General features: G+C 36.3%; 5 protein-coding genes and 1 long non-coding RNA gene across 6 annotated transcripts; 4 read left to right on the forward strand and 2 right to left on the reverse strand.

Annotated features, from left to right (window-relative positions):
• Positions 1–9898: 9898 nt before the first annotated feature.
• On the reverse strand, positions 9899–174606 carry btbd11b (BTB (POZ) domain containing 11b). The gene is made up of 17 exons (XM_056478387.1): positions 173552–174606; positions 74443–74586; positions 45452–45656; positions 37913–38065; positions 36186–36351; positions 32209–32298; positions 30238–30339; positions 26628–26721; positions 26380–26515; positions 26057–26277; positions 23960–24138; positions 18969–19074; positions 16693–16795; positions 15048–15129; positions 14896–14964; positions 14228–14341; positions 9899–10910 (listed from the first exon to the last, which is right to left on the reverse strand). The coding sequence occupies exons 1-17, from the start codon at positions 174414–174416 to the stop codon at positions 10701–10703; spliced, it is 3039 nt and encodes a 1012-aa protein (XP_056334362.1). The 5' UTR covers positions 174417–174606; the 3' UTR covers positions 9899–10700.
• LOC130245637 (uncharacterized) lies at positions 60062–63309 on the forward strand. The gene is made up of 3 exons (XR_008839341.1): positions 60062–60114; positions 60750–60860; positions 62825–63309. It is a non-coding gene; the product is annotated as an uncharacterized LOC130245637 (long non-coding RNA).
• A 4395-nt stretch (positions 174607–179001) lies between the features above and the next one.
• cry1b (cryptochrome circadian regulator 1b) lies at positions 179002–199017 on the forward strand. Its single transcript, XM_056478204.1, has 13 exons — positions 179002–179726; positions 187327–187435; positions 187551–187693; positions 189491–189675; positions 189757–189845; positions 190846–190986; positions 191070–191381; positions 192335–192486; positions 192602–192804; positions 193261–193359; positions 193506–193598; positions 193704–193750; positions 198102–199017. The coding sequence occupies exons 1-13, from the start codon at positions 179569–179571 to the stop codon at positions 198102–198104; spliced, it is 1734 nt and encodes a 577-aa protein (XP_056334179.1). The 5' UTR covers positions 179002–179568; the 3' UTR covers positions 198105–199017.
• A 2012-nt stretch (positions 199018–201029) lies between these two features.
• Positions 201030–208403, forward strand: zgc:153031. Its single transcript, XM_056478533.1, has 6 exons — positions 201030–201281; positions 202547–202596; positions 202684–202789; positions 205326–205452; positions 205538–205653; positions 207731–208403. The coding sequence occupies exons 1-6, from the start codon at positions 201175–201177 to the stop codon at positions 207810–207812; spliced, it is 588 nt and encodes a 195-aa protein (XP_056334508.1). The 5' UTR covers positions 201030–201174; the 3' UTR covers positions 207813–208403.
• Positions 208404–214090: 5687 nt separating this feature from the next.
• mterf2 (mitochondrial transcription termination factor 2) lies at positions 214091–221795 on the reverse strand. Its single transcript, XM_056478987.1, has 2 exons — positions 221738–221795; positions 214091–217344 (listed from the first exon to the last, which is right to left on the reverse strand). The coding sequence occupies exon 2, from the start codon at positions 217268–217270 to the stop codon at positions 216140–216142; it is 1131 nt and encodes a 376-aa protein (XP_056334962.1). The 5' UTR covers positions 217271–217344; positions 221738–221795; the 3' UTR covers positions 214091–216139.
• A 14793-nt stretch (positions 221796–236588) lies between these two features.
• Positions 236589–251560, forward strand: si:ch73-62b13.1 (Carbohydrate sulfotransferase 1-like). Its single transcript, XM_056477852.1, has 3 exons — positions 236589–236728; positions 243751–243918; positions 247388–251560. Exons 2-3 carry the CDS (start codon positions 243780–243782, stop codon positions 248509–248511), a joined length of 1263 nt encoding a protein of 420 aa, XP_056333827.1. The 5' UTR covers positions 236589–236728; positions 243751–243779; the 3' UTR covers positions 248512–251560.
• Positions 251561–288358: the final 36798 nt, after the last annotated feature.

Consider the following 288358-nt stretch of genomic DNA (forward strand, 5'->3'; position numbering starts at 1 on the left):
GCCCCCGTTTTACTGGGGTGAACAAAACACACCAGAAATTTGGGACGTCCCACCGGGCTTCTGAAGTCTGCAACCAGTGTGCTCATAAACACAAGCTCTTCAGTTCTACCCACATTCATTACATCTTTTGAAAAGATACAACCCAGACCATTTCAGAATCACAAATGCAACAGTGTGGATGGCCATCCTCCTGCATAAAAGAGACGAATAAGAGCAGAGCGAAAATGCTCATGGACATATTTGTTCACAGCAATGCAACGGTTCAAAAGTGTCCTTGAAAGGCAGTATCCATGGATACCTTTTAAACAGCCCCCCTTCCACTGGCTAGTCACCACACTTCAGTGCCCTCTGAATATGCTCTACACAGAGATCACACGCTCATGTGGACACGTACGCACACACACCGCAGGCAAGCCAAACCACTGAAATCCCTGCAGAAGCATTATTGATTCACTATAAAGCAGCTTTCAGTAGTCATTCCAAATGGTTTATGAGGCAAAGACAGAAACAGTGTAAAGTTTGTGAGCTGTAGCAAAGAGAAACTTAAATGTTTCTTTATTATTTTTTACCTAAATCATTAGTGTCCAAACGGGAGAGCTCGCACAGCATACCCAGCAAGCATTTTATGTTTTTAAAAGATGTCTAATAGACGTCTAAACATAGTCATCTTGGTTAAAACAAGATTAAGTTTGGGCTGTCAGTGAAAATCTAATAGAGGTCTAAGAAAATCCCAAAGACTAGTAATCAAATAAACAGAAATGAATGACCACATATAAAGTCTGTCTAAACTGTCTACTTGACGACTAGTCTAGTTTTGGGCTATTCTTAGATGTCTATTAGAATTTCATTGCCAGCCCAAGTTTAGCTTTGCTTTAGCCAAGCTGTCTACGTTTAGATGTGTGTTAGAAGTTTATTAAACACAAAATTGTTTGCTGTGTATGATCTCATATTAATCCAAAGCTTTTATTAAGATATGTGCTATAACAGTATCACCATTTTGCACATAAGCTGCAAAAAAGGTTTCTTTGGCTGGTTTAATAACTTATCTGGCATATGTTTTTACGCAACGGATGCCCTTCCAGCAACCCATCACTGGGAAACACCCATACACTCATTAACACACATACACTACCGACAATTTTGCTTAATTCACCTATAGTGCATGTCTTTGGACTTGTGGGGGAAGCACTCGGAGGAAACCCACGCGAACATGGAGAGAACATGCAAACTCCACAGAGAAATGCCACCTGACCCAGCTGAGGCTCGAACCAGCGACATTCTTGTTGTGAGGTGACGGCACTACCAACTGAGCCACCTTGCCGCCCAACATTTATCAATAGTTCAACATTTGTTAATGCATTATTAACATCTAGATTCAAATTTGTTAACTTTAATTAATGCACTGTGAGTTAAAATGAACTCACAATGAACAACTTTAATACCCTTAACTGAGGCTAAATAACACGAACAAATACTTTAATAATTGTATTGTTCACTTTTTGTTTATGTTAGTAAATGCATTAACTAGAGCAACCTTAGTGTAAAGTGAAGTGTTACCAGCTGAGTTTGCATCATGTCATCACATGACAGGAAGCTAATAACGATGGTTTCTGGCACAAAAAGATCATTTCACTTCATAAAATCATCAGAAGCCACAGACCTATTAATTTTGTGTTGCCTTTATATGTTTGGTTGTTTGTTTGTTTGTTTTTACCCTTAAAGTGCTATTAGCCATTGACATTGACCATTGGGACCACATTTTTAGTTGAAGTATTTATTACTCTGCTAAAGAAAAACATCATAAAATCATTCATCTTGAACCGCCTGAGTAAATTAACCAAAAAATAAATAAAAATAAAATCATTTTTGGATGAATACCCCTTTAACATTTGTTATTTATTTCATACTATTATACTTGACAAAACACACTGTTATGTGTAACATGTTATTATACAGCTACATACTGTATGCTATTATAAATCATGCAGATCTACATTTAAGATAAACTAAAAGCATAATGGAGGGAAGCCACCGATTCGAGATATATTATCCAGCAAACATCCTTTTTTCAGCTCAGACCTTTTAGCCAAGCACTTCCCACATAAAAGAACAATGCTTCTCTTGTTCCTTTTCCTTATATTCCCCATTTTTTCCCCTTTTCTGACTCATATATCCCTGTCTTCTTCACAGCACTTCTCTCAATTACATCTGTTGTGCCCATAAACATTGTCTGGTTTTCAGAGATTAGGTCTTTTTTAACAGAGTACAAACAACTTGAGGGCTGAGTTGCACTGCAAAGTTGCAAAAAAAAAAAAAAAAAGATTTCTCAAGAAAGGAAGATAAATCTCAGAGCTGCCGAGTCAGCATTAAAATTCAGCAAGCAGGATTACAGTTATTAAACTCAATGGTGCATCTGTGGGTCACAGGTCTGTTCTGACAGTAGGGCCAAACGCTAAAGGCAGAAGATAAAATGCAACCAACTATGGTCATGCGTGTAATAACAAAATAAACAGGCTTATTTAAAGGTACAGTATTGTTGAGAAAATGATTGATATTTTATTTCTTTTAAAAATTTTGTTAAAGAATTATAATCATTAATGTTTTCATTTAATAGAAAAAAATCACATTTTTAATTTCCAAAAGTAATTATGCAGTGTTTTGATGTTTTATTAATATCTTAATGAATGTAAGAAATTAATGTATTGTATATTTATTACTGAAATTATAATACAATTGACTCTTTAAAGGTGATGTAATTAAAAGGTTATATTTCAGTAAGTGTGCAATTTATTTTACACCTTTCATAATTAAATTATAACAATTAATATATATGAAAAATGCCTTCTTTGACATTTAATAAAAAAATAATCATTCAAATATATATTTATATCATATCTTAAAGAAATTCTACACAGTACACAGTGTACTGTGTAACGTTACACAATTTTATTGTTTTAACACGTATCCTATGTTTTTATGAAATTAGATATAATTATAAATATTAATATAAGAAATGTGCCTTAGTGCCCCCCACCGGCGCCGATATACAGTCATATAGGACTGCTACGAGTGTGATATTGCATTTATACAACTGTTCGACAGCATAATCATGTATAAAAAATCCTTTTGTACGAGGAACTACTTTCTTCAGCCATTCATTCACATCTGCAGCTGAAGTCAGAACAGCAGAAGTGCTACTTCACCAACTTCAGTTTAGAGCTAGTTTTTGAATGATTCTCTAGCATGTCTAAAGTGATGACAAAACAGGTCATTTTTGCTGACATTTTAAAATTATAAGGCTGAACAGCGTGAAATACCATCAATTTACAGAGATTTCCTAGTATTTCTCTGTTGCAATCAGGATATCACAGTAAAAAAAGCCAAAGCAAAGCAAACACTCCCTGTTTCTATTCTACAATTACAGCCCTACATATAAAAGAGAGAGATCAATTTAAAATGTAACTTACCTGATTTATAAGGATTTGTTCAGCTGTACTTTGAAACTTATGTTGAGAAAACGCTGAGGATTATGCGGTCTCTGTTACCATCTAGTGGTGGAACGTCAACCGTCACTTTCTTTGCTTTGCTCAGGCTGATGCACTGAATCTCCGAAATTATAAATATTTTAAAAATAGTCACTTTACTTATAGATAAACTGCATAGTTGTAATCTAAGAAACTAGATTCTCTACTTAAAAAGCCTCAAAAATACATTATGTTGTCCAACAGTAGCAATATTTGTCAAACTGTAGTGTCATCTGCTTATCGCTGTATGTGGGCGGAGTAATACAAAGGTGAAGAGCAGTGTTGCCAGATATAGCTGACTTTTTATAGCTGACAGCCCAAAAGCTGTCCAAAACCCGCCAAAATTCACAAACCACTATTACGCACAAAATATTAGATTTAGGTTTTATTTCATTTTAAATTGAAATTAACCTAATTTACTTTGAACTGTCATCATTTTTAACCATACAGCAACTAACATCAGCAGTCACAGAACATAACATATAACCGGATCACATCGAAACACCGCCACCCTCTCATGGCACTGAATGTTAGTATGTTTTACTTTCGAAATAGGGTATAAACATAGGCGGAGGGTGAACAAACTCCAGGGTAAGGCTAACATATGAGGTTTTAACAAAAGCACCGCCTATCAACAAACATCTATTATATTTAACACGCACATTAAATTATTTTATTAAACGAACACACTGATTTACACAGTTTCAAAAGGTTGGGGTCAGTTTTTTTTTTTTTTAATTATTATTACTTTTAACTATTATTAAACATCAAATTAAAATATTGTTCATCAAGATGGAATTTATTAAAAATGAAATAAATGTTAAACACTTATTTATTAAATATTTATTTATTACTTACTGTATGCAGTTTCAAATGAAATTATTACTCCTTGTTGCTTTTATTACTATTAAAAATATTATTATTAATAATAATAATAATAATAATATTAGAGAGGACGCAGCCCTCACTACTCTACCGCCCTAGGTCACCTCTGGATGCGCCGGCCCTGAGAATACGAAATCATTCTCTTTTTTACGAGGCCAATTGAAAACCGAACTTGTAATTCAGCAATAAATATTTGACCTTTAAAATGTAAAACTCCAAACGATTGACTAAACAAGTTTACTACACTATAGGCTAGACTATCTTACAATGAAACTATCAATTTCAGTTCATGCTGAAAACAAGTTAAACCAGTGAATAGATTATTATAATATATTATATTATTATTATAATACTCATTAGTCGTTTTATTTCTTATGACCTTGACCAGCAAATCAGAATAGTCCGCTGACCAGCACTTTTGGTTTGGTTTTCAGAGCAGCTGCTAACTCCAATAATAAACAGCGCTCATCAGTGCAACATGCGGGGTTGGACAGTTGCATTTTTGTGCGGAGGGGGACTTGAAATTTCATTGACAAACTTACAATAGCTAAAGTGTTGTGTTAATCATCAACATTAAATTACATTCATATTACGCCTTACACCCGTTACATGTTTTCAATGCATTTTTTTTTTTTGCTGCTATCTCCGTTGTCTCTGGCCAGGGGGAGGCTAAGCCTTCCCCAGCCTTACACACGCTCAGCCTATGGGTATAAATTAGTCCCATTAGGCGTTTTAAATTATTTAAACATAATTAGGTACTGCTTGTCAACCAGACAACGCTTCTGTTTGTTCTTGCTGTCAATTGTGGAAAAAATTATCGATAAAAGTGTCATGATAAACCGCTGTGAGTTTAACTGCATGTGTGTACACACGAAGGAAACTGGAAACTTCCCGATCTGGCAACACAGATGAAGAGGCTGTATGAGTGCTGTTATTTGCAAAATATCACACTGCTCAGCCAATCAGATTCAAGAAGTAAATTATATATTCTTTAATTAAAGTAAATTATATTTATATATTTTTAATTTAAACTATTATAATCATGCCAATAACTGTCTATTTAAAAAATTTAATTATTGCTGATTTATTTATTAAAAACAAATAATAAATAATAAAGCATGTAAACTATATTTATAATTGCTAGACTAGAGCATCAAAACACTGGAAACTGTCAACTTGTCTCTTCAGCCTGTTGTGTGCTATAAAGGTTTTGGTTTGGGTCACCACTCGATGTCCAGCACTCAACTGTGAATGGAAAGCAGGTCAAGAACCACTGCATTTAATTGCTTCTGAAATACAAACAAACAGAAACGACAGACCTTCAGTTCATCAAAAATAATAAATAAATAAATAAATAAATAAATAAATAAATAAATAAATAAATAAATAAATAAAATTCCAGCTCTGAAATATGACAAGAAGCATGAGTATTTTGTAGTAATCTTTATAAAGAACACTGATTGACTTTATACACAAATGTCATTAGAGACACAGCACATCAGAACATATTGCAGGCACATTCTGAATCAGTCGTTTCAGTCAGGGGATTCACAGCTACAATTCTGCAACTCCATGCTGATAATTATTCATATTTCCAGACAAAACAAACCCCCGCATACACACAGACACACACACACACAAAGTCAATGCTATAACGACGACAGCAACGAACCCCAAGAATGAAAATACTTACATGCTCATCTACATTTACAACAGTTAACAATACTTCAAGAACACCCCTATTATACATTATTGTGGAAGTTTTTAGATGACAATTTTTTTATTATGTACATCTACTTACAGCTGGAGATCGTCAAGGGATTTCCGTCAGATATTTACATAGGCAGCCATGTTCTCTGCCCACAAATGGTTGCTGATAACAAGAGCGGTATCTGTACAAGAGGCATCGCTTAAATGCTCGAAAATACAAATCTAGGAAGCATATTTAGTCACATCTATTATCAGTGCTGACAATGTTTGAGTTGTTTGAACTCTCGTACCCCTAAGCTAAAATGTCGTATCAAAAAAAAAAAAAAAAAAAAGAAAGAAAAAGAAAAGCGTAACCTGCTTTCACTAACGATCATAATAATGTCGCTTTTTGGGTCATGGCATTTGCTGCTGTATTTCATCATTAAAGGGTTAGTTCGCCACAAGATTAAAATACTGTCATCTTCACTCACCCCGTGTCCCCCCAGACTCAAAAGAAATGCGTTGATATTTCTAATGAAATCAGAGAGATTTCTGTATCTGTTCTTCAAACACTATGAAGCTTCAAATATATTTTTAAAGGGACTGTTCAATCAAAAATGAAAATGAAATGATAATTTTTTTTTTCTTCTGTTGAACACAAAATAAGTCAGGGATGTCCAAACTCGGTCTTGGAGGGCCAAGTTCCAACTTCCTTCATCACACCTGCCTGAAAGGTTCTAATATAGCTTGATTGGATGGTGCAGGTGTGTTTAATTGGGGTTGGGACTAAACTATGCAGAACACCAGCCCTTCAGGTTTGGACACCCCTGACATACATAGTGACCAAGAAAACTTTGGAATCAATGGCTGTTTTTTATTTTTATTTTCCTTTCTGTTCAACAGAAGAAACTCAAACTGGTTTGGAACAATTAGAGGGTGAGTTATTGATGAAAGAATTTACATTTTGGGGTGAATTCTCCCTTTAAATGTTGATTTAAAACACTATTAATAATAGATAACCATATTTTACAATTAAAAAGTATTTATTTTCCTTTTTTTCAGTAAACCATTAAAAAAAAAATCGACAACAGATTGTAGCTGCACCCGCTTCAAATGTTATCACTCGATTGAATGGGTGTTGTCAGTGGTTATCAGTTGATATCACAGATATGGGCCAGTAGGGGCCTTCTGCGCCTACTGGTAGGCTCAGAATGCTGTTTTCATCCATCCACATGGTTAATAAGCTATACTAATAGAGAAGACTCCAGATCCAGATCTGTTTTTACATTACTGTGACGGTTGGGTTTAGGGTTGAGGAAGGGGTAGACGTTAATAAAATACAATTAATGGGAAATTTAATAAATAATATAATTAATTCTCGCTAACTTCCGGCCACAGCTGTATGTGATATATAGCTAATTAACCATGTGAATGGATGGTAACAGCCTTCTGAACCTACCAGTAGGCGTAGAAGGCCCCTACTGACCCATATCTATCAGCTGATAACCACTGATAACGCCTATTCAATCGAGTAATAACATTCTTGTCACCTAAAGAAACCCCTTCATACCTGGGAGGACCAAAAATGAGGAACACCTGAGATTTCACAGAGGAACTATGGATTAAATTTCCAGATTAACAGATCAACATTTTTTGAGCTATTGATCAAATCATACTAAATAGTACCAATATATATATATATTTTTAAAATAAATTTAGCCACTTGAACAAAAAATTATGAATAGTCGTGAGAGTTTTGGGAGGACCTTCATAACATTGCAGACTCTGTTTATAAAAAACATGAAAATTTCAATTAAACTAAGGTTACATTTTATTGTTGTGTTAGCTAACACCATATTCTTGCTGTATTGCAGATATAGATGCAATAAACATATGGTTATGCTTATATATTGCTACATGTATGGTTGGATGTTTTGCAAGAACAAATGAATGGTTATACGTGAATGTTATTTTGTTTTTTCATAAGTCTTGGATTATACAGCTTGATTTATAGGGGGGTTTATGTTTTGATCTCTTTGTTAACAATTGGATGAGTTTGGGGTGAATCAACTCTCATATTTAATAAAAAAAATTATAATTTATGCTCTGAAGATGAACAAACGTCTCATGGATTTCTAACGACACAAGGGTGCGTTAATTCTGAGGATAAACGAAGCCTTTAAGTTACTTTTTGCTCCATCAAAATCCAGTCATTCCAATAGCAATCTGCACATTTTACACTAAAAGAAAGTGTCAACATAGGCACATTCATAAAACGTAACCCTATATACGTTTCTGGAGATCGCAAATTATGTAGCCAGAGCTACGGGGCGGTATGACGCTGTTCCTTTTCACGCTTATCAACTGACCGCTTACCTCCATTTTCCAGTGCTACCAGTTTGTCCGGTAGCTCGACACGTACGTCAGCGGACTTGAGACGCAGAGTGGAGTTGACCACAACAACGAGGTTTGAGTCCAGGAAGAACAGTTCCAGAAAGTGGGTAAGACCAAAACAGAAGCCAAAAATTAAAATAAAGAAGTAAATAACAGGGTTAGAATGTGGCAAAATCTGAAAATATGGAAAAAAAATCAGTCGAGGACTCTTCTTTTTCTGGATTGCTTTTTAAAACTGTTGATTGGGATTAGGTACAGTGGCCGGGAAGTGCAAAACAGCATTACAAAGTGTGAAACACTTTTACGAAGCTCAAGACAAATTTACATTTTGGAAAACATTTTTACCTATCATAAGACACAGTTGCATAGGAAAAACTATTTTACCATGGACAAAACAAATTTACATTTTAGAAAAAATTTACAAGATGCAAAACACTTTTACCAGAAAAAAAATTTACAAGATGCAAAACACTTTTACCAGTCATAAAACAAATTTACAATGACAGATTCTTTACGGAAAGGGAATGTATCACACACCAGAAGTGACACTGTGAAAAGTGTTGTTGTCATTAGTGGTGAGCACGGTAAATTCATTTTGTGGAGTACATGGCGTAAATAAAGTTTATGGTGACTGAACATGGACTGTGGTCGAGGGAGCAGCTTAACGCGGTTTTGCTTTACATGTGGTCGGTGTTTGGAGTTTCTAAAGGACAAGGACCAGACGGAAACACCAGACATACTGCATCAATATGTTCAATATTTTAACAAGTGCCACTCATACGCTGTAATGTCATGTAATGTCTAGTCTACACTCTTAAAAGTAAACTGAATGAAGACGGTGTTACGGTTTAACTGGTGTCCGTGTTAACTGGTGCCCCAGATTGACAGAATTGTCATTTTTTTCACAGCAACAAAACATGCCCACACCAAATAAATATTCTTATTACTTGGTGTCAGTGTGATTGTAAACATTATTGATTTTAATATTTGTGTGGCAGAACAGTATATAACCAAAATTAATGTAAAGAAATTCTTATAATTTACATGTCATCAACGGCATTCGAACCCAAGTCAAAAAGTTCAGCACGAGTATCAATCGACCTATCTAACTGAGCAATTCAGGACTACATGTTAAGGTCGGTTTTTATATTTTTATTCAGTCAACATATGTTGTGCTTTGGTTGTGGAGTTGTGTTAACTTGTTTCCATGTTCTCGCATTTACATGTTTCTACATAATCTCATGCTGATATTTTCTGGTGTGTGGTACATTCCCTTTCCGTAAAGAATCTGTCATTGTAAATTTGTTTTGGGACTGTTAAACGTGTTTTGCGTCCTGTTAATTTTTTTCTAAAATGTAAATTTGTTTTGTCTTTGGAGAAAGAGTTTTTTCTATGTAATTGTGTTTTATGATAGGTAAAAATGTTTTCCAAAATGTAAATTTACCTCGAGATTTCTAAAAGTTAGTAATGTTGTTTTGCACTTCCCAGCCACCGTAATTTTAAAACACTATTGGTTGGGTTTAGGAAAGGGGAAGGGTGGGGTGATTGGTCGGTTGGTCAGTCAGTAAATCAGTCAGTCGACAGCGACCTCTGGTGGATTTATGTGAGAACAGCAGGCACAAATGGCACTCACGAGAGAAATTTGAAGTCTGAAAAAGCATACACAGCGGCCTCTGGTGGATTCGCGAAAACAAAAACTGCAAAAAAAGTAGCTCCTGGGAGGTGTTTTGCTCTCTCCAGAAATGTATATAGAGGTACGTTTTCAAAATGAGCCTGGGTTGGAAAATGTTTCGTCTGTAGAATCTGCAAAATGTTCAATGAGGTCACACATAGTTTCACACAATTAAAAGCTTTTGTAAGCATTATATAATACATCTCTGCACTATTGACGATAGACTTTTTTGGCCCACAAAAGTCCGTTGAAGTTTCACTAATGCGTCCACACCTTTACTGGAATTGCACTATTCCAAGATTAACAACAAACCCCAATCTGTCACAGGTGTTATCAAGCTTTGAGTCAAAATCTATAATGGCATTGTTTCCTTTATGGCTGTAACCTAAAGCACAGGTCGAGTCTATTGAGAAGAGATCGTCCACAGTCCTAGATGGAGAACGATGAGTGCATTGCTACTGCCACTGAATGAGCACATTTAGTCCTGGAGGAAGTGAACATGTTCTCAGCATGCTTGATGAGGTCTGGAGGCAGTTTTAGACGATGGAGCCCTTCGAGGAGGACAGATGAATGGAGCGAATGCGTGTGGCCAGCGTCTTCTCCAGGTCATGCAACACATCAGGACAGCAGTTCTCCACCGGGGTGTTATAGAGCAACTGTTTAAATGGCTCAAGCTCTATGAGAACCGCCATGTTCTTCAGGAAGTAGCCCTCAATGTAGGCTGACAGTTCAGGTGCCTCCAGGAACTAAGGAACACAGCAAGAAAACTAATTTAAATAATGTTTCACATGCAAGGATATTTAGGATTTAGGAGTTTCATGAATTGAAAAAGCTAATTTCCCTTGATCTTTGGAAATATAAGTGGTCATTCACACAGAATAAGTCTTTGTACTTACAAAAATCGAGACTTTAAAAAAAGTGCCTTCTCCGCCATGTTACTGAAAATTTAAACAGTTGTCATGCCAACTTGCTAATGTAAACAGAAGCTCGCAACACTTGCCCCGCCTCCAAGTTCTCTGATTGGTTCACTGCTTTGGAAGTGACATTGATGAGCAGCACTGCATTTAAAATTCTGAAATTCTTTTACTTTCAGTTACCTTACAGTTTCAATTGCGGCACTGCAAAAGATTGTAGTGATCATGCACGTTCGTCAAGAATGTGTTAATATAGATAAACAATGGAGAATCAGTGCACTGGAATGGACAAAATGTGTTCGGTGTGAATCGCCTCTTATACTGGGTTCACACCAAACATGGAGCACTGCATCACTTGCTCTAGTTTACTCACGGGACGTTTTTCACCTCACACAAATTTTCCACTCGAGTTTAATATTTTGAACTTACTAAATTCTTATAGACTTAGGTATTGTTCCCAGTTTGTGGAAAAAAAATTATTAATTGTAGTAATAATAATAATAATAATAATAGCAATAATAATAATAATAATTCCTTACATTTATATAGCGCTTTTCTAGACACTCAAAGTGCTTTACACATTGGGGGGAATCTCCTCATCCACCACCAGTGTGCAGCATCCACCTGGATGACGCGAAGGCAGCCATATTGCGTCAGACCGCACACCACACACCAGCTAATTTGTGGAGAGGAGAGAGAGTGATGAAGCCAATTGTGATATGTGGATGGTTAGGAGGCCATGATGGATAGTGGCCAGGATGCCAGGGTTAATCCCCTACTCTTTTTTCAAAGGACATCCTGGGATTTTTAATGACCTCGGTTAAACGTCTCATCCAAAAGACAGCGCTCGCTGAACAGTATAGCATCCCCTTCCCTTCACTATACTGGGGCGTTAGGACCTACACAGACCACAGATTCAGCGCCCCCTGCTGTCCTCACTAACACCACTTCCGTCAGCAACCTAGCTTTCACATGTGGTCTCCCATCCAGGTACTGACCAGGCACAGCCCCTGCTTAGCTTCAGTGGGCGACCATATGAGATGCAGAGAGCTTGCTGCCGGCTAGTGCACCTGTTCCTAAGATGGCTAGGCCCTCAGAGTATAGCGATTTTAGACCTGCGGCTCAGTCAGAGACCTATAAGTACTTGGGAATTTACAGAACATTGACAGTTCTTGCACATGGAAAACACACATAGAATGAGTTTGTTCTCATTTACACCAGAGATTGTATTGTTTACGGGGGTCACATCTCTTTGGAGTTAACAAGAAGCTTATGATGTTGTTTTCTAAAGCTGTTCTTGACAACCTCAGGTACGGTATCAAAGTGTGGTTTGGCAACCTATCTGTAATAATAGTGTAAATCTAAGTTGATGCATCTCTTAAAGACAGGATGGAAAATAGTTGGGCACAATGAATATTTTAATCCTCAAGTTTTATATGAGAATTGTGTCCTCAATCGGGTGGAAAGGATTCTGAATGATCCAACTCATTTTTTCTTTCCACATTATGAACTGCTTCCCTCTGGTAGGAGATATAGAGTCCCTAAGTGTAGATTGAACCGCTATAAGAAATCCTTTATACCTGTTTCAGTGAGCTTATTTAACAAGAGATCCTTAATTATCAATGTAATTATTGTAACTATTGTATTTTGTATTGTTTTTATTGCTTGTTTTTACACTCAAAAAAAAAAATTTAACCGCAAAAGTTAAACTTTATGTAATTCATTTAGACGTCAATTTTCCATCCAATTCAACCACATAAATTCAACATAAAAGTTAACATTAGTTTAAGCTTAACTCCTTCATGTTCAGTTTACATGAATGAATTAAATACAATTTATGCTCTTTACTGCAAAATTTCACTCTTTACTGCAACAAATTAGGTATAGTTTATGTAATTTGATCAGGTTTGTTTTGAGTCCAGTAAATTCCTGTTAAAACAGTATAATTCGTAACAATAATAGTTATTTTATACGTTTTAAACAAAGTTTATTTAAATAGTTTGCTTTATTTGAATTACAGGCAAGAATCATTTTTTTGAGTGTATGGAATGTCTTCAGTAATATTGTGATGCCCATAACAAATTTCCTGTCAAGTTTACTACTACTACTACTATAATCATGTATTGATTGTGATTGACGCAAATTCCAGGTTTGCAGTTTGACATTCTTTGTCTTTCACAGCCCCCAGTGGAAATTCAACTCTATTTGCATGTTTCCATTGACTTTATATGTAATTTTCTTGTGTGGATACTTGTGAACCCAACATAATCGGTCATTGTACAATTAAAACATGTAAGTTTAACCCAAGCCTTTTTGATTTTGCCTTAGTATGATGCAACAAAAGCTGCCTCTACAGAAGAAGACCAACGTCTACTTTTACATCACAGCCTCTTTAGACCTGCTCACTGAAATGTAGGGGTAGAAATAAAGGAGGTACAAAAACTTGATTACAACAAAACAAACAACAATTTCTCTGAAGATTATAACATCGTGCTGTGCAGAAAAAAAACAACAACATCTTATTCTGTCTTCTGGCATTTTCTTTGCCTTCGCTCAGTGTGAACACTTAAGGGTACATTATAAATTAAACAGTGCACCAGTTAACTGTTGGTGGATTTTTGAGTTACATGAAATGTGTAGCATTTGTTGAATCATGCCTATAGAGTCCCTTTCTACAAATGTACCCACATCCATATTTTTAAAGACTGATCATGTGACCATTATACGTATACCAGACAGTTGTTACACAGGCTTTTTAAAGAGACTGAAAACAGTAGATGCACTGCTGACTATTTTGGCTCCAACAATAATATGGCAAGATAAGATAAACTTTATGCTATTTTTTTATAGTATTTTTACGTTTTTAATCCAAATCACATATTGTTTTGATAGTAGTGAACATCACAGCAGCATCTGTTTATTATTTTAATTTTCAAAGCTGTTAGCCAACCACAAACTCAGTTTAATTCCAATTCTTGAATGTGAGAAGCCTATTAAGACAGTTTGTAAAAAAAAAAGGATAGAAAATAGCTTATTACTTCTGAATTATACATATATAAATCTAATTTGTTAACAAAACTAAATTGCAGTTTGTGACCTTTTAAAGTCTAAGAACATGTAAGATTGTAACAGAAATAGAGTGCCATTACTTTAGCATGGTTATAGATCTCCACACAAGTTTCAGTGTTGATGTTCTTGGCGCAGATGATCTCACAGTGTCTCTGTAATGCCTCCAGCTGGAAGAACTTAGATGCAGAGAGAAGCTGGAAGATGGAGGAAGAGAGAAACTGAGCCCAAAACAAATACACCTCAATATAAACCTACTGTAGCACACAGGACTCCTTGGTTATCAATAAACTATGTCAATAACTTAAAAAAAGCAACATTTCAATAAATATTTACACTTAAATTGAGTATAGGAATGGATAAAACCTATAAAAAGTTACAGTAAATAGTTTTATATTTTACATAAAAATCACAATAATTAAATAGATTAATAAATATATTTATTTTTTTTTTTCTATATTTCCCAAATGATGTTTAACAGAGCAAGCACTTTTGAAAAAATCTTCTCTTCATTAAACAGACATTGGGGAAAAAAATAAAGAGGGGGTCTTATAATTTGGGGGGGCTAATGATTCTGACTTCAACTGTACATACACATATATATATTAAAATAAAAAAATAGCTATTTGAACATGCTGCTGCTATTTCATAAGCCTTATTATTGATTAAATTGCTTTACATTGTATAAGAACTTTAAATATAAATATAGATTGTATAACAAAAGGACTGAAACAGCATAATTAGTACTTACATCCATAACCTCAGTGTTTCTGATGTGGAGAGCATCTGTTCCACCACAGTACAGATACTGCATCACCAGCTAGTAGAGATAGCTAAATATTACTTTTGCATCAGTCAGATACAATAGACACACTCTAATCTTCTCAGAGCATGAAACTGTACCTGAAATACATTGTATTTGACGTGGCTGATTTCAATACAGGTGTTTTCAGCAGCTGGTCTGTTTGCTAGAAGTAGTTTAAACCTTGAGTATAAAAGAAAAGATGCACCAATAAATATAAGACGTAACTATGAATGAAAACACAATTGTGGTCAAAATTATTGGCAACCTTTGTGAATATGGGAAAAAAACTGCTTTATGCTATTTTACTAAACAAAGTGAAATACATTTTTTTTCCAATATATAGTTGAGGACAAAATTATTTACTGTGATTTTTTTTCTTTCTTTCTTTTTTCAAATATTTCCCAAATAATGTTTTACAAAGCAAGGATTTTTTCACAGCATTTCCTATAATATTTGTATTATATTCCTATAATATCCTAAAACTTACTTGCTTTATTTAGGCTAGAATAAAAGCAGTTTTAATAAAAAAAAAAAAAAAAATTCAATATTATTAGCTTCCTCAAGCAATACATATTTTTCATTTGTCTACAGAATAAACTAGAGGTCTACGAGGGATTAATTATTTAGTCTCGCTCCCACCAGGTTTTATTCCGCACCCGACCACTCCCACAGTATATTCAGCCTTTGTTCACCCGCTGCCCGCTAAGAATAATTTTCTACTCGACCCGACCGTTCCAACACAATCTCACGGCAATTCGTAACTTTTTGATTTAGTGGCTAATTCGTACGATCTAACTCGTACAATTTAGTACGATTTGCTCATCCCCCAATGACGGTTGGGTTTAGGGGTGGGGTTAGGTGCCACGCCTTCTTTTTAAAATCGTACAATTTCGTACGACTGAACTCTTATGAATTCGTACGAATTAGCCACTAAACTGACAAAAAGTAAAATACTTACGTTTTCTTGTGAGATCAGGTGGGACCGTTTCCACTAAATTCAAATCTAGTTTCTAAAATCTCACGTTTAAATCGGGTACTATCGAAAGAGTCTGCACTGGTCATACGTTCATCATGTGTAAGAGTCGTGAGCACTGGTTGTACCGGTGCTCAATAAGAATGAGGAAATCACAGATATGCTATTCTGAAATAATGTCGGGACTCTGATACCCTATATTGTTAAACCACCCAACCTAGACTAATCTCGTTTTATTCGGAAATTTATTCCTGGATATCTGGTCGGGTCCCGCGATAATGCAAACCTCTAGAAAAAAACACTTTTGTTTAATGATTTGCATAATTACCCAACCTTGCCTAATTAATCCTGTCAAGCTTTTAAATTGCACTTTAAGCTGAATACTAGTATCTTAAAAATATCTAGTAAAATATCTTGTACTGTCATCATGGAAAAGATAAAATAATTAATTTATTCGAAATTAGTAACTAAAACTATTATATTTAGAAATGTGTTGAAAAAATATTTTTCCGTTAAACAGAAATTGGGGGAAAATATACAGGATGGCTAATAATCAGGAGGGCTTATAATTCTGACTTCAACTGTATGCATTTGTTCAAATTTACTAAGGGTGCCAATAAATGCAACCATGACTTTAGGTTTTTCTTGGGCCCCATGCTGTTTAATTAGGTATTGAAACTAAAACACAAAAATCACACCTTACTGAATGTCATGTAATCACAGTAATAATACAGTGTTTTCTTTCAGGGTGATGCAGTGACCTATCTGACCTGTTGGAGGCGGTGAAGAGCAAAACTTTGTGAGCGTAGAATGGCTTTCCCTCCACCAGAAAGGTCACGTCTGACATCTCCTTGTTATTTAGAAAATGAGGATCTGACACACAAACACATCACAGATGCATTAGCTGCGGCTGCCATCTCTGGAAATCACAGCTGTTGTCAATAGAGCTCTATAAAGGTTAATCCAAAAAGGACAATTCTGTCATATACTTCGCTTTCTCATTATACGTTTCTCTTTGCTCTGTGAAACATAAAAGGAGAATGTTTTCAGGATTGCAGCCTTCTGGTTGTTCTATTCATTTGAAAAGAACTAAGAGCTTTCAAGGACACAAAACAGCATGACTGTAGTAGAACAGAAAAATAAAGAGACCACTTAAGTCTAAGTTTTTTATTTGTTACATTTGATAGATATTGGTTGCAGTAAAATTGTAATTTTTCTTTAATCGTATAAAGGTTTTATGGCATGTCTTACAATTGTCAAATAAAAAATATAGCATTATACACTGTAAAATATCCATAAATTAACAGTTTTCCGTATTTTGTGATTCATGTTTTGATATTTTTATTATTTATACTTTTGAATCACATTATGAGACTTTGATCTTTCTTCTGACAACTTTTAACCTTAAAAAGTTTGAAAAAGTGACTTTCATGAACATTTTTAATAGTTTAAAGTAATATATTGTCTGGGTTGTGTTGTATTTTTGTGCAACACAGTAAGCTGTACATTTTCTGTTATTTTACAGATTAATTTATTTTTATCTTATTTCTTATACGTTATATTATTTCAAACTATAAAATGCCAATAAAAGTCACTTTGTTAAACTGTAGAGTTGATTTTTCAACATCAAAAGTTGACAGAGCAGAGATCAAGGTCCATTAATGCCATTCACAACTGTAAATAGACAGAAAACACAAAACTGTTAATTAACAGATATTTTTACAGTGTAGAGCATGTTTATGTGTGTGTATATATATATATATATATATATATATATATATATATATATATATATATATATATATATATATATATATATATATATATATATATATATATATATATATATATATATATATATATATATATATATATATATATATATATATATATATATGTCAGAATAACAAATGTGTTTATAAAAAAAAATCAGGATTTTTCCAGATAATATTAATTACTTAACCTTTCTAAAGGAAAAAAGGGTTTTGTATCTAAAAATTAATTTAACATTATAAATATAAACCATTTATTGTTTTTGTTTTGATAAATCAAGTTTTTGCCAGTGTACTCTTCAGTACTTTAAAATTTGTAAAAACATAATTCTGAAAATTTCCATAAATTAAAATCTGCCCACCCCCTCCCCCCAATTGTATACCCAAAACACAACATAACAAGAAATCTTTACGAAAATTAAAAAAAAAAAATTGGGTTAATTATTACAACATAATTTAATAACATAATAATTCATTATTATGGAGTTCAAATATTGGATGTTAAAAATGAAAATGTTAAAAAATGAAATGATTTCACAATAATAAACTTTTCATTTGCAGATGATAATATGCAGTGCAAATAATAAATGCATTTACAACTAAATTACATTTTTATGTCTTTGTATGAAAATGTATTTTACTCCATTATTTTCAATGGAGTTTCTGTGCTCATCTGCTGATGCTGACGGTGCGTGCATGTAAACATTTCATCTCGTTTTACACTTGAAATACTAAATGAATGCTGAAGTCTATTTAACTAATTATATTTTAATTACATTACAAAACCTATGCTGTAAAAGGAACCGTATACAATTTTAAAAAGTCACATTAACCATTCACCGGAAGTTTATCAGTATGGGAAGAAACACTGTGCATATACTTTATAATAAACTCTTCATTTGCAGATGATAATAAGCAGTGAAAATAAAAACTGCATTTAATTGTAGCACATTGTATAGAATTAGTTTCCTAGAAAAAATGAAAAGATAACTAAAGATAAAACGATTAAATAGTAAAGATATCTAAATAATCAAGACATCTAAAGTCAAACAATTTAAGTAAGTAAATCATAGCATTAATTTGAGAGAGAGAGAGAGAGAGAGAGAGAGAGAGAGAGAGAGAGAGAGAGAGAGAGAGAGAGAGAGAGAGAGAGAGAGAGAGAGAGAGAGAGAGAGAGAGAGAGAGAGAGAGAGAGAGAGAGAGAGAGAGCACAGTTTAATCCAAGTCATTCAGTTTGTTCTGGTGAAGAAAGCTGATCTCTATACAGTACGTACCCAGTCTTGAGGTTTGTTTCCTCTTGATCTCGGTCAGTTTTGGAATAGGATATGGGCCGTAGCACTGAGTAAATATCACAGCCAGCTGCTGACTAATCACTTCATTCTGCAAAGCAGGAGAAAGTGTAACAGGTAAGACCACTGCCATCAAACCCCATTACTAAACAACACAGGCTGACTTGCCTTGTTACAGCGCCTTTGACCCCTGTAAAGTTATTTTTTGTTCTTCATTTGAGGTAGAAAAAAATGTATACACTTGAACGAGAAGAATCAGTTCATTTTAGATATTATACCTCAATTTTTCATGCACTTATTTATGCACATTTATCTTTAAAACATACACAAACTCTACAGGATCTACAGCACATGTGTTAAAGCCAGTTCCTGGAGGGCCATAGCTCACAGTTTAGTTTCAATCATTAAAAAACACCTGATGAAAATAATTGAGCCCTTCAAGCTTGTTTGATACCTACAGATAGGTGTATTGAAGCAGGGTGGGAACTAAACTGCAGGGGGCTGGGGGTCAGCCCTTTAAACATAATTTGGGAAATATTTAGAAAAGAAAAAAAATCAAGGGGTGGGGGGTCTAATAATTCTGACTTCAACATCAATTTCTTACTATTAACAGACCAAGGAATTTTCCACAGTGTGTCTGATAATATTTTTTCTTCTGGAGAAAGTTTTATTTGTTTTACTTCGTCAAGAATAATAGCAGTTTTTATTTTTTTAAAAAACATTTTAAGGTCTATTTTATCAGCCCTTTTAAGCTATATATATTTTTTTCAATAGTCTACAGAACAAACCATCATTATATAACAATTTGCCTAATTACCATAACCTGCCTAGTTAACTTAATTAATCTAGTTAATCCTTTAAATGTCACTTTAAGCTGAATTGTAGTGTCTTGAAAAATATCTAGTCAAATTTTTTTCTGTCAAAATTATTTACTGTCATCATGGCAAATCATTCAACAGTCTGAAACTGGCAGTTGTAGAGCACCGAAGCACATCTTAGGTATCCACAAAACATGTTTCTTGTAAAATAATCTGTTTATATCTGCATGTAGCCAAAAAAAAAGAAAAATTAGACATAATTTGTATAGTTTGACCTACAGTAACTTCTAAAATAGTAACTAAATATCCCTCAAAACACTAATAATATATAAATTTTATTAATAAATTAAATGTAATTTAAATACATTTATAAATTTGATTCACTGAAGCAAGTATTACCAAACTACTATCAAAAAAGTTGAACCCCCTCCCCCCGATCGTCAATATATAATTCGCACACTGGATGTAAAGGATGGTCAACAGTATAATTAAATGTATGTATTACATCAATCATATAAATACAATGTAAAAACATGTATTTACACAATAATTACATTGTAACAGATGATTCACTTCAGTATAAGTACATATTAGTTAAGGTTACCTAATATGAAGTGGGACCAAAAAAAGATACAAAAATGGCACAAGATGTCTGTGTATATTTACATACAACAAATGTGTATATTATATACAACAAAGCAGCACAGTTTCTGCAAATTTTGAGAGATTTATTACAAAATTGATTTATTTCAGTTTCACACCACAAAAATCAGGAAAAAAATCCTGTTGGGACTGTACAGGAAAGGTAACATCCATAAGAGGACCACTTGAATTTCTTACTATTTTTACTACTTCTTTGTACTACTATCACATACTGTACATGAGCTTGCATAGCAAAATCAGAGCAACTACTCTTGAGAAGCACCAATGGAGAGAGTTTAAGGATCAGTGCTTTACTCCAGAGTTGAGAAGAGTACGTTAAGTGCAGGAAGATGCTTAAATCCCTGTCAGATCTCTCTCTCTTTCTCTCTCCCTCTGCAGTCTGAACCATCAGCTTCTCTCAGAGGTTTCTCATCAAGCTGACATTTCCCTCGCCCCGTCCTGACTCTGCCTCCACAAATCACCTGCTGTCAGCACAGCGCCGCTATTTCCTCATTCTCTGGCTCTCTCTCTCTTTGTACTAACAAGCAGACACACATTATTTGTGAAGGTTGAGCAGAGAGCGGAAACTGTCAGTCTTCCCTGTAGGGCTCAGAGTGAGATTTCCTCATGCATCAGCCTTGACAAACACCTCTCTTACACACACATACACACATCTATGGGAGGAGTCCACGTTTATCCTTCCTTCCTGGATGCTTTCTGGCACACTGGGTTTTAAAGAGAAGCTATTATGTAATGCTGGGGGTGATGTTGACAGAACGGACAATTCAGATTACGTGTGTCTGCACAAAAATAAATAAATAAAAATATTGTGGCCGGAAGGGTATCCGCTGTGTAAAACGTATGCCAGTGTCGTTAGCGGGTCATTCCACTGTGGCGACCCTTCATAAATCAGGGACTAATCCAATGGAAATTAATCAATTTATACGATAATGTTCTGAAAATTACACTACAGACATGATTATTTTGAACTACTTTTTATTTGAATATTTTTTGTAATTTTGTTAGATAATAAAAAAATCTATTTAGCTTTCTAGTAGTTTTTGCCTTTTAATTTAAAGTTATTTTTATCTTAAAACGCAAGTAAATTATTAAATCTAATTATTAAATGCAAGTAGTGTAAGTAAAGTGAAATAATGTATCATCATAACACAGTGCAACTTATAATTAGATATGAAATATATAAATATCTAACATTTATATAAAATAATAAGTCATACTAAGTGTGATGATCACCAGTGATCCGGGTTTGCAGATCACTGGTAAACATACACTATCACCCGGACTACTTTCTTTCTTTCCTTTTTTTTTTTTATTCTGTCACCTTATGAACTACAAATCCTGTCATGCACTTCACACTTACCTGTTTCTGGAATTCCTGATGATTACACACACACAGCTGGTATCTGATCTGAGACTGATTACATGGACTATTTATGCAGCTCACATTCCCACACACTTTGCTGAGTCTTGTTGGTTAATCCCTGTAGCATAAAGTGTTTCCTGTATCTAGTCCTTCCCTGTTCTGTGTTCCTTAACCCTTACCTTGTTTCCTTATTTTCATTGGTTGCTGCCTTTATCGACCTTATTGCCTGTGACCTCAACTACGCTTTTGGATTTACCTGTACGTTTGCTCCTTTGATTGACGTTGCCTGTCTGACGTTTCTAAATAAAGCTGCATGTGGATACTTAATCTGTTGTCACCCGACTCCCTTGTTACACTAAGTTTAAAAGAAGTTTGAATGTTTAAAATTTTTAGATGACAAACAGCTATAAACAGCTTAAATAATAGTGGTAAAAATAAAGATTTCTTTATTTAATGCTAACCCTTACATATGGCCTCAAAACAAATAAAACTTAGAAAAAAATCATATAAATTTGGGATGTTACGATTAACTGGATAAATGGGGAAGATGTTAGGTCCTATGCTGGCCCTATGTTTTGTTTTAGTTTGTTTGCATTTGTGATAGCCAAGTTGGTGATTGGTGGGTGGGGTGTCTCACCTGAAGCACATTACAGTATATGGGTCCCATAAAGACTGCGTTTTGGCATGAAATAGGTGTTGTCATGGTTTATACTTTATTTCTTCTTCTTCCTATCATTATTATTATTATTATTATTATTATTATTATTATTATTATTATTATTATTATTATTATTATTATTATCATTATTATTATTATTATTATCATCATCATCATTATTATTATCATTATCATTATTATCATCATCATCATCATCATCATCATCATCATCATCATTATTATTATTATTATTTATTATTATTATTATCATCATTATTATTATTATTATTATTATCATCATCATCATCATCATCATCATCATCATCATTATTATTATTATTATTATCATCATCATCATCATCATTATTATTATTATTTATTATTATTATTATTATTCTCATCATCATCATCATCATCATCATCATCATCATCATTATTATTATTATTTATTATTATTATTATCATCATTATTATTATTATTATCATCATTATTATTATTATCATCATCATCATTATTATTATTATTATTATTATTATCATCATCATTATTATTATTATTATTATTATTATTCTCATCATCATCATCATCATCATTATTATCATCATCATCATCATCATCATCATCATCATCATCATCATCATCATTATTATTATTATTATTATTATTATTATTATTATTATTATTATTATTCTCATCATCATCATCATCATCATCATCATTATTATTATTATCATTATTATTATTATTCTCATCATCATTATTATTATTATTATTATCATTATTATTATTCTCATCATCATTATTATTATCTTCGTTGTTGTGTCGTGTTGGAGTTTGTTGATTTATTAATGGATGTTTTTTTTCTGTGAGGTTAACTCCGCCTTGCACCTGCGGCTCATTTTTGACTGGCGGCTTTATAAGCGGAAGCTGAGTGTGCGTCTGGGTGGCTCTTTGTTTTCCAGCACGTGTCTGACTGGTCCTCCCGATCTTTGCTCTCTTGAGCGTATGACCCGTACTTGTTGAGAATCTTTATGTATCTCGTCCTGCTGAAGGTCCGAGATTTCTGTTCTGTTCTTTATTTTGATAGGAAACCTATTTTCTGGTCTCTAAATAAATAGAGAATTGTACTTCTGAGTTGTGTGTCCTTTTATGTTGCTTTTATAAACTTTAAAAAATAAGGGTTCGTAACAGTGTTGGTCCAGAGAATTTGGCTAGTTGGACTTGTTGCCTTGATGTTTTGATTTCAGTTTGGACCACTCACCACTTTGATTTTGTTTGCTTTAAATATATTTTGTTAGTTATGTTTTTTGTTAATAAATTACTTTTCCGTGTTGCCAGTTGTAACAACAAAACGAAATTAAATAAAGTCTAAATAAATTTAAAAGGCTAGTGAAATGTGTGTGAAATAACCCTGTTGCAGTCCAGTATGACTGTATATGATGTCAAATGTGTAAATTCTGTGTTTGAGTTCACCTTGCTGGCGCGCAGGATCTGGAACATGAGTGGGAGGCCGTGTGTGATGAGCTCCTCTGTATATTCCTCCTCTTCAATTGAGCTGAACTCCTTCAGCAAACCCTGGATCAGCGGCCGCCGGTGCTGAAGGAAACAGGTTCGCAGAGACTCCAGCCACGTGTGCAGTGTCCAGGGCACCCCTGACACACACAGCCCCCCAATTATTTCATCAGAAATACAGCAGAAGAATACATTTGTGTAATATAATAAAACATAAAATATTCTATTTCAGAGTCACACGATCCATCAGGAATCTTTCTAATATTCTCATTCAGCACTCAAGGATTCATTCATTCATTTTCTTTTTGGCTTAGTCCTTTTATTAATCTGGGGTCGGCACAGCGGAATGAACCGCCAACTTATCCAGCATATGTTTTACACAGCAGATGCCCTTCCATCTGCAACCCATCACTGGGAAACACACATACATTCTCATTCACACACATACACTATGGACAATTTAGCCATGTTAGCACCGTGTTGCTGCGCTCAAGGATAATAATTTCATTTTATTATCATCATCATCATAATAAAATTAATGATCTATTTTTTTTTGTTTATTTATGAAGAGAATCAAAAGAATGAAATTGATTTGAAATGTAAATATTTTGTAACGTAATAAAAGTCTTTAAAGGTAAGTCTTTAATAAAAGCCTTTTATTTTTTATGGTACTAGATTTGTAAACTAAAATTGATAAAGGCAAAAGTTCAAAGAAAAATAGAAACTCTGGTTTCCAGATCCAAGTCTTTAAGGGCCACAAAACCCCTCATTAATGAAGTTTCACCTTATTCACAATAGATTGGTTCAAACCAAGTCTTTCTCATGAATTACACTGAAAGCTCAAAGACGTCATGTTGTACCAGCCAGTACAGACATCCAGTGTCCATGCTGGAATTTACAGAAGGATCTCATGGCCGGATTTCAATTTGCTCGAAATAACGCAAAAACAAGCAATTTTCACTTTTTGGTTAAATATATGTGTCCTAATCGTGTTTTAGCAACCTGGGACATATATATGACTGTCAACATCTCAAAAAATGTGTTTTGGTGTTTCGTGACCCTTTAAAGATGGCATTCCATTCTGGTGTTTGCATGAAATAAATTGTACACAAGTCATTTTATTTACATGAATAGCATAATTATGCAGGTAAAGTTTCTACTTTAATGTTTTAAACAGCTTTTGTGGAAGTAAATGTCAAAGTATGAGTGAAACTTTATAGCGTCGTTCAGCATACCACATTTATTCATTTAAAACACAGCAAAATACTAAATCTGACCTGCTTTTATTAAAATAAATGTAATTATACTATATTTTATTATATTGTAAACAATTAAAAACATCTTTGCTGAGTAATGATTAAACTCCAGTGGTTTGAAGGAGCGTGACAAAGTATAAAGATTTAAAATGTTTAATTACTGAGTATTTGGAGGCTGCGGTGTGATCCTTAAATAGAGTCTTTTATTATGTAATCAAATGATTCATTCATTAAGTTTCCTTTGGCTTAGTCCCTTTACTTATCAGGGCTTGCTACAGTATATTGAACTGCCAACTTATCCAGCATATGTTTTACACAGCACACATGTTTTACCCTTCCAGCTGCAACCCAGTACAGGGAAACATTCATACACACTCATTCACACACAAACACTACAGCCAATTTAGTTTATTCAATTCATCTATATCGCATGTGGGGGAAACCGGAGCACCAGGAGGAAACCCACATGAACATGGGGAGAACATGCAAACTCCACACAGAAATGCCAACTGACCCAGCCAGGACTCAAACCAGCAACCTTCTTGCTGTGAGGTGACTAACCACTGAGCCACCGTGTCGCCCTATAATCAAACGATTCTTACTCTAAACACCCTTGGCAAGATGTTTTGGTATATAAACTATTAGACTAACTATTAACTATTGCCCACACACAAAAATTAAACCCTACACATTCCAAAAACTTGCAGCTGATGTCTGAAAACCATCTTCATGCAAATTTCAACAACTAAGCAATAATTTAAACCAGCATTACGTAACTCTGGATCCTACAGCAGGAACTGACCTAGACTTCTGATGTCCAGTGTGATGTCGACGTATCCATGTTCGGAGCTGTGATACATGGCCTCCCTCAGAGCTTTGAGTTTGGCTTTCCCCGTGCGGGTCGCCTCCATCTTAAGGGAATTCCTCTCCTCCAGGTCAGATCCCTCAGCCAGGATCTCCTGCAGAGACAAAACGTCCGCCTTCCCCTTTTCCGACTGCGACAGAAGCTTGCAGAACACGTTCCTGCAGCACGAGGATGAGATTTTGCAGGTTTTATTAATAAATTACGAGCTGCTGCTAGTGTGCATTTGACTAATGCATCTTGTGTGTGTGTGTGTGTGTTACCTGTGTCCGTGCGCAGCGGCCAGGCTGAAGGAGTTCATGTCTCCGTGTGGTGCGGTAGAGATGCCGTTGCGGTACATGGTTCCGATCATGGGGTCTGCTCCTCTCTCCAAAAGCAGACTGACCAGCTCAAAGTTTCCTACAGCACACAAACTGCTGAGTCCTCTCTTGTAGCCTCTTGCTGGCATATAACTGAGTAATTGGAGACGGAAGTGGCACTGTTGTCCAGTCTGCAGCGTGAGCTTTCTTACCTGCGGCCGAAGCCAACTGCAAAGGCGTCTCAGTGTAGTTCTCCATGCCGTCCTGCAGAGAGCCCTCCACGTTAGCACCGGCGTCCAGAAGCAGCTGAGATGAAGCCAAAAAAGAGAGAACTTCAGCTGTAGTGTGTAAAGATGATGAAAGCATTTTCTGTTAACACCAAGGATGATGACTATAACAATAAGAACAGTCATTCGGGGTGTTGAATGCTTAATTCTGATTGATCGATGAACATTTTAGGGTGGAAATATTTGCAGATAAACACACAGCATTACAGTTCCAGATTACTATGGTGAGTTCACTCATTTTCCATTGGGTTAGTCGCTTATATTTCAGGGGTTTCCACAGTGGTAGTTACTCTAGCAAATTTTTTTTGTGCAGCGGATGTCGCAAACCAGCACTACAGTACACTAACTCGTTAACCCCAAATGCTGGGAATCACCCATACACTCTCATTTACACACACTCATCCATTATGGTGAGTTTAGTTTATCAAATTCACCTAAACCGCATGTCTTTGGACTGTTGGGGAAACTGGAGCACCCGGCGGAAACTGACACGAACATGGGATGGAGTATATGACAACTTCAGAACTTGAACCAGTGACCTTCTTTCTGTGAGGTGACAGTGCTACCCACTAAGCCAACTATAGTAAGTTATTCAGAATTTTACATCCTACAATAGTCAAAAATCACAATAACAGGCTTTGTATGAGATCACAGGAAAAGTTTGAGAACAAAAACCTGACAAATGTCTTGAAATACAAAATCTGTATTATATCTGAGTGGTAACCAAATAGTTTAATTGTTCTGCAATATTAGCACCAGGGGCATGCATTATTTGCTAATAATTAAACACCCCATCGTCCATTATTCCTATTTTATTTACACAATTACATAAATGGCATTCAACTGCTAAAAAAGCATGTACTGTAAAGCATGAATTTGTATTGTATGGATAAATCTGTTGTCACATGACAACCTTCCGGCTTAAGGCCCCGTTTACACTAGTACATTTCAGTTTTAAAACGGCGTTTTAGAATGAAAACGATCCGCGCCTACGCTATCGTTTCACCCAGCATTTCTGAACGACTCTCCGTCTACACCACACCTCTGAAAACACACATAACGTGACCACATATTTACCCGTGACCACATATCTACCCATATCTATCTACCCAGATGAGAGCTGTGCTCGTCGGACTGTTCATCAGATCTACCTCTGGATCTAATCTCATTACATTTGTTAAAGGTGATATTTAATTAATCTTGTTGTCTATATCTAATGACATATTCCCCGACTTTGGTCTTTTGAATCTACTACTTGTTCTCAGGTAACGTGCTTTGGCTGAACGCAAAGATAAGTTAATAATTAATGCAACCACGTACACTGATTCTGCATATTTGACTGATAGCTTGCCTTTATTTCCTATAATGTGCAAACTTATTGTACGATATACTTTTATAATGTCCATTATTGATTATTAAAACTGATATTCAGCACAAGAGAGGGTATGTTTCATATTTTCAATAAAAATTAAAGCAGGCAGAAATGTTATAGGCTCCGTTATGTTTTAAATATGCAAACAGTGAAGATGGCGCTTATATAAATATGCAGCTACACGACGCCTCAGAATTTCTGATGCTTGCTAATTGCTAATCTGCTGATTACTAATATCAAAATGAAAATAGCAATTCCTTAAATCATGTTTTCATTTTATTGTTAAGAAAGTGAAAAAACGTAGCCTGGGTGATGTGAATAAGGTTATAAAGTACACTGTTCCCTTTAAAGATTTACCTGATGTGTCATCGGTAGTTTGTTTTCCATATCAAACTTGCGAAGTCTGAACTTACGAGGTGAGGATGCAAGACTGAACTGTGGGTAGGCTACTTAATATTGAGGAAAAAGCCCCAATCAGATAGGTAAATATCTGCAGCCACGCCTCCTTTTTCAGATGTCTCAGATTTCCCCCATCCACACTGAGATGGAGTAGCAGTGTTTTAGAATGAAAACGGCCTCTACAGCGTTTCCAAAATGTTCAATTTTTGGCGCTCGAAAACTCCGGTGTAGTGTGGATGGATGGTGTTACCGTAGCAAAACTTATGCGTTTTAAAACAAAAACTTATTAGCGTAAACGGGCTTAAGTTGTGTTGCGACACTACCATTTACAATGGCCTCATGGGTAAAGTGTCCATCAAATGCACACTTTGAAAGTCTCAATGGATGTCTTAGGTCATCTGGTACTTTTCATCTACAGTTTTATGAATGCTATAAATTTGTACTTAGAAGTCGGCTTACATACTGTTTTTTCACTATTTAGTAAACTTGCATCAAGCCAATATCAAAGAACAAGTGGTGATAAAAATGACTGTGTTGTCACCATGTGTCAGCTGCATCTGGACCAAAAAGCTGTGAGTGAACACACCAAATGGACAACAGCCAACTGAAAGATAGTGTACGTTCTCCACCTGCATATGAGGATATATCTTTCCATACCTGCAGGTGGCAATAGTCTGAATTGTGATCCCACAAAGGGGAACTAGTGCTGCACACAAACAAATCATAAACAAAGCAGTGCTCACGTACCGGTTTTACAGTACTTGTTGATCACCACAGAGGGATTCACTCATATAAATTTGTCTGATAATCCATAACGTTTGCAAATATTTGAGAAATGTTACAAAATGAAATTTGAGCAGAAGTTAAACTCTTTTAATTTTAAATCTGAATCTACTATAATCATAATGATTCAGTAAGATGACATCACTGAGATGAGATGATATTTGCAAATGGTGGCGCAGTGGGTAACACGATCGCCTCAGAGCAAGAAGGCCGCTGGTTCGAGCCTCGGCTGGATCACTTGGCATTTCTGTGTGGTGTTTGCATGTTCTCCCTGTGTTCACGGTGTGCACCGGGGTTTCCACCGGGTGCTCTGGATTCCCCCACAAGCTATAGGTCAATTGGGTAAGCTAAATTGTTCGTAGTGTGTGTGTGAATGAGTGTGTATAGATGGTTCCCAGTGATGGGTTGCAGCTGGAAGGGCATCTGCTGCATAAAACATATGCTGGATAAGTTGGCGGTTCATTACGCTGTGGCGACCCCAGATTAATAAAGGGTCGAAAAGAAAATCAATGAATAAATGACATCACAAGAGTTGAATAATGTCATCAAATGCTTAATTTCATAATAAAAAACTGCATGATTGATAACAGTTTCAGTTTACTAGAACTTCTATGTTAAGCTGCTTTGACACAATCTACATTGTAAAAGTGCTAAAGAAATAAAGATGAATTGAACTGAATAATACAAAAACTTTAATTACAATATCATGCGATGGTGTGAGTGCCACTGCAATTTTTACAGATATCATCCTTAGTGTGAGCAAGACTTAACACAAAGCATTCGCTCAACCTATAGACAACCAGACTGAAATAAGCAAACACAATGAATCATAATGGTTTTACATGTCAATGATAATATAAGCAAGCACCAAAAACTCCAATTCATGCAGACAAGGTTTTCAGGAGAAAACTGATGCAAATGCTACAGGACTTTTATTGTGACTATAAATCTGCTGAAAGCTCGGGTAGAGAGAGTCACTACCTGCACCACAGGGATGTGCTGGTGAAGTACGGCAAAGGTGAGTGGTGTGGCCTGCCGGGTCTCTGGGAAGACTGAGGGGAACTTTTGCACTGTGTTTGGCACCTACGGGAGGTACAGGGGACAGAGCAGGGCACAGATGAGAGAGACTGAGACCTTTAAAAACCTGTCCTGGGAACAGCACAGAGACGCTTCGCTCAGCTGAAAATATGGAGATTGAAGAGGATATTTGACCTGTTTGCCTCTTTATAGAAGCTCCATATACAGTTGAATTCAGAATTATTACAGAGTATATACAGAGAGTGAAATTCAATAACTTTTAAGACCTTTTTTAAGACTGTTTACATAAATTTTAAGACCTTATAACCACTTCAGGTTTCAACCGGAAACACTGGCGAGGTTTTAACTTACAGTATATTTACTAAATATTAATGCAAGAAACTAATCCAAAACTAAAACATTATTCATATACTAAATAAAAATCTATTAACTCTAGCTAATTCAGCAGGTTGGAGCCTATAGAACTGCAGAAATAATGGTGTTGCTGGTTACTGCAGTAAACAAAGCAGCCTGACGTCAAATCTAACAGGATTTTATTGATTTCATAAACTACACAGCATCCTGATATTCGCAGATTTAATTCAGGCAAACTTTAGCATACAACCATGCATAATCAAAATTGAATAGCTTGCAAAATATCATTTAAGAGTTTTTAAAGGTCTTACATTTCTCTACATTGATTTATCAACTTTTAATACTTTTTAAGACCCAACGGATACCCTGTATTAGCCCCCCTAAATTATTAGCCCCCCTGTTTATTTTTTTCCCCAATTTCTGTTTAACGGAAAAAGATTTTTCCAACACATTTCTAAACATAATAGTTTTAATAACTTATTTCTAATTACTGATTTCTTTTATCTTTGTCTTAAGGACATAAAGCAGCAATAAACTGTGAATTCTTTCCAAATACAGCTATTCATTTAATCTTTTATAAAAGATGAAATTATATATTCAGTATTGCAATATATATCATATAAAAATAAAATATCGCAATGTCAGTTTTTCCAATATCCTGCAGCCCTTGTATATCCAGAGTGGTTCAAATGTTTACCACTTGTTTATTCTAATTTATGTTCATTAAAACCAGGAAAGCATTAGTAAGCTAAACAAGATATTAAAAAAATCAGAACGCATAGATATTATAAAAATCATGAACACTATTCTTTAATTATTCATTTTATTACAAGAACAAAACAAACGGAAATTTCTGTTCAACATTAGACTAAATAATGCTGTTAATATCATCTGCTAATTAGCGGTTGACTTAAATAAGACTGTTGAACTGTCATCCTGTAATAAAATCAGTATTAAACTATTAAAAATAAAGCTACAGATTATACCTCACCACATTAAAAATGTCTTTTTATTGCCACTTCTACTTCTAAACTTTTCAAATCGAAGGTTAAATTCGAAACAGAAATACATGATGCCTTATCTTCTAGCTTACATATATTGTGACAGAGAGTGAAGATAGAGTCATACTGCTTCTAAAGGTGTTTGTGAGTGCCAAAACAGCACCCGATTCATATAGCAGACGTCGGTGAGCATCACATTTCTATGACACACGTCGCAAAACAACATTATTTCCCTGAAACTCTTGACTCACGCTCATATCATCTCAGAGACATGTTTTATCAAGCTAGAAATAGCGACAAACAGTGAGCGTGTATTAGTGAGAAATCTGTCTGCGCTAGATTCTAGGGTTGGGTTTTTGGCAATGCAGAACCCAGTCACAGTGACTTCCAACAAAACTCTACCAAGACAAATCCCTCATGGGCAAGCAAGCGCAGTCTGAGTTTTCTCCTGTCGTACCACAACACAGGAAACACAAACACTACACATGAGACTCCATGGCGGGCAGGATGGGTGTACAGAATGTATATGTAAGAACATGGCAAAGATGTTGGCACAAACCTCACTATTGATGTCAGCTCCTGCATCTAGCAGCATCTGAACCATGGCTTCATCACCGCGCACACATGCGTACATTAGTGGGGTCATGCCCTGTAAAACACAAACAAGACCAATCACCAACACAGCTGCAAGCAGCGAGTATGGGCCAAACACAACATAGGCAGAGCCAGTTTTGAAGGAAGGATCAGACAATAATAAGTAATTAAAGTAATTAATTAAATTTAATTATTTAATATTAAGTAATTAATTCATAATAATAAGTAATTAAAGACATTTTAAGGTGATTTTAGTCTTAAAAATTATGTGTATAATCACTACTTACATAAACAGTAACAGGTTTGTCCCATCATTAAAAGTTGCTCTTAATCAATTGCAATATTTAAGATTTATAAAGTATTTATTTATTTATTTACTTATTATTATAATTTTTTGGAGTTTTTCTGTGGGAACCTGTGTGTCTGTGATGACGTGAGATGCAAAAATATAAATAAATCTACCTACGGGTACTAATACAATTCAACTGAACTGAACTAGTATCATGATTTAGTGGTGTGTGTCCCTTTTTGACCAGTGACTTTTATTGTTAGGTGAGAATGACATAAGGTTTGTTGTCAATATATGAAAGCTTTGCAGTGATGCAGCCTCAGATGCTGTTTGACATCCTGCCATCCAATTTTCCCTCTAAGCTGCAGGCGTATGGGGCTGTGCATCTCTGAAGTTTATGGTTATAGTCAACACAAAAGAAATAAAACGTCTATGCATTAACAGACCAGGTGGATAATAAAACAGGCAGTGTATTCATAAATCCATACGACGGTCATTTCATCATGATGTGTCTACCAACAGGAAGACAGAATATAACAAGAGCTGAGATGAAAGGGGGAGGAGCTATTTAATGTATTTGGCGTTCATTAATTGTGTCTGACAGCTGTCATGGAAAGAGAATGTTGTGCGCCAAATCTGTCTCTGTAGGATAGATTTTTTTTTTAGCCAAATATCATTAGAATGTTGACCACAAGGTGGTGCTGCTCTGAAACCATGGGTAATACCATTTATTAGATTTATTTTGAATATACCCATACTTTTTGTTACAATTGTAACAATATCAATAACAATCTTGGTTATTTCTTAAATGATTATGTCACTTTTTTTAAAATCAACATAAAATGTCAACCCAGGCTCATTCAGAAAACATACCTCTATATGCATTTCTGGAGAGCGCCAAATACGTCCCAGGAGCTATTTTTTTTTGCAGTTTTTGTTTTCGCGAATCCATCAGAGGCTGCTGTGAACGCTGTTACAGATCTCAAATTTCTCTCACGAGTGCCATTCGCACTTGCTGTACTCGTGTAAATCCACCAGAGGTTGCTGTTGACTGACTGTCTACTCACTGACAGAATAACTGACCAATCAACTGACTCACCCTCCTCCCTTAACCCAGCCAATATTGTTTAAAAAAAAAACAAAAAAAAACATTGACCCGCCCTCCCACTTCCCTAAACACAAGCGACAGTTTTCAAAAGCAAAAGCCCTCTCCTAATTTTTACCACATATTCAGATTTTACCACATTCTCACTCTGTTATGTACTTGTTTATTCTATTTTTTGGCTTCTTTTTTGTCTCTTACCTGCTTTCTGGAACCGTTCTTCGCCAGACTCAAACCACATCAATGTGGTCAATACCTCTCTGCGTCTCAAGTCTGTCGACATACATGGCAAGCTAACTGGACAAACTGCTAACAGTGGGAAAGCTGGAATATGGAATATATAAGGAATATGGAGGTAAGCACTCAGCTGTTAAGCATAAAAAGGAACGGCGCCACACCGCCCCATAGCGTTCGTTTTAAAGACGAAATGCAGCCATGTACTTTTGGCTACATAATTCGCGATCTCCAGAAATGTATATAGAGCTATGTTTTCAGAATGAGCCTATGTTGCAAAATGTGACATGATTTTTTTAAACTGGCTGGAAAAAAGATATCTCAAGATATCAAGATATCTCAAGACACTGGCATTTTATTTACTTCACTTTGACTGTTCATAAAGAATTCATGAAAATCATGAAAAACTAATTGGATGTTATTTTGAGTTACATATTGTGAGTAACATTTAGGCCCAATCCTAACTCTACCCCTTCGCCTTTCCCCTTACCGCTTACTGCATTCAAGCTAAAGTGAATTGGAACACCCCTACCCCTTCACTTGAACGCGCAAAACGAGGGGTAGGGGTGTCCCAATTCTCTTTAGCTTGAATGCGTAGGGTTAAGGGGAGGGCTAGATACCACTTCAAACAGAGATTTTTCAGGACCAAACTTGAAACCAGGGGGTAAGAAAATTTCCCAGAATACACCAGCTACAACAACAACATGGCTGCACCCGAAAGTCAAGAGATGCAAAATTTAGGTTTTTTTTGTCATTATTACAAAGCATATGTTTTAATACACTCATAAGGCGTTCGTGTTTTACCATCATGCTAAAATAAAAACCGCTAAAAATTTTTATCTATAATCCCTGATAATAACTCCTGTACAGCAGTCCCACAACATTCTGACACTCGATGACACTCAAATATCTTGTCAGAAAAGCCTAGTGGCTGGGAATGACCTTTTTACAGTGTCTACTATAATGTTAATGTTGTTTTCGTGTGTTTACATAGATGAATATGGAATCTTATTGCCACATTAGATCGTCATGATAACATGATATCATTGCCTTCAGTGATTTCCTGAAGATAAATATAAAAAAATAACGCAACTAGAATCACTACAGCAGTCGCGATCGCCGATCTCATATGAAGCAAGAGGTCACAATGACATATGATGACATGTGCAGGTGCTGTAGTGCTGTACCATTTCTTAGGGGTAAATTTTGAAGCCCTTCCCCTTCACACTCTGTTTCAAGGGCCAAGGGGAAGGGGTACAAAAATAGAATTGGGATTGAGCCATAAGACCTACTAGTTGCATTTATGAACAGTGTTTTCACGATATATATAACTTGCCATTTTTAAGTATATTTAGTTTAACTGTCTCATTAGTCTTAGAAAACATGGCCAAATTATTAAGTTATTTAAGTTTAATATCTCCTGACCGCTAGGTGACACTGTGCAGTGTACTGTGAAGGTAACTTGATCAAATATGTATATTTTTAGATATGCATTATACAGATTTCTTGCGCTCATTTGAGACAGAAACTCTAAAAATGCAGTGGGTAATGTTGAGACTGTTCTCTGTCTGTGTGCCAAATTTGACAACTTTTTACATTATGGTTCTACGGGCTGCCATAGACATCAAGCGTGAAGGAAGAGGTGGAGAGAGTAACCGAGAGAATAAACCTCCAAATTATACAGCAATTTTCTTCAGATACATTGGTCTGTTGTATAAGGACAAATCTAAAAGAGTCTTTTTGTTCTAATAGAAACCAATCTCCTAGCTGGAAAATCTTAATGTTAGTCCAATCAAGAGATGGAAAATCAGATAACAAGTGGATTAGCTAAGAAACAAAGGTAATTTCAAACGTTTCCAATCCCTGAGGTCAATAACGGAGCAAAGTAATCAGTAATGGAAAGAGCACTGGTGTGTTTCCTAAGAGCTGGCTCTGATTAATACAGTCAACCGTTAAACGCTGCGAATCGTAAGGGAAACCTGCTGTGCAAATCTGTTTGGGTCCTTCTGGGCTTCCATTAAGGGAAAATTTAGCAATGTGTGCAAGCATTTACAGTCTGCTATCTATGTTTAGTTCATATTATATATTTAATGTGGCATATAGTTTATTTTTGCACCTGGAGTTGCACCTGCAGTTATATTAGTCTGCTAGACACAATGACACAATGCTTCTTGGGTTTAAACCTTCAACCTTTGAGACACAAGACCAGGCAAAAACCGTTACAACACGCAATAATTAACCACAAAGCATTTCCAACTTCCAGGAGACAATTTGTTTTTGTTTTATGGGTGACAAAGTAAACCATTGTCTTTCTAACCTGTTCACTCATGCTGTTAATTCCTCCGGGTCCCAGTAGGTTAACGGCTTGGTTGACCAGGTCAGTCCGGCCGCAGTTGAGCATTCGGAATCCCAGATCCTGCAGGAACTTGGCCTCGGTGGAAGCAGCATCAAGCTTACGTGACACGCAGAAACAGTCGTCCGTCCTTTGGCAAACACACAATCAAACATTTTAGTCCTTTGCAGTTATGTCCATTTTAGTTTCTTTAATCAGAGATTGTAAAGGGCTGAAAATAGCCTGGAAAAAGATGATTAGCTTCCGCATTATCATCTTCACTTTTTATATACCAGGTTCATTTTATTCTGTCAGGTGTCTACAAAAGTTCTTGAGGTTAAGATGTTCTGTTTGAAATCATGGTTATGGTGATCCATGTTTGCTTTAGTTTAGTTCGGTGACACATTACTTTTATTTCTTTTTGATTGCTTTAACTCGTGTTTATATGAAGAGGTAAAATTTGTCATTTTTACTGTTCTTCATCAGTTGGCACATTAATTCTTTAGATAGTCCTGTACAACAACAAAAAAGCTTAGTTTCTGGGTTTTTTATGGAGTGGATGAAAACATCCCCAACTTCATAAGGGTTAACAACACTTAACCTGGCCTGTCACATGAGAAGGTCCCGGGGAAGACCCAGGGCATGCTGGAGGAACTACATCTCTCTGCTTCGCTGAGAAGAGCTGGAGGAAGTTTTCATGAAGAGAAATGTATGGGGTTACCTGCTGAGACTGTTACCCCTGTGACTAAAAATTAAACTACATTTTTAAGTACAAAGTTCAAACTTAAGGCACTCAAGCAGCACTCAAGCTGTCATTACTTAGCAACATCTGCCACTGTGATGATGCAAACGCACCAGTGTTCAGAATCAAAAACCACTGTGTGAACACAGTCCAGAAGGGGCAGGGAAGGCGGTCAGTCAAACCCGGGTAATGTGAAAGCACCCAAAAAAAAAAAAGCATCTAAATTTCAGTCAATCTTAAACTAAATCATTCCAGTAGACAACTGACAGAAACAAAGTCAAATCAGTTTCTTATAAGTGAAGTTAAAACTAAGTGAACTTGCAACGACGCTGATTTAATGTAAAATAAGTGATTTAATTGAGGTTGAGCGATGCGGTGGCGCAGTAGGTAGTGCTGTCGACACAGCAAGAAGGTCCCTGGTTCAAGCCTCGGCTGGATCAGTTGGCGTTTCTGTGTAGTTTGCATGTTCTTCCTGCGTTCGTGTGGGTTTCCTCCGGGTGCTCCGGTTTCCCCCACAGTCCAAAGACATGCGGTACAGGTGAATTGGGTAGGTAAATTGTCCGTAGTGTATGTGTGTGAATGAGTATGCATGGATGTTTCCCAAAGATGGGTTGCATTCCGCTGTGGCGACCCCAGATTAATAAAGGGACTAAGCCCAAAAGAAAATGAATGACTGAATTGAGGTTGAACAACTGCTGAGTTTGTCATTGTTGATCTATTCTTCATTATTGAAATGTATATGATGAAAAATCAATGTTAAGTATCTATAAGTCTGTAAAATATTCCTATTTAAACATGAATCTTTCATCACAACGCTCCAGCAAATGACAATAAAAACTCAGATACAGTCCAACAAACGCTGGACTACACTTGTTTTTGCTGTTCAGACTGTTATGAGCAATTTTCATTTCACTCACGATGGGCAGCAGTGTCTGGTGGCTGGATGGTAATTTAATGGCATTGCTCTTACTTGAGCTGGCGGGGTTCACAGTCCACCCCGGGCAGCAGGAGTCTGGCCGCCTGCCGAACATCATCGCTATCCACTGAAAAGCTGCGGCGGTGCTCCGCGTGTGCCAAAGCAACTCTGATCCACTCCATCAGAGGAGGCAGCACCAAAAACGGCCTGCAGGGGGAGACAACAGGTGATTACTGTGCTATAAAAATATTGTAAGTAGCATTTTGTGTTTGCTTGTTATTTTATTTTAGACTCAAATGTTAAATTGGATTTAATTTTAGACATTTTTGAACAAAATATTTTAAAATAGCTTTAATGTAACTTTTGCTCCAGTTAGTAGTTCTAGTTATTAAATAATTTATTAAGTTTGCACCTAAATTTCAAAGACAGAAAAGCTATTTAATCTCAGCTTTAATATTAAAGATCAGAATGTCAGATTTAATATCAGCTTAATTATCTAAACTATAGCAAATCTTTAATATACACATATTTACATTTTTATTTACACATAAGCACAAATATTTATTGTATAATTAAATCTATATTTTCAGCTTTCATTTTTGTTTTTCAATTTAAGAATTGTATTTGTTTTTATTTACAAGTACTTTTAATTTGCTTTATTTTTTATATTTACATGTAATATACATTTTATTTTGTCAGCTTTAATATAACATATCAAAATATAAGATTTAATGTTACTACAATTACCTTGTTTTTATTCATAAGTACTTTTAATTTGTTTGTTTCAATATGAATATAACGCTATATTTACAACATTTAATGGATTTTGTAAATAATTTTACATTTAATATATTTTTTAATTTATTTTGTCAGCTTTAATATTAAATATCAGAATATCAGATTGAATATTAATAAAAATACCAGAAAAATATTTGATATAAACATATGTACATTTTTATTTACATGTTTATAAACACACATATATTTATTGTATAATTAAATCTATATTGTCTGATTTTTTTTGTTTCATTTTTAATAATTGTATTTGTTTTTTTATTCATAAGTAATTTTAATTTATTTCATTTCAATTTCAAGCTTAATTTACAACATTTAATTTATTTTGTAAATAATTTTACACTTAATATACATTTTATTTTGTCAGCTTTCATATTAAATATCAGAATATCAGATTTAATATTACTACAACTACCTGAAAAATCTTTGATATACACATATTTACATTTTAATTTACATATACAAACACACTTATTGTTATTTTATTATTGAATGAATATTTTCAGCTTTTATTTTTGTTTAATTTTTAATAAATGTATTTGTTTTTTATTCATAAGTACTTTTAATTTGTTTTATTTTAATTTCAATATTAAGCTTCTTTTACATAATTTAATGAATTGTATAAATAATTTTACATTCAATATACATTTTTAAATATGATTTGATTTTTTTTTTAATAAGCAAACATGGTTTAAGGGTTTGAATTTTAGTTAACAATGGACCCTATTCACAAGACTGTTATGGCGCATTTAATCATAATCTTAAATTTTTGAAAATATTTAATATTTAGATTTTCAAAAAACGATGTACATTTATATATATTCACTTATGTATTATATAATCTTTGCATTAAATTACAAAAAACTAATTACCGCTTGTGCGAGATGTCTCTAATGCAGTGTCTATGGGGAGAACAGTAAATTGATGCTATTTTCTCCTCTGTCTGTTGTTATCAGTCTCACACTTTTTTATTCCTTTTCTGAAAGTCTTATAACATCATAGTGGAGTTTTTCTTTTATTATTTCAGCAAATGGGATCGTAAAAAAATATTTGTTGTACTCTCCCATTCACTGCGCTCTAGTTTTACCCAACTATGACGACTTCCGCTGCTGAGAAACCCGGAAATGTGAACAGGGTCCAAAACAAATGGGTCATTACTTAAACCTCAATGAAACAACAATGAAACAATGAAACAATGAAACATCAGCTCAATTGGCCAAAATCTTTTTGACTATGTTGGCTTTATTTACTTTATTAACCATTAAGCAACACAACGTAGTCTGAGAATATTTAGTTCAGAATTTATCATAGAAATCAACCAATAGGTGCTTACATACTTTTAAACATTTTCCTCTTTCTTTTAATAGATGCTAACATAATTTAGCTCTTCATCTACTCATACATTAATGATCAGACGAAGACTGTATTCATCATAACATGCCATCATTTCATAGCCTTGCCTTTGCCTTGCAGTCTGTTGTGCTGTATTTCACATTCTTACTTTTCTGCATTTCATCACATTACACAGTCAAGCTGGATAAACTTCTACACGGCTTTAAGGGATAGTTTATTCAAAGATGAAAATGTACTCCCCATTTACTCACTCTGAGGTCATTTCAATCCTTTATGAGTTTCTTGCTTTTGCTGAATACAAATAAAGATTTTTTGAAGAATGTTGGAAACTGACAGTCAGTGGCTACCAACAAGTGTTGGTTAGAGAAACTCATAAAGGTTTAGAATAAGTGGAGGTTAATTTAATCACTTCAAAGTCTTTAAATGTCATTTGTTTTGCATGTTAGTATCAACATGCTCATTGTCAGGTTATCTGTAAGCTAGCATATGCCAAAACAGTGACAAAGTGTACAAGTCATAATTAGGACTTCACGATATTGGAAAAATCGGACATTGCAATATTTTGTATTTCTGTGATATACACTCACTGGCTACTTTATTATGTACACTTTACTAGTACCGGGTTGGATTCCATTTTGCCTTCAGAACTGCCTTAACCCTTCATGGCATAGATTCAACAAGGAACTGGAAGCATTCCTAAGAGATTTTGGTTCATATTGACATGATAGCATCACGCAGTTGCTGCAAATTTGTTGGCTGCACATCCATGATGCAAATCTCCTGTTCCACCAAATCCCAAAGGTGCTCTATTGTATCGAGATATGATGACTGTGGAGGCCATTTGAGTACAGTGAACTCATTGGCATGTTTAGAAACCAGTCTGAGATGATTTGCGCTTTAAGACATGGTGCGTTATCCTGCTGGAAGTAGCCATCAGAAGATGGGTACACTGTGGTCATAAAGGGATGGACATGGTCAGCAACAATACTAAGGAAGGCTGAGGCATTGACACGATGCTCAGTTGGTACTAATGGGCCCAAAGTGTGCCAAAAAAATATCCCCCACGCCATTGCTCCACCGCCACCAGCCTGAACCGTTGATACAAGGCAGCATGAATCCATGCTTTCCTGTTGTTGATGCTAAATTCTGATCCTACCTCTGATTGTTGCAGCAGAAATCGAGACTCAGAAGATCAGGCAACGTTTTTCCAATCTTCTATTGTCCAATTTTGGTGAGCCTGTGTGAATTGCAGCCTCTGTTTTGATCTTTTGCTGCTGTAGCCCATATGCCTTAAGGTTAGACATGTTGTGTATTCAGGGATGCTCTTCTGCAAACCTCGGTTGTAATGAGTGGTTATTTGAGTTACTGTTGCCTTTCTATCAGCTCGAATCAGTCTGGCCATTCTCCTCTGACCTCTGGCATCAACAAGGCATTTGTGCCCACTGAACTGCCGCTCACTGGAAATTTTTTCCAGCCCGTTCTCTGTAAACCCTAGAGATGGTTGTGCGTGAAAATCCCAGTAGATCAGCAGGTTCTGAAACACTCAGACCAGCCTGTCTGGCACCAACAACCATGCCACGTTCAAAGTCACTTAAATCACCTTTCTTCTCCATTCTGATGCTCGGTTTGAACTGCAGCAGATCGTCTTGACCATGTCTACATGCATTGAGTTGCTGCCATGTGATTGGCTGATTAGAAATTTGTGTTAACAAGCAATTGGACAGCTGTACCTAATAAAGTGGCCAGTGAGTGTACTGTATATTGCAATATATATATACAGTTTTACGAGATGAACTGAATATCTCTATTTGGAATTAACTTTGATTGATTGGGACAATTCTGTAGGAGAGTGAATCATGCATGAAATACCTGCAAGCACAGGTAAATGCTATAGAGCAAATATAAAAATGAAATAAACAGTGCTTTATGGTTTTAAGGGCAGTTAAGGGCATATCAATCTAAATTGAAAAATCAAATATAAATTAACAATGCAAAGACTTTGCAGTTTAAATAGTTCAATATAATAATTTTACAAATGGTAAAGTTACAAATGGCCAGCACGGTGGCGCAGTGGGTAGCACAATTGCCTCAAAGCAAGAAGGCCGCTGGTTTGAGCCCGGCTGGGTCAGTTTGCATTTCTGTGTGGAGTTTGCAGGTTCTCCCTGTGTTCGCGTGGGTTTTCTCTGGGCGCTCCTGTTTCCCCCACAAGTCCAAAGACATGCGGTACAGGTGAATTTGGCAAGCTAAGTTGTCCGTAGTAAATGAGTGTATATGGATGTTTCCCAGTGATGGGTTGCGGCTATAAGGGCATCCGCTGCGTAAAAAACATATGCTGGATAAGTTGGCGGTTCATTCCGCTGTGGCGACCCCGGATTAATAAAGGGACTAAGCCTAAAAGTAAATAAATGAATGAATGAAAGTTACAAATGGTATTTTTGTATGGTAATTTATTGTGCCTAAACTTTCTTAGGGTTTATAAATGTACAAATGATAAACTTTTACTCCATGATGGTAAAACTGTACAGCAATTCCACAAATCTCATGTATTTTGAACTGTACAGTAGCTACATAATCCCAATATATAATATGCATATATATAATCCCAACTCAACATTGCGATATCGATATTGAAACAATATATTGTACAGCCCTAGTCATAAGCGTTCAAAACGCAGTTTCACACGTCAGCCAACAAAAATCTATTTTAAAATATAAATATTTTATGACATCACTGAACACTTTCAGCTTGATCTCATGAGGAAACGTAACTATTTTAAGTATTGGCAGAAAAGTGTCTAAGTTCATACAATTTTGTTTAATAGCCGATTTTTAATAGCCCACCTCTAAACCCAACTGCTAATTGTAATCAAATGTACAAATGAAAATGTATAAATTCATGCAAATGCATAAAGTAAACTTCTATTGGCACTAGAGCTCTTGTAAACCAATCAAAAGCTCTCTCCAGGTATCTATTTGAAGCTTCATCCAAGATGTATCTGAAATCAATCACTAATTTACATGTGCTGTAACAGAGCATTAGCATTGAGCATTTATCGAATCACTTGCAAATATAAGAAAATAAAAGGTAGCTCAGCACATTGCTGATCTGAAATCCTCCTTGTTTATCAGTCATAAAGATGGGGAGAGAAAAGCAAAAAAAGGCTGGATGCTGAAACGCAATGTACTGAGGTGTAAATGCATACACACTCAAATTCAGCAAACAAGCAACAGTGAGATTCAAAATTAAATCTGTCAACTTTCTGACGAATGTCACATATATAAATGATTCAAATAGCATGAGTATGTTTTCTACTGGGCTGAATAAATTCTAGCTTCAGTTAATGGCACACACTCACATACAGCTGCATTTACGTATGAGTTCCCATTGATATAATATAATATAATATAATATAATATAATATAATATAATATAATATAATATAATATAATATAATATAATATAATATAATATAATTAATATAATATAATATAATATAATATAATATAATATAATATAATATAATATAATATAATATAATATAATATAATTAAATATAATATAATATAATATAATATAATATAATATAATATAACATAATATAATATAATATAATATAATATAATATAATATAATATAATAATATATAATATAATATAATATAATATAATATAATATAATATAATATAATATAATATAATATAATTAAATATAATATAATAATATATAATATAATATAATATAATATAATATAATATAATATAATATAATATAATATAATATAATATAATATAATATAATATAATATAATAATATATAATATAATATAATATAATATAATATAATATAATATAATATAATATAATATAATATAATAATATATAATATAATATAATATAATATAATATTTTATTATATTTTATTATATTTTGTTTTATTATTTTATTTTATTTCATTTTCATAATTATTCATTTATTCATTTTCTTTTAGGCTTAGTCCCTTTATTTAATTTTATTTCATTTTAGATTAAATTTTATTTTGATATTTTATTTTATTTTATTTTATTTATTTTATTATTTTATTTTATTTTATCTCCCAAACCCAACCCTCACGGAAAACAATCTGTATTTTTACATGTCCAACATACATTATTCAGTGTGATTTGAGTTTGGGCTGCACAATATATCCTTTCAGCATCAATATCACAATGTGTGCATCCACAATAGTCACATCGCATAGATATGCAATGTTAGGTCGGGGTTATGTTTGAGCAAGAGTCACAGTTCAGAACATGAGATATGAGATTTGTGGAATTATTGCGGAGTTTAAGCACAATGCAGTGAAATTGTATCATTTGCATGTTTTTAAGGCCTGACAGAGATTTAAATATTCAGGCATTTTACCAATTGGAGTTTAATAAAGAATAATTGTATTGAGTTATTCATACATCAAAAACTTTGCAGCGTAATTTAAACATTTACAAAACCTAACCCAATACCTAAGGTTCCTTAATATCTATTAATAAGGAACAAATTAGAATTTTATTGAAGCAAAAGTCGTAATTAATAGTTACCCTATAGCAGGAAGTGAGCCTTAAAATAAAGTGTGACGATAAATTCTTTCCAAGTAGTGCTATTCATTCATTCATTTTCTTTTCGGCTTAGTCCTTTTATTAATCTGAGGTCGAAACAGCGGAATGAACTGCCAACTTATCCAGCATATGTTTTACGCAACGGAAGCCCTTCCAGCCGCAACCAAACACTGGGAAACACCTATAAACTCTTGCATTCACACACATACACTATGCCAATTTAGCTTATTCAATTCACCCATAGTGCATGCCTTTGGACTGTGGGGGAAACCGGAGCACCCGGAGGAAACCAGCGGCTTTCTTGCTGTAAGGCAATTGTGCTACCCACTGCGCCACCGTGACGCCTGCTATTCAATCATTTAGTAAATTTGCATACATGTAGATGCATTATATTGCAATATATATCGCAGAAAAATTAAATATCGTAATGTGAGATTTTTCCAATCTCTTGCAGCCCTAATTTGAGTAGTTGAGGGATCAAAAAAGTATCCCCATAAGATCAAAACTGACTGGTATTGCTATATTTGTGGGGACATTTGGTCCACACAACATGAGAAATACAAGGTGCACACACACATGCACAGCCAGCTCTAGCCCAGAGACATGATAGCACAGAGCGGATCATATGAGTCGACAGACCACAAAATGTAACAAATCCCATCAGTATTGGCTATTTTTTTTAAAAGGGGAGGAGCTTCTCAATATATCCCACCCTGTCTTCATGATTTAGCTGAAGTTACATCACACATTGAACAAAGCAGTGCATTCTAAAGCACTTCAGTGAAATATTTAACATAAGTACCTGAAGCATCACTCAGAAAAAACCCATAACAGAAACACTTGTAAGCGCCCTCACCTCTCGTTCTGCAGGGTGACTTTGGAGGGCTCCACGTTGGGGTTCTCCCACTCAATCTGAGGGCAGTGCATGAAGTAGCAGAGCGTGTACAAGGCCTCGGGCTCCCAGTGGACCAGGCTGCTCTTCTGGGGCAACGGCGTCCCATTACTGTGATTCTTGATGCTCAGAGGCTGGAGGTGATGCATGGCTCTGGACACTAAATCACCTGTCGGGGCACAAGAGACCTTTGGTTTGCTGAGAATGATGTAAATGGCGAAGGACAGTACTGTCGTCACATTGATGTTACAGCATAAAAAATTAGCCGCTCCGTCAATCTCGGTCTGCCAGTCAGCTGTTTGTAGGCCCTCAGTGGCATGTTTGTCAGTAATGAAATTTCGTGGGCAGAACATCAGACGTGATATTATCCAAAGCGGTTGTGTAATAATGACACAAGCATACCTGACAGGACCAATTTTGGATTGTTCTGTTTGACCTCAATAATGACTGGGTTTAATATTTAAAAAGTAAAACCATAAAACTAAATTCAACAGTTCACATTAGCTGATGATCCATCAAAAGCTTGTTTGGCATGCTGTCCCAGGAGAGAGCCCCAAGCTCAAGGGATCCTCGAGCCCGGGGCTTCCTCCCGTTCGCAGAGCGAGAGGGGAGCCTGAGCTCGGTGGATCTCAGAACTCCCCATCTGCAGTAGCTAAGGGAACATGTGAGGAAAAAAGGGGGCTAGACAAATGCTTGATTGTTATGCATGATAAATATCTTTGGATGGTGGGAGGAAACTGGAGAACCCGGGAAAAACCCACGCGGACACGGGGAGAATATACAAACTCCTCACAGAAACGCCTACCGACCTGGCAGGACCAGGACTGGCAGTGTTCCTGCTGTGGGGCTAACAGTGCTAACCACTGGGCCTCCGTGCCACCCGATCTATGGTGAAGGAGGAGAATGGGGAGGAAGGGAGGTTTCTTCCAAATGAAGATAAAGTGGACTGAAGACTGTGGTTATTTATAGTAGCTTATGGCTCATATGATTGGATAATACTAATTAGCTTAATACGAGATCGGCTGTGATAAATCATAAGCACGTGATCCTCTCGAAATTAGTTTATAAATAAACCTCACTAAGTAAATAGATAGTGAATAAATAATTAATAAATAAATAAAAATAATCAAGTAAACATTAACCGAAGTAAAAATATATACACTTATTTACAGTTTTTTTACAATCGTTTTGCCACAAATTTCAGAACTCTGGTGTCAATTTTCAAAACTCTAGACACAAAATTCACAACGATTGCCAAAATTGCACATTTTTGCAAAACTCTTAACTCTTTTTTCAAATGCTTGGATACAATACACACAAGTCAAAGATACTGTGTTCATTGAACTAAGATCACCTTTTCAATATGATACAATTAAACATCGAATTGATCCCATTTCAAAGTCCAACCCACACATTACATTTAAAATAAATGTGTATTCATTTACTTTACATGATGTTATTATCAACTGATACAAGCACTCAAAATGATAAATAACTGTAGCATTACTCTTGAACTGATGTACAATATTACATGTTTAGATGATGAAAGTTTCAGGATAGATCAATTAACATCAGTTACCACAGAAAATGACCCAACTGGACATTATCTATAGATTTCATCTTTATTCATCCTTATTCCACATTTATGGTTTCTTTGTTCCATGTACCACTTTTACAGACAACGTTTTCATATTTGACATTACTGTACTGTATGTAAGAAAGCCCAATCACAGCAAACCAACAGATTCACATTGACAGAAGGTTCTTTCCAAGATTTTTGACCAATGAAAACACCGCTGTGATGTAGGGGGATCCTGTGACCAAATCCACAACATGTGAACCAATGATCCTGTAAATGCAAGACTTTAAGATAATGAACGCAGCATGCAGAGTTTTGAGCACTGGAGAGTCTTTGTTAAAAGTAGTGACTGTTTAGAGTTTTGTGTCTAGAGTTTTGAAAACTGACATCAGGGTTCTGAAATTAGTGGCAAAACACACAAAAAAAAACCATTAAGCTAGTTGCCAATAAAATATTTCTCTTTTTATTATTATTGAACTATAACCAATTAAATGTTTCGCAAATTGATTTCAAAATGTTAAATAAAAGCGTAAAGTGGTCCCATGCTAAACATTTGAAAATAAATTAATTAATACAAATGAGAAAAACTATATGTGTGTGTGTGCGCGCGAGTATGTGTGTCGGTGTGTACAGTATGTGAGTGTGTGTGTGTGTGTGTGAGTGCATGCGTACTGTATGTGTGTGTTTGCATGTGTGTGCATGCATACATGCATGTGTGTGTCCGGGTGCACGCTTGTGTCTGTGAGTGAGTTGTGTGCGAGTGTGTGTTATGTATTGTCTGTGTACTAGTGTGTGTGTGCGCGATTATGTGCGTGTTTGAGATGCGTAAGTGTGTGTGTGTGTGAGAGTTTGTGTTGTGTGGGTGTTTATGTGAGTGTGTGTCTGTGTGTGTGTGTGTGTGTGTGTGTGTGTGTGTGTGTGCGTGTGTGTGTGTGTGTGTGTGTGTGTGTGTGTGTGTGTGTGCGTGCGTGCATGCAAGTGTGTGTGTCTGTGTGTGTGATTGCATGTGCATGCTAATAATTCTGACTTCAACTGTACATAGATCTAACTCATTTTTAGGTAGTTGTTGATTAAAACTATTTTATACTATTAAATACTTTATTATATACTAACACTAGTGATGAATGTGTATTTTCAAAGGTAATCTGTGCATAAATGTATAATTTTGCAGTAATTAAATCCTTCTAATATGGCGATTTGGCCATGTTTATAAGCTAAAATGTGCCAAATCAGCATATTCAAAAACACATGCACTCACACATTATATTCACTATAATGTACAGTAATTTTGTAAACCACAGCACATACACACATTTGTCCTATCATTGTGCACACGTCCACATGAGACGCTTCGTATAGAGCAGACGATCTGATGGATGATGTTGAGCACCAAATCTGAAAAAGGTCACAAACCTCTTTCAAACAAGGTCAAACAAAGCTCTGCATTCATTACACAGCACATTAATCACTCTCTCACGCACTCTAATGACTATTTCCTTTCATATGTGAAACTTTCAGGTCATCTACGGCCTCATTTACTCCATGAGACCTCATTCTTCTGAATGCGCTGAACTGAACTGCACTGTGTTCAGCACAGTCAATAACACACACTTCATCTATTGCTCTGCAGAGTACAGTAAATAACTGCAGTGCTCGCACGTGTTTCATTTCACATCTCTGTTACTCCAGATGAATTAACAAGGCCGCCTGAGTGAGATGAGCTTTCGCTTAGAGAAAGAAATTACTTGTTTAACTTTTGTGCTTCTGCCAAGGCTAGCTTTAAACTGAAACTTTCATTAATTTCTCAGTTTTGTGCAGTTTCACACCTATATGACTATTTTATGACAAAAAAAGACAGAAAAAGTGAACAAAAAAAGGAGACAATTCCAAGTTCTGTGGTCAAATTACAGCTTATTGTTATTATCAATGGTTTAAAAATTGTGACTTAGCATGTTGCTAGCATTTTTTGAGCACATTTTGAGCATGTTTCTACCATGGTAAAGATTATGTTATTATGAATTAGCATGTTGCTACCATAAATTAACACATTTCTAGCATGTTTCGATCATGAAAGATTGTTAATATAAATTAGCATGTTGTTAGAATTAATGAACACATTTCTAGCATGTTTCTATCATGAAAGATTGTTAATATGGATTATGTTGTTAGCATGAATTAACACATTACGTTTCTATCTTGACAAAGATGTTAATATGAATTAGCATATTGTTAGCATGAATAATTACACTTCTAGCATGTTTCTATCATGACAAAGATTATGTTAATATGAATTAGCACTTATTGGACAATTTTACTGTGGTTAGGACAATGTTACAGAAATTAAAATGTTGCTTATATAACTTAAGTAATATAAGCCTGTTTTATCATGGCTAGGATAATAACATGATTTAGCATCTTGCTTGCAAAAATTACCACATTTCTAACATGTTTCTATTATGGCTACAATAATGTTAATGTTACTAGTATGAATTACATTTCTAGCATGTTTCTACAATGGTTAGATTTGTTAACATTAATTAGTATGTTGCTAGCATGAATTGGCACACTTCTAGCATGTTTCTCCCATAGTTAGCATAATGTTAACATTACCATGTTGTTAGCTTACATTAACACTTATTGCCCATTTTACCATGGTTAGGATAATGTTAACATTAAATGTTGCTAGCACAAGTTAGTACATTTCTAACATTTTTTTATCATGACTAAGATAATGCTAACATGAATTGGCATCAAGGATTAATTAGGCTCATTTCTAGAATGTATCATGGTAAAGATTGAAGCATGAAACATTTCTAGCATGTTTCTACCATAGCATAATGTTAACATTAATTAGCATGTTGCAAGCTTATAACAACACTTATTGCCTATTTTTTATCATGGTTAGGACAATGTTAGCATAAATTGTCAACATGTATTAGTATGTTGCTAGCATGTTTTTTATCACGGTTAGGATAATGCTAACATAAAAATGTTGCTAGCAAATGAGTACATTTCTAACATGTTTTTTTCATGACGAGGATAATGCTAACATGAATTAGCATCAATGATTAATTAGGCTAACACATTTCTAGCATGTGTCATGGTAAAGATTATGTTAATACGAATTAGCATAATTTAGCATGAATTAAGACATTTCAGGCATTTTTTTTAATCATTACTAGGATAATGTTAACGTATTTAGCCTGTTGCTATTTTACATTAGCACATCCCTGTTGAAAAAAAAACAGCATTTGCTTGTAAGGTATGTTTTGATGCTGGTATGCTGGTCAGGACCAGCACTGAGACCAACGAGACCAGCATTGAGACCAGCACTGATACCAGCAAGACCAGCATCGAGACCAGCAAGACCAGCACACTGTTGCCTACCAGCATCAAAACACACCTTACCAGCATGCTGTTTTTTTCAGCAAGGATTTCTTGCATGTTTCTACCATAGTTAAATTAATGTTAACATTAATTAGCGTGTTGCTAACTTGCATTAGTACATTTATTGTATATTTTTATCGGGGTTAGGATGTTAACATTAGCATGTTGCTAGTATGTTTATATCATGGTTAGGATAATGTTCACACAAATTAAAATGTTGCTAGCATAAATTAGTGAATTTATGGCATGTTTTTATCATGGCTAGGATAATGTTAACATGAGTTAGCATCTTGCTTGTATGAATTAACACATTTATATCATGGGGAGAATAATGTTAATGTTACTAGCATAAATTACATTTTGAGAATGTTTCTATCAGGTTTTTATCATGGTTAACATATCGTAGAAATGTATTAATTTAATAAGTAATAAGAAAGTGTTTACAGTTAGGGGTGTGTGTTTATTGTGCCAAAAATGAAACATCAGTTTAATAAATATTCTCATTTAAACTCCAGATGATATTACTGCGTGCTGTTTGATAATGTAACCTTAATACTGTTGTGTAAATAGCTGCCACTTTTCCACTAAGTATAAACTGTACTAAATGGATTTACTGCAGTATTTTACCAACAGACCACTTAGTGTAAACAGTCTCTAATTGCTCCTTGTACTTACTGTAAACATCTGCCATTTCTGTTTTGCACTGTATGTTTTTCTTTACACTTCTATTCATCAAAAACTGGGACTGTCCCTGGAAAACAAGGACATTTCATTGCGCTAACTAGGAATGTCCTACTTTTTTTTAATCTGTTCAGTGGATGGAAGTAACTAAGTATAGTCTGATGTTTTATTGTTTTATTATATGTCCAAAAACAGCTGACCTATTATAGGCCTGGAACAACATGAGTGTGAGTAAATAATAACAGAACAGGCAAGAATAGAGCCATTGTAAAGAAGGCGCACACTGATGAGTTTGAACGGAAGCTGTGTGGACTATCTGTCAGCGGAGGGCAAAGATATGCACTGTAATTATAGAGAATAATTACAGGATTATGCAGAATGCATTCTCCAGAGAGCTATACAGCACATCCACATACAAAACAATAAAGAGTATAAGAATAATACACCTGACAGCACAGAAACAGAGCGTTAGCAGTCAGAAGAGCAGAGGAGAGGAGCTTGAGGCCACACGAGGCCCTACTGTGACCGACACTCATCTCTTATTCATGATAGTGTGTGACATTTCCTCAAGTCAGAGGAACTGGCTGAGAGATATGCTCAAGATTAACCCGCTAAACAAACACAGCCATGGCAAAAGTCATCATCCTTACACTTTTTTTGAACTGACTGCAATTCAAATCGTGGGTTTAACTTGCAGTTTGGGGAAATAACTGAAACAAATCTTTTTTTCAGTAATAAGGCTGTGCTACACATTATTCATATTCACTATGAAAATATAATGAGTGACAGAAAAGTTGTGGCTTTGTGCCATTTTTTTTATCTTTCATGAAAATGTTAGACTGAAATTGTAATTAAAATTGTTAGTACATTTACAAATTTCTAAACATAATAGTTTAAATAATTCATCAAAATCATGTTACTAATTATTTAGCAAGACACTATCATTCAGATTAAAGTGCAATTTAAAGGCTTAACTAGATTAATTAGGTTAACTAGGTATGATAGGTTAATTAGGCAAGTCATTGGACAATAGTAGTTTGCTTTGTAGGCAATAATATTGACCTTAAATATTATGAAAAATTATGGGTTTAACTTGCAGCTTGGGGAAAGAACTGAAACAAATCTTTTCCAATAATAAGGCTGTGCTACACATTTTTCATATACACAATTAAAAAATATAATGAGGGACAGGAAAGTTTTATCTGTCATGAAAGTAATGTTACACTGTATTTTAATGTAACGTTACACTGTTAAACAAATTCTTGCTGCCTTATTTTTTAGTTGAATCAAATGAACTTTTCTAGTCATCTTAACTTACATCAATCAAACAAGCTAAAAATGTTTTAAAAGTTAAACTTTGTATGACTCACAAAAAAATAATTTAAGTTAAGTTGCCTGTTAAGTTCCATATTGATTATAAAATATTGCTTCTTACCTATAAAGCTTTAAATAATCTAGCTCCTGTTTATCTAACCAACCTTCTGTCTCGCTACAATCCAACTCGCTCTTTAACATCTCAAAACTTAGGGCTTCTGGTAGTACCTAGAATAGCAAAGTCGAGTAAAGGAGGTCGAGCCTTCTCATTTATGGCTCCTAAACTCTGGAATAGCCTTCCTGATAACGTCCGAGGCTCAGACACACTCTCTCAGTTCAAAACTAGATTTAAGGCCTATCTTTTTAGTAATGCATACACTCAATGCATCGCATAACGGTATGATGCATGAGTGTGCTCCACGCAGGTACAGTAAGTGGGCTTAACAACTACCTGTAGGACACACTCCTCCTTAATACACCAAACATTGTGTTAGAAACTCTCATTTGCTTTACATGTATGTTTCTATGTTTGTTTATATAATATTTTCATTTATAACACTTAATTTTTTGCATCTCATTTAAATACACAATGAACCGCAGCTACGCTAATTATTTTCTTTATTGTCTATTTCCACCTGGGGATACTCATCCTGAGGGCCCTAGAGACTATGCAGCACCATGGATGCGATCCAAGACCGGTAAAGAGATGATCCCAAGGTATCCATAATCCTGGACCAGGGCGTATCCCGAGCCGACGCTGTGGTAGTCATGGAGGAATGGAGAGCATGAGACTTATTCCTGAAAGACCACAGTGACAAACGAGTCCCCGCATTGATCCTGTGGGCCAGCCAGACCTACCGCCGGTGCCCTACTCACACCTGCAGCTTCTCCACGATGGACGTCCAGTTTCTCCAGCCTCCGGTGTCTAGACTGCAGCTCCACATAGGACGTTTGGCCAGAAGAATAATAGTCGTGCCCAACAGAGCCTGGTTTCTCTCTAGGTTTTTTTTCTCTTTACTTTGTCGATTGGTGAAGTTTTTTGTCCTTGTCCCTGGCTTGCTCATATCAGGACTTGTGGAGCTGCGCTTTGGTGGATTCGCTCTACAGTGTTTGAACTTTCAGCAGTGAAATTAAAACCACTCTGAACTAAACTAAACTGAACTTCAACTCTGAAATCTGGACTTTACTAGAACTATGTTAAGATGCTTTGACACAATCTACATTGTAAAAATGCGCTATATAAATAAACATAAATTGAAACTGAATTGATTTACTTATTAAAATAAGTAAAAGCAACACGTAAAAATAATTTTCTGTGTTGACTTTTTGTCTTTTTCCAGTTCTGGGATGCAGCTAGAAGGGCATCTGCTGCGAAAATCATATGCTGGAATGGTTGGAGGTTCATTCCACTGTGGTGAACCCTGATAAATAAGGGACTATGCTGAAGGAAAATAAATGAATGAATAAATGTCATAAATTTGTCATACATTTTTACAGTGTAGTATTACAAGCATATCTGTGGCCATTTGAATTAATTTTTTCCTAAAGTACAGTGATATTTAACATGCCTTTTATTGCTGATCATTTGTTAATTCTAACAAATTACTTTTTAATATTTAATGCATGAACTGTGAGGAAATTAATGACACGTCATCGTATTCAATTTTTAAAAACACTTCATTGATTTTTTTAAATCGCAGACACTTCAAGCACCAATCACGTTTCATAGTTATTCACTCTACCTGTGACTAGTTAAAACAGAGTGAGAGGAAAAAAGAGAAAGAGAGAGAAACCTGCACAACACACAATACAACAACACATAACAACAGTTAAAAGGGTTAGTTCACAAAAAAATGAAAGATCTGTTATTAATTACTCACCCACATGGTATTCCAAACCTCTGAGACCTTCGTTCATTTTCAGAACACAAATTAATATATTTTAGATTAAATCTGAAAGCTCTCTCATCTCCCACAGACAGCAATGGCTCATTTAAACTCCAGAAAAATATATCCTTAAAACAGACCATATGACTTCAGTCAACCCAGGCTCATTGTGGATACGTAGCTCTATATACATTTCTGGAGAGTGTCAAATACGTCCCAGGAGCTGTTTTTTTGCCACCAGAGGCCTCTTTTTGGGATCTCAAATTTCTCTCGCAAGTGCCATTCGCACCTGCTCTTCTCGCGTAAATCCACCAGAGGCCGATGTCGACTGACTAACTGACCAATTGACTGACCCAGCATCCTCCTTCCCTTAACCCAACCAAAAGTGTTTTCAAAAGCACTGATTGACCAGCGCCCACTCACTTCCCTAAACCCAAACAGACAGTGTTTTGAAAAGCAATCCAGAAAAAAAGCCCTCACGGCAGCCTTATTTTTACCACATGTTCAGATTTTACCACACTCTCACCCTGCTATTTACTTTGCTTTATTTTGGCTTTTGTTTTTGTCTTACCTGCTTTCTGGGACCATTCAGAAATTTATATAAGGCTATGTTTTCAGAATGGGCCTATGTTGCCTTCAGTGGATGAATTGGAATATTTTCAATATATGAGAATACTTTTATGTGCACATAAAACAAAAATAATGACTTTATTCAACTTTTTTTCTCCTCAGTGTCAGTATGGGATGTTTTGTGAAGATGCGCAATATGCTGACACTGAGGAGAAGACTGTTGAACAGAGTCATTATCTTTTATTTAATGTGCACACAAACATAATCTCGTAGATTGATGATATTGGAATTTAACCAATGAAGGTATAAGGTGAGAATTTTTTTGTATTTTTGGAGTTTAAATGAACCAACGCTGTCTACGGAGGATGAGGACGCTTTCAGATTTCACCTAAAATATCTTAATTTGTGTTCTGAAGATGAACAAAGACTTTGGGGGTTTGGAACAACATGAGAGAGAGTAATAAATAACATAATCAAAATTTTTGGGTGGACTAACCCTTGAATCTAAGTTACACCTGTAGACAGTTTCTTCTCCTCAGTGTCAGTATATTGCGCATACTCACAAAATGGCCCATACTGACACTGAAGAGAAACAACTACTGAATAAATACATTATTTTTGCTTATGTGCACACAAAATTAACCTCATAGCTTGATAATATTGGGATTAAATCACTGAAGGCCTATGGTGAGGATGTTATTTTAGTATGCCTTTTCTGGACTTTAAATAAGCCATTGCTGTCTATGGAGGATGAGGGAGCTCTCAGATTTCACCTAAAATATGTTAATTTAGGTTTTGAAGATGAACAAAGGCCTCTGGATTTTGAAATGACATAATAACATTTTTTTGGGGGAACTAACCCTTTAATAAGTTACACCCATATTTCTTGAGGTTGAATCAGTTTAGTCAATCATCAATTGGTACTGCTGACTTCAGTTGTATAAGTCAGGTTTTCAGTTTGCTTGAGTGTCTCAGGGTAAATACGATCCGCTCATCTGTAACAGCAGAGAAGGTGCCCTTCATCGGCAGACGTGGAGAGTGGAGGAAGCAGAATGGTGTTTTACTGTGAAAACTGAGCACAATCGATAGACTGTCCTCCCTGAACCACCACATAAATTACCAAAGAAAGGCCATGAAAGTGGCAGGTGCTTGACACGGCTTTACGTAAGAGAACTGATTTTTTTTCCTCTTCTTTGAACAGTCAATATAGGATTAGCTGGATTAAGTGTTTTATTTTAAAAGCCTGTAAAATTGCACATCATGGCTGTAACATCAAATGAGAAAAAACTAAATCAAAAGTTAAGAACACACACACACACACACACACACACACACACACACACACACACACACACACACACACATATATATATATATATATATATATATATATATATATATATATATATATAAATTATGAAATCAAAATTCTGAAAATGATTTATATTGGAATCGGCCACGAGAAGCTGTCTTATCGATAATGGTATGATCGATTACAATGTTTCATATTGCACATCCCTAATTTATATATTTATATACAATTATGGATCTTAAATGACATATTATATAAAATGACTTGTATCGGTATCTGTATTATCGGTTATCGGTTACAATTTTTCATATTGCTCATCCCTAATGTATTTATTTATATGCAAATAAAGATCTTATATGACATATTATATAAAATGACTCATATCAGTATTGGTATTATTGGTTATCAGTTACAATTTTTTATATTGCACATCCCTTATGTATTTCTGTGAATGCAAATAAAGATCTTATATGACATCTTTTATAAAATAACTCATATCGGTATTGGTATTATCAATTATCGGTTAAACAAAAAATGATATTGCGCATCCCTATTGTATTTATTTATATGCAAATAAAGATCTTATATGACATATTATATAAAATGATTCAAATCGGAATCAGTATAATCGGTTATTGATTACAATTTTACATATTGCGCATCCCTAATGTATATATTTATATGCAAATAAAGATCTTAAATGACATATTATATAAAATGACTCATATCGGTATTGGTATTATCGATTATCGATTATCGTTTAAAAAAATTTATACTGCACATCCATAATGTATTTATTTATAGACAAATAAAGATCTTATATGACATATTATATAAAATGATTCATACACTGTAAAAAATGTCAGTGAAAACTACAGTAAAAAACTGTAAAGCAGCAACAGTAAAAGACTATTTAAACCAAAATAGTATATGACTGTATTACATACATTAAATCACCGTAATTTAAGAAAGAGTACATAACTTTAATTTTTACTCTTTTAATATGTAATAAATACAACTTTTTACAGTAAAAATATATTTTTTTGGTGAAATAAATAAAAAAATACCGTAACTTCTCAAGCAAGTAATTACCCTAAAATCAACAGTATAATTCTGTGTAAAAACACATTTTGTTGATGTGCACTATGAAATTTACAACATAAAACCTTCAAAAATTCAACAGAAACTTACTTTAAATTCTACAGTAACAAGAGGTTAAAAGAATGGTATATGTTAGTCAAATAAAAGGGATAGTTCACTCAAAAAGAAAAAAATCCAAACCCGTAAGAGCTTTGTTCATTTTCAGAACACAAATTAATATATTTTGGATTTAATCGTAGTTCCTCCCATAGACAGCAAGGGTTCTTACACCACAAATTACAATGTTAAAATCCAAAGTATTTTAATTTCTGTTCCGAAAATGATTAATGACATTTTTTTTTTTTGGTCAAACCATCCACTTTGTTGAAAAACAAAAACAAAAAACAGCATATGCTGGTAAGGTATGCTGGTTTCAATGCTGGTCTTGCTGGTCTCAATGGTGGTCAGGGCCAAGATATTACATTGAAACCAGAATACGGGCATCAAAACATAGGCTACAGCACCAGCATATGCTGTTTTATTTAGGTCTTTAATGTAAAATGTTATAATATTCTGTAATTTACTGTACTTTTGTGTATTGTTCATTAAATAGGCCCTATGGATCAAATCTGAGATTTAATTGCTAAAGGCAATGAAAAACAAATTCAAGATATAATTGTAAAAATACAAATATATCGACCTTTATGTAATCATTCATTCGTTCATTTTCTTTTCGGCTTAGTCCCTTATTCATCAGGGGTCACCACAGCGGAATGAACCGCCAACTTATCCAACATATGTTTTACACAGCGGATGCCCTTCCAACTGCAACCCATTACTGGGTCCATCCATACACACTCATTCACACACATACACTACTGCTTGTCTTTGGACTGTGGGGGAAACTGGAGCACCCGGAGGAAACCCACGTGAACACGGGGAGAACATGCAAACTACACACAGAAACGCCAACTGGCCCAGTCGGGGCTCGAACCAGTGACCTTCTTGCTGTGAGCACTACCCACTGCGTCACCGTGTCGCCCACTATGTAATCATGTTGTAAAAATATTAGATTTTTCATATTACTTTGTATTTAATCACAACTATATAGGTTAAAGGCTGAAATAAAAGGTTGAAATAAAAGATGCTAGAATGAGCAAAAATAAAAGATGAATTATGAAGACAATTATGAAAGTGTTTTTAATTATGAAATGTGTTTTATTATTGATTATTTATTATTAAACAGCATGTTTTAAAAATTCTGTAAAAAACATGAACACACATGCAGAGAAAAAAAAATCACGATCTGCATGCAATGCAAGTGGTGAGTCCAATGCCTATTTTAAATTTTTTCATAGGGTAACTTGCAAATTGTGAAGTTGGGGGAAGACTTTTTGTCTGACGCAAAGTGTATTTATTTAACAATTACTTGTAAACTTGAGTATAAATTACGAACATTTATACTATTCAAAGTGCATATTTAAATGTAGTAATAGCACCACTCAGTAAACGAAGGTGAACTGACAACGTTATTTTATATTTCAGTTGGCGAAAAATGAGCGCGCACACCGTTTAAAATGGCGGAATAGCACCGCCCAATGAGCTAACGTGAACTGTCGACATTTTATATTTCAGCCGCCAATTTAGCGCGCCCGCTCTTCAACTTGTGATGCTTAGTGCAAACCTTTGGCACCTGCTAACTCCACTTCTCTTTTCGAGGTAAGTCTGTTTGACAACACGGTTCTACACTAAAAGTACATTTTTACAGAATCAGTATTAGCGATGTTGAGTTGCAATTTCTGTGGCAAGTCAGTCAAATCATTGAGGGCTTATGTAATACATTGCAAACTTCACCGAAATGAACCGCGTTTATTTAAGTGCTTTGCAGCCGAATGCAAACAGACTTTCTGTACATATGCATCGCTTAAGGCTCATTTTTACAGAAAACATAACGTAAATGCGCCTGTTAACGTTGCTGTCGGGACAGATGTTATGCCTATTAAATGTGCAATGGCGTTATGTGATCGACAGTGTGAAGATGCTAAATCTCTAATAGCACACTTGAAAGACCACATTGTAGAAGGACGTGTTGTGAGTTGTCCAGTAAGAGGATGCACAGATGCTTTTAAAGTTAAATCTTCCTTTACCTCCCACATGTCACGGAAACACAAACATTTCACAGAAAGCACAATTAGTGACTTGTACAGAGACTCGTCGGCTTATCAGTCATCTTCACAATCTGTAACAACCGAATTAACGTCACATGACTGTGGCCATGAATTTGAATGTGATGTAGATACATCCGACGACTTCAATGATCTTTTTCTTAAAAATATTTGTTTATTTTACTTAAAACTGCAAGGGCAGCTCTTAGTGCCTGATTCAACCACACAGAACATTGTTGAGGAGATTCAAAATATACACGAGTTGGGTCAGACATATACTTTAAGTAAACTTGCTTCACAGCTAAAGAATGAAACATCCTTAACAGAAGATGAGATCACCAAAATTTGTCAGTCTGTCAAGGAATCTGATCTGTTTTCTGCATGTCATACAGGGCCAATGAGGACTGCACACACAAGAGCTCAGTGTTTCAAAAAAAATTTCAATTATGAGTTTGAACACAAGGACTCTCTTTTCCTGACAAGTCTCTATTTCAAGTATATTTCAAGTATAAATTTGGGTAAGTTTTGTTGATTATTAAACATCAATTTAAAAGTACTAATAACCTATTTAACTCTTGCTTTACCTTACACAGATGGACAATTCGGTGCTTCCAACTTTGCAGAAACGGGGTGTGGCCAGGCTCTAAGCTTCAGTGAGTACATATAAATTATAAGCTTTTAAATTAACTGCCATGCATCAATTTGTCAGATCATACATGCTACTGTTTGGTCAGTTGCTCAACTAACCTTACTCTGTTGGTATCACAAAATTGTAGAACTAAAATTACCTTTCATTAAAAGAGTATTTTATTAACCAAACGTGTTTCCAATCTTTCCTTGTATAGCAGTGGATTGTCCTAATTTACAATCTCAAAACAGATTTTTATGCTTGATCTCAACTGAAGTGTAATTTTATTTTAGTTTATATTTAACTTAATTTTATGCTAGCTTTTAAAAAATAATAAAAAATTATATTGCTAAAGTTGTCTTGCACATTTACAGAACAATATTACCACACATTCATCACATTGTCATCTTAGTAAAGTTTGTTTGTGTTTAAAAAAAAAAGAGTGAAAAAAATCTCAGCTAAATTGTATTATATTTATGTACATTGTTTACATTATTATTATTATTCTTTTGAGTTGGAAATAACACAAACTGCTCAATATTTCGAAACTGCAGCAATATTTACTGTAGCTATTGTGTAAATGCTAAAATTAGTTATATTTATTTAATAACTATTAATGTTAGAATTGTTCCTTTTTTGTTTCTTTTCCCCTGTTCACAGAGAGGACCTTCTAAAAGTTCCGGTTTTCTGAACATTGTATCCTGTGTGTAAGAGACCTCTCTTCAGTCAAGTCTGGACCCAGTCAGACGCCAGTCTTAAGGATAATTGATGGTAAGCAGTGTTATAGTATGGTGTAACAAATGCTAGGTAGACTCAAGCAGTCGTGGGTGATAAAAATTGTTATTTCATCATTTCATTTTTGTAATTAAAAAAAGATACACAGTATAAATACACAAATTAAATAAATGGTGCATTTATGTTTTAGCTACAGTAGGTGTATTTATATAGAGGAGCAGGAGTGCTGGTCAGAAATAAAATGAAGAAGCAAATTATCAATTTAATAATTGAAGCATAAAAATTTATATAAATTACCATTTAAATGGACAAATAAATAGACAATTGTAAAACTATTTATTTAATTCATGTTTTAAAATGTGAATTAATCAAAGCGTAAAAAGTATATTTATTCATTCATTTTCTTTTTAACTTAGTCCCTATATTAATCCCTTTATTGTGGGTCGCCACAGCGGAATGAACCGCCAACTTATCCAGCATATGTTTTACGCAGCGGATGCCCTTCCAGCTGCAACCCATCACTGGGAAACACCCATACACACTCATACACTACGGACAATTTAGCTTACCCAATTCACCTATACCGCATGTGTTTGGACTGTGGGGGAAACCGGAGCACCCGGAGGAAACCCACGCGAACGTAGGGAGAACATGCAAACTCCACACAGAAATGCCAACTGACCCAGCCGGGACTCAAACCAGCGACTTTCTTGCAGTGAGGCGATCGTGCTACCCACTGCGCTACCATGTCGCCCTAAAAAGTATATTAATAAATACTTTTACTTTGCCACATGATTTCCTCGAGTTAATCGATTTTTTTGTCTATTAACATCATTTTACAACTTTAGATTATAGTGTTTACCATCAAATTTTATATCAATAAACAACAATAGTTGACAACAGAACAGCATTAACAATACCTGCAACACTGATTATAATAATATATTAGCATAATGCATTAAAGGAATGGTTCATCTAAAAAAGAAAATTCTGTTATTATGTTCATGTAGTTCTAAAAACGAAAGACCTTTGTTCATCTTTTAAACACACAAAAATATATTTTATATTTAGTCCAAGAACTTTCTTATCCTCCTTTAATAAGTACATGTAATCAGTAGTTAAATAAAAATGTTATGATGATGTAACTGGTGTTATGATATACACTGGGTAATGCTCCCAGTGTACCATGTTATACATCAGAAGTGTTGTTGAAAATGTTTCCCAAAAGTATTATCATTGCTTCACACAAGGAGCATTGCTATCTGTGGGAGGATCAGAAAGAGCTCTTGGATTAAATAAAAATAATAATAATTTGTGTTCTGAAGATGGACAGAAGTCTTAAGGTTTTAGAACAACATGAAGGTGAGTAATTAATGACAAAATTTTCATTGTTTGTTCAACTGTCCCTTTAATTATGACCACACACTAAAAATAATGGTTTGGAATAAAAGATAAAGTAAAAGACTCTTTATAGCAGACAATGATGTTTGTATACTCTTTTGAAAAATGTACTGTCAACACAGATCTTTAATTGCAGTTTAAAGCAAAAATGGCACACAATGTAAATATTTTATCAACTTTATATTTAAACTAGTTTTTCTACAAATATATATTTTTAAAAACAATTATTTTATTATAGTTATAGCAATTACTCAACCTAGAAAACTTTAGTGTATTTTTTTGTAAGAATGACTAGGATTGTATCTGATGACTCCTATCTGATGATTTAGTACAAATTGTGTGAATTGTTGAATTTAGGCTCCAAGCTGACAGAGTGAAGCAAATACTTATGATAGCTCAGTGCTGAGATGTGTCTATTTCAATCTTTTGCCCTAATATTGATTATTAATTATTGTATTTATTATTAAAGTGGCCTACAAAATTCTATGGTGTTGCTTGTGTGCAGTTCATTGGTAATCAATTAAAGAAAAGAAGACTGAGTTTATTTCAGTTCAAGCATATTTCTCTTACTAACTTGTCTTTGTGTCTGTTTTCTGCAGAGAGATCATGCCAGTCCATATTGAAATAGTGACTACATGCAAGACTTCAAGCAGTACTACATTTCAAGTTTGGAACATACACAGTCCTGTGTCTTCCGTCAAGTGTGGGCTCAATACTATTGTTCAACCAGAGCAAGCAGCCCTGATGGATGTACAGTATATGTCTTCATTGATTATCCTTACTTTTATATATGGACACATTTTATTTCCAACATCAACACGCCTTTGTGAGTACACTGGTCAAGTTATTGGATCAGCTCAAACTGTTTTAACACAGTCCCTGTATGTAGTTTCATTAAAATCTAATAATTATAGTTTGTGCCTTCAGTTGCTATAGACTGTATTTACTAGTTCATTTTGCAATTTCAAAAACCTGATTGATTGTTGTAAAATCTGTGGCAAACAACTGTAATGTCTTTTGTGTTTTACCGTGTTTTTTACGGTAAAGTTCTGGCAACCACAGCTGCCGGTAATTTTCTGTAAAACTGAACTTTACAATAAAATACTATTATATTTAATACAGTTGTTTTATGTTTATTACGGAAATAGAATGTAGTTAGTTTTACAGTATATTTATTATACACAGTAGTTTACTGTAAAGGAATTTACACTTACGACTGCTATTTTTAAAGTAATTTACTGTAAACATGTTTACAATACATTTGTTTTATTTAACAGAAATTTACTGTAAACATACAGCAGTTTTCAACTGTAAAATTTACAGATCATCAAAAAGTATTCTGTAAAGCATTGCACGTTGCAACCTTATATTTTACGGTGAACTTCTGGCAACCACAGCTGCCGGTATTTTACCGTATATTTCACCCGTTATTTTTTACAGTGTATCAGTATCAGTATAATCAGTTATTGATAACAATTTTACATATTGCGCATCCCTAATGTATATATTTATATGCAAATAAAGATCTTATATCACATGTTATATAAAAATGTGTCATATCCTTACTTGCTGTTTAAAGAAAGATAAGAGGTGGGTATTTAAATTTAGCTGAACTATTAAGCCAAATCAAGTTTATTAACTAAGCCACACATACACTTTAGAGAAAGTAAGCTCTATTGCACTTTATGGCCTTTCTCCTGCATACTACATTTATTTGTGTAATGGCTTGTTTGATCTAAATAAGAGAAATTTTCTACTTTCAGCATTTCTGTGTGTGCAAGAGCTTTACCTCGGGCTGTGGCAGTTACTTAGCCATTAACAGCTAATTGAGAAATGTACATTCGCTGATAGTTGTTTTCGCATTAGTCTAAAAACAGCCCTGAAGCAGAATCGACTCTTGTGCAGAATAAATAGTCATTTAAGTTTCTGAATGTGATCTACACCCAGTCTTTTCCCTTTTTTTCAAAGCCAAAGATCTTTATGGCTGTATTGCCATCAGTGAGTGTTTCCATGCTGCTTATAACATTTTTTTTCCCTCGTTTTCCTGAAAGTCCCAGTTTCCTCCCAAAGCTCTGCTAATGCATGTATTCCCTGGTGCTCCATCAAACGCTCATTACTTTTCATTGCTTCATTGCTCTGCGGCACCACTGGAGCCCATCGACTGGCTCTTAATTGTTGATCTACACTTTTCTTACAGGAGAATTGAGTTTTCTGTTGTATGAATTGCTGCAATCTTGGTGGCTGCTGGGATTTATATTGCTCTGGGTTTTCTGGCGAAATTCAAATGCATTACAGAGGTGTGATGAGACCCAGAGCAAGTGGTGTTTTTACTAGAATCGATAGGAGAAATCTGTGGGGGAAATTTTTTTAAAGTAACAAACAGTGTGCTGTGTTAATATAGACCTGATTGCCCCAAGAATATTGAAAAATTATTGTTCATCCATTTTTTCATTTAAATACAGATTAAATTATACACTGTAAAAAAAAGTTCACTCAACTTAACACTGCAAAGCTTTTTTGAGTTGACTCAACTTTTATCCCTAGTACTACAGAGACGATTTAAAAGGGCACCTTTGATGAAAAAAATTTACTTTCGTAAGTTAACTGTGTGTAGGTTTAGTGTATCCACTGGCATATTAAAGTGATATAAACACAAAAAAGTAGTTTTTTTTTATCTTTGACGTTAAAATAGGACCCAAATCCCAGTGATTTTGAGGCCCACCGCAAGGTGTGGAGTGTGATTTTCCCCGCCCACCGAATTGATTGACAGGCACCATGTTTCTATAATAACATGTATTCTTTTGCAAATAAACTAGGATTAAAATATTTGTGACTACTCTCTGTGATTTTTATAAGTTTTATAAGTTTTTAAAACAGCATGTTTGTACTAAAGACAGTAAAATCACTATGTAATCCTTAACTGCTATAATTACCACCGCCGCATGGTGTCTGTAAACGCTAATCAGAATCAGAATCAGAATCAGAAAGAGCTTTTATCAGAAAGAGCTTTATTGCCAGGTATGTTCACACATACGAGGAATTTGTTTTCGTGACAGAGCTTCTACAGTGCAACAGGATTACAGAGACAGGACAAAAAACAGATAATAAATATATATTTTTAAAAATAGAAGTAAGTAGTGAGTGCAAATATACAGATTGAAATCAGATTGAGAATCAGAATGTGTGTGTGTGTGTGTGTGTGTGTGTGTGTGTGTGTGTGTTTGTACTGCAAATGGAATTCTCATCATTTCAGAAAGGACTGAATAAACACTACCACAAATACATCAAGTAAACTTGGTATTTTTGACTAATGAGTTGTATTTCAGCTTCATCTGAGTCGGTCTCTGTCACTGACTGCTGTTTATCTGACGTAATAAATGATGAGAAGCAGACATGCACGTGCGAACGGTGGGCAGGGAGAAACAGCTAATTTGCATTTAAAGAAACGGGCTAAAAAACAGCTACACTGTATTCAAATAAATTTTATTAAAATATTTTTCATTTAATTCGGGTCATTTTTATATTTGCTAAGTGATGTTTAACAGAGTAATCGAATTTTCCACAGTGTTTGTTATAATTTTTTTTTTCTTTCGAAGAACTATTTATTTTAGATTGGCTGGAATAAAAAGCATTTGTTTTATTATTTTATTTTTTAAAATAATTTTTAAGGTCAAATATTATTGTCTACCAAACAATCCACTGTTTGTAATTACCTAAGTTGCCTAGTTAACCTAATTAATCTAGTTAAGCCTTTAAATAGCACTTTATTCTGAATACTAGAATCTTGCAAAATAATTAATAATAATTTATGCACTGTCATCATGGCAAAGGTCAGAAATGAGTTATTAAAACTATTATGTTTAGAAAAAATGTTTTCTCTTCATTAAATGTACTTGGGAAAATTTTTTAAAAGAATTCTAATTTATATATTATATATTCCAAAATCTTATTAGTCCATAAATATTTTTTACAATACAGCAATATTAAATATTGCTTTATAGCATTTATTTTTTAATATGTAGTAATAATTTAGATTTGGGTAATGAAATATGATGTATTTCTCAGTACTGGGTTGCATGTGGAAGGGCATCCACTGCTTAAAGCATATGCCGGAATAGTTGGCACTTCATTCTGCAGTGAGGACCCCTGATAAATAAAGGACTAAGCTGAAGGGAAACGAATAAATGAAGGAAATATGATCTAATTTAATGTAATTATTGCAATTATAAATATTACTAACAAATCCTAATATATTGGGCGTGTGTGTGTGTGTGTGTGTGTGTGTGTATGCGTGTGTGTGTATGTGTGTGTGTGTGTATGTATTTATGTATGCATGCATGTATATATATATATATATATATATATATATATATATATATATATATATATATATATATATATATATATATATATATATATATATATATATATATATATATAGTTATAATGTTCATATAATCTGCAGTTTGTGCAACCAGGACAATAAAAAAAGATTATTAATTTATATTTTGGGCACAATTGTCAGAATTAAATGTTAATAAAATTTGTGGAAAAAAATTAATCTGACATAAACTAAATACATATAAAATTATTATGAATAATAAAAATTATTATTAATTATAACATTTAATTATAGCATTATTTAAAAAAAAAAGAAAAGAAAGAAAACAGAACACAAATGCGCCTGAAATGTGTTCTCCAGTCAAATCCTGAGAGCGAATAATTAAATAAAAGAATCATCTCAAAGGAGCGATGAAATTGTAAGAGGTAAAGATCTTCTAATGCATTGCTCTTTTGACCCTATTGGATCTACAGGGAGAAATGAATGACACATAAAACCTATTTCTGTAATAGGGAGATTTAATCTCTGGCAGCTCTGATGTTAGAGCATTTTATGAGTGTAATTACATTAAAGTACAATTACCGTATGGAATAGTCGATTTCAGATTTCCCCTCTGCACATATATTGCTGTCAGAGGATCATCACTAAAGGTCAGATGTGCTTCACACGTACTGTGATTATGAGAGTCTGAATCATTTATATTTCCATTTAATAACATACAGATTTGAATTCCATCATAATATAATGTGGTTGAGAGTGGCTGTGAAACTATGCACACTGCAGTTTGATCAAATGAACAGCAATCTGAGATCGTAAAATAAAGAAATTAATATGCAAACTGTGGTATTGTTTTGGTATTTTATTTTAAATTACAATTTTGTTTTAGGTTCATTATTTTCAAAAAAATAAATGGGGCATCATTTAATGATGCATGGTTAAAAATAATTTTTTGCATGGTCAAAATTGTGTAAATGAGGCATTCATACACTCTCCGGCCACTTTATTAGGTATACCTGTCCAACTGCTCATTAACGCAAATTTCTAATCAGCCAATCACATGGCAGCAACTCAATGTATTTAAGCATGTACACATGGTCAAGACGAACTGCTGCAGTTCAAACCAAACATCAGAATTGGAAGAAAGGTGATTTAAGTGACTTTGAACAAGGCATGGTTGACGGGCTGGTCTAAGTTTTTCAAAAACTGCTGATCTACTGGGATTTTGATGCACAACCGTGGTCCGATGGTCCAACGGTCCAAAAAAGAGAAAATATCCAGTAAGCAGCAGTTCTGTGGGTGCAAATGTATTGTTGATGCCAGAGGTCAGAGGAGAATGGCCAGAATGGTTCCAGCTGATAGAAAGGCAATAACCACTCAAATAACCGTTTGTTATAACCGAGGTATGCAGAAGAGCATCTCTGAACACACAACACATTGAGGTGCATGAGCTACAGCAGCAGAAGACCAAACCGGGTGCCACTTCTGTCAGCTTAGAACAGGAAACTGAGGCTACAATTCACACAGGCTCACCAAAATTGGTTGACAGAAGATTGGGAAAACGTTACCTGGTCTGATGAGTCTCAGTTTCTGTTGCAACATTTGGATGGTAGGGTCAGAATTTAGCATGAACAACATAAAATCATGGATCCATCCTGCCTTGTATGAATACTTCAGGCTGGTGGGGGTGGTGTAATGGAGTGGGGGATATTTTCTTGGCTTACTTTGGGCCCATTAGTACCAATTGACATAATTTCAACGCCAAAACCTATTATTGAGTATTGTTGCTGACCATGTCCATCCCTTTATGACCACAATCTTTTGATGGGTACTTCCAGCACGATAAGGCGCAATGTCATAAAGATAATCTCAGACTGGTTTCTTGAACAATGCAATGAGTTCACTGTACTCAAATGGCCTCCACAGTCACCAGATATCAATCCAACAGAGCACCTTTGGGATGTGGTGGAACGGGAGATTAGCATCATGGATGTGTAGCCGACAAATCTGCAGCAACTGTGTGATGCTATCATGTCAATACGGATGTCAATCTCTAAGGAATATTTCCAGTACTTTGTTGAATCTATGCCACAATAGATTAAGGCAGTTCTGAAGGCAACTTTTTTATCGTGTCCAACCCGGTACTATTAAGGTGTACCTAATAAAATGGCCGGTGAATATATACTGTATATTCAGTTGTTTTTTTAAAATCCTGTTTTCTTTCAGTATGCATCACAGAAAAACTTAATATTGCAATGCATCATTGTCTAATGATTCACCGGTTGAATATCAATACTCTTAGTACATAGCAGGGTTAAAACAGAGAGAATGTGACATAAAACTTAAAATCACAAATACTTATGAATATCAAAGATTGACAAGTAAATCATTTGAAATAAATACATTTAATATGAATTTTGAGGTAGAAACAGTAGAATAGTATTTTGTAAACAACACAGAACAATTTTACAAAAACAATATTTTCTTCTCAATAAATTCTAGTCCTTATAATCCAATTTTTCCAATAATCCAAGAACGTTATGAAACATTCTCAGCTTCTTCTGAACACTTAGGCTCTTCTTCACAGTAAGTTCCTCCTGTTTTATAACTTTCTGCTCAGCCAAAAACTGTTTAAAAAAATCAGCTTCACAAACCCAAACTGACTTATATCATTATAAAAAGAAAAGCTGCATAATTAGATCTCCATTCTGCAAGTTCAGCCTTCTCCTAAAATAAACCGTGGCCTTTGAGTGCGAGTGCGCTGTTGTGACTGTCCAAATGCAGAGAGACTCTCTATGTGACAGTTGTTGTTCCTGCCCTTGCTGTAGGCGCATGCTGAATGTGTAGAGCAGGGGACGACCAGTGTCCCTAGTAAGGGTTCAAACACCCTCAACTTCCCCTGCAGGGTCACTGGGGACATCCATGAGAAACAGACAGAGACACAGAAGAGGAGAGCTGGAAATAGACTAAGCATTTTGTGGAAATCTCCATGGATACTGTGTCTATAAAAGAAAGTACTAATGGAGATTTGATATTTAAGTTTTGAAGAGCACAAGCATTTTTAAAAGAACAGACAGAGGCATTTTGTGCATATCTGTTTCTGTGGGCTTGCAATGGGACATATTCAGCATCAATGACAGGTGTCATGAAAATCAGGTCATTAGTGTTGTTGTTGTTGTTTAAGTGATATATATTCATTCATTTTCTTTTGGCTTAGTCTCTATTTCAGAGGTCGCCAAAGCGGAATGAACTGCCAACTAGTCCAGCATATGTTTTACGCAACGCATGCCCTTCTAGCTGCAACCCAATATTGAAAAACACCCATACACACTCATCCAAACACACACACTACGGACAATTTAGTTGATTCAGTTCACCTATAGCGCATGCCTTTGGACTTCAGGGGAAACCCTGCCCAATGAATCCCACACCAACACGGGGAGAACATGCAAACTCCACACAGAAATGCTAACTGGCCCAACCTTCTTGCTGTGAGGCCACCGTGTTGCCTGTTTAAGGGATATAATCAGTTAATATAATCTATAAACCCAGAAAACATGAGAAAATGACAAGACTCAGTTCAGATTTTGCTTCTCTAGTAAGGGAGTTGGGCGACTTATTATATACATTATTTGCACTTCTTAATCTGCATGCTTCCACCCACAGCACCACTGCAGCAGTTTTCCATTGCTGTTTACTAATTGTAGCAGCTTTACATTTACAATGTTGGCGCCAAAAAACATTACAAAAAGTTGTTGGATAAACATAAGAGTCTCCACAGGCTCCACAATTAATTGAAAGTGATTTGCATGCACATTTTGGCAGTAAAGCCAGCTCTGAAATCAGCAGTGAAAAATATTTGACCAAATTAAGTAAACCACAGTAAGAAAAATCCCAGTAAGAGCTGAGTGATATGACACAATGCATAAATGTGCATTAAATGAGCAATATTACACTTGTAGCAGTGCGATATGGCTGTATATCAGTGGGAGGTGTGCGTTGGCTAGAGGCTGCAGGTTGAGTGCCTTAGTGCCCCACCAGTGACAATATACAGCCATATTGCACTGCTACGAGTGTGATATTGCATTTATGTAACAGTTTGAAGGCATAATCGTGTGTGTATAAAAGAGAGAAAATCAAACACAGAATCTCAACAACGCTTTTGTATAAGGAACTACTTTCTTCCACCATTCATTAACATCTGCAGCCGACCGTGAGAACAGCAGTTGTGCTACTTCACAAACATCACTTTAGAACTAGTATTTGAATGATTCTCTTGCGTAATATCTAAAGTAATAACAAAACGAGAGAGGTCTAGATGCAGACCTGGTACAGTGCAATCTGAGCTGCATCCAATGCTTTTTAATGCGCTCACCTAACCCCCACCACTAGCCTTACCCCTAACAGTGACATTGCATCACTGAGATATGCAGTCTCAGCCTGCACCATCAAGGCTGCATTAAGATACTATTGAACAAAACAGGTGACTTTGCTTTAAGATTATAAGGCTAAATGGCATTAAATGCCATCAGTCCACAGAGATTTCACAGTACTTCTCTGTTGCACTCGGGATATCACTATAATTAACCCCGAAGGAGCCAAAGCAAACTCTACCAGATTAATAAGGCATTAATAAAGCAATACGAAATACAAAAGAGAGAGATCAATTGAGAATGTCACTTACCTATTCTATAATGATTTGATCAGCTGTAATTTGAAATTTAACTACGAAAACATTGATATTTTCTCCCCTAAAGACTTACTATGCAGTCTCTGTTGCCATCTTGTGGTGGTCAACCTGAATCTCTATATTGAAAATCTCTATGTATAGAAATATTTTAAAAAATAGGCAGTATCCTCATAAATAAACTGCATAGTTGCAATCTAAATAACTACATCCTCACCATGTTTATTGTTGCTGAGTTCATATAAGGCAGGCATTGGGTCTATGAAGCTTTCTATCTCCAGGTCTGTACTGCTGCACATATAGTATCGCATTTAAAATCAATGTTCTACAGAATAGAACAAGCTCTCTGTTGTAAAATATACTAAATTACATGACCAATCTTCTAAGTAATAGAGATTTACATATAATTAGATTTGCTTTTCTTGAAGGAAGTGCTTGCAAGGCAGCAAAAGAATAGTGGTAAAGTTTTAAGCAAGACATTTGGCTCATGCAAAAATGAATTCCGCCATTGCCACAAAACCTAGTATCTTGTTTTCAATCAGTAGCACATTATGGTGACTATAACTAGCTAAATGTATGCAAGAATGAAGAAACATTACAATTCTGTATTCAAATTTATGTAAGAATGATGAGAATTTAAAATTCACTAAAGCAAATAAATGACAGAGAATCTTCAAATTACAGAGCCCCTATTATGGGTTTTATGCAGTGTGTAACACAGCTCTAAGTGAAGTGAAATATCCAGCTAAGGCTTAAATCTGAAAGTGTGCCGTGTTTAAAACTATTGATTGATCTGTAAAAGAGTCGACTCAGAGTGGATGAAATGAATCATTGATGTAACAAATCTTTAGCTGTGTCGGCGTGACGTTGATACAGAACTCAAGCCCCGCTCATTTGTTGCGCATGCCCGGGAAAATTGAAACCCCTGCCCACAAACGCTGTAGAAACTCTGAAGTGTGGGGGAAAGTTATTTTCCCTTCTTAAAGATGAGACTGTGAAGAGTCAGTGATTGAGGTTTATTTTTGCAAAAATACCTCAGCATTATAGTCCCAGCCTTGAGTTGTGTTCCTATCATTTTTCTGATAAGTGCTTCAGCAATCTACACGCTTACAATGGGGGATTCGTCAGCCGCTTGTCAAAGGAAGGATCAGAAAAGACTATTGAAGTATGGGACTTTGTCAGAGCTTGACAGGAACTTTACAGTACACAGTTCATGGATCAGTTTCTTTCTCCATTTCACAAGTGGAAGTAACTTAAGTGTGATTAAAATGGTTGCCTCACTGTTTTCGCTAGCTTGCAAATTCTGTATTTGATTGTGTTTTGTTACTTGTAACCGCTCAACACGACGTGTTAACTCAGATTAACATTTTATATTCTCATATCGTGTTTAAAACCACGTTGAAAACGCATCGCGTGCCACTTTGTTTATGGATTTAAGTGCTTTTGTGAGCTCACGATCCACTGCTGTTTGTCGCTGCTATGTCCACAGTCAACTTTTCCTACACACGTGCGGCAGTCAAACTTCAAAATAGTTCAGCTTTTGCCACTGTGTGGATTAATACTGAATTTGTGTCGTTGTACTTACTTATGTTTAATAATAGAGCAATATGCTGGTGTTAAACTGCTTTGCTTAAATGCACTCCTGCATTGGGTTCACACATACACTCTGCACTCTGACTACTTCAAAACTGTTGATAAGCCATGGTGGGCGTTTCTTTCTATCTCACGCTGAACGCTGTCTACCAATCGCAACAGACTGGGTCATCGGACCAATCGGCACAAATTAGCATTGCTCTAAGGAGGGGTTTGAACAAATGAATCGCTGAACGAATCATATTGGAGTCGTTGGAATAATTAGGTAAAAATAATTGCATATTATAAGACAATGAAAGTGTTTTTTGACCTCGCATGCATACCAGACCAAAACCAAAATATGACCTTTTTAATGCATGATAGGGGCTCTTTTATATTTAAATGTATTTTTTTTAAGTATTTTTTAAAAGTATATGAAAAAATGAGTTTTTACATTCAAAACATTAAACAATCATTTTATATTATATATAATATTATACTATAAAGATGTCCCATTTGGTGCCCTTTTAAATTCAATTCAAGGTTATTTTATTTGCATAGAAATTTAATAATGCTTTAGATTTCTTCCTATCAGATACCAGATAGCAGAACATATACAGTATATTTCTGTAAAAAAAATTAACAACGTATACTGGTTGAAATATATAAAAGAATGAGTGATAATAAATTTTTTTCTTATATTTTAAAAGATTAAAACTTATTGCTGAAAACTGGGCAAAGCCTAATTGTTTTAAAGATAGTGAAAAGTAATTATATCCTTGTACTAAACATGCTGACAAATTTTTTTTTGTTGTAAATAAAGTTCAGTGTTTCAGTGGGCATCTTTTGCAAATCACGGTAAAAAGATCATTATCTTTGCTACACTTTAAAAGCACACACAAAATGCTGTTAAACTGATGGTAAAAGCTGTATCACATGCACACATGCGCAAATACCAATTGAAATACTATAAATTGAGCAATTTATAGCTCTGTGTTTGAGTACAACACCATTTCTGGTCTAGTATTGCCTTTTATTTTACATTATGTAGTATTGTATAACTAGATTCAAATGCACACTGAATAATTCTGCATGTCATCTACCTAATTGCTCTGTTTAACAACTGTGTTACTGATAACAGCAACCCTTTTAAAAGCAGATATGTCTTCTAAAGCAGTGCATTAAATTCATGGGAAGATCAAATGCATTGTATGGCACTCGTATGAGAGTGGATTGTGCTGTATGGGATGTTAAGAGCTTGTTTGAGGTGATAGAGAGAGAGAAAGACCTGACACTTGAGCAGATGGATTCCTACTAGTAAACACATACCGCTCCGGTGCGAAATGATTGCAACCTAGGGCAAATACTTCAAACGAAATGAATTTGCATCAAAATGTATATCTTTAAACACTCTGCGCCAGCATGCAGATGTTTCCTGAGTACTCTGAAAATGTACTGTACATGCAAAATCAAACAGAGCTGTAGATCATTGAAAAAACTCCTAACGCAGGTGTGTGTTCAGCAAATGGTGGCAGCTTCTGTTTTTTTTCAAGAAGGAACTTTATGTTGTGCAGAAAAGCGTGAATTTAAGTTGAAAAACAGAAGTCGGGGTTACTCACTGAGCTCTGCGATGCTCCCCACGCGTGTGGCCAGTAGGGATTGCTCAATTGTTCGTTGCTCGGACTGACTGTAGGCGTCTCCAGCTTTACTTGAGCACTGCTGGTTCCTGTGCAGGCTCAAACTGTCCGGCAAACTGAGGATTCCTGCACAGACGAATGAAAACAACATGAAAAATTGATGAACAGCTGGGAGAAAGGCAGCAGTTATAGCTGAACTTTTGCATTTATATTGTATGGTGCTACCAATGCAAAGGTCACGGGTTCTGAGTGGATCCATTTGATACAAATCTCTGCCAAGTGGAACATAGTCTGACCCCTCTGGTTCTACCAACTTATGGACAGTCTTTCCAAAATGTGAGGTAGGAATACATATAAGGACTCCATGGGCTATAACCTTTAGAGAAGGGGTGCCCAAACCTTTTCTTATAAAGGGCTGAAAACCAATCTAGATTGAGGGTCGTGGGCAAATAGTAAATATATTAAACTGTATTACAATATTGCCATAGTGATTTCCTTATTTACTACAAAATAAATAAAACTTATATAAAACTAATAAACTTAAATAAAACTAATAAAACGAACGTATTATATATATCAGATCAGATTGTTGAACATCCATCAATAACCACTGACCTCCACTGTAAGACAAAAAAGTACTATGGAAGTCAGTGGTTATCAGTATCTTTTGTTTAACAGAATAAAGAAACGTGAACAGGCAAGAATATGTTTGTTTGATCCCTTTTTCAAGATTTAATATTAGACTTTTATCTCTCCAGAATTAGTCTGTAAAGTTTCAGCTCAAAACACCCATCAGATTATTTATTAGACCTTTCTAAATATTGGAATTTTCTGTTCTGAACACCTTTAATGCTAGTTCTCTCCGCCTACCATTTCCACGAGCCTGTCAAAGTGTGCCTCAATCTCCACCTTGGCTGCGTAAAATAAACAGTGACAGACATAAATAAAGCAGATCTCACGTAACGTTTGTGAGAAATGCTACAGTAAAAATTGTCCCAATTATTATTTGATGTATTTGTTGTGGAGTTAATTCAAGCCTTTCTGCAATGATGAGTCACACACAATTGTTACAAAGTTCACGCACACACACACAGTGACGCGTTTAACTTTGCACTGTTTTTGCATGGCAACTGTGACAGGACACACATTGATATCCACTGCTGTATGGATATCTGTTATGTTAAATGTACGAAAAAAACCCTGATTTAACGTCCACAAACTGTTATTGAAGCGTCTTCTTTTATATATGTACTGACATGCGGCTGTGGTGATAAAGTAAAAACGCTGAAATCACTGTAATTCATTACAAACATGTTTTAAAAACGTTTTAAACTTGTAAAACTCATTCTTTATCACATTTGATGAAGATTGATGATCATCATCAAAAACAGCACTCCTACGGGATTTGGAGGGATTTAGATCCTATTTTAACGTCAAGAAATTAAAAAAAGAGATTTATTGTCTTTATATATCACCCCAATATGACTGTGAACACACTATACCTATACACAGTTCTGTTCAAACAGCTTACAAAAGATGATTTTCATCATAGGTGACCTTTAAATTTGATTACATGCTGATTTGATTACCAAAATTCTTCAAAATGTTTCCTGAACACACTATTGGGCGTACAAACAACGATCCAACAGGTCTCCCTCATGAGCGGTAACAGGTGAGAAACTTGGCTGGCCACTTGTTTTGCCTTCTTACAAGGTGAAAGCCAAGCGTATCACCTTTCTGGACAGCCAGCAATTACTGTAATGAACTGCCGCCCTCTATTTGCAGAACACTGAATACATGCATGTACTTAATGCTAGCGTTTAAACGATTACAAATGTCATGATTCTGCCCTGTGCCAAGCTTCACCCAGCGTTGTTGAAATCCGCATTAGATTGAAGGCTCACTTGTTCAGCCCTACTGCACCATCACAAAGCTTTTCATCCCAGCTCACAGCCGAACCACTGAGGTGAGACTCAGTTAGCGTCTGAATCACAGTGCTTATTGTTTTTAACAGGATGGTTGGGCTCCTCGAAAATTGGATTCGCTCTCATCCTTGTGTTTCCATCACTTCTATTGTTGCCGAACACTCCTGGAGCCGACGACGTGTTAAATTATGATGTGGTGGAAACAAATGACTCTATTTGGTTGTCCACTGACAGAGGGGCTTTCGCTCGAACCATCTCATTTACTCTAGTGAGGCAAATGAAATTTGAGGGGGGCCGCCTGAAAGCGAGAATGATGAAAATCCTTAATCAGTTTCACCCGTGGAGGGCTGACAGCTGTGTATGTTGCTTATCATAATGTAAATATATTGCTTGCACACTCATCATATGTCTTCTAAAGCATATGATTATTACAAAAAAATAACTGCAGTGATTTAGATCATGCAGTCCATCTTACAGTAAGTGTGTTTTGCTTCAAGAAGGGATTAAAAAAAAAACAGGACGCATCCTGATAGAATTTGAACGGGGTTGCCATGGAGACAAGGCAGGGGTGGAGTGATGGTTACTTGCCTGCGGCAGGGGATGAAGTTCAGGTGTTTAGAAATGCAAGACCACACCTCACTGTCCTAGGCCTATACCCAGCTACTGTATTCATTAATTACAGGGGACCTACTGTATTATGCCACTTTTATTAAAATGTTTGAATACAGATGTGTGTAAACACCCAGCTTTTAATTGGAAAAAAAATTCTGCCCAATAATTTTTTTTTATTTGAATCTCCATGAAGCAGGGTTCCCACGCTTTCACAAACAGCAGATTCAAAGACTTTTAAGGACGTTTTGAATCACTATTAATTTTTAATCATGCACCTTTGTAATTCATACCCCAGCACGTGTAGCGCCATGAAAGTCCTTACTGTACTTAACTTTAGGGCTGTGTGATTAATCGAAATTGAATCGTACTCGCGATTTGAAACATTTCGATTAGCTAATCGCAAGAGGCTGCGATATGAAATATCTATAAATATGTATATATATATATATATATATATATATATATATATATATATATATATATATATATATATATATATATATATATATATATATATATATATATATATAAATATATACAGTTGAGGTCAGAATCATTAGCCCCCCTTTGAATTTTTTTTTTTTATATATTTCCTAAATGATGTTTATACAGAGCAAGGACATTTTCACAGTATGTCTGATAATATTTTTTCTTCTGGAAAAAGTCTTATTTGTTTTATTTCGGCTAGAATAAAAGCAGTTTTTCATTTTTTAAAATCCATTATAAGGTCAATATTATCAGCCCCTTTAAGCAAATTTTTTTCGATAGTCTACAGAACCATCGTTATACAGTAACTTGAGCAATCAGCGGTCGCCACAGCGGAATGAACTTATCCAGCACATGTTTTACACAGCGGATGCCCTTCCAGCTGCAACATATCACTGGCAAACATCCATATACACTCATTCACACACATACACTATGGACAATTTTAGCTTACCCAATTCACCTATACCACATGTCTTTGGACTGTGGGGGAAACCGGAGCACCCGGAGGAAACCCACGCAAACACGAGGAGAACATGCAATCTTCACACAGAAACTGACCCAGCCAGGGCTCAAACCAGCGACCTTCTTGCTGTGAGGCAATTGTGCTACCCACTGCTCAGTTCTATTTTTTCATTAACTTTAACATATAACTTTAACATTGCTAACATTTGTTTACTCTTAACATGTATATGCAATAAGCAAGACACTAAGCTTTTTTTTTTGCAACTTTCAAGATTGTGATCATAACATAATATACAACATAAAAGCTTCAGCAATAAATCGCAACAAGAAAAGTTTATAACAACAGAAGCTTAGTATGTAGAAAATTAATTATGTTGGTCTTAACAGAAGATGCGTGACGTGAAGGAATCTTATTTTCTTTTAAAGAGCCCCTATTATGGGTTTTTGAAAATGATCTTTCATGCTGAGTGTAACACAGCTCTAAGTGAAGTGAAATATCCAGCTAAGGCTTAAATCTGAAAGTGTACAGTGTTTAAAACTACTGATTCAAATAAAATAGTCGACTCAGAGTGGTTCAAATGAATCGTCTTGGTAATTAATATTTAGCCGTGTAATCGATACAGAACTCAAGCCTCGTCCATTTGTTGTGCGCGCTGACCCAGGAAAATTTTAACCCCCAGCCACGCCCATAAACAATGTAGAAAGACAAAAAGGAAGACAAACACTGTAGCAGATCCCGGTTGAATCATGACGCAAAGATGCTGGGCTCTGAAGTGTGAGGGAAAGTTCGTTTTATTTTCCCTACTCAGTCAGTCAGTGGTTGAAGTTTATTTTTGCAAAATACCTCAGCATTATAGCCCCAGCCTTGTGCTTTGTTCCCGTCATTTTTCTGACGAGTGCTTCAGCAATCTACACACTAACAATGGGGGATTCTTCTGTCATTTGTTAAAGGAAGAATCAGAAAAGACTATTGATGTACAGTATGGGACTTTGTCAAAGCTTGACAGGAACTTTACAGTACACAGTTCATAGATCAGTTCTTTCTTCCATTTCACAAGTGTAAATAAAATGGTTGCCTCCTTGTTTTCTCTAGCTTGCAAATTATGTATTTAATTGTGATTTGTTAATTGTAACCGCTCCACGCAGCTTTTATTGTATCTGATTAACTCTTTATATTCTCATATCGCGCCTAAAACCATGTTGTTTACAGTTGTGTAATTGTGTTTGTGAGCTCGCGATCCTCTGCCGTTTGTCGTTGCTATGGCCACCATCAGCTGTTCCTACACATATGTGGCAGTCAAGTTCCAAATAGTTCAGCTTTTGCCACTGTGGATTAATAATGAATGTGTGTCACTGTTTTTACTTATGGTTAAGAATAAAGCAATATACTGGTGTTAACCTGCATTGCTTTAATGCACTCCTGCATAGGGCTCACACATACACTCCTACTTCTGCACACATGCACTTCTACTACTTCAAAACTGTTGATAAGCCAAGGTGGACGATTCTCTCTGTGATTCTCTCTTGCTGACCGCAGTCGACCAATCGCAATAGACTGGGTCATTGGACCAATCGGAACAAATGAATCGCTGAACAAATCATAGGGGAGTCATCAGGATAATTAGGTAAATGTAATTGCATAAGACAATGAAAGTGTTTTTTGACCTTGCATGCATATCAGACTGTTGTTGGAGACCCCAAACCAAAATATGACCTTTTTTAATGCATAACAGGGGCCCTTTAAATACAATGAAACTTATTCTCATTTCCTTTTTGACAAGATGAATCAACTTTACTTCACAGTTTCTACATAAATCTATCCATTAACTTTTCAGAAACATCTTGGTGCAGTTTAAGCTCGTCCTTCCCATCATTGTCTGACTTTAGTTTGATGATGTAGAGCTGATGTAGATCCAAAACTCATTTTGTTTGTTTTGTTGTTTCTGGAGTTTCAGAATAGCATGAACTATTCTCCACCCTCTTCTTGGAAGCAGCTGCTCATTTGTATTTAAAGGGGTACAAACAAAAACTGTGTTTTTGCTCACACCCAAAGAGAGGTAAATTTGACAAGCTATAATAAACGATCTTTGTGGTATTTTGAGCTGAAACTTAACAGGGGACACCAGAGATTTACATTACATAACATCTTATGAGAAAAGAGGCATAATGAGTCCCCTTTAATACAAACTAATTCACAGCCCAGCAGATGCTCATAATAACTCCTAATAAGATCTTGCCTGGTCTCAGCTCAATGAAGAATGACTGACAGGTGTATAAGATCCTAAAGCAGAGCACAATTCCCCCCTCGTTCGCTACAATCTCTTGAGTCCAGAGCTCTTATTAAAACTCTCAGCGGGTCTCCGTGACAGATGAGTGTGCCAGGCTCATGCACTGCCAGCCTGAAACACTTAAAGCAACGGGTGGTAAGACTGGCATCTCGCTCGCTTTCCTTTCAGCTCCGCTTCCTCAAACATCGGTCAGGGTAAACTCTTCAAATTAAAGTAGACTATAAAGACTTCACATACAGAGAAACACACACACACACACGCCTGGCTTCATCCAAATCCTTTCCCTTTGTTTTTTATTCTGTGTGATTATGGTTTAAAAAGAAATTGTGCTAAAACATTTTATGGCAGGTTTTTTACACTTGGCTTACATGAAAAGTTGAATTGTTTCTACAGTTTTGTGAAGGTCAGTGCATTAAATAACAAATTAGGGCGACTTTTAACATTTTAACATTTATTTTAACATTTATTTTGAAGTAAAACATTCAGAAATATTTCAGAAAAATATGTTTAAGTGTTTTGGGGTTATACTATGTATGTTAGCACTCTCTTGTGCTCACCAAGTCTGCATTTATTTAAAAAAAATGTAAAAAAGCAATCATTTGAAATATTATAACAATTTAAAAATTATTTAGTATTAATTTTATATGATCATGTTGGCGCCAATAGCCTAGTGGTTAAGTAGACCGACATTTAGCACTATGGTGCTCAAGGTGACCCGACTTTCATTCCTGGCTTGAGGTCCTTTGCTGACCCTTCCCCTCTCTCTGTTCCCAATGTTTTCCTGTCTGCAAGCTCTACTGTCCTTTCCAAATAAAGGTGAAAAACCCCTAAAATATATTTTTTTAATTCTTTGAGGTAGCGCAGTAGGTAGTGCTGTCGCCTCACAGCAAGAAGGTCGCTGGGTCGCTGGTTTGAGCCTCGGCTCAGTTGGCGTTTCTGTGTGGAGTTTGCATGTTCTCCCTGCATTCGCGTGGGTTTCCTCCGGGTGCTCCGGTTTACCCCACAGTCCAAAGACATGCGGTACAGATGAATTGGATTGGCTAAATTGTCAGTAGTGTATGTGTGAATGAGTGTGTGTGGATGTTTCCCAGAGATGGGTTGTGGCTGGAAGGGCATCCGCTGTGTAAAACATGTGCTGGATAAGTTGGCGGTTCATTCCACTGTGGCGACCGCTGATTAATAAAGGGACTAAGCCAAAAAGAAAATGAATGAATGAAATTCTTTTAGAAAAATCTATTTCAATTTTTTAAAATGTAGCTGGCATTTACATATAGCATAGCAAATATCATTCACATTCAGAAATTCTTAATATTGTATTGCTATATATAAATTGCTACTTATAAATGTTGAAAAGAGTTATAGAAATATTGAGCATTTTTTTTAAAACTGTGCTTTCATTAATAAATCTTTTCTACTAAAAACAAACAGCATTTATTTAAAGGTGCCCTATAATGAAAACCTGGGTGTACCAAGGCATGGTAGAATAATAAAAGATCAGTATACGGAAATGGACATACAGTGAGCCTCAGACATCAATGTTTCCTCATTCTCATGTAAATGTATAAAATCCCGGTGGAAAACGGGTCAATCAGAAGACAAAACAAACTGTCTAAAATGCCCTCTGCATTTGCATGTATGCCTACTTTAGGTCATTTATCCAGACCTGACGAGCAGCAGCATCATCAAGAGCACACCAATCATATGCAGCTCTGGGATCATAAAAAAGCTCTAAGATCATTAATATGCACGCCTCAAGCTACGTTTAGTAAGCCAAACGTGAGACAACAGTGATAACTTTTCTCCCTTAGTTACTTAAAGCCTATATTTCACTATGCATGTGAGACTTTTATTTTGAGAACGCGAGCACCAATTTGTTTACAGTGCATTACTGGGCAACGACAGCACGAGGCATGTTCAAACTCAGCTCAGAACACAAAATGCAAGATTTACAGATTACATATTCATTAATCTCCACTCTGAAGAGTTCTAATGTATGTTTAATTACATCTTTTGTTAATTTATCATGTTTTAGTGAAATCTGATGTTTCTGAATGTTTCAACAAACACATGTAGACTCCTGAATCATGTCAAATCACTCAGCTCAACTGTCATATGTTCATGCAGAGGCTGATATTAACTGTGTTTTCTTTGACTATACCTAAAAAAAAATACAATGTGATACATATCTAGCACTCTCTTTTGTCAAGTTTAATTATAGTTTAGCCTTTATCCACGACAGATCTGGTGAACAAAATAGGTTAAAGTTACTCTGATTGGGTTTATATTTGTTTAGCGTACATTATGCTCCGTGTGTGTGTGTGTATGTGTGTATAAGAGTGGCAGGTCAGAGCGGAGCACATTAATATTCACGACACAAACCATATATGGTCAATCATGGAGTAATAAATGAGCCTAGAAAACAGTTTCTTGAGATTTTTTTAATTTACTGAAACTGTAAACCTACAATGTAGATATCAGAGAACAATTTAACTTATCAAACCAATGCAGTATGGTATGTTTTAAAATAAAAATCTTTTACAAGATTTCAAATTGTCTTTACTGTCTCTGTTGGTCAATTAAAAGCATCCTTGCTTAAAATTAGAAAAAAAGGTAAAAGAGTAAAGAAATCCCACTTGATTTAATATTTTATTATTTAATACAATATGTGGTGTAAAGTCCCAAGTAAACTTAGTATGTACTGTATACATGCACGGCTCTATTTCAATGCATGCATAATTCTCAGAAACCTGCACTGACAAACACCTGTTTGAGGAAACTAAAAGATACTAAGAACTCAAAAAAGTCTATTTAGAGCTTCTAGAGAGTAAAAAAAAAGCGCAGTACCAGTTTTTACTCACACTATCAAAATAACAGTGTGCATACAGCGAAAAAACAAAGCTTCAGCCTTTAGTGTTCAAATGTTTACAGATGTCTATTATATCTAAGCCTGCTCATTTGTAAATCCCAGAGTCAGCAAATTCAATAAATAATTTAACAGAACCTTGCAGAATAATAATATTAATATTTCAGTATTAATATTTCAGAGGTTATTCAATGGTCAGCTAGCAATAGCCTGTGTGATTGCCCCAAAATAATCACCAGTAGTTCAATTATTAAACAAGAACTGGCTGAAAGGAAAGGAATCAGTATTTTGCGGGGTATTAAAAGATTAAAGATTGTGAAATGCAATAAAGAGTAAGAACAAAACAAAACAGAGGAACAAACCCGAAGCCACAGGGTGCAGAGAAAGAGCCTAAAGCTTGAAAACATACTGTCATTCATACGGAGCCTCCAACGCTTGCTCATGGCTGTAATGAGTTATGGCGATCAGTGTGAGAATGCATTTGCATAATGCTGCATAATAATAAATAAATGATCATGACGGCAGATCATGATGTGAAAAGTTTGGCCCTGGAGCTTCATTTTCGTCCTCCTCAAGTGTGCGGTGTCTGCCGGTGATGCCACTACAGATTAAGACCTCTCTCATCCGACTCACTATCCAAAGGCCTATGGGTTTGGAAACCATTAAAAGTGTGTCCAGAGTGGCAGTCGTACTGCAGAGTCTCGATTCTCCAGGAGCTTGGTTTATGATGACATCAGGAGATGGAGAAAAGTAGAGCCTCCGGTGTTTCTTTTTAAGTGATCATATACAGTTTCTCCATTCTGACTTTCTGCTGGACATCACTTGATTCATCTATCAATTCAAGCCAGCACAGTGGCCAGAGGGATTTTGAGCCTTTATTCTTGCAGAATAGTAGCCAGGTCACTATGTGATGCTGGCAGAGGAAAGCATTTCCTGACTCACTCCCCCTAAACACTCCAAAGTGGCTCAATAATATTTGGATATGGTGACTGTGCAGGCCATGTGAGATGTTCAAATTCACTTTCATGTTCATCAAACCACTCTGTCACCAGTCTTGCTTTGTGTATTGGAGCATTATCTTGATACTTGGCATCATCTTCAGAATACAATGTTTAAATCATTGGGTGCACATGGTCTTCCAGAATGGTTCGGTAGTCCTTGGCAGTGACACGCCCATCTAGCAAGTATTGGGCATAGGGAATGTCATGATATTGTAGTCCAAACCATCACTGATCCACCCCCATGCTTCACTCTGGGCATGCAACAGTCTGAATGGTACGCTTCTTTGGGGCTTCTCCACGTCGTAACTCTCCAGCATGTGGGAAAGACAGTGAAGGTGAGAACTAAGAGACTCAGAGAACAATAAATGTTTCACATTGTCCACAGCCCAAGATTTTCGCTGCTGGCACCACTGAAACCAATATTTGGCATTGGCATGAGTGACCAAAGACCATGTATGATGACCCTGTGGAGCTCCGGATGAACAGTGTGGTGGAAACTGGAGAGTTGAGGTACACATTTAATTCTGCAGTGGGTTGAGCAGCTGTGGTTTTATGTACAAATATTCTCATTTGTCATACTGTCAGTTCCAGAGCATTGGACCAATCAGAAAAACTCTTGAGGCGGGACTAATGTTTCACGTTCCTGTTTATGGGGTAGCAAGTCGGCATGACAATGGCAATATGTCGGAACCACTCATGAGATTTGCGTCTTGCATTTTAGCCACAAAGACATATTCTTTGTGAATGGTTCCTCAATTGTTGCACTGCTGTGATATTTTCTGTCTAGCAGTGACTGCGCATATGGACTGACTGTATTTATCGTAGGAGTCTGTGAACCGAACCGTGAGCCTCATACCGTGATAGTTCGGGATGAATACACATACCGTTACACTCTTTATATAAATATATTTGTGAATGTGTGTGTGCCATGGGAGAAAAAAATAAGACCATAGCACATAAAGTAATGTAGTTTTTACAACTAATTAAGAGATCACTTGAAGATTCTCAGATTGATTAGCTGCTAAAATAAGTTAAAGAAAGCTAAAAATACAAGCATGTTGGTCATCTACATTCTCAGTAAATAAATGCACTACTTTTTCCCACTGAAAAAGGCCTAGAATAACATTGGCATAAATTGCTGTAACTTGCTCAGGGGATGTTGAATGTAGACAAAATGTACAGTATTTTGGAAGTGTAAAACATCCTAGCATTACTTTCTAACAAAACAAAAACGAACCTAAAGAGATTCTGTTTGTGTTATCTGTGGAAAATGCTAAACTTTTAGCCGTTCTTCTTAAAAGTCTAAAAAACATATTTTTTTAGTGTATAAAATTGGAATTTTTAAGGATTAACATTTAAACTTCAGCTTTTTATGCTTAAAATGATAAATGACACTTAATGTTGACTGCTAAAATAAGTTAGAGAAAACTGAAAATACAAGCATGTTGGGCATCTACAGTACATTCTCAGTAAATCGAATGTATACATTTTTCACTGAAAAACGCCTAGAATAACATTGAAGTAAAATGCTATAATTTACTCAGTGAATGTTGGATGTTAACAAAATTTATGTTGGAAGTATAACGCATCCTAGCATTTATTTCTAAAGAAAAAAAACAACTTCTTGAGGTTTTGTTTGCAATAATTGGAAAATGCCACTTTTTAATAGATCGTTTTTCTTAAAATTCTGTAAAAATGAATAATGTTTGTGTGTGTAGGGATTAAGATTGAAACTTCAGCTTCTCCTGCTTAAAATGATATATGACACTTAATGCTGACTGCTAAAATAAGTTAGAGAAAACTAAAAATGCAAGCATCTTGGACATTTACATTCTCAGTAAATAAATGCACTAGTTTTTCCCACTGAAAAAGGTCTGGAATAACATTGCCATAAATTGCTATAAATTGCTCAGGGAGTGTTGAATGTAGACAAAAATGTATGTTGGAAGTGTAAAACATCCTAGCATAACTTTCTAAAGAAACAAAAAACAAATAAATTAAATAAATTAAATAGAACATACTAGTTTTTCACTGAAAAATGCCTACAATAACATTGAAATAAAATGCTTTAATTTGCTCAGTGAATGTTGGATGTAGACAAATTTTATGTTGGAAGTATAAAACATCATAGCATTTCTTTCTAAAGAAAAAAACACACACAGAATGGCACTTTTTTAAATAAATAAAAAATATATAGTTTTCTTAAAATTCTGGATAATTTTCTATTTGTTCATATGTTTTTAGACCAAAATATTTTAAATTGGACTTTTAAATGATACAGATTGAAGTTTCAGGTTCTCCTGTTTAAAATGATATATGACACTTGAGGCTGACTGCAAAAATAAAAATAAAATAAAAAAATAATTTTTTCTTTAAAAAAAAAATAATATAGGCCCATCAGGTGTCCACAAAATAGCTCTAGAGCTTTAAGGGTTAAGTATTAGTATTAGTGCTGTCTAAAAATGAAAATAAAATGTTAATTTTTCACATTTTATGCTGCAAAAAGTCATCTACATGACTATAAATCACAAATCCAGAGATACTGTGAATCTGTATAAGCTGTAGACCAGTGAACAAAAACAGCTATTTAACCATAAAACAAACAGACATTTGGCCATACAAGACATAAACATCCTCAATTCGGGTGCTGCACTGTAGAGCCCAGATTCCAACTGAAGCATGTTATTATAAGAGTGATATGTCATAACACTGTGATGTAGTTTGTTTTTTAACAAGACTTTCACTGACCTCAAACTGCTGAGGGTCTTTGCTAAACAAAACAAGCTTATCAAAACAGCAGCAGAATTTGAAAGTGAACACCAGCAACCTGGAAGATTTCAATATAGGCAGTTTTCAAGCCGATGAACATGTGGGAACGTCTAATGAAGGCGCCCGCCAGGTTTAAACCAAGTGAGGATTGTGGGCATGCGGGCGTCAATGCCTTGTAACAATGTCAAAACCCAATGAATTCACATTGGCAACACACCCTCTTTTGGCTTATGGTTTAGGGAAAAAATGCAGCATCCACAGGTTGGCTCAGCAAAGAGGTGCTATAAAATGATTGAGTGGAAGAAATGCATTGCAGTACTTATCGCATGCTTCACAGTGAACCAAATGCTCTGACAGACTGACAGAAGAGATTGGGCAGTCAATAGGGAGAAACACACCAGTTTTCACAGCTTTTCCTATGTTTAAAGCAGATACGTCACTGACCATTGGATTATATTTTATTTGGATTTTAGATTTTTGTTTTAATATTTTAATAAACAACCAACGGTCATTTTTGATAAGTGACCCTGGGTCAACAAACATATTAAAATGTATCCATGGCCTCAAATTTGAATTAATAAGCTTCACTTTCCATTGATGTATGTTTTTTAGGAAAGGAAAATATAAAGCTGAGATACAGCTGTTTGAAAATATGGAATCTGAGGGTTTAAAAACAGTTTAAATATTGAGAAATATTTACTTTAAAATGGTCTAAATCGGTGGTCCTCAACCACCGGTCCGTGGATCAATTGGTACGAGGCCGGATAAGAAATCATTAATTATTTCAGTTTTATTTATTATCGAAGTCTGAACAATCTTTTATTTTAAAAATGAATATATTCTCTCGCTTACATCTCAGTCACATAAGTGCCCATATTTAACCCATAAGCAGCAAAATGAGTAAGAAACAGATGTCATGGGAAAGTTTCTTTGCTAAGGGGAAAAGGCCCAGTGAAGGACCCACAAACTGCTAAGGAATGGCTCCGATACCCATTTGTCAACAAATCAGGTGAATCCACCATGTCTGTGCAAGAAGATCAACTGCTGGAGATCGCAAATGATGGCAGTCTTTTAGGGGCCATTAGCATATCGCATCTTTTCTAGAGTTTGCACAAGTTCGTTATTTCAAACGGAGGTGTGCAGCTTGCAGAAGTGTGTGTGTGGTGCTTGACGGGCTTTGTAGTTCTTAACTGTGGCAGATTTGTAGTTCTCCAGTGATCTGCATGGGCTAGCTTGCTTGTGACTGTGAAAAAACTGTAAGACCAGTCCAGAGTGTCTTCAAATATTTTAGTAATGTAAAAAATGGCAAGAACTAATACCTCAGTGATTTCTTGATTTAGTATAGTTTTGGTACAGCAGGATGGAACTGAACATAAAATTTTACTTTTATCTAGTGAAATGTTTTATTTACTTAAAGGTCATTTGTTAAATGTAATTAAAATGACAAAAATCTCCAAAATACAATGCTTTTTATTTATAGCAATTAATGCTCAAACAAAACACATGGAATTATATCAATTGTGTAAAAGGCCATTTTAAAACATAATTATAAAATGTTTCAATCCTTGTTAATATAAACAAATTAAAATACTCTTAAAACACTGCACTACTAGACAAAAGTCTTGTCATCGATCCCAGTAATTAGAGCAACAAATAATAATTTGACTTCTAGTTGATCATTTGGAAAAGTGGATTCTTCAGATGAATCATCTGTTGAACGGCATCCCAATCATCACAAATACTGCAGAAGTAAGTAGAAGACCAAATGGAACCCACATGGACCCAAGATTCTCACAGAAATCAGTAAAGTTTGGTAAAGGAAAAATCATGGTTTGGGGTTACATTCACTATGGGGGCATGCAAGAGATCTGCAGAGTGAATGGCAACATCAACAGCCTGAGGTATCAAGACATTTGTGCTGCCCATTACATTACAAACCACAGGAGAGGGCAAATTCTTTAACAGGATAGCGCTCCTTCTCATACTTCAGCCTCTACATCAAAGTTCCTGAAAGCAAAGAAGGTCAAGGTGCTCCAGGATTGGCCTGCTCAGTCACCAGACATAAACATTATTGAGCATGTCTGGGGTTAGATGAAGGAGGAGGCACTGAAGATGAATCCAAAGAATCTTGATGAACTCTGGGAGTCCTGCAAGAATGCTTTCTTTGTCATTCCAGATGACTTTATTAATCAGTTATTTGAGTCATTGCAGAGATGTATGGATGCAGTCCTCCAAGCTCATGGGAGTCATACACAATATTAATTCTTTTTCCACTGCACCATGACATTTTATTCAATACTTAACATTTTTTCTGTTAAGTGACGAGACTTTTGTCTAAACAGTCTGACCTTACTGACCTAAATAAATAATTAAAAATCAAGGCATGATCATATTTTATTTTGATAAAACAAGCGAAATCTAGAGGCCTTTGCCTTTAAGCCCTTTCTGATACCAAATGATCAACTAGAGGTTAAGTTCTTATTTGTTGTTCCTAAAACTTGGATGGGCGATAACTTTTGTCAGGTAGTGTATTTCTAAATATACTCTCTTTATTGATCTTTTAATCACTAAATAAATATATACAGTTATTGGGGAAAAAATCTCTCTGGATTCACGATTTATAACTATGTGTTTGAGTAAAATGATTTTACTTATTCTGTAAAGATATTTCTTCCTCATTTAAAATAAGATTGTTGTCATTTAGAGCATTTTTTGTTGCATAGAATAACAAAATGGTGCTATATTTTCAGACTTCATTTAACACAAGACCAATGTGTTGACTTCAGAAGAATTAAGAAATAAATAAAAAAAAATCCACAGGTTGGCTCAGAATAGAGGCTCTAAAAATGATTTGCATTCACCTCTGAAGTGCCAGAAATGCATTAGAGTACTTATCGCGTGCTTCACAGTGGACCAAATGCTCTGACAAGCTGACAGAAGAGTTTGGGCACTCAATGGGGAGGAACACACCGGCGTTTTCCCAGCTTTTCCCATGCACGCGTGCCGAATGCGGATACGCCACTGACCTCACTGGAGCTCAGAGTCTGTATTTAAATCTATTTTAAAGGCCTGTGAAGCTCAGCCTTCTCTCTTAGCCTGAGAAAACACATGCGCACACACACATTTTCGGTCTCTTTCCAAGAGCAAATATGGAAAAACAAGTCCTTAGATTTCTCACAGAGCAATGCCAGCATGCAAGAAAGAGACTCAAGCCACACCATGTAAACCTACACCCACAACACCTATTACACTCACGCAGATATGTGCTTGGTCAACTCCTTTACTAACCCTCCGCTAGGTTAAACCCACACACACACACGAGAGTCAAATAATATCCAGTGTTTCTTGTGCAAGATGGTATTTCAGTGGCACACTTGAGAATAAACACCTCCGAAATCAGATTTAAGAAAAGGCAGGCAAGGCAGATGAATAGGGTAAAACAAAGTATTGAATAAAAATGACCATCTTGGCCAACTTGATCTCAAGTTTGATTTAAAAAACTGTTTAAATATGAAAACAAAGTATGACTTGATTAAATGTGCTATTTTGCTATATTGTGCAATTTACAAACATTTACAAACGTAATATGAACATGCATTTTACTGTAGGACAGTTAGTTTGCAGTATGTTACTGTATTTTAAAGTTGCATTATGAAAATTACTGTATATTTCAGAGTAATGTTATACAATACTGTCAATACATATACAGCTAGATAAATAGTGCTGTAAATGTAAATACAGTAGTTTTGTTGGAATGAATTTACAGCGAGTTACTGGTGAACTGCTGACAGTAAGTTACTGTAGGTTCTACAAGATTTGTTAATGTACATTTGAAGCAGACAAATCTAAACATGAACGAATGAAGCTTTAAAATTCTTCTATGGATTCTTTTGATAATAAAAATGCTTAAAGTGGAAGTGAAGCACTCAGTCAATTTATTTTGTAAATTGGTTTCCACTTTAATGAAAATGAACTAAACAAACTTGGTTAACGTAACCAATTAGAAGAAAACAGCATGTTTTACTATAGATTTTAGCGCAAGGGTGCCACCATCTTGGAATATCACTTTGTCTGACATCACAGGGTTGGTTCCGTTCCCTCAGCTGAACAGATACAATGGAAGTAATGGACTGAACACAGAAACTGGAAAGCCTAATTTATCACAATGCGTGAAGTTGTGGATGTGGAGCTGGTGCAAATACAAGCATCAAAGTTGTGTCTAATCTATATTCATATACTAAGTCTCGTCTTTTGGATTATGTCAAGACATACTCTCTTATCAAGTCGAGCAACTCAGTGCCCACCCTCATTACGTCAGTATACCGAACCTTGTTGAAACAATGGTTGAAACTCAGACAGACAGTGAAGCAAAGCACATCAAATGATCAGTAATTAAAAGGGGAAAAAAGAAGAATAAAATGCAAATTTTTTGTATATATTAGACACACTTGCTTGAATTTGCACCAGATCCACCTCCAAAACTTCACACATTGGGTTAAATTAGGCTGTCCAGTCTCCATGTTCAGTCCATTAATTCCACTATATCTGTTCAGCTGAGGGAATGGAACCAACCTCATTACATCAGACACAGAAAAAAGTCTAAAGGCTATAGTAAAACATGCCGTTTTGTTCAAAATGGTTACATTAATCAAGTTTGTTTAATTTAACTTCATTAAAGTGGAAACCAATTTAAAAATAAAGTAAACTTGACTGAGAGCTTCATTTCTACTTTAAAACTTTTACATTAAAACACATTTTCACTTATTTTTGTCGAATAAAATCAGACAAACCATGAACTGTATGAACACATCTCAAACCTTCATAATACAGAGATATTAAACTGTAATGTCTGGTCTATGTAAGAGCTGCTTAAGTGGAGATTTACGGCTCAGTGCAGAAGAAAACAAATTTTGAGAAAACAGCCTTTAAAACTACACAGTGTTACTGATATCAACAGTCATAAATTGAAAAGTGTGACAAAAGGAACATTTAAAGTGTTTTTAGATGATTTCTTTACATTAGACTGAAACAAAAAAACTTCAAAATTTGACAGGTTCATGAAAAAACATTTTCTGCCTGCATCTTGTCCTAACTTCTAAAGCGATATGTTTTAAGAGAGTTTTCAATGGGTTAAGTCTCTGGCAGGCAGATGGAGTCCATATGTAGAGCAGTGAGACGCAGGAATGTTGTATTTCTGGGATGGAGGGAGGGGTTTGAGGACAGGGAAGCGGCCGTGTCTACATGCGTCGTGTGACTGCGCAGTTTGTCTCCAGTTCTGGCTGACCGCAGGTCTTTAATGGTTTTTGGAATCATCCCCGGGGATTTGCTCTGAGTTGTTCGGTGATCAGAAAGCTGGACCGGTCTGCAGATTTGTCGCTGACGGCATGTGTCTGTTTGCATTTAAGACGCATGACTGTCAGAGAAACGGTCAGCACAAACCTCTCAAATATTCCCACTGAGAAACTGCATACTGTATGTGTGCATGTGCACTCTAAAAATGCTGGGTTGTTTTAACCCAAATTTGGGTAAAATATGGACAAACCATTGTGTTAAAAATGTAATAAAACAATAATAAACAATGGAATTAAACCAACGCAATTACACAATAATTTAGTAACGTTATGACTTAGTGGCTAATTCTTATGAATTGATAAGAAACCACTGTGTTATAAATGTAAATAAAAATATATAAAAAATGGAATTAAACCAATGCAATCTCACAATAATTTACCAACTTTATGACCTAATGGCTAATTTAACACCACCTGTTATGTTCACCAGTCATCTAGCAGTTCTCTGCACTGGAGAACTACAAGTCTGCCACTGAACCAAACTACATCTCCCAGAAGTCGTTGCTCCAATCACCCCTGCCACAGCTGACAGTCACCAGGACACTGACACACAGACACACACAGACAGCTGAAGTTCATAATTGAATGAATACCTGCACTATAAAGACACCTCTCATTTTCACACACACTGCTGAGTCTTGTTATTCTGTGAACATTGCTAAGCGTTATCCTTGTCTTGCCTTCTCGTTTTTTTGACCTGTGTTTTGTTTTATCATTTATGCTGGTTTGCTGCCTGTCCTGATCATTTGCCTGTTTCTGACTATGCTCTTTGGATTACCCTTGTGCTCCAGTTTGTACCTGTTTGACCGTTGCCTGCCTGACTACTGTTGATTATTAAACTGCCCGTGGATCCTCACCTCTGTTGTTACACAACCACTGTGTTAAAAATATAAAGCAATTAAAAATAAACAATGCAATTAAACGCAATCTCATGATAATATTGTCACTTTTTAACTTGATGGCTAATTCAACACAACTACTGTGTGAAAAATTGAAGAAACACAATTTAATGTACAGGCAGCACAGTGGCGCAATTGCTTCACAACAAGAAGGTCGCTGGTTCGAGCCTCAGCTGGGTCAGTTGGGATTTCTGTGTGGAGTTTAATAAATATTAATTAATTAGCATGATACTCTGGCAAACTGCATCAACCTCAAACAAATTTAGTTTACCATGATTTTACTTTATTTTTATAAATTACAATATATACGATTGTTCTATGATTTCTTTGAGTACATCAGGACCTTTACCACCACTGGAATAAATTACACAATTAGGTCCCACCTTATATTAAGTGTCCTTAACTAATATGTACTTACACTGAAATGAATTATGTCACATGTTTTTACATTGTACTTATGATTGATTGAACTCCTGCATGTAATTACATCTGTAGTTAATTTCTGTAATTACATTTATACACATTAAGTACATTGCATTTATATTTTTAAGTACATAGTAGTTAGGGCCACTTAATATAAAGTGTGACCTCTAACTATAGTAAAATATGAAATCATTGTTTTTAATTGTAAAAATGGTTCACAATACTAACGTTTAAGTGCATTTTTGATCAAATAAATGCAGCCTGGATGGGAATATACATGGTCTGTAGAGAAATATGTAGGTTTTAGTATTCAACACATGTAACGTTCACCCTGGAGGCACTTAGAAGGTATTAAGGACAAACAAACACCAGTCCAATACAAAATACGACAAGAAAATCGAAATGTACATAAACAGCATTCACCGTAAGAGGCCTATTAACAATGTGATGCATGAACAGCTTGTGTACTGAATTCTAAATGATCCAAACCGATCCAGCTCGCATAAACAAAAGCACACAAAAGCTTTTAACTTTTTTTTTCTGCCAGTCCGCATTGACTAGACTGTTAAAGGTGAAGCGTGTAATTTATGAGCCACTCGTGTCACCAAGCAAAAATGGAAAAATAATAAGCGTTTCAGACAGGTCTCCTCAATTCCACTTCCAGATGACTGAAATAAATCAATTCATTTACAATTCCTGTAAAGGTGTGTTTACACAGACTATTTAATGATAGGCTTTCAAGACATAGCATGAATTAACTGGTCATGAAAGAACAATACAAAAAATTGTTTTTATAAGCCTAGGTTAAATACATGCAGTATGAGTTTGATTTAGAGAATCAGCTCATTTATGATTTATTAAAAGTAAATGGATCATAGAATCGTTTGTTTGGATCCAGACTAAGCAATTGCAAAAATATTACATACAAATATTATATTTTATTTCACTAAAATAAGCAGTTGCTTCAGTTGGTATTTAAATTGCACTGTTTTGAAGAATTTTGATTCACTATAAAGAACTGTTTGTGAGTCAAACATTTGAGAACTGAACTACACTTGTTGTGCTGAGTGTTTTGATTCATTATAAAGAATTGGTTCATGAGTCATTCTTTCAGGAATTGAACTACACTGGTTATGCTTTTTGTTTTGATTCATTACCGATTCCTAAGTCATTAATTTGGAAATTGACCTAAATCTGTTGTACATTGGGCTGCATGGTGGCGCAGTGGGTAGCACAATAGCCTCAAAGCAAGAAGGTTGATAGTTTGAGCCTCGGCTGGTTCAGTTGGCGTTTCTGTGTGAAGTTTGCATGTTCTCCCAGTGTTGGCGTGGGTTTCCTACGGGTTCTCCGGTTTCCCCCACAAGTCCAAAGACATGCGGTACAGGTGAATTTGGAAGGCTAAATTGTCCGCAGTGTATGTGTGTGAATGGATGTGTGTGGATGTTTCCCAGTGATGGATTGCAGCTGGAAGGGCATTGCTGCATAAAACAGTAAAACATATGCTGGATAAGTTGGCAGTTCATTCCATTGTGGCGACCCCAGATTAATAAAGAAACTAAGCCGAAAAGAAAATGAATGAATCTGTTGTACAGTGCTGAGTGTTTTGATTCATTAAAAGAACCTGTTCATGAGTCAAACATTTGTGAATCTAACAAGATATTTAGTTCTGATTCATTACCAGTTCATAAATCAATCATTTGGAAATTGACCATTGAATTTGATGTACTGAGTGTTTTGACTGAATAAAAAGAAACAGTTCATGAGTCACATGAGAAACAATAAATATATATTTTGTTCTGAGTGTTTCGATTCAATAAAATGAACCAATTTACAAGTCAAACAGTTTTGACTCTAACCACATATTTTGTTCTGATTTTTGCCTGGTTGATGAGTCAAACAATAAAGAATTTTGAAAAGAACTGGTTAATGAGTAATTCTTGCAGGAATTGAACTACACTGGTTATTTTTTGTTTTGATTCACTATACTGTATCCATAGGTAATTTCTTTGGAAAGTGATTCATAACCAATTTATATGTCAATTATTTTAAAACTGACCAACATTTTTGAAGTATTTGATTCAATAAAAAGAACCAGTTTATAAGTCATATGAGAAATAATAAATACATATTTTGTTCTGAGTGTTTGGAATCTAACTACATAATTTGTTCAAATTTTTGTCTGTTTGATGAATCAAACATTTGAGAATTAGTTTTTGATCCATTGCAAAGAACTGGTACATAAGTCAATCCTGTAGGAATTGAACTACACTGATTATGCTTGGTGTTTTGATTCACTATTGTCTCCATAGGTCATTCATTGGAAATTGACCAACATTTGAGTGATTTGATTCACTAAACGAAGCTGTTGATGAGTCAAACATTTATAATTCTAACAACATATTTAGTTCTGAGTGTTTTGATTTAATAAAAATCACCAGTACATGAACTATACATGTGAAACAAACAACATATTTTGTTCTGAGTGTTTGGTTTCAATAAAAAGAACCAATTCGTGGGCCACAGATTTGGGCATTGAACTGCACTTGTTGTTTTGGGTGTTTTTATTCACTTTAAGGAACTGGTTTATGGGTCAATCATCCATGAATTGAAAAACACTGGTAATGCTTTGCGGTTTGATTCATTACCAGTTCATAAGTCAGTCATTTATAAATTGACCAACATTTGATGTACTGAGTGTTTTAATTCAATAAAAAGAGCCAATTCAGAAGTCCAAACAGTCTGGGGTGTGAATTTTGTTGACGAAAAATAAACTTATGTGACAAACAAGTTTCTAAATGAAATGAAAACTAAATGAAAACTTCATAAAAATGAAGTGATGATGACTACAATAATAATAAAAATATACTGACATTTTTGTTGCGTAATAAAAATGAGACTAGAATGTGATTGGGGGACGTTTTTTGGAAAATATCCAATCAGAATGAATTTTGGTGTGTGATGCATGATGCACAAACACATACACACATTTGAAAAGCAACTGATCCACAGTAGATGTGAGATGCGATTACATAATCATAAGAGTAGATTTAGTCGACTAAAATCTTATGAAATTTAGTCAACTAAAACTAGACTAAAACTCAAATGAATCAGAGGACTAAAATTTGAAGAGAACTAAAATGGAATTTTAGTCAAAAGACAAAGACTAAAACTAAATCAAAAATTGCAGTCAGAATTAACGCTGTTTGGAATAACTACATCATTTATTCAGAATTTTTCTTTCTCATAATAATAAGAACTGGTTCATACCCCAAGTAAGACATTTGGACGTCAAACTACATGGTTGTCCAGTTTCTACTAGAGATAACTGGCACATTACAGTCATTATTTGAAATCAGATTGGTCACTCTTCAAATCTCACGCTGTAGATTCAACCATCCAGCTGCAGCATTCTTTTCTTCACATTTCCATTATGTGCTTTGATCTACCTATTCACTCTGTTCACAACAGCATCTTTACAGTCAGCTCTGCACTGAGATCAAAATTGCGAGGGATTCTGGTAAATTATTGACTCGCCTAATGAATAAATACAGAAATCTATTGCAATCTTCATCGGGAGCATTTGTTATTGATCGAAAACAACTCTGCAAAACAAAGCCCGTACAGTAGCAGAGTATTACATATCAGCGAACGCAAACCTCAAAATAATATGATTCACACAGGCAGAAATTATATTAATCTCCGTGAAAGCTGACTAAAACTGTGAAGAGATGAAAGGCACTAAAATACAACCACGGTGGTGTTTACTTGTGGAAACATGCCCCTGTGAATGGATGCTGGGTAATGACCATGCTGCGTGCACTAAAGTGATACTGAGCTAAGTGTCTGTGTCACAGCCCGCCCGGATGCCCCGTGGTACTCCTCTCCGGAAAACTCAGAAACAACTGGTAATGGAAAGTGCTACCTCCTGCCGTGACCCCGATTGCATCACGAAAACAGCACGGTCTCCCCTGCTGAAGTAAGCCTTGCTGTCACTAACAATCAAAAACACACACGTTGTTCTCTTATCTGCGATCTGGGACAGCACGTTATCAGCGGACCCCCTGGAAGACCAATCTCCGGGCATTCAAACAGAGGGACACGCTGTTAGAGGAACAGTAGAGCAGCTTCTAGCAAGAGGCATTCGTATCTGAAAAGTGTTTTTTATTGGGAGTCGCTGCTCATTACTTGCTGCATTCTTCGCAGTGCTGAGTGGTAATTTGCGTGCAACTGGGCTCCAAATTGTTTGACGTGATTCATCATTTTGACTTGGGCGTATTGCCGGCTCTTTTTAACATGGGCCGCACGCGACGTCAGAGAATAATTTGATTGAGGCTTTGTGAGGGATTTTTGCAAAAGAATAACCAATCAATCGTAGTTAAATGGGTCATTTGATACCCTTTAAAACAACTTGGAATTTGAAAATAGGCATTTTTATAGGTTCTAGTAAAAGACTGAGTGCATTTGTTCAGCTGTTAACAGTTTGCCAAAATGTGATGATTGTACACTAGATTTTTTTAAGAAGGTCTGCGAGTTTAAAGGGATATTTCAGCCAATAACTGTTATGAAGCGGACAGGAGACAGAGGTAAGGAAACGTTAGGGTGTTTATTGAATGACAACAAGGAGCACATGAAGGATAGCCAGGAGGATCAGGAATGATGTTGGGGTCTTTTCCTCCGTGGCTGGGTAACAGGAATACACGAGGATGGACAGCACACACCAGATACAGCTGACAGAGGATGACACAGACTTGGAAGGACTGGAAGACAGGACGATTCGGGAGGACCAGGAAGACTAGGAGGAATACAAAGAGAACAGGTAAGTAAATCGTTTGTTTAGCTGAGGATGACTACGCTGAGTGGTCGCTCAGTTGTCCGCTTTCGTCGAGACGAGCCCGGACAATGAGCGACTGGAGTGCTGTGCTTTTATCTGGTGCTCGTGAATGTGATGCAGCTGTGTGCTCATTAGAAGTCAGGTGATGGTGATCTTCGTGAGTGGGGGTCGTGAGAGCCTGACCAATCCATGACAGTACCCCCCTCCCCAGGGCCCGCTCCTGAGGGCCGACACCTCCGACGCCGTGGTGGTCTCCCTCTGCCTCTAGGCGCTGGGAACTCAGGGTGGCTCTCATGAAACTCCACCATGAGACTAGGATCGAGAATATCAGCTCTGGGAACCCATGTCCTTTCTTCGGGGCCGTACCCTTCCCAGTCCACCAGGTACTCCAACTGGCCACCACGACGTCGGGAACGCAAGATCTCCTTCACTGCGTAGACGGCTCCTTCTTCTAGGAGCAGTGGAGGAGGGGGTTCCTCTTCGTGGTCAGGCTCTGTGGAGGGAAGAACAGGATCGTGATAGGGTTTCAGGAGTGATACGTGGAATGTAGGGTGAATACGGTAGTGAGAGGGTAATTGTAGTTTGTAGGTGACGGGGTTAACCTGTTCCACGATGGTGAAGGGACCAACAAATCGGGGACTTAACTTGCGAGAGGGCAGTCGCATGCGTATGTCCCGGGTGGATAGCCACACCTTTTGTCCGGGTGTGTATCTGGGTTCTTCAGACCTTCTTCTATCGGCGGTTACCTTGCTTCGACGGACTGCCCTCTGCAGATGTTGATGAGCCTCGTCCCAGACTCTCTCGCTCTCCCCGGAACCAGTGATCCACTGCGGGGACATCAGATGGTTCGCCATCCCAGGGAAAGAGCGGTGGTTGGAAGCCCAGGACGCACTGGAATGGCGTGAGTCCGGTGGAGGGTTGCCGCAGTGAATTTTGGGCATATTCTGCCCAGCCCAAATACTGGCTCCAGGAGCTCTGGTGACCACTGCAGAAGGTCCTCAGGAACCGTCCCACCTCCTGAATCTTCCTCTCTGTCTGCCCGTTGGTTTGGGGATGATATCCAGAAGAGAGGCTGACGGCCACACCTAGGAGCTTGAAGAAGGCTTTCCATAGACGTGAGATGAACTGTGGACCTCTGTCCGACACAATATCTTCTGGAATACCAAATGACCTGAAGACTTGATTAAAGATATTGTCGGCTGTTTCAAAGGCTGTGGGAAGACCTTTCAGAGGGATTAGTTTGACAAACTTTGAGAATCTATCTACTATGACTAGAATACAGGTATTACCTTCTGACGAAGGGAGATCAGTGATAAAGTCCACTCCTAGGTGTGACCAGGGACGGTTCGGAATCGGCAAGGGATGGAGCTTTCCAGCGGGTAGATGACGTGGGCTCTTGGATTGGGCACAGTCCTTACAGCCCTGAACATATTGCCTCACATCCCTTGCCATGTTTGGCCACCAGAATCGTTGGGATACTAGCGAGAGAGTATTGTTGATCCCTGGATGTCCAGTGCCTAGCGAGGTATGTAAGGAGTGGATCAGATCTACCCGGTGTTCAGGTGGTATGAACTGCCGATGAGGAGGGCATCCCGGCGGAGCAGGGGCTTCCGGAGTGGCAACGACTGGAGGAGCGTTCCAGGTGATCGGACAAATGGAGATGTGTTCGGGAAGAATCTTCGTTGGGAGTTCTTCATGATCGTGATGCTCGTGTAAACGAGAGAGAGCGTCTGCTCTTAGATTCTTGGGTCCTGGACGATAGGAAATGGAGAAATCAAAACGTGAGAAGAAAAGTGACCATCTGGCTTGACGTGGACATAGTCTCTTGGCCTCTTTGATATATTGGAGGTTTTTGTGATCTGTGATCACCTGGAACGGATGTTTGGCTCCCTCCAACCAGTGACGCCACTCCTCCAAGGCTAGCTTGATTGCTAGCAGCTCCCTGTCTCCTATGCTGTAATTCTGCTCCGCCGGGCTCAACTTCCGAGAGAAATAGGCACAGGGATGCAGTCGGGGCGGTGTATCATGATGTTGAGATAATACTGCCCCGACGCCGGTGGTGGATGCGTCCACTTCCACCACGAAAGGAAGATTTGGGTCAGGATGAGTCAGGAGTGGGGCCCTTGTGAACTCCTTCTTAAGAAGGCGGAAGGCTGCGGCTGCTTCTTTGGTCCACTCCAGTCCTTTGGGTTTACCCTTGAGGAGATTAGTGAGAGGTGATGTAATCCTGCTGTAGTCCTTGATAAACCGTCTATAAAAGTTAGCAAACCCAAGAAACCTCTGGAGCTCCTTAATGGAAGTGGGTTCTGACCAGGATAGAACAGCCTCAATTTTCTTCCCATCCATACGTATACCGGTTTGATCAATGATGTATCCCAAGAAATGAATCGACTTCTGGTGGAATGAGCATTTCTCCGCTTTGAGGTAGAGGTGATGTTCTCTCAATGTGTGTAGGACCTCCGCAACGTGTTGGCGATGTTCGGCCTCACTCCGGGAGTAAATGAGGATGTCATCTATGTACACTATTACAAAGTGGTGAAGAAACTCCCGGAGGACTTCATGAATGAAGTTTTGGAATACGGAGGGGGCGTTGACCAGACCGTAAGGCATGACCTCATATTCATAGTGGCCAGTAGGGGTCACGAATGCTGTCTTCCATTGGTCCCCCTCACGTATTCTTATCAGATTATACGCGCTGCGGAGGTCCAATTTAGTGAAGACTTTAGCTTCTCGGAGCTGTTCCAAAGCGGCTGGTACCAGAGGAAGGGGATATCGGTATTTTACTGTACCGTTATTTAGGACCCTGTAGTCGATGCATGGACGCAGCCCTCCGTCCTTCTTGGCCACAAAGAAGAAGCTTGAGGCGGCTGGTGATTTTGGAGTGACGTATGTACCCCTGACTCAGAGCCTCCCTTATGTAATCTTCCATTGCCTGATTCTCTGGAAGCGAGAGCGGGTAGATCCTACCTCTTGGCAACTGGGCATCTGGAACTAGGTCGATCGCGCAGTCCCATGGCCGATGCGGCGGTAGCTGGGAAGCTCTCTTGGGGCAGAAGACATCATGAAAGGAGCTGTACTCCTTAGGAATGTGGATAGACTGCTTCTCAGGAGGGCTCTCGACCGATGTTGCAAACAAAGAAATGGGGTTCCGACCTTGAAGAGGGAGATTTGGAAAACAGGTAGGTGTACATCCAGATCCCCATTTCTTTATCTCTCCTGTGCCCCAAGAGATGATGGGATCGTGCTTCACCAGCCACGGGCGCCCTAGAATGATGTCCATATTTGCACCCTCCAGAACCAGAAATTGAATCCTCTCTTGATGTAACAGCCCCACTTGAAGAAGGATGTCTTCGCATTGTCGATGGATACGGGTCGAAGATCGAGTGCACTGGGTTATCGGTTGTATCTGGTATATATGCGAGGACGCCTCAGTACGGAGGTGGAGTTGACGACAGAGGGATTGGGAGATGAAGTTCCCTGCTGACCCGGAGTCGATGAGGGCTGTGACAAGGAGAGAAATAGAGGCAGTAGTTATTTGTACGGTGGTAGTAAGTGGTTTACATTGTTCAATATTCGTACTGAATACACTCACTGAAGTCCGAATGGGACGAAGGGGACACTCCATACGGGTGTGTCCACTGACACCGCAGTATAGACACAGACCCCGGGTCAGCCTCCTCTGTCGTTCCGCTGATGTCAGTCTTCCAGACTCTATTATCATGGGTTCTGGTTCTGGAGAGGCTGTTGACTCAGGCGATTGGAGGAGTGCAGACGAGGGGGTGATGGTGTCCTGTTGATAGGAACGGAGACGATCGGAACATCGGAGAGAATGTTGGATGAATCTCTCCAGACCCATTGTATCATCTAATGTGGCCAGCTGGATTCGGAGAGTGGGTTCCAAGCCGAGCCGGTACGTGGTCAACAACGATCTCTCATTCCATCCACTTGCAGCTGCTAGAGTGCGAAACCGGAGAGCATATTCCTGTGTAGATAGAGTACCTTGCTTTAGATGATACAGCTGCTCTCCAGCGGCTACTTCCCCATCAGAACGTCCAAACACCTCTTTGAAATACTCCGTGAAGGTAGTGATGGAATTCATGACCGGCCCGGCTTGGTTCCAGATCGTCTCAGCCCATTTAAGTGCAGGTCCAGAGAGTAGTGATACGATGTAGGCGATCTTTGACTTATCTGTGGGATATAGAGAAGGTTGCATTTCGAATATGAGGGAACATTGTAACAGAAAACCATTGCACTCCCCCGCTCCGCCTGAGTAGGGCGCTGGTCGGGCCATGGGACTGGAAGGAAGGGCCGAAGAAGAAACTGTGGAGGCGGAAGTGCTCGGTGCTGGTGGTGCGTTGGAAAGTGGAGCTGGTGGCTGTAGAATCCGCTTCAACTGGTCCACCAGCTCTTGAAAGTGATCGAGGGTGCTCATGTTGTCGTCGTTATGGGTCCGGGCTTCTGTTATGAAGCGGACAGGAGACAGAGGTAAGGAAACGTTAGGGTGTTTATTGAATGACAACAAGGAGCACATGAAGGATAGCCAGGAGGATCAGGAATGATGTTGGGGTCTTTTCCTCCGTGGCTGGGTAACAGGAATACACGAGGATGGACAGCACACACCAGATACAGCTGACAGAGGATGACACAGACTTGGAAGGACTGGAAGACAGGACGATTCGGGAGGACCAGGAAGACTAGGAGGAATACAAAGAGAACAGGTAAGTAAATCGTTTGTTTAGCTGAGGATGACTACGCTGAGTGGTCGCTCAGTTGTCCGCTTTCGTCGAGACGAGCCCGGACAATGAGCGACTGGAGTGCTGTGCTTTTATCTGGTGCTCGTGAATGTGATGCAGCTGTGTGCTCATTAGAAGTCAGGTGATGGTGATCTTCGTGAGTGGGGGTCGTGAGAGCCTGACCAATCCATGACAATAACTAAATTCTGTCATTATTTACTTACTTCTCAGTTGTTCAAAACCGATTTCTTTTTCTTTTTTCTGCTGAACACAAAAGAATATATTTTGAAAAATGCTGGTTGCTGAGAACCAGTGACCTCCATATTATTATTTTTTTTCCTACTATGGTCCCAGCAACCAGCATTCTTCAAAATATTTTCTTTTGTAATTTAATGTATTGTAATGTGTGCATTTATATAGCGCATTTATTGTGTGTGGCCATACACCCAAAGCACTTTACAATCAATTTCTCCACACCACCAACAGTGTGCAGCATCCACTTGGATGATGCGACAGCAGCCACAGGATAACAGAACCAGTGCACTCACCACACACCAGCTATTGGTACTGGTATTGAGACAATGATAGAGCCAATCCGGTGGATGTGGATGATTAGGAGGCCATGATGGTTAAGGGAATATGGAGAGAAACCGGCCAGGAAACCAAGGTTACACACCTACTCTTTACGAGAAGTGCCATGGGATATTTAATGACCACAGAGTCAGGACCTCGGTTTAATGTCCCATCTGAAAGACACTGCCCAGTAACAGTATGGTGTCCCTTTACATTTACTGGGGCATTAGGACTCACACAGACCACAGGTTGAGCACCCCCTGCTGGCCTCACTAACACCACTTCCAACAGCAACCTAGTTTTCCAGTGTGGTTTCCAATGTGGTCTCCCATCCAGGTACTCCCATCCAGATTTTTTGTGGGAATATCGCTTCAAACACATAATCAAGAACAATATCCGTCCATCTATTGCTTCTGCTTATTTTTTAATTGGTTATTGTACATATAGTAGTTCATCTATAGCAATACTGATTACTTGTAAGACTAATAAATCTTATATAATAAACTTAAAAGGCTATTAAGACATAAATCTTTAACCAGTGCAATTTACAGACTTATAGAGTATCATGGTTATGTTACTTCCATGTGATTTATTCTTTTCTTTACAAGAATTTTTGGGTTTGCTATTGCCTAGTTGCATGATCAGAAATGATAATTTTGAAGAGTTTATTTGATGTAGAGTGGCTTGGTGGCTCAATGTTTAGCACTGTCACCTCACAGAAAGGCTGGTTCGAGTCCCGGCTGGCATTTCTTTGTGGAGTTTGCATGTTCTCCCCGTGTTCCCTGGGTTTCAGTTTACCCCACAGTCCATAAACATGCGCTATAAGTGAATTGGATACACTAAATTGGCTGTAGTCTGAGTGTATGTGTGAATGTAAGAGTGTGTGGGTGTTCCCCAGTTCTGACTTGCGGCTGGAAGGGTATCTGCTCTTTAAAAACCTATGGTGGAATAGTTAGCAGTTCATTCCGCTGTGGTGACCCCTGATAAATAAGGGACTAAGTCGAAGAAATATGAATGAATGAATTTGATGTAAAACCAATGTATTACTCCACTGATACAAATAGGCGAGATTCTTCATAATGGATTTAATTGTTATGTGTTAAAAGTTAAATGTACGTGAATGAAGGCGACAGGTACATCAATTATTTTTAAATCTGCTGAACATCCAGCTACTCAATAACACAGGACTCTTGAGATTACAAACTGATAAAGCATCTCATTCGTGCTATAGGGAAATCAATTTACAAGCGTTTTATAGCCAAATTAGACCATCTCATTTTATGGATTTTTATTTTCAAAGTAAAACTCTCTGTTCCTGCAAAATCAGCATGCAAATATATAAAAACGTACACTTCCTTCCAATTTTTACAGCAGGTGGTCACTCACAAATGCTTCTTTCCTACTTGTTGTCACAGCATTTCCTTCAGGCATAATAGCGTTACCAACACATTACTGTCACTCTCTTTCTCGCATACACATACACACACAACTGCACTCAGAATAGCAATTTGATGTGCAAAAGGGAGCTAGTACAGAAGAACAGTACTTCATTCACATTCTATTATACACACAAGCTAATATACTGTGCAATAAATATTAGCAGGTTGTCCAGATGAAGACCAAAGGCCACAGAAGGAGAAGTTGGTTATTCCAAAACTGAGATTTCTAGAATATAGCATCTTTACAATGTAATGAACTCACTCAAGTCCCCTCGAAAATGCAGAATCAAATCAGAAGACCTGAGTAACCTTTGTTTAGGAGAATTTTGTGTGGACAGAGAACTTCACTTCAGTGATAAAAGCGAGTTTCATTTATTTGGGTCTGATGGGAAGCATCAAAACTGAGAGCAGTGTGAGTACAAATCAGTAAAAGGTGTAGGTGAAGTACTATGACTTGAAAGTGTTTTCTGCAGCAGTTCAATGAAGCTGAAGACAATGAAATAATGAAATGGCACCCCAGAGTCCCAAACTAAACCTGATTGAGAATCTCTGGAAAATACTTAGTGACTATAGACTATGGGCCTATCATATACCTGGCACAATAAGGCGCAAGATGTGATTAGCGCGATATGTTGCTATTTTCAGACCAGCTCAACCCTAATTTTAACATTTTGTGCTATGTTGTTTAAATAGCAAATCCATTTGCACCGCTTTGTCGACTCATGGGTGTGACGGGAAAGAAAGGAGGAAGGAGGTGTGTTAAGGAGGTGTGTTAAGGCGCATTGTTGGTGCATTGCTATTTTGAGGAGCTAAAATAGACTGTGCCACTGACCAGCTGAAAGAGTTCTCGCTAGTGAACAGTACAGTTTTTCCACTTACAAAGTCCGTCATGTAAATAGCAAATGCGCCATGGCGCGACACACATGACTCTTAAAGGTAATGGGAGATGAGACTCTAATGAGCTTTGGTTTATTCTCAAAACACACCCCGAACTTATTAAGAGCATAAGCACAACCCTGTTAGACTATGTGCCACGGCGCAAACCATATTTTTCTGTCCTTAAAATAACAAAAGTGGGTTCAGACACACCATTTATGCTTTTGCCCCATGCGCTTCAGACTTTAAACTAATAGCTAAAATAGAGCCCAAAGTGTTGTGAGAAACTACTGATGTCTGTGAGAAACTAAAGACGTCCAGTGACCGCAGTCAAAGCAAAAACTCTGCATACTGCAATACACTAAATAACTACTAATTTTGACTGCTGTAACCTGCAGATATTTTAGTTGCAATCTGCTACAATCATTGGTGTTCTATAATTGTAATCACTGTGTTTTCTACAAAATATTTTTGTGTCTTGGTTATTTTTAAAACACTGTTTTAAAATATGATGTATGACATCTAAATCACTATATCACCCGCCGGTGACCTTCACACACTTGCAGTTTCTCCACAATGGACGTCCAGCGTTCTCCAGCCTCCAGCGCCTAAACTGCAGCTCTGCACATGCAGTTTGGCCAGTGGAGAAATAGTCGTGTCCAATTGAGCCTGGCTTCTCTCAAGTTTTTTTTCTCTTTCACTTTCGTCAATTGGTGAAGTTGTTCCTCAACAGTCGCCACTGGCTTGCTTGGTTTAGGACTTGTGGAGCTGCGCATCAATGGATTTGCTCTTCAGTGTTTGGACTCTCAGCAATGAAAATTAATCCAAACTGAACTGAACTTCAACTGAACTGACACTGTTTCAGTCTACAAGAACTTCTATGTTACGCTCCTTTGACACAATCTATATTGTAAAAGTGCTATAGAAATATAAATGACTTAAAATCCCCTCCTTTTTTACTGATGAAAATTACATTATTTCTGAAAAAAGTGTTCATAAACGTCTCTAGATTTGATCTCTACTGTAGCTTTTTAAAAAATCTTATGCGCTAATTCCCATGAAAAAACTCTTGATGTGTGGCAGAATGTTTTTTGGGCTCAGCTGGCAAAAACTGCTTGTTTAATGAATTTGACTGATGGTGTGAATCAGCTCTGGTGTGTTTAGAGACACCACACTTTTTGACCTTTGTAAACAAACTATACTAGCTGAGCATGCACAACAACAGCTGGTGCTCTTCTCCTCTCTACAGCAAGCAAGAGGGTTCGAATGCTGTCCATTAAGACAACAGAGCATGTGTTTAGAGCAAAAGTGTAACTATTATTCTGTTCAACATGACTTCGGCTCACTGGAAGTGGATCCCTGTTAACGTCATCATGACTCAAAGTTGTGCATTTGGTTCCAGCTCGAAGCCTAGCAGAAATCAGATCCAAACCAGAGAGCCGGAGTAGATGTTAACTTGGCCTTGGATTGTGGCTTTCTCAATGTTTATATTATTCCTGATGGCCAAATACATTAAAGCCCTGCTAGAAGAGTTTCAATAGGCATATTCACACGCATTACATAATACTCAATTGACTGCCAAAGAGGTCAGAGCTAATGTTGTTTGAAAAGAGGGTGGAAACCTCTTAAGAAAATCAGACCAGTCTCCAGGAGTTGTTTCCAAATTTAAAATCCAAGTCCAATCTGAGGCGGATCAAAATACTGTTGGATTTGTGGGCAAAAGGTTTTATGTTAACAGACCGCTATCTTTAAATGCAACGCTAGCTTGTGCCAGTATGTGAGTCATTTTTATGCCTTGGATTTTGGAAGGTGATTTCAAAGTCAATTTCTGTGCAATTATCAAACAATCTTTCACACAAGAATATCTCTTAAGCTAAATTAATGAAAAAGTATGCTAAAATATATAATTACAAAAGATAGTTAAATCTTCATCTAGTGTGATTGAGGAAATATATATGCTGAATGTATTTAACCCTTTCACGCGTGAGTTTAACCCTTCTGCATTTTTTTTTTTTTTGTGATTGTTACTTAGAATCCAATGCGTTCTAAAGCTCCCCTGGCAGTGTGTCAAGTATATCACATGATCCACCAACCCCAAAGATCTATGTGTGTATCATATTTTGTTTCTTTTTGCCCTTTTTTGTATATATTAATAAATGATTTAATTATATAATGAAATTTTTGATAGTCCGATTCACAAATATGTGATAGAACATATATTTAGTCTTTTAAACAGCTTAATAATGATTATTTGTTATATGATGGGTAATTGTTGCTAGAAGGAATACAGCTCAATCTGAAGTTAATGAGAAGTGTTTATATTATTTATTAAATAACTCATTCATTGTATTTTATATTATTATCTCTACCCATACCTCAACCCTAAACCCAACCCTCATAGTAATGTACAAATATTATTTGTTGTACAGTGTCATAAAAATAATGCTATAATGGCGTGAGTATCCTCAGCAGTATCCCATCTAGACCTCACCCTGTCCTGCACTGTGGTGAAGTCTAGAGGGGATACAGCAGAGGATTCTTATTGTTAAATTCTGATTGTGCAGCACTGTGGCGCAGTGGGTAGCACAATCCCCTCACAACAAGAAGGTCTCTGGTTCGATCCCTGGCTGGGTCAGTTGGCATTTGTGTGTGGAGTTTGCATGTTCTCCCCGTGTTCACACAGGTTTCCTCCAGGTGCTCCGGTTTCCCCCACAAGTCCAATAACATGTATAGGTGAATTGGGTAAGCTAAATTGTAAGTAGTGTTTGTGTGTGAATGAGAGTGTATGGATGAGAGTGTTTCCCAGTAATGGATTGCAGCTGGAAGGGCATCCGCTGCGTAAAACATATGCTGGACAAGTTGGCGGTTCATTACACTGTGGCAACCCCAGATTAATCTAAGGGACTAAACCGAAAAGAGAATGAACTTCTGATCGCAGCTGTATCACTTTTAGAAACAACCGCAAGAGAGATCAGAGCTGCTAGATTTATGTCATGTTTATTCATAATTGTCTTCCAAAATACAATAAGGTAAGCAACTGTTTATCTGTGACAGGAATTGGGAAAATATTCTAGTAACGTCAACAGTGTGTATCTTACATGAACAAATCACATCGTCAAGTTATATAAAAAAATACATTATAGCAGTCTCATAGACATCTGCATGCATTTTACAAGCTTTAAATCGTATGTTTTGCTTGCAGTTACGCATATTTGAATGTCTGAATCCTAAAATAAATGTAATTTGTTTGAAAGCACAGATACATTTTGATTTATGATAAGCACTGCTCACCTCTTTCTGTGCCTCAGCGTGCGCCGTCAAATTTGAGTTTTAGTAATTGATGACATGTGGTCTGTATGTTCTAATCACACCGGTGTGATCATACTCTTCAGGGACCAGCCAAGGCCGATCCTACTCATGAAAGGGTTAATAAATACATTTTTATGTTATTTATTTTGTTTTGTGTTTTAAACATTTTTTTGTATATGGACATATAGGTATATGGACATCTAAAAATAATTTGCTTTAACTGTGTTCATTCTTAATATCCAATGGTCCAATTTAGCTTGTTTCCAAAGGCTAGAACAACTACAGACTATATACTGTATCTACAAAGATCTACAAAATGTAATTTTAGTTAGCTGTAATACTTCCCAACTTCTGAAATCCAACTCTAATCCTCACTGTCTGCGGACATTAACCAACGCCGCACAAGTATTACATCATTTCCAGGTTATTCCCTGCGTTTCCAATGCAATTTTACTGTTGTATGACTCTTTTAGTGCAGCTCCACAGAAGAGCTTCGAAATCCACTTACTGAAACTCTGCGGTGGCGATGACATCATTCAGCACTAAATCACAGGCCTAAATCAATTGTGCAACATCATAAACACATAACAAAGTATAGCACAGAAATTACATAATGCTTCCTAAAAGAGTTAATCAACCGCATTTCCAAAGACACTGCAGGCAAAATATGTTTTTCATGCACATAAACACTTTTAAATGTTTTTTGTCACACTGCATCAATGTGTGTCTGTAGATTTTAATTACAATGGATGTTTTTAAAGGACAATTTCTCAAAATTTCTATAAACCTCCACTACAGCAGCTTTATCACACTTTATAGTTTTAATCATATCTAAAATCTGTTTCTACAGAGATATGCTGACAGTATTTTCTGAATTATGAAGTGATAATAAGAGACTCTAATATTTCATAAAATTAAATAAACAATTTTTTGAACATGACTTAATCCAAGTCCATTGACTTAATTTTGATGGGACAGCTTAATTTTTCTATGTTCAAACCACTTAAACTTGTTAAATCTGTAAAGTTAACTTAATCAATTTGCGTTGGGACAATATAACTGAATTGTGTGGAACCCTGCAGTTTTTACAGTGTAACATTTTAGAAATCTTGTATAAAAATACTATGACATTTCTAATATAATCAATCATGCATAATCATGGAATCGAATACATAGTTTAAGAATCGGATACTTCCTAGCAGTCACACAACATCATAAGACATTAATATTAGGTTCGATTTAGGTCGCCAGCAAAATGCAACATCTGTACAATGTTGGACACTGATGTCGGCCTGACGATTTTGATTCCTCTTATCGATTCCTGTGCGTGCGCACATTATTTATTTTTTCACTTGACAATCTGCCAGGAACTTCCACGCTGGTGCGCACCTTGAATTAGCTATAATCTAAACATTATTATAATCGATCATGGACCGCAACATGTGCCCAAAAGGCTACAACAATGAAAAATGATGGCAAAGCGAAGTGTAATCCTTGCAATAAACTAATATGTTGCAAGCAGCGTGTCACGACCAACATGCAAAGCATCTGCGGTTGGTTCACAAACATCAAATTAAAAGAATGCATCATGTTAGATTCATTGTGCATCCTAGGTGCAACCAAGTGTTGTGCATTTAGTGAATCTAAATGTTTTGTCTTTCTTTTCTGAAGATGTTAGGGGACCTAAATATTATTTTATTAAATATATCTGTTTAATAAATCTGTTTTGTTTAAATGCACCAAAATACATTGCCTATATTCACGGAGAAATGGATAAAAATATACATTTTCAAAATGGAGTGTACTCAATTATGCTGAGCACTGTACATAGTAAAACTGTAAAACATAATAAAGTAGATGTCTAATAGATCGAAAATAAAGGAGATCAGTTATCTATCATTTCATTATTTAATTTAAACTAGGCTAGCTTATTCATAAAGTGCGTTTAATTTATCTGTAACTGTTAATAAGATTTTTCTTGTAAATTATAAAATTTGCATCAGTAGCCCAATATGTGTCTTTGTCTATTAACCACACTTTAGACTTCATTAGTTAATGTGTTTCATAACATTACCAAATGACGAACAATACATTTTTTGAACAGCTTTTTTTTATCATAGTTTAACATTTACTAATGCATTGTTCAATTTCAAATTCATGCTTGTCAACATTAATGCACCTTGATTTAACATGAACTAATAATGAACGGGTGACGCAGTGGCGCAGCTTATCCAGCACGTTTAACGCAGTGCATGCCCTTCCGGCCGCAACCCATCTCTGGGAAACATCCACACACATACAGGACTGTGGGGGAAACCGGAGCACCCGGAGGAAAACCCACGCGAACGCAGTGAGAACATGCAAACTCCACACAGAAACGAAAACTAAACCAGCCGAGACTCGAACAAGCGACCTTCTTGCTGTGAGGCGACAGCACTACCTACTGCGCCACTGCGTCGCCCTGTGTTAATTTCAATTATTGACCATTGTAATTTAATAAATCAGAATTTTTATATGCCGTTAAAAATTGTTTTGAAATTCCTATTTTGAATTTGAATTTTATAATTTGGATATTGAACATCTGAAATTTAAGACAACTGAATATTTCAAGGTTGAATTTTTATAGATGTGTTTTTCAAATTTTTTGGTTCTGAATTCATAGACTGCAGATATCCAGTTTGTAAAAATACAGTTTCAAGTTTTCAAGATGAAGAAATTCATAATAAAAACCTAAAATTCAAACCAGAAATTCAGATAGTGAAATTTAGATTCAGCAGAAAGTATGTCAGGGGTCATCAACAGGGAAGAGTAGACAATCAAATTCAAGTTAAGAAATTCAAATTCAAAAAAAAAAATGTAACAGCATATAAAAATTCAGATTTATTAAGTTACAATTATTAATAATTCATATTAACACAATTCAAATTCAGATTGTTTTCGCATATTATTAGTTTTATAAATTCCCTAGTGAAGAGGGCCTAAATGACTTTTTATTTTATTTTATTTTTTAGAATGAAATCGAAACTAGTAATTGATAAGCAGAATAGAAATCGATAAACAAAATTCAAGAGTTCACACTTAGATATTGTTTGACGACTGTTAGCAGGTTTGGCATGCTGTCCCGGGAGAGAACCCTGAGCTCGGAGATAGTTGAGCCCAGGGCTCCCGCCTGGTCCATAGAGCATATGAGGGGAGTACGAGATCAGGTGGTTCTCGAGAGCTCCCCGTGGTAAAGGAAGAAAGGAGGAAAAGGGGTGGATGGGGGGTTTCTTCGGAAAACGAAGATACGAGAGTAGCTCTAGCTAGGCTACTTACAGTAAGTTGGGGTTAATCTGATTGGCTAACTAGTGAATGTAGATGAGTGCCCAGCTGCAGTCAATCATATCACGTGCTCCTCTCGAAATTAGTTTGTGAAACTTCACTTAAAACAGATAAGTGGAATTGAAATCGATAAAATTCTAACGATACCCAACCCTAGTGATAACTATAAGTTATTTTACTTTCCCCTATTCACCTACAGTGTCTTGCCTTAAAGGTCACGATGACGAAAAAAATCAGAGTGATTTAGAAACAACTATGACTAAGTTGTCATTTCAATAAAATACTTTAAGTAAGCAATATAGTCATCAACCGAAACCGACTTCACAGAAACACACCAGCACCTGGAGTCAGCTTGTACCTTTTGCATGTAATATTGCCCCTGTCATTACTTGATGTGGGTGCCACGTCGATTTGGCATTGTTTACACCCACGAGCAACAGCTTTGTGGATTAGTGTGCGCAAGTGACAGCATGTGTTGAAAAGGATGGCTTCTGCTTCGATGACAAGCAGTACCCCCCTCGCTTCATCTCCTCCGTCCGTCACATATTTTCGTTCCCCCACACTCCCACCCAAAACAACACACACTATTAAGCTTAAAGAGGATGCTCCAAACCACACTTTTTATAAAATGTGATTGCCGCAATTACAAGCCATGAAATCTCAAAGAAGAAGAAGACTGGGAAAAGTTCATGCTGTAATTACAAGGTACAAGGTTTGTAGAAAATGACTGAAGAATAACGTTTTTTAGGGGGTGCAGATAACAACTTAATGTTACTACTGTGCTTGATTGTATAAAGATTTATGCTGATTTATGTTTTTGAGATGGGGTGAATTGGAAAGGTTCAACGTCACAAAAATAAAAGCTAGAGCAATTTAGCAGATCTTAATTAGAGAAACATGTCTATTTATAGTTCATGGAAAAAAACTTGGACGTTAAATGAACAGAAATTAGGCAGTCAGATGCTTAGCTAGGGTCTGGTTAAAATGCAGTATTAATTTGACCAAATGTTTATATGGTTTGTTAGCTTCATTCTTGGTCATTTCAGCCAGAAATGAAGACATAGTGTTACTGAATCCAAATTAACTTTCTCAGTGGCTACATTTACATGGACATCAGAAGTCAAATTATTTGCCTTTATCTGAATAAGATGATAATAAGATTAAGGTGTTTACATGAGTTGCTTTTACAATGTTCCTTTCATAAACCCGTTTTACATGTTATAGCACATAATTTGATTAACGTCATTGCGTCACAACGTTATCCTGGAGTTTCATATAATTTTGGAGGTTTCATTTTTAAATTTGTCAACTTTAACTGCAGTTTGGCACTTTCACTTTCATTTAGGAACATTTCATGTATGCCCCCTGTGACAAACGAGATATAGGATGCGAGTATGAGCTGCTGTTGTAATGGAATTTGATACCGCACACCATATGTGAGGGAAAAACCCTTCTACGATTTGAAATTTTTTTCTAAAATGAACATTTTTCTCAGGCTCCTGTGTTTGTTCAGTGATTTCACTTTTATGGCAAAGAATACATTCTTTTCATTGCTATTAAAGTGAAATAATAAAGGAGGAAAAAATTCCATTTTACAAGACAATTTCAAATGGCCATTTACACTAGTGGAAAAACACAACAACATAAATAGACTGACTTGACTCAGCAGGACTTGACTTGACTGACACAGGAACAATGATGGCGAACCAGCACAGGACAGACCACACTGGGAGAGTATGTAACACTTTATTTTGATGGTCCATTTGAGTATTAGTAGACTGTCTGCTTAACATATGTTGATACTGCTGCTAAACAGACATTTAACTGACTATAGGAAACTTTGCAAGTACATGTCAACTTACACTAACTCTAACCCCAACCTAACAGTCTACTTATAATCTAATAAGAATTAGTTGGCATGTAGATGCAATGTAACTTAAATTTAACAAATGGACATCAAAATAAAGTGTGACCGGAGAATAAATGGGGAAAGCAAACCAATAAACTGACAAGAGCAGGTGAACATTTATTCAATTTTTTTTTTTTGGCTCAGTCCCTTCATTAATCTGGGGTTGCCACAGCGGAATGAACCACCAACTTATCCCACTTGTGTTTTACACTGCGGATGCCCTTGCAGCTGCAACTCATCACTGGGAAACACCCATACACACTCATTCACACACATACGGACAATTTAGCTTACCCAATTCATCTGTACTGCTTGTCTTTGGACTTTGGGAAGCACGCATGCCGAGAACACCCAGACCTTGCGCTCCCGCCCGAGTGTAGCCAAGACAGCGCTCATACAATAACAAATACAGACAATGATGAGAAATATGAGTGCTCGACACGAGAAAACATACTAGACAAGGCAGGACTAGTGTCCAGACTCTGCCACCAAAACAAGATTAAAACAAGACCGAAGTGGCAGAATCCTGACACTAATTTCCTAATGCTTGATAAAGAGTGTCGTGGGGATTTGTAAAGGACAAATGGTTGGGACACACGATTCAATCATTTCTTCTTGTGTAGTGTGTCATAGCGTACAACAATCGATGCCATGTCTGTGACTCTTCATAACACTTGCATTTTTTCTCCATCATCCGTGATGGGTACTGTCACATTGATCAATTGGAGCAAATGATCTCTTCCTGTACACAGCTTTTAAAATGGCAAATCCAGAGGGTGTCGAACACAGTTCTTAGAGAGCCACAGCTCTGCACCGTTTAGCTTTGACCCTAATTAAACACGCCTGATCAGACTAATTGAGTCATTCAGGCTTGTTTGAAACCTACAGGTAAGTGTGTTGAAGCAGGGTTGGAACTAAACTCTGCAGGGCTGCGGGACTCCAGGAACTGGGTTTGACACCCCTGGGCAAAACAAAAGAGAGAGGACTCTGCTGCTTCCATGAAATAGAAGAAAGCTTTGTGTAGTGTTGCCAACAGTATGCTTGCCTTCATCATGTTTCATTCACAAACTACAGTCAATTTAGTTTTTTCCATTTTACCTATACCACATGTCTTTGGACTGTGGGGGAAATCAGAGCACCAGGAGGAAACCCACGCAGACAAGGGGAGAACATGCAAACTCCACGGAGAAAGACCTTTTACAAACCTTTTTTAACCTTTTACTCGATAGACTATTACAAAAACATTTGTAATTTATGTGGCTTCTTAATGGTAGAATGATGCATTGTAGATTAATATTTAGTACCCACGACACAAAGTTCTATCTAGACAAAATCACATATTCTGACCAGGTAACCGAAAATAAAAAATAGCAGTCTGAATAGGGCTTAAAACTCAAATGTGACCATTCATTCTTACTGGGTATGTAAATACTTTGCCAGCATTCGTACTTTCTGTCTACCAGTTGCCCAATGGTCATATGAGAGGGGCTTGATGAATCAAAGAATGATTCAATAATCCAAGACCAGTGAGAAAGTGATTGATGATAGCCATGCCTCTATTTTCAAAAAACTGTGTTTCAGTTCAGCTATTCTGAAAAGCAACAGCAGCATTTTCAAACTAAAACAGGGTCTTCAACATTTGTTTGTTTTTTAAACACTGTGTTTTCACAGGGCGAAGATACCAGAGTAGAGTGGATGCCAATAACAAAACGTATGTGTCTTAAAACAAAAACATTACCCAGCAGGCACACAACGTCATAAGATGTTAAAATTAGGTTAGATTTAGGTCATGACGTCAGGTAAAAATTCAATATGTCTAGCCAACTGTTGATATTTGGTTGATTATCGGTTGTATTGGAAAATGACCAAAATCCAACATCAAGCCAACATCTTAAACCAACGTCATAATGACATCAAATACTATTTGTCAATTATTCGTCAGGTATGACAACCAAAATCCAACGTCTGATAGATGTCATAGTGGTAACGTCCACACAACGTCAAGCTGTAACATCATTAGACGTTGATATTTGGATAATTTTAGGTTGGACGTTGGATACTGATGTCGGCCTGACATTGGGTTCTGACGTCAATCCGATTTTCATTTCAAAACAAAGTCCCCATAAACGTCCCCAAAGTCAATCTGACGTCATGTTGATGTCCTGTGCCTACTGGGTAGTGTCTACAGATCCTTTAAAAAAGTCAATCTATCATCAGGAACCACAGGTATTTTTTGTAACATGAGACATTTTTGAAAACATATTTTTTGTGTGCAGAATAAAGTCAAAATGTACATATTTGAGTGAATTATTGCTTTAAATTGCTTTCAGAACGCTATCCTGAAAGAAAATTCAAAACACACACAAAAATGAGTGAAGTGCCTGGTAGTTAAACATGATAGGTCTGCGACTGCGAGCCGAGACGTGACATCCGTACTTAATACTGTGCAGCGTAACAGACCTGAGTGGATCTGAACTGACCGTCTGTCTCTTGGGTCTCAATGACTGACTGAACCTGATAGAATTACAGACTTCCTGAATGTCCAGCAATCAAAGTTAAGAGACGGCCAAAGGTAACTAAAGAGATTAAAATCTGCAGCAAAAAAATAAAACACACACACACACTATTTTTAATGCACACCAGGAGGACTATAAATACAGAGTGCAGTGTTTGTGGACAAGTACATGTTCTCAGCTTCCATCACTAGACTTAATTCAATCTCCAGAACGTACAAAGTCGGCTGAAAGAAAAGTACACCACTTGGCAATGTCATAAGAGTGATTGTATAATGGTATTAGTGTAATTTTCCCCCATATCTCAAAACATCAGCCTTGGGCTAAATTGTGTCCCTCTTACTTCTGCTTTTTAATTCCGTTCTTAAACTTGACTGAATGGCTTTCCACAGGAAATGTGAGATGTTAGAGCAAAGCTTCTGTTGAAAGGCCTCCAGTTCATCTTCAGGCTAACATGCTGTCTAAACGGAGACCGTCATAATCAGTGTTGCATGCTTGGAGAACAGACAGCTCCATTGATTATAGCGCGACTGTTCTGGTTGTGCCGAAAAGCTCGCTTGCAGTGTGAAAAAAAAAAAACCCAGCGTAATAAAGTGCAAATGAACAAAAATGAGAGGAAGCTATGACAAACAACTATTACACAGCCAATCTGCCCTGTTCATCCTCCAGAAGTGCATGGTAATGAAAAACGATTTTACGCGAGGTGATGAAAGAAACAACAAACCCCTCCGCTGCCAGGAGAAAAAAATGAATCACTCGCAGTGGAACGTGCTGGAAATAACACACAAGTTCATACACTTCAAAACATGTTTTTTATGTTCCCAGCAGGTACTTTTTTCTTTACCAAAGCGACTTGCAATATGGTGCAAATTGCTACATCTGTGAGGGCAACACTTTCAAAATCTGTGGACGATTGCTGGCTTGTTAATGACTTGCTGACAACACCTGGCTTTTCATTTAATAAAGCAACTTGTTTGTACTGTCTAAGCACATTTTATTTTAACACTGGAGATTCATTTGCAGGAGAAAAGTCCTTACCAAAGGTGAAGGAGTTCAAGTATCTTGGGGTTTTGTTCACGAGGGAAAGATGGAACATAAGATTGATAGCAATCGTCCACGGATTGGTGCAGCAGCAGCAGTAATGTGGTCGATGTACCAGTTCGTTGTGGTAAAGAAGGAGCTGAAAGGCAAAACTCTGGGTATATTGTTCAATCTACATTTCTACTCTCACCTCTAGTCATGAGCTTTGGGTCATGACCGAATAGACAAGATCTCAGATAAAAGCGGACGAAATTAGCCTCCTTCACAAGGTGGCAGGGTGCACCCTTATAGATAGGGTGAGGAGCTCTGTCACACGAGAGGAGCTTGGAGTATAGCTGCTGCTCCTCCACATCGAGAGAAGTCAGCTGAGGTGGCGCGGGCATCTGTTTCGGATGCCTCCTGGACGCCTACCTAGGGAGGTGTTCCAAGCATGTCTCGCTGGAAGTAAGCCTCAAGGAGTACCCAGGACATGGTGGAGTGACTATGTCCCTCAGCTAGCATGAGAACGCCTCGGGATCCCCCCGGAAGAGCTGGAAGAAGTGTCTGTGATTCTCTCCTAAGACTGCTGCCCCCACGACCCGGCCCCAGAAAAATGGTTGAAAATGAATGAATGAATAAATGAAGATTAATTTGCAAATAACAATAAAAGAGTTTGAGGCAAAATATGTTTTTGCAACTATTAAGATGTATGCTAATATTTTATTATTTTAAAGCCCCCACATAAAAGGGGAATAAATCTGTACCATTTTCATAAATATGATACATACTGTGTATATAATTAATAAAGGTCAATTCTTCCAAAAAATGACAAAAGAAATTTCAAATAAAATGGTATCAAAGAGCCTCCCTATTCCCAACCCGTACCACCGAACTACCAGAAGAAGCTCCTTGCTCTTAAATGTGAATCTGTTTTGTCCTTTCATTTTATTTAGGCATGAAAACACTTTGAAAACCGACAGGATTCTCTTCCTTATGACAGGTATGACAACCAAAACCCAACGTCTGATAGATGTCATAGTGGTAACGTCCACACAACGTCAAGCTGTAACATCATTAGATTTTTGGATGATTTTAGGTTGGACGTTGGATACTGATGTCGGCCTGGCATTGGGTTCTGACGTCAATCCGATTTTCATTTCTAAACGAAGTCCGACAGGATTCCCTTCCTTTCCTTTACAGGTGTCGTTGCCCCTTCTATACAATCCTCAAAACAGTCATTTCATGTAGCGGTGGGTGACTGTCAGACACACTCCATAGTAATAAATACACGCTGCTTCCCAAACAGATTCTGTACACGCGATTTGAAGTTGAGCGAAAGTGGACATTCTAGGTTTTGAGTGCGTCTAGTGAGTTCTTACACCCCTGTGATTGGTCACGCGCTCCACAGAAAGGTCTGCGATTGGCTCTAATGCTCTGGTGTTGTTCACCGATGAGTAACGCTGCTAAACGGCTGCGGCGATTACAGCTGATCCATAATAGACACAGAGATGAAAACACGCTATGTAGAAACGTGCTTGTGTCTGGATCCAGAAGTATCGCCTTAACAGCCGAGAGGAGAGGAAAAGTTACCTCACGCCAGCCAGTAGGTCAAATGTCCACAGTGAGAGGGAGAGTGAGAGAGATAAAAATTGAGTTTACTTTCTTTTTCTCAATAGCAGTGAAATAGGGGCTTCTGCTGTACCTTTAGTGTCAGTGAAAGACTGTCCAGCAAACACTCACACAGTGAATTGTGCAGAGTTTCAGTGTTTTTAAGTACTTGGACCTTTTAATTACTTGCCTCCCTCGCCATAGTAAGCTACCGCAATATAGCGCATATGAGATAAATGATGTCAGTATGTATTAACCGGTTATGATCTTTAACTAAACCGTTACCGAATTGTCCTCTTCTGCATCATGGTGCACCGAAGAAACAATTAGGTTTGACACCCCTATTTTTTAGGCACTATATACTGTACAAATAACCTATGTGAAGAACTGACCATATGAAATGTCTTTTTTCCAAAGATCATTAGGTCAAAATTAAGGGGAGGTGGAAAGTGCTAGAATACAGTTGTGCACCTAATGGCTACACTGGATTTTTTAAAACACGCCTGCATAGAAAGCATGAGATTTGTTGCTGGAGCATATGAAATACAATCAGTCCTGTGTCAGCTAGAGAGCCGACTCCATCAGCAGTTTTCCAAACCACAAAACACCAAAACCTCCATGACCTTCACAAAACGCATCTGACCACAGAATCCTCACTGCTTAACGAGTCCATTGTTTCATCTGATAATATTTCAAATGAAAATCCGTCAAATTCATCCAGAAAGGCGAAAGTAAAACATCCCATTTCTCCAGGAAATTACCTTCCATAGAAAATAGAGAGCCTTTCCACAAATTTGTCTTGATTTTAGAACAGCTACTGCGCAAATTGCTAATTAAAAGGATAGCTCAATAAAAAAAATGAAAGTCCTGTTATCATTCGCTCATCCTGACATTCCAAGCCCAAATTACTTCCTTTCTTTTTAGTGGAATATAAAAGAATACATTTTGAATAACGCTATGCTTCTATACAATTAGTCAGTGCAGCACTGCAAAAAGGATCATTAAATATTATAAAAGTGGTTCATATAACTTGTGCTCAATATTTCAAACCTTCTGAAGAAATATGATAGCTTTGGTGCTTCTCACACTTTATATGACGAGACATTTTTCTAGAACCGATCAGAAGTGAATGACACTAAATGCAGGTGTTTTGACCACTTCCACAGTGAGTTAAAGAGTGCATTCCACTGCATTGCTTTCATAGCTTAGGCATTCATGTGGCTGAATGCGTTCAAACAGTCACAAAAGGCCACCTACTTTCAGTCTCCTGACCTAATTCTTAAATATTAAGGGATGAGATGTTAAAGTAAGCTAGTCAGACATGATTTAAACGTTGCAGTCTGAAATTGTACGTTTGATTTGAAGGCATTCTGCATGGTCTTGGGCATTAAAGGGGTGGTCCACTAAGATATCATATTTTAAACTTTAGTTGATGTGTAATGTAGATGTGTGAACATAAACAACATCTCTGAATGTAATACGTTCAAAGTTCAATGCAAATGGAGACATTGGCTTTTAGGGAGTTAAAGGAAGTTAGCTTAGCAAAGCCTGCAGCGAATGAAGTTTGGGGACAAAAAATAAATAAACCCAGGTTAATGATGTCATAAACACTTCAGGTTACGCGCATTCACCCTGCACAGCGAAGAGGTGTGGCCTAAGACGCTGTAATGTTATAGCAGAGAAAGTTTGCTCTATTTCTTTATTTGGGCTTCCAAAGGACACGACACAAAGAGAGAAGTGCTTAAAAATTCATTTTAATTATGTTCCAGAGAATTATATAGCTAGCATTTGACAAAGGAGAGCTTCCGGAATCTCTGCCAGTTTAGTGCTGGATTCGGCTAAAAACTCCTCAAAGAAGGAGCAGCTCCAACTATAATAGACCAAGATGTGGATTGTGAGCCACAACCTGTAAGTATTTTTATTTGTTAAAATTGATCTATCACATGCATAGTTTCTAGCGTTAACGGTATGTTTTAGCAAGGACGTAAACACAGATGTAAACAATGAGAAATGCTGATTCAGGCTCAAACTGAAACAGCTACTCTGGGGTGCGTTTCCCAAACAACGACGGTACTCGCGGCTGAACTATCATAGTATGATGCATCATTTGGGAAAAGAACGATGTAGTGACCAGTGTTTCCCAAAACCCGTAGTTTCTCTGTCGCAGATTCATGATTTGAACCATGTTAGTTATAATGTACAACGCCCATAATGATGCTCTAAACGGGGTAGAGTAACAACTTCTTTAGAGAAGAACCCCATAATTTCTTTGTTTTACACACACATGCATTTTAAAAAATCCAATATTAGTTTTGCTAAAAACATGCACTCTTTTTGCATATTAATTGAAATATATGTAAATGGCAGATATAGGGCCAACGTTTCCTTTACAAATATTATTGACAATATTCCATATCCTATTCTAAAACATAAAATCACCTACAAAAGCGAACACATATTATAATCTTATATATAAATCATATAAATAAATAAATAATAAGGCGATTTATTAAGAAATGAAAATTGTATTTATTATTGTTTAGGAAATGAAAATAATCATGTTTTAATAATAATATTAATAAAATTAATGATGATTTTGATGATGATGTGATGATGATTATTATTAAGTAGGATATTGCTTATGTTTTTCTTTTTTGAAAAGTCTACTTTTACAATTTAACACACGCAAAACACTGCAGAAATGTTCTAACCAACAGGCCCATATCATATACAGTACAGATACTTAAATAACCCACTACAAATTAAAAGCAATAACATATATGCTATGTTTTTTGTTTTCACAAGCTTTGGAAACATAACATAAATTCCGCTTTTAAATAGGTCACCTATAGCTTTTGACATGAGGCTGTGTTCAAAATGACATCAATGTTTTCAAAGTGCTCTGCGAAGGGAGCGCAATTGTAAACATGAAGATCGCTAAAACTGAACTGAACTGAAAGATGAATGAATCAAGAAAACAGGAATGTGTCTCACTCATCTGATCAAGCAATACAAATGTAAACAGGGCCTTCAAATGATGAACAGATACAGTATAAAAATGTTGTTCACACGTCATTTATTGCTAACCAAAGCTTTCAGATCACTGAATCAGCAAGCTGGACTAGAAAACTGAATTAGTCAAGTTTGTGAATGAATCATTCAGATGATTTCATGAACAGAAATGATGATTCATTCAACAGATGACTCAAAAGAATGATTCGTCACAAGTGGGATATTGCTACTCTGTCTGAAGACAAGAAAAAAATACATTTTCACACTCCTGTGACACTTTAATGGTGCCTTTTTTGAGTATTTTGGAGCCATATTTTCTGTTATTATGAGTGGCCTAGGTGTTCTTCAAATAAAAAAAAGTCAGAAATTCACATTTGAAACAACATTAGGCTGAGCAAATCATAACAGAACTTTCAACTTTTAGGTGTACTATTCCTTTTAGATGAAAAAAAGTACCAAATAAGACATTGTTTTGGGAGAAACTGGACTTCTGTTCATCCTAGCTGAATGAATCGAGTTTGCTGATATTCCCATGAGGTCATTTGCTTCAAGTGTGTAATGGGGTTTGGCTAAGTAATAAGTAGGCCACAAATATGACAGCCACAGCTCTGGCTGTTGATGACACACTCGTATGCTGCACTCACTGACAGATCTGACCACTGCTAAATGTCTCATTAAAATGGTCATGAACTGCATTTTACAAAATCAAAAACACCCCAATTTAGAAGTAACAGGGTATTTTGAGGGGCTGTCTTGACCTCTCTCATTGCAAACACACAGGTTGAGGTGAGGCAGATTGTATACTTATTAGTAAATGACAGTTTGCATATTTAAAACTTTTCAATGCTTCTAAGATTAGGTCCCAAAGTTGGAAAGCACAGCTGTTCACCCACTGACGTAAACTTCAACAAATTTGATGATATGTTTCATAGATAACTGCTATAACTCATGTTTTCATAAATATCAACCAATAATAACAGACAAAGCAATTGTAACCACAAATAAAAAATATTTCCTCACACTTAAGTGGTGCAGCATCATTGTTTGATCCAATATACACAGTAAAAAGCTATTAGTTACCGTTCTTTAAAACAAAAGTGTGTAAGCAGCCTTAAAGGGAATAGGTTGTTTGCAATCACGTGGTTTTATTGATGAGCATTTTTGCATTTCATACCATATTTCAAAGGGGATATAATTAGAAAACAACCACATATGTTGGGCATGATCCTTATATTATGAAGAGGGCAGAGTTTTCTGGTGAACTAAAATATATTTGCCTGCCATCAAGGTGGTAGATAACTACGTAAACTTCAAAAAAAAAATCTAGTAGTTTTCTACACTATTATACACCATCACAATACACCACAGTTTACACTAACGTTACAGTATTAATTTAGTTTACTATACTACAGTATTCTGTAGCATTCATTAACAAAGAGCTGTAGTTTACATTATACACTTTACTATTTATGTGGTTTAAAAACATGTTCACTATAAATTGCTATAGTTTTTTTTTTCATGCAGATAACGTAACATCTTCCAGAAATCCGTATACATGGAAAAAAAACAGATGAAAACATACAAAAGTGTGGACGCATAGTCGCATCATCATTATTATTTTTAGTGAACAGGTAAACATTGCTCCCCAATAATAACCATCTAGTTTTGCTCGCAAGGGAAGCATTTCTTTTTTGTTTGTTCGATGAACTTACCATCAACAAACATTCACCGCTGCTGTGTATGTTAACGTTACGGTTGTTTATTCCACCAAAACGCCAGTAAAGACTTGGATTATTGCAAAACAAGATGGAGATTTCATTGCAGCAATTACACGGCAGGGTGAACTATTTACATTCTCCTGGATTTTATATAAGTGTGGTGTTTGTATCTGATTTTTATATAACATAATACACATAGCTAGAGCCCTGTATAAAATCTTTATTGGTGCTGTCAAACGAATTATCGCGTAAAAAAAAGCCTGTACACATGGATGCATTGAAAAAATGTTTATTACCGCCTTTTCTTCCATTTTTCAGTCAGTTTCTTGAACTTTTCCTCCCTTTCTAAGCAAAAACCTTTGGAAGTCTATAAAAGCTGTTTGGCATTTCTCATTTTGACACAAAACATAAACATTTTGATGTTCTGATAGTGATTCCTATGTAGAAGAGTCACTTCCTGTCATCAGTAGTGTCATGTGAAAACAACCTATAAATTAACTTTACTTAAAAAAGTGACAACTTGGAACTGGTAAGTTGACTTCATTTTTGTAATTATGCATGTTATTTACTTAATAATTAAAAAAAAATAAAAGTCAACTAATCGCTTTTTACAGTGTATCAGCAGAGAAATGTATTCTAGTTTCAAACTTTCTGAAAGTGTTTAATTGTGCCTAAGCTGTAAATCAATCCACAGTAAAGTTAAGTGAACAAATTACTACGTTTTACTGACATTTTCTTAAAAATAAAGTACATATTCTCGATTCTAATGTCCAGATCAGAAGAAAAACAATACAGATACTTTTTTTCCAGAACGCTGCACTACCAGGGGCGTAGCAACCGGGGGGATCCGTCCCCCTCACTTTTAGAGACAGACCATTTAGAAACAGGTGATTAATAATTATATGAACATATGATCTCATACAGCCGTCTCTCCCACTTTTAAAATGTCCGCTGCGCCCCTGTGCACTACACAGAATCTGATTGACCTATTGAATCTTTAGCGTTTGATCTCTGTGCCTGTTTCAGGTTAAGGGTTAAGGGAAAATTCTAAGTGTGTTAACAATAAAATTTTGGAAACTCTGGGTTGTTTGTTTCAGAATGGAAGGTGTGTCAAACACAAAACTGTCTTCACTTAGCCTGCATTCTTGGGTTTGACATACCTTCCATTCTGGAATTTGAAAAAAGAAAAAAAAAACAGGGTTTCATATATTTTAATGTCAACATACTCACTTAACCTCCTTTTTGAAACGGGCCACAGCATTTGCCACTTGATATTTACTGTACTTACTAAAATACACATTGGTGGGCGAAGCTAAACAGACAGTGATTTAGAAGATGAGCATAGACGGAGCCACATTATGAGGTGTCACATTCACACAACCTCTCATTTTGGCAGGTTAGCTTAAATATAAATGTTTTTGTAATGACAAAAGTTCTATATGTACACCATAAACAAGCTCTGAAATCATCCTCCACATAACACACAGACAGCTGACAGGTGTGTGGAGTTGAAAAGTAAAGCCTTGTCAGTTACATAAAGGCTGAAATGTCCAGTTAGATTACAGAGAATTTTCTTATCGCTTTTGGCCACATGAGTTGCCAGGTGGACTGGTGAAATAATTTCCATATGGCAACGAGCTACGGTGTGGGAAAGCAGCCTAGACGCGGGCATATCTATGAGAGCAGGAATAAATTCAGTCTCCAGAGATCAAATCACACACTCAGGACGAAGTTTGTTCAGTAACAGAGAAGCCCAATGTCAGCAAGCTTCGCTGTGTGGACTGGCTCCATCTTACAGATCTCATCAGGGCAAAACTTTTTATCAATGTTTTCTTTTATTCTTATGTTTGCATAGTCATCTGGTCTCAGCAGACCTCATTAAAAACATGAGTTCTATCAGCGGCATCAGTGATAATGTACTGGACTTCTAACGCTGCTCTTCTGAATTTGTTCCCTGGAAAATAATGTTATGTAGCACTTTGGCAGACATCTCATACATTGAGTCATGAAGCTGTCCATAAACTGTCCAGGTCCCCACAACACTGGGCTTTCACACCATGTCAGATTCATTATAAATAAAAGTTTTCAACTGATAGCTTTAAAAACTAAGCATATACAGTAGGTACACAAACCAATGACTATAAAAAATATGGACGACACTACAGCGCCTTTTCCCATTGAATGCTTTGAGTGCAAAACGCCTCACGACGAGCACAAATTGTCACAAAAAACTGTTGAAACTGGAGTCTGGGTATGCACAGAAGGACTGCCTGATGGAGCCAGAGGCGAAGCCGTGGAATCAGGCTTCAAACCAAACGCTTGTACATCAAATCAACCCCGCCCCCCGAACTTCTCATTTGACGGTCCGTATCTGCACTATAACAAAGGCTCGCTAATATAAATATAAGCACTTACATTTAAAAACACGCAATAATATACGAATTATTAAAAACTGTGTGATGTAAGCTGTTTTTAATAATTTAATAAAAACAATATAAGTTGGACAGCAAATTAAACAATCTTTCATACAGTCTAGCCTAAGTTAGACTAAGCTATGAGCACAAAAATTATTTGTCTTATAATGGGTTTTTGGTATTTATTATCTTCACAGGGGTAAAAATAACATTTGTAAAATATGAAAACATACCAATAACATATCAATACATACATTTTTAGAAAGGTTTTTGTTTAATTTACAATTAATAGGACCCAAAATGTACACATCATATACAGCTATTTGCCATGCGGGAAAAATCGTGCGTTTATATAAGCAAAAATTTCAGCAAAATTTCTAAATATTAACAGGATTTTACATATCCCAGCACTATATAAAATAATCCTTATAAATTTGTACAACAAACTTTGCAGTGTTAATACATCACAACATCCCTTGTATATTATTTGTTATTTTTTCTTTGCCTCCATTTTCATTTGGTTTATTTGATGCCTTAATTATTTATGTCAAATTTTCCTTCATTTTAATGTTTATTAGGCATTTTAAAATAAAAAAGCCAATGGTAAATGATGTATATAAATAACCTATAACATTTACAGCTCTTTTTGTTATATAAGATTCTCTTTCTAAAATGTTTAATATTTTTGAAACAGCAAATTCAGTAGATTAATTTGATAACATCGATAAAACTCAAAATGAAACTCAGAGACGTCCTTTAAATCACGTTCAAATAACGTTACAGGAGATCGATGTGTAAATAGGCTAACATTAGTTCTGTCCTCCTAATTATTATTTCAGACCCATAAAAAGAATTACTGCTGGATAACGATCACCTGTTTTCCCTGACATGATAATGTTCGACATGTATCAGCAAACAAAAGCCCACATTTAACCAAATAAACAGTGATCCATCAGATCCCGTAGGTCAGAAAGTATAGTTTACTGCTGAACATCTCATTTTATCATGGTAAAATAACACAGAAATCAAACGTTGATACTGCAGTCTCCTCCCGAAGCTCCGATGGTCTGCTTAGAGAAGCTGTCAATCACAACTGTCAATCATGATGAAACGCCCTGTTTTTATAGACCAATTACCAACCTACGTCACACATGACATCACACGGGTCCCCGGTTGCAAAAAAAGACAGGCTGCAATAGTAAACATGTCGTGTTGTGCAGTAGGATGCCAAAATTGAAAGTCCAAAAATAGAAAACTTAACTTTTACCGTACATCACACTGCTTTAATGCCATCTGCAGACGTCTTTGGCTAAAAGGGAGCTGAATGAAGTGATGACCTAATTAGAAATGCTGGAATCTGCAGTTCTCGTGTTATATCAGGTAAGTTCATGCTATGCTGAATCATACACATTACTCGTTTTTGATTGCAGCAATGATTCAGCAAAAACAGTTACATTTGGTGAATTAAACTGCGGACACTAAATGCTAAGAATGAAGCGTGAAAGTGTAAGTTATGAAGGTAAAGTTGGTTTTTTATTCACACATTCATTGAGTGACAACTTTTGACACACCCCCTATATTGTTTACCACGGCACTTTGAATATAATATTCGGTCTGAAATAACCTGCAAGTGTGACTTGAAAGCAACATTAACACTTATTTGACTGTTATTTGACTTATTCACATTTATTTGACTGTGAACAATGTTGTACTTTGATAGTCATTGGCTGCTAATATGATTTCGCTATTTAGAGTTTGCAAATAATACTTTTATGAAATTATATTATTAAGAAGAAAGTCCGAATGTGCAAATATAAAACCAACTTTACCTCTATGGGTAAGTTCACATATCACATATCAAGAATCACTGTGCTGATCACTGGGTGACAAGCAGTTATAATACACTGAAAGCATTATGTAAATAATATATATAATATGTAGTCAATATAACTTATTTCTAAAACAACAACAAACTCTGTACCGCATCAGATGTCCTTCCCTGTAAATGCTAGCGCTCCCATTTTATTTATTTTTTTGCCACCTCCCTGCACACGCATCCTGAATGTTTACAAACATGGTAATTGGTGTAAAGCAGTAAATTACTGGTTGAAACGCTTAATTGTGTTAAGGTTGCAATTTTCAATGTACTTCATTAATGCACACAGATATACAGTATATGGATACATACATGTATCTGCCAGTTTACCATTATGATATGCATGAATAAACATGACATTTGTTTCTGTATACATATATTAAGTTAATCTAGTTTATCAGAGATACAAATATACAGGTAGTCTCATGGTCAGCAATTGTGCTAGCTGATATGATCAAACAATGTTGAGACAATCTAATTACACATATTCTGTTTGAAGGGTTTCTGATTATTATTATTATTTCTATTATGGGTTTCTGAAAATGGCCTTCCATGCTGTGTGCAACTCAGCTCTAAGTGAATGAAAACATCCAGCTGAGGTTTAAATCTGAAAGTGTACCATGTACAAAGCTGCTGTCTATCAAAAAAACTTTCAGAAATCACCATTTTTGCAACCCAGGCTCATTCTGAAAATGTACCTCTATATACATCTCTGGATAGCACCAAATACGTCACAGGGGGTAAATTTTTTTGGCAGTTTTTGTTTTCGCGAATCCACCAGAAGCTGCTGTGTACGCTTTTTGAGATCTCAGATTTCTTTCGTGAGTGCCATTCACACCTGTTGTTCTCGCATAAATACACCAGAGGCCACTGTTGACTGACTGATTGACTGACTGACTGACCAATCGAACGATCAAGTGCGCTGAGGTACGCTGCAAGCTACTGGACAAATTACTAACAGTGGGAAAGCTGTCCATACAGACGTAAGTGGTCAGCTGCTATCGAAAAAAGAAATGGCGTCATACCGCCCCGTAGCATTTGTTTTAAAGACAAAATACAGCCATACGTATTTCTGGCTACATAATTCGTGATCTCCAGAAATGTATATAGAGTAGGGCTACGTTTTCAGCCTGTGTTGCAACATTTTGAATCTTTCATTGCGACATCTGAATGAATCATTGCTCCACCCACTTGTTGAGTGCACAGACCAAGGAAAAGTTGGAAAACATCAGACCAATCACCGCAGATTAGCATAATGCAAAGGAGGGATTTGGAAAAGTGAATCGCTGAACAAATTATATTGGAGATAATTGTTTGTTATTATTCGCTGAGATAATTATGTAAATGTAAATGCATATTTAAAGACAAAAAAAAAGTTTCCCACTAATGGGTTGAAGCTGGAAGGTCATCCCCTATGTAAAACCTATGCTGGATAAGTTGGCGGTTCATTCCGCTGTGGTGACTCTAGATTAATAAAAGGACTAAGCCGAAAAAAAATGAATGAATGAATGACAATAAATGTGTTTTTTGACCTTCCATGAACATCAGCCTGTTGTTGGGAACCCCCTAAACCAAACTATGAGCTTTTATAATGCATGATCACTTTAAAGACTTTACGCCCTTATAGCTTTTTATAATATTAAGTAACTTACATTGATTACATTGCCATTTATTTGTCTGTTTTTTGAACAAATATACATTGCTACTAACTTGCAGTGAAGCTTTTCCATATAATAGAGTAGTGGTAATTGTTTTCTAAATGCATTATGAAGTAATCTTTTAATAACTGCAGCTTTCTCACCACTGTGTGTTTATTTTGTTACTGAAAGAAAAGAGCTGTGGTTGGCATGACACTAATGCAAAACCAGACTCCAACCACCCCAGTGGTTAGCATATCTACACTGTCTGAATCACTTATCCCCTTTTGTGGCATTTACCATATAGATAAAGTGACTTATTTCAGCCACAGCTTTAGTGAAAATTTGTAGTGTAGGGGCAATATCTTGTTATTGTTTTGAAGCACACTATCTTATGTAGATATCATTAGGGTTAAATTGGGGCTGTGTAATAATGCAATAATTGATTTGCGATACAATATTATAAAAAATATATAACCAACATATGTTTCATATTATTTTAAAGTAAAAAAGCAGCACTACAACTTCTGAAAATGTGTAGCCGTGTTTTACTGTTCCTGTTATGATTATCATCAGCCTAGCGGCTACAGATCGCTAACGGACTACAAATCTACCATTACACGAACTACAAATTTCATCATGCACTTCGTACACACCGGTTTCTTTTTTACTTTGATTACACACTCTCACACAGCCAGATAATCATAGTGGACTGATTAAATGCACTTTATATACAGCGCACACGCACACATCCTGGCTGAGTCTTGTTTAACTGTACTGTGATGTTACGACTCGTTTCCTTTGTCTAGCCTAGCCTACTGTTTGACCTTTTTCCTTGTTTTATTGTTTATAATGCTTACCGGTTTGCCTCTATGTTGACTGTTGCTTGCCAGACCATTCTCCTAATAAATCCTGTATTTGGATCCACACCTTAGTTGTCAGCGTCTCTCACATGACAGTTTCATAGGTCAGAAATTTTAACAATGTCGACAAACAAAAAATAAATAAAGTGAATATACAGTATCTGTCACAATCCGCAGCTATCTAGCCTGTGCATTACATCGGCCACTCGTTGAAACACAACTCCCAAAAGTCTTTGCACTCAGTTCCAGATTCCACCTGATTACACACGCACAGCTGTAGCTCTTGAAGACTAATTTGTAGAACTACAAAGATATCTCGTTCACACACTGTATGCTGAGTCTTGTGTAAGCTGTAAGTTAGCATTACGAAGTGTTTCCTTGTCTTGTCTTACCATGTTTTTGACCTTTGCTTTGTTTATTGTTTTATGTTGTTTTGCTGCCTGTCCTGACTTTTCGTCTGCACTCTGACTATTGGATTATCTGCATGCTCCTGTCTTTCCCTGTTTTGACCTTTGCCTGCTTGACGATTCTCTTAATAAACTGAATTTAGATCTTCACCTCTGTTGCAACTCCGACCACTTCGTAATAGCAGACACGCTCATTTATTTCTTTTGCTCATTTTAATATATTGCGCAGCCCTACTTAAAATATTCATAATAAGAAATAAAAACAAAAATTAATTAAATGAATGTCAGTGGCTACTGGTTTCCAACTTTCTTCAAAGGAAAGATCTTTGAAAAAAATTGAGGCTTGAGTAAAGAGTAAGTAATTTTAGAATTTAAGGTGAGCTATCTCTTTAAATGACAGAAACCCCAAAGCTAAGAACTATTAAACATTCATAAGTGCATAATAGAGGTTGGTACATCCATCCGCCATCTAAAATGACAACACTTAATGAGGCAGTAAATTCTGCAGCATTTGCTGGACATACTCTGAGCACATGGAGTTCTTCCACTGCGGAGCACAGGAAACTTTGTTTACCCGGGATATTTAAGGGATGATGTCAGTTTGCTGGGTGTTAGCAGGAGATTCTTTCAATGGTTTCCAGTTATGTTGTGTTTGTGGCCACAGACATGGAATGTTCCAAGCTGTTCTGTGTCCCTATAGAAAGCACCAGAGGCTTTACAGTCAGAGTTAAAGCTTAGCTGAATATGTTGTATGTTATTAGCAAATATAGACTTATAACAGCTGAAACATCCATAATCCAAAACTAATCGACTATAAGCACAGCTAATGTTTTTCAGCCAATGATAAACGTCCGGTGAAAGGTTTATGTGACTATTTTCAATCCCATAAGGTTCCTTTTACAGCATTAATATAGTTAAAATTCAATCAGTTAAATACACTTAAGCATTAACTGCAACACAGGCTCATTCTGAAAACGTACCTCTATATAGGTTTCTGGAGATGGCAAATTATGTAGCCAGAGGTACGTATGGCTGCATTTCATTTCCACAATGAATGCTACAGGGTGGTATGACCTCATTCCTTTTCACGCTTACCAGCTTACCGCTTGCCTCTGTATGGACGGCTTTCCCGCTGTTACCAGTTTGTCCTGTTAGCTCGCCATAAACGTCAGCAGACATGAGACGCAGAGAGGAGTTGACCACGACGACGGGGTTCAAGTCCAATGAAGAATGGTTCCAGAAAGCAGGTAAAACAAAAGCCAAAAAATAAATTAACCAAGTACATAACAGGGTGAGAATGTGGTAAAATCTAAAAACGGGGTAAAAATCAGACGAGTGCTTTTCTTTTTTGGATTGCTTTTGAAAATTGATGGTTGGGTTTAAGGACGTTGTTGAGCGGGTCAATCAATACAATTGGTTGGGTTTAGGGAAGGACGAGGGTGGGTTCTTCGAGCGGTCAGTCAGTCATTCAGTCAGTCAACAGCGGCCTCTAGTGTATTTACGCGAGAACAGCAGCCATGAATGGCACTCGTGAGGAAAATTTGAGATCAGAAAAAGTGCACACAGCGACCTCTAGTGGATTCGCGAAAACAAAACTGTATTTAAAGGTACGTTTTCAGAATGAACCCGGGTTGATTAATTTAGTTGTTGAAACGTAATACAAGATGAAAGACCGTGTAAACTCTAGCGGCACCAGTAGCAGCAGGCTACCGCAGAAACTCCATTGAAAATAGTGGGGTACAATTAATTAGCATATTTTAAAGACATGGTGCGAAAAAAATTTATGTAATGCAGTGCTTCTTGTCCGGTCTACGACCCACTTTATATTGAATATCAATCAGGCAGTGAAGATTGCTGATTTTTAAAGAAATCAGATCTTAAACATGGTGATTTTGTAATGGATTAACAGTTCACTAGAAGCGCTTGGGCTGGCAGACTGAAAGTTAAGTCCGTGTGCAAATGCCCATTGGTTTAAAATGATTATTTACTTTGAATTAAATACTAACTCTGTTACTAAAGTAATTCCAAACCTTCATGAGTTTTTTCTGTTGAACATAAATTTCTTTTGAGGAATGTTGGAAACTGTTAGCCTTTGACATCCATAGTATAATCTTCTATTGAGTTCCTCAGAAGAAAGAAACTCAAACTTAAATTATGTTAGAATTTTTGGGATGAACTTCATCTTTAAAAAGAGGTGGTTCAGAGTGTATTTTTAAGGCTTGGTTGTGTTTATTCAAAGCAATGTGTGCTTATGCTTCATTTGTAAAAAATCATGTTATTTTTTCATATGTCTTACTTTGATTATATACAGCTACTCGGCTAACATGAAAACAACTGTCATATTTTCTAGCTCCTCCAAAAGCCTGCCCTCAGGAGGCTCTAATTGGTCAGCTAACATAAAATTCTGTGATTCGCAGATCAGCTTCACATCACCCATCACCAGGAAGTGCTACACTGTCAGTTTGAGCCTGAATCAGACAGAAAATGACACAGCTGAAACCTGACGCCTGCTTTCTAAAATTAAATCTGACAAGTGTCTTTCAAATATATTCGCAATAAGCATGTGTAAGTAATATGAAAAATCTTTTGAGAGTTTGTTATTTGAGATGTAGAACGCAGGGAAATCGGCCACATAGAGAGACACTGCAGCGCTGCTGAAGATGAGTGTTTACAGGGGTTTATATATATAAATTTAAATTATATAAATTTGTGGCTAAATTTTTAATGGTGCCAACCAGCATTTCCTGTTGTTTACATCCTTGTTTAGGTCCTCGCTACAACATACCGTTAACGCTAGAAACTGTAGCTGTAATAGATCAATTTTAACAAATCAAAATACTTACAGGTTGTGGCTCTCAATCCACAGCTTCTTCTATTACGGTTGCTCCTTTTTTGAGGAGTTTTTAGCCAAATCCAGCACTGAACAGGAAGAGATTCTGGAAGTTCTCCTTTGTCAAATGTTAGCTATATATTTTTTTATAATTCTCTAGAGCATAATTAATAAGGAAGTTTAGGCACTTCTCTCTTTGTGTCATGTCCTTTGGAAGGCCAAATAGAGAAACAGAATGAGCTCTATGGAAAAGCAGCGTTTGGACTGCATTTTAGCTTTCACTGCTTTAACATTACAGCGCGTCTGGCAACACCCCTTTGCTGCACGTGGTGTATGCGCATAACATGAAGAGTTTGTGATCTCACTGGCCCGGATATATTTATTTGTAGTCGCCAAACTTCGTTTACTGCTTTGCTAAGCTAACTCTGTAAAAGCCAATGTCTCCCTTTGCATTGAACTTTGATCATATCACATTCAGAGATGTTGTTTATGCTCACACTTCTACATTACACATCAACTAACTAAAGTTTAAAATGTGATATCGAAATGGACCAACCCTTTAAGCTTTTTGCCAATGTAATTCAAATCTATGTAATGTATGTGACCACAAACAAATCATGATTTTTTTCTGATTCAAGTGTAAATGAAGCAAATACAACAAAAGAGGAGCATCTTAATTGCTGATGAAATGGAGTTTAAATGTTTCTGGTGCTCTCCCACCGGCTCTGAATGACTAACATTAGACTACCAAATGACAAAGCAATGAAGTGAACGAACCAATCAAGCAAGTCGTCATTGTCGCTTATCAAATAATGAAAATTAGCCTCTCTGACTCATCCCATGCCCTCTGGCCAACAGACAAAAGTCACCCGCATATTAACTTATACTTCTTCTTATATTAAATATTATGTTCAGTGGAGATAAAGACACACCTGATAATGGCAGCGAGAAACCTAATATTACACGTATTAAATCACATACACACACACACATCCACACACACACACACACACACACACACACACACACACACTGAACTGAGCAGCAGGGATGAACTGCCTGCCGCTGGTTTATTTTTAGAGTCAGCACTATGTGGTCAAATAAACAGGGATCAATCTAAGCATGGCGGATGTGAACCCAGGTCAGAAAAATAACAACCCTGGCTATAAATCTGACACTAGATAAGAAAGGCATCAAACTGAAAACTTCAGGAAAAGATTGATATTAAATAAAGCAAATGAAAAGTGTCATCATTTTAAAAAGAAAAGAATAAATAAAACAGATTTTTTAAATAAATTTATATATATTTTATGCATTCAAAATAGCATGTATCTTATGTACAAACTGTAAAAAATCCAAAGGCTTAAACAATTTTAATTATTAGCAATTATAACATTAAATTAATAAATAAATACAATTTTAAAAATATACAGTATACATTTTGCTTTTCTGTTTTATACACTTTGTTTATTTTCAAAATAAACTAAATGAAAATATTTTTCTGGCAGGTAGTCAAGGTAAAATATTATATTAAAAAAAAATATATATATATATATATATAATCCTGCTTATAAATTTATTCCAACTCACTATACTGGATTATTCTATAACATAATTAACAAAAATATATATATTTAAATATATTTAAATTAATACATAATATAATACGTATATACATATATGGACATTACATTTGTTGAACTATTTAATAATTCTCTGTTACTGAAACATTTTAAACTGTTACAATATTCATATAAACCATATATATGTATTAGGGGTGTCAGCCTACACTGGTCTCACGGTTCGGTTCGGTTACGATTTTCATGCCATAGATTCGGTTCAAAGCATTAACGATGCTTTGCCTAAACAATATGATATTTTACTTAGCAACACAATAATTATTGTATTAAAATGTATCATTCATAAATATATTTACATATATATATATATATATATATATATATATATATATATATATATATATATATATATATATATATATATATATATATATATATATATATATATATATATTCTTTGTAATACAATTTTGTCCTTTAATACAAGCAGTCAGATATATGAACTGTACCTTTATTTTACCTCCTCAAAGAAAACACTCTTTTTGAATATATCAAACAAAACCAAAGTACATGCGCAGAACAACATGAGGATTTATAGCAAATAAACTGGTAACACTTTATTTTGATGGTCCATTTGAGACTGTAGACTGTCTGATTAATATCTGCTGATACTGCTCCTTCAACAGACATTTAACTGATTATAAGAAACTTTGCAAGGACAAGTCAACTTACACTAACCCTTACCTTAACCCCAACCCTAACCCCAATCTATCAGTCTACTTATAACCTCATGAGAATTAGTTGGCATGTAGATGCAATGTAACTTATATTCAACAAACGGAACATCAAAATGAAGTGTGACCAATAGACAAAATGTAAATATTTTCCCACTTTTCCCACTTGCTGTTTGAGTGTTGTTGAGCGAGTTCTTAAACGCCTATGATTGGTCAAGCTCAATGCGCTGGCGCTGTTCACCAATGAGTGATACTTATAAACGTCAGCGGCAATCCCAGCTGATCCATGACAGACGTGGTGGAGAAAACGCTTGTGTCTGGATCCACAAAGATTGCTGCAATAGCCAAAAGTAGAGGAAATGTTACTTCACGCAAGCAGGTCAAAGTTCCACAGTGGGAAAGAGAGAAGCAGAAATGAAGTTTACAGCTTTCGCTTTCTCCATAAAATGTAACTTCAGTGTCAGTGAAAGACTGTCCAGCAAACGCACATGTAGTGAATTGTGCGCATTTTCTGTGTTTAAGTAGTTGGAGTGTTTTAATTACTTGCACTTGCCTCAATCGCCATAGTAAGCTACCACAATATAGCGCATATCAGATAAATTATGTCAATATGTAATAATCTGTTAATTACTGAACCAATACCGAATTGTCCGCATCTGTACACGGTGCACTGTAAAAACAATTGACACCCCTAATTATATATATATATATATATATATATATATATATATATATATATATATATATATATATATATATATATATATATATATATATATATATATATATATATATTGTAGGTGGGCATAATCTAGATTAATCAGAATATGTGTGCTACCCAAATAATAAGTCTTTGAGAATGGGTTTCTCAAGCCAGGTGGCGCATTACACCAGGGGCTCATCCCCTGTTTCCAAAATGTATCACAAACTACTATGTTCAATAAGATGTACTTGTGTTTACGAACTGTTTATTCGGTTAAACATGAATTTTGAATTGTAGGCCTACATAAACTCAAAACAGCGATTTTTGATCACCTTAATCCGACTAAAGTCATAACTGAACTAAACAGAAATAGAATTAATACATGAAGTATGCATATATTAGTGGCATTATTGAAGTTAACACCGCAATCAAACTATTACCATCATGTAGGACTTTGCCATTTTTCCCAACAAGATCCACACACGCACACACACACACACACACACACACACACACACACACACACACACACATTGCGAAAAGCGGACGTTTTTTTCCTTTTCATTTGGCGTGCATTATTAAATTCCATTACACTCTCACTGTTATGAAGCGGACAGGAGACAGAGGTAAGGAAACGTTAGGGTGTTTATTAAATGACAACAAGGAGCACATGAAGGATAGCCAGGAGGATCAGGAATGATGTTGGGGTCTTTTCCTCCGTGGCTGGGTAACAGGAATACACGAGGATGGACAGCACACACCAGATACAGCTGACAGAGGATGACACAGACTTGGAAGGACTGGAAGACAGGACGATTCGGGAGGACCAGGAAGACTAGGAGGAATACAAAGAGAACAGGTAAGTAAATCGTTTGTTTTAGCTGAGGATGACTACGCTGAGTGGTCGCTCAGTTGTCCGCTTTCGTCGAGACGAGCCCGGACAATGAGCGACTGGAGTGCTGTGCTTTTATCTGGTGCTCGTGAATGTGATGCAGCTGTGTGCTCATTAGAAGTCAGGTGATGGTGATCTTCGTGAGTGGGGATCGTGAGAGCCTGACCAATCCGTGACAGTCCCCCCCTCCCCAGGGCCCGCTCCTGAGGGCCGACACCTCCGACGCCGTGGTGGTCTCCCTCTGCCTCTAGGCGCTGGGAACTCAGGGTGGCTCTCATGAAACTCCACCATGAGACTAGGATCGAGAATATCAGCTCTGGGAACCCATGTCCTTTCTTCGGGGCCGTACCCTTCCCAGTCCACCAGGTACTCCAACTGGCCACCACGACGTCGGGAACGCAAGATCTCCTTCACTGCGTAGACGGCTCCTTCTTCTAGGAGCAGTGGAGGGGGGGGTTCCTCTTCGTGGTCAGGCTCTGTGGAGGGAAGAACAGGATCGTGATAGGGTTTCAGGAGTGATACGTGGAATGTAGGGTGAATACGGTAGTGAGAGGGTAATTGTAGTTTGTAGGTGACGGGGTTAACCTGTTCCACGATGGTGAAGGGACCAACAAATCGGGGACTTAACTTGCGAGAGGGCAGTCGCATGCGTATGTCCCGGGTGGATAGCCACACCTTTTGTCCGGGTGTGTATCTGGGTTCTTCAGACCTTCTCCTATCGGCGGTTACCTTGCTTCGACGGACTGCCCTCTGCAGATGTTGATGAGCCTCGTCCCAGACTCTCTCGCTCTCCCGGAACCAGTGATCCACTGCGGGGACATCAGATGGTTCGCCATCCCAGGGAAAGAGCGGTGGTTGGAAGCCCAGGACGCACTGGAATGGCGTGAGTCCGGTGGAGGGTTGCCGCAGTGAATTTTGGGCATATTCTGCCCAGCCCAAATACTGGCTCCAGGAGTTCTGGTGACCACTGCAGAAGGTCCTCAGGAACCGTCCCACCTCCTGAATCTTCCTCTCTGTCTGCCCGTTGGTTTGGGGATGATATCCAGAAGAGAGGCTGACGGCCACACCTAGGAGCTTGAAGAAGGCTTTCCATAGACGTGAGATGAACTGTGGACCTCTGTCCGACACAATATCTTCTGGAATACCAAATGACCTGAAGACTTGATTAAAGATATTGTCGGCAGTTTCAAAGGCTGTGGGAAGACCTTTCAGAGGGATTAGTTTGACAAACTTTGAGAATCTATCTACTATGACTAGAATACAGGTATTACCTTCTGACGAAGGGAGGTCAGTGATAAAGTCCACTCCTAGGTGTGACCAGGGACGGTTCGGAATCGGCAAGGGATGGAGCTTTCCAGCGGGTAGATGACGTGGGCTCTTGGATTGGGCACAGTCCTTACAGCCCTGAACATATTGCCTCACATCCCTTGCCATGTTTGGCCACCAGAATCGTTGGGATACTAGCGAGAGAGTATTGTTGATCCCTGGATGTCCAGTGCCTAGCGAGGTATGTAAGGAGTGGATCAGATCTACCCGGTGTTCAGGTGGTATGAACTGCCGATGAGGAGGGCATCCCGGCGGAGCAGGGGCTTCCGGAGTGGCAACGACTGGAGGAGCGTTCCAGGTGATCGGACAAATGGAGATGTGTTCGGGAAGAATCTTCGTTGGGAGTTCTTCATGATCGTGATGCTCGTGTAAACGAGAGAGAGCGTCTGCTCTTAGATTCTTGGGTCCTGGACGATAGGAAATGGAGAAATCAAAACGTGAGAAGAAAAGTGACCATCTGGCTTGACGTGGACATAGTCTCTTGGCCTCTTTGATGTATTGGAGGTTTTTGTGATCTGTGATCACCTGGAACGGATGTTTGGCTCCCTCCAACCAGTGACGCCACTCCTCCAAGGCTAGCTTGATTGCTAGAAGCTCCCTGTCTCCTATGCTGTAATTCTGCTCCGCCGGGCTCAACTTCCGAGAGAAATAGGCACAGGGATGCAGTCGGGGCGGTGTATCATGATGTTGAGATAATACTGCCCCGACGCCGGTGGTGGATGCGTCCACTTCCACCACGAAAGGAAGATTTGGGTCAGGATGAGTCAGGAGTGGGGCCCTTGTGAACTCCTTCTTAAGAAGGCGGAAGGCTGCGGCTGCTTCTTTGGTCCACTCCAGTCCTTTGGGTTTACCCTTGAGGAGATTAGTGAGAGGTGATGTAATCCTGCTGTAGTCCTTGATAAACCGTCTATAAAAGTTAGCAAACCCAAGAAACCTCTGGAGCTCCTTAATGGAAGTGGGTTCTGACCAGGATAGAACAGCCTCAATTTTCTTCCCATCCATACGTATACCGGTTTGGTCAATGATGTATCCCAAGAAATGAATCGACTTCTGGTGGAATGAGCATTTCTCCGCTTTGAGGTAGAGGTGATGTTCTCTCAATGTGTGTAGGACCTCCGCAACGTGTTGGCGATGTTCGGCCTCACTCCGGGAGTAAATGAGGATGTCATCTATGTACACTATTACACAGTGGTGAAGAAACTCCCGGAGGACTTCATGAATGAAGTTTTGGAATACGGAGGGGGCGTTGACCAGACCGTAAGGCATGACCTCATATTCATAGTGGCCAGTAGGGGTCACGAATGCTGTCTTCCATTGGTCCCCCTCACGTATTCTTATCAGATTATACGCGCTGCGGAGGTCCAATTTAGTGAAGACTTTAGCTTCTCGGAGCTGTTCCAAAGCGGCTGGTACCAGAGGAAGGGGATATCGGTATTTTACTGTACCGTTATTTAGGACCCTGTAGTCGATGCATGGACGCAGCCCTCCGTCCTTCTTGGCCACAAAGAAGAAGCTTGAGGCGGCTGGTGATTTTGAGTGACGTATGTACCCCTGACTCAGAGCCTCCCTTATGTAATCTTCCATTGCCTGATTCTCTGGAAGCGAGAGCGGGTAGATCCTACCTCTTGGCAACTGGGCATCTGGAACTAGGTCGATCGCGCAGTCCCATGGCCGATGCGGCGGTAGCTGGGAAGCTCTCTTGGGGCAGAAGACATCATGAAAGGAGCTGTACTCCTTAGGAATGTGGATAGACTGCTTCTCAGGAGGGCTCTCGACCGATGTTGCAAACAAAGAAATGGGGTTCCGACCTTGAAGAGGGAGATTTGGAAAACAGGCAGGTGTACATCCAGATCCCCATTTCTTTATCTCTCCTGTGCCCCAAGAGATGATGGGATCGTGCTTCACCAGCCACGGGCGCCCTAGAATGATGTCCATATTTGCACCCTCCAGAACCAGAAATTGAATCCTCTCTTGATGTAACAACCCCACTTGAAGAAGGATGTCTTCGCATTGTCGATGGATACGGGTCGAAGATCGAGTGCACTGGGTTATCGGTTGTATCTGGTATATATGCGAGGACGCCTCAGTACGGAGGTGGAGTTGACGACAGAGGGATTGGGAGATGAAGTTCCCTGCTGACCCGGAGTCGATGAGGGCTGTGACAAGGAGAGAAATAGAGGCAGTAGTTATTTGTACGGTGGTAGTAAGTGGTTTACATTGTTCAATATTCGTACTGAATACACTCACTGAAGTCCGAATGGGACGAAGGGGACACTCCATACGGGTGTGTCCACTGACACCGCAGTATAGACACAGACCCCGGGTCAGCCTCCTCTGTCGTTCCGCTGATGTCAGTCTTCCAGACTCTATTATCATGGGTTCTGGTTCTGGAGAGGCTGTTGACTCAGGCGATTGGAGGAGTGCAGACGAGGGGGTGATGGTGTCCTGTTGATAGGAACGGAGACGATCGGAACATCGGAGAGAATGTTGGATGAATCTCTCCAGACCCATTGTATCATCTAATGTGGCCAGTTGGATTCGGAGAGTGGGTTCCAAGCCGAGCCGGTACGTGGTCAACAACGATCTCTCATTCCATCCACTTGCAGCTGCTAGAGTGCGAAACCGGAGAGCATATTCCTGTGTAGATAGAGTACCTTGCTTTAGATGATACAGCTGCTCTCCAGCGGCTACTTCCCCATCAGAACGTCCAAACACCTCTTTGAAATACTCCGTGAAGGTAGTGATGGAATTCATGACCGGCCCGGTTTGGTTCCAGATCGTCTCAGCCCATTTAAGTGCAGGTCCAGAGAGTAGAGATACGATGTAGGCGATCTTCGACTTATCTGTGGGATATAGAGAAGGTTGCATTTCGAATATGAGGGAACATTGTAACAGAAAACCATTGCACTCCCCCGCTCCGCCTGAGTAGGGCGCTGGTCGGGCCATGGGACTGGAAGGAAGGGCCGAAGAAGAAACTGTGGAGGCGGAAGTGCTCGGTGCTGGTGGTGCGTTGGAAAGTGGAGCTGGTGGCTGTAGAATCCGCTTCAACTGGTCCACCAGCTCTTGAAGGTGATCGGGGGTGCTCATGTTGTCGTCGTTAACGGTCCGGGCTTCTGTTATGAAGCGGACAGGAGACAGAGGTAAGGAAACGTTAGGGTGTTTATTAAATGACAACAAGGAGCACATGAAGGATAGCCAGGAGGATCAGGAATGATGTTGGGGTCTTTTCCTCCGTGGCTGGGTAACAGGAATACACGAGGATGGACAGCACACACCAGATACAGCTGACAGAGGATGACACAGACTTGGAAGGACTGGAAGACAGGACGATTCGGGAGGACCAGGAAGACTAGGAGGAATACAAAGAGAACAGGTAAGTAAATCGTTTGTTTTAGCTGAGGATGACTACGCTGAGTGGTCGCTCAGTTGTCCGCTTTCGTCGAGACGAGCCCGGACAATGAGCGACTGGAGTGCTGTGCTTTTATCTGGTGCTCGTGAATGTGATGCAGCTGTGTGCTCATTAGAAGTCAGGTGATGGTGATCTTCGTGAGTGGGGATCGTGAGAGCCTGACCAATCCGTGACACTCACCAGTCCTTACTTCTTATTTGCGTCTAATACCCCAGTGTGTCACGGCAGCATAAAGGAAATGTTTGTGAGTTAAAGTGAAACTGCCGAACTGCAGTTAAAGTCAGGCATTCTGCTGATTTGATTCAGAAGGGCACTTTTTTGTCAGATGGCTCACCGGTCAGGTATACATCCGCGCTAAAATATCAAGGTGAAAATCATCATAGTTTTTGTAGAATAGACCCAGCTCCCAACTCAACTTTGAGAATAGATTAACGGCAATATATTTTTTTTAATCGGACAATAAGAGTCTTGCGTATATATGTGTCTGTGTGTGTGTGTGTGCGTGCATGCGTGCGTGCGTGTGTGTGTGTGTGTGTGTCTAAAAAAAAATCATCCTCCAAAAAATCTATTATGACTGATACTGCTGATACTTTTTGTTTCAGAATTCCAGGAGGAAAAGCTTTGCCAAGATCAGTGAAAGGGCATGGATTTCAATTTCATGTGTCAAAGTGAAAAGAAATCCAAGTCAATGCTGTCAGTCGTGACCAAGGACTTAATTAAGATGTGTATCACACAGCCTGACATAAAGACGTCTGTGGCAAACAGTACGCCTTCACTTTTCACCCAAGATCTCATAGAGTGAACAATCTGACAAAAGCAGCAGTTGTAAAGGACAGAGAAAATCCAACCATGGTACAATAGCAAGGTAAAAATGTGACAGTTAAAAATGAAGTCACAATCTTCAATGGAACTGGGCCTACTGGAGATTCTCATTTCCTTTTATTCGTCTTCAACCAGCAAGAATTTCTATTATCTTGTATTAGAAAATTCTCTGTTTTCAGGTTTTTTTTTTCCAAACAGCTGCCAGAACACGTCCGTCAAACATCAGCCGCAGTGGCATAACCCTTTCATGCAGAACGTAATTCAAACAAGCTTGTTCTTTTCTTCTGTGTAATGCATCCTAAGGCGATAGGCCACCATGTCAAAGACAGCGCATAAGAAGCCGATGTCAAAAAACAATATTGATGCAAGAATTACAACTGACAGGCACTGCTGCCTCCTGCACATGATCCTCAGCACAAGCGAGTTTAGTCTTGTGTTTTTATTCTGAAATTACAATCACACATAACACTCTATAGCATATAAAGCATTTGCGGAGAGGTTCAGAAGTAAATTGCCCGTAATATGTAGGCCTACCTGCCTTAAAAGCATCTCACTTAAGAGATGGATATGAAGTCTCACAAAGGCCTTTTGCGTGGTTCATCATTAGCATAGACACACAACACATTTTTCCAATCTACAGTGCAACTCTAGCATGGGGGAATTGCTGCGCTTGGCAGGAAGATTAATATAAAGGAGAGGCAGGCAGGAACGTTTCAGAGGGAGCATCTCAGGACAGATGGGCTGGTTGCATGAGTTCTGAACAAAAGCCAGAGGGATTGGCAGGGGCACCGCTTTATTGTTCGCTGATTTCTTTTGACATGCGGGCCCTTTAGCGTGTTTGAGCTATTTTTTTTGTGTAAACATCTATCGACATTCTCAAAGGAGAGACTCAAAAGTCTCCTGAGAGGCGAGTGAGAGGAGAACTCTGACATGAATCCTAAAAAACAACTGTCGAATCAACTGAAATGTACCAATTTTAAACTCTAACCAGGTTTGAAGACTTCTTTCGGTAGTTGTGTAAGCTCACATGAAAAATACTACAGTGATTTATAGTATAGTGTTTTTGAACCCTGTAGTTGAATTCATCTGTTGTGGTAATACTTTAGTTACAATTACTTCAGTAATATAAATAAAAAATTACCCAATACTGTAGTTTTGTACTATAATATACGACAATACTCAATAACTAAAACTGACAAATTAACTGTTTATTGGTTTATCTGTTCACTATAGTTAATACTAAAGAGTACTGTAGCAAATTATTGACAAAGAACTAAATACTATCTAATATAGATAGTATTAACTATCTAATAACAGCATAACTAAAAAACACTGTTTATTTACAATAAATTACTATAGTATTTTTCCACACGGGTTTACATATATAATTTTAAAAATGATGGTTATTTACACATTCAATAACCGTTCGATTCAGAAGCACACAATTCAATTTATTTCTCACCTTTTTGTTTTTCAAATTTACAACCCTGTCAAATTAACCTTTCTAAAAACATGGTAAAATGTGCTGATAACAAACCAATACTGGCTAACAACATGGTTAACATGCTAGAAACATGGAAGTGATGTGTTAATATAGAAATATGCTAACAAAATGCCAGTTCATGCTAAAAGTTTGATTCAGAAGCACATAATTCTTAATTTTTTTTTAGAAAATTTCTTTTTCTAAATTTCTTTTTTTTTTATTTGCTTTTAGAGTTTTTATTTCCCGCCTTTTTGTTTTTCAAATCTGTAACTGGCAAATTAACATGATTTTCAAAAAACCATGTTGACAACAAGCTAATACTTGCTAATAACATGTTAACACATTAGAAACATAGTGTGTTCATTTGGGCTATTATGTGAATCCTGATAGAAATATGCGAACAACATGCTGGTTTATGCTAACAGTTTGATTCAGAACCACATGCTTCACCTTTTTAATGTGGAAATGGTTTGTTCTGCTTTTACAGTTTTTATTTTTCGCCTTTTTGTTTTTCAAACTTAAACTGATTTTCTAAAAACGTGGTAAAACATGTTGATGACAGGCTAATACTTGTTAACAACATGTTAGAACACATTCGAAGCAAGAAGTAATCTGCTAATTTGGTCTAAAATGTGAATCCTGATAGAACTATGCTAGCAACATGCTAGTTCATGCTAACATTGATAACAGGGAAGCATATTTCATAAAAAGTATTAATTTCTCTGTGAAATAAATAAACCTCACTGACTGTTAGGGATTGTTGTGCTTTCTCTTTACATCAGCTGTGGTAAAACTCACATCCAACAAAAACACAGCGAATGTGCTAATTTTGAAACACATCTCTTATTAATACAAACAGCTACACTGGTTTGTATTTCGGATGGAGAGGCTGGATTTGCTGCAATGCCGTAAAATGTTCAATCATCAGACTATGGATTCGTTCTCATTAGCATTCATTTGATCCAGCAAGTGAACTGAAATGACTGCGAAGCGTCCTCAGATCACCTCGGGCTTGGACAATCAAAATACTTCATGCCTCATATCTAAAAGCTCAATATTTGTTAAATATGAACCAGTTCTGTCACCAACGCTTGAAACATATCACTAAATGCACCGCTGACAGAAAGAACAAAGACAAATATCTCTCTGGCATCTCCCGAATGTACTGTAGTTTTTATTCTGACGAGACAAGAAATTGTTTCTAAACCACAATGTTCCTATAAAGACTGGGACATTCGCACAAATCAATGCTGAACTACTGAACTCATCATCATGCAGATTATTGTGGTCCTGCCAAGACAAAGTTATGCTCACTGATGATAACTTTACAAGAGGATGTGATGAATAAAATCTACGCCTAAAATGAGATCCACACATCAGCTGCTTCATTCCTCTTGTATTTTTTTTTTTTAAAAAAGAAACCCCTACTTCTTCCCTAAAAGAACTTCCTTTAAATGGTTTCTTTGGTTAGACATCCGATAAACTCAAGGTGAATTCTAAATGAGTCAAATCTTCCTTTTTAAGGCATTTCTTTTGGTTACATTATGAAATATGTTTTACTAATAACAGTCACGATGTTTTAATCATCTGATGTCAGGTCTGATGTTTTGTGTGCTGTTTAAAACAATGCTAATCGTTTTTTTGGCAAGACAGATCTTGTGAAACTATAGAATTTTCTGTTGTTATGGAATGTAATGATGGCTAACTCCTCTTGAGAAATAAGAAAACAGAAATCAGCACGTTTGTCACCTTGTATGAATGCATGTAGGAGTGGGAGGATAAAGTATATGAGTCACTGATGAGACGCTTCAACCCTCTACGATTAACCAAAACTGCTCTTTAATTTCTTTATTATTCCCACTCTTCACTTCAGATATTAAAACATAATTTCTGAGCTTCTCTGACAAACGGTTCGCCCTCTCTGACTGCTGAAATTAAAGCTTGGAAAAAAGCCATCATTATTTATTCACCCTCAGTTTGTTACAAATTTTGCTTTAATCTTTTGATGAAACACAATTTGACACATTTTGATGTTTTTCACTGATAAAACCAGATCAGATTTGTGAAAAGTTCTGTTCATAAAACTGTTCTGTGATCCAGTTCATTCAATTAAAAAAAGGTTGAGCTTAATTGACCTGTTTCTCTGAAGCATATTTCAATTTTTTTTGGCCATTCTTGACCGTTTACACATTCCATTCATGACTTTTTTTCCTCTCAGAATTATGACTGTCACATGTGGGAGCAGGATAAGGTGACAACAGAGGTAAGGATCCAATTGCTGGTTTATATAAGATTATTCGTTCAGGCAAACAAGGTCACAACAGGAGTAGCTGAAACATAAAGGACCATCCAAAAACGTTGTCAAAACAGGCATAATGTCGAAATAGGCAGCAAAACGAAATCAAATGCTAAACAAGGCTAAGATCAAAAATACAAACAGGCAAAACAAACCAAAAAAACGTACATACATTAAAGACTCCATCCTAAACTGGTGTATAAATATTCTGAATGATCAGTGATCACAAATCTCAGCTGTATGTGGTTCATCAGCCGTGATCAGCAACTGGTGTGTGTGACATGGCATTATGGGATTTGTAGTTCCTTAACAAGACATACAGTTGAATTCAGAATCATTAACCCCCCTGTTTATTTTTTTCCCCAATTTATGTTTAACGCAAAGAAGATTTATTTTTTTGATTTATTTTATCTTTGCTATGTTGACAGTAAATAATATTTGACTAGATATTTTTCAAGACACTAGTTTTTAGCTTAAAGTGACATTTAAAGGCTTAACTAGGTTAATCAGGTTACCTGGGCAGGTTAGGGTAATTAGGCCAGTTATTGTATAATGATGGTTTGTTCTGTTGACTATCGAAAAATATATAGCTTAAATGGGCTAATAATTTTGACCTTAAAATGTTTTTTAAAAAATTCAAAACTGCTTTTATTCTAGCTGAAAATAAAAGACTTTCTCCAGAATAAAAATTATTTCCAGACCTACAGTGAAAATTTCCTTGTTCTGTAAACATCATTCATTAATTTTTTTTTTTTTTTTGGCTTAGTCCCTTATCCAGAATATGTTTTATGCAGCGGATGCCCTTCCAGCTGCAATCCATTACTGGAAAACATACACAGTCATTCACACACATACACTATGGACAATTTTGCTTACCCAATTCACCTATAGCACATGTCTTTGGACTTGATGCCCTCTGTAAACATCATTTGGGAAATATTTAAAAAAGAAAAATCAAGGGGGGGCTAATAAATCTGACTTCAACTGTATGAAGTTCACCAGCGATCTGTCAGGAGTGGATCACTGGTGATCATGATAATAACAGACAGAACTGAAATTTTATTATTTGTAATTGCTAGTATTATGCTATCTTTTGTCTTAAAATTCTCAGAATTTTAATCATTTTCAGAACTCAGAACTTTTTAAATCATAATTCTAATGTTTCTATCTTGCAATTGTTGATTTTGTAAGTGAAGTTTATTTATAAACTAATTTCGAGAGGATCACGCACTTATGATTGTACATAGTGGGTCCCACATTAGCCTATACATGATTCACCAATCAGACGACTCCTAACTCACTATAAATAACCAATTTCTTACCTCAGTATCATCGTCTTGAAGAATACCCCTCCCACTCCTACTCCCCCTCTTTTCTAGATTGGGTGACACAGCAGCCCAGTGATTAGAACTGTTGCCTCACAGCAAGAATGTCTCAGGTTAAAGTTCCTACTGAACCAGTCGACATTTCTGTGCGGAGTTTGCTTGTTCTCCCCATGCTCAGGTGGGTTTCCCCCGGGTTCCCCGGTTTCCTCCCACAGTCCAAAAACAGGCATCCTAAGTAAATTGAACACTCTAAATTGGCATCATAATCATACTCTAGTAAGCCGTACATCTCTTTGTAATCATCCCGTTATCTGTCATTAACAGAAATAAGTCAGGGGAGTTCATCAAGATCTACCTGAGCTCAAACTCGCCCAACTAACAGTAGGGAGCTCAGGGCTCTCTCCCAGGACAGCATGCCAAACAAACTTTATTATCAATCATCAGCTAAGTGTGAACTCTTGTGTTAAAGGTTTATAGCCTAGCATTTCTGTTATTTTTCACAATTGAAATAGACTATCAAATGAGTTTTGAACTCAGATCAATGAGATCGAAACCTACATAGTTTTCCAATTCTTATTTTTAAAAAGCTGAGTTATAAACTAATTTTATATATAGTTATTAATTCACAACTGTGGGAGAGCAAGTCAAACTTGTAAGACAAAGAAAAAAGCTTTGACAGAAAATCCCTTTTCACATACCAAAAAAAAAAAACAAATCAGTAACAGAGCTTTGCTGTGTGCACAGTAAGAGTTTGGGTTTGCTGTCAGCTTCAATATACTTTCTAACAGCTCCATCACTCAGTAGCAACCCTCTCACAAAGCTTGCATTACACTTTGACGTGCAGCTTCAAATGACAATCTGAGTTCTGAAATCTGCAGTATGTTTTCACAGCGCTTTAAACTCTTTTATCTCAAAAGATGAAGAAGAATTTATTAGGAATTCATCAAATAACCCCTTTAAAGTCATACACAGCTTGGGATCACGCTTCATAGCTGATGCAGAGAAAATAAGTTCAGCATTTTATGACATGCTTCATCCAAAACCTTGTTTTCCAGATGGTCACTCTCTTTCTGACAGCCCTATTAAAGAATGTGGTCTGGTGCATGAAAGGCTGCGATGAGTGGATTTTCAGTGCGTCTGTTTAACTCGACTACGTCACTACCATTTCCGAGTCCAAACGACTGCCAGCTTCAACCCCATAGTTCCATTCGCATAAAGCCTTTACCCATGCAGCTCAGCATTTAGCCATTGGCTGCCCTACTTTCGGCCTCAGCTATGAGAGTGAATGGACTAAATTGGATGGAAAGGTTTTTCCCGTTTGCGCAGGCAGGCAGGGAACTCTGACCGCTTTTGATTGGTCAGGCAAGATTACTTCTTTCTTATTTGATGCACACACTTACAACCCACTTCCTCAGGGAAATACACAAGGCACAGTTGGGAACATACTTTCTAGAGACAAACTGAAAATGTCAGGCTAGTTTTTTTATTCTTTTTTCAAGATATACTGGAGAAGAAACCTATTTATAACTTCAGATGCCAAGGTTAGAGTGAGTAACTTGAGACTACCTTTCTGAAAAAAAGAAAAATGTAGCTATAAGCACACCAGGGCAGTATTTTGATGTGGAGATATAGGCTAATCTCAAATGCAAAGTGTGTTAGCCTGCTCAACATGATCCATGGCGGTTCAGTTTAGCATTTTACACCTGAGGGTACATGTAAACAGTAATTAATTGTAATCTGGTGCACCCACTGACAGTCAAAAAGCTAAAAGTACTGCGAGAACGTCTGATTTTTGTGCATGCATATTAACCAGCATGCTACTACTGTTACTAGTTAACATGCCTGGGCATGCGGCGATTTTATTAGGCTCTTCCTCAAAGGCGGCATCGTAAAATAAATTCAGAGAGTGAAGCACCTAAAGCTCGAGTTTTACATAACTGAAGAAATTAAAACCATCAGTCATACTTTTAAACAACTGGTTATCAGCATTAGCATTCAGGCATGATGCCCATGTGCATGTGATTAATGGTCACAACATAATTTAATGCCATCTGCTCGTGGGCCACTTCTTCTAATTACATCACAGGCAAGTCACCTGAAACCAGTAGAATTACACAAAACTTCTCTGTAATGCTTATAATGGTTGAGAGGGACTCCTAAAAACAGAAGTACAAGAGGAAATTCGAAATTCAAGGAGGAACTTGTAAGGAAAACAGAAAGAAAGCAGACTAATGAGTCAGGCAGATGACAGGATGAGTTTAGCAACAACAAAACTGAAAACTCTGAGATAATTTGTCCAGCCTTTAATTCCAAACCTATGTGAGTTCCTTTTGTCTGTTTAACAGAAAAGAAAATATTTTGAAAGCTGGAAAACCAGTAACTATTGACTTCAATAGAATTTTTTTTCTTACTATGGAAGTCAATGGTTACTGGTTATCATCCTTTGTGTTCAGCAGAATAATGAATGTCATAAAGGTTTGGTAACACTTGAGGGGGAGTAAATAGTGAGTCAATTTAATTTTGGGGTGAAGGATCCCTTTAAATATTAATAATATAATAATTCAAAGTTACAGTAGATACTGTACACTGAAAAAAAAATGATTTATGCAAAATTGTTGCAAACATTTATGTGTTGAATTTAAACAAACAAAAGAAATTTAATAATGTTTAACTTAATTTGTTTAAATTCAGCCCAAATACATTGCTTACAACCACTTAACATTTTTTTTTTTAGTAAATCCAAGGAATCAACTTTGAATTCTTTTTTCAGTGTATCTTTAGATTGAAATGTCCAAATGTATTATGCAAAGGTTGATTCAATCCAACTTTTAGTCTAATACATGTGCAAACACAAACTTTTTTTTATCTGATACTGTATGATAAAGGATGTTCAACCAAGTGGATGTGTTAAAATTTGACCCAAATGTGGGTTAAACCAACCAAGCATGAAAAACTGAATTTATATTATCTGTTTTTGCTAATTGTAAAAGCAGCAGTGTTGTAAATGTTTAAAAAAAATGTTAAACCTGTTTTAATTATATTATATTTTGAAATATTTCAGTGCTGTCAGTTGTCAGGTGATCTTTCAGAAAACATTATGAAATTCTAATGTAGTGCTCAAGATTTCTAATTATATAAACACTAAAAATAGTTTTAGCTTAATATTTATCTTAATACTTTTGGTGGAAACCGTGGTAGTTTTTACGTGATTTTAGATGAAAAAAGATTTGCAGGAACATTATTTATTTGAAATAAATATCAATTAAATATTATAAATGTCTATTATCATTTAAATGCATTTTTTTTATTTGTTTACATATTTAAATAGTATTATGAGACCTTGGTCTCTGCTTCAACAACAATATTTGAAAAGTCTGAAAAAGTTGAACAGAGTGGCTCTTATTTACATTAGTTAGTAGAAATAATATAGATAATTAGAAATTATAGATTATCTTGGAATTTATAATGTAAATGAAACAACGAGCTAACAAAAATTATACAAATGTACATTTCTTTCTATGTTATTTTACAGATTTATTTCTATTTTTGGGGGCATCATGGTTGGCTTAGTGGCTAGCACTGTTGCCTCACAGCAAGAAGATCCCTGGTTTGAGCCCCGGCTGGGTCAGTTAACATTTCTGTGTGGAGTTTGCATGTTCTCCCCATGTTTGCTTCGGTTCCCTCCGGATGCTCCGGTTTCCCCCACAGTCCAAAGACATGCACTATAGGTGAATTGAATAAACTAAATTGGCCGTAGTGTACATGTGTGAATGAGTGTGTATGGATGTTTCCCAGTACTGGGTTGCAGCTAGAAGGAAATCTGCTGTGTAAAACAAATGCTTGATTAGCTGGCGGCTTATTCCGCTGCGGCGACCCCTGATAAATAAAGGGGAGCCAAAGGAAAATTAATTAATTTCTATATTTTTGTACAACATCTTAATAAAATGTCACCTCGATCACTTATCAGTCATTTCTACAACAGCAAAAGCTGTCAGAACAGAGATGTCAATGTCCCATAATGCAATTTAAAAGCATAGATAAACAGTGTATTATCAATTTATTCAATTAAATGTATCATTGAAGAATAAAATAAATATATAAACATAACTTTTGAACAGTAGCACCGAGATGGATTTTTACATTAGACAAAATCGACCAGCTGTGTCGGCTGTCATTTTGGAAAGGTCACAAAAAGTCCTTCCCATCAGTCATGTTCAAACATCTCACGATAAAATGATACTGTGATCCAGATGTGTTTGGAATCTCTGTGCTGTGCTGCAGTATTTTAGTCATAATTTAATTCTTTGTTTGCATAAATCTCACCCTCTGTCATCCATCATCTTCGTCACAGTCATCAGGCCAGACAGGATTTCACGACTGGGGCATAAAATATGAATATTCTAATGACTCAGTTACAAAGCTTTCCCCATGGCTAAGATTCATGCACACAAATGAAAACAAAGTGCCAGAATAGAAGGACCAATGTCTACAAATATAGTAGACTGCCTGACCTCAATATAGACTACTGAAGTATTGAAAAGATGCAGCAACAGAGCGAAATGGCCAATACTGAAAACTCATGGCTAAAAGTTTAACACAAATCTAATAAAATGTGTAGTAGGATTCCCTGAAAAAGCTAAGAAATCATTTTTACCAGCACTTCATTTTTATGCTGCAGTTTAGACATTCTGTTGACTATAAGTGCTCTGATGACTAGAAGTGCACTTTTTTAAAGATAACTGTTTGCAAACATGGGCTGAATTTAAACTAACAAATTAAATTTAGTAATGTTCAGCTTAATTTGATTGTTCAAACTCAGTCCATATAAATTGTTTGCAACCAGTTACCTTAAAAAGCTAACAACAATTTACAAATAAACTACTAATATTCTAATGACATTTAGTAACTACCTCAAAAAAATAAATAAATAAAGACAGACAGACACATAATTAAATGAAAAATTCTGAGTTGTGGGATACAAACTCAGAACCATCCCAGCAGGCACAGGACATCAACATGACATCAGATTGACGTTGTACCCCTATGTCGTAAGACGTTGCATTTTGTTTGGAAATGAAAATTGACGTCAATGTCCAACGTCAGACAGACGTTGCATTTCGGTTACTTTCCATCGCACTCCTAAAAACAACAAAACAACGTCTAATGATGCTACAGCTTGACATTGTGTGGTTGCCACCAATATGACATCTATCAGACCGTCATATTGGATTTTAGTTGCCATACCTGATAAATAAACGTCAGTATTTGACGTCAATATGACGTTGGATTTTGGTCACTTTCCAACCACAACCAAAAATCTACCAAAAATCAACGTCATTTCTTGTCCTTCTTGAACATCAAAATAACATTGTCCTTAGACGATGATGACCTAAATCTAACCTAATATTAACATTGTGTGTCTGCTGTGATGTGCATGCACCTGGAATTAAGGGGGGGGAGTTCGTTAAATTCAGATTTTTTCTCTTAATTACAACTTTTTTTGCAATTGATCATTTAAGTCAGAAATGACAGAGTTGCAAAGTCAAAACTCTTTAGAAAAGAACTGAATTGCAAGATGCACTTGCTATTAGCAAGGAAACAAAAACGTCTTTTCAACATTAGGGTGATTAAACAGAAACTCACACTTAATCATGACTTTAACCTAAAAATCTGAATTAAAAGAGTGTAACCAGCCTTAAAAGGTTAGTTCACTCAAAAATATCAATTACATTATTAATTACCCTCATCTCATTCCAAACCTCTAATACCTTCATTCATATTTAGAATACATCAAGGAGCTCTCTCATCCTCCATAGACAACAATGGTCCTGAGTCAAAAACAATTGTCAAAATATTCCATGTGACTTTATTGGTTCAACTGTAATAATACGCTTTGAAGCTCCAAAAACACTTTTGTACACCAAAAAGTCAGTAAAACCACTTTGTTCACTAATGTCTTCTGCGTCAGATGCCAGGGAGTTTACTATAGGCAATACAACACATACAGTGCATGCGGAAAGTATTCATAGCACGTCACTTTTTCCACATTTTTTTGTTACAGCCTTATTCAAAAATGGCTTAAATTAATTTATTTCCTCAAAATTCTACACACAATACCTCGTAATGACAATGTGAAAAAATTATTAAAAATAAAAAGCCTGCAAAAGCACATGTACATACGTATTCACAGCCTTTGCTCAATACTTTGTCAATGCACCTTTGGCAGCAATTACAGCCTCAAGTCTTTTTGAATATGATGCCACAAGCTTGGCACACCTGTCTTTGGGAATTTTTCCCATTCCTCTTTAGCTCTAGGAAGAGTCCTGGTGGTTCCAAACATCTTCCACTTACGGATGATTGAGGCCACTGTGCTCATTAATACGTTCAGAGAAGCATAAATGTTTCTGTAACCTTCCCCAGCCTTGTGCCTCAAGACAATCCTGTCTCGGTGGTCTACAAACAATTCCTTTGTCTTCATGCTTGGTTTGTGCTTTGACATGCACTATCAACCCTGGGACCTTATATAGACAGGTGTTTGCCTTTTCAAAGCATGTCCAATCAACTGAATTTACCACAGGTGAACTCCAACTAAGCTGATGAAACATCTCAAGAATGATCAGTGGAAACAGAATGTACCTGAGCTCAATTTAGAGCTTCATGGCAAAGGCTGTGAATACTTTTGTACAAGTGATTTTTCAGCTTTTTTATTTTTCATAAATTTGCAACAATTTCAAACAAATCTTTTTTCACATTGTAATTATGAGTTATTGTGTGTACAATTTTGAGGAAATAAACAAATTTAATCCATTTTGGAATAAGGCTGTAACAAAAAAAAGGTGGAAAAGGTGAAACGCTATGAATACTTTCCGGATGCACTGTACATGTTGAACTGCTGACTCTAATGGCAATACATAGTATTGCCTGAAGTAAATGTGCACCTGACGCAGAAGAAAAGATACAGACAAACAAAGTCTCATTTATATGTGTTCTTTGAGCGTCATATGATTACAGTTGAACCACTGAAGTCACATGGAACTTTTTGACAATGTTTTTGGTTCCTTTTCTGGATCTTGAACACCTCAGGACCCTTGCTGCAACTGAAGGAGGATGAGGGAGCTCTCTGATTTAATCTAAAATATTTACATTTTTGTTCCAAAGATTAACGTCAGTCTCAGTTGATAGGAACGACATCAAGGGCTTTATTTTAACGATCTAGGCAAAGTCAAAAGTCTTAAGCGTTCTGTGCCCCGGCGCATTGTCTAACAGGGTTGTGCTTATTCTCTTAATGAGTTAGGGGTGCGTTTGAGCATAATGTGATCAGAGTCTCATCTCCCATTCCCTTCAAGAGTCAGTTGCATTATGACATGGCAGATTTGCTATATAAATGGCGGACTTTGTAAGTAGAAAAACTAACCGCTTCAATAGCGAGAAAACAGTTAAACAGACTATCTGCAGCATGAGGATAAAGAACAAGCCTCCTCCATTCGGCCACTTTATTTTCTCTTTACTTTATTTTTCCTCTTTACTTTACTCCTTTACTTTCGTGGATAAGGAAACGGTGTTGTACACACTCTGCTGAAGACATCCATTAGCCTACATATTTAATTTAGTTTGTTAAGTGCTAGTTTGTAGACTGGAACACCCATGTGTCCACAAAGTGGTGCAAATGGATTTACTTTTCAAACAACATGGCACAAAATGTAAAAATTAGGGTTGCGCTGGTCTCAAAATAGAAAAAAATAATAATAAAAAAAATTTGCACAAAACACATTTTCCACTTTGTTGCACTGTCTGTATGATAAGGCCCGAAGTTGAGTAATCAACAACATAATTTTTACTTTTTAACATCCATGTTGCTGGAGACATATTAATGAAAAACAAAATCAAGTTCAACACAGGCCAACTTTAATATCTGCACCCTAAATTAAGCTCATCTGTGTCCATGCTTTTCCAGCAACTGACCCATGATGATACATGGGACTCCTTATCATGTTAGCTCTGGCCTCTCATTTTACGTGAAATAAGTCTTATTCTAGGAGCATGTGTTTGTAATAAAAATGTCATGAAAAAGAAAAAAAAAAGCACATGCATGCACACACACCTTGGAATAATATAAACCATATGCCAACTGCACAAGACGAAGCTGTAGCAATCGCTCACACACAATGACAGATTTTTGCTTTTCCAAGTCTGAAGCAAACCTTGTTGATCTTAATATGAACTATGGCTTCTGTTGTTTTGATACAGCGTGCACCTTTATAAACACGGTAGACTTTTTCCCATGCACAAATCTTTCATGAACACTCTAGTCTGTCAGGAAAAGGTGTTTTTTTATAACCGCTTCAACTGAATTTCTCTGCAGAATCTCTTCATCTGAGTACCACTACATCCACTGTCTGTGCCTTTCTTTTTCTCTCTGTCTTGTTCATTCTGCGTGTCTTTCTTTTTTACAGGATCACCAATCTACAGTATTCGCTCACAGCACCTCTTCATCTTGTAGTGCTTTTGTGAAAATAAATGCAGTGACTATTAACCCTATTGAGAAAATAATGGCTCTATTACATAATACATAATCTTACTGGAGATTAATAATAATATTTCCCAATACTGGGTTGCGTCTGGAAGGGCATCCACTGCGTAAAACATATGCCACAATAGTTGGCGGTTCATTCCGCTGTGGTGACCCCTGATAAATAAGGCTAAGCCGCAGGAAAATGAATGAATTTAATAAAAATAATATTAATGATGATGATGATGATGATGATAATAAAGCATATGATCTTTTGAGCATTGCATTACATTTGTACTCTAAAAATACACAACTTCAATCAACATCAAAATGATTATCTGAGTCATGTCTTTTCATGATAAATGATTTATAAAAGATCAACATACTGATAGTGTGGATTTTCTGATGAATGTCTGCTCCAGGATGGAGTAACACATATCTTTTCTTATGTCTTTATGATTATTAATAAAGTTGAATGTTTAAGAGCCTAGATTATTTGATGACCTTAGTGTCATCCTTCTTCAGAGTAAAACTGGAATAATATGTGTGTGATAGCTTTTCTGGGTGTCACGGTGGCGCAGTGGCTAGCATGATCGCCTCAGAATTTCTGTGTGGAGTTTGCATGTTCTACCCGTGTTCACGTTTGTTTCTTCCGGGTGCTCAGGTTTCCCCCAGAAGTCCAAAGACATGTGGTACAGGTGAATTGAACAAGCTAAATTGTCTGGAGTGAATGTGTGTGAATGACTGTGTATGGATGTTTCCCAGGGATGGGTAGCAGCTGGAAGGGTATCCGCTTCGTAAAACATATGCTGGATACGTTGGCAGTTCATTCCGCTGTGGCAACCCCAGATTAATAAAGGGACTAAGTCAAAAGGAAAATGAATGAATGAATAAATGATTGCTTTTCTGTATGCCAAATGATTTGTTTCCTCAGGATCTACCCAGCCAGGTCAGAGGTCATGGAGACCTTTTGAGTGGACCTGGACTTTTGAAGAACTGGAAACAACTGTTTCCTGAGTTATTTGCCATTTTATGTCTTAAAACTTTTAAAGTATGTAAGCTGCCAGCTTGGATGTAGATTGTACCGGTTTTTAACTAGATTTAATAAATTTTTGGATCATTTCACAGGTCTGGTGTCAGCTCTGAAGTGGCTGTCTGACGTTTGTACGCTTAAGATATTGAAATATTGTACACACGCTTATGGAAACCAATCAGATTAAAACACTTATATGTATGACAGTAAATGACATTATGTAAGGGTATAATTGTTGATGTTTTGAGATTGTAAGCAGAGCGGCCTACAAACTCAATTGCAAGTGTTGAAGCTGGCTTCTGCTGATGAAACCGCAAATTATCTTTAGTAACCTTTCTTTTTAATTGAATCTCTGACTCCAGCTCTTTTTTGTCTGACAGACTGGTCATTTTTTGGGTTGAAACTGTAAAATATCCCTACAATTCAGTACATTAGTATAAGTTAGTTCCCTGAAGTGTACTAAAAATATGAACAAAATATTAACAGCATTACATAATATATAAATGTATTAAAGAATAATAATAATAATAATAATAATAATAATAATAATAATAATAATAATAATACACTATTTGACTTTTTAAGCATGACATTTGTTACATTTTTACATTTATTACAGATACACAACTTCAATCTACACCATAAGTGAATGATTATTTGAGTCATGTTTTTTTTTTTTATACCATAAATTACTCATAACAGATCTAGATAAATTATTGTCAATTAGTTCCCTGGTGTTTGCTTAAAATTTTAACAACATGCTAAAAACATAAATGTTGACTACAGAGCCAAAATGTCGGCACTATCACATAATGCAAAATATCATAGAAAATGACATGAGAAGGTGTTTTTTATGAATGCTTCTACTGAATTTCATAGGCATTTGATCTGAGCGCCACTACATTCACTGTTTGTACCTTTTTTCTCTCTGTCTTTTGTTCATTCTGTGTGTCTTTTTCTTTTTATTGGATCATCAATCTATCCAGTAACAGAAGAGAGATCTCAGAGTGAGCAGCAATTCTTCACCTTGTGGATAGTCTGAGAACAGCACACACAAGTGTGAGCAGGTACATATGTATCAATGTGGGTGTTGAATTGGATGTCACTGAGAGTATTCAAGATTCAGAGCTCTTGATTATAAACCGAGAGCACTTTTGGGTCACATGAAGAAATACAAAAAAACTGCTACCAGTGATTATGGTAGATTACTTACAATTTGTAGTTCGTTACTGGTTGCACATGATATAAAATTGTAGTCGGTAATTTAATCTAGATTACTTTTGGATTACTTTGTTTTTGTACTTTGGATCATAAATGACTTTGCAAGCTAAATTGGGCCTGCAAATAGTATAATGTACTACTCAATGTGTTTTTAAAGGGTTGGTTCACCCAAAAATGAAAATCCATGTACTTTGAGCATTATGATGTATTGATGTATTTAAGTCAGCAGCACTACTTGAAAGCATCGTACAGGATGTATAAATGCACATCCTTTCCTTACATGGAAGACAAAGAAGTTTTTACCTTTTTTTGGTGCACAGAAGTGTTATTGGAGCTTCGTATGATTAACTTGAACCACTGAAGTCAATTGCAATGTTTTTGGTTCTTTTTCGGGACTTTGAACGTCTCTGTTGCTGTCTATGGAGGATGAGAAAGCTCTTGGATTTGATCTAAAATATCTTTAATTTTGTTTCGAAGATGGTCAGGGGATTGGAATGACATATTGTACATGTAAATAATTAATATCTTTAATCTTGTATGAATTCAGTATAAGTAAACAAAAAAAATAAATCTATATGGAAACATTTTTCACTTGACAATAGGGTTATTATAGTTAGCAGAATTGTGCTTTTATTTCATATTATTTTAAATAAATGCTAATTGAAAAAAATAATATATATATATATATATATATATATATATATATATATATATATATATATATATATATATATAATTTATCAGGATCCCCATTAGCCACTACCAAGGTAGTTGCTATTCTTCCCCATAAGTTACATTAATACATAACAAAAAAGACCAATAAAAAAACATTAAAATACCAAATCCATACATAACATCCAGATCAACAATCCACTTAATATTGTGCCATTAAATATTTCTTAAACGATTTTTTAAACCTCATTTTACTTGTTACAAAGCATGTAATGTCTGATGATAATTCATTCCATGTTTTCATTCCTCTATTTATTACGCTCATTGCTTTGCATTAGTTTTTTTTTTAAACGTGAAGCAAAATATCTCCTTTTGATTTCACTTCTGAATAATTCCATTATAAAATACACATAGCCTTCTTCTAGTCAGATGACTTTTAAACCAATGCACAGTTTGAGAAGTAAATTTATAACATTTTAATTTATTTATTTTAATATATATATTTAAGTACTGTATGTATATATGTATGTATGTTTAACTTGTTAAACTTTAACTTGTTCTATTTCAGCTAGTTAAAATTTATTTATATAAAATATTTCCAAAAAACTTTAGTCACATTTACAATATAACTCAAGAAAAACTGCTTAGTGCTTAGTATTGTACAGTACAATTAGATTATCACTCTCACAATTCATTAACACTCTCACAATTCTCACAATTTGGACTTAAGAACTTGCAACTATTTTCTCAGAAATACAAGATTGCTTTTATTTGCATAATTGTGAGTTATTAAGTTAGAAATTAGTTGCAAAGGCAAAACTTTTGAATTGCAAAAAAAATTGAATGGCAACAGTGTGACAAGGCACAGAGAGCATTGGTTTTTCAGTCATCATTCATTCATTTTCCTTCGGCTTAGTCTCTATTTCAGAGGTCGCCACAGTGGAATAAACCGCTAACTATTCCGGCATATGTTTTACACAGCGAATGCCCTTCCAGCCCAATTCACCTATAGAGCATATCTTTGGACTGTGTGGGAAACCTGAGCACCCGGAGTAAACCCACGCAAACACAGGGAGAACATGCAAACTCCACACAGAAATGCCAACTGGCCCAGCCAAAAATCGAACCAGCAACCTTTTTGCTATGAGGTGACAGTGCTAACCACTGAGCCACCGTGCCACCCTGCATTAGTTTTTTTTTTTAAATGATTGTTTTTGCCATTTTTGTGCTAGGACAGTAGTTATACAGCAAGCAAAGATTCACTGAAAAATATTTTTGCAAAAATGTTGCAAACAATTAATATGGGCTGAATTTAAACAAACAAAATCAATTTAGTATTGTTCAACTTAATTTGTTTGTTTCAAATCAGACCAAAGAAAAAATGTTTGCAACCACTTACCTAAAAACAATTGAGTAAATCCAATGAATAATTTTTTTTCAGTGTACATGGGAATACATATCAATCATTTAAAATATCTTCTCTTATGTTCATCAAGGAAAACACACACACACACACACACACACGCACACACGCACACACACACACACACACGTATAGAACAACAAGAGAAAATGGCCAGACTGTTCTTTTTGTGTGGACTGTGCCTTTAACATTATCCCATTTAACAATAAATAAAGCTTTTTTGTTCTTTCAACCCGTCCATCTTTTCTCCACAGTCTGCCATTGTGTTGTAAATGAACTGCAAACAAAGTTAGTGTGTTTACCCCAGCAGAGAGACAAGTCAATGATCTGTCCGTGATAATCGACAACATGACACAGACGCACTCAATAGAGCTCAACTCCAAAGCACTCCAAACCTTCCCTCAATACATAACAGGAATAACACCACAGCCACACCACACATACTCTTATTAGAATTATATTGAACACAGAAAGGAAGTGGTCATCTGAAACCCTCCGCAGTATGGATTACTATTGGAGAAGGAGTCTGTCTGACCTTGGGCTTGAGGAAATATGTTCATTTGTTGTCGCTCACTGATCTTTGTCATTACTCTCTACAACTGCATCTCTAGTGTGTTTTTCACTTAAAATAGAGAACTGTGAACTGTAGTCTGAGCATTAGAATGATAAAGATTGGGACTTTTTTCTTTGTTTAGCATGATTTAGTGCTGTGAGGATTGCTTTTTTGTCTTTGGGGAAATATTGAAGAGACTTTTATGAAATATGGCTATAGATATTTCAGTACATTCCATTGTAGAGCATTATCTGTGAAATATTATGCATATTTTAAAGAGGTTATTTTTATTGTGGGTAATGTGATGCAACTTATATAATGCAGTTAATGGCAAAAACATATGCACGTTTGGATTTGCATTTCAATTCAATTTACAGTAGGCCTGATGTTTATAATGAATGCTATTTATAGAGCATGTCACTGTATGTTTTTCATGTGTGTTTTCCTTTGCTTTTTTTTGTTCAGAATACTCTTTAATTTAAAGTTAGTTGATAGTTGTGAGGAACTGAAATTCATGTTTGTAAGTTTCATTTTATTTGGGGCTTTGCAGTTTTGCAATGCAATATTGAAACAGTGTGACTAACTCTTGTGCATATTTTGTGAAATTGTTTTCAAGAAATTATGCGCATGTTATTTAATAATTTTTTTATTATAAGAGACATTCTGTCAATTAACTAATTAAATTAATTTCCTTTTTTGGTTTTCTTCACACATGAGTATAATATAGATCCTTACAAGTTAGTAACTCCACAATTATTAAAAAAACTAAAGATGTTTTTGAGTTATTGTCTGCACAAAAAAATATAGAAATAATTGTTTTTAAAAAATTTTAATAATAATTTGAAAAATAAAAACTATACAGTTGCAGTCAGAATTATTAACCCCCCTAAATTATTTAAAGAATTATATATATATATATATATATATATATATATATATATATATATATATATATATATATATATATATATATATATATATATATATATATATATATATACACAGTTGAAGTCAGAATTATTATTATTATTTTTTTCAACACATTTCTAAACATAATAGTTTTAATAACTAATTTATAATAACTGATTTATTTTATCTTTGCCATGATGACAGAATAATATTTGACTAGATATTTTTCAAGACACTTTTATACAGCTTAGTGACATTTAAAAGCTTAACTCGCTCAATTAGGTTAACTAGGCAGGTTAGGGTAATTAGGCAAGTTATTGTATAACGATGGTTTGTTCTGTAAACTATAGAATAAAAATATAGCTTGAAGGGGCTAATCATTTTGACCATAAAATGGTTTATAAAAAATTTTAAACTGCCTTTATTCTGGCCGAAATAAAACAAATAAGACTTTCTCCAGAAGAAAAAATATTATCAGACATACTGTGAAAATTTCCTTGCTCTGTTCAACATCATTTGGGATATATTTCAAAAAGAAAAAAAATCTAAGGGGGGGCTAATAATTCTGACTTCAACTGTATATATATATATAGTATTTATATAGTTTTAATAATAAACAATTATTAAATAAATAAAAATTAATTCTATATTATATAAACATAATATATACACAAAATAAAATAATAAACACAATATATAATAATAAACTATACATAATAATTCCATTATTATTATTATTGTTGTTGTTAAAATATTTTGAACTTTGAACTTTTTTTTACACTGCATATTTTTCTATTTCTTGAACATCTCATTCATAAATACATTTTATTACAATCATGTTCTGTATACACCAGCGGTGCCCAAACTTTTTCTAATGAAGGGCCAAAAACCAAATATTACTGAGTCATGGGCCGAAAGGAAAATATAAAGTTGCCATGAGTAATTTCCTCATTTATTTAATACGATTTAAAATTAAATAGAAAACATTACTGTAAATCGTATTCAATGTTATTTATAACACAATAGAGTTCAATGCTGAATACAGTAGTCAAGCAGAATATTCTTTTGACTTGATTTGCTCACCAAATTCTCTGCATTGTCAGGTAACAGAAATTTTAAACAAAATCTGATTCATTGACGCCGTTTAATTGTAACATTTCATTTCAGTTAGTTTTAAACAATAAAACAAGCAAAAGATTACATTAAATTTGAATTGAAAATCTGGAAACATTCGCATCATTCTCCCTCTCTTCTCAGATGGGATAGTGGGCCAAATCAAAGGTTACCATGGGCCAACTAACAATCATAACTTAATGTTAAAACAGCTGTCATAACATTATTTATCAATATGTGGACCTTTTTTGGATTCCCAGAAGCTATGGAAAATCAAAATGTAAAACAGCAAATAGGTTAGGACCATCGTTATTGTTTACATCCCTCAAAATAGTCTAGAAATTCTGTTCTAACTTTTTAAAACTTATTTTTTTTTAAATAATTAATTGCTTAATTTAAATAAACAGCATAAATATGCATGCCATCCTTAACCCATAAACACATGTACAACCAGTGTATGTGTATGAAAGAATGTGGGTGCCTTCGCTCCTGCCATGCATCCATATGCATGCGTGTGTGTTTATTTGCGAGAGCTGGAGAGCGTGTGTGTGTGCATATGTGTGTGGGTGAACGGGCACACACTTGAGCTGCAGTGAGAAACGCAGTGTGTAATGCTCAGCTCATTATGTTTCATAGTTCAGTAAATTGTGATGAATAGAAGAGTGTTTCCCTCTCTCTGGACCTGCCACATCGGCCGTGCTGCTGAGAGCCATCTGTGCCATCGGGCACGAGCACATCACATGCCCACAGGAGACCAGCGTCTGCACTTCTACAGCTCTACTGTAGCTACTGTCTTTAACATAGGCTGGCAGGAGACAACAAGTGCCATTGAAAGAGCCATGGAACTGAAGATTATGTAAAACAAAATTATTTCAAGCTGTTATTTTATTGTTTTTTTTTTATATTATTAGAATAATAGTATTTGTCTGCACTTATTGTGTATAATCATTCATTTTTAAAAACAAACATATCGTGGTGACATTATCTATACCTTAAAAAATCTTTAAAATATTTAGGTAGTTATTGTTAGTAATAATAATAATAATAATAATAATAATAATAATAATAACAACAACAACAACAACAACAACAACAACAACAATAATAATAATAATAATAATAATAACAATAATAATAATAATAATAATAATAACAATAATAATAATAATAATAATAATAATAATAACCTATTATTAATATTAGTCTTACTGTTTTGTTGTTATTATTATAAAAAATTATAAATATTATTATAACATTATTATAAATATTATTATAATGTCACAATAAATATAGACATTATTATTAGAACAAATAATAAATACAATGATTTAAAAAATTCTAAATTAATTTTACAAAACAAATTCCTCAACTGCATAATTGGGGTTTTAATAACTACTTTTAATATTTAATTTACGATTTAATAACATTTTAATTTTAGTCAAATTAGTTAGTTATTAATATATTATTTGTCTCCACTGTTCATTTGTTGTTATTTGCATTATTACTATTATTAAATAATACATTTTTAAATCCCTAAAATGTTATGTTTTGCTAAAAACATATACTCATGATGTAGTGACTTTTGTCCATATAACGCACACAAAAAACTTTGTTAATAAATTGTTTTATTAATAATTATTTTCTAAAACTACAATGATTGTACACAACCCTAATATAGTCTATCTAATCTATCTATCTATCTATCTATCTATCTATCTATCTATCTATCTATCTATCTATCTATCTATCTATCTATCTATCTATCTATCTATCTATCTATCTATCTATCTATCTATCTATCTATCTATCTATCTATCTGTACCGTTAATGTCAGAATTATTAGCCCCCCTTTGATTTCTTTTTTTTTTTTCTTTTTTAAATATTACCCAAATTATGTTTAACAGAGCAAGGAAATTTTCACAGTATGTCTGATAATATTTTTTCTTCTGGAGAAAGTCTTATTTTGTTTGATTTTGGCTAGAATAAAAGCGGTTTTTAATTTCTTATGAACCATTTTAAACGTCAAAATGATTAGCCCCTTTAAGCTAAATATATTTTTTCCATTTCCATTTTTCATTAATTACCATAACCTGTCTAGTTAACCTAATTAAGCTAGTTAAGCTTTTAAATGTCACTTTAAGCTGTATAGAAGTGTCTTGAAAAATATCTAGTAAAGTATTATTTACTGTCATCATGGCAAAGATAAAATAAATCAGTTATTTGAAGTAAGTTATTAAAACTATTATGTTTAGAAACGTGTTGGAAAAATCGTATCTTCATTAAACAAAAATTGGGGAAAAAAATAAACAGGGGGCTAATAATTCAGGGGGGCTAATAATTCTGACTTCAACTGTACAACTGTATAAATATATATGTATATATAAACAAAGAAACTAATCATGCCCACATACTGTTTATACAAATCATTGATCTTCCTTCAGCTTAGTCCCTTATTTATCAGGAGTCACCACAGCGGACTAAATCGCCAACTATTCTAGCCTTTTTTTTAACGCAGCAGATGTCCTTTCAGCTACAATCCAGTACTGGGAAACACCCATTCATTCTCACATTCACACATGCACTCATACACTATGGCTAATTCAGTTCATCCAATTCACTTAAGTTCATCCAATTGACTTACACTGCATGTCTTTAGACTTTAGGGGAAACCGCAGCACCCAGAGGAAACGCACACGAACACAGGGAGAAACTCCACACAGAAATGCCAACTGGTCCAGCCAGGACTCAAACCAGTGACCTTCTTGCTGTGAGACAGCAGTGCTACCCACTGAGCCACCATTAATACACAAATACATTATATCAATGACATCAAACATAAAATAATTCCCCCACAAAGTTCCGTTACAAATGTCATACACACTTTTATTGTGACATAAAATGAGCCACTCAGTGTCATACCACCCAACCCTATTATGACCTCTTTAAAAATAAAGCATTGAGCAAAACCGGAACGTACAGCTGATGACATCAAACTTCCCCTCACTGTATATTAAACTGTTCTTTATAGACTCCTTATAAGCAGGTGTGTATTATTACTTTTTTTTATCTGTATTGTTTTTCCTACTGAATTCCTACACAGCCGAATGCAAATCTAGTCAAGATGCTATCATCAACTTCTTCAGAAAAGTCTGTGGGCAGAGACTGTGACGGCCAAGAGTCTTCAGAAGAACCTGGAAAAACTGAACACAGCAATGCCTGCATTCTTCTTAGACAGAAGCTCGTTCGTCTGAGAGATCGATCTGAAGCCAAGACTCCAATGGTATTTAAGAGTGATCAACTGAACTGAGTAATTAAGATCAGAACTGACTGATTGCTTTAAGATCTCCGACTCAATTGAGTTGCTCTGGCATTTCTCAGGGATTCCAGATAGATAAAAACAGACAAGGATTTAAAGTATTTAAAACATTAATACCAATGGAATTTTTAGATTTGAACTAGTTAAGCCTGGGTCATTCTTAAACAACATGATGGGTTTTAGGATTCACACTGATCAGGAAGATGCAATACAGCCTAGATACTCCCTATATAATTTCTATAAAGATAGTAATGATCACACTTCAATCTAAGGTTTCATTGGTTAATGTTACTTATTGTATTTACTAATTATTTACTTTATTAATCATAGCTCAACATTAACTATGCATTATTAAAATCCACATTTGCGCATGTTAACATTAGTTAATGCACTGTCAGATAAATAAATACTGTAATAAATGTGTTGCTCATTACTTATTGATGTTAGTAAAACATTAACTAATGAAACCCGATTGTTCTGCCATAACAATATATGTTCCACCATAGAAATACACATGTGACTTCTCTCATTTAAAAATAAATAAATAAATAAATAAATAAATCATTTAACATTTACTTTACGAAAAAAAATAAACCTACAGTATGTCTCTAGTGTCTATAATGGCACCTCTTTCCATATATTTATTTTCCATATATTTTACTATTTAGATTTAAACAGTATACATAATAAAAAAAACAATAAGAAATTGGAATGCACATACATCGATATTTGGACCAATAACAATCCATTTGTATATTTCAAAGCTGAAAACCAATATGTAATATTTATATTTCTTATCAAGCCAAAAATTCAAAATAAGCATTTATCAACCAATTCTGATACTGTCACCGATTGCTGCACATCACTAAAATTCTCCCTATGAGATAATCATGTCTGCCTTCATATTAATCATACTTACCATTTAATCATATGACACCTCCCAAAAAAAAAAAACAATACAGAAAATCAAATGAGCATCGCAGAAGTGCAATCACAAATCACACGTTTCAAACATTTGAAACAGACATAAATTGTGGTTTTCAAACTTTTTTATGTGATTAAAAAAAATTACCACTTGCCAACCTTGTTTTATGCATAATTGTTTCCACTTGTTCTACATTAACATGTTCCAAAGCTATACATTTTGTTTCATTTATGCTTCACATATTTCCACATATTTGACCTTCTTTGAAAGGGTTGTGAATATTAATGAGTTCAGTAGGATAAGAAGTAAGCAATCTGCTCCTGAGTTAAGTGTTGTGGCCTAAATATATATTAAATTATAATTATACCCAACAAAAGAGGCAGACAGAGATGTATTTAGAGTTGTATTTTGTGGGTTTAACATATCTGACAAAACAAGGAGGAATTAATATTCACCTCTGTTTAATGGTGTCCTTTTTACTCCAGAAGAATCACAGTATGAGCTGAGTGATATGATACGGTGTATAAATGTGCTTTAAACACTTAAATTCTACAGTGTACATCTGTTTACGCTTCATTACAAATATACATGGCAAATTTCAAAATATACTTTTTATAAACTTGGAATCTGATCATTCTGGAAAAATTAAATTGTTGTAATCTTACTAAAAACATTGTGGCCAATCATACACTGACATGGGTGTGCATATTAATGATCCCATGAGGATCCTTTTTTGTCATTTCCATAGTGAAAACTTAGCTATCCATCTATGTCTATGTTGAAAAAAACAGATAACTTTGTCAAATGAAATGAGGGTAGTTAACTCAAAACTGACTGAAAGTTAATTTTACTGATGTGAAAACAGTTTTGAACTCAAGTGTTGAAGGTAATGAGATAATTAAATAACTCATTACTTCAACTTAAATGGAGTATGTTCACCGTTCTTATTTAGATTAGTTTTTTAACTTAAATGGTTTGTAGCAATTGGTTTCCTCAAACGGTTTGAGTTGCCTTAACTTATTGAGATTTACAGTACTCAGTTGGTTTGAGTTCTCTTCATTTATTGGGTTTTACTGTGCTCAAATTGCTTCGGTTACTCGAATGGATTAAGTTCATAGGACTCATTAGGATTAGTTTTTGAACTTAAATGGTTTGATGCAATCGGTATCCTCAAATAGTTTGAGTTACCCTAACTTTTTTGGTTTTACAGTGTAGGAATATCCAGATATTCATTATATGATAATTAACAGTGCAACAGCTCTAGTTTCAAAACACTAGATGCTAACACCACTTCTAAATAACAAGTGTGAAACGTTCCTTAACTTGAGTTTAAAAATTATGATTAGAATGATAATTAGGATTAAACCCAATGTAAAAAGCCCTCGAGACTCCCCAGTTACCTCATCCTCCAACATGACCCTTAAATGTTCTAATGCCTCCAGCAAACACACCACTGAAGAAATTCCTGACACCCCGAGCTCCAGACAGAAAAGAACCTGCTGTATACTGGGGCAGCCTGGTACAACTAGAGCTGTGTCATGCTTAGGCTCTTTAACACAGCCCTCCCTTAACACACACACAGACAAACACACACTAAAACTCCCCTCAGTGCCTGGCACAAGCACACAACAGACCTGGAAACTCACAACAGGCCACCTCTGCAGCTGAACCCACTGCCTCCACATCCACACCACAGTGGGCCAGGCTGGAGGAAGCTTGCAGATTGCATTATGAGACATGTTTAATGCAGTTATGCACATTCAAGGAAATGAAGAGGTTGTGTAACAGTTGCATGTCTAAAATTTACACTTACTCGACCTCTAATGCAATTTACAGCAGAAAAAGGGTCTATGGTGCAATTAAAACAGCTCTCCAGAGAAGAACAAAAGGTGGGCTATTATCTGGCAACCCATCTCAAATCCACCCTTGAGGAAGAAATATACCCTACTATGGAGAAGATGTAATCTTCTTGTAATTGGTTTGTTGAAACGCTCACCTCTTAATCTATGCAAAATGAGGCATTACGACAGAGGTGAGAGGGTTCGGTAATGGGATACTGAAGTCTGCCATTATACATAAACTAATCCTTCATTCCATCATAGTTCATTCATTTTCTTTTGGCTTAGTCCCTTTATTCATCAGGGGTCGCCACAGCGGAATGAACCACCAACTTATCTAGCATATGCAAATTACACAGCTGCAACCCAGTACTGGGAAACATACACACTCATTCACACACATACACTATGGCCAATTTAGTTTAATCAATTCACCTATAGAGCATGTCTGTGGACTGTGGGGGAAACCGGATCACTTAGAGAAAACCCACGCGAACACTCGGAAAACATGCAAACCCCACACAGAAATTGACCCAGCCGGGACTCGAACCAGTGACCTTCTTGCTGTGAGGTGACAGTGCTAACCACTGAGCCACTGTGTTGCCCATTTTATCATAATGTATTATATATGGACTGGCATCATCATTCCATGCATCAATACACAAACTCTATAAAAGCTCCTCTACAAGGCAGCTGTATTAAATCAATGACATCATCACTCTCTTTGGTGCTGCAATCCTGACAAGTCCACATTGTTGCACAAGCATTATTGGAAGTTATACATTGAATAGTCCCTTTGCTCCAGGGTTTATCACTTGGATTATGTCATCCTTCACATAAACCACAGCCTGGAAGAATTCTGGATGACATATTCATAACTACTAACACTGTACAAATGATACACTTAAAAAAACAAAATGGCACTGTGAGCTAATTACCCATGGAAAATGCAGCTGAGCTTGGTATTAGAAATGAACCACTCCCTAACAGATCATTACATTACACAGTACGCACACAATCAAACTATAAATACATCCACACGCACACATGAATCACTGCACATCCCTGTTCGTTATACATATCTGAGCTTTTTTGGACCAAATATCATAATTATTGAATTTGCATACATTATTTATCAATTAAGGTCCACATTCTGCCTTCCATAATAAAGATTTAAGTATTCTCTTGATGTTTATTAATGTAAATTTTGTTTCATTTTTAACTCAGTCAACAAATTAAATCACATTCCTATCTATCCTTAAAGGGATAGTTAATTTACAAGTCATCCAGTAAGAGCTTGTAGACTTCAGGTAATAAAGTTGTAATAAATAATGTTCAGTTTCTTGCACAGACCAGTCATTTCATTCCATAATGGCCCGTTTCCACTGAGTGGCATGGTATGGTCTGGTTTGGAACACTTTTCTGGACATTTCCACTGTCAAAAGGTACCTAAAAACGAACCGTACTGTATCACTTTTGGGTACACTATCGGAAGGGTACCTAGCACAACAAAAGAGTACCAAAAGGTGGAGCAAGATGCGCAGCTGAACGCTATTGGTTTACAGAGATACGTCACTTGCTCGTGGACAAGCAGGAGAATGGAAATAAAGGTAGTGCCATTTTTAAAAAGGAGAGACATTACATCATAATAATATATACATATAATATTAAGCCATGGTCAACCCGAGCTTAAACAAACCTTGTTTGTTTTACAAAGTAAAAGAGCAGAACTACCCTGTGCACAGTAGATGTTTACTAGGCCGTCTAAGCGTGAGCTTCCGCTTGCCGCGCGTCTATATTTGAAATATTGAACTTCTTGAGCTGATGATAATAACGTGTGCGTGATTATTGAAGTACTTCTGACACCTGATCTTTTCAGAAACGGAAAAACATGAGAGTTACGGGCACAAAAACACAGGAGAAGCCTGACAAAACAAAGGAGCAAATGATTGTTTCAGCAACCTAAAACACTAACAAACTGGCATGTTTAATTATTATCATTGCCTTTTGGACTATTATAAACTCAGAATGATGGAGTTACTTTCTAACAGGGATTGCGTGTGCATGTGTAGATTAAAGATGCAGATGAGAGGTTTGCACTGACTATAGGCTATATGTTGTGTGTTGTTTTTGAACCCAAATAAGGAACAAATGTATGCTATGTGTATTTTTTTCTGTAATTGGTAACATATCGGACACTGTAAGGGGCTGTATGTGTTCATATATATATGAACACATCATATATTGCATTTATTTATTTATTTTATATAATTGCAGACGTAACAGTAGGCTATTTCGCCCTATCATTGATCTGCATTGAGTTATGCAGTTATAATCAAATCCTGTTCGTAGAAAGGTTAGTAATGAACATTTATACACAAATGTTTAGGTGTATGAAGCTGTTTTGAGCTTCTCATATGATAAGTGAATGACCCTTATCCACAATTTTGGCTAAAAATCTTTTTTAATCCTTTACCAAAGAAGGTCAAATCTTGAAAGCCCCGAATGTGGTTAAATTAACAGCAGATTTTAATTTAAACTATCCTGCAGAAAAAAGCATTACTTAAGTGTTAATTAATTTGCATGTAATTGTGTGCATGTAGTTGGCTACTTGTCTTGCACTCGCATTTGACAACTATCTTTAACCTGAATGTTGGTGTAATTTGGTAATGGCAATAAGGTTACTGTTTTTTAGAGTACATGATGCTAGCATAACAAGAATATAAAACTGAAATCAGATGAATAGTGTAAGCGCAGTCATTGAGGCTGTGTAATAATATAAACACAGATGATGTCAGTCTCTGGGCAATGTGCCTAAAAGTTAATGTCACTACATAAACAGCATGGCTAGTTACGATTTTTCCATCAGTTCGAGCACCACATTACCATAATCAAAATCTAATGCGAAAGAAAAGCATATAAATATAAACAAGTGTCCCCCTCCCATAATAATAATAATAATAATAATAATAATAATAATAATAATAATAATAATATTTAGAATATTAAAAAACAGTTTTTTTGATTGCTGAACTTACCATTGGCATTTTTCCCACACGTGAGATGCTGATAGGGCAAAAGGAGGCCGTACAACTCTGAATCATTGCTCAGAGCCTGCTCAAAGGATTCCAGTGTAAATTTGGGGATCCCGTTATCCTTCTCCACCACCGAGCTATTCAACACCCGGGTGAAGACCTCGCGGAAGAGGCTCTCCATGCAGCCGGTCAGGTATATGGCCGCGTGCTCGTGGACGCGCACCGCGACCCTGCTGTCCACCATCCACCTGAAGAACTTCCCCACGGAGAAGACCAAGCCGCATCTCTCCGATTTCCCCCGGCTGAATTTATCCTCGGTGCTCATGTTGTACATGGACAGCGCGCTGAGCGAAGCGGCGATGCAGTTGACCGAGATGGTCCACGATAGAATCATCTTGATGGCACTTTGAACTTCGTATTTGGTGCATTTCCCGTAGCGCAAACTAAGCCGCTGCGCTTCCCGGGCGATCCTGACCAGCGCGCGGCTCACGAGCGCAGAGAGACGCGCCAGCAGGTCCGCGGACACGGTGCCGAACCGCAACTCTTCCTCCTTGTTGAGCGCGTTCTCCACCTCCCCGAGGCTCCAGGGCACATCCTCAAGCTCGGGAAGTTTAGCACAGTGTCCGGAACACTCCAGGGTCTCGCCGTCTTCAGCCAGGACGGTGTTGACGGTGTCTAGGCTGTTGTGTCGACTGCGCATGGAGTCGGTCAGATGCCAGCAGTGCCCTCCATGCGCATAGGAGATGTGCGCCTCGGAGCAGCACAGAGACAAGCTGGATGACCTGAAGGAGTCCGCGGCTCCACCGTAACCCGAATCCAGCGTCAAATCCTCCAGGGTCCTCACCACGGATTTACCCCTTTTTGCCATAACTGCACTTCATATTGTCCACAAGGCTGAAAAGCGAGGGGAAACGTTCCTCTGCACACAGGCGCCACTGCTCGGATGCTTTCTTCTGTCCACTCCACGGTGCTGTTGGAAAGGCGCAAGCGAGTTCTCAAATTGTTGCGTTCACTGTTGAAAATGCGCCCCCAACTTTGAAGGAGCAGCGCTGTTGTTATGGCACACACACACACGCATTAGTGTGTTTGAAGGCTGAGAGGCATCAGTTGGAGGAGGAGCCACGTACAGTACTGCATCCAATACGCTGACGGGACTATTGCTGCCTACAGTTGCTTTTGAATGTGCAAGGTCCTGCATGGTTCTGAGTTCATCTGGAGATCCCCTCTGAAAAGGTTACAGAAACAGCCATTTGGACACCCACTCTGGCTATATAAAGTACATCTAAACAATACATCTAGATAGATAGATAGATAGATAGACAGACAGACAGACAGACAGACAGACAGACAGACAGACAGACAGACAGACAGACAGACAGACAGACAGACAGATAGATAGATAGATAGATAGATAGATAGATAGATAGATAGATAGATAGATAGATAGATAGATAGATAGATAGATAGATAGATCTCTCCCAATAACTTTATCGTTTATAACAATTTTGTCTCGATAAGAATTCACCCAGGATTTGAACTGTAATTGGTCTCTGGAATGAAAACAGAGCTGTAGATCTAGTGGTCTTAAATGGCCAAAACAAATAGATAGACTTTTTACAACTAGTAGTCAGCATGCATGAAACTGCTCCGATCCAGTGGACCAAGCAGGGCTGCATGTTTGAGGACAAAAAGCGAGGGATCAAATGAACACCTGTCTTCTTCCCTATTCTCCCTTTCAGATGGGGCTCAGTGTAACAAGATTCCTACTCATTAATAATGAAGAGTATGCATAATATATCAGTCATCTTGAATGGACGGTTCTTGTGAACTTAACTCCCACAGTCTGTAAAGGTCATATGTTTTTCAGTGTGAGATTAAATGTAAAAGTGACGCATCAACTGCCTCTTATTTTTCTAGTAGCTCTGACTAACAGTAGGTATTTAGTATAAAGTAAAAATGTGCACTAAAAGGCTAACTCAAATTTACATTATGCAATAGAAAGCAAACTGTTCAAACTGCATCTGAATTATACTTAAGTGTTTCCAACCCTGTTTTAAAGTGATTTATTCATTCATTTTCCTTCGGCTTAGTCACTTTAATTATCAGGCGTCGCCACAACGGAATGAACCGCCAACTTATCCAGCATAAATGTTTTACACAGCGGATGCCCTTCCAGCTGCAATCCAGTACTGGGAATTAAAGTGATAGTTCATCCAAAAAAAATAATTTACTCACTTTTAACTGCACCTCAAATGGATTGAAACCTTTGTACGTTTCTTTCATCAGTTGTACACGAAAGAAGATACTCAGAAGAAAGCTGAAAACCTGTAACCATTGACTTCCGTCATAGGATAAACAAATACTATGAATGTCAATGGTTACAAGTTTACAACATTTTTCAAAATATCTTCTTTTGTGTTTTACAGAAAAATATATACATAAAGGTTTAAAAAGATGACAAAGTTCATTTATGACTGAACAACTCCTTTAATAAAGGCTGTATTCTACTCAACACTGACCTCTGTTGACAACAAAGTTTAAAAATCCTTAGATTACTATATAGATTTAAAGCGTTTTTTTGTCTACTTTTCTCCCTGAAGTAAAGGCCTTGAACTCAAATAGCTTATCAAACACTATTTTTTCATTTAGTAATTAATTTGCACCTCATAATTAACCAGTATTATGTCAATAAACTGTGTGAGACTGTATGAGCAAATTGTCATGGTAGACTGCCATCTGGTGTTCAAACAAAACAACCGTCATGTCTCATTCACAAACAAATCCACAAAGCCAGACTGAGACATTTGAACAGTCAGTGACATTACAGTTTACTCCCATTCACCTAAAATATCAATAATTTCATAAGTGATGATATATGAAGCTGGCTGAGACTGTCCAGACTAATCCTTGTGATTAACGACTAAAACGGCCATCCCTTTTAAATCAGCTGTAATGTAGTGGCAGAATAAGATTGAACTTTAAATGATAAATCACCTCATTTACTTCATTGTATGTTAATGTTCTCTGGATCTAAGGCATGTGCAAATCTAATCAATAAACTAATTATGTCCTCGATCAATGTAGAAGTTTCCATTGTGAATGGTAATGTTTTTGTCAATCTGATCACTATGCTGATTTTTAATAAATTAGAAAATGTGTTGTCTGTAATGCAATATCAATATCTAAAGGTGCTAATACTTCCAGCATGCCACATAAAATTTAGACATGGACCATTTCCACTGTTGTTCCCCAAGAAAATTGGGCAAGTTGGAAACTTGACATGAGATATATATATATATATATCAGCCATATCACATGAGTAGCAGGCCTCAGGCAGAGTGCCTTAGTGCCCCAGCACTACCGATATAAAGCCATAATCGCACTGCTATGAGTGTGATGTTGCATTTATACAACAGTTTGACGACATAATCGTATATATAAAAAAGAAAAGCAAACTCAGATAGTCTTAAAAACCCCTTTGTACAAGGAACTACTTTCTTCCACCATTCACATGCAACTAGTCAGAACAGCAGAAACTGTTGCTAATTATCAAAGTCACTTTAGAACTAGTATTTAAATGATTCTCTAGCGTAATGTCTGAAGCAATGACAAAACAGGTAATTTTGCTCACATTTCGAGATTATAAGGCTGAACGGCATGAAATGCCATCAATCTACAGAGTTTTCACAAAAATCAACCCTGAAAAAGCCAAAACATAGCAAAACACTACTAGATTACTATGGTATAAATTCAGCAATACAAAATACAAGAGAGAATTTGACTAATGCCGTGGTCATACTAGAGTTTGAGCATGCGAAATTCTGTTGTACGACGCTGCGAAAAGGGGCAGAACAAGATCATACAAGATGATTAGATGTTTAAAAAAGCTAGTGATTGCTCCATATTTTACATTTCTGTCTAGTGAGGTCAGGTTTTTATTTCCAATTGCGCACAAGCTTGCGTATCCGGTCTGACGCATTCGCATGCGTATGAATGTCACTTACCTGTTCTATAATGATTTGTTCAGCTGTAGTTTGAAATTTATGCTGAGAAAGCTCTTGAGTTTTTCTCCCTCAAAAGATGTCAAACTCAGTTCCTAGAGGGCTGCAACCTTCAGATTTGAGAACCAGACAGAACTGTTGTGTATAAAACATATGCTGGATAAGTTGGCGGTTCATTCTGCTCTGGCCAATTAATTAAGGGACTAAGCCGAAAGAAAAGGAATGAATGAATATACATACATTATTTATACACACACACTTATGGGTTATATATATGTATGTATGTATGTGTGTGTGTGTGTGTGTGTGTGTGTGTGTGTGTGTGTGTGCGTATATATATATATATATATATATATATATATATATATATATATATATATATATATATATATATATATATATAGTTTTTTGCAAATTAAAAAAATAGCAAAATAGATTTTTACTATGTTTTTTAATAATATATGTAACGGATTATGCCTGACTAATTATGTTTGACTGACATTCCAATATTTCAAACACAGATAGCTGCAGTTGGGGTCCTTTCAGAGAATACAATATCACAATATTACTATATTTAGTAAAATATTACTATATTAACTGCTATATTATACTATAAAATATAACAGTTAAAAAAAATTAAGAAATCATAAAAGAATTTGTAATAGTTTTAATTATGGCAGTCACTTTTGAGTGCTCAATAATTTCTAACCAATAGCAATTGATAAAATAAAATAATTAATATTAGCAATAATTTTATGTAGGCCTATATGGGTTAATAACATTTAGGTGTATGTATCAAATAATATATATATATATATATATATATAATTTGTAAATGTTTCAAAAGCACTTTGAGAAAGTTATTGTGAAATAATGTACATCTAATATTATATTTTAATGGGTAAAAGTTAAAATGGTTACAAGTTGATTGTAACGTTTGAATTTAATTTGTAATTAAAGTTTCAATAGCTTTCCCCCAGCAATGAATATAACAGCATATTAAGTATTATATAACAGTTTTATCATTAACCTTAAAGCTGAACTCAAGTTATGGCCGTAACGTTTAACAAACTAGAACTGAAGATTTCATCTAACTACTAGTGCACAAAATGTTCCTCAAAACAAAACTCATCTGTTACCTCTTGTGCCTCTGTTCATGTGCCTATCCGGGTACTTACACTTTGTCCAATCAGAGTCGAGCAGAAAAAAATACACTAATACTTTATTTATTTCTGTGCACTATTATTGTAGATGGCAATTACATCTCACGATCAAAGATATCCGAAAATATCTCTATCTTTAAAAATTCTACCTCATCCATGATTATATAAGGCAACGAAAAGCGCGGGAGTGTGTGAGCACGCCGTAAAAACGTGATGTTACATTACGTGGGCGGATAGATCTGACCAATAAACTGCGTATGTGCACCTTTGCGTCAGTGAGTGGGCGGAGTCGACTGATGGCTGGCTGATGGTTCACGGGGTGAATTAAATTTGACATTCAGCTAAAGGACAACAAACTCGCAAATATTCGACGCTCTCAATGTTGTATTGACAGAGAATGTGCGCGTACACATAGATATACTCTAAAATACGCGTTTACTTGACGTTTTGGGAGGAAGTTGAACCGAACGTCTGTCGTCGTTTTGTTTTGTTTTGCCTTCGGATTGTTGACGTGCGCGTGCTTTCTCTTCTGTATTTTCCTACGTGTGTGTTCTATTAATCCGCCAGTTTTACAGTAACGTGTGCTTTGCGTATATTTTAAACACTAAATTCACTCACACACTGTCATCGTGTCGTCAGCCACGGGGTGTGTAAAGCAGCTATATGAATTTTGTGATTCATCAGTCAAGCGCGCAAAGATTCAACTTCAACATGGGACAAGTTTTTCTTGAGCAAGGCTAAATCAAACGCGTCTCCAGAACCTACTTTATAACTGATTTTTGGAGGGGTTTTACGAAGTTTTAGGAGTTGCTGGAGCTCTCGTGATCTCAGAAGGGGCTGCAATACATTTGGAGACATGGTGGTCAACACGATCCACTGGTTCAGGAAGGGTTTGAGGCTCCATGATAACCCTTCATTGCGGGACTCTATAATGGGAGCCGATAATCTGAGATGCGTTTACATACTGGACCCCTGGTTTGCAGGATCGTCCAATGTGGGAATCAGCAGATGGAGGTGAGTTTGCTTTGGAGCAAGGCACGTGTGCGACCTGAGGGTTTATGACTAGACAGTTGTCTGTTTTTGGGATTATGCTTCACATCACTAGTGCTTGTGAAGTTAAGTCATTGATGCTTCAGTCACTGCCTGTGAAGTGACAAGTTACTAGTCTAATGCAAAAGTTACTGTAGCTGTTGGTCTTCTTTAAAGTAATGTTTTTCTAACTTTTTTTGTACCACTACCGATGACATTGCTTCAAAATATGAAAAAAAAAAAATTTTCATTTAGAGCATTTTTTGCATAAAAGTTATCATGTTTTCAGACATATTTGAATTAATTTTTAAAGAAACATTTTTTAAAAGGAAAATTGTAAGAGAGGTTTATATTTATATATTCATAATATTCATTTAAATTAATATTTGGTGCAATAATCTTGATTTTCTGTCACAATAATTTAAAATGTTATTTTCCACCAGTTGTCAAATTCTGGGAAAAAATGCTCTAAATTTGGTCTGATGTTACATAACAAAACAAATATTAATATTGACATTTAACTTAAAACTTAAAACAAGCAAATACAGAGAAACATTATACTAAACATGACCAGTGCTTATTAAAATGTGTAAAATAATTAGTGTTCATACGAATTTTAAATGGTTAAAGATTTACTGATTATTGTGACATCAAGTGGTTTGAAAAAGTGGCATAGCATAAACAATATATGACAATGAATTTGTTTTTGTTATCAAATAATTCTTGTTAAATATGCAGAACAAGTTTTTTGTTTGCATAAACCATTGTTACTATATCTTCTGCAAGTCTTGGTAAAATTTAAGACATTAAAAGTAAATAAATAAACAAATGAATATCTATATATGCATATTGGGGCTGCACAATATTAGAAAAATCTGACATTGCAATCTATATATTGCAATATGAATATAATTAGCTCTATTTGGAAAGATTCCATTGAGGGGGATGATCAAGACATTTTCTATGCAGTGCATCTGCATAAATTCTATTAAATTAAAAGCAAAAAATTAATAAATAAACAGTGGTTTTTGGGGAGTCTAACTGTCTTCAAGTACAGAAATTTAACAATCAAATGTAAAATATCATGGTCATCAATGTAAGGGTGGGCCATTTATATGGATGCACCTTAATAAAATGGGAACGGTTGGTGATATAATGTCCTGTTTGTGGCACATTAATATATGTGAGGGGGCAAACTTTTCAAGATGGGTGGTGACCATGGTGGCCATTTTGAAGTCGGCCATCTTGGATCCAACTTTTTTGCAATCACGTCAAACTTATTGGGAATTTCACAAGACAAACAATGGTGTGCTTGGTGTTATCTTAACTTTATTCTTTCCCGTGCCCCCTCACATATACTAATGTGCCACAAACAGGACGTTAATATCACCAACTATTCCCATTTTATTAAGGTGCATCAATATAAATGGCCCACCCTGTATAAATAAAAAATAAATGCATAATTTAATAATATCTTTATCTTTTATTCTTTAATAAATAATCAAATCCTGTCATGTGACTATTGCAGAGACACACATTGCGATATTGATGCTCAAATATATGTATATGTATGTATGTGTGTGTATGTATATTGTTATATATATTTATAATAATATATTATTATTATTTTAGGATTATTTAGTATAAAGATTAAGAGCTGATTTGAGTGCAGATTTGCATTGTGAAACCGCTGAAAGACTATCTTATTTTCCTATTTTAATTTAGGTTGCTGGTTAACAATAGCCCTTCTTTGTGTGGCCATTTTAAAGAGCATTTGATTAACTTTTTATTTAAGCTTGCACTACAATTTTATAAGGACATGTGTGTTATCAACACAGACAATTCCTCTAAGAAACTGCTATTGCTGATGGTACAGGCGGCCTGTATCTTTATGAGAAAGTACTGTATTGGGATCTCCTTGTGGGATACTTGAGCGGTCACCCTCTCATAGCAAAGCGATGATGTAACATACAGCTCCCCTCCTTCTCAGTCGGTGCAGGACGTGTGGAAGTAGGTCAGTGTGTCAGTAGATGCTGTTACCTCATTCCCCTTCAGCACTGACCTACTTCTCTCCTCCTTGAAACAGCCTCTTGAATACAGTACACCTCCTCTCCATTGTTAATCTGCATCCAAAAAAAAATCTCACACAAAGGCTTCTTTTGAAAGTTTATGTGTGTAGGTTTTCTGGATAGCCTTACAGTTTTTTTAATAGGCATGTGTCAAAAGGAACCCGGCTGATGTACTAGCAATAGTGCAGCACTTTTGAGTTTATACACAAATATACAAGATGTTGTACCTATTTTTACTGTTATTATTTGTAGGCTATGCAGTGAGATTACAAAGGCTGTTTTAAAGGGTTAGTTCACTCAAAAATTAAAACTTTAGAGAAAATTAAAAACTTTTTTCTAAAAAACTTAACTTCTGACATTAATTACTCCCCCTTATGTTGCTCCTTACACTACTTTGTTGATCCTTGAAATTAAACTGAAAATATTTTAGTGCAAATCTGAGGTTTTTTTTAGCAAAATCATTGAATCAATCCATCTTGTGACCGATTTTAAGTCACATGGACTGATTTAAATTTATGAAGTGACTCAACTTTAATTCTGTTTAGTAACAGGAGTTTAAAAACTGTATTGTGAATACAGAGTATAGTATATTGTCACTTTTTAATCAATTAAATTAGGGCTGCACAATATTGGAAAAACTGACATTGCGAAGTTTTTATAGCAATATATATGCAATATCCTTTGTTATACTTGGAAAGAATTTTTGGTCACACTTTATTTTAAGGTTCAGTTCTCGCTCTTAGCAAACCATCTTGACATTGCTTCAATAAACTCAAAAAAATAATTTGCTCCTTATTAATAGTTATTAAGGTGGTTTAGGTATTGGATAGGATCATGGATGTAAAATAAGATCACACAGAACTAAGTACTAAGTACTAATAAGCAGTCGAAATACAACCTGAAATCTCAAACAGAATTTTGAGACTAGATTTGATCAAGTGATTTTTACCAGATGTCATATTGGGCATACAAGAATAATCCATGGTTTTTTGATCAAAGGTGAAGACCCCACTCAATGTTTGTACTTAAAGCTGGGCGATTTGGCCTGAAATCTAAATTTTGATTTATTATATTTAACTCCCCCACGATTAGTGAACAGTTATTTTATTTATTTTTTTGTCCTCATATTTCCGTGACTAGTTTTGTTAAGCAAATATGCTCGCATATTACATGTGAGAGATTTCTGAATGAAGGGTGCGTTACTTGATTTTAAAATTGAAGAAAACACTACCTACTATCTATAAATATTCATTAAACATCAACATTGAACAATTGAATTGAAAACACACATTGACTAAAACGAAGTCAAATTTTTTGTAAAATAAAAAACTTCAGTATTTGCGTCAGCCACGGCAAGAGGTATGCGACTGTGCAAAGGCTGTGCCCGACCATATGTGTGTGCTCAAGCATAATTACTCGTATATAAGAAAGTATAAACAGAGCAGGGTCAAGTGACTCTAACCACTGTAGGGAAATTAATTGAAAAAAATTGACCTGAAAAAATTTGATTGATTATAGGTTCTGAATGATGATTCGATTAATTTCCCAACCCTATTTGTACTGCACAATTCCTCTCTCACAGTAAAACACATTTTACTGGACTGTACTGTTTAATGAAATGAACTCTCTTAAGGACATTTTTAGCTAAGTGACAGCAGGAATTTTTTTTTTTACATTTTTATCATGTATTAGCAGCACAAATCTAATTTAATTTATGTAATTATTTGTTTGTTGATTTTTAATCGTATATTTATTATTGAAATATTCTTGCCATGAAAATAGTTTTGGTTGCTGACATGGCATTAAATAAAAATAAATTACAATAAGCAGTCAATATCTCAACATGCATGCAAATAAGCAACAAGTTATTTGTGAATTTATTAATTTAAATTGATTGGGATGATTTTGTAGGCGATTGAATCATGCATAACGTAATAAACAAACAACAAGCATAGATAAATGCAACAAAGCAAAGATAAAAGTGAAATAAACAGTGCATGTATTATGGGTTTGTATATGTAAATGTAAAAGTTGGACTGCACCTCAACATTGCATATCTTTGCGATGTGACTATTGTGGATGCACATTGCAATGTCGATGCTGTAACTATTTATTGTGCAGCCCTTATTCAAATATCTTTTAAAATGTATAGCAAAGCTGAACAATTAGTATAAATGTATTTTTCACATTTAATCAGTTTAAGGCATCCTTACTTGAAGAAAATCCCCCCTTTAAACAAAATTCAGTTACAAAAAAAATCTGATCAACATACATTTTTTTAAATTGTTATAGCACGATTTCCCAGTGATGGGTTGCGTTTGGAAGGGCATCTTCTGTGAAAAACATATGCCAGAATAGTTGGCGGTTCATTCCGCTGTGGCAACCCCTGATAAATAAGGGACTATGTTATAGTAATAAGGCGCACACTATATCACTTCAGTATTGATATCGCAATATGTGCATCAGCAATAGTCACATCGCAGATGAACCAGTATTATAATAGACTATATAGATATACCAAAACTTTTAGCAATTATTTGTGTTTTTATGGCCTGTCTGAGAATTTCAAGTCAGTTTAAAGCATTCAGGCACATTCAGAAATTATGTACTTGTGTTTAAATATACAAATCTACACATTATTTTACATTTGATCATTATATTTGTGATTATTCTGATTATTGCTGATATTATTACAGAAAATCATAACACACTGTGTATTTAATTTGTACAGTATCATTGCTATACTGTATATATCAGTGTTTGTGATTGGTTTATTATAATCTATGCAGATACCTTACAAAATTATCCCAATGTAAATAAAATTATGAATTCTTTCAAAACAGATCTATTCAGTTCATCTGCTGAATTTATACTTAATATCGCAATATTTATCGCAGAAAAATAAAATATTGCAAAGTCAGTTTTTTACAATATCATGCAGCCCTAAAAGTGATATTTAGTCATTGATAATATCACTTTTTATAATTGTTATAATATTGATTACATATTTCCATAAAAACCTTTTTAAACTCTTTTTACCATCCTCAAACATTTGAATGGTACATTTTTTCTAAAACGCACAGAAAACAAACTTTGTACTGTAAACAAAGCACACAGTAAACACTGGTGTTCTGTCCTCTTCTTTCCTTTAATTCTTACTTGCAGAACAATCAGCATGTGAGCTTTCACATGCAGGGAAATTAAACACAGTGACTTTGAGAATGAATGAGTGGTTTCATCTTTATCTTGACCTGGACGTACTGTAACGGATCAGACGTCTCCAGGAAAGGTTACAGACAGGCTCAACTGGCCGCAGCTGATACGCACTCCTTCAAGGGGAAACTCTAGCTCAGACAGGATTATACCCTTATTACATATTAAGAGGCGCCAGAGAGAAAGTCATGTATGATATTTCAAAATATGTCCAGTGTTGGCCACTTTAAGCCTTATGTGCTTCATTGAAAATAATGTAGCACAGCAGTTCTCAACCAATAGTCCAGACTTCAGAGCCTCAGCCAGCTATAAGGGAGGATTCAATAAGATTTAAAATGATTAAATAAAATTAAGAACAAGCATTAAAATTGAACTGGAAAATGGTTCAAAATTCATATTTAAAAATAATTATAAAGAATGCACATTTGTCTAAGCTCTACAAAATTATCAAAATTTTGAACATTGAGGTATTTTCATTTTTGGAAATTAAAAAATTAAGTAATTTTAATTCTGATTATTTTAGTTGCTTTATATATATTTTAGTTGCCTTTTTTCAGAATCAACGAGCGCTCAAAGTTTCAAAAACAAGATTGGGACTATATCACTTTGACTGTTATTGTGGAGAATAAGGGCCCAAATGTGTGTGTAAAAATTTTGCTCACAATATCTGTTGAATAATTAATTTATTGTATAATCAGGATTGTGATTCTTCTGCATAAATACGTATTTTCCGAGCTCAGTGGGGCAACCCCTGTAATTTGCGTAAATCCGAAGTTTTTTCCCCCACGGTCTCCATCGTGATCAAAGCAGGCGACCCCTTCATTCTGGATGCCTTTCAGGGATGTAATTGTAGACCTACCTACACGGGATTAAACAAGATAATTAGACATTTAAAAAATCAAGCGAGTGCTCCACATTTAAAATTTCAGTACACAGAGGTCTTGTTTTGATCCTCGATGGGTCTCGCGCAGTCAAGTGATGCGATTTCGCAAGTCAGAGTTCACCAAGCTTGAACATTCCAAGGCAACGATCTGCGAAGCTTGAAGCACGAGCTTGTGTTTCCGATCTGATGCATTCACGTGCGTATGAATGTAAGTCTATGGGGAGAAGTCCAGTGTGACCGCAGCTTAATGATACTGTGTAGTCCTATAATATGACGAAGCAGCTGACAATATGCAAGATCATGAAATCGATTTGAATGTGTATGCGGCTGTGCACACTTTTTCCATGCTCACATTTGCATGTCACGACCACATACGCTCCATGTACATTATAAATACAGCTGCAGGATGCACATTTGTTGTTATTCTCTGTAAGTCATCTGTCCTTATGTCTAAATATGACTAGTAGACTTTTTATGACGTTGGAATAAAAAGTCGACTAAATTACAGGGAAAATTATATTCTGTGGACACAAGAGAACTAGCTGAGTTAGTAGCGCCATCTAGCGGTGGTGTGTGGATCTTTCCCGACATTGAAGTACAAAGTATAAACCTATTAAATATTACTTGGGTCACTATTAAACTGCTAAACATTTAGACTGATTTAAATAATATACATAATAATATAGATAATATTAGATAATATTATTTTATTATTATAACTATTTTATTATTATTATTTTTTTTTTTTTCGAAGGGGGGCAGGGTAAATCTTAAGTAAATCTTGCCTCTTTATGGGTGGAAATCAAACTCGTTTCATGCATGCCTCATTAAATGCAAATGAGCTGAAGAGGGCGGTTCCTTTACAGCTTGAACCTCAGTTACTTTATCAAAAACCAGAAACATCTATATTCGCTTTTAAGTCTAGTCGATTTAAATTCCTTATGTACAATTGTTTGTGTATTCACACGGTGCATCAGCATCAAGGCATCTCATTCACTTTAAAGTTAATGCTGTAGTTGAGAATTTCTCAACTTTTCAATCACCAACGGAAGCGTCAGCCAATCAGATTACTTTATGCAAATACCCCAGCTCAGACAGTAGCCAGTTAATGTCTGATTTCATTGGCTGACACTGCTATGAAGATCGCGTCAGAACCAACTTTAGACACGGCCTCCGTCAAGCATTGACGCTGAAGCCCCGTGTGATTTGAGTGGATTAAGCTTTGCAATTTTGCAGATCCATAACATAAAGAAAGTTAGAATGCAGTATAATAGGGCCCCTTATTAAGCAGCATGCAGTTTATTAGTAAACTTTTTTTTTTCTTTTTTGTCAGAGAAATTCCTCTGTTGTTGCTATGAAGAGATCTATTAAGATTTATTTGCTCATTAATTGAATTTTGATAATTTTTTTTGTAATGCAGGTTTTTGCTGCAGTGCCTCGAGGACTTGGATGCCAGCCTTCGCAAACTTAACTCTCGGCTCTTTGTGATCAGAGGACAACCTACAGACGTTTTTCCAAGACTGTTCAAGGTCAGTGAACAGACCGCCTGGAAACTCTCAGCAAGTACATGCCTTGCTTTGTGTGCGTATTTATGCTGTGCCCCATTTTTAACTCTCACTCTCTCTCTCTCCTCTCTATCTCTAGGAGTGGAAAATCAGCCGGCTGTCATATGAGTACGACTCTGAGCCCTTCGGGAAGGATCGTGATGCAGCCATTAGGAAACTAGCCACTGAGGCAGGGGTGGAAGTGTTCGTCAGGATCTCCCACACACTCTATGATCTGGACAAGTGAGTGGATCTGGAATCAGTGCCACATGCCCAAATGACTCCCACATAGATGCCAGCAGTCCTGTGGGAGGCAGTTCGCAATCGTGCCTGATATTTAACTCTTTAGCGAGAAATAAAGGAGAAATAGACAGATATTAAGCGATTTTATCGATCTAAAATGAATGGTATTCAAAGTACTAAAGATTCTAATAATCAAAAATAATACAGCAAATTTAGTTTCAATACAGATTGGCTAAATATGCATCAGTAGCTGTTTCCATTCAAAGATGCGAATTAAATTTATGCGCAAAACTAGATTATTGCATAAAAGACTTGCAAATAAAGCAGGGTTTCCATCCAATGTGTCAAAGAGAACAAAATCGTCACTTCCTGATAAACTGGTGCCAAATATCAACAGTAAAGATGGAATTTGCAGTGGTAGGAGAAGCTGCGTCAATCTTTCCTTTATTTTATAAATGACTTGCAGCTCAGAAGACAATGGGACACATAATGAATGCGCGGTGGCGTTCGAAGCATGAGACGCGGAGCACAGACGCTCTTGACAATTCTGCCGGTAATTAATAATATAATAACACTAACACTGAAATGGTTAAAGCGTTTTAGCATGACCAAAACAACATTTTAGATGTTTTACAATTCACAGACTTTTTTTATCACCACATGATCTCTTATAACGATATCACATGACCTGTTTTTAAATGCGCATACTGAAATTTGTTCGGTAAAAGTGTTTCCATCGCAGTTTATGCACATTTTCTTACCGAATAAAATATTTATCCTACCCAGTTATGCAAATTTTTTTAATGCTCATTTTCAAAATGTATGTGCATCTTGGCGTTTCCATCATCTGTTTTTTTATGCGCATATCCAAAATGCGCATGAAAATAGTTGGATGGAAACATAGCTATTGTCAAGTCAGTTGTAATGAAAAATTTGTGATGCAGATTTTTGTAATGTTGTATTTTGTAATATGAATTAAAAGATGTAACAAAGGTTAAATCGAAAACATTTATTGAAAACTGTCAATCACAATAAGTAATAATTTATTGTTGTTAATAAAATTATTAACTGCATAAAGTATTGTTTTAAGTATATATTTTTATCTATAATATTTTATTATTATAAGCATTGTATCAAGAGCATTTGAACATTTTTGTTGTTTAATATTTTTATATAATACTAAAATATGAAAACAGTAGAATTACCTGTAATTAATACGATTCTACTTATATGAGATATGAACATCTATTTTCATATTGGATCAAATATATAATTTGCGGAAGATGCTTTTGTAATGTAATTTATATTACCAATATATAAAAATGTACAATTGGTTAATATTAATAATATTGTAATCACTTAACAAATGAAAATAAAATTATATAATAGGTCATTAATAATATGATAAAAATGTATTAACATCATTTTATTATCATAAATATTTTTTCAACATTACTTAAATTGTTATATTACTAATGTGTTTAGTAAGTTTAGATTTTTTTTGTTTTAGCATATTTTCAAGTTTAAGCAAATAATTGATAATCCTGCTGATATCTGAAAAACTAGTAAATTAGTTCACTTTTAATTAGTTTTGTAAAGTATTTTTTTATATTTACTTTATTTCATTGCTGACTGTGTAAAAATTACATGGAATAAAGATGAAAACAATCACAAACACATTTTTTTCATTAATATGTAATATTTAGAATTTTTATGAAATGTTTTTGCTTTTGTAAATGCCAAAAAAAATCTATATTTCCTAATCATTGACAAATGTGCTTTTTCGCCTCTCTCTAGGATCATTGAGTTAAACGGAGGACAGTCTCCCCTCACCTATAAGCGATTTCAGACACTTATCAGTCGAATGGATCGTGTGGAGATGCCAGCAGAGACCATCACAGCTGAGATTATGGGCAAATGCACCACACCAGTCAGTGATGATCATGACGACAAGTTTGGTGTACCGTCTCTGGAGGAGCTCGGTGAGACACCCGTGTTCCCTCACTTAGCATATGTGTGCATGTCTTTGAACTGCGATTGTAAATGAGGATTTATGTCTTCAGGTTTTGAAACAGAGGGACTGTCCACTGCTGTGTGGCCCGGTGGAGAGACCGAAGCTCTGACTCGATTAGAGAGACACCTGGAGAGGAAGGTAAATAAGTACTCTGTTACGTTACGTTCTAGAAGTATGCATTTTTACATTGTGTTAACCTAGATATATGCTGATATTTGGTATATCATGATAATGAACATGCACAATATTGATATTGTGGGCACTTTAAAAAATCTGTCAATAATTGTTGACATATTGATGTTTTTTAAGCATGTTCACATTGTATTTGCAGTGGTTTTATCAATAGCAGTGTCATCAAATGCTGGGTGATTTAATTGATTAGCTTAATAGCTCAAACATGAAGATTTTCATATGCTAATCTGGTCTACTACATGCTGAAAAATTGATTGAAAATATTATATATAGGGCTCTGTAAATTACAGTTAACACTGTGCACTAAGACTACCTAAACAATGATTACTTTTATCAATCTTAGGTGATGTTAATTTCTTAGGTGATGCCTGATAACATGTTAAAATCATAGTTGGAGTCCTTATATTAAGTAGATTAAGATGACTAATAAAAAGTTGTAATTTAAGCTAATAATAACATAGTAACTGTAATAAATCTGCCTTTTTCACACTCTTAATTTTAATCTATTATCATTTAATAATAACATTTGTAGTGTTACATATTGTACTTTATAATCCTATTGCAATTTTTATTTTCTCTGATCAAGTATATACTTAAAAGCAAAATAGTTTTGTCATAATACCAGTTAAAGTAACCTTTTTTCATAATTTTACCATTAAAAGCCTATGATTAACTATACTTATTATAATTATTTTTATTGCATACTTTATGCATGTTATTGTACATGTAAGCTCCTGACCTTGTCCATCTAAGATCTTTATAGTTGGACCCATCTTGTAATAGTTACTTCTAGCAGGATAACAAAGCTCGAATCATTTCAAACTGCTTTCTTAAATGTGACCATGAGTTCACTATACTCAAATGACCTCCACAGTCACCTGAAATTCCAATGAGTACATGTAGTTTCTTTCTATCAACTACTAATTGTTTTTGTTTGTTTTTACAGGCTTGGGTGGCTAATTTTGAACGCCCCAGAATGAACGCTAATTCCTTGCTGGCCAGTCCCACAGGCCTGAGCCCTTACTTGCGGTTTGGCTGCCTCTCTTGTAGACTTTTCTATTTCAAACTAACAGACCTCTACAGGAAGGTAAAGATTGCCTTGTTTTGACTTTTTATCATAGCAATATATGAAAGGTTGTTCTCATGGTTTTCCCGCCTTTTCGATTGCAGGTCAAGAAGAACAGCGCCCCGTCACTGTCTCTTTATGGTCAGCTACTGTGGCGTGAGTTCTTCTACACAGCTGCAACTAACAACCCACATTTTGACAAAATGGAGTTCAATCCCATCTGCGTGCAGATTCCATGGGACAGGAATCCAGAGGCTCTGGCCAAGTGGGCAGAGGGTCGGACTGGTTTCCCGTGGATTGATGCAATAATGACCCAGTTGAGACAGGAGGGATGGATCCACCATCTGGCCAGGCATGCAGTTGCTTGCTTCCTCACACGTGGAGACCTGTGGATCAGCTGGGAAGAGGGCATGAAGGTACTCCAATCATTATTCTGTAATTGCTTATTGTTCTGTAATTGATAGCTATAGGAAGAAAAAACTGCTTGAATATTCTGTTTCTCTTGAAATATTGTGTTTGAGTTAAATGTTAATATTTGTTTTAGTCAATAACGTTTCTTCCTAATTTAACTAAAAATTGCGCATTTTAGTGAGAGCGCTTTTATAAAGAAAAGCAATTGGTCAAAATAACAAATGTCTTCAGCAAAACGGGGCTATTCCACCTGATATTGATTTCTTAATTTTTCTTAAATTAAAATGTTAGAATTGTGTGGTTTAAAAATTAAGCCTGAAACATTGCACTTTTTGAATTAAGTTACTTTATGAAAATAAATGCTCTAATTGACCATTTTCATTTTAAATTGGGAAGAAATGCCATCGGCAGTTTATAGAATAAAAAAGTTATGCTTTACTCAATAGGGTCCGTGGGGTCTTTAAAGTCTTAAAAGGTCTTAAATTTCAACAACTAAAAGGGTCTTGTTGTAGGTCTTAAACCATTTTATAACTGATCTTAAATTTTCTTTATGTAAAGCTACCCAATCGATCCAACACGCATCCAATTACCAACAATACATCTCAATCAAACTTATGTTATAAGTTATGTTAAAAATTTGACAAGTTATGTTGAAAAAAGAATCTATACAACTCAAGTTTGCTTGTTTTGACACCATGTAAAATTTGTGGCTAAGAACTAATAAGATTTTTTTTTCATCTGGACCATTTAAACGTTTAGCCCTACATATGTCTGAAATTTAATTCTTGATGATCTTAAACAGGCTTTATAAAGTCTTGCATTTGACTTGGTGAAACCATCAGAAACCCTGCTCAAAATCATAACTATAAATCCAGAGATACTGAAAATTTTCAGGTGGTCTCCTAAATTTTCCAAGGCTGCATATTGATATTATATTATGCTGGTTTTCTTTCTGAAGGTGTTTGAGGAGTTGTTGCTGGATGCAGACTGGAGCGTCAATGCAGGAAGCTGGATGTGGCTTTCGTGCAGCTCGTTCTTCCAGCAGTTCTTTCACTGTTACTGTCCAGTTGGCTTCGGGCGACGTACTGACCCTAATGGAGACTATATTAGGTGCCTTACTCGACCCATACTTTAATTTACTAAAATTCACATTACTGTGAATAAACTGATTGGTTCAATATTAATCTTTTCTTTGAAAACAAATTGTTTTTAAATATTTTTTCAGACGCTATTTGCCCATATTGAGGGGCTTTCCTGCCAAATTCATCTATGACCCTTGGAATGCCCCAGAAAGTGTTCAGAAGGTTGCCAAATGCATAATTGGAGTGCACTACCCCAAACCCATGGTCAATCACGCTGAGGCCAGCAGGATAAACATTGAGCGAATGAAACAGATTTACCAGCAACTGTCCTGCTACCGGGGCCTAGGTAAGAATATGGTGCACTTTTCAAATTCTCAACTCTTAGAAATCTAAATCAATCATAACAGCCGTCAAAATGATTTCAACATATAAATGAATACGTTAAAGGACTAGAATTTCTACAGAAATATGGACTTGCTACTGCCGCTAGATACACAGATACACTGCTGTAAGCATGTAAGATATGCTGCTGCAGCCATACATTAATTTCACGGCTCTAGACAGGTGGAGCTGGGGTACGTGGAGGGTTTCAGATAAGCCTTGATAGCATGATAGCACCTGAATTTTTTTTATGGTTCAGCAAGCAATATAATTGGCTATAGATGCCAGTCAGCTTGCCATGTGATAGCTTGTATATTTCATCAGCCTGTGCCATTTAGATTTACATTACTGAACTAGATATTTGAACTGATTGCTCCAGCTATAAGGTCTTGGGTTTTAATGGATCTTTATGTAATGCCAGGACTCCTTGCAACTGTTCCATCAAACACAGCCTACAATGGAGATGGTAATGGAGCAGGTCCTTCCTCAGGAGACACACAGGAGAGCACTCACATTACAGGTATACAAATGAGCACTTTGTCGGCTAGTTTTTTTATGTAATTGATATTGTGAAGCTTATAAATATTGTGATCTTATTGATCATCTATATTGGCAGTTTGGTTCATTTTATTCACGTTGTTACACGTTTTATGCTTTGTTTACCAGTGCACACCTCACCAGCAAGTTCTCAAGCAGAGTTTCCAGCATTTGCAGTGTCCTGTGGTCAACAGCTTGTCAACAGTGTGCAGCCACAGCCAGGTGTGTACTCAAAAGGATGCTTTGAAGTAAATGAAAGCTGCTTACATGTGAAGCGTGAAATCGACCTTCGGTTGCTTGAACAAGAAGTCTTTCTTTCCAATCTAGGTTACTCAGGTGCTGGCATGGACAAGCTCACAAACAGACACAGAGAGGTGAGTTCTTTCCACACCATCTCAGGCTGCATTTACACAACTGAATGTTTTTAGGATGAAAACGCTCCTCTTCCAGACTGGCATTTTAAGCCAGAAAAATATCTCCTTCCACCATATACACTCAAAAACATCTACTTTGTGACCAGTCATCCTCACTGGGTGTGTGCATATTTTGCCATCATTTATTCTAGATATCTACCGTTTGGGTAAGGGTCATATGAGAGGTGGTTGACAAATAATTGATCTAAGCAATAGTCCAGAAGAAACAGTACGACAGCATCTCCAAACTATAACAGGGTCTTCAGCGCTTTCAAAACACTCAATATTTGAGTCGAAGATGTTGGAGTAGTATGGACACCAGGTGTAACTGTAACAAAACTTGTGTGTTTTAAAAAGAAAACACATTAGTTTAAACAGCACCTCAGACCCTTTATACACCTCTCACTGTAGTGTGACCACTATACACCTGTCACTGTAGCCAGGATGTGATTCTTCCATATAAATACGATTTCTGTATTTTCCAGGCTCAATGGGGTGACCCCTGTGATTTGCATAAATCCTAAAATTATTATTATTTTTATTAAGGATAATACTAATTTAAAAAAACATTATAAATAATTAAACCTGTTAAAACAGGGACTACGCTGAAGGAAAGTGAAAGTGATAAACTCTTTAGCAATGCATGATATATTTTTCAGGGTGGAATGTTTAAGCATTTTAGGCTGCTCAATTTAACTGGACTTCATGTTTTTACAGTTCGAATTGTTGACTGACTAGTAGTTTATTTATCGAGTGGAATAAAGAGTCACTAAATTACAGAGAAAGTTATATTCTTTGGACACAAGAGAACTAACCGAGTTAGTGGCCCCATCTAGCGGCGGTGTGTGGATCTGTCCCGACATTGCGGTACAATTGTAAACCTATTAAACATTATTTAGGTGACTATTAAACTGCTAAACATTTAAATTGATGAATAAAAAAAAAAACTTAAATTGTGTGTCCAAAATTATTATTATTATCATTATTTTTTTTTCTCATCTTCCTTTTTTGTTTTTTTTGTTTTGTTTGTTTTTTTGTCCTCAGCTGATCACATGCCTACTGTAGTGTAAAAACTCTGAAAAGTATAAATGCACTCCAAATACCCAGATGGTGCACTTATTTAACCATTAAAAAAAGTGTGGACTGTTTGGCACTTCACACACTTATCAGCCGCTGCTTTGCTCACATAGACGAAGGGGCAGAGCTTTCGGGCACTTATGTTGGATTACTTTATTTCGGATTGTGAAAGTAAAATTATCCTATGAGAGTGATTATGCCGCCTCCTGATGGTGAATGCGGTTATACTATGGCAGGTATTATTTGGTGGTTTGGTCGTTTATTTCAATAATTTGGCAACCGTCAAACACCATCTGGGAAACGGTTTGAATTTCCGCTTAGTAAAGAAAATATAAGTGTTCCATTTGGGACGGCACTGCATGCATATACTATCCTGTTGAGCCTGTAAGTGCATAAGTACATAGTGTATAGTGTGCCCTTTGGGATGCAGCTAGTGCCTTTATCGGTACTTTTAAAAAAGAGCCACAAAGCAAAGTTGGATTACATAAAGAATGGCTTTTCTGTCTATAACAAGATAATAGTAGTTGAACAAAATATGCAAATATAATTTAATTTGGACTACAACAAATTCACAAAAATCTTAAGTCATCTAACACAACTGTAATAATTTAACAGGAAATACAAAATACATTACTAATAACAGCATATTAGTGGGAATTCTTGGTATGCTATAAACCATGCAGTAATTTGTTGTGCTGGGCTTGACATTATCTTTTGATCACCAGTCACTATGGCCATTAGCCACTCGCCATTTTCACTAGCCACAATTTTGTTGTTGGGAAAATATATTTTATATGCATAAATTTGACTGGCATGCTAAAATTACTTGATTTAAATATTGTGTTCTTTCCACGTGCCTCCTCGTTCATTTCTTTCTGTGTGTTGTGTGTGGCATTTGCTCAATATGCATGAGCAAATGGGTTGTGGTTTCATAGTGTGGCATTGCAATTAGTTTTTATTTCACATGACTTTTCAGGGCTCAACACTAAGGATTTACCCTTTTTTTTTCACTGGCCACACCAAACTCATTATTTCCTTGCCACAAATTTAAAATAATGTGTCAAAATATAGTTGCATACCTACACTTTATTCAACAAAAATGTTCTTAAAAAAACAATAAACATTTAAAAAATATTCTCATGTATCTAAAACCTTTCAGGCTAAAGGTCCTAATCACCAGTTAACTATGCATAAAACATATTAAAGCAAGTTATTATAAAGGATGATAATTAAACCAGATTAACAAAAATAACTGTAAGCAAAAGAAAGCTGGTGAAAGACATTTCATGTGTGATAATGAAAGAATGTTCGCGCGCACACAGTTAACATTAGACATATTAATATTCTGTTCAAAGATTGGTTAAAGGGAAAGTGGCAACTGATGCTGCTTACAGTAAATCTCGAGCCCTGGCTTGAAAGCAGTAGGACTGTTGGTAAATGAGCATCGCTGTTTTCCAGTCTATTCCAAAGAGAGCCGATAGCACCAGTTACATTTCAAGGCACGGTTGCTTCATGTGAGGAAACGGCACGGGAGCTTTTAAACACTTGGGCGCTTCACATCAGCTGTGTGCTGAAGCCAGTGAGTGAGGATCGCCTGTGTCTCATCGTGCACATGATCATCCTCTCATTTGGTATTCACCTGCTTTCTTTTGCTCGCGTAAACAGTTGTTTTTTAATTCGTGCTGCTTCTCGATTGTAGGATCAAATTTGTTTGCATATTGACAAATGGTCACAAACTAAAATTCTAATTTTTTCCTACGAGCCAGCGCTGGCAATTTGAAATTTATTTTCAATCAGCCAAAGTGCCTAGTGGGAGCAACTGACCCGCCACAACTGTTAATGTCAAGCCCTGCTTATGTCTGTCAAATTTCTTTGTTCTCATTTAAAATACAGTAGCTGCTGTCAACCACACAATGGCCTGATGAAGTGCTGACATTTTCAGACAAACTAAGTAGTGCAAAAAATGATTCAGAGCACATATGTGAGCTGCTCGTACATCAAATGCACAGTTGGAAAACTCAAGCTGGGCACATACAGTAAGCAGGCTTGGCAATTGATTACAAATTACAGTTAGATTACTCATGGGATACCGATTAAAAATGTAGCCTGTTTATTTCCTCAAGTAAAGAAGTACATTTCCAGTTCTCTATTTCCTGTTCCTCTGATTTCAGCTCAAGCATTCAAGTGGCACCAAAATGAATTGTTCCAATTAATAAATCCTTGTGAAACAGTCTCTTGAAAGCGATGTTGCATCTTCAGTTCGCACCCAAGCCCGACTGAACCGTGCTCTAGCTCCACCTCTTCCAAGTGGGCCAGGGCCAGCCAACATCGCACTAGTCAAATGAACCGGGATATGGGGGTCAAACGTGCCCATGTTCGGTTTACGTAGCCTCATTTGAGTACACTCTTAGTCCAAGTACATACTGGTTATATTATACATTTGGTACAGTTGCCTTTTTTATCTGTGGCTGTTTACACTCTGAAGGCCGTCTTTCAACTGCTTTTGCAACTGGTCGAAATTGGACACACTCAACATTTTAGATTCCATTTACACTTGCATTAAGGATCTTCCTTCATCTTGAGGTTGGATTTACCGGCACCTGACATTTGGAATTGGTGTTAGTGAGGCCAGCAGGGGGGCGCTCAACCTGAGGTCTGTGTGAGTCCTAATGCCCCAGTATAGTGAAACGGACACTATACTGTTGGTGAGCATTGTCTTTCAGATGAGATGTTAAACCGAGGTCCTGTGTTCATTAAAAATCCCATGGCACTTCTCATAAATCTGGACTTTACTGGAACTTCTATGTTAAGCTGCTTTGACACAATCTACATTGTAAAAAACACTATATAAATAAACATGAATTAAATTCAATTGAATAAGGAGTAGAGGTGTAACCCCGGTTTCCTGGCCAAATTCCCTCTATCGGCGCTTACCCATCATGGCCTCCCAATCATCCCCATCCACCGAATTGGCTCTATCACTGTCTCTCAAATCTACCTATAGTTGGTGTGTGGTGAGTGCACTGGCACAGTTGTTCTGTGGCTGCCATCACATCATCCAAGTGGATGCTGCACCCTGGTGGTGGTGTAGAGAGACAAACCCCCCCACCCCCCCACCAAGATTGTGAAGCGCTTTGGGTGTATGGCCACACACAATAAATATCTTATATAAAAAGACACATCACATTTGAATAATGCAAGAAAGAAAATATAACCTCTCTGTTTTTGTCTACAGTAAGAGGGATGACTGCTTTTAAGCGACATGGTGAAGACCGAACATCAGATTTTGCATCAAAGATTCAGAGGAATGACTGCAACTAACCTATGGAAGCAAGAATAAACACACAAACCTCTCCTCAGACATGTGATGAGACCAAATCTGAACAAAAGACACCATCTCTGCATGCCTAATATCCACTCCTCCATGCTTAGCTTTGGCTTTATGCTTTGCCATCTTGTCATTCTCCTTGTATAACTTGAGTTAGCATCAAGGTCAAGCGTGGTGGACCAGGAAACTGTAAACCAAGCCATTTGATGTGACACGATCTACGTAATTACAGCATTTTATCATGTAAGCTGTTTGCTAATGAGGAAAAAGCTTTGTTGTATTATTCACGCAAACCTAAAGTTATATGTTATTTCTCTTTGTGACCGTATGTGTCTAGCATACCATTTAATGTCTATTATGTGCATTGTTTTGCCATTTATTTTTGGCAGTAATTGTGTTTTAAACAATTCTATAAAATAAAAGAGGGATTTATTAAGAAATTCACATCTTTATAGGCATAAGCAAGAGTTTATCAGCCATTAATTGAACCTTTAAGATTTTAGTTGCACTTTAAAGAATTAAATTATTTAAAATTCTAATTTAATTTATAGAGAAACACATTCAAATGTAAAAGTCCAGAGCAAAAATCTTTATATTTAGAGATTTTTGCTTTTTCTAAGCAGATAATTTTATCATTGAGCCCTTTGGCTCTTATAAGCACAAGTGGATTTGTTTTAAGGTCTACAATGTATATATAAATGCTTATATTGTAAGTAATTCAGTTGGCAAACCATTGTACATAACTTCTTTTTTTCTTGCTTATTTACAGACTTGCCATTATATAATTTTTATATGAGAGATAATACTCTTTTTTTGATTGCTGTAATGTCTTCTTTATAAATCACCATTAAAACATGATAGACCCTTTACCAAGTTTCAGTAAATGATATCTTGTTCATCGGTGTATGCACGTTTAAAATAGTGTTATTGACGAAATACTAACGATATTAACTATGATCAGTGTTGGTTAGTAGGAACATATATAATCGTATTGCTGTTTTAATTGTATGAATTGCATATTCTTTACATGAACTGTCAGACAACTACAATAATTTAATTTGTTACAGTACATACATTCCTAAGAACTTAATTTAGACAATTTTAAAGCAGGTTTTCTCAGTTTCCAGATTTTCTAGTTATATATTGGTTAAATAATGTTTAATATAATATACATTTAATAATCTTAACAAATATATAGCTTTTAGATTATGTGTGAATCTCAATTTAAAAAAAAAAATGTATACATGTGACTGGTTTGCCATGCAAGTCACATATAAGTACTGAATAATGCACATCTGTCTTCATTTTGCGACAAGTAGCCGTGTAATAAGTGGAATAATGTACATCTTGCCGGTTGTTTTCACAGAATAAAGCTCATTCAGTCACGATGTGATCGTGAGATGTACATTACTCTTACTCAGCTTTGATATTTTAAGCTAATTTAAAAATTATTTATGAAGGACAGTAAAACACTGAAGACTTGATGACACCAGAAAATTCATCTTTACCGGAATAACTTTTAGATAATATAATATGTATTCAATATGCCATTTTAAATAATAATGCTGATTTTACTGTTTATTCTGTCAGAACATATACGTTCACTGGCCACTTTATTAGGTACACCTTACTAGTACCGGGTTAGACCCTTTTTTGCCTTCTGAATTGCCTTAATTCTCTGTGGCATAGATTCAACAAGGTACTGGAAATATTCCTTTTTGGTACTCAATTGGTACTAATGATTTTGGTACTCAATTGGTACTAATGGGCCCAAAGTGTGCCAAGAAAATTGAAACTTATCACCAGACCAGGCAACGTTTTATTAATCTTCTATTGTCCAATATTGGTGAGCCTGTACGAATTGTAGCCTCAGTTTCCTGTTCTTAGCTGACAGGAGTGGCACACGGTGTGGTCTTCTGCTGCTGTAGGTTAAATGTGTTGAGCGTTCAGAGATGCTCTTCAGCATACCTCAGTTGTAACGAGTGGTTTTTTGAGTTACTGTTGCCTTTCTTTCAGCTCGAACCAGTTTAGCCATTCTCTGACCTCTGGCATCAACAAGGCATTTGCGCCCATAGAACTGACACTCACTGGATATTTCTTTTTCAGACCATTCTCTGTAAACCCTAGAGATGGTTGTGTGTGAAAATCCCAGTAGATCAGCAGTTTCTGAAATACTCAGAACATCCAGTCTGGTACCAACAACCATGCCACGTTCAAAGTCACCCAAAATACCTTTCTTCCCCATTCTGATGCTCAGTTTGAACTGCAGCAGATTGTCTTGACCATGTCTACATGCCTAAATGCATTGAGTTGCTGCCATGTGATTGGCTATTTAGGTATTTGCGTTAACGAGCAGTTGGACGTGTACCTAATAAAGTGGCCGGTGAGTGTACATATTTCTTAGTAAACTGCTGCTTAATATTTCAAGGATCTCTGACGCACAGAAAGCGAAAAAGAAGAGCATTGATGCATGAATTCATTTTTTTTGAATTATCATTTAAATATGATTATAAATTATTATTATTATAATGTGCATTTAGGCTACTGCTGCTTTTGATCTCTCTGTACTCACCACTAAAGACTAGTTTACCATTGGTTAATAAATCCATATAGCTAGATTAGCCTATGCCATGAAAACATTTTCAAAATTACTTATTTTATGGTTAATAATATATGTGACGCCAAATAATTATTAACAACTCAATTATTTGCAAAAAATAAAAAATAACCTATTGAAACTGACATATTAGCTTTTGGTTTGTTTGTATGCGTTTATTTTCTTTTTTTATCTGGTTCATTATTGATTTGAGACCGCCACTCCCATTGGATGTCACATGGTGAACCAAGCAGATGTTTTAAAACCTCCATAATCTGTCTGGGTTTGAGGTCGAGAGAGATGCGAACACCTCTTCCAAATCGAACAGAACGACGGTAGTTTATAAAATAAACCAGATAAAGCACTCTTGGTGAAAAGACCTGAATGATGAACATCGAGGGGGAGGAGATGCGCAAGCCAATCCGGCTCATCGCAGCTGCCTGCAGGGACATGGGCATCGGGAAGGACGGACAGATTCCCTGGTGTCTTCCGTAAGAAATATAGTTACCGTTTTCATTCAGATTAGTCAGTGTTTATGAATTGGGAAAATTGTGTTGGGGGAACAATGATTAATTCATTCAACGAATATATGAACATCTGACGAACAGTTTGTCGAAATAATTCGGCTTTTATATATATATTTATTTTTTTAGAACATGAGAGTAAATTTCAGGTTTAGCTATGTATGCTAGGTATACAGTATAGAAGTATGACGCCAGGCTAGCATGGAAAGCAGCACCTTTTACGAATATTAAATCACTAAAAGCATCACCTCACCTGTTTTCCTTACACAAATTACTTAAAAGAAACCTGAAAATTTAAAAAAAAAATGTGTTTTTGTGGTTAATAACAAATTGTTTATAGTTTTGCTACATTATCCATTACCATGGATATTTACCATCGAGTTTGTAGTAAAACTGTGGTTATACAAATGATAATCAATCAGAGCGTTAAGTACAATAAAACCAAGGCAAACTTACATAAGGACCTGCTTCAGTTCTCGACCTTTTGGACTCCATGCAAAAGTTAAATCCAAGTTAACTTACAAATTATTGGACAATTGTGTCTTATTAAATTAAATTATGTATTTTGTATTTGTGTGTGTATATATAAATGTATATATATGTATGATATTATCAATGTTTGGCAGGATTTGCATACTGTACTTAAAACATAATCACACAAATCAGAGTCTTTACTAATATTAAGTTACTTCAAACTATAAAATAACATTGTATTATAATATTGATATCCAGAGGATCACTATTGACAGTCTCTTTTGTATTTCTATTGTTTTTATTGACATTTTTCTTTTATCAGTAATTACTTTTTTATTTATTTTTGGCCCAGTTTTGCATTCCATTAGTGGACTGTGCCATTGACCTTTAAAACTCAAACTGAGCGTCAGCAGGTTTGTGAATTGTGGAAACGTCGAGCCCCTCTGTGCCGGCCCACAATGAGATAAGAGATAACAGCACGTGCAGTCAGATAGCATATGGGTTATAGGTAACTTTATCTTTCTGGAAGAGAATATGATGTTGTCAGAAACCTGCTCATCCATACAAATAATAATAAAAATAGGATTAGTACATTCAGCTGATTTAGGCATGCAGTAAAGCTTCTTAAAACTCCATTAACACATCAAAGATTTTTGTCATGCAGCTCAAATTGCATTTTGCACACTATGCAGTTATTAAAGTTGTACAGTGCTTAATATATAAACTACACAATCTGTGTCTAATGTGTTTAAATGCAGAAAAGAATTTCAGTTCTTACTGGATACAATAACAGCCGTGTCAGCACCCGGTAAGTGGCTTTAATGTAATATCTGTGTTGATGTATATTGACGTGCATATCTTAACATTTAATTTTAATTACATTTTTCCACATCAGGGAAGAAGAATCTGATTGTCTGGGGCCGAATCTGCTGGTTCTCCTGTCCTGAGACGGTTTTTCCTTTGGCAAATTGCATAAATTTGGTATTGAGCAGAAAGATGATGTAAGCATCCATTCATTCCTTCATTCATTCATATGTGTGTTTGAAAAGACATCAATGCTTTTATTCAGTGAGCATGCATTACATTGATGAACATGGGAAATAAATACCATTATAATGTTACAAAGGTTTATTTAAAACACTGCTCTTTAGAACTTTTAGTTTATAAAATCAGCTTGAAAAATGCCATATATTTTTGAAATTGCATGAAATTAAAAAGTGTTTCTACATCAGATCATCATATGATTTCTGAAGGGTCATGCATGTAAAGCCTGCAGTAAAGATGCTGAAATGTAAATTTTAGATAACAGGAATGGGCGACATGGTGTCTCAATGGTTAGCACTGTCACCTCACAGCAAGAATGTCGCTGGTTTAAGTCCCGGCTGGTTAAGTTGGCATGTCTATGTGGAGTTTGCATGTTCTCCTTGTGTTCATGTGGTTTGCTCCAGGTTCTCCGATTTCCCCCAAAGACATGCGGTGTAGGTGAATAGGATTAACTAAAAATGTCCATAGTGTATGTGTGTGAATGAGTGTGTATGGATTTTCCCAGCACTGGGTTGCAGCTGGAAGGGCATACGCTGTGTAAAACATATGCTGTAAAAGTTGGCGGTTGAATCGGCTGTGGCGAACCCTGATGAATAAAGGGACTAAGCCAACTTAAGTCAATTTAATAATATTTCACAATGTGTAGCTGTATTGTATTGTATTTCAGAATAAATCAGTTCAGGCTCGAGCAAATTAATTCATCCATTTATTAATCAGGGGTCGCCACAGTGGAATGAACTGCCAACTTATCCAGCATGTGATTTACGCAGCGGATGCTCTTCCTGCTGCAACACATCACTGGGAAACACCCATACACTCTCATTCACACATACACTACGCTCAATTTAGTTTATTCAATTCACCTACAGCACGTGTCTTTTGACTTGTGGCGGAAACCAGAGCACCCAAAGGAAACCTACGCCAACACGGGGAGAGCATGCTATCCACTGCGCCACCGTGCCACCCCACCTTGAGCATATGCATTTTTATTTACTCAACCCAAACTTTAGAGCACTGTATTGAGCATTTGAGTGAGCATTATGATTGTGTTATGATTTTTTTTACATTTTATTTATAAGTATATTGTAACAATTTTATTGTAATGTTATGACAAATTATTAGCCTTTCTGTAAAAAATAGATAATTATTATTATTATATCGTTATACAAAAAAAAGTCTCCAAGTGCTGTTTAACGGAGAGATTTTTAAACATAATAGTTATTAGTAACTAATTTCTGATAACAATTTTTTTTGTCATTGCCATGATGACTGCATAATATTTTACTAGTCATTCTGCAAGACTTATCTAGATTATTAGTTTAACTAGGCAAGTTATGGTAACTAGCCAAGTCATTAGTCAGCAGTGGCTTGTTCTGTAGCTAATCTGAAAAGAAGGGGGCTACATATATAGAGTTGAAGTCATAATTATTAGCCCCCTGTTTAATTTTTTCCCCAATTTCTGTTTAACAGAGACAAGACTTTTCTAAACATAAGAGTTTCAATAACTCATTTCTAATAATGGATTTATTTTATCTTTGCCATGATGACAGTAAATAATATTTGACTAGATATTTTTCAAGACACTTCTATACAGCTTAAAGTGACATTTAAATGCTTAACTAGGTTAATTAGGTTAACTAGGCAGGTTAGGGTAATTAGGCAAGTTATTATATAAGGATGGTTTCTTCTGTAGACTTTTTAAATAAAAATTGCTTAAAGGGGCTAATAATTTAGAACTTAAAATGGATTTTAAAAAATTAATAACTGCTTTTATTCTAGCTAAAATAAAACAAATACGACTTTCTCCAGAAGAAAACATATTATCAGACATACTGTGAAAATTTCTTTGCTCTGTTAAACATCATTTGGGAAATATTTTAAAAAGAAAAAAGATTCAAAGAGGGGCTAATAATTCTGACTTGATATATATATATATATATATATATATATATATATATATATATATATATATATATATATATATATATATATATATATATATATATATATATATATATATATATATACTGCCAGTCAAAAGGCCAAAAGTTTGGGGTCAGTATGATTTTTAAATGTTTTAAAAGAAGCTTCTCCTGCTCACCAAGGCTGCATTTATTTAATCATAAATACAGTACAAATTGTAAAATATTCACAAAATCTTCAGTCTCATGATTCTTAAGAAATCACTCTAATAGTAATAAAAGCAATAATGACTGGAGTAATCATTTCATTTGAAACTACAAACAAAAAAATCTGTTGTTTAAAATTGTAATAAATATTTAACAATTAAATTTTTATTTTACATTTAATAAATGCCGCCTTGATGAACAGAATTATTTAATATAAAAAAAAACATGAAAAAAAACTGACCCCAAACTTTTGACTTGTAGTGTATAGACTGTAAAAAAACCTTTTCTGTTAAACATCCACAAATATTTGAAAAAGAATTTTGCAGTAGGGCTAATAATTATGTCTTCAACTGTGTCTCTTCAGTTCAGTGCCTCCGCATGCTGACTACCTGTGTAAGGACTTTGACTCAATATTTCGCCTGGTTTCTGAACCTCCTTTATGTCACAATGTGGAGGTCATCTGGATTTTAGGAGGCACAGAAGTCTATAAGGTGAGAATCCTGATTCATCGTTTGCCACATTTATAGGTCTTAACAAACATGGTACTTCATTTCATATTGTGACCATACTATTTAGGAAAGTCTAGAGCATCCCTGGTGTGATCTCATCTATCTGACCGACATCATGGCCAACTTTGAATGTGACGTGTTTTTCCCAGAGTTTGACCCCCAAATTTTCAGGAAACAAAAAAGGTAGGATTATACTCTGATTCTTTCATTTTATGCATCTCATGCAGTGGTGGATGAAGGTAGGCACTTGAGTAAATGCAGATACACAAATCAAATATCAACCTTGTAGAAGTATGAATTCCTCCTTTTCAAAATCAAAGTGCAAAAGTACTTATTTTTTATTTCACTTAAGTAATAAAAGTACTTACTGATGAATATTTATTTTGGAAGATAACTGAATTACCAATTGGGTCATGCTAACTACACTAATAATTCATGATGATTCAAGTGAAAGCCACATTCACATCAGTTTGTAAAACCAGTGAATCATTTACTGGAGACTCACTTTGAACAAATGTTTGAATCAGTGCATGACTATTTATTTATTTATTTTTCATAAATGTAAAGAGGTACAACAAATACAATTATAAACATAGAGACAAATAACATGAGTCAATTAAAAATAGCACAGACATATACTCAAAAACAAACAATGTCAGCGTAACAAGAATAACTGTAATGAAATAAAGTTACATCTTAAAGAAACAGAAATGAAGAACATAAGGACAGTTTTCATTGCTGAATCAGTGCATAATTTACTGAATACACACTCTGAATAGAACATTTTAATCAGTGAATGATTTCCTGGAGTCTCACTCTTAAAGATTCATTTAAATCATTGAATCATTTACTCAACACTCACTCTGAACAGATCATTTGAATCAGTGAATGATTTTCTTGACACTCACTGTAAAGGGAACATTTAATTTAAATCAGTGAATCATTTACTGCACACTCACTCTGAACAGATCATCTGAATCTGTAAATTATTTCCTAGAGTCTCACTGTGAAGGCATTATTTCATTTGAATCAGTGAATCATTTACTGGACACTCACTCTGAACAGATCATCTGAATCTGTAAATTATTTCCTGGAGTCTCACTGTGAAGGCATTATTTCATTTGAATCAGTGAATCATTTACTGGACACTCACTCTGAACAGATCATCTGAATCTGTAAATTATTTCCTAGAGTCTCACTGTGAAGGCATTATTTCATTTGAATCAGTGAATCATTTACTGGACACTCACTCTGAACAGATCATCTGAATCTGTAAATTATTTTCTGGAGTCTCACTGTGAAGGCATTATTTCATTTGAATCAGTGAATCATTTACTGGACACTCACTCTGAACAGATCATCTGAATCTGTAAATTATTTCCTGGAGTCTCACTGTGAAGGCATTATTTCATTTGAATCAGTGAATGATTTACTGGACACTCTTATTCTAAATGGATCATTTATTCTGAATCAGTGAATCATTTACGGGACACTCACTCTGAACAGATTGTTTAAATCAGTGAATGATTTCCTAGAGTCTCACTCTAAAAGCTTAATTTGAATTATTGAATCATTTACTCGACACTCACTCTGAACAGATCATTTGAACCAGTGAATGATTTCCTAGGGTCTCACTGGGAACAAATCATTTCATTTGAATCAGTGAATCATTTACTGCACACTCACTCTGAACTGTTTATTTGAATCAGTGAATCTTCTACTGGACACTCACATTCACTCTAAACAGATCATTGGAATCAGTGAATGATTTCCTGGAGTCTCACTCTGAAAGGTTCATTTGAATCAGTGAATCATATACTGGACACTCACTCTAAATGGATAATTTGAATCAGTGAGTTGTTGACTCTTGAACAGATGTCAGTCCAGTTCACAAATGAATTGTTTAGTGGAATTTGTGGACCAATTTTTTTGTTTAACTGACAAAATTCAGTTTTACGATGAATTAAACAACACTATCTGGTCTCTGAGCAGGTGACCATTTCTCCTCTTCATAATAACCTTTCACTTAGCTTCATTCGGAAATGTGGTGAAATAAAATGCACAATATTTTCCTTTGGAGTGAAGTAAAAGAGTCCTAAAATAAGCACACACCAATAAAGTACTTGAAACATGATCTATGTAGTGAAGTAAAAATACTCAGTAGTGTCCACCCCTGATCTTGCATTGTAATGTCATATTAGATACGAACAGATGAATTGATTTTTGTTTGTTTGTTTGTTTGTTTGTTTTCCTATATAAGCTTTCCCGGAGTACCAGATGAAATTCTTGAGGAAAATGGGATTAAATTTCAATTTCAAGTCTTCAAGAAGGTTAAAAACTGATTCTGAAGACTGAAGACTCTCAAACATGATGCAGGATTTGATAGATGTTGACACATTTTGAAACAGTTTAATCATATTTTACTGGCTTTAATACAGTTAGAGTATATCGGCTTAGCAGAATCTAACAGTATTGCACAGAAAACTTTATCTCAAAGGCTGTGTTAGGAGCTTCAATGGCACACTGTCAGTTTTTGGGATCGACAAAAGCACTTACTGGATTTAGTCTAAAATGACTATAAATGCAGCTTTTAACATGATATTCTGTTTGTGGTCATCACATAAGCCCGTGTCCACCACAAGATAAGCAATAGAAAGGGTAATTGCAACATTTCAACTTTTATTTAACAATTCTGACTTTTTTATCACATTTTAGAGAAAAAAATCTGAAATGTGCAATAGAAATAACAATTCTGGAAAAAAGAAATCTATTTATACAGTATCCTTTGGTTCTTGGTTAATATTCATTCATTGTGAGAATGTCAGAATTGTGACTTGTGAATTTACATTTCAGTTGCAAATGTAAAAATTAGTTTTAAGTAAAAGGTATTAAGTCACAAGTCTGTCTGAAGAAAGCATATATATATACACACACACACAGGCCCATAGCCAGGAGGGGTTCGGGTGGTTTGGACGACCCACCCCTCACTGACAAAGGTCCAGAATTTGTCCCATTGATGAGCTCATTGTCCTATTTTGACTGCTATGCCATCAGAAATAGTAAAAAAATAACTATCGAAAAAGGCTTTAAGACCAAGTGGAATCCACTTCAGTTAATCAGTTTTGTTCAATGCAAACTATTTAGTCCAACATCCAGCTGTGCAAGAAAACATCTGACATAAGAGAAGTCATCTTTCGCTACTGTATTGTTTTATAAAGAGAAAACATTTGACAAGTAAAGTTATTAGAAATGAGTTACTAAAAATATTATGTTTAGAAAAGTGTTGAAAAATCTCTCTGTTAAAGAAAAATTTGGGAAAAAATAAACAGGGGGCTAATAATTCAGGGGGGCTAATAATTCTGACTTCAACTGTACATACATATATACAAAGACACACACACACATATATATATATATATATATATATATATATATATATGCTTTCTTCAGGCAGATCTGTGACCTAACACCTTACTCATACTGGGTTGGACCCCCTTTTGCCTTTAGAACTGCCTTAATCTTTCGTGGCATAGATTCAACAAGGTACTGGAAATATTCCTCAGAGATTTTTGTCCATATTGACATGATATCATGATATATATTGAAGTCAGAAATGTGATGGAGTGCCACTATTACCATTTTTAGAGAAAAGAGCACAACAAACTGACTAAAATAAAAAAACAGATTGATTGAAGACAAGAAATTGACTAATTGTATTTCATACATAAAGGTTTACATCCAGTTCTCAAACAAATCAGACAATATAGCGATAACCCCTTGATTGTGCCATTGAAATCAGGAATCATGAGACCTCTAGTCTGACACAGAGACAAGACCAAAACCTTGAGTACAAAAACACCAACCATTGTGATTCCTGGGAATTATTTAACGGAAGTTCAAATCATCCAGAACTCCATGGAGAAGCGAAGACAAACATAGTAGGGGAAAAAATGTTCTTCACATAATGTAAAAGTGAATCTTTGAAGTACTTTTCACTAAAAGTTCCTTTGGCAAACAAATAAAAAATCTTTATCTATGCACTGCAAACAATGCTTTCCTTACTTATATTGCCTTGATTGTAGTCCAAATATCTCAAAAAATGTAATCAAGAAGCATTTACTAGACAAGCAAAATTATTGTCTTGTTTTATAAAATAATATGCCAAAATTTGAAGAGTTTTTCTTTAAAACAAGCCAAATCTGCCAATGTGGTTGGCAAAATAATCTTGCTTTTCCTTTTGACATAAGATTATTTTGCTTGTTTTATGGAAAAACTCACTTAATTTTGGCATATTATTTCAGAAAACGAGACCATATCTTTTGCTTGTTTAGAAAATGCTTCTTGATTTAAGCCTTTTAAGATATTTGGACTAGAAACAAGACTTTTTGCAGTATGGCATCACCATGAATGTCATTGATAGATCTTCTGTGCACATTTATTCATCAAGAGTGTACATGACTGCTTTCTATGGTGCTTCATCAACATCTGAAAAGCAGCGAGTTCTTCATAAAAACCCATATGGAGAACACTTTCTTGCTACCAAGCTCAGCTCTTACATAAGAAGTGACACAATGTGGAACATGAGGAGGACTCAGACAGTGGTGCCAGTGATGAGCAACCCTTCTCTCACGATTACACGCGCTACAGTCTGACTAATCAGATCTACTGTTACTCATCTGATGGTCAGCACTGACACGAGCGTGATGATGACGAATCAGAGCAGATGAAGAGGACCACACACGGCAGATATACAGACCATCTGCTGTTTCAACTCCCTGCCTTAGAGTAGCATTCAGTTTTTGTATGTGTGTGTTTTGTGTATTTAATTTCTTTGATGTATCATTGTACACACACTAATCATTTTCTTTTGTTAATTATGATACTGCTTGGTGCTATATTAGCAATCATTCCTAGTTCAAATTAAACATTTAACATTTGTGACAAGTAAAATGAGCAGTACTGGATGTATATTGGATATTTGTGAGCAAATGTCTATTAGACATTGTGACAGCGAGTGACTTTCCCCACTAGATGGAGGCAGTAGCTTGGATGAACAATGCCTGTGATGCCGAAATCGGCCTGTAGGGGTGTTTATGATAGATATACCTAATCACGAGTTTGGTCAAAATACGCTTTATGAGACATTGTGAATTTATGCCTGTTGCTATCTTAAAGCATCAAAGCAAAAGCAAAGAGGAGACACTGTTTTGCAAATCGATTGCATACAATCATGTTCAAAAGTTCTGTTTGTTAAATGAGTCTACAGTATAATACAGCAATTATGCTATAAAAGGTTCAAATATGACAGTACTACTGAATTTATATTAAAAAGTAAATAAGAAAATAACAAGACATGCTAAATAATTGCTGTTCTTATGAAAAAATGGGTTTACTCATAATTAAGTATATATGCTTTTAACATTGATCAAGATAAGAATGATTTCTTTACTGTATTTCTGAACAGATAAATGCAAAATATGTTCCCAATCCCAAATTATACCCCCAATCACTATTAATATTGTAAATAACAAAAGGAAATATTAATGTAAGCATTTTTGGACTGCACTGTCCTTTTCAAATTGTAATTTTTAAATATTAGTTATATTACCTTTTATACTATACTTATATTAGTTATTTGGGTTACATTTTATTTTGATGGTCCATTTGTTGAATTAAGTCACATTGCATCTATATGCCAACTAATTCTCATTAGATTATAAGTAAACTGTTAGGTTGGGGTTAGGGTTAGTGTAAGTTGACATGTACTTGCAAAGTTTCTAGTCAGTTAAATGTGTGCTGAAGGAGCAGTATCAGCAGATATTAAGCAGACAATCTACTAATACTCAAATGGACCATCAAAATAAAGTGGTAACGTTATTTGTTACCGCAAACTTCTTACTGTAAATCTATCTATCTATCTATCTATCTATCTATCTATCTATCTATCTATCTATCTATCTATCTATCTATCTATCTATCTATCTATCTATCTATCTATCTATCTATCTATCTGTCTATCTGTCTGTCTGTCTGTCTGTCTGTCTGTCTGTCTATGACCATATGAGTACACCCCTCACAAATCTCTCTTTTAAATAAGTATTTTCTATAGCACACTTTGCAATATTATATTAATGCATATACATTATTCGATACTGAAGACAAATCTGGAGCTAATCTAACAAAATAAAAATAGTGGCCCACAATGTATATGTAAGAAAATATTATTATTTTTTTTTTTTAAATAGAAAAATCTAAAGAAACTGCAGATGTATTTACTAATTGAGGCTGACCACAATATAAAGAAATACCTGATTTTATGTTTAGAAATAATTATTTATTTATAATAACATTTATTTTAGCTTTATTTACTGACATACACTCACAGGACACTTTATTAGGTACACCTGTCTAACTGCCCGTTAACGCAGATTTCTAATCTGCCAATCACATGGCAGCAACTCAATGCATTTAGGCATGTAGACATGGTCAAGACAATCTGCTGCAGTTTAAACCGAGCATCAGAATGGAGAAGTAAGGTGATTTAAGTGACTGAACGGTTGTTGGCGCCAGACATGCTAGTCTGAGTATTTCAGAAACTGCTGATCTACTGGGATTTTCACGCACAACCATCTCTAGGGTTTACAGAGAACGGTCCGAAAATGCGGCAGTTCTGTGGGCGCAAATGCCTTGTTCATGCTAGAGGTCAGAGGAGAATGGCCAAATTGGTTCGAGCTGTAAGAGAGGCAATAGTAACTCAAATAACCACTCATTACAACCGAGGCATGCAGAAGCATCTCTGAACACACAACATGTCAAATCTTGATGGGCTACAGCAGCAGAAGACCACAACGGGTGCCACTCCTCTCAGCTAAGAACAAGAAACAGGAGACAATTCGCACAGGCTCACTAAAATTAAACTATAGACGATTGGAAAAGCGTTGCCTGGTCTGAGAAGTCTCAAATTCTGCTGCGACATTTGGATGGTAGGGTCAGATTTTGTCGTCAACAACCTCAAAGGATGGATCCATCCTGCTTTGTATCAACAGTTCAGACTGGTGGTGGTGTAACGGTGTAGGGATATTTTCTTGGCACATTTTGGGCCCATTAGTACCAAGTGAGCATCGTGTCAACGCCACAGCCTACCTATTGTTGCTGACTATGTCCATCCCTTTATGACCACAGTGTACCCATCTTCTGATGGCTACTTCCAGCAGGATAATGCGCCATGTCATAAAGCGCAAACCATCTCAGACTGAATTTCTTGAACATGACAAGGAGGTCACTGTACTCAAATGGCCTACAGTCACCAGAACCCAATCCAACAGAACACCTTTTGCATGTGGTGGAACGGGAGATTCGCATCATGGATGTGCAGCAGACAAATCTGCAGCAACTGTTTGATGCTATCATGTCAATATGGACCAAAATCTCTGAGAAATATTTCTAGTACCTTGTTGAATCTATGCCATGAAGGATTAAGGCAGTTTTGAAGGCAAAAGGTGGTCCAGCACGATACTAGTAAGATGTACCTAATAAAGTGGCCGGTGAGTGTTCAGTATATACAGTATAATTTTTAGAAAATTAAGATTCTTGGCATTTTGTTATTATATGGTACAAACAGGATACAATGTCACGTTACCTCATTATTACATAATACTATATAACAGAACTCATGTGTGTTTAATGCAAAATATCTACACTGCCATCAATAAAAACCCTCTCATGGCTGCATACTGTACATCCAATAAGTGCATCTGCAGCTGTGACGAGCAGATCTGAGAGCAGATTTCACAGAGGACAGCAGCGCTTCAGAGTCATCTCACACAGGGAATATTTACCACCCTCATATCCCAGCATGCAAAGTCCATGGCAGGAAATTACAGACTTTAATTGCACATGTCGTCTATTTTCATAATTTCCTTGAGTTATGCCTCATAAAATCAATGTGTAACATTTTCTAATAATACCCACTGTCACATTGCGAATGGAAAAGAGCTATTTATATCCTCGCTTATTAACCTCCTATGCGTTGGGGTATAACTCAAAGTGCCATCTGCGGGATAAAGCAGCCATCCGGCCAGTGGACAAAAAATGGAGAACAAAAGAGAGAGCGGGAATTTAGAGATGTGGAGAAATCAGAACGCAATAAATATTAATGAAACCTGGACAAAAAGGTAATGCATAAATTAAATGATGAGCTCTAATCAAGCTCAGAAATATCCTTGTTTTGATTCCACATGCAGAGCAGCTTTAGTTTCCATTAAAGAAATCATAAAGTCCACCACTGCGTAAACAGTACATGCCACGAGGCAATATGTAATATATAACTTCATTATAGATAGCAGTACAGCTTTAGTCTAATCATTAAAAAGCACAAAATTATCTCGAAACCCTGCCCAGAGGCCAAAATATTGGGAAATGCTTGCAAATGAGATTCTGACGACAACAAGCGGGCAAACGTTCATTGATCTGAATATTTATCTGCATAATGCATACCTCCCGGAGTTGTTTGATATTGTTCATTATTAGAAACTTTGATGAGAAATATCAAAGGTAACATAAAATGTTTGCTTACAATACAACTGATGACTCACAATGGCACAAATATATGTTTGGAGTTAAAGAAATAATTTTTTTAATATCATATTTTCAACACAATGAGTTGTATTTCGCAAGAATGACCTTCTACAACATTAACAAAACATGCAATCATTTATTGTTTTCAGCAGATTAATAAATATATTCAACAAAGAAAAATGCTGTTAATATTCAAGTTACTATTGGAAGCCTCTCACACTTCTGACTTTATTTTAAATAATTTACATCTCGCAATCCTGCTTTAAAAAAAAGTCCAATTTAACAGTAGAATAAAATGTAAATAAAATCAGTTATCGACTGAACACACTTTTTTAATCAAAATCACTTTTTGTGCTTAACTGCAAGATATGTTTATTTTTAAAGTCATTGTGAGATTTTATTTGTGCAAAATTGTGGAATCTAGCCGTCTTTGGCCTTATTTGAACTTTCTCACAATAGATTTCATATTACAGATCGAATTTCTTGCAATCCTGACTTTTTTCTCTCAGTTGTGAGATATGAACTCTATACAAAATTGAGTGTCATGAACAATTCTTACAACTCTGTTACATATCACAAACCTTATTTGTTTTGTTCTTAACTGAGATTCTGTGAGAGAATGCCAAGATCTAAATTTGGAGTCTGAATATAGTGTTAAAATGGTGCTCAGTGGATAGCGCTGTTGCCAGTTGGCATTTCTGTGTGGAGTTTGCATGTTCTCCTTGTGTTCGCGTGGGTTTCCTCCGGGGTCTCCGGTTGCCCCCACAGTCCAAACACATGCGCTTATAGGTGAACTGAATAAGCTCAATTGCAATTGTGAATGCAATTGTGTATGTGTGTTCCGGTGCTGGGTTGTGGCTTGAAAGACATCCTGGATAAGTTGCCGGTTCATTCCGCAGTGGCGACCCCTAATCAATAAAGGGACTAAGCCAAAAAAAGAAAATGAATGAATTTCACTGAATTCTGAGGGGGAAAAGTTGTGATATTTTAGCTAGAATTGGGTTTAATAATTGTGCGTTAACAAGGCTTGTTTTTCGGTTTATATCTTATAATGATCAATTTCTAGATAAAAAACTTGAAATAATGATATAAAAAATTCAACACAGTCTCACGGCAATTCTTAACTTTTTGATTTAGTGGTTAATTTGTAGGAATTCGTACAACCTCATTCATTCAATTTAGTATGATTTGCTCGTCCCTAATAACGGTTGGGTTTAGGGGTGGGGTTGGTGCCACGCCTCCTTTTAAAAATCGTACGAATCTAACTTGTATGAGTTTGTACGAATTAGCCACTAATCTGACAAAATGTAAAATAGTTATGTTCACAGTCAGATCAGGCTGAAAAATTGTATTGTGAGATTTTATCTTATTATTATAAGATATCAAACTAACGGAAAGTAAAAGCTGCAATTTTTAAGGGCACATTTTATACAAATAATCTTTTAACTTCAAAAAAGTTTTTTTTTTTTTAAATACTGTTATAGTTTCACGTAAACAAAAAAAAAAACACAAAATAGTGTAAACATGAAATCATGTGCACCTTGCGTTTAGTACTTAATAACCAAAATTAAAATGGTGGACAACTGGACCATATGTGTGCAGGTGCGTAGTGCACTCAAAAAATAACTTAAAATTGTAATTGTTCTACGTTCAATCCACTTGAAATTTTAAAAATGGTTAACTTAATCAACAACATGAAGCAACTGTGTGGAACCCAGCATTTTTTACAGTATTTCATGACAAAATTACATTGCCCTCTGCTGGACAGGATGAATGGATTATTTTGACAAATTTACTCTCATGGGGTGTTTACACCAGACGCGACTTGCGTGAAGAAATTGCACTATTTGCATGCAAATAGACGTGAGAACATTTTGAGTTTCCTTGCTTCATTTACTTGCTTCATTCAGTCAAATTCACTTCACAATGGATGCAAATTCGAGTGATGGGTGGGACTTCTGTCAGCCTGGTGATTCTAGTTTCTTTGCTAAATGGCTAACATGGTTAAAATCTACCCTGGGAAAACTGTGAGACATAAACTTGAAACAGCAAGAAGTACTGTCTGAATTACTTAAAGCACAGATTTCCATGCTTACTCTTCAGTTCGAAGGGGAGCTACTGGATTAAAAATTGGCCTTTCTCGTCTAAGACGCAGCTTCCCGTAGCTCATCTCAAAGTCCTTCTTGGTGCCATTGAGGACATCCAGGCTCCCTGAATGTACATCATAGCCATAAGAGCGCAGTTTCAGAATGCGAAACTGAACTATCTGCGTTGTCAGCTCCAGCACTGTAGGAGTCTCCATGATCTGCTCCACACTCACTCCAGCGCATAGAAGTCCTTTGAAGCGATCAGCTAATATAGGCACGGAGTAGTATAACAAGGCTGGACACTGAAGAACAATCCGCCTGAGCTCATCTTCAGTGCATCTGAACATCTCCTGAGAGTAGCCGAGCGTAAGCCTCATGCTTTCAGGGTTTAGCTCAGTAACAAAGCCCCTCAGTTTGGAAAGCAGATGGAGAAGTTCACTGCTGGTGAAGCCTCTGTTATGCAGGAACGTCAAGTTATCATGCAAGGCATCTGAGGGCTTTAGAAGCACATAGGGATTTTGAGTGAGAAGCTTCTGCAACCAGACTTTCATATTGTCCTCGTTTCCACCCAAGTCCAAAAAGGTCTTCTGAAGAGTCTGGATCATCTCCTGGTTCTGCTTCACGGGTCTGCTGAAGCTCTGAAGAGCGCTAGCCATGAGTTTGCTAATGATGCGCTTGTTGAGATGCAACGTCTGGAAATACTCAATGTTGGCTTTCTGGTTGTCGTGATTTGAGGATGAAGTGAAAAACGAGGCTGGGAATTTTTCAACGATTCCAACTAGATCTTTCTTGTTGGCGCACACTGACATCCAGAGCTGCTTCTGCAACTCCATTTGCTCGGGTTTGCAGAGGATGGCTTCAGGATGGAGCTCCAAAACACGGGCGATTACAGTCTCATTTGCTCCAATGTCCCTAAGTAGTGCGACGGTTTCATTTACATAAACCGGCTTCTGTCGCAAAACCCAACCTTTCAGCTTGCGGACTTTACTGATGTCTACGGACAAGTTGTACAAGGCATCTATGGCCAAAGGGTTTTCTTCTTGAGTAACTGAGGAGCACGTCCTCTGGAGAAGTAAAGGTGTTACTTGAGCCCGTTGGCAGTACAGACACAGTGATGTCGTGACTAATCGCAGCATGTTTGCACAACCTACAGGTTTGTGGGTAGGGCTGTTGGGAAATCCTGTGCATTGTGTGCATGTGCCTGAAACAACTGGAAAAACACATGTACATTAAAATTTTAAATACACATCAATTCCTATGCTATTTTTAATGGAACACTTCCTCATACACATACTCATGAAAAGCTAATATCATGTGTAAACATTTGAGTTTATTGACCACACTGTATTAAATATCTGTTAATTAAGTTTCTGTATTTAGTTTATTTATGGGTGTGAGTTGCATTATGGGATCTTGATCAACTCTAGAGTTTAACAAAGTGACTTTTATTGACATTTTAGTAGTTTGAAATAATATAGAGACATACATTCACCGGCCACTTTATTAGGTACACCTTACTAGTAGCGACCCCCTTTTGCCTTCATCCAACTGCCTTAATTCTTTATGGCATAAATTCAACAAGGTACTGGAAATATTCCTCAGAGATTTCGGTCCATATTGAAGTGATAGCTTCACACAATTGCTGCAGATTTGTTGGCACATCCATGATGCAAATCTCCCGTTCCACCACATCCCAAAGGTGCTCTATTGGATTGAGATATGGTGACTGTGGAGGCCATTTGAGTACAGTGAACTCCTTGGCATGTTCAGGAAACCAGTCTGAGATGATTTGCGCTTTATGACATGGTGCGTTATCCTGCTGGGAGTATGGTACAGTATGGTACAGTATGGTCATAAAGGGATGGACATGGTCAGCAACACTACTCTATAGGCTGTGGCGTTGACATGATGCTCAGTTGGTGGTACTACCAAGAAAATACCCCACACCATTACACCAACACCAGCAGCCTTAACTGTTGATACAAGGCAGGATGGATTCATGCTTTCATGTTTTTGACGTTAAATTCTGACCCTACCATGCGTATGTGGCAGCAGAAATGGACTCTGACATCAATTAGGTATTTGCGCCCACAGAACTGCCGCTCACTGAATATTTTCTCTTTTTTGGACCATTCTCTGTAAACCCTAGAGATGGTTGTGCGTGAAAATCGCAGTAGATCAGCAGTTTCTGAAATACTCAGACCAGCCCGTCTGGCACCAACAACCATGCCACGTTCAAAGTCACTTAAATCACCTTCCTTTCCCATTCTGATGCACGGTTTGAACTGCAGTAGATTGTCTTGGCCATGTCTACATGCCTAAATGCATTGAGTTGCTGCAATGTGACTGGCTGATTAGAAATTTTCGTTAAGGAGCAATTGCACAGGTGTACCTAACAAAGTGGCCGGTGAGTAAATGTCTGTAAAATAACGGACAATGTACTGGCAGTTTTTTCAAGGTTTTTGTACCGTAATACACAACAAAAACCCAGACACTTTACACTATTAAAAATGTTAATAAAAGTAACTTTTTCTAACTTTTTAAAGGTAAAAAGTTGTTGGAAGAAAGATCAAGGTCCCAAAATGCAATTCAAAAGCATTAAATAAATGTAGAGAACATTTTTCAATTAAAACATACATCACAAAATACAAAAAACTGCTAATTTATAGGCATTTTTCACAGTGCAAAATGAGTATTTAGACACTTAATGTCTTCCCACAGGATGAAGAAACATTAGATATCTACTAGTCTAGACAAATGTCAGATGCTATTTCACACCAACACCTCTAAACTAATTTCCTAACCAGATATTAGCTTTGGAGAAAACTGGGAAGTCACGCAACAATACTAATGTACCCAAACAGAAAATGAAAAGGTGCAGTTAGACTGTTTCTTTATAATGAGATCATGACATATTTTTTCTTGAGATTGAAAAGAAAAACACTAGATGCCTTAAGGGCTCAGAACGTCCCAATAGTTCTTGAATGACATTTGAGAGATGACACTATTAACCCTCGTGCTCTGTTTTGGGTCTTTCAGGCATGAAAGACAATAAAATCTTTCAAAAATGTTTTTGGACTATTGAGGCAATCTATATGCTGGTGTATTTCTAGTTTTAGGGTGGAAACAGAAATTTTATAGTACATCGCTTCTGGGAAAACAAGATATCAAAGACTCATCTTTAGGCGTAGGATGATAACAGGTTTCAAGGATTACCGCAGTTTGGAAAAGTCATGGTTTTAAAACCGCTATATGTTACGGGTTTTTCAATGTGTTGTAAAGAAATCTGTGTTTTTGAAACTAATGAAGAGAACAGAAGTTGATAATTTATTTTAATTATTTAGCCTGACATCATGTTTACTGTTCCAAAATATTATAAATGTTTCCTAAAATAAAATGTGTTTTGTTCAATAGGGAGAAGTTTTTTTTATCCAGAACTTTTAAGAAGAACTTATTTTAAAGCAATTAGTGTAATCACAACACCATGACACAGTGAAACCATGATATTTTTATCCAAGGTTATCATACCATCAGAAACTCATACCAGCCCATGCCTACTCATCTTGCACTAAGGGGTCCACAATTTTGTTCAGCAAATCATTGCTATATTATTTAACCAAACAAATTAATTTATTGTCACTTTTTTGTTTTAGGATAGGAAAATATTTGGCAAATTTACACACTATTTTAAAATCTTTAGAGAAAAAGAATCTTGAGAAAAATCGCTTTTAGTTTAAAGTTGTCCAAATTGGGACATTCTAAAACGCTTGACGTGAAAAAAGCTTAATGTGGCTTAATGTACCTAAATATCAACCAGAGGAACCCAAATTTCTGTCAAATTTTACTTGTAACTAACCCCAACTACTGCAAAATGAACGAGTAGATGCCATAAAATGCATAGTACACTATAGGTCATTTGATTTATTGTTTTTAAAACATTTTATTTTTATTTTATGCCAACAATCATTACAACATCAAGTAAAAATCAAGCATGAAGAACCATTCCTGCTGTAAATAAGTAATTTTTATTAGTAATATCCATTGCTAATCACTTAATTTGGAGGGACATTTTAAAACGCTTAACATGACTTACTATACCTAAACATTAACCGGAGACATTAACCACATTTCTATCAAACTTTACTTGTAATTAACACTAACTACTGTAAAAAGAAAAAGTCCCAATTCCATAGTAGGCAGTGAAAAACATCACGTTAAGCGCTTTCTCCCCAATTGAAGTCTATTATAAGAAAAAAGCTTAACGTGGCTTAATGTACCTTAACAACAAGCGCGGGAAATCAAATTTATATCAAATTTTACATGTGATTAGCACTAACTACTAGCAAAATAATGAGCCCCGTTTTCACAGCTAAAGTGAACAATATAAGTGTTTTCCCCTATGTTGTTGTGGGTATGTCATGCACATTCTTTTGACAGTAATTGTGTTAATCACAAGTAAAGTTGGACAGAAATTTGTGTTTCCCTAGTCAGTGTTAAGATACGTTTAGCCACATTAAGCTGTTTCCTTATAATGGACTTCTATGGGGAGAATGCTTAAAGTGATATTGTTCACTTGATACACTAAAATAAAAGCTTGTTCTTTTAACAGCAGAAAGTGTTTATGAGTATATTTTTACAGAAATTTAATTGTCTCCAAATGCTGTAAAGTTGAACCACATTAAGCTCTTATAATGTACTTAAATGGGGAAAAAATGCTTAACGTGACATTGTTCACTTCATCCACTGAATCAGGACTTGATCTTTAGCTAGTAGTTGGTGTTAATTACAAGTAAAACTTGATAGAATTTAGTGTGCACCACTTGTTGAGGTATGTTAAGGTTTTTCCTTTTATAATGGACTTAAAATGCATAACGTGAACATTTTCACTCACTAAAATCACAGCTCATTCTTTTGACATCAGAAAGCGTTTGTCATCAGTAAAAATGGATAGATATTCGATTTCCGCCGCTTGTTGTTAAGGTACTTTAAGCCACGTTAAGCTCTTCCCTTATAATAGACTTCAATTGGGGAGAAAACACTTAGCGTGACGTGTTTCTCTTTAACTATAGAATTGAGACTCATTCTTTTTACAGTAGTTAGGGTTAATTACAAGTAAAGTTTGACAGAAATGTGGGTTTCTCTGGTTGATGTTTAGGTACATTAAGCCATGTTAAGCGTTTTAGAATGTCCCTCCAAATTAAGTGATTAGCAATAGATATTACTAATAAAAATTACTTATTTACAGCAGGAAAGGTTCTTCATGCATGATGTTTACTTGATATTGTAATGATTGTTGACATAAAATAAAAATAAAATGTTTTAAAAAGAATAAATCAAATGACCTATAGTGTACTATGCAATTTTGGATGCAATATAATTTTTTCAATCTAGAGTCTCTTTGTCTTTTTTCTTTCTCTCACACACACATTCACACTTCTAAAATATAATATACAGTAAGTAAACCTGAAGAGACTATGAATGGAGTGTGTTCTCTTACGAAACAGAAGACGTAAGGAACAGCACGTTTTAAGCAGCTGCTTACATTTATTTGTCAGCAATAATATCATAACTGCAACATATTAATAAGACAAACTGATCAATACCTGTCCTCAGCAGTTACAGCGGTCACATAACAGCACAGTGTGTGTACACATAACGCCGTCTTGTTCTGATGATAGTGACGGTCATACAGTCCGAGTAAAACAGCGCCATCCTCCGTACAGGATGAAACTTTTCAGATTTACACATTTTAAGAAGGAAATATGCAGAAGGAAACAAGATACAACTTAAAACAGTCAACACTGGCATTACAATATGAACATGTATGAATGGCATCCAAACTATTCCTGGCAAGGAGCTAACATTCTGCTAGCTATTTTTGACTGAAACTATATGGGGACTGTGTTTTAAAGCCACATGAAAACACACGAAGTAGCTTAAAATGGCTGTGGTTACTATAATGAGCACAGAGAGCAATTAGTTTGAAGGGTAGTGGAGAGTGAGTCACAGTTGGAGTTTAATCACAATGCTGGATCATTCCTGCCTCCTCAAACTGTTCGCTCAGCCCACCCTCGAGGACTCCACAATCTGGAGACTCACACGGAGATCTGCCTTCACAGATCAGCCCCCAATGACTATAAGCTACCTGTACAAGACACAGCTTAAAACAACTATTGTTCTTTGTTTGAAAACTAAGTTTTTATTTTTTTTTTAATAAAGGGTGTTGAAATCTTCTAGACATCTCAGAAACTTTATCATATTAAAAAGCATCTCATTTTGGGGAAATACTGGTTACAGTCATTAATTTTTCTTCGGCATATTTGCTGATTTATCAGAGGTCGCCACAGACAAATTTAAATGATAGGATGATAGCAATAGAATGAGGGGCGACAAGATGGCTCAGTAGTTAGCCCTGTCGCCTCACAGCAAGAAAGTCGCTGGTTCAAGTCCTGGCTGGGTCAGTTGGCATTTCTGTGTGGAGTTTGCATGTTCTCCCCATATTCGTGTGGGTTTCTTCTAGGTGCTCCGGTTTCCCCCACAATCGAGAGTTACTAATTAATTGTTAATAACTAATTTCTTTTTGCCTTTGCCATGATGGCAGTACATAATCTTTTTTATAATATTTTACTAATATTTTACTAGTTATTTTGAAAGATACTAGTATTCAGCTTAAAGGGCACCTATTTTACCCTTTTTTCAAGATTTAAGATGAGTATTTTGTGTCTCCAAAATGAGTCTGTAAAGTTTCAGCTCAAAACACCCATCAGATTATTTATTAGACCTTTCAGAATGTTGGAATTTTCTGCTCTGAACACCATGTAGCTGTTTTTGTGGCCTGTGCCTTTAATGCTAGCTCTCCCCACACACTGTTCCCATGTGGCTCTCAGAGTGTGCCTCAATCTCCGCCTCGGCTGCATCAGATAAACAGCACAGTGACAGACATGAATGAAGCAGATCTCACGTAACGTTGGTGAGAAATACTACAGTAAGAACTTTCCCAATGATTATTTGATGTATTTGTTGTGGAGTTGCAACGATGAGTCACACAACTGTTACAAAGTTCACGCACACACACACACAGTGCGTACATTTACCTTTGCACTGTTTTTGCATGGTAAATGTGACAGGATAGATGTTAATATCCACTGCTGTATGGATATCCGTTATGTTAATGTACAAAATTAACCTGATTTAACGTCTACAAACTGGGATTGAAGCGTCTTCTTTTACAATTGTACTGATATGCGGCTGTGATGATAAAGATGGTAAAATCACTGTAATTCATTACAAATATGTTTTTAAAACGTTTTAGAATCATTCTTTTAGAACTCATTCTTTTAGAACACGTTTTAGAAACTCATTCTTGATCACATCTGATGATGATTGATGATCCCAGTGAGCTGAACAGATCTTTTATTCCAAGTTGCTTTGCACACCAATACTGTGTTGTGGATATGATTGTACGTGTTACTGCAGAGACATGTTAATACTGGGCTGTCAATCAATTCAGTGGGTGGGGAAACTGCACTCCTACATCATATTGCGGTGCGCCTCAAAATGGAAAAGATTTGGATCCTATTTTAACGTCAGGAAATTTTAAAAAAGAGACTTATTGTCTTTATATCACTCCAAGATGACTGTGGACACACTACACACAGTTCTCTCCAAACAGCTTACAAAAGATGATTTTCATCAGAGGTGCCTTTTAAAGACTTAATTAGGTTAACTAGGCAAGTTAGGGAAATTAGCCAAGTCCTTGTATAACGATGGTTTGTTCTATAGACTATTGGAATAAAATATTGCTTAAGGGAGCTAGTAATATTGACCTTAATATATGCTTTAAAAATTTTTGTTTTTAATTTTTTAGGAAATACTGTGAAAAATTCCTTGGTTTGTTAAACATTAGGTGGGGAAATTTGAAAAAGAATACAAAATTCACAGGAGGGATAATAATTTTGATGGTATGGTTAATGAGACCTGTAGAGTGGATTATTAATATACAATTCTGAATTATTACAATTATATGTATAACTATTGTAATATTGTTTATTACATGTTATTAAACATGTAATAAAATTAGGCTTTTTGCAATACATATATTAAATTGCAATGTAGTATGTTATTGTTAGTACAAGAGTGCAGACTCTTGCAAATGTTTTGCCCTGTATGCAAACATTCAGGTTTCAGCAGAGCATTGCTGAAATGGTTGACTGAAGCTGTGACTCTCTGCAAAAAAAAGAGTCACTTCCTTATTTCACTTTTATCTAGAAATTAACTAGCAGATTGAATTGCTTTATATTTAAACACAACAAAACTGTATTTAATTTATTCTTAATTGCACTTTGTGTTCAAATAAATCCAGCCTTAATGAACATAAGAGGCTTATTTAATATTTTCTCAGCTATGCTTCATTAACATTGTGGTTACTCAAATACACACACAAGATACACACACACAAGATATAACCTAAAGAGAGAGTGTGTACAATAGAGCGAATGTACATTGCCTAATGTTTGAAAATTCCATTTGATTTATGAGATAAAACATTCGACACAAGATTAAAAGAAGCACCTTAAATGGAAAGATAAATGATAACCATGTGCTCTGGGTTATAAGGGAGTATACTGGCATGAGGAAAGCAAAGCAAGAAAAACTGCACCTGAAAAATCCCTTCACCTATGAAGGACAACATCACAAGTGGGTGGAACTTATTGCCAAACTCCAGAAACAGGTTACTCAAATTTCTGAGTATGTGAAAGGCAACAGGCAGTAATCAGTCTGACGGATGGACAAAGGAGAGCAAGATGATCCCAACCAGGAACGCTGTGATCCTTCTTTCTCTTCTGTTGGCGAGTACTCTCGCTGAAGAAAACCCAGATCCGATATTTAAAGCACTCGGTGAGGAACTGGAGATGGGTTTTTGCTTTGGAGATGACATTGCTGTGTACAAACTGACTTCTAAGGGAAAGGAGTTACTGGGTCAAGCCTCCAGTTCCTTAGTTTCTAATGCTTTTAAAGGTCGGATCAAAATCTCCAACGACATCGAAGGATTGCTCGGACTGATGATCACAAATCTTCAATTCTCAGATTCAGGCATTTACATTAGAGAATGCTGGAGTGGTAAATCTGTGGATAATTATCAAAAACACGCTCTCTATGTGTGCAACAAGGAGATGGCCTCACAAGAAATTACTCTGACCCCAAGAACTGGTGCGGATCTGGTATGCAATCTGGATTCTAGAAAAAATGCAACAATAAAATGGTACAGAGATATACACAATGCATCTTTGTTCATAGACACTAGTATTTCTCTGGAGCCATTACAAAAGGAGTTTAAAAGCCTCATTCAGGTGAATGATGAAGGTGTATCTTTGCACGTTTCAGACGCATTCATTAAAGACAGACCTTATTTCTTCTGTGTGGTCATGGAGGGCCAGCAATGCAAGAGCTTCCAGAGCATAGGACTTCCAGAAGAACCTGAGACCAGGACTGTCTATCGTTCTGTGGGAGAAGACATTATTCTTAGATGTTCAGCTGACCGTCTTAGAGAGAAACACTGGATAACTCCTACTGGACGAGTTAACTCATCAACACCAGTGTATTTTAAAGGCACCGCCATGAATCAGATCTACGTGTCGACTAGCATGAACTCAGAAGAATATTCTCTCAACATTCACTCACTTGCTGAAGAACATTCTGGGAGCTACAAATGCTTTTCAACCTTCCTTGTTGAGGAGTACATTGTGAATGTTTGCCCTTTACTTGAATTAACTAATCTTACACTTTCTGCCAAAAATAAGAAGGTGCTCCTTCAGTGTGACTTCATGAATTTGCCAGCAGTTATGGATAAAGTTGCGTCCGCCAGCGTTCAGTGGTATCAAAAATTCGGCGAGAATGACATCCTACTATTGGACTCGGGAGATCCTACTATAACCCCTCCTGGGGATCTAAAGGACAGGGTGATGTTCTCAAAGGTAGATTCCTCTCTCGTCTTTACTGATCCCAAAGAGGAAGACAGTGGGACGTACTGGTGTCTGGTGCTGCTGGACACTGATTATCATGATGAGGTTGATGTAGATGATACTGGTTACCTCAATGATGATGTTGGTGTTGACGACGAAGAAGAAGATGATGATGAGGAGGAGGAGGAGGAGGAGGGTGAGGAAGAGGAAGAACTCCAGTCATTGATAATGGAGGAAGAATACATGGACGTGTGTCTCTTTAGGCAGGTCACCAACGTAAAGTTTATAGGTGGAAAGAACGAACAAGAAACACGAATTTTGAAGACTGGCAGCAATAGTCAGCCACTTCCTACAGCTCAGCCTGAACCTGAGACTAATCTAACAATATATGCCGTTTGTGTAGGGATTGGAGTCCTAGTACTGCTTTCTCTGATTGGTGTTGTGGTGGCTTTAAAAAGGAAAGCCAAGAAAAGTACTACGTCTGCTCAAGGAAAAGGTCTCGAACTATCTGAAGCAGAAGGAAAATCACTTAAATCCAATGCATCAGTATGAGCATACCAGCAAACAATTTTGTATTCAATAATAATAGACATCTAAATGTAGACAGCTTGGCTAAAACAAGGCTAAACTTGGGCTTTCAGTGAAAATCTAATAGACCTCTAAGAATTGTCCAAAACTAGACTAGTTGTCAAGTAGACAGATTTGACTTTATTTGTGTAGACATTCATTTCTGTTTATTTGATGACTAGTCTAGTTTTGGCCTATTCTTATACCTCTATTAGATTTTCACTGATGGCCCAAATTTAGCCTTGTATTAGCCAAGACGACTATGTTTAGATCTCTATTAGACATCTTTTAAAAACAAAAAATGCTTGCTGGGTTTGAGGTCAATTGATCTTTTACCAAATCTTGTGCAAAAGGTGCATAGAAAATGTAACTGTGAGGTAACTATCCAATGTAACGGAATAGTCTACCTAAAAATGAAAATTCAGTGGTCATTTTCTGGAGACCCACTGATTTGGAAATTATGGCCAATAAAGCTTATCAGTAGCTGCTTAATACTTGGTATGCATTTTCTGAGGCTATTACAAAAATAAGACAATTAAATACAGTTGACAACTGATTTAATTTTAAAACACAAATAAAGCAAGGAAAACCACCAGGAAGCATAATGTTTTTGATTCATGGACTGATACAGATATGGCCGCCCTTATATTGTGCATCATTTACTCATCGACATATTGCTTCAAACCTTTCTCGTTTTCTATGGAACTCTATATTTTTGGATAAATCAGAATTTTTTTTCCTTCTATACAATCATTTTAAACCCACATTCTTCAAAATACAGGTTTGCGACAACATGAGAGAAGGTAAACAATGCCAAAGTTTGGTGAACTTTCCATTTTTAAGTACAGTTTCACCTTCATCTTTGCAATCATCAACCAAGCTGAAGGAGAACAGATTGAGACTGAATTGTATCGGATACTCAAATGGGTATTGCAAAGTCATTGGACAATTCTTCTTCTTGCAAATGCTAAAATGGATGGCATGAGAGTGTCTTCTGGGTGATGAACTTGGGCATGAGGATAATGTAAAACAGCTACTGTCTGGCATACGTGACATTTAACTTGTATAACGAAAGACAAGACCAGCTGGTTTCTTTCCCTGTCAAATCTTGAGTACACACGAAGCAAATGGTGTGTAAAAAAACAAACACACCATAAAGCCTGTATCAAAGCTTAAAGGAATAGTTCATAATAAAAAAAATCATTAGGTCTTTCCAAACCTGCATGTGTGACTATCTTATTTTTTTGTTCCAAAGTCATACAGGTTTGGAACAGCATGAGGGTGAAGTTTTTGATATATGCATGAATGTGTTCTTTAACCGTATGCTGTTTGATTCATTCTGCATTTTTTGTGTATTACATTGTGTAAAAACACCTCTGCTCTACACGCAGCCAATACTTTCATCTGTAACGAAGCATTTAGCACCACTGAACTGCTAGAAACATCATCTCTCCCGTGACAGAGATCTTGGTAATGATAAACAACAGATGTGCAAAACACATCCGTAAAAGATTTTCATTCTTCTCCCGACTAGGGACGTGTAGTACATTTCCTGCTGTAATTTCTCTTCAGATTCCATTAATGTGTTGAATGTGCTGCTGAATTGAATATCCTAGCCTAACAGCTGGCTGCGTAAGTGAGAAGAAAGCTGACGGTGCCTAGAGAGAGGATTTGATGGACACGGTTATGTCATGTAAAGCTGCACTGGTGGTCCAGTGTGGATTCGCAGATTAGCAAAACAGTTTTGTTTATGTACATGCCAGATATGACCAAAGCATTTTCACTGTGGTTGGGCTGACAGCCAAAGTATGTTTGTTAATAGGTATTAAAAGGATTTGAGTTACAATGGGACGGTTGAGGTTGTTTGAAAGCTTGAATTCATATTTATGCTTCTACTACAACACAGGTGCATTCTCAATGGAAAGATATGATCCAGTGCTTTGTTAATGGGTTTTCCTTTTCATAATAACTCCTTGATTGCATTCAGAAATGCATAAAATAGGTGAACTCATTTTGATGTTTAACCGAACGTGTTATAGTAACTTAAGCATAATAACAGACAGTAAAACATTTAAAGAGGTGTTGATGGTTACCACTAAATAAACACTGCTTGTTTTCCAAAGGAAAAAAAATTAGACTCCCTTTGCGTGATTGAAACCACTAATCTCTACTTTACTCTAGTATACTGTTTGTTTTTCTTTTGATATATGTCAGTGATTCATAACGAAGTCCCGAACCATGAATCATACAGCAATGTAGACCAGTTTAACAGGCAGGGTTTTTTGGATTGGGCCATGTCTGCTTTCACTTGTCAAAATGGGCTGTCAACCTCCCTAACTGTCATTATGCATTTTGCCAAAAGGCAAGAGTCGTATTTCATGGGTGTCATTTGTGCTCCAATACACTTTAGCACATTCTTTATAAGAATATGCAAACCCTTGATTCATTAATGCTATTTAAAAAGATTCACTCAGGCTATCTAAGATTTTTTTGTGTGTTAATATCACCCAAGCAATGTATGAATCCATTTAATGACAATATGCATTAAAAGACATTACCTGAAGCATTTTAAATGCATTTCTTCCTCCACAGTTTTAATGGCAGCAAGATATCATCAGGATCATAATGAAGTGCATTTCCACTGGAGGTTAAGAAAAAAGGACATATCGAGTTCATGGCGATCTTGCCAACCAGTTATTGATGTCAAGTATGCAAGAAAAACAGCCTTTTTTCCTTTCAGAAAGAGAAACACAAAATGTTTCTTCAAATGTATCATGCATGGCACATGGCACAATATGACTGTTTCCAAAAATATCTGTTCCTAGAGACAAGCCATGTTTATAACTCAAATATGTGTCATGAGGCAATGTGACTTTGCCGTACAGCAACGCTAAATCAAAAAAATCATATTAATAAACTCAACCAACCAAGAGTATTTGTGCAGACAGGACATGGCCTCTGAAATAGCCCTGGAACAGCCTAACCGTGTACTAAAAATGTGCGCGCACACACATACAGCACCATGAGCGACTTCTAGGACAAAACGAGCAGCGTAAGTCCTCTTGCTTTCTGAGGGGCATGAAATGTTCATCACTGAAAACTGATTAAGTGTTGAGGAGCGCTGGACGGACTTCGTGGAGAGATAGCGGCTGTTCAAATGACGAATGAGGTTGACAAACCTGAAAAATCAATCAGTCTCTTAATGTGTTGGGTTATTAAATGATTTGCACTTAATTACATTTTAAGTAATCTGACTAAGGGCGACATGATGGCTCAGAGCTTAGCACTGTCCCCTCACAGCAAGAAGGTTGCTGGTTCGAGTCCCAGCTGGATCAGCTGGCATTTTTGTGTGGAGTTTGTATGTTCTCCCTGTGTTGGCGTGGGTTTCCGCTGGGTGCTCTTGTTTCCCCCACAGAGGAATTGTTTGATTTTTTTCCCAGGACTGGTTGCAGCTGGAAGGGCATCCACTGCATAAAACATATGCTGAATAAGTTGGCGGTTCATTCCGCTGTGGTGACCCCTGATGAATAAAGGGACTATAAATGGAAAATGAAATGTAATCTGACTACATTTTCATTAATTTTAGATCACTTTAGTCCTAACTTTTTATCACATATTTTTTATTTTGCATCATAAAAACACCCATACAGAGAAAGAAATTATATAATTTTTTTAATCAGCATGAAATGTATACATTGTCACTTTTTTCCAAGCTATTTTATGACAAATTATAGCAATGTTTCATTATAATAAATAATTATAATCAAAATAAAACACTTGAACTACGAGATAAATATTATAATAAGTATTATAAGAATTGTTTTATTTGGTTACCCAAGAGTCATGTGGCCATCAGATAACTTTTTATGTGTGTCTTAAAATGACTTTACCCAATAGGGGTTCAGCCCAAGAAACAATAATGTTCAGGAATTCCTACAGTATATTACAATAACAAACATTATTAATCATTACTTTGCCAAAGTAGGTTTAAGGTTTGAAATATTGTCACGATTTTGAGATTACATAATTAGTGAATACCATTTAATATGAGGACACTATAAATCATGACATGTAAGTAATCTTGCATTCAATAAAAAGTCATTGTAATCTGATTGAGTATTTTCTGTTCAGCACTGGTCATTGAATCCAAAAAAACATAACTTAAAACCTAACATAATAACCTTACTCAGTCACACTTTACAATAACAGTACATGAATAATGATGTGTTAATATGTAAACTAAACATTACTTATTATGAGTTAATGATGAGTTAAAGTGCACCTAATCATGAATAATGGCTACCTTAATTACTTGTTAGTACATGTTGTTAATTAATGTATTAATTAACATTTAAGCTTAAGCTAAATGTAACCAACACTCATGAGCTGTTAATGTATAATTATGTAATGACTTTACTTGGAGGGGCACACCACCATTAAGTCATCCTTAACTACTCATGAACTCCTGTGTTTAAACTGTTCATGTTGATGTTGACAGAACACTTTTATATTGTTATTCAGTGTAGACACACTAGACGGATGTGCATAAGGAGTTCATGAGTGGTTAAGAATGGGTTAATGATGATATTCCCCTCCAAGTACAGTCATGATATAATCATACATTAACATATCATGAGTTGATGGTGGAATTCAGCTTAAACTAATGTGGTAATTAATGCATTAATTAACAAACAATTATGTACTAACAAGTAATTAAGGGATCCGTTATTCACACATCAACTCATGTGGCTCATGTAGTAGTTAAAGTTAGTACACGATTGGCGCATACATTAACTCATCAATAATTCATGATAAAGTAATGCTTAGTTTACATAATCACACATCATTATTCATGTAGTGTTGTTGTAAAGTGTTATCCCTAACTTAAAAACATAAACTTGAATATATATGTGTATGGGTGTGTGTGTAAGAGAATATAATATGTCATACAGTATGTCTTATACACACACACACTTGAACTAAATCAGTGCATTACACTAACAGACCCGGTTTTTGATTTAGTAATCTTGTCAGTTCCACAATGTTTACTGTTCCTCTCTCCAAGTGTTGTTTAGCTTTATTTCATCACTTTTTATGGCCAAGTGTAAATAATAGGTTTACTTCTAGCCTTATTGTATGTTTTCCCTCCTCAGGGTCTTGGTAGACCTGCAGGTTTACTTTCCTGCTGGCAGGAGCTGCATTTCTTTCTCTCTTCTCATGCTTTGTGGGTAATTATTGCATCTAGTTTGTTGTGTGTGTGTTTGTGCGTGCGTGTGTGTGTGTGTGTGTGTTTGAGCTTATCTTTTCACATGCTCTGTGTTGGTGGTGATCTCCCCTGAAGTGATTTACAATCTGGCATTCGGGGTCCATCAGCTTCCCCTTTTGAGGCTATAAAGCAAGCTTTATTGTGCGATGTTCAAACGGGCATCAATGAACTGCATGCACTTTTCCAATAAAGTGTTTTTTCAGTGTTAATCTGTGGTTTTAATCAAATCTGTGCTTTGTGAAGTTATTTGTTACAATATTCATGGACCTGATGAGGAATGACTGTGCAGTATATTTGCAGCTGTAATACATAATATATTACAAGTATGATTATGCCAAAAGAAGTTAAATAAATTACATTTTCTTACAACTTTTAGCAAAGATTTTTATCATGCAAAAAAAAGCAATAAAAGTATCATAAGCCCTCCACACGATTCCTGCAATTTATTACAAATCTTCTGAAGCCATATGCTGATAATTGTGTGAGCAGCAGGACCATAACTTTGCTACAACGTAATTCACTTAAAATGTAACATTCTCACCTAACTCTCTTGGATTGTTCATGAGTTATTAAAGAAAATAGCAATTTATGAACAGTGAACAGATTTGAGTTTAAGACTAGTAAAAACTGCTTGATCTGGTTCTTATACAATTCTTTAGTGAACATATATATAACAATTGTTTGCACCTATTAAAGGGATAGTTCACCCAAAACTGAAATTTTGCCATTATTCATCCTTCACTTGTCACAAACCTTTATAAGTTTCTGTCTTCATTGAAAGCTGCCGATAACCATAGATTTCCATAGTATTTTTTTCCTTCTATGGAAGTTAGTGGTTACAGGTTTCCAGCTTACTTCTAAATATCTTTTCAGGTTTAGCAGAAAGAATCTCATTGAGGTTTGATGAAACTAAAAGGTGAGTAAATAGTAATTTTTCATTTTTATGTGAACTATCTCTTAAATTTCTATAATTAAAGCTCATTGGTTTTATCCCAAGTATGTTAACCTTATCGTTATTTATAGACTATTTTGAGGGATGTACCTGTAAACAAAAACAATGGTCCCAATGTATTTCTTGTTTTACATTTTTAATTTCTATAGCTTCCAAGAATCTAAAAAGAGCCACATATTGATAAATAAAGAGTTCACATGCACAATCCGCTAAATGCCATTCTCTCCTAAAATTAGCATTTTTCTAAGCCTGCTATGTTTATGTTCAAATATTTCACTTTAAAGCAATTGTTACTCCCCTCGAGATGAAACAAAGGCTCAAGTCGTTTTTTGATTTTAACAGACATTTATTCGGACGCGAGTCTGTAGTATGTCTTGTACATTCTAGCCTTGCACTCCTTTATGTCCCAATAATGCCGTCATAACTACGAAAAGAAATACATAAACTTAAATTAACCCTTTAAAGGTGATGTTGCACATAATGAACAACATACATACAACTAAAAGATAAAGTGCACTTTCAACATGTAAAGAAATACACTTAATTGACTAATTATACATTAACATACGGACACATAAACATACATGTTCACATTCGTTAACACTATACGACACATACCTCATTGGCCTCTCTAACTCAAGAGGAATAAATTTGAAGGGTTGCAGTTTCTCTTTAACAAACTTCATTGTACTTCTTAATCCTTACAAACGTGTTATTAGCACAGCACCTTATGGCTGTACTACTTGTAGTGCATCGGAAGAATATCTTGATTGCAACAATGAAATAGTTCCCAAGCTAAACATAACAAGAAAAGGTTCCCCCCTCCCCTTTATAGTTTTAGTTAAATAACTTTAAATGAATTAACATGCATTAACAACAAATATATATTACTTATTTATTCTAATGATTACTCTGAACATTTTAACTATTTATTGACCTTTTAACTGTAAAGTGTATGTTTATAGAGTGTAATATATAAGAATTGCTTCTGACGGCAGCTACAGCAATGAAATGAACTTATTCGTCACTATAAAAGTACAATTTTTGAGCCTAGACGTAAGAGTCGGAGAGAAATTATTATTTTAGCAGAAAATATCAAATGACATTTAGAGGTTTTTGCATCTAAACTCTTCAAATAGTGTTATGATAGCTGTTTTAACAGTATGTTATGATTGAATTGTCTCTTGTTACAGTTATGTAATAGTTTGATAACAAGCAGAAAATGTTCATGGGCCAATAACATGACCACATTGAAATGGTCTGTTAGCTTTGCTCCAAAAACAAAGACAATAGTTGCATTTACTGTAAAATATACACATTCAAAATATACCATCTCTTTTCTGCACAATATGGATCTATGATTTTATGACATCACTCTTGCACTTCTTTCAGATTTCCTGTGCAATCAAATGCTATCTGAAGAGTCTTTCAACCTACTATATATAACCGGATGCTGGAGCTGAAGCTTGTTCACATACAATAACTATTTTGATAACATAACAATTTTCTAGATGGCAAATGGCACATAATGCACTATATAGTGGATAAGTGATTCAAGCAGTGTAAATTTACTTTCCGCTGTGGTGAATGAAGACATCGATGGTTTCACAAAGACTGTTAACATCAATAGAACAAAGATTCCTGTGCAGTAAAAAATGATTCTTTAGAAATGCCTCTTTTAAGAAGTGTTTGCTGACAGGCTCTTTGATGAACCAGATTGGCTTTGCTCCAGAAACCCTCTTTAGGAACCTGTTTTTGCCAAGTGTACATGTGCATGGATAACACCTGCCAACTAAAACTAAATATGTGACTGCCATTCACAAAATCACTCCAGTGGACTCCTGGGGTAGTAAAGTGGCCAGAAGAAGTTCATCCAAGTACTCTTTTATGAGTGCTATCACGAGTTTGGACATTCTCTTCAATTTGTTTTGGCCCAAGAGGATTTTGTTGAATGTGTCTCCCAAATGTAGGCTAAATATATTTGTAAATACATTATGAGAATTGTACATTGGCTATTGGTCATACATATGCATGCACATGTGTAATAAATACATATACAATACACACAATAAAGTGGTTGTTCACCCAAAAATAAAAAATCTATCATCGTTTTAGGGATCATCATTATTATTATTAATTATTATGTTTTTCATATTGAAAGTATAAGCAGTATCTCTTCTAAATAAAATAACTCTTGTAAACAATGTAAATAATATTTTAAACAGTGAATTTCTTGCAGTTTCTGTAAACAAATATTTTACTGTAAATAATAATTTTAATGTAATGGAAAATATGCCATTTTAAGGCATCTCTGGCGCAGCTTACAGTCATCGTCAATGTATTGCAAAGTAAGGCTCAAGAATGAGTCCATCGTCTTACTTAACCAGAGAACAGATGTGGCTGCAAAGTGTGGCTAGCAGGGTGTGGCTATCATGACTCCACACGCTGTAAGGAAAGTAATTGAAAAAATCAACCTAGAAAAATATGATCGATTATAGGTTCCAAATGTCGATTTCGATTACTTTTCGATTAATCGCCCAGCCATCATTTACTCAGCCTTCACTTAAGTTTTCAGTTCCAGTTTCAGTTCACTTGTTTGAATTTCCTTCTTTTGTTGAACACACAATTTTTTGAATAAAGCTGTAAATCTGCACCCATTGACTTTCATTGTGTTTGTTTCTCATACTGTGGAAGTCAATGGTTACAGGCTTTCAGCTTTCTTAGAAATATATTGCTTTGTGTTCAACAGAGGAAATGACCTCATGAAGGTTTGAAACAACTTGTGAGTAAAAACCAGAGAAAATAGTAATTTTTTCTCCATAGAATTAATCTGAAAAAGCTTTTGTGGAATGAAAAGTTTCTATCAGTGTTAAAGATTCTTCATGGAACTATCAATGCCAAAAATGAAAGTTTATTTTTAAGAGTGCATGTACTAAACAACTGCGGGCACAAGGACGTCAAAAAACAACAACAACAACACATCATTCATTTCTTTTCTTTTCGGCTTAGTCCCTTTATTAATTAGGGGTCACTCCTGCGGAATGAACCGCCAACTTATCCAGCATATGTTTTAAGCAGTGGATGTGTCGGCAAAAAATCTTTGGTGACATCTTTGATGTTTATTGGTGCCAATTGAATGTTTAATGTCAATTTTATGTCAGTTTGACATCAAGTTAGTTTACATGAATTGTAAGGATACAAAATCCAAAGTATTGATTTGATATTGAAGCTTTCAGATGAATAAAGCTTTTATTATATAATTTTGTCTCATTATTTTGGTGGTCAAAAGGTTATCAATGTGTGTGGCAAAAGGTTATCAATGTGTGTGGCAAGAGGATGTCACGGTGTTGACATCAATTCGATATTCATTTTTTGAGGTCATGCTTGATGTCAATTTGATGTCGATTCAACTTTAAGGTTCCCAATGGAAACAGTTAATTTTTGTAAAGGGTCACTTTAACAAACTCGTGTATTTATTTTCAGAAATACATTGTAAACAAGTGTCTATGGAAATTACCCGAAAAAAGGAGCTACATGTATGAACTAAAAGGTACCAAAAACTTGCTCGCGTTTCCAGTCAAGTGGTGCTCCTCTGACTGAGTTAAAGCAGAGCGCAGACAAACCAACGACAGTGGAGGAGAATGAGCCACTGGTTCTCCACGCGTGATGAGATGCCCACCCCCCTGCTTCACAGAAAGCCAACATGATCCATCTGTCACTTCATACGTACCGTTGTTTGGCTGACAAAGGTGGACTGACTCCAGACCCGCAGGACTATCTGAATAACAACTTCGCTGTATCGAGTCCATGCGTGTTTTATTGTGGAATATTCAGCTCATCGTGAATGGTAAGAAACGCGCGTCCTCTCGTCAGCGTCCGCTCGCATCCGACTGTTTTCATCTGGGTTTTTATTGTTGTGTGTCTCTAATGTTTGATTTCAGACTTTAATGCTGATCTTCCTAATTCTAGAAGAATTGCAACTTCTAGACTGCAAACGAATTTAATTTAGCTTCCCTTGGAGCTTGGGGACAAAGTTGTGTCAGCGGAGGCTGCATGACAGGGGATGCTCTTAACAGAAGCGACCACATAAACAAGCTAGAGATCTGAAAACTGAACTCAGTCAACAATAGGTGATATGAAAAGTTATAGTAGCTACTTGATACATAAAAGAGTTTTTTTGTGTAATAAAATGGTAGTCTTGTTAAAAGTGTGTATGATTCGTGGTTGATTCCATTTAATCAATTTAAACTGATTAAAACAGCATGGTATGATTTGGATAGTAATCTTAAACAAGACTTTATTGAATTGTCAGAAATTGGTCTTCAAACCTGGTCATGAAAGCTAAATGTTAGCTTAAATGTTTTCAGCAGGCTTTATTAGCTAGAATACCAGTTTTGCCAGGCTGTGATATCGTTTTAATACAAGCTAGCACCAGCTAACCAGCTCACAACTTTAAATAAGCTAAAAAAAAACTGTTTGAGATTAAATAAACCTACTGAAGGAAATATATGCTATTAATGTAGGGTCCTCACCCCCAGGCCACCTAAGATGTAAGTGGGTTTTTTCTTCAGAAGAACATTAAAGGAAATTTTGCAGCCGAAACCGTGATCCTTGGAGATTTATAAAATCCAAGTCAACGGCTACCACCACTTTTAGAGTCCGAAAGAATACTGTATACAGGCAAAATGAAAATAATACCCTCAAGATACATTGAAGTTTTATGAAATGCATGATACTAAACATTATTTAAAGCATTTATTCAGTCTCTGGAAAAAGTCCTGAGCAAATTTATCCTGATTTTGAGTATTTTTTTCAGCATTTTTTACTTGCAAATTCTGCAAGAAAGCTATGGCTTAATGCACTATAGACATTTTGATGGCTATTTATTGAGTGAGACTGTATTTATGCCTTTTTTGATATTATGGATTGGTCGCTTACATTAGTGTCTTGCCTGTAGCTGTATTGGCCATAGACACACATTAACCTTGAATAACACTGTGCCTGAAGGCAAATAGACTCATGGAGAGTGTTCAGACACAGAAGTAATAATTTTTATGTTCATTCAAACACCTTTGATTGATTAATTAATTATGCGTGTCTCTGATGTTGCGCTAACATCTCAATAGTACATTTGCAAAGGAAGAAAGTATTTTGTAAAAAGGAAAATTGTTTGATTTAAAATGATGTAGACCTTGGTAAAACGTAGATTTTGCATAATTATTTTTGCAGGATTCAAATTAGGCTTCAAAATGTGGTGAATTGGAATTTTTGCGCTCTTAAGAATTCACATATTCATTCAGATGTTTAATTAATTCTCAAACTATCTATTAGGTGAGGAGAAAGAGCAACTGTTTGAACCTGTTTTGTCATGTAATGAGTTTTTAAAAATGTATTAATAAATTCACAGCAAGGTCAGGAGACCCAGAAACATTTACAGAGAAAGAAATGTGACAGACAGGAGTAGATATCAATTTTCTTCCAGTAGCACTCTCATGGATGATAGTACTGGTGCTTGATTGTGTAGGTCGATGTGGCTGGAGCGATTTTGTAAAATGGCACAGAAAGCTAATCGTATCTCACAATGTGCACATTGATGGGAATACATTTTCCCCAACACTCCATATTCCCAATGTGGTAATCAGTTTGTTGAATGAGAAAGCAGAATGATAAGAGAGTTTATTGTAAGAGACAACCCTGAAAATCCTGTAAATGCTTTGAAAAGAGCTGCAGCCAATGATGCTTTCATGCTCGCGGTGATTGAAGAGAGAGAGAGAGACAGTCTTTACTGCAGTCTAGACACCAAAGTATATGTCAGATTTGATTCATTTTGTATTTCAAGAGCCACCATAATGTGTTCTTGACCTATTTCTTGTAAATAAAATGTAGTTACTGCTGAAAACATGGGTTGACCAACAGGAGGTTCAAAACAGCACTGTAAAAAATCTGTAAAAATGTACAGTATAATAGCAGCATCTGTGATCGCCAGAATTTTACTGTTTAAAATAAGTCAAAAACTGTAAGAGAAATGTTCGAATTTTTATTGTATTTCATTACTTTTACTTTTCGTTACTAAACCAATGATTTAAAATTGCACCATTAGCCCCTTTCAGACAGTAGCCGCGTTTCCACTATTGCGCCTAAAGCGAGCGAGCCAGGGCGAGCCAAGGCCAGTCGCGTTTCCACTATCACTTCCGGGGCGTAATCGGGCCAAAGCGGGGCTTCCTTTATGGCCAGCGTCCGGCCTTTTTCGGGCCCGCCGAATACCTTGGGCCAAGGAGGGCCAACTGGGGCTTCGGGGCGGGGTTAGGTACAAAGGCGGAGTTTTCCTGTCAGGTAAAGAGGAGACAAGATGCTTTCTTCCCTTACATTTGTTTTGCTATCGCGCTTGATCAACTCACTAAGAAGAAGAAAAAAATCTGTGTTCGAAGTAAATGCCGCCGAACTCGAATGTCCTTATCCAGGGATCGCTGTCTGACCTTACACCAACAGACCACAAACAGTAAAAAAGCAATCGCTTCGGTGTTCTCTATCTTCCAGCTCTCGTAGTGATGCCAGGTTGTGTTTGTGGTTATAATTTAAGTTTTTTGTTCCCGCTGAAGTGGGCGGGTTGTGTGACGTTTGATTCAGGGGACGTTCTGGGGGCGGTGTTTGCATGACGCGCTGCGAGCGACTAGCCCGACAGTGGAAACGCGACATGATTTCGGCCTCATTTCTCAACCTCCCGGGCTATTGGCCCGGCCTGGCCCGATTAAAGCCCTGGCTCGCACTGGCCCGATAGTGGAAATGCGGCTAGTGATACCGGTAAATATCCAGAAAATTTCCTGAACAACTTTACCGAAAAATTCATAAAAATGGTGTTCACACAGGCTTGGACGATCCATAATTTTTCCGGAAAAGACCATTCACACATGCATTCCAAAATACCGCTGCATTCTGACATCATTAACCAGAAATGACCCCTAAGAAATGCTTATGTAAAGAAATGTAAACACAGGGTCTGCCTTTTCTTGATGGTTTCCCTTTTATTTAAACCTTTAGCATTCATGTCTTTGTCCCAGAGACATCCAAAGGCAGAAATGCGAACCACAGCTAAATGTTTACACATTTAACGACATTACAAATTCTGTGGATGGATAAGTATCGTGAACAACTTATATGAAAACATACGGAGGAACACTTTCACATGTCGAGATGTACATAATATGTGTGTGTGCTGGTGCTCACCGGCTCCTTCACGTGCACACGCGTCAAGCAACTGAAGTAGAGCTTGAAGGTAAACAAACAGCGGTTTATCACACGCATTTTATCAGTTGGTATTAAGAAGTAACATAGAAACGTTAGCTGACTAACATCTAGCAGCTAAATGTGTCTGGAAAAATATTCAACAGCTTTTATTTTTAAATTATCATGAAATTAATGCAATAAACATTATTTGTAAAACATTAGATGTAACATACAACTCTGATGTACTTAATAACAACCATAATAACATCAACAAAAAGCATAAAAATGTAATGAAATTAAGGAAACTTATTGTTAATCAGCTTAGAGATTTTTACCGTAGCATTCCAGCAGGCACAGGACAACAACATGACGTCAGATTGGAAATGAAAATCGGGTTGGCATCAAAATGCTCAATCTAAAATCAACCAAACGTCTAATGATGTTACAGCTTGACATTGTGTGGACATTACCACTAGGACGTCTATCAGACATTGGATTTTGGTTGCCATACGTGACGAATAAATGTCAGTATTTGATGTCAATACAACATTGGTTTAAGATGTTGGCTCGACGTTGGATTTTGGTCACTTTCCAACACAACCTAAAATCAACCAAATATCAACGTCTAATGATGTTACAGCAATTTCAATACATGAAGAGTTCAGATGTAAAAACCTCTAAATACCTTCTGAAATTTTCTTCTAAAATGAGCATTTTTTCAGCCCCCTATGTTTATGTTCAGTTATTTTACTTTAAAGGCAATGAAAAGAACTTATTCATCACTATAAAAGTACAATTATTAAACCTACACACAGAGGTCTATCAAAAATGAAGTGGTATTTAGAGGTTTTTGCATCTAAACTCTTCATATATTGATCTATCTCCCGAATGACTGTTTTAGCCTATATCTGTGTTCAAGTGTCATTATACACAGACTTGCAGTTGTAACTATTGAAAAGCACAGAGAAACCACCTCATTGAATGCTCAATTACCAAACCAGCAAGAGCCTTTTCATGCAAAGTTCGAGGAACCCGAGGCAAGCGACATGCCTGTTCATTGATAAGAAGTGTGTGGAGTGTTTGATTGCCATATCAGTAAATTTATGCTCTAATAATGCATTTGAAATTCTAAAAACGTCCATGCTACATATCTCTAAAATGATTCTTGTTAATGTAAATTAACTGCACAAGAGAATATATAACATTTGTACTTTCGCCAATACCACAGATCATATTTATTCAGGCCATAACTGCAGAAATCGTACTTGCGGCCATCAGTGGCAATTTTGTGCCACCTCTGATTGATGAAATTGTTGTTAAAGGCTGGCTCAAGAGACACATGTGGCAACGTACATCACAGCTAAAATAGGCCCTGCATTATTTAAGATGGTATTTTTCAGCATTTGAAGAGAAATGAGACTGTGATGAGAGGCAGAGGACATGTTGCAGATATTGCATTTCTAATAGCAACTCTGAACTGAAAACTGCACAAGCAACACATTGATTTGGAGCAGGTCTGGGCAATTTGAAAGTGGAAGTGGATTTTTAGCTGAGAAAAGACCAACTAGCTTGGGTTGCCATGTGTGACTAACTTGGAGATGGTATCCTTCAATATTTGAAGTGAATTTGTGATATTTATAGGTAGAGGAACTGTTTTGAAACAAAGGTAGATGGGCTTGGATTACACCTCATTTGTCTTGTGTTGCCACATCGTTGACAAAAACGCTAACAGATATTGTTGTTAGTCTGGCCAAGAATTATGTTTTTGTATCTTTGACATATTATTTTAGTTTTTATTCATGTATTTGACTTTTTAAACTTTATATTTTCAAATACATTTTACAGTAGTTCTGTTTTTGTCATTTTTATTAGTATTATTCTAGTAGTCTGGTTTTTTTTTTTATCTAGTGTAATTAAATTGACCAATATTTCATTGATAGCTGAAAATAAATTTGTTGTATTGTTTTTTTTTCAAGTTTTAAATAAAGTATAACAAACAAAACCCTAGAAAGAAAGAAAGTTCCTGATTAGCATATAAAAATGTCAGAGTTTTACTTGCTGTTATACAGTTGACTGTTACTTATTACAAATTACAAACAAACTACAAATTACACATTAAAATGACACATTTTACTCTCAATAACAATCTTACTGGATTACATATTTTAGATAATGTATTCTGACTACTTTTTGGAATACCTTTCCATCTTTTTTATTAGTAATTGGTTTAGTAGCTGTTGTTGTTTGTTTCAGAATCATGAATAACACACAATTTTACATGACTGTTTTACATTGTGAACAATCCAGTTTAGAAAATTTTCATACAAATTGTGTGAATCTACCATAATCTGATTATGATCATTTAAAAATGTAATCTATACGGATTACATTTTTGGAATCTGATTACATAACTCAGATCACATGTTATAAATTCCTCCCCATCCTACTGCTTATTCCACAATAATAGCACAGAATATGAGACAAATGTTACTGACTAAGTATAGACTTATTTAATCTAAAATTAAATATGCTTCAGTTTGGTTAACAATATTTTTCCTGATGTAATAAATGAAATCAGAGACTGACAGATCAAGAAGAGGAACATATATGAGCTTTTTGATCGGCAAATCAAGCAACTTATATCATATTAGTCTAAATAACAAAAAAATAGACACATTTTTGTGGTTTAGGCTAATGATTTCACAATTATTTAAGTAAGAAAAGTTTGGCAATACAAGTCTATTTATTGATTGGATGAATGACCACAGCTTCCACAAAAAAATGAGTCATAGATATGCCAATTCACACAAAAATATTAAAATGTGTTTTTATTTTATGTCGCCATTAATATTTAATATAAAATAAATATAGCTGTAATATTTTTTATATATATTTTAAATTCAATTAATTTAAAATGGGCAATTCTCCAGGGTATGAAAATTATTAAGGTATGGACGAGTGTAGTAATAGAGCCAAGTAGCCTATTTTTTGATTGTGAAAAAATACTGTTCCATCTCATTATATCCGCTTTAACATCTACAATGATAATGCATCTCAAATTAAGCACTCCGTGTAATGATTTCTCAAAAGCAAGCAGACATTTCACCCATAGTTAAAGCAATCTTATCTTCTCCAAAGGTACTTGAATTAAAAGTTAAAAAATGAAGTCATTTTCATGAAAAGTCTAATTCTTTTCTAATACTACTTTAGTGAATAGACGCAAACACAGCAAAAATGCTTTTCTTACATAGACTTTTTGTCATGTTTCTAGTCCAAATCCAAAAATTCTTACTTCAAAAAGCATTTTTAAGACAAGTAAAAAATATTGTCTTCTTTTCAGAAATAATATGATAAAATTAAGTGAGTTTTTCCCTAAAACAAGCAAAATAATCTGCCAGTAGGGTAAGCAAAATAATCCTGGTTTTCCTTTTTACATAAGATTGTTTAGCTTACCCCATTGGCAGATCATTTGGCTTGTTTCAAGGAAAAAAATCACTTCATTTTATTTCTTAAAACAAGAAAATATGTTTTGCTTGTCAAGAAAATGCTTCTAGATTTAAGAATTTTTAGATATTTGAACTAGAAACAATAAAAAATGTGTAAATTTGCAGTGCATATAAGAGTGCAAGCTTCCCTTGTTGACAGAGCGAAGCATGTGACGGTGTGGGAGCAGTATGGAGTGCTCGTGGAAGACTCTGCTGCTGCTCGTGTGCACGTCACTGGGGGTTCAGTACACCGCCATCCGCTCCCTCCACGACTCCTTCAGCGGCCCCTGCCAAGACTCCACCCACTGCCAAGTACATCAGGGTAAAGGTGAGTCACCATCCTCTAACATTTAATATCATCAGCTTCCATCAGAACAGAGCTGTCACTAGAAGAAAGGAAAATTTGGAAGTGAAAATTTGTGTTTTTAGACATTATGAACTGAATAATCTAAATTCCATTGATCTTTTCACATATTAGATGTCATTGTACCATAAAACATCCTGTAAGTGTGATTTTATATGGAATGTGCCAAAATGATAGGTTGTGGAATGTGCCTCTTTATTATGCTTTATGAGATCAACACCTTCTTTGGTCATTTGGTTTCTGCATAGACATACATTTAACTCCCTCATTATACAGCTACTGCAGTGCAAAATCAGTGGGCGGAGCTAAAAAGAGTGGTGTAAAACAGTGTTTCTCAACCACGTTCCTGTAGGACCACCAACACTGCATGTTTTGGATGCCTTCTTTGTCTGTAACACCCATTAAAGGTCTTTCAGTCTCTGCTAATGAGCTAAAGATCTGAATCTGGTGTGTTTGGTAACGGAAACATGAAAATTTTCAGAGCTGGTGGTCCTCTAAGAATGTGGTTGAGAAACAATGTTTTACACCACTCTTTTTAGCTCCGCCCACTGATTTTGCACTGCAGTAGCTGAATAATGAGGGAGTTAAATGTACGTCTATGCAGAAACCAAATGACCAAAAGACAAGAAGATTCAGTACAGTGCCATGTTATGCCAAGTTCCAGACTGCATCAGTAAGAAGCCAGTCTTTTTCATTTCATTTTACAGTGAATTGGTTTCACAATTTGACATAGGATGTTCAGAAGTAGGCTCAAAGCCAGGCTCGTGCAAGAGGTTGTTCTTTTTTCTCAAAAGTGGACATTTTTGCAGTTATTTACCTAATTTTCTATTTAATTATGACATTTTAAGCACTATTTTTAGCTGGATTAGCTTGTCAGGTGGTCATCATAACCACACTTTTTTATTTATCAAAAATATTTGCTAAAGAATAACTGATTAGCTGAAGTCACACTGAAGTGACAGCCAACAAAGGATTCTGCTTGGTCTTACAGTCTTTCTCGATGAGTTTTCACAAATTATCATGCCATAGCAGTCAAAACCGGACAAATGTATAGGATCAATTTTGGACTTTTGAACCACCTGAACCCCCCTGGCTACGGGCCTAAGAATGATAATTCCTTCAATTTGTATCTGAGAGTAATGTCGCACCACAGCAGTAAGCCACTGTTTTTATTACACCTCACCTAACTATCAACAATCCAATAAAACACTAACTACAATCTAAAAATATAAATATTGTACATAAAATATAATTAAGTAAAGCAGTGAGTTTTGGTTAGAAGACTCGTTGGTTAGAGTCTTGTGTTTACCTCAAGAATCCAAACTATAATGGTAACTCTAAAGATGAGCTCCCGCAAGGACAGTGATATTCTGTTTATTACAAGTGGTGCTGTTTTGTTATATGTTGCTTTACTATAAATACTCAAGGTCTACAGAATGTGGAAAAAAAGGTCTAACAATCCAGAAATATTCCAACAATATTCTTCATATGTTCAGTTTGAGTTGTGGTGTGGTTGCTTTTCTTTTATAGAATATTTTATAAAACATTACTGTTCTTGTCATAGTTATCATCTTTGATGTGAATAAAACTTTACACCCTTTAAATATACACTACCTGACAAAAGTCTTGTCACCTATCCAGGTTTTAGGAAGAACAAATAATAACTTGACTTCTAGTTGATCATTTGGTATCAGAAGTGGCTTATATGAAAGGCAAAGGCCACTAGATTGTGCTTATTTTACCAAAATAAAATATGATTATGCCTTGATTTTTAATTATTTATTTTGGACCATAAGGTCTGACTTTGCTTAGACAAAAGTCTTGCCACTTAACAGAAATAATGTACAGTATAGAATATAAAGTCATGGTGCAGTGGGAAAAGAATTCATATTTTGTATGACTTCCATGAGCTTGGAGGACTGCATCCATTCATCTCTGCAATGACTCAAATAACTTATTAATAAAGTCATCTGGAATGGCAAAGAAAGCATTCTTGCAGGACTCCCAGAGTTCATCAAGTTTCTTTGGATGCATCTTCAATGCCTTCTCCTTCATCTTACCCCAGACATGCTCAATAATGTTAAAGTCTGGTGACTGGGCTGGCCAATCCTGGAACACCTTGACCTTCTTTGCTTTCAAGAACTTTGATGTGGAGGCTGAAGTATGAAAAGGAGAGCTATCCTGCTGAAGAATTGGCCCTCTTCTGTGGTTTGTAATGTAATGGGCAGCACAAATGTCTTGATACCTTGGGCTGTTGATGTTGCCATACACTATGCAGATACTAAATGTAACCCCAAACCATGATTTTTCCTTCACCAAATTTGATTGATTTCTGTGAGAATCTTGGGTCCATGTGGGTCTTCTGCAGTATCTGTGATGATTGGGATGCAGTTCAACAGATGATTCATAAGAATAATCTACCTTCTGCCACTTTTCCAAATGATCAACATTTGTCAAGTAGTGTAGATACTTCCCTAAACTTTATAGCATTTTAGAGCCCAAATTCTGCATAGCAGCAATAACCAATCTATTGATGTGCAGTCAGTTTCATCTGCATTCAAGTCCATATGCCAGGCTGCATTTTTAGGCACAGTTTAAGCCCTCCATTAAATTATAGTTTGCATAGAGACTCAAATTCAATTATAATTCATGTTTGGTTATGGACGTAGCTTTAGCTGTTTTTCTTTTTTGTCAAGAACATTCTGGAGGATCTAAATGACATTCTCTCTATAGGCTTATCACTCTCAGGTCATCACTTCTGTAATGAGCGAGTTTTTATGGAAAGATATGAAAAGAGAACCGTTAGAAATGCAACCTGGAAATTCCCCCCTCATCCGCTGCAAAGGAACGAGTGATGGAATATCAATAATTAATTCTACAATTATCTCATCATTAATCTGCTGTATTATGTCCTCACAGACCAGCTGTTTGCACTTCCAGCAAGCGTCGACTCGCACAACCTAATGTGCCACGCGCAATCAGTCTCTCATCAGCCGTAATTACAAGCGTTATCAGTCTTTCCCACCCTCCTGCTATATATAGTAATTGTTCATTTTGAGCAAAAGTCCCATAATCTTTTTTTGTATGTGCAGTGCATAGATTGTTCATTTTTCAATTTTATGTATTTCCCCAAAATGGTGAAATGATTACCACCACACGAGGAGGCAATCCAGATCTTCAAAACAGCACTGTTGTTGCTGCACATTCCCTCTCAGCAGGGTGAAAAGGCTTCTGAATTGCATTGGACTTTAATAAAGAGTTAGTCAGGATTATACTCTGTTTTTTCCCCTAACTAAAGCTCCAGGTATTTCTTACCCAAATAACTGATTGATTAAAGATGAAGCTGAACTAATTGGGTCTTTTGTGGCCTTATAATGTCCTCTGTGGTTTCAGAGTGCTGTATTATCTCAATTTCTCTACTTCTCTTCCCCAGAGCAAAGATGGAAATCTCTCTGCGATGACAGCCGTGTCCTTGCAGAGACTAGTGGTGCTGCAGCTCGGAAGCACATCCTTCTGTTTGCACAAACCCGCAGTGGCTCCTCATTTACTGGACAGCTTTTTAATCAACATCCGGGCATATTTTACCTTTTTGAGCCTCTTTATCACGTGCAGCAGGCTTTCACTAATTCTAGTAGCCGCCTGCAAAGGACTCTGGATGGTAGAGCTCTTCTGGGAGCCTACCGAGACCTTCTACTCAATCTCTACAACTGTGATTTCAGCTTCCTGGAAAGTTACATTCGTCCCGAACCACAGGATCACATGACTGGGGCCTTTTTCCGCCGTAGCTCCAGCCATGCCCTGTGCACGACACCTGTCTGCCAGGAGGGTAGTGAGGAGATTCAAGCAGGCCAGCCAGATGAAACCTGGTGCCCCAAAAAGTGCCAAGCCTTAAACCTCACTATAGCCTCTCAGGCTTGTCAAGATCGAAACCATGTGGCCATAAAAACGGTTCGTATCCCAGAAATTGGCGACTTACGTACTTTGTCAGAAGACCCACGTTTAGATTTGCGTATCGTCCATTTGGTGAGAGACCCCCGAGCCATACTCGCTTCCCGAATGACTGCTTTTGCCAGCAAATTCAGGGCTTGGAAGATCTGGAATGCCACTGGCCGTCAACCACGCTATGTTGACCTGACACAAATAACAAGAACCTGCAGAGACATCGAGTATTCTGTGGAAACCGGCCTCCAGAAACCCACATGGCTGAGAGGGAGGTATCTATTGGTGCGCTATGAAGACCTGGCCTTGAATCCTGAGGAAAAGGCAAAGGAGATATACAGATTTCTAGGCCTTGACCTACATCAAAGAGTTCTCAAATGGATTGTTGATAACACCAATAGCAGTGTCCCATCTTCTTCAGAGTGGAACTATAAGTACTCCACCACAAGAGATTCTAAAGCTACAGCACAGAGCTGGAGAGTGCATCTAAACTTTGACATTGTTAAGACTGTTCAGTCTCTGTGTAACAGAACTCTTGCCTTACTTGGCTATAAACTTGTCCAGTCTGTAGATGAACTGAGGAACATAACAAAAAATCTAATGGAGACAAGTACGTAGTGAAGTAACTTTTAAGTAAACCACTAACTCACCTGGAAGACCAAAGCAACTTACACTGCATTCTGTGTAAAGGTATTGGAGGCTAGCTAGTGAGAGTTGTGCGAGTAAACATTACTCCCCTGATCTCAAGAGACACTCCAGTAAATTATACTAGAGGCTGTGTACTTGAGGCTGTAGCATTGAATTGGTGCCATGATGAAAGTGAGGTTTAGGGGATAGGTATAATGGATGTCAGCTAGTGAGAGCTATGCAAGTAAACCTTACTCCAGATCATATCTCGCTTACGGAGGGTTGAGAAATAATTTGGAGGGTGTCATTGGTGCCGTGACTTGAATGGGAGTTAAGTTTAGGTAATTACTGTAACAGAGGCCAGCTATTGTGACTAAGTTAATGTCACAGATGCAAACTCAATAGATGTTAGAGGCAGTGGTCTGAGGCATCCTTGTACGTCTCCCATGCTTGAACGACCAGTTTTAATTCCACACTAAGCGGCTTGAACAGAACTGGAGGCTTTACATATACATTCAATCAAGAAGACGTCTCAACAAACTTTATTTGTTACATAACATTGTCTTTAGTGCTTTTTATATTTTAACTTTGATTTTATCACTTGCTAATCAATTATCAAGGCTATATAAATGCAACATTATGGATGCTACCTTGGGAAAAACTTTTCTTATGAAAAATAACATGGTCATGATTATAATGCTCAGCTACTTTTGCTTAAAACATGTATGCAGAATTCCATTCCTTCAGAGCTTAACTCCCACTCACTTGGTAGGATGTTTCTAGTGAGTAACAAGCCCAGAGTATACTTTTGTCATACTTGTTTCATGACAGTTCACGCACTGTCCTTGTGGACAAAATTGTCATCACCAGGAATGTCTTTAGATATCCTCAGGTGAAGGAATGTAGAAAAATTCTTTGTCAAACCAGCCCATCTACATACTTTTGCAGTTGAATATAAATTAAAGTGGTGCTGTGTTTAATTAGGGTTGGAGCTAAACTCTGACATTTGACTTGTAAGACAGACCCTTCAAGAACTGGTTTGCATACTCAATTACAAAAATCTGTCATTTCTGTAATTCCAAGTCAAAAAAATGTTGATTACCATCATTCCTCGAAATATATTGGCTTCCACAGAAAAAAAAGGCAGAAAAGGCATACCCTTTGGAATGACTTGAGGGAAAACAAATGATGAGAGGAATTCTGTTTTTTGGGGGGTGAACATTTGTAATCATTTTGCAATTAAACACCCATGACCACCATTTTTAACCTGTAAATGTGCATTGATGTGACCAAAGAAACACTATTTACAAAAGCACAGCACGCTTGCCCATGACAAACATGCCAGAACTGGCCAACTAACCAAATGAAGAGCATGTATCATCTGGACAAGCACTTAAATGGCCTTAAGTATGAATGTTAATCAGTGAATATGTCCTTACAACATCATAACGGATCAAGCAGACACCTAAAGTGACTGAAATGTCACTTGCTGCTATTGAAAAGCCCTCTTCCTTTTTAAAAGCAAGTCCCTAATGAAATCAACTCAGCACGGAAGGTCGTGTTCAGTTTAAATCTCTTGCAGACAGCTCAATGTGCTTCTATCCACTGAAGTCCTCAAATTATTTTTTAGAAGCCCCAGCTTCAGAAATGATCTCTCTATCTGATGGCATTTGGGAATTTGTGAGTCAGAGTCAGTGATTAATTCAGTGACTCCTTTGGGTGTCTACCGAGACCTACTTCATCTCTACAACTGTGATTTCATCTTCCTGGAAAGTTACATTCGTCCCGAACCACAGGATCACATGACTGGGGCCTTTTTCCGCCGTAGCTCCAGCCATGCCCTGTGCATGACACCTGTCTGCCAGGAGGGTAATGAGGAGATTCAAGCAGGCCAACCAGATGAAACCTGGTGCCCCAAAAAGTGCCAAGCCTTGAACCTCTCTATAGCCTCTCAGGCTTGTCAAGATCGAAATCATGTGGCCATAAAAACAGTTCGTATCCCAGAAATTGGTGACTTGCATACTCTGTCAGAAGACCCACGCTTCAGGACAAATATGCCAGAACTGGCCAAATGAAGAGCATGTATCATCTGGACAAGCACTTAAATGGCCTTAAGTATGAATTTTAATCAGTGAATATGTCCTTACAACATCATAACGAATCAAGCAGACACCTACATTGACTGAAATGTCACTCGCTGCTATTGAAAAGCCCCCCTCCTTGTTAAAAGCAAGTCCCTAATGAAATCAACTCAGCACGGAAGGTCGTGTTCAGTTTAAATCTCTTGCAGACAGCTCAATGTGCTTCTATCCACTGAAGTCCTCAAATTATTATTTAGAAGCCCCAGCTTCAGAAATTATCTCTCTATCTGATGGCATTTGGGAATTTGTGAGTCACAGACAGTGATTAATTCTAAGTGCAGTGTCAACACTGGGAAAAGCACTTTTGAGCTGTGGAGCCACTTTGCTATTTGTTGATAACAAATATGAAACTATACAAATCAAAATCCTCGTTTAATTATTATGCTATCTCTTATTCACAGAGCCCCCTTGAGGTTGAGCCTTTGCCTGCAGCCCATTTGATCTCTTGGGTTAATGTGACTCTGCTAATTACTGTTTTGGTTCATATCATGGATTAAAATTCTAAGTCCATGAACACATCATATTTCTGAAGCCAGGATTCAAATACCTGCTGATATTTAATGGAAATGACATTGCATACATGTGTTCTTTTGAGAATAGAAATATAAGACTTGAGAAAATTGTGCCATTGTTTAGCCTTAAATATTCTTGAATTTCAGGATGTCTTGTATTGTTGTTGTTGTTGCAGTTCTACTGTATATACATTAAGTAATTTATTAATTTTATGCGAATCATGCCTTTAAACAAACACTTTTACATATTCTAAATATGCTGTGTAAAACAACTGTTCCTCATCTCAGGTATATGATGATTAAATGCAATTGTTCAGCCACACTGCCAATTTATAAATATGCAGAGAAAAGAGGACAACTGAAATAAAAGATTACTTCTTACCTTTATTTTGCTTCACTGGTTCACACTCATCAAAATAAATAAAGGTTTTTCACTGATATTGAGGGTTCCATAAAGAATCTTTAACATCCATGGAAGGTTTTCCTTTAAAAAATGGTCTTTAGAATGCAAAGATATGTACATTAGATATCGCATACAAACCCTGAGCATGCATCAAAACCGCCACCACATTTGTACAGTGCTCCCAGGACAAAAGTCATTCAACTGCACTAGTCAAGACTAAAGCCAATGTGAAGATGCTGGACTTTTGCACTGAATATTAGTGTAGTAATGAGCAAACAAAGAAAGCACAACATAAAGACATAACATTTCATTGAATTGAATTGAATATTACAAATGTTATATACAATTTAGATCAGAAAGGTGGATATGCACATTGAGACGCAGGGATATTGATGGTTCAAACAAATCGTTTATAATGGAGATTCATTCACAAACAAATCCCTCCCTCTGTTAGACTTAGAAGTGAAAGCAGGAGACGGGGTGTGCTTCAGGACACGGATTAGATCAAATTTAACATGATATATATCTATTATATATATATATAATTCTGGCTCTGGATGGCCTGTCCTCAACTGCACCTTGGTCCTACATTCATTTCAAAGCAGTGCTACCCTGTACAAAAATGGCGACTGTTGACGCATTCCTTCCAATAGTCAACAGTGTAGGTGACATCTAAAGTAAATATCTATGTTTAGAACATAACTGTATATTAGACACTATGCAACTGGAGAAGCATGATGATTGTTTAGAATGTTAATTTATGCATATGTAAGCTTTCAGTGTAATACACATAAACACACTGATCTGCCTCAAGATTAATAATTAATTAGGAGAGACGATTGGACAGCATGATATGTTGTTTGCAGCTTCAACCGTATGCTATTTTATGGTCTGCCATTCTCATCAGTTTTTTTTTTTTCATATAAATAATTTTCTTGTGATACTTGACATTTATGGTGTTCTGCTGAGGCTGAAGTACAGATCATCTTTTCAATTTCAGCAGTCCAGCTTCAGCTTGAAAATAAACGTGATTACTAGTGATATGGCCATGCTTCAGACTCACTTTTATCAGTTCTTTTGTTTTCAAAGACAGTCTGAGCAAAGGCTTTATTAACAAAATAATGAATGGTAAGCTTTGGATTGATTACGAGAGCATAAATATGTTTTATGAATAAATAATCTATCTAAATAAACTAATATAATCTATTTTTATGTTTTACAATAACAGTGTTTTACCTTGTTTTATCTATCTATCTATCTATCTATCTATCTATCTATCTATCTATCTATCTATCTATCTATCTATCTATCTATCTATCTATCTATCTATCTATCTATCTATCTATCTATCTATCTATCTATCTATCTATCTATCTATCAGGTTTATTCATCTGTCAAACAATAACAAAATAATTATCTATCTATCTATCTATCTATCTATCTATCTATCTATCTATCTATCTATCTATCTATCTATCTATCTATCTATCTATCTATCTATCTATCTATCTATCTATCTATCTATCTATCTATCTATTTATCTATCTATCTATCTATCTATCTATCTGTCTGTCTGTCTGTCTGTCTGTCTGTCTGTCTGTCTGTCTGTCTGTCTGTCTGTCTGTCGCGTCATTCTGGCCAAGGAATGATTCAGTGAATCGTTTACGCAGCTGCGTAAATGAACCGATTGATTCAATTTGATTCAGACAGCATACCACAGAATAAAAACAACAGGAACACAGGTTAGTCATTTTTTACAGTGATATTCCCTTAGCTTTCTGTGTTTAAAGTATTGTGTACGATAATATATGGTCAAAACAGCGTTATGGCAATTCCTAGGGTTTTTTTCATTAGGCCCAAAGACGCGAGCTGTTTTTAGAGAAACAATGAATTGAGCTAATCACCGCTATTAAACGATGTACAGTAGTATAATTCGTCGCTATTTTTATTAGTTAGTTACTCTACTAATAAAGTGTGAGAACAATATTTCTCATATTGTAAGGTGTAGTGTTACGTTTAGCTTTGGATAAAGAATAAACAGGTCAGGAGCATAATGAGTAAATGTCTGCAAAAACATCTCACTGCACGGATAATGCGAATGAGTCACATCTTCTCAAGAAAGCCCAACTGAACATAACCACAGGTTTATGCCAGGACATACAGTACTTCTAGCCAGACTCTGAGGGGTTAAAAGCCCCCTGAGGGAGTAATCCTCCCTCATTTACAATCACTCTCTGCCCTGCAGCTGCTGACTGCAGGGTTATTTCTCAGAGGCCCTGAGAATATATCCATAGAAGAAACTCAATAGAAACGGGATTTAAGATGGAGAGAGAAGAGAAGCCATCTCTCTTTGAACTTAATCTGCAAAGGCAACACAAACCGGCAATAAAGCAGACTTTATGACACCCTCTGAGAACTGTTTCATTGGCTTTTCCATCGTGCCCTGACGTACAAAGACACCAGCCGCCTGAGTCAGCCTCACAGTTAATCGCCCATCTCTTCACACTCAATATCAGCCCCCTCTGTCCCTCTTAACCCTGCTGACAAATATAGACCTCTGAGGATGATGGTAACCCATGTTCAGAACAAATTCATGATACATGGAGGTGTAGAGCTCTGTTTTATACACGAATGCATTAGCATGAAGAGATTGATGTGAAGTGGCCACAGGTCAAGAGCCTAGCATATGTTCTGTTGCCAAGCGAGAAACTGAAGGGGAGAAAAAACAACCAGCTCTCCACGAACGACCCATTTTTTTCTTAGAAAACTGATCGCATAAAGGTCAAGCAGAGATGTGTGGGTGAGGAGAATAAGTCTACTGTAGGAACCATTAACAGGAGAGCTGGATTCAGCCTATGTTATTGAGACAAATATGCCTTTTATACAGTTCTACTGTCACTGCTCAGCTTAAAAGTTTATATATTTACATTTTCTTTTGCATGCATAATTCAAGATGCATTTTAGATAACAAAGAGATCGTTTACACAAGAATTGTGCACTTTCTAAAAGTGGAAATATTTTTCTTTTACTTGTTTTTAGATGTTCACAATACAAATGGCATCATTGCCCTAACAATATTCTCACACGGATCCAAAAAAACAACATAAAACACTGTATTATGCATGCCAAGCCAGAAGTTAATGATAGTAGTTAGACACTGCTGTTGTTGTGGTTGTCAGATATCCTTTTAGGATTGAGGGACAGTCTATATGCCCCTTACAACTGATAAAAGGCTAGTTTCCTTGTACTGACTGCAGACATTATTCATAATTTCAAAAATATATAATTTCAAACGCAATGGCTATGCCGAAATTGCATACTTCCATATATAGTATGCTAAAAACAGTATGCGAACTGAGTATGTCCAAATTCATGGAATTTGAAAAACAGTATGCGAGAAGTACCCGGATGACCTACTACTTCTGGCAAGATTCTGAAGTCCGAGTCCAATGCACACTACACTATCCCATGATGCACCGCGAGAGAATTCATAAATGGGGCTGTGTCCAAAATCTCATACTTCTATACTATACAGTACGCTAAAAACAGTATGCGAGCTGAGTAGTATGTCTGCATTCATAGAATTCAAAAAACAGTATGCGAGAAGTACCTGGATGACCAACTACTTCCGGCGAGATTCTAAAGTTTTAGAAGTCTAGTGGGGAAAATGTTGTTTTTATATACAAGTGCAATCATGTGGAACAAATTACCAAAATCGATCAAGGAAATAAAAGATTTAAGGAGGTTTAAAAAAGTAATCAAAAGATGGTTGTTTAATGAGGATAATTAGTTTGCATGGTGGACGAGGATGTTTTTATTTTATATGTTACTTGATTGTGAATAGGGTTGTAGTTGGAAGGCCATTCGCTGCGTGGAATGTATGTTGGATAAGTTGATGGTTCATTCCGCTGTGGCGATCTCTGATTGATAGAGGGACTAAGCCGAAAAGAAAAATGAATGAATGAAGGAATGTATTTGTGAATTATTTTGTTCCCGTTTTAAAAATGTATGAGGTACTGTCTGTTTTATGCATCATCTGTATTTTGAACCCATACTTTGTTTTATTTAACAGCGAGGACCGCAATGGAAACAAGCCCAGGGCTTTATTGTGTTTTTATCCTCGACAGTTTTTATTTCAAAATGTATGGGATACTTGTACAGCTTGTCTAAAATCTGTCAAATAAAATTCAATTCAATTCAATTCAAGTGTGCATCCGATGCAGGCTACGCTATCCCATGATGCCCCCTGAGAGAATTCATGAAAGGGGCTGCGTCCGAAATCACATACTTTCATACTATATCCTACACTAAAAACAGTTTGCAAGCCAAGTAGTATGTTTGCATTCATAGAATTCGAAAAACAGTATGCGAGAAGTACCCGGATGACCGAGTACTGGTGAAATTCTGAAGTGACATTTGATGCATGCTATGCTATGCCATATTGCCCCCCGAGCGAATTTATGAATGGGAGTCAAGCGACACAACTGATGTGGGCAGGTCACATGATCATGACAAAATGACAGATGTAGTTGTACGTCTGAGTTCTATTCTTACTACTCACATTCATATTGTATAGAACATACTTTTCTAATGGTCGAGTAGTAAATTCATATTCAAATGCAGTAACTACTGAGTAGTAGGCAATTTTGGACACAGCCAATGTATTCATATTGTATTTTCTGATTTTATTTATTTTGAGATTCAGGGTTTTGTGGTTTGTTGTTTACACACCAATGGATTTACGATAAAGTTATTCTTTTTTGCATTTGAAACGTTTTGCAGTTACTTAGTTCACACCAATCTGCAAAAATTACTAAATAGATCAGTATCACCAAGCTGATTTCGCCAAGAAGGACATGTTCCTGGATGAACATCTACAGTATGTTGATCCAGGAACAACATTCCAATCAGCCAATCAGAATTAAGGGATATGTTTACCGTTTATGTTAAGTTTAGGTCTAGGTTTATGCACTTCTACATGATTGTTATCCAACTATTATTCCCCTCTGATTTTAGGAATAATTTACAGTAATGGTTGGGTTTAGGGGTAGGGAATAGGTATAGATTACATATTCGGAAAAAAAAATTATGTTCCAGGATCAACATAGATGTTAATTCAGGATTGCATCGTACTTGGCAAAATCGTGACATGCAGATCAGCATATGGTAACTTAGACTTTGTTAAAGAAACACTACATGCTTCCACTCATATGCATTCTTCTTATGCACAAACTAGTCTACTACTTTGTCTTAGTCTTCAAGTATGGTTAGCTATACAGTAGATGAAACATATAATATACATGCACATGACATTTTTACAAAAATCACATTCACATATTTATAGAGGATAACAGTGTTATTTTCAAAAACTTTTAAAACCAATTTTAAAAGTTTGTCATTTAAATTATGTTCAAAATGCATTAAAAGTTTTATATTTTTTGTTGTAATCTAGCGTTTCTCCATCCCAGTGCATATTTTCTATCTGTGTCTTACTTAAGGCTAAGTTCACACTGCAGGCAAATGCGGCCCAAATCAGATTTTTTTGCCCACATGTGACTCAGATTTGTTTTTGTCATGACAGTGTAAACAGACCAAACTGCGTGGAATCTGATTTTTTCAATTCCGATTTGTGCCACTTTCAAACTGGCGCTCAGTAACCAAACATTAACCATTAACCCGTAATCCCCCAAAAAGGATTGTTCATTTAGATTTAAAATACCACCATAATAAAATAACATATAATTAAATACATAGGCCATCATGAAATAGCTATATTTCACTTAAATAATTAACAAGTCTTGCAACAGGTTAACACTTTTTTATATAAACCTTTTTCATTGTTAAGGACAAAATTCTTAAACTTTTACACATATATATATATTTACAGTTGAAGTCAGAATTATTAGCCCCCCTGTTTATTTTTTTTTTCCCCAATTTTTGTTTAACGGAGAGAAGATTTTTTTAACACATTTCTAATCATAATAGTTTTAATAACTCATCTCTAATAACTGATTTATTTTATCTTTGCCATGATGACAGTAAATAATATTTGACTAGATATTTTTCAAGACACTTCTATACAGCTTAAAGTGACATTTAAAGGATTAACTAGGTTAATTATTTTAACTAGGCAGGTTAGGGTAATTAGGCAAGTTATTGTATAACGATGGTTTGTTCTGCAGACTATCAAAATAAAATACAGCTTAATGGGGCTAATAATTTTGACCTTAAAATAGCTTTTTAAAAATTTAAAACTGCTTTTATTCTAGCTGAAATAAAACAAAAAAAAGACTTTCTCCAGAAGAAAAAATATTATCAGCCATTCTGTGAAAATTTCTTTGCTATGTTAAACATCATTTGGAAAATATAAAAAAAATTAAAAAAATTCAAAGGGGGGCTAATAATTCTTATTTCAACTGTACATATAGCAAAACAACAATTTACAGTTCCTAAAAAAACACAGCGGTTTTCTGTGAAAACAGCAATATTCATATTAAACAATCTGACAAGTGCTTTATTCACTTCTTACAGTAAACACATGTATGTGCTATGCGTAGCTGTACTTTTTTGCATACATATAGTGTCCCCTTCACTATACTGGGGCATTAGGACCCACACAGACTGCAGGTTGAGCGCGGTTGGTCTAACCAATACCACTTCCAGCAGCAACCTAGCTTTCCCATGTGGTCTCCCATCCCATCCAACATAAATATTTCCTAAAATAAAATATATTGTGTTCAAAGGGGGAAAATACTATTTTTTACCGTAAAACCGTGATATTTTTATCCAAGGTTATCATACCATCATAATCTTATACCGGCCCATGCCTATAAACACCCGCTATGTAGTTCAAGACTTTTTGGCCCCATTGAACATTCTTTAATTACATAAGGCCAAGACAACCAGTTTTTATTAAAATAAGCAATAAAGCACACACTGCTGCTAAGAATTGCGAAAGACATCTAATATTTTTCTGCCCCCTCCATCACACCGCTCAACTCCATCAATCTCACTCCCAAAATCTCAATATCCACAGTAAAACTTAAGACGAATCACTTGCCAAGCTAGCAATTTAATACTGTTATTCGCAAAGACTGATTTGACAAGTGCTGTGAAGCCAATAAGCTATATAAGTGGGGTACGAGCAGAAATGTGTAATTTATGAATGGCCAAGACTTATTCTTCAGATCATTTATCTGTATAACAGCATTGGTTTGAGACAAATAAAATTGTGTTATCCATCTGGCTTGTCTCTTTTTTTCAGAACAAACTTGTACATCTGGAAAGCTGCAGAAAAACAGATTCAGTGCCCATGAGGTAACCATTGCCTAATGAAAGACTTTCCAATCGCCCTGTTCTCTCTGTCTGAGAAGGTAAATCATAAGTCCACATAATTAAAATAATGAAATGCTCAATTGACGCCCCTCAGGTGCCATTTGCTTGAAATTTCGTCTGATGGGGGCATGAGACAATTGCTGAAGCAATCCTACAGGGCGAGGGGTAATTAGCCATATTACAATTTGCAGTAATAGGCACCATAAAATTGAATCCCGAACACTCTCTATATTTCATGAGCCTGTATCTTTTTATAGTCTCAAGTGGGCCTAGGGCCATAGGAATAGAGCATGATGGTTCCGTGCTAAAAAAGGAGTGAATCTGAGTGCAGGAATGGAAGAAATGCAGCTTGAGAAGAGGACCGAGCGCTAACGGGGTGTAGGTGTATGTATGTGTGCATGTGTGAGTTCGCATGTGCATCTACAACTATGCAAACTTAGCATCTGTTCTGTCAGTGTTCTGTTTTTCAGCAAACCAGGCACCCCCACTTTCACTCCTCCCACACTTTCTCTCTAAAAAAACACATTTCAGCCATTGCTTCATGAATAGATAATTACCAGGTCTTCACAAACCATGATTCTCATGACACTGCAGATACAGTAACTAGAGAGTGAGTGCACTGCTATTTATGTCAGTGTATCAGTAGCTTAAAAGCAGGAATGTGCGTTTGTTACAGTAAATGGCACGGTTAAGCAGTCACTCATGCGTATGCTCCATTTTGACCATTACACCATGAACTTTGTCTTAAAAATAGCTGTGCTGCAGCGTCAAATGCCTGTGAACTTCAGCATGCAATAAGACAACGCATTCTGACAGCATACCAGCCAATATGTTTCCTGTTCCTTGTGGCTTAGATTTTCTTGGCTTTATTTGTTTTTGTTTTGTGCAGAACCTTGCTAGGAAGGTGATTTAAAAGTAATTTCATGCAATAAAATATTGCGCTCGGAGTATTACTGAATTTCAGGGCAGGTCATAATCTGTCATAGCACCAATGAATTGCTGTAAAAACAAAAACATGTTGTGCTGCATTGTGGTGTGAATTGTTTCGTTTGAAGTCATCGTTATGATGACTAGTAGTGCCTTTGGCTTGGAAGTTGTATTTACTTTTAATTAATTTACTCCCAGCAGATGTGTCGCAGAACACAATTGGTTCCACTGTGTTATATGGAGAAAATAAGCTCTCATTAACTTGCACTTTATAATATGCATTAGACTATCTTATGATAAATTACAGAAATAATGTGATGTTTTATAAATAATTAAGGGATAAGGAGACGTTATCAGTGCTGTTGTGATGTGGTGAGCTGAGCAGTTGTTTATCTAGTATACACTACCTGACAAATGGCTTATATGAAAGGCAAAGGCCTCTAGATTGTGCTTATTTTACCAAAATAAAATATGATCATGCCTTGATTTTTAATTATTTAATTAGGACAGTAAGGTCTGAATTTGCTTAGTCAAACGTCTTGTCAATTAACAGAAATAATGTACAGTATAGAATATAAAGTCATGCTGCAGTGGAAAAAGAGTTAATATTGTGTATGACTCCCATGAGCTTGGAGAACTGCATCCATACATCTCTGTACATACTCAAATAACTCCCAGAGTTCATCAAGATTCTTTGGATTCTTTGGAATGCCTCCTCCTCCATCTTACCCCAGACATGCTCCATAATGTTCATGTCTGGTGACTGGGCTGGCCAATCCTGGAGCTCCTTGACCTTCTTTGCTTTCAGGAACTTTGATGTGGAGGCTGAAGAATTTGCCCTCTCCTGTGGTTTGTAATGTTATGGGTAGCACAAATGTCTTGATACCTCAGGCTGTTAATGTTGACATCCACTCTGCAGATCTCTCGCATGCCCCTATACCAAATGTAACCCCAAACCATGACTTTTCCTTCACCAAACTTGACTGATTTCAGTGATAATCTTGGGTCCATGTGGGTTCCAATTGGTCTTCTGCAGTCAGTATGTTTGTAGTGGCGATCACCCCCGTCTGCAGTATGTGTGATGATTAAGATGCAGTTCAACAGATGATTCATAAGAAAAAATCTACCTCCTGCCACTTTTCCAAATGATCAACTAGAAGTCAAGTTATTAATTGTTGCTCTTACAACTGGAATTGACGACAAGACTTTTGTCAGGTAGTGTATATATATATTATATAATTATTATTATTATTTTAATTAAATACTCTATTAGAGACATCCCTGTAACAAAACATGCCGAAGTGCAGTTATAGACATCGACATTTAAAAATCTGCTGAATGATTAAACGTCATTTTGCATTGAGCAATCAGTTGTGGTTCAGGTTATGGCACCAAACACACAAAGTCAAACCCCCGTGTATTTATGTTATGTAAATATAAGAAAGGTATAATGACAGTGCTTGTCATGCATTATCATGCTTATCACAATTGAAAGTGAATGAGAAGCATGCTGTTGCTATAGTTACCATATCTGAAATACGCAACTTCAATTTGTTATAACATCTATTTTGGCAACAAGAGAAAACACATTATAATTAAATGCATAATTATGTACTTGTATTATGTTAATCATGGTCAAGACCATCTCCTGAAGTTCAGTGTGGCATTGCTGTTGGTGCTAGACAGGCTTTCAGAAATCAACAGTACTGGTCTACTGGGGTTTTCACACAAAATCTTCTCAAGTGAATGACCAGAAAAAGAAAAATCATTCAGTGAGCGACAGTTCAGTGCATGATAATTCATTGTTGATGCCAGTGGAAAACAGCCAGAGTGGTTTAAGCAGCTAGGAAGGAAAATGTTACTAAAATAAAACATAAAATAGCATACAGCATGTTGTACCTTGAAGAAGATACAGATTTACAGACTTACAGTTTTATTAGCTGCACATCTATATGAAGAATCTTCCGTTCCACCATCCCAAAGTGCTCAACTGGATTGAGATCTGGTGGCTGGCCATTTGATTTTAGTGAACTTTCATATATAGTATATAAAAAACAGTTTGAGGTCATTTGAACTTTGTTAACATGGTGTTTTATCCTGCTGGAGCCACTGTCCACTGCAACTACAGTATAACGGCTTGGGCATGGTCAGCAACAATTCTCAGGCAAACAAAAATTAAATTAAATATACTACATTTACTTTCCAGGCACTTAGATCTCCTCAGCCACCACCAGTGGGCTGCATCCACCTGGATGATGCAACAGCAGCTGTTCTCCCCCACACCATTAGACCAGCAACAGCCTGAACTATTGATAAAAGGCAGGATGAATCCATACTTTCATGTTGTTGTTTACACCAAATTCTATCTCTGCCATTTGAACAATGCAGTTGAAAGAGAGACTCATCAAACCAGGCAAGATTTTCCAATGTTCTATTGTTCAGTTTTGGTGAGCCTGGGTGAATTGTAGCCTCGGTTTGCTGTTCATATCTGACAGGAGAGTCACACGTGTGGCCTACTGCTGCTGTAGCTCATCTTCTTCAAGGTTTAATGTGTTTGTAATGAATGATTGCGCATGCAAATCCCAGTAGCTCAGAAAAATACTGTGAAACTTGATGCAAATCACCTTCATTTAGCATTCTGGTGCTCAAATAACAGCACATCCTGGGTTGTTTCACCCTAATTTTGGGGAAAAGTCAGACAAACCCAAACCGTCAAAAAAAATTTTGTGGTAATTTTCTGTTGAAACACCCAGGATGTTTTACATTGTTTGAACTTCACCTGATTGCCATGACTATCAGTGTGTTCCAAATGGAACAAATTGCCCTCTGAAGGGCACTTCGAAGTGTAAACAGTCTTGGCTACATTATTGAATTGTCATTCCAAACAGAAGTGCTCAAAACTGGCCACTTTGAAGGGCCCTTTGAAATAAAGGATTTTAAAGGGTGCAACTGATGGACACTTTGAGCCCAGTGATTGTGCAGGGATTTTGTTTGGTGTCAAACAGTGCGTTCCATTCAGTAGGGCTCATCCCTATGCCCTAATCTCTTTGAAGCCTGTCACTCTGGAGGGTAAACCCTTCGAAGGGATTAGGGCATAGGGACGAGCTCTTCCGAATGGAATGCAATGCCATGGTCACACTAGAGTTTGAGCTTGTGAAATTCTGTTGTACGGTGTTGCGGGATTAAACAAGATGATTAGACATTTTAAAAAGAGAGCGATTGGTCCATATGGTCCATATTGGTCCAGTCATAGACTGTAAAATATATGGATGTAGTATCCGTGATGTCACCCATAGGTTTCTGAAGAATGCAAATGAAGCTACAAGTAGGCATGGCCAACCATCGCCATTTTTTGCACGTCATCTCGCCAACCGGGGGTTACCAAAAAAGGACAAAGAGGCGGAGCTACAGCTGCCTGCTAGCATTTTTGCTTAGGCTTTTCTTAAGGAGAAATGCTTAATACTTCATTACCTGCAACTCGTTTGTGTTCTGACCACATGGGCTTTGTTGTGTACTATATCAATAAAGTGTTTGGTCTTTTAAAAACACTGTTGTAATACATTGAGCACCTAAGCATCGTTCTTATGATATTTTTCTGCAGGAGGAAAACGCAAAGTACTTCAAACATTTCAAATATAGTCTGTGTTAATAAATGCAAGGCTATTCAGGAAATAATGACATAACACTGTATGACAGCATTTCAGATGACAGCATTTCAGGTTCTGTAGCCTACAGCTAATTAATCTGTCAGATTGTGGAGTGCATTACAGGTCTAAAGAAAATTATAAATGATAAGTTATCTTAAATAAAACAAATACATTTATAGAGATGGTATATAAGTATATAATTTCACTCACCTGGGAAATGGAGGCAACTTGAAGGGTTTATGAGCACAATTAAGCGCACACAGCATGCCATATCATCTAATAATTGTAGGAAATAATTCCAAAAGCCAATTGACTGTGTAAAGCCACATAAAACAAAACAAATATACGATGTATATGTAGAGTTCAGCGGCTAATCAGCCGGAATCAGCTAAGGTGACATGACGGCAACCAGCGAGACCTAGCTGTCACTCAAGTGGCAACGCCCATAATTATGCAGGCTTAATATAACTTAATATAAGCAAAACGGATGAGTAATAAAAAAATTCACCCCCTCACAGTTGTCATGAAGTGTAATATTAGCTATATACACCAAAATCGTTTTGTACCAGGCTGTAAACACCTTTGTTTCTGCTGTAAATTTGGCCATTTTAGCATTGGGGTCAATAGAAATATGCTCTATTATAAAGCCAGGACTAGTGGAATTTCACTAAATTGCAGTTTCAGTTACTTCCGTATTAGCTTTACGTAGGAGAGAGGGATGTTGCCGCTTGATCAGAATTCACCAAGCTTGAACTTTGCAACATTGCTACATGTGAAACTTGTCGCTTGAGCTTGCGTTTCCGATCTGTTGCATTCGCATGCATATGAATAGAAGTCTATGAAGTGAAAAGTCCAGTATGACTGCGGCCTAAGTCATTCATTAATTCATTTATTCATTTTCTTGTCGGCTTAGTCCCTTTATTAATCTGGGGTCGCCACAGCGGAATGAACTGCCAACTTATACAGCACGTGTTTTACGCAGCGGATGCCCTTCCAGCTGCAACCCATCACTGGGAAACATCCATACACATTCATTCACACACATACACTACGGACAATTTAGCCTACCCAATTCACCTATACCACATGTTTTTGGACTTGTGGTATAAACCGGAGCACCCGGAGGAAACCCACGCAAACACGGGGAAGCATTCATACTCCACACAGATATGCCAACTGACCCAGCCGAGGCTCGAACCAGCGACCTTGTAGCCCGCGGCTTATGTCCACATGCCTAAATGCACCGAGCTGCAGCCAAGTTAATTTGCTGATTACATTTTTGGATTAACAAAGCATTGAACAGTTGCACCTAATAAACGTGGCCAAATGGGCACTGATTCATATATAGTGAATAATATGATGACTACTATACAGAAATATTGCAAACACTAAATCCAGTCTGTACATTTTCTCGAGTGCAATTTATCACATAAGTATGAACTTATGAGCAGAGAATCTGAAGATGAATGTGGAGAAATGGCAGGATCCCAGAGGCTGGTATGCAGTGGGAGGAGATCACATTAGATTGCATGTGTTATTTATTCCGCAGCTTTATTGGATTATTTTGCCCACCAAACATATGCACCATGGGGGATGAAAGGATTGGATGGACTAGTGTGGGGTTTGCACTATATCGCAGTGACTATTGTATGATGAAGGGGAGAGGATTTACAGTATTTCTTTTTCCCCATACGCTCTGTCTTTTTCTCTCGCTCTCTCCCTCTGGATCAAGGTGCACCAGAACTGTCAGCAAATCCACAATGAATTCCATACAGCACTCGTCTTTTGAGTGAACTCATCCATAATTCAGTCTCAACGTCAACACACAACTTCACTCAGAGAAGTCTTTCTAGCACATTTACCTTGTGTTTGTTAGCCCAGACGACACACACATACAGGAGAAAGAAAGACTCTCAGACTGAAATGTGTCTCTGGGGGAGTGATGGGTGATGTGAAATACTGGCATGATTATATAGGAAATGTTTCATGGTTAAATGACCCTATGAAATCGGACATAGAGTTTTCAAAGACTATTATCTCAAAGTGCGTATGTGTGCTAGCTTTTAGCATATGCATTTAAAGTCTTTGTCTTCCTAGTTGCCTGTATACTTCTCGTTCTTCCTGAGCTAGTGCTTTTAATATTAATGCAAATGTTAATGCTCTTTCCAGGACTTTCTTGGAGCAAAGCACAAAGAAATACTCTACTATCTGTATTGATAGTAATGAAACTGTCAATCAGGGATTTTCCCTAAGCCTTTTAGAGGACTGTATATTTAGCTAGGAATTTATAATCAACTCCCATTTTTTTATGAGAACGTATATATTGTTTGGTGTCCTCAAGCACCTGCTATTAGCTGCATCTATTAAATGGTGTTGACCTCGAATAAGTGGGCAGCCGAGCCTGAGTGGCTGTGCTCAAATGCCGGGTGTACAGTAAATTGTGCAGTCTGCATACAAATATAGCACAGTGTGTAATGAAAAAATAAAGGTTGCTCACTTATTTCTTTTTTAAGTGCAAGCGAATAATTAGTAGGTAAAATAATAGCCTTTTTATGAAAACTTGACATTCAAATCAAAAAATGGAAATCTGGTTTCACGCTCTTAGCATCTATTTTGATGACACAAATCAGTCGTGATTATTTATTTAAGTGAGTGAGTGAATGGGTTAAGAAACTAACTAACTGTACATCTTGTGAAATATACTCACCGGCCAGTTTATTAGGTACACCTTATGTACCTGGTTGAACCCTTTTTCCCTTATCATTTGTGGCGTAGATTCAACAAGGTACTAGAAATATTCCTCCGAGATATTGGTCCATATTGACATGATAGCCTCACACAGTTGCTGCAGATTTGTTGGCTGCACATCCATGATGCAAATCTCCTGTTCCACCACATCCCAAAGTTGCTCTATTGGATTGGGTTCTGGTGACTGTAGTGGCCATTTGAGTACAGTGTACTCATTGTCATGTTCAAGAAACCAGTCTGAGAGGATTCGCAATTTGTGACATGGCACGTTATCCAGCTGAAAGTAGCCATCAGTAGATGGGTACACTGTGGTCATAAAGGGATGGACATGGTCAGCAACAAGACTCTGGTAGGCTGTGGCATTAACACGATGCTCAATTGGTACTAATGGGCCCAAGGTGTGCCAAGAAAAGATCCCCCAAACCATTATATCACAACCTCCAGCCTGAACCGTTGATACAAGGCAGGGTGGATCCATGCTTTCATGTTGTTGATGCAAAATTGACCCTACCATCCAAATGTTGTAGCAGAAATTGAAACTCATCAGACCAGGCATCGTTTTTCCAATCTTCTATTGTCCAACTTTGGTGAGCCTGTGCGTGATTGTAACCTCAGTTTTCTGCTCTTAGCTGACAGGAGTGGCACTCAGTGTGGTCTTCTGTTGCTATAGCACATCCTTCTCAAAGTTGGACATGATGTGTGTTCAGAGATGCTCTTCTCCATGCCTCTGTTGTAACGAGTGGTTATTTGAGTTACTGTTGCATTTCTATCAGCTCGAACCAGTCTGGCCATTCTCCTCTGACCTCTGGCATCAACCAGGCATTTGTGTCCCCAGAACTGCTGCTCACCGGATATTTTCACTTTTTATGACCATTCTCTGCAAACCCCAGAGATGGTTGTGCGTGAAAATCCCAGTAGATCAGCAGTTTCTGAAATACTCAAGACTAGCCCATCTGGCACCAACAACCATGCCACGTTCAAAGTCACTTAAATCACCTTTCTTCCCCATTCTGATGCTCGGTTTGAACAGCAGCAGATTGTCTTGACCATGTATACATGCCTAAATGCATTAAGTTGCTGCCATGATATTGGCTGATTAGAAATTTGCATTAACAAGCAGTTGTACAGGTGTACCTAATAAAGTGGCCGATGAGTGTATGTGGAACACACATGAAACATAGTTTTGGAACATATTAATGTGAAATACCTTTAGTAATGTTGTCCACATGTCCACATTTGTCCTATGGGTTTCACATTAAAATGTCTTTCTTGTTTCGTATTTGTTTTATTGTGGCGTTGATGTGACGTTTAGGTTTTCAATGGAATTTTTATAGTCATTATCTAGCTTCAAGTTTTCTAGTTCTCATCCATTTGTTGTCAGTCAGAGTGTCATATCAATAATATTAGCTTTAATGTACAGAAAGCATTTGTCCTTGCTTTAAAACATGGATATATTTATTTTATGCATGATTACATTCTTGCAATTGCGTTTTATTAATGACTTTTGGACCATACGAACAGACTTGTAACCCATTTTTGGGTCTAAACAAGTTGAGATCTGATGAATTATTCAGTACTAATAATTCTGAACAATTACACTTTGGAGATTTAAATAACTGCTGTAAACAGGAGTTTTGTTTTATGTAAACATCAATTAGAAATGTGATTATAACCCCAGGCCCCATGTTTGCTTTGTAGCAACAAAAGTTGAGTTCCAGAAGCCCTTCAGCCTGACACAACTGTTGACGGTAACAAATGACAGGCCTCTCCTGGACAAGCAGTCCATCTGTCTATGTCAGAATAATTGAATCTCGTAAATATGATCAGAGAGCGCTGTTATGATAAATTTTGAATGATTCCTATCTCTGTAGTCTGTTTTATGCAGGGTATGACATATAATTCAGACAGATATAAAGATACAGACCAGCTTTGTGGTAAAAATAGGCCAGTAATCCTTCACAGTCCAAGTACACAGCTCTGTTGGTTCATAGTAGAATGAGTCTGGAGTTGTTTGATTTAAGAATTCTGTGTTATATCTGAGATTATTTGCTATTGCACACTATAGTTGGTTCTTGTGATTGAGTGAGCTGCATTCATACATTGTCCAACAGCACTGTCCCTTTTACATATTTTATGCTTTGACATTTTTATAGTGTACAAGATTTTCTGTGTACATTATTAAATCATTGAAACTAGGCTGGCTTAATCCAAAATGGTACACTGCATGTGTACTATATTGAAATTAAACTGTTGCTCATACACTTTTAGACATTTTCAATGTATTTTTGTGGTAACTTACTGGCAGTACTGTTGCCAGCAATTTACCGCAACTGACTCTTTACAGTACCTTACCTGTAAGTGTGTTTTAGAGTACCGGGGCTCTTCCACAATCGAATTTTATAGAAAAATTTCCTTACCCCAACTTCATCTTCTGGTAAAAGGCCCTTTACCACATTTAAATTTTACAGTATGACAATTTTTGCTGTATTCTATTTACATGTTACAGTACAAAACCTTTATTTTTAGTAATTACTATTGAATTTAATGAATTACAAACAAATAACGAAATCATGTACAACTGTATTTTTATTATTCGTTGTCATTACAGTGCATCCGGAAAGTATTACCGTCTTGATCCAAAATGGATTAAATTCATTTATTTCCTCAAAATTCTACACCCAATACCCCATAATGACAATGTGAAAAAGATTTTTTTGAAATTGTTGCAAATTTATAAAAAATAAAAAACCTGAAAAATCACATGTACATAAGTATTCACAGCCTTTGCTCAATACTTTGTTGATGTTCCTTTGGCAGCAATTACAGCCTCAAGTCTTTTTGAATGTTGTGAAGCCACTCCATTGATATTTTGGCGGTGTGCTTTGGATTATTGTCCTGTTGGAAGATGAACCGTTGCCCTCTGAGGTGAAGAGCACTCTGAAACAGGTTTTCATTCAGGATGTCTCTGTACATTGCTGCATTCATCTTTCCCTCCATCCTGACTAGTTTTCAGTTCCTGCTGCTGAAAAACATCCCAACAGCATGATGCTGCCACCACCATGCATCACTGTAGGGATGGTATTAGCCTGGTGATGAGCGGTGCCTGGTTTTCTCCAAACGTAACGCCTGGCATTCACTCCAAAGGGTTCAGTTTCAGCCTCATCAGACCAGAGAATTTAGTTTCTTATTGTCTGAGAGTCCTTCAGATGCCTTTTGGCAAATTCCAGGCGGGGAGTGGCTTCCGTCTGGCCACTCTACCATACAGGCCTGATTGGTGGATTGCTGCACAGATGATTGGGTTCTCCTCTCTCCGCAGAAGAACGCTGGAGCTCAGACAGAATGACCATCGGGTTATTGATCACCTCCCTGACTTAGGCCCATCTCGCCGATCACTCAGCTTAGATGGCCGGCCAGCTCTAGAAAGAGTCCTGGAGGATCCAAACATCTTCCACTTACGGATGATCGAGGTCACTGTGCTCATTGGAACTTTCAGAACAGCAGAAATTTTTCTGTAACCTTTCCCAGCCTTGTGCCTCGAGACAATCCTGTCTCGGTGGTCTACAGACAATTTCTTTGTCTTCATGCTTGGTTTGTGCTTTGACATGCACTGTCAACCCTGGGACCTTATATAGACAGGTGTGTGCCTTTTCAAATCACATCCAATCAACTGAATTGACCACAGGTGAACTCCAATTAGACTGCTGAAACATCTCAAGAATGATCAGTGGAAACAGAATGTACCTGAGCTCAATTTAGAGCTTCACGGAAAAGCCTGTGAATACTTATGTCCATGTAATTTTTCAGGTTTTTTATTTTTAATAAATTTGTAACAATTTCATAAAGTCTTTTTTTCACATTGTCATTATGGGGTATTGTGTGTAGAATTTTGAGGAAATAAATTAATTTAATCCATCTCGGAATAAGGCTGTAACATAAAAAAATGTGGAAAATGTGTAACGAAGTGAATATTTTCCGGATGCACTGTATATCTATTTTAAATGGTTTACAAAAATAATTTTCATTCATCAATCTATTTTAAATACATTTTGTGATACAGGATGTTAGTTGATATTTTTTTCATGAACTGTCTCATTTTTGTCTTCAACTACAGTAGCAGTACCTGATTACTTTGATTACAGTAGAATACCGCAAATTCCTGATATGCAGTAAGTTACTGTAAAACTTTAAAATTACCCACAATTCAGTGCATTTTACAGTATTGATCTGTAAAGAATGTGTATGGTATTGTACTGGGAGTTTTTGCAGTAAATAACTGTAAACTTGTGGCAAAGTCTAACAGTGTAATTAGGCGATGGACGTAAGCTTGCTTAGCTCATACAATTTGAGCTGTGACCGTACATGTATCAATGATTTACTCAGTTTTTTTTTTTTTTTTTTTTTTTGCAGATAGAAAAAAATCAGAACAGTAAAAAATTTAAGAGATTAATGAAAATATTGTTTGCATAAACCTTAATTGAACAATCCAATTGAGTAAACGACAAATTTCTGTTTCTGTTTGATCAGACAGCCAGTTTTTAATGTTCACCAGCGTTGTTATTGTTGTGGTATGGGCTTCACCATTCTTAGAAAAATGAAATGGTTACTAAAACTTTATCATTATTCTAGGGCATTCTCGAATTCATGTTAATTATTCAAATAAACTTCGATCATTCACTCAAAACATGACATTTGCGGTTTGTTCAAACTAGGCATGGGCTGATGAATTTGAAAAATTTGATGGTATTGTGATTACTGCTCTAAAGTATGTTCTTGTTAAATGAACTTTTTCCCCCAATTGAACACAATGTATTTTATTTTAAGAAACATTTATCCCATTTTTGCACAATTTTTTAAAAATGGTTTCATGCATATACTTGTTAATGGTCTCCTATATGAACGTAAGAACCCTTCAATGTAAAATTTATTTGAATAGGAAGAAAACAATTGGCATTCTAACTCATAACAACTGCTTTCAAAAGATCAATTCATATTCATGAACACATTTATTATGATTTAAATTAGAAAACTATTTGATATGACACCCCCCCCCCCCCCCCCCTTGTGTTATGAAACCACAAATTTGTCTTAAAGTGATGAAACACTAGTTTTCCCAACAGACTGCCGCAGGTCAAAAAGACAAATGAAAAAGTCAAAAACTAAAGTAAATACTGCTGTAAATACACAAAATAATAAATACATACCATGATGGTGACATCCTACAAAAGTATTTTCAGTAAATCTGACTACAGACTTTTGTAGACATCTGACAGAAATATTCAGACAGCTTAGTAATACGTAAAGCTGCTGATTCCGTTTGTGGAGTTGTTTAATGATCTTGATGAGCTGAGATTTTGAGAGATTTATTGAGTTCCTAAGGCCATGTCCACACGTACACAGTTATTTTTGTAAACAAAAACCTTTTTTCTCAATTTTCTAAAAAGAAGACCCAGGCACTTCACCCTGACAAGAGTTTTCAAAACTTTGGGTTTCAGTGACGTGTAGGGGTAGGAAGTTGAAGGCCTCATGTGACAAGAAGTAAATAAATTAATTTTTTTCCTTCTTGAAATCTTTTATTTGGTTCTTTGCTTGGATGTCATTGAGAAATTAAACATGAATAACATGTAGAAAATTACCTATAAAAGGAAAATAGCAACTGTGAACTTCAGCTACTATAGTTGTAGGGTATAGATAAATGTATAGTTAAATGCAGTGGTGTAGTCGGGGCTATACGCACCTATACTCAGTATGCCTACTTTTTTCCACTAGCTTTTTGGGTATTACGACTTCTGAGGATCAATACTTGCGTATACCCTCAGTATACTCACTTGTTTTGCTGATTAGACTTCCCTAATTTGCATGTATTCGCATCCCTTAACTGTATACCAAATGTTTTTTTTAACTCTCATTTTAATTTGTTGCAATTGGTGCATTTTTGTTTATATTTTGCGCCATTCCCCACCCCCTGACGACCACAGCAGCTGTGAGAAAATTTTGTGAGTTTTTCGAAGTCGACTGAATGATGTCTCGCTGAAACGTTCAGGTAAAATGATAAAACAGCATGGGTGGGTTGGGTGGGTAATAGTACACCACCTTTTTTTTTTTAGGACTACACCACTGGTTAAATGTAAAATATTTTGGAACAGTAAACATGTCAGGCTAAATAATTAATATAAATCATTGACTTCTGCTATCTTCATTACTTTTATTAGTAGGAACAGTATAACAGAAGATTTAGCTGTTTTAAAACTTTGACTTTTCCAAACCATGGTAAAACCCTGAAACCGGTTACTGTTCAATGCCTAGTTCAAACGACTTATTGAATATCAGCTGAAACAACACAATTATTGAGTTTTTTTTGCAACAACTTAATTGTTTTATCTTCAATCCACTTAAATTTGTAAAAACTATTAAGTTAACTTGCGTAAATCCTTCATGTTGTCCCAACACAAATCAATTGTGTGGAACCCAGCATTCTTTAAAGTGTCTGTAGTAAAATGCCTTTGCTCTAAACTAAATAAGACAAATTTGTAAGTCTCAGACTGTAGAAGCACACTCTGTTTTTAAAACATATTTATCATCCTTTGTATGAAAGACTCATATTTATGATATTGATACAGTGTATGTGTTTGTGCCTCAACACTGCTTATAAACATCTTCAGTTCAAGCTGAAGGCAGTTGCTGAGAGTTAGAAGAAACAATGTTTGTTTTGATCTATGGCTAATTAGACACTTGAATTTGAATATCTGTCCATTTTCTGGCAGATTCTGATGAATATTTATACTCCATCTGTTTTTCATTAGTCATAGCTTCCAGCGTCACATATAGCATTTTTTTTCAAATCATGATAAACTTCAGTGCTTAATGATGCACCTGAACTATAATTAAGTTTACAGCCTGAACGAATTTGCAGCCCTGCTAGGAAAATGACTTTAAATCAGCTCGTTTTTACTCTGCATTAATCATAATGCCCTCTGTATCTGATCAGCCTTCAAAAGAGCTTTGTTTAAAAGCCTGCCATTAATTAGGGTTTACTCTAGGCTGGCTCAAAGCAAGTCCCAGCACTGATAATCCCAGCTGATGCATCTGAGCTAGATAGTTCATTGATTGAGAAGCCCAGCTTTTGTACATGGGAACACAATCGACCAGACAACCACAGCTTTTGGTGCAGTTACTTGGTGAAGACAGACCAGCAACAAAGGAACAATTGATGTTCTTTGGAGCTTTTGAGACAGTGGTGTTTAATTAGCCTACAACACAAGTAAGAGCGTGTGTGAAAATCTCAAGTGAGCTAGTGCTTTTCACGTGGTCCATCAATTTTTAGCTTTGAGAGTATATGCCAGAACAATCTAGCGCATTTGTTAGGGGTTTAAGGGCAGACCAAACTATGTCACAGAGATCTACTGTACCCATACTATCTACAATGTCAGGCTTACCCCATTGAGCCCAAATGTGACACTTCAGCTCTCAAAACTATACAATCACTCATAAGAATATAAATTGAATCTAACCTAACTCTTTAGTCGAATGAAATGATTTAAAATATTTACTTTTTTTTTTTTTTGAAAAACATACCTTTGCTAAACTAGTCCGAGTTATTAGCCTGTTTTGGAATCAAATCTATGCAATCAATGTGATTTCTAAATAGTTAGAAAATATAGAAATTTGAATTCAGGTTTGAGCCATAAAGATCGAAGTAAGTAGTTGGGAACATTTTATTTTATATGAAATGACAAAACAAAACCTCATTCATATATAGACCTCAAAACCAATCGTGAATTGAGATTCATGCATTATCTGAAAGCTGAATGAATTAGCTTTCCATTGGTGTATGATGCAGGATTGGGCAATATTTCATCGAGATATAACAGTTTGAAAATCTGAGGGTTCATAAAAATCTAAATATTGAGATAATATAGGGGGGGGGGGGGGGGGGTTGTTGGTAGGGTGATTGGCCCTCCATGCCACCGCCTCTTAAAATACCACCCTGGGCGATCGCCCACGTTGCCCATGCCTAGATCCGCCACTATTATTGATGTCCATGTAAACATAGTGACAAGCCCCAACCCTGGAAAAAAGATGATCGCCTTTCTATAGGTTAGTAGTATGCTAATGTAATGTTAATTGCATAATGCAAATCTTAAATTCATGCTAACAAGCAAATGATCAAAAGAAATATATTAATGCAATTCAATTAAAACGTATAAAATATGAATTGCTGTATACTTTTAAACTTTAATTATATTGTTCATTAAAATATTTTTTTTCATCCACCATAATTTTATTGCTCAAAAGTGTCGCTTCAGGCACCATTTTAGCACCGTTTTAAAAGTATCGATTTAGCACAGGTATTGAGAAAATTGCTTTAAAGATGTCTAAATTAAGTGCGTAATCATGCGTATTACTAATAAAAAAAGTAGGACATATACTAAATATCTTTATGGAGCATGATATTCAATTAATATTCTAATGATTTTCGGAATAAAAGAAAAATGTATCATTTTGACCCATACACTGTATTTTATGGTCATTGTATCATAATTAGTTTTATTGTCCAGGATCACTTGTGTGTATAAGCTCATTGGAGAAGAGTGTGCATGCACAACTAGAGAGGCTGCAGCTTCAAGACTGCATTTCTAGGGCAGTATTTCTAGGATCCCTTATTATATGGCCCTACCCCACCCATCAGGAACAGCAGGGTCTTGTGAAATGTGGTGGAACCTGAATTGCATTTCAGATTCTCTAGGTTGTACAATAACATTCTATTAGCTCATTCTGAGGTTACAGTAGAAAAATCTGAGTGAGGCCACTCTGTGATGCTATAACAAGAAATAGAAAATAGTTGTATCTACACAACCATTAGTTTCGATTGACTTGAAAATTGGTGTGCACCATTTTTGTTCATTGTGGCACTCAAATCTTTTAAGCGAATTTGAGTTTCATGTTTCCTGGGTCACACATACACACCATATTCATATCATGCTAAGTCTCCACATTTTGAGCCTTAAAATAATCGATTAAAAATCTACTTCTGCAAACTAGTCATAGGTTTCTAGGTTGGCCCATAGGTGGTGCTATAACTGTTGCTATAAATTCTGCATTTCAATGCAAAATAGCATGACATCATTGAAAATGGTCTTACTATCAATGTTGGTTACACGCCTGATAAAGATCTGATTTACTCCTGGTTCTGACTCTCTGTGGTTATTAAAAATCCTGTGGTACTAATCGTAAAGTTTAGATGTGTAACCCCCGGTGTCCTGGCCAAATTGCCTACATCAGCCCTTACCGATCATGACCCTTATCCTTACATATCACTGTCTCTCTACTCCACCTATAGCTGCTGTGTGGTGAGTGCGCTGGCATTGTTGTCTTGTGGCTGCCTTCGCATCATCCAAGTGGATGCTGCACACTGGTGGTGGTGTGGAGAGAGCGCCCTCATAATTGTGAAGTGCTTGGGGTGTATAGCCATACACAATAAATGCGCTATATAAATACACATTACATTACTAGTCATTTCTTTTTTGTAATAGAGATTTAAAAGTGCTTGAACCCACAATCTCTGGATTTCCTACATTAATCAACCCAGGCTCATTCTGAAAACGTACCTCCACGGACGTTTCCGGAGACCGCAGTTTTTGTTTTCGTGAATCCGCCAGAGGTCGCCATGTATGCTTTTTGAGATCTCAAATTTCCCTTGCAAGTGGCATTCGCGCCTGCTGTTCTCGCGTAAACCCACCAAAGGCCGCTGTCGACTCACTTTTTGACAGACTTTCTGACCGACTGAGCGAATGATCGGCTGACCCACCCTCCCCCTTCCCTAAACCCAACCAATTTTATTGATTGACCCACCCACCCACTTCCCTAAACCCAACCAACACGTTTCAAAAGCAATCCAAAAAATTAAAAGCCCTCGTCTGATTTTTTTTTTTTACCACGTTTTCAGATTTTACCACATTCTCACCCTGCTATTCACTTGTTTGTTTTATATTTTGGATTCTGTTTTTGTCTTACCTGCTTTCTGGAACCGCTCTTCACCTGACTCGAACACCCATCTTCGTGGTCAACTCCTCTCTGCATCTCAAATCCGCGGACGGACGTGGCGCACTAACGGGACAAACTGGTTGCAGCCGGATTGCCGTCTATACGGAGGTAAGCGGTCAGCTGCTAAGCGCGAAAAGGAACGACGTCACACCACCCCGTATTGTTCGTTTAAAGAATTGAAATGCAGGCGTATGTACCTCCGCCTACGTAATTCGCTGTCTCCAGAAACGTCCGCAGGGCTACGTTTCCACAATGAGCCTGTGTTGACATTAATAATTATAAAAAATTTTACTTTTGCACCTGGACCCAGTGTTGCCAACTTAGTAAAAGTGCCAACAAAACAACTAGGGACAAAGCTAGTGACCATTTTTTGTGTTACTGGAAATTTTTAGTGACTGTCATGTGTCCATACTGTACTGTCCCTACTCTTCTCAATGAGCTGCAGGTGATGCTGTTGGTCCCTCCCTCTCAGAGCACTGACAGGCAGCCCAGTCAGTCCTCGTACAGCAGTCTCTCCTACCTGCAGCCTGAAAGTAGATCACTCCACTGCGTACCGACAGCAAATGATTTAGCACCGGCAGTGTGAGGTATTACCATTGTACAGTCAAACTGATCCGATTCTCCTTTATTTTAACAATTTAATTTGACCGTTTTTTCTTTTTTGTTCACAATCACAGATATTTTAGTGACAGTTTTGGAACTTCTCTGATTATGTCTGAGAGATTACTGCAGATAAACTACACATCTATACTGATGTACTGTATTCAAACAGCAATACATGTAGTTAAATTGGCATGCTTACATAAAGCCCAGTGAAAATATAAATACCCCTTTTTTAACCATAGGCTGTTTAACAAACAGACACAGTAGATTGTGATGATTTCAGTAATATGCAAATAGACGTATGACGTAACCTAGCGCCTTTTCATTGAAAATAGTTGGCAACAGTGCCTGGACCATGGAAAACACTGTGACCTATAACATCATGTGAGCACATGACATGGTTTTAAAGAAGTATCCAAATTTTTAAGAAGATTGGGCCATTGGTGGTGCTATAAATGCTGTTTTTCTATGCCAGATTGCATGATATTCCCAAAAAAAACTAGTTTTTGTAACTGTTGGTACAAGCTAGCTAAATAATGCATCATTTATTTTTACGATTGTGCTCAAAGGCCTTACAATTTCTTGATTCCCACTAATTGCTGCTTGTAGCTATCATTTTGATTGTTTCTTCAATATGTGATGTATGAGTGTCATCTAAAACAGAGCTCAGATGTAAGACACAAACTCAACATCAGTTGATCAGATCCCAACGGAGTTGCATTGGCTCTGGGCTCATCCAACATCACAGCTCAGTCTTTATCCTCCAAACCCAGTTAAACCCAGATGCACATCACATGAACTGAATCCCCTAATACGCACCGGTGTGGAGTCTCACTGCACACAGTTGTGTTTCATTCTCACAGACAAGTGTTTCCCAGAGCATATGCTGCTTTAGGAGCATATGGCACGTTTAATTAGTGCAAGCTCATTTAATTTACTGACACACCTTGGTTTGTTGGACCCATGCTTTGTACTCTGGTCCTTTTGTGCCTGATAACAGAGGGCTTCACTGAGGTTTCCAGACTGGTGAACCTGTTTATCCTTTTCATATTGCATTTATTCTAGCCACCTGAGCTCGCAGTCTGACACTTTTTTATTTGTTGCCACTCAGTTTTTCATCTCATGGTCTGTGGTCTGTTTAGGTGTTGAGGTGACACAGAAGGAGGTCAAGGTTTGACTGGTTTTATGGTTCAGTTTAGTCTCAGACTTAGATGTCAGGATGCATTTGACACACCAAATTGGAAACCCTTCAGCTGTTTTGAAGTTGTTTATTGGATGAATTCAGAGAGATGCATGGTTCCAGTTTAGACTCAGAATTGCTGTTTTTCCTTTGCATTAGATAAAGGACTGGACATTGAAGGAAGCGTTACTGTGATCATTCAGTCAGCACTGTCATTACTTTGTATTATTTTAGCTTAAATAGATAGTTCACCCAGAAATGAATATTCTATCATCATTTACTCACCATTCAGTTTTTCCTAACCAAGTTTTTGCATCTTGAACACAAGGGAAGATAGATCAAAGAATGTTGGGGAAAACAGTCATTGACATCTATAGTATTTTCACTGCTGATATGGATGTCAATGACTGTTTTACCCAACATTCTTTTTGTTTTGTGTTCAGCAGAAAAAAGTTTATCCTCTTAAGGCCCAAGGTGTTTTTTTACATGCATTTTTTATTTCTCTTTGCTATTTGGGCTTTTTAGAACCTAATTAAATAAATACCTGAGTATCATCTTTTGATACGATGTACTTTTAGAGAAAAATGATGTCCATATATGTGGACTCGTAGTCCGAATTTACATAAAACACTTTTTCCTGAATTTTTTTATGCATATTTGACATAGAAATTTTTTTTGAACTTGTTTGACTATCTGAGAGGAAGAACATTTTTTCCCCATTTTGGACAGTTCAAAATATTGTTTGGGACATTTCATATGCTGCAAAACAGTTGCAGGATGACACTGTATGTCTGTAACAAAATATAAAACATTCAAAGTATTTTAAATAGCCACTTAACAGCTAAAATGTGCTGTCCACGTATGTAGACACTCAAGCTCTAGGAGGTTATAAATGTGAGTAAATTGTAAATTTAATTTTGTATGTATGTCAATTGGTCAATACTGACTAACATTTTATTGTTTCACATTTAATAAAGGACATTACAGTATTAATTAATTTGCATTAAAAATTACAATGACCATCTGTTAGTCAGCAACATAGGTAAATGTAGAGATTGTGGAAATATTTGTTAGTTCATATTTATGCTTATTTTTAGGTACTATAATTACATGTACTTTATGACAAATATTCAATTTAAAATTATTCTAAAATTATTTGAATGCATAAATATGACATTTGACAGTGTTAAAAACAAAGGAGATCTAAATGTAAATAAAAAATTACTCTAAATAGTATGTGAGAGTGAGTGAGAAATATTAAAGAAAAAAAAAATAAATATATATATATATATATATATATATATATATATATATATATATATATATATATATATATATATATATATATATATATATATATATATATATATATATATATATATATATATATATATATATATATTAATAGGATGGTCTGATTAGGATTTTTCCAGCCAATACTGAGTATAGATTTCTATAGATCAAGTACTGATTTTGATGCTTTAAACTTTACATAATTTTGCCATTGTATAAAGCACATTTTCTTTCTAAGTATAATACTTAAGTTAATATCTCTCCTTACCTAAAAGAATAAATGAAGGATGTTGCATATAATCATTTAAACATGTCTCTTAAAACAGTTAATATGGACACATCATGGTCAGAAGCAGCTTTACAGAAAATAAAATAAAAATTTTAAGGAAAATTTGGAAAAATAGCAAATGATGGAATAATAATTCAATGTTTCTCAGTGAAGAAAAAGTTTAAAGTGCATATTTCATGCGTGTTACTAAACTCGTAAACAAACACTTGCGATCGGTTCATGTAATCGACCAGATCAGCGAGTACCTCAGCGAGTATATATATTACTGTGTATATCAAGGCTATTCAATTACAAATTTAGTTGGGCCAGATTGTCAAACCAAGAAGGTTAGCTAGGCCAGTCATTTTAGCGGCAAAGCAGCTCATATGGACAAATTTTAAAACCAACACAAACAAATTTATTGAAAAACATAAGGTTTAATATTCGTTGTTTCTTTTTTAACTTTGGTCAGTTTGCAGAGCAAAAGGTGCATACAAAAAGAGCTGAATTAACAGAATCTGAGAGTGTACTCACACGATGTATAGTTGCCTTGAACTGGGCTGAAGTCCCCCCTCCCGTCTCCCCTGACGGCCGGCACTCACATTGCATTCGGGCCTGAGCACGCTTAATTTATTGATGATGCACTGTTCAGTTTAAGAAGCGCTCTCGCTCAGCACAGTCAAGATTTCTTCATATCGTTATATCATTTTAGTGGTTTAGGATGAAGTGACATGCAGTCAAATATTTCGCCGAACAGATCAGCCACTTTTGTCACTCATAAACAATCATAAAATCCTCAAACTGCCGGAATTAGAAGGTTTGCTAAAGGTGCAGTTGTGGTGCAGTGAGGGGTTTGCATCTTTAATAATCTACGACAGTTTGCGTTCATTAAACAAGAAGAATGATTAATAAATTTGTATGAAACAGGCCCTTAAAAGTCACGTCTCATCTTCAGTTTCGGGCTCGATTGGAAGCGGTGTGCCTGAGCACGGTTAACTCGGGCTCAGGCGCGGTACACTTGGGTGCAAAGCGTACCGCGCCTGAGCCCGAGTTAACCGTGCTCAGGCACACCGCTTCCAATTGAGCACGCTCTGCATTGTTTGCGTGTTGCAGGCTACGTAATTTACGTAGGAATTTGCGTTTTTGGCGGGACCATAGACATAATAAATGCTTTACATTTATACTAATATAATATATTAAATAACAATTAATGAATAATATATATTAATTTATTATCCATGGGCGGAACCACGGGCTGGGCCGCACGGAGGTTGATTCTGGGCCGCATGTGGCCCGCGGGCCGCCAATTGAATAGCCCTGGTGTATATAGTACTGTGAACTTACTCTATTTAAAGTGAAGTAAAGAGTTCTCGAAAAACGTGGAAAATTTAAAAAGCTAATCTGTAAAATTCACATGGCTAATCTGTTAAAAAAAACCTACGCATTTCAGCAAGGAACTGCCTTCATCAGGGTAACAGTGATCAGGAGCGTGTAGAGTTTCTTTCGAGTTCTACAGTCACATGACTTATTTAAACATCCTAAATATGCTGAATTAATGATGATAGTTGACCTTGTTTGTTTTATTATTTGAGTGTTGTTGAGATATCTAAATGAGTCATGTGACCGTAGTACTCAAAAGAAACTCTAGACACACCTGATTTTTTTTAAATTACGCTAGATTAACAACACAGCAACAGCGATTGGTTACAGCAAATAGATTTTATGGTACAATGTTAAACTTTGACACCTTTACAACTCTCATGTACATTATTAATAAAGGCCATGACTGAACATAGAGAATGATCTCCAAGTGGCTGTCTTCAAAATTAAACTAAGAATAGTTTTGTGCTGTAAACATTGGGCCCACCATTTTCATTAAGTGAGGTAAACAAATGAATAATGACTAATGAATAAAATGTTGCTCTTTTTTGTGTTGTCAATAAGCTTATTTATATAGTTCCTATTGGTGTGTGCGCACCGTTGTGTGCAATGTTTGTATGTTTATAATCACCTCAGAGGATAGTGGGGCTTGCAAGTCACTGAAATTGTTATTTTGGGGGTTGCGAGCTGAAAAATTTGGGAACCCCGGATCTAGGGAACTAGACAAGCAAACCGAAACAGAGAACAATACCAAAACAACCTGAAATGAAACCTAAACAGAACATAAATGTGATACTTGTGAATGAGCAAGAAATGTTATTGTTCTGTTTAGACTCTTGAACACATTGTACTGAAGTGATGATGTTACTTTTGTGAATGATGAAAGAAATACATGGTATGCATCTATCCTTCCTTCAGCATCATCCAATAGTGCTGTGTCTGGTTTTCATACGGTATATATCTTTGTCTAATGGATCTAAACAGATCAAGGGACGTTTATTGGCTTTTCTGAGCACATGCATGTCTGAATGCATGTGTGCGTATGAAAGGGCTTTAAAAAACAAAGCTTTATAATAATGGAGGAGATAAAATGCTCCTGTCATGATCTGACAGTGTGATTTAGGAGAAATCAATGTATAGTATGCGAAAAACAACAACTGATGTCATTGCAAGCTTTTATGGAATCAATTTGGGCATGATTCAGTTTTTCTTTTTTCATCTTAAAGGCCCTTTGAACTCTTTTAAGCCTGGACACGTCATAATCTTCTGTTTTTCCTCAGTTTCTTGTGGGTAATGACACTAGGCACATATTCCCAATGAGTTGCATTATATACAGTAGTTACATATAAGACTTGAGAGATTTGTGTATGAAATCATAGAGGGTATTATAGGTCAAAGACAAAAAAAAGAGGATTTCTAGCATCAAAACAGCAAAGTGTAATATTAGATTTTATTAATATTAGATTTGTCTCTTGTTTATTAGCAGTGTTGGGAGTAATGCGTTACAAAAGTAATGTATTACAGTAATGTATTACATTTTCCAGTAACGCAGTAGTGTAAGGCATTACTTATACATTTTCAGTAATATTTTACTCGGTACATGTTCAGTAACGCGTGCGTTACAACAAACTTTTCGCCCGCAAGACATTACCAAATAAAAAATACCGCAAGTAAGTTCTGTATTCTGTTCGTGGTTAGTGAATATATGCGCGTGTTGTCATCAATATCCCTCTGGCTATTGGAACTTTTTTACTTTGAACGCGGAATGATTTCAACCTCTAAGCTCGAGGTCCGAGGCTATTGGCTCAGCCCGGTTCACAGTAAGGTCAAGCCCTGACGTGCAGCGGAAGAGCGGCAAAATAGATATAGAAGACAGTACATTCGCGAGATGGACGTATGTGCATATGGCGTTATTTCACTGACAACAGTCGTAAGCGCAGTTTTACAAGAGCGCATTCATGTAATTCTCTGTTCGTGGACAACTCGACCGCAATTTTTTTTTCGCAGTCGCGCGCACTCAAAACACGGCTGCTCTCGTGCGAATGATCTGCTCTGGCTCCGTCAGATGATGCAGACTCACATTTTGTGCCTCATGTTTCCTCTTCTTTTCGTGCTTTTGCTCTCCAGAGATCCTCCTGTTCAATTGGTTATCCCAAGCATGTTGATATGGTTTATATATTGCTACGGTATTTATTAGCAATACACGAAACACTAAAAGGTTATGATAAATTCTATAATAAATACTTGTGTTTTGAGTGTTAGATATACTGCCTATGTTTTAGGCTAGTATTATTTACAATTTGTTAATGAATGCTTCAGCATACTGTAGTATTAAGAATAGTGAACTGATAAAATGAAATACAAAGTGTAGTTTTACTACAGTAAAGTGTGGTGAATTGTAGTATAGTATACCCTATATTGTAAAAAAAAAAACTACAGCACTGGGTAATTTGTTTATATTACGCTTGTGTTACCATAGCAACTAGTATTAGCACAACTGATTAATTGAAGTACTTTACTGTAGAACTGTTCAAAACACTGTACATGACAGGGAAAATGTCCTCCACAATCTCATCAGCAATGTGGAAGACAACAGAGACGTGTTTAATTTATTTTAGTTGCCATGATAAAATGGGATTGATAGTGAGATTAATTTGAGGAGTGAATAGTTCAGTAGGCTATAGTACCTCATCAAGTTTTCCCCTATTTTTATCGGTTACATTTCTGCTTGCATTCGTTATATTTTTGTTTAAATGTTGTTTTATTTGATTAGTATGGTGCACCTTTTGGATGTTTAATAAATGTTTTTTAAAAATGTATTCTTTGCATTCAACTTCTTTTCTCTGTGTCTTAAATGTTTGAAATTGGAAATATTTCATCATATAACAAACAACAAAAAAGGTTATAGTGGATTAGATTAAAAATTTTATATGTAAGTCTATTTTAGTATTTTGGTTATTGTTAATAAATAGTGTACAAATATAAATTATATCAAAAAGCATGAAAGGAAGAGGGAACACAAGACACAAATTGTGAGTCTGCATATAATCTCACTGAGCGAGTAGTGTACTGTGAGCGCACAAGAAATTTTGTGCGTGAGCAGTGCATATTTGAGAGAGCATGAGAAAATTTGCACGCGAGCAGCGTATATTTGAGAGCTCACAAGCAGTTTTGTCCACAGAGGAAATCGGTGCACGAGCATTATATTGAGAAAGCTATGTTCATCATGCTCACTTTGTGCATGACAGTTTTGTGTTGTGAACCTGAATTTAAAGTGAATAGAATAATGGCAAGATTAAGAAAAAAATGCATCTCGTCATGGCATTGGAGTTTACATATAGGCCTGTTGTGTCTAATATGAAAATAGCCAAGCTATTCAGATATTGCCAGATAATCACTTTACCTTTACCATACTTTCAACAGACTTTGATCATTTGTGATTCTGGCTCTTATCCTTTCTTGCATTGTCTTGAGCCTTCACGTTGCCAAATATATACTATATTGTTAGTAGCCTGGATAGGTCACCGTCATTCTGCTACATCATATCGCTTTCTACTGGATGTAAAATGCTCTGCAGTACATTTTGTCATTTTAGAATGTTAAGTTCTAATTCTGTAGTTATTTTGGTGAAAGTAACTAAAAAGTAATATAAGAGTAATGTAACATATTACAATTTTGAGACAGTAATATTGTAAGGTAAGGGATTACTTTTAAATCACAGTAATAAGTAATCTGTAATGTATTACAGTTTGGAAGTAACTTCCACAACACTGTTTATTAGAATGTGCCATGTTTGTTGTTGTTTTTGTCTATGCAAAAAAAAGTAACTGTCATTTTTTCCATGATTTATAGAAGACACTTAAAATGTCATTCAGTATAACAATAGTTTATATATCAAAAACATTTTATCAGTCGTATATAAAAGAAGAATCACTTGTTTACATATTAGGACAAGACTTTAAAAGTAAAAACTATGTTGCAGCAACAAAATACTTATTAATAGTTATTTTAAAATCTTTATACTTTGCAGTATTGCTTCATTACACTAGGCTGTGTACCCACTTGACAGCAATACGTTTTCAATTATATAAATATAATACAATTTAGTATGTTGGATGTTGTTTCACTTTGACAAATATATGTTTATACGACCTATTTTTTATGTTTTGTACAAAAGTTATTAGAAATATTAGACACTTTATTAGGTACATCTGTCCAAATGCTTTATAACGCAAATTTTTTATCAAGCAATAACATGGCATGTAGACATAGTCAAGACGAGCATCAGAATGGGGAAGAAAGGTGATTTAAGTGACTTTGAACATGGCATGGTTGTTGGTGCCAGATGGGCTGGTCTGAGTATTTCAGAAACTGCTGATCCACTGAGATTTACACACACAACCATCTCTAGGGTTTACAGAGAAAATCTGAAAAAAAGAAAACATCCAGTGAGCTGGTTGTTGATGCCAGAGGTCAGAGGAGAAAGGCAACAGTAACTAAAATAATCACTCATTACATTCGAGGTATGCAGAAGAGCATCTCTGAACACGTCAAACGTTGGGGCGGATGGGCTACAGCAGCAGAAGACCTCACCTGGTGCCACTCCTCTCAGCTAAGAACAGGAAACTGAGGCTACAATTCGCACAGGCTCACCAAAATTGGACAAAAGAAGATTGGAAAAATGTTGCCTGGTCTGATGCGTCTAAACTTCTGCTGCGACATTTAGATGGTAGGGTCAGAATTTGGCATCAACAACATGAAAACATGGTTCCATCCTGCCTTGTATCAACGGTTCAGACTGGTGGTGGTGGTGTAATGGTTTGGGGATATTTTCTTGGTACACTTTGGGCCCATTAGTACCAATTGAGCATCATGTCAACGCCACAGCCTTCATGAGTCTTGTTGCTGACCATGTCCATCCCTTTATGACCACAGTGTACCCATCTTCTGATGGCAACTTCCAGCAGGATAACGCACCATGTCATAAAGCGCAAATCATCTCAGACTGGTTTCTTGAACATGACTATGAGTTCACTGTACTCAAATGGCCTCCACAGAACTCAATCCAATAGGGAACCTTTTGGATGTGGTGGAACTAAAGATTCGCATCATGGATGTGCAGCTGACAAATTTGGAGCAACTGTGTGATGCTATCGTGTCAATATGGACCAAAATCTCTGAGGAATATTTCCAGAACTTTGTTGAATCTATGCTACGAAGGGGGTCCAACCTGGTACTAGTAAGGTGTTCCTAATAAAGTGGCCAGTGAGTGTACATCATATCACTGTCAATAACATGAACTTATCGTTAAAGTTGCTTTATAGGACCTTAATCTCTGCTCCATTAGCGTTTGATGTTGAAATTTTAACTCTATAGCTTAATTGCAATAAAATTCACTTTGTTAAACTTATCAATATCAAAAGTCATCAGAGCAGACCTAAAGGTAATTTAGTGCCATTTGAAAGCATACAGAAATAGAAAACTCCCATGATCACTCATTTAAAATGAATAATTAAGGTCTTTTTTCTTTCCATCTGCCACAGGGTGGATATTTTGATAAAGGTTTAATAAAAGTTGATTACTAAAGACTTTTTTTATTTACTTTTTAAAATATGTACTTTTTTAAATACTTTTGACAGTTTTTTTACACCAGAAGCTTGTACAAAATATATATATTTAAAATGTTTAACATCATTTAAAATGTTTAACATATTTGTATAAAACATAAAATAGTTTGATTTTCTACATTTTGTAATGTCTGAAATACACCAAATACCTGGAATAACTTACATATACAGTTTGCACATTTAATTTGAATCAGACAACAAGATTATAGGTGATCTGTGCACATATGTTGAATGTGAGGAATACATCAGTTCTCAAGAATATGGTTTTTCATCAAAAAAATGCAAAAGCAACACTGTGCCAATAGGAGCCACGGCCCTGATCCCTCAGTCCATGGCTTGATGATCTGTGTGGCCTTGTACATTACATTCAGAGCTGCTGCGTATTTTCATTGTTTCAAATCAATGGAAATTTGAATTGTTCAATACAGGGGAAACAAAGAATAAATTGTGCCGAGCAAGAATCATGAGAAGGCATAAAATGAACCCAGTCTGAAGAAGCAAGATTGTTGAAATGTATCATTTATATGCGCGATTTATTATGCTTCTACAGCATATTTCAGCGAATGTATAATGTTAATCAATACTATACATCAATAGTCTTAGTCAATATGGATTAGGGTGAATTTCAGGTTTTGAAAAGGTCTTACTATTACGTGAATGCTACAGATATTTGGTTGTTGTTTTAATCAATCCATTGATCATTAAAACAAAGTGTTTTATAATCTGAATGGTTGTCACAGTATAAATCTACAGGTAAGTGACATAGTCTAGCGGTACAAAAGATTGACAAACTTGCTTTTGCTCCACCCGATTCTTCACATCTGAACACTTTTTACATGTTGCGAATGTGGGTCTGGCATCTAAAATAGTGAACTGAAGATCCAAGTCCATCAAAACTCACCACAGTGTGTTTCTGATTGTCAAGTGAAACCTAAAGAGACAAATTAAATCTTTATCTTATACACATCATCAGTTATTAAAGTTACTCATTTATTTCAAGAGTTTACATTAGCTGTTGATTGATCATAAAGTGGATTTGGCATGCAGGCCCGGGAGAGACCCCTTAGCTCATAAGATCCTCAAGCCCTTCCGTTTGCAGAGAGGAGGAGAGGAGAGTTTGAGCTCAGGTAGATCTTGAGAACTCCCCTGTTTATTTATGGCCAATGAAAAATTAGGGATTGCTATGAAGAGATATACTGCTGACTGGTGCTAATTCTGTTTGGTCTATTCACTTATGGAGGAAACACGGGGAAACTCACGCGAACATGTTATCTTCGCACAGATACGTTGACTGGCCTGGTAAAGACTTAAACCAGTGATGTTCTTGCTGTGAGGCAACAGTGTTAACCACTGGGCTGTTGTGCCGCCCTATCTAGGAAAAGGGAGGAGGAGTAGGGGTGGAAGGGGGGATTCTTTGAGACAAAAATAACTGAGGTAAGAAACTCTGGTTATTTATGGTCATTATATCATCTGATTAGTCAATCATGTGTTAGCTAATGCGGGACCAGCCGTGGTCAATCATAAGCATTGCATTAAAAACGTGAGGAAACCATTTGCCATAAAAATGACAGGTTGACTTTACTTAAAAAGGTAAGTAAGTCCTAATTATTATGCACATAGGTCATTTTAAGGCAACAGTTTTACTCACCTTTTGATGTTAAGTCAACTAATCGATTTAAATGCTACACGTTTACTCAATTTTTTTTTAAGTCAACTAATCAGTTTATAACTGT

This window comes from Danio aesculapii, chromosome 18 (genome assembly GCF_903798145.1).
Source record: "Danio aesculapii chromosome 18, fDanAes4.1, whole genome shotgun sequence".
Taxonomy (NCBI): Eukaryota; Metazoa; Chordata; class Actinopteri; order Cypriniformes; family Danionidae; genus Danio; species Danio aesculapii.

Bases quoted from the DNA above. Each gene is read 5' to 3' on its own strand.
- btbd11b (XM_056478387.1), bottom strand. From the start codon at position 174,416: ATGGCAAAAAGGGGTAAATCCGTGGTGAGGACCCTGGAGGATTTGACG. The intron at 14,342-14,895 runs GTAAGTACTAAT...TCCATCTTCCAG, and splicing joins GAAACACTGAGGTTATGGAT to CTTCTCTCTGCATCTAAGTT. The intron at 10,911-14,227 runs GTAATGGCACTC...TGTGTTCCTTAG, and splicing joins AGATCTATAACCATGCTAAA to TTCCTGGAGGCACCTGAACT.
- cry1b (XM_056478204.1), top strand. From the start codon at position 179,569: ATGGTGGTCAACACGATCCACTGGTTCAGGAAGGGTTTGAGGCTCCAT. The intron at 187,436-187,550 runs GTCAGTGAACAG...CTCTATCTCTAG, and splicing joins TTTTTCCAAGACTGTTCAAG to GAGTGGAAAATCAGCCGGCT. The intron at 192,487-192,601 runs GTGCCTTACTCG...ATATTTTTTCAG, and splicing joins CCTAATGGAGACTATATTAG to ACGCTATTTGCCCATATTGA.
- zgc:153031 (XM_056478533.1), top strand. From the start codon at position 201,175: ATGATGAACATCGAGGGGGAGGAGATGCGCAAGCCAATCCGGCTCATC. The intron at 201,282-202,546 runs GTAAGAAATATA...GTTTAAATGCAG, and splicing joins CAGATTCCCTGGTGTCTTCC to AAAAGAATTTCAGTTCTTAC. The intron at 202,790-205,325 runs GTAAGCATCCAT...GTGTCTCTTCAG, and splicing joins GTATTGAGCAGAAAGATGAT to TTCAGTGCCTCCGCATGCTG.
- mterf2 (XM_056478987.1), bottom strand. From the start codon at position 217,270: ATGCTGCGATTAGTCACGACATCACTGTGTCTGTACTGCCAACGGGCT.
- si:ch73-62b13.1 (XM_056477852.1), top strand. From the start codon at position 243,780: ATGGAGTGCTCGTGGAAGACTCTGCTGCTGCTCGTGTGCACGTCACTG. The intron at 243,919-247,387 runs GTGAGTCACCAT...TCTCTTCCCCAG, and splicing joins CCAAGTACATCAGGGTAAAG to AGCAAAGATGGAAATCTCTC.